The 288,358-nt window shown below is 40.8% G+C and overlaps 4 protein-coding genes, 1 long non-coding RNA gene, 4 other non-coding genes and 1 pseudogene across 10 annotated transcripts; 8 read left to right on the top strand and 2 right to left on the bottom strand.

Annotated features, from left to right (window-relative positions):
- Nucleotides 1–19,412: 19,412 nt before the first annotated feature.
- Nucleotides 19,413–30,573, bottom strand: LOC118933582 (uncharacterized). Its single transcript, XR_008998206.1, has 3 exons — nt 30,419–30,573; nt 25,484–25,567; nt 19,413–20,712 (listed from the first exon to the last, which is right to left on the bottom strand). It is a non-coding gene; the product is annotated as an uncharacterized LOC118933582 (long non-coding RNA).
- An 18,585-nt stretch (nt 30,574–49,158) lies between these two features.
- FZD7 (frizzled class receptor 7) lies at nt 49,159–52,971 on the top strand. The gene has a single exon (XM_036928079.2). It carries the CDS (start codon nt 49,159–49,161, stop codon nt 50,881–50,883), a length of 1,725 nt encoding a protein of 574 aa, XP_036783974.1. The 3' UTR covers nt 50,884–52,971.
- A 19,202-nt stretch (nt 52,972–72,173) lies between these two features.
- Nucleotides 72,174–72,708, top strand: LOC118933550 (ferritin light chain-like; annotated as a pseudogene).
- A 9,476-nt stretch (nt 72,709–82,184) lies between these two features.
- On the top strand, nt 82,185–202,258 carry KIAA2012 (KIAA2012 ortholog). The gene is made up of 23 exons (XM_036927998.2): nt 82,185–82,879; nt 84,069–84,353; nt 95,444–95,603; nt 97,633–97,788; nt 101,303–101,445; nt 102,503–102,680; nt 103,409–103,551; nt 112,525–112,693; nt 115,152–115,298; nt 130,789–130,959; nt 133,276–133,383; nt 142,670–142,718; nt 150,427–150,523; nt 163,354–163,491; nt 177,841–177,913; nt 188,010–188,100; nt 189,528–189,693; nt 191,300–191,414; nt 192,674–192,984; nt 195,407–195,609; nt 196,239–196,408; nt 197,243–197,462; nt 199,701–202,258. Exons 1-23 carry the CDS (start codon nt 82,796–82,798, stop codon nt 199,837–199,839), a joined length of 3,516 nt encoding a protein of 1,171 aa, XP_036783893.2. The 5' UTR covers nt 82,185–82,795; the 3' UTR covers nt 199,840–202,258.
- A 141-nt stretch (nt 202,259–202,399) lies between these two features.
- Nucleotides 202,400–244,482, bottom strand: SUMO1 (small ubiquitin like modifier 1). The gene is made up of 6 exons (XM_057504319.1): nt 244,432–244,482; nt 228,243–228,680; nt 213,906–213,980; nt 210,528–210,605; nt 207,970–208,041; nt 202,400–203,237 (listed from the first exon to the last, which is right to left on the bottom strand). Exons 1-6 carry the CDS (start codon nt 244,480–244,482, stop codon nt 203,169–203,171), a joined length of 783 nt encoding a protein of 260 aa, XP_057360302.1. The 3' UTR covers nt 202,400–203,168.
- A 22,026-nt stretch (nt 244,483–266,508) lies between these two features.
- Nucleotides 266,509–286,832, top strand: NOP58 (NOP58 ribonucleoprotein). Of its 2 annotated transcripts, none has more exons than XM_036927994.2 (15): nt 266,509–266,756; nt 269,232–269,308; nt 270,088–270,140; nt 273,470–273,591; nt 274,922–275,058; nt 277,409–277,473; nt 278,406–278,540; nt 279,200–279,345; nt 279,997–280,123; nt 281,549–281,712; nt 282,627–282,761; nt 283,011–283,072; nt 284,583–284,716; nt 285,990–286,147; nt 286,547–286,832. In XM_036927994.2, exons 1-15 carry the CDS (start codon nt 266,712–266,714, stop codon nt 286,595–286,597), a joined length of 1,611 nt encoding a protein of 536 aa, XP_036783889.2. In that variant the 5' UTR covers nt 266,509–266,711; the 3' UTR covers nt 286,598–286,832. The 2 variants fall into 2 exon arrangements, with proteins under 2 accessions (XP_036783889.2, XP_036783890.2); XM_036927995.2 differs by lacking the exon at nt 266,509–266,756 and adding an exon at nt 270,349–270,473.
- LOC118933629 (small nucleolar RNA SNORD70) lies at nt 269,475–269,563 on the top strand. Its single transcript, XR_005033196.1, has one exon. It is a non-coding gene; the product is annotated as a small nucleolar RNA SNORD70 (small nucleolar RNA).
- LOC118933628 (small nucleolar RNA SNORD70) lies at nt 270,243–270,329 on the top strand. The gene has a single exon (XR_005033195.1). It is a non-coding gene; the product is annotated as a small nucleolar RNA SNORD70 (small nucleolar RNA).
- LOC118933631 (small nucleolar RNA SNORD11B) lies at nt 279,405–279,490 on the top strand. The gene has a single exon (XR_005033198.1). It is a non-coding gene; the product is annotated as a small nucleolar RNA SNORD11B (small nucleolar RNA).
- LOC118933630 (small nucleolar RNA SNORD11) lies at nt 280,291–280,374 on the top strand. Its single transcript, XR_005033197.2, has one exon. It is a non-coding gene; the product is annotated as a small nucleolar RNA SNORD11 (small nucleolar RNA).
- Nucleotides 286,833–288,358: the final 1,526 nt, after the last annotated feature.

Genomic DNA, 288,358 nt, shown 5'->3' with positions numbered 1-288,358 from the left:
AATCAAAAGGCCCAAGAAAGGGACTGGTGCTGAGCTCAACACCAAAGGACTCACTTCTCTACCAAACTAGGGCACTGAGGCTCTGCAGACTCAGACCAGAGGACCTCACTCCATGTTTCTCCAATCCAGATCTGCTCCTTAGGAAAGCACCTTGTCATCGCTGCAGGCCAATCCCTTCAATACATGCAGTATAATAGTAGCTGGATCAAGACTTTAAATACATATCCTGGTGGCCACCAAAAAGCCACTAGAGCACTTCCATTGGAGTTATAGAAACTGAGATGTGGCCTCCTACCCAAGAACTAAAACATAAAATGCTCTGAGCCTAGGCATTACTACCTCCTAAGTCACCCATTGCTCTCAAAGGACTTAATTACAAATTTCTGCCCCAGATCCTTGCCATGAGCACACTCCCTAAAGGGCAGGCTAGGTACAGAAGCCCAGTAGTATGCCTCAGTCACATTTCTACAAACAATATATTGGGGTTGAAAACAGGACTGTATTTTTTTCCAAAATCACATACTTTGAGCAACCCAGTAAAGCTAGCAGTGGCTTCTATACCCAAAATGCTGGAAGGCCCCTATGGAGACAGTCCACATTAACTTTATAACCATTCTGATTTGCATGTGAGAACAGCATGAAAACAAAACCCATCTTTGTTGCCATGCTGGGAGCTTGACGCAAAACCCTAGAAACTACTAAGATACACAACTTAATTTCTTCCCACAGTATTGCCATACTCCTGACACCCGCTTGGTTGACTTTTTCTTATGAAGGACCAAAGTGAGAAAGCCATTTAAAAGATCTGAACTGAAACTAGAGAATAGCCTTCTTCTACAGATTTGGAAATTTGGACCCAGAAAAGTTAAATCACATTAGATAGTGTATCTGTTGGGAAGGTCCCTCTGTTTGGAGACAGAAACTTGGGTTGGAATGCTAGTTCTGCCTCTTTACTATCTCTTTGACCTTGGTGAAGTTACTTAGAGCCTCAGTTTTCTCATCTGTAGAAGGGGACCATAATCCCTCTGTCACATAAAGGGTGCAAGGATTATACAGGATGGTATAGCATGTGGAAGTGCTTTATAAATGTAAGGTTCTTCGGTGCATAATGAAAGGCACACCCCACCAGAAACACATACTGTTCATTTTTCTATTGAAAAGATCAGAGAAGCAATGGTGGATATTGGGAATGTTTGTGCTGGCTCAATGCACATTGGGTTCTCTTTTAATTAAGATCCTATCTTTTCTTTTCCTCAGAATGGGGGAGAGCCTGGCTTGGCCTTAACAGCCTCCAGACTCACATATGTCACCATTGTCAGTGGAGAACAAAACCCAAAAGAAGAAGGGGGAAAAATAAATCATTTGTTTTTGAAGCTAAATAGCCCAAAATGCAGCTAGAAAAGTTCCATAAAGCTTTGGCTGTCACAAACACAGCGTGGAAACAAAGCTGATCCCTCCCCTGGCTGTGCCCTCTGACCCCTCAACATGGAAGACCTCTGCTCTCTCAGCCTCCAGATCTGACTTCAGGGTTTTCCTTGGGGGCTGTTTGCCTTTGGGGAAAGGGGAAGGAGCAGTTTAGCACCAGCCCCAGTTTCCCAGTGGCTGGGGGAGTTTAGTGATTAATATTCATGAACAGTGTTTTGCGCCTGCTGCAGTTTCTCCTGCAAGGTAGGTTTAGAGGGAAGGATATATTACAGAAATGATCCCCCTGCCACAACCTTTGGAAGTTCAGGGCTCAAATGGTAAATATTTAACAGAGTGAGTCCCCTTTTCCTCTGTTTTCTCCCCACCCCACCCCTCACCCTCACCCTGTGTAAATTAAACTCACTCTTCCTGTTTAACAGAGGCCACTGTGTCTCCTCTAGGCCCCCTTCAGTGTGAATCTATGTTCATAGGACCTCAGGAAACAAATCCCTTGGGCCACAATCACAGAACTGATGGCAGTTCTTCGCTGTGGAAGTCACCATTGGCCCCGTCCTGGAGCTGGAAAGTGCCCTGTATCCTTCCTTCAGATACAGCGTGATGAGGAACCCCCAGGACCGTGGGTATGAACTCAGGAGAAACAGAAAAATTTAAGAAGTCTGAGGCTGTTTCCATTCATTTTGGGGGATGGGTATTCCCTCTTTCCCACAGTCAGTCTCAACAGAGCTGGACTGTTGTATCAGCAGGAATATCCTACTGGCAGCAGGTAGAGGTAGACGGAGCACAGGGAGCTAGGAAGTAGAGGACTCAGTTTGGAGGCCCATCTTTGAACTTTTCTCATCAGAAAAACGGAAGAAAGATTTGCCTTCGCTACCTCATGGAAAATGGGGAAGACAGAGAGGGCGGTGATTACAGAGCCAATTGGTAGACAGTCACATGTGGCACCTGGGCTGCGAGGCCCTGGCTTCCAGTCTCCGAGCAGACACAGTGGTCGCTGCCGACAGCAAAGCAGTAATAAAATGCTGATAACGCGGATCCTGAGATGGACATGAGCAGAAGCCCCCGAGAGGAGCACGTCGCAGGGATTATCTCATTTAACTCCACGTCAGCCCTGCGGGTCAGGTACTTTACTCATCCTCCTCTGCATGGTGAGGAAACACGCCCACAAATGTGAGTCATAGGCTCAAGACCACGTGACAAGGCAGTGGTGAAGCGAGACCTTGAACCTGGGTTTTCCAGGTGACCTTGGGCAAGCTATTTCAGAACTCCAAATCTCAGTTTCCTCACCTGCAAAAAATAAAGGGGCTGCGCAGGATGATCCACAAGACCTCTTCAGGCCTAAGAATATTGGACTGCCGTTGTTGACCATTCCACCTGAGGCCATTTCAACAGGCCACGGCCACGGCCACGTTCCAGTGGGGGAGGCCCTTGATGAATGTCTGTGAGGTAGATGAATTGGTGGCTCAGTCTGTCTAGCCGCACACACACTTCCTGGCTGTCCCATCCAGGGCCACTGACTCCTGTTGGTCACAGCAGAGGCCTGGCCTGTGGGGTCTCTGACCAGTGAGGAAAGCTCCTCCGTCAAGAGGCCACAGGCTGCAGAGCGGGCCAGATGGACACGGCCTTTCCCAAACAGAGGAAACGCTCTTCCTGGCACCCAGCCTCCCCAGCTCTAGGAGCAAACCCAGCAGAAAGCCACCCTGCAGCCTGCTGACAGGCACTGAGATGGCAGCCCGCCAGCCCAGTGCCCACATCCCTCAATCAGCTCATTCTCCTCACATCTTCCCCCTGGGCGCTGTGCGTTCCTCTCCCAGTGACCCACAGAACGGAAACAGGGCAAGAGCAGATTGAGGCAGTCCTGCTCCCCATGCATCGCTCCACAGGCGACTGCAAACGTTTGACTCCGTGGGTGTTGCTGGAGACGCTCCAAAGCCGGAATGGCTCCAGAGCTTCCAGAAAGATTTCCTGCCTCACCTTCACCCCTGCTGCCTGCTCCTCCCAGAACAGGAGAAGCACATATTCTGGAAGGCTCACACTGACATGTGGGGTTACCTTCTGAGCTGTCATAAACATACCAGGAAGGAGAGTCACAGCCACAGTTAGAGTAACTTAGCTGCCAGCCAACTCCCTGGCACAACCTTCAGCGGAGGCCTTAGCAACGTTTGCCTCAGTTTCCCCCAGAGTAAAGCGACACCTAATCCAATTTGTGGCCAGCTTAACTGTGGGAATAGCTCAGAGGTTTCTAAACATAAAACCAGGGACACCATGACCAGATTACATAGACCTGATTGTTTTTTTCTAGCTTTATTGAAATATAATTGACACATAATATTGTATAAGTTGAAGGTGTACAACTTGTTGATTTGACCATGCTAGCATCTCCATCCTGTCACTTAGCTACCATGACTTTTTTGCAGTGACAGCTTTTAAGATCTACTCTTTTTAGCAACATTCAAGTATATGATAGTGTATTTTTAGCTATAATTACCATGTTGTACATTAGATCTCCAAACTTGTTATCTTATGACTGAAAGTATGTACTCTTTGACCAACATCTCCGTATTTTCCCCACCCTCGGCAGCCCCTGGTAACCACTACTCTACTCTGTTTCTCTGAGTTTGTCTTTTTTAGATTCTACATATAAAGTGAGATCATACGGTATTTACCTTTCTCTGACTTATTTCACTTAGCATAAAGCTTTCAAGTTGCATCCATTTTGTTGCAAATGGCAGGATTTCCTTCTAGACCTGAACTTTTATTGGATAAAATTTTTTTTCTATTTATCAACTCTTGTCTGATGCTGATCTCATGCCCTCCTGGCCTGAGTCCCTGAGATTCAGAAATAGAGGAGGCTTTAGTAAGCATTTGACTGACCTGATCCAACTTAGAGGAATTGATTTTTTTACCTCAACAGAACAACCTTTTCCCTGAAACAGCTGGGAAATGAACCACCTGTGAAAGATGCTGATCTCTGTGACCCCTGGAGCCCAGTTACAAAGTGCCAGGGAAATTCCAGTCTTTGACAACCTGAGGGACCGGTTAGTCAGCCACAGGTAGAGTCAGGGCTTCTCCTTAATTCCCTTCTCCCTTCTACATGATGCAGCATCTTCTCACTAAAGACAAAAAAGAGAGAGAGAGAACGGTCCTAGAATGTTTTCCAGGTCCCTCCCAATCACACCTTCTTGCTGCCAGGCAACTCCTGTTTCCTGCATTGGCCAACGGCAGGGAAAGTGTATTACTGAGAAGGAGGGGGGTCCAAGGATTCAAAGTCACTCTTTATCATCTCTGTAGGCATGGGACAGCCAGGGTCTGACAAGCAGGGATAAGCAAGTGAGTCATACTACTTGTATGAAAGTAGTATGAAAAGTGTCTCAACTTCACTTTTCTCTACCTGCAAAATATGGAGATGTGTGTCTCTTTCACTCTTTGGGATGATAGAAAAGCACATGATATACCAGGGCAAGCATTTAGGCAATAAAGATAAAATCCCTCTTGAAGATTTCAGAGATATGTTAAAGCTGTCTTTTTTTGATAAACAAGGGATAGAAAATTTTGACTTGGTACCCAAATTTCCCTGGGCATCCACTGACATTTATGTGCACTTGGTAAAGGAAGTCAGGTAGTTGTCCTTTACCCGGTACCATCTCTGAGGCTCAAGGGACTTCACAGACCAAACTGCTACCATGAGGCCATCCCCTGCACCCCATCTCTATGCAATCATACTTCCTCCTTTACCATGACTGTGAACTTCAGATATAGCAGCTGGCTTTTAAATGACTAAAGCTGGGTTTCCAGGACCAGTGACTATTCTGTGCAAACTCACTCATCTTTTCTCAAGCGGTCTCCTTGGAGGTCACAGTCAGGTTTGGCCAGGGGAGGCTGGTCAGGGCAGGAGCCACAGATCTGGAATTGTTGCAAGAACAAAGCTGACAGATTCATGCAAGGCAGAAACCTGTGACCTCAGGCACAGCTGGGCTATAATCAGCTGGGCTAAGCAGCCATTCCCCAGGGTTAAGAGTAACAAGTCCCAAGCCATACTTAACCACCACTTAAGCTATTAGATAAGGCCACTTTGCCCACCAAGGCCTGGAGCTATAGCTTGCTTTTCTCCTTCCCTCCCTCCCTCTCTCCCTCCCTCCCTCTCTCCCTCCCTCCCTCTCTCCCTCCTTTCCTTCCTTCCTTCCTTCCTTCCTTCCTTCCTTCCTCCCTCCCTCCTCCCTCCCTTCCTTCATTCATTTCCTTCTTACAATTTTGGAATCTCTCTATAAATATGTTATCAGAGTTTTTTTTCTTTTACAGTCTAAAATGTTCTTGGTTGCAATATTAAAAACCCAAGAGCAACGCTCAGAACATTAGTAGGTGTGCAATAAATATTTATTTTAAAGATAAATTCAATTGTCATTCAACAGATTTGAGTTTACTGAGTGCCCACTATGTATCTGGCATTATTCTGAGCTTTGGGGCACTGTACAGTGAATAACACAGACAAAAGTTCCAGATATCAGAGAGCAATAAACAAATAAACATATAATAAATATTACATAGTTGACAGGTTGATTATATTATATAAATATATTATAAATATCATATGGTAATAAATATTAGATATCAAACAAATAGAGAGTGTGCTATGAGATAAATGAGACACGGTCAGTAGAGTGAAATGGTGGCTACTATCTCAGAGAAATTCTGAGGACATTTGAGTGAAGAACTGAATGATGTGAGGGAGGATGCTGCAAATACATTTGAGAAAGAGCATTCCAGGCAGATGGACTGGCAAAGGCAAAGGCCCTGAGGCAGGGGTGTGCTCAGCATATCTGAGGAGCAGCAAGGAGGCCTGGGCTGGAGAACTGGAAGGGAGGGAAGAGATAACCTCGGAGAGGCTGCCCAGGGCCAGAACAGGCTGGGTCTTAAAGGCCAACAGAAAACTGTTGGGTTTTACACTGCGTAGAGTTGGAAACCACAGGAGGGTTTTGAGCAGGGATGTGATATATGACTACACTATGGAGAATAAGCTGCAGGGGAGTGTGAATAGAAGATGGGAGATCAAGGCAGAGTCCAGGTGAGCAATAACTGCGTAGGGCCAATGTGGAAGCAGTGGAGAGTAAGAGGTGGTTATACATTGGACATATTCTTCAGGCTGAGCCAACAGGATTTGCCAAGAGATTGGAGTGAATGAATCAAAGCCACTTTTAAAAAAAATCTCTTAACCAGAAAGTCAACCAGACCTCTGAGCTGAGAGAAATGTCTGCGGAGGCTTTCTATTTACACATTCACTTTAAAATTTTTTACTCAGTTCTTCGGTCATGGGCTATTAGATTTACTATGGCAATAAGGGGAGTTCAGTTATATCCCCAAATCAAACTCTCCTTAGCTGTGGTGCTCACATGCCTGGTCCAGGGGGCTGCCAGGACCTCACAAACTCACTCTTCAGAAATTCTATTACTGATTTGCTTCTTCGATATGCTACCTTGAGATAAGTAGGCCTAGAAATATTTAACTTGTCTAGAAAAATGAATTGCTAAAGTTGAAGACAACAATTGAAAGCATTAATATTAATGGGAATTATGACAAAGGCTGTGTGATTTTTGTAGCAATAGAAACTATGGGAAAACATTTATTTTTAAAAAGAAAATTTTAAAGTCTAAACACATGAAGGGAAAAATCTGTAGTGTTTCAGACAAAATCAGCAAAAATAAAACCAGTCAAAAGCCTCATAACTGGTTACTAATGCCACTGTGAATTATCTTGTCATTTCCACCCTTAGCATAATGTCCAGGCTGAGGCTTAGACCTTCTTTTTCCCTTTTTCTCCTCAATCAGACACTACTGAGGCAAGATGAGTGGTTCTAAATGAAACTTGGTGAGATAAAAATATCTTGGGGGGAGCATAAATATGCTATTTGTTGGTTTTAATGTAGCATGCTTTATCTTGTACTTTACACAAGGTGTGCTTGGATTACAATATCTGAGATTATAAAAAGATCAGATTTTCCCAGCCTACAATCATTGAATCACAGATATACAAGAATGTTGAGATTATCTGGCCCAGATTTAAGATATGCGATGACTGGAATGTCAGATCAGAAGGCAGCGGGAACCCTGGGCTGGTGCATACTGGTTCCATATCAGCCCTGATCTTGTCCAACTCCCTCATTTTCCACACGAGGAGCTTGATGCCCAGGGAGGTGTAATGACCTGACTGTGATCACATAACAGCTAAAACTAGTGCTTTTCCCACCACAATACTGTTCCTTGTTTGAAATTAACCATCAACTATAAATACCAAATAATGAATTCCCATGGTCTCTAAATAACTTTGGCTCATGTCCTAAAAATTGCTGGACTGGAATCTAGACCTGAAAATAGGGCTGACTTCAGGTGCAGCTCGAGAAGTGGACTAGTTTCTCTCTCCGCCTCTCCTGGGTCAGCTCCTGCAGGACAGGCTTCTTCCTCGGATGGACTCTCCCGTTCCATGGTGTCAAGGTGGCTCCCAAAATCACAATACCTAACATCATCCCCTCAGGTAAGTCCAGCAAGAAAGAAAACGGTCCTCTGTCTATCTGTCTGTCTGTCTGTCTGTCTCTCTTTCTCTCACTTCCCAGCAAAAGCCTCACTATTCTCCTTGGCTCCACCTGGGTCCTGTGCCCACAGCCCCCCAGTCACTGTGGCCTGGGGAACGGAGGAACTGCCCGGCCAGGGTTAGGGCCCTCCCTGAACTCCGACTTCCAGACCTGGGCCAAAAGGCAAGGAAGGGATCGTCCCCTGCAAAGGAAATCTGGGGACTATAACCAGAAGTGGGGTAGGTGGATGTGTGGATGTTTGAGAGCCAGAAGCAGCGCGTGCTACAAACTGTTGTTACAAGTGTCACTGTGTATGGGGGATGGAGTCCAGGGAGATCCGCTAGGACAGATTGCCAGTGGATGGGAAAGAGCAGAAGGACCCCGTTAGAGCTTATTTCCTCTACAATGTGGGCCTACAGCATTAGCTAACCCTGAATCCAGTGGGAAAACTGCCTCTGGTATGTTACAGAAAAAAAATGTAGGAGTCCAAAAAAAGGGAGGAAGAGAGATTATGTTGGAGGTGTGGGTGAGATCTGTGGAATTGCTGAGTTTTAAATGAAATTTTGAAAAAAGAGAAAGCAGATGAACCGGTAGAAGAGAGAAGTATTCCAAGTGGGCATGAAGACCTGATGCTGGCAACAACTGTACATGCGACAGACGGAAAGCCCGCCCTCCTTCACCCTTCCATTCAGCCAATGAACACTGATTGATCACCTACCATGTGCCCCACAAAGCAGTAGGTGCTGGGCTGTGGTACTGAATAACATACAGTCCCTCCCTCAAAGGGTGGGAAGCCTCATGGTGTCCACAACAAAGAGGCTGGAAAAGCCTTACAACAGGGAAGTCACAGAGTGCTATAGGGACTCCTGAAGGACACCTCACTGAGACCCAAGGGTCTAAACTGAGACGGAGTGATGAGCCATGTAAGCAAGTGGGAGAGAGGACAGTTCCAGCTACAGGAAGAATATACGCAAAGCTGCAAGTGGGATGGAGGAGCAGGGAAGTTGGTAGAAGGTTTGGAAGCCAGAAGGGAGAGTTTAGATTTGATGAGACAGGACAGGGGAAACCACTTCAGACTCTAAGCAGGGTCAGACCTCCTAAAAGTGGTGTAGAGGCAACACAGTTACACCAGATGAGGGTAGGATACTATATTCCTGCCAACTAGGAGGTGGGATTTTTGCCCTAAGGATACGAAGTCCAAATAGAAGGAACCTTGAGATTAGAAAAACAGCCCAGCAAGGCATGCAAAAAGTTCTTGTGGCAAAAGGAACTGGAGGGTGGGTGAGGATGAGAGCTTGGGGAGCCGGGGGAGGACAGGGCCAGGAAGAGCATTGGCAGAGGGTTGTTTCAGCAGGAGTTCTGACAAAAGAAGCCAGAATGCTCTACACCAAAGCCCAGGAACTGGAATAATGCCAAGTGTTGGCAGGGGAATGGCGACTTGGGGACCTTGTATGTGCCAAGGGGAGTGTGGGCTCTTGTGACAACTCTGGGGAACGATCTGGTACATTCGGGGACATTAAATACAGGTAGACCTTACAGCATACCTTATCCTGCATGTAAATCCCAAGCACATTTTCCAGCCTATAATGCCTGTTGCAGCTTTATTCATGGTGAATGGGAAACTGGAAGCAAACTGAGTGTCCTTTCTGCAGAGTAAAAATGTAAAAGTAATAAACTGTGGGAAGGTACTATGGAATATTTTGCTGCATGTGAAAACTTGGTGCTGAATGAAAAAAAAAAAAGCAAAAGGTGAAATGAGATATGTAATAATATTATTTATGTAAGTAAAAAATGGATGTGGAGAAAATTTAGCACTGCAGATTTCCAAACTTTCCTTTTCTGGATTATTCTTCCCACAGCACTTACCACCATCTAACACACTGATCATTTTCTTATTTTTGTGCTTATAGATTATTGTCCTTCAGCCCCTGTCCGCATATACATTTTATGAGGGCAGGGATGCTGATGGTTCCATTCACTAATGTATCCCCAAATGCCTGGCATACAGTAGGATCTCAAAAATACTGGTTGAATGAATCAACAAAAAAGACAACAATACACATTTTGCAAGAATATGTACAAACCGAAAGATCCACTCTAAGCAAATGAGAATAGCACTTGAAATCTCAGTCAAGAGGGTCCATGCTGCACAAAACATCCTGGACTAAGAAGGTTTGTATTTTCTTAGTAGCATCCTCTCCCACCTTCCATTGGCTGCCCTGCGTCTGTGATCAGCCGTGCCTGGGACATCAGTTCTTGAAAACAGAAGCCTGATGACACTATGAGTCCTTCTCCTGGGAGACCAGAATTCTGAAGGATTCTGAGTGAGTGAGTGACTTTCCTCAACCCTGTACTGGGAAAGGTGTTAGCCAGGAGTCTGTCCTGGGGTCCGCTCAGGCCCCTTAGAAGTTTGACCAGTTTGGGATGTGGAATTCCCCAGTGGTTCCCATGCAGTAACAAGTTGAAACAGAACAAAGACTGTATTCATTCCCGAAGGTACCTTACCAGTCATCAGTCTCCTCACCAGTGGTCTGAGAAATATCTGGCAGCTTTGGAAAATGCAAATTTTCCAACCTCATCCCCATGGAGATTCAGATTCAAAAGACCTTAGGGGCCCGGGAATTTGTTTTGTTTTAACTCCCTGGGTGACTGTGGCCCAGCTGGGAACAGAGCCCACACACCAGGCAGTCAGAAGCCCAGTCTGTCCCCAACAGCCAACCTGGCTCTCCCCAGGGAGGCAGGAAATCCATTCTTTCCCCATCAGGAATGCTGGAGCGGCTTCATGATGGCAACTGTTGGAACTCGTGAGTGGAGGTGGGCAAAAAATGGCCCAAACACCCCCTTGGCCCAGCTCTGGTATCAGCATTCCAGGCCCACCCACCTGGGCCCTGGTCACTAGGAGCCCTCTCACACGCACACAGGCCCTAACCTGCCCTGGGCCCAGATTCGGTGCCTCCTAAGCAGCTCTCCTGGTCTGCTTTGAACAAAGACGATTGTTCTCCCTGGAATGTACTGCAGGGAGATGTCTGTCTGTCCTTTCCCTGTCTCCTCATCCCTCCTGTCTCTGCTCCCACCTGTAATCATGGGAGGGAAGGTATTCTAAATATGACTGCTCTTGGCTACCTACCTATTCCTCTCCAACTTGAGAGTCACACGCTCCTGAGTGTGGTTATTTGTGCTCGGATCCCTCCTCCCAAATGAACACCCACCAGCAGTCGGAGGCACACTTTCCACAGTGGAGGATGAGCCCCGGGTAGAGGAGGGATTTTAAAAACCACACATTAGAAGTTGCCGACCTTCCTGTGGGAATCATCCTATTATTTAAAGGATGGATTGTGCCTGTCCCTGCCTCCACCTGATGAAGCAGTAAATTGTAACAAGAGAATCTGGCTAAACAAGTTTCCGATTCAAACGTTATCTTGTGGACAAAGAACTCTTTGACTATGGTCTCTGTGTTTGGCTTCTTGTGATGGGGTAGAAAGTTATGTTGTCACTGTCGGAATTCTGCGGTGTCCGGAGGCGGCTCACGGAGAAGGCAGCCTTGGGCCCGATGGGGGCAGGGGGAAGCCACGTGGCCAGGAAAGTCTTGGCCAGGCCATTTCCTGCTAATTAACACATGGTTATTGATACTATTTCTCTCTGGGAAGCTGCCGCTGATAAGGCAGTCTGTCCCCTTCGGTCACCACGTCATCAATAAGCAGAGGGCCCCTTTGTCGAAGAGCCCATAATCCAAACATGCTTGGAGTGGGTGATTGATAGAAAGCTCCCATTTTAAAAGGATTCCAAATCTAAACAGAATGTGTCTGGTTACTGACAAAATTAAATTACTCTCTGCTGGAGGAACTTCCCCTTCCAGTGAAAACAAAGTTATAGTTGAAGATAAAATAGAAACTTGGACATAAATTCTTAAAGGCTTCTAAGAGCAAGCAAGTGTGACTGTTAAATCTATGGGCTTAATTTTATTTTATGTTTGTCCTACTTTGATATACTTTCAAAAAAAACTTTTTTTTGTAGTATCTGAAGGGTCAAAAGTCCAGTAGACTCTTTGGCTGAAAGCACCTGGAGGCCCAGGTTTTTCCTGAATTCTTCTCTGGGCTGCTCTGGAAAACATCTCTGATTCTCCCTAGAAACATGATAACCAGGCTGCCCAGGAGAGAAGGAAAAGGTGGAAACTTTTCTTGTGCTGTGGCCTCTCTTTCTCAGGGAACAGTTCCATTTAATATCAGACTTCTCCTCACCTTTCCTTCCTTCCATAAAGGAGGCCAGTGTAGCAAAACAGGAAGCAGCCTATGAGGATTTCAGTTTTCAAACTCGCCAAAAAGAGAGCTGTTCCAGTCAATCGGTTTATTTATTTTGATGGGTCTTCGTTGAGTTTCTGCTTCAGGCTACCACAATACAGGCTCTGAGAAGGGGCTAGGTGCCTTTGGGGGAGCTAACATTTGTAAAGTACATTCCAGATTAGAATGTGCCGGGCCAATTCAAAATACGTAGAGACTAGAGAGGGAGGTGAGGTTGCAGAGAAGACACCTGCAGGGAAGGGTGCGAGGCCTCACTGGAATCAGGCCTCAGCGGGAGAGACAAGCCGCAAGTGCCGCAGTCCAGAGAAGGGAGATCAGGAAGACCTGGGCCCCAGGTGCTCTCAACCAAAGAGCCTAGAATTTCTGATTCTGTGGGTCTGGCTTTTTAAGTATTTCAGCTGGAAAGATGTCTTCTGAGACCCAAACCTCAGCAATAAGGCCCCTCTCTTTCCTTTGAAGCCAGTTTTGACTCTCTTCCCTGACAGAGAAACTTTATCTCCTACATCCTCTGCACCCTTCTTGGTTACATCCACGGGCACGGGGCCGGCGAGTCCAGCTGGACTCCACCACTGCCCTGTTCTGAGGAGAGCTATGTCATGGACGTGGGTTTATGTTTGAGGGAAATTGCTTTTATTTTGCTTTTGATTAATGTGCTAAGATGTTGCATTAGGGAAGGTGCCTCTCCCTCCCCCCGATCTGTGGGCCCCACCAAGCTGAATGGGTTCTCAGGAGAGCAGCTGAGGCAAATGTGAGCATGAACGTTCCCAGGGCTCTGCAGGCCGTGTGGCTGCGAGGCAATGGCTCTTCCATCACACTGTCATCACGCTGCAGAAAACACCCTGCGCAGCCCAGCTGCGGCACTGCTGGCGGCAGAGAGCTGACCGTAGTGGGGAGGGCACCCGGCCAAACCCTCCTGTCCTTCACAGCCCTGCTGGGGTGTCCGTGGTAGGTGGCAGGCTCTTCATGGGCCCTGAGACCGCTGACCCTTCGCTGGGCCAGATCAAATGCTCAGTTGCCAGGCTGAGGGGCCTTTTGAGGACTTTGGTGTGCCCAGAGTTACCACCATTTCCATTAATTGCCACTGTAGCCAAAGCCACCCATCCCTTGATATGCTCCAAGACAGTCCACCTAGGCCCCTTTCAACCAGATAGCCATTCCTTAAACTCCTCCTGTGTAGAAATTGTGTAGCCCTAATTGTTGAAACGGCAGTGCTTTGAAAATTCAATTCAATTCAGAACAAATATAATAAGCATCTATTATCTCAATTCACTTCACATTTATTGACCTCTTATGTACTTGCTAATGGGACCACAATATTAAATGGGGCAGGCCTTCTAGTCCCAGACAGGGCAAGTCATTTTTTCTTCAAACTTCCAGTCTGACTCCCTCTATAAAGAGGAATAGCCATAACAGTTGGCTAGAGTATTAGAAAACAGGAATACAAAAGAGTGTGTTTATAGTTAGTAGAACTGCATTGCATTTGAAAGTTGCTAAGAATAAATCTTAAAGTTGTCATCACGAGACATTGTGGTGATCCTTTTGCAAAATATACAAATATCAAATCATTATTTGTACACCTGAAACTAATGCAATGTTGAATGTCAATTATATATCAATAAAAAATTATTTAAAGAATGTGTTTAAATCAAACACGGGTTCAAATTGCAGCTTCATTACTTCATTATGAGACATTAAGCTACTTAACATCTCTGAGCTCAGTTTCCTCATTTGTAAAATGGTGATAAAAACCTTCTGTAAAGAGTCTGTGATGATTAACAAGCTAACAATTGCAGGTTGCCGGTTTTGGTGCCAGACACATAGTAGTGGACCCTGTCATAAGATAGCTGCTATTATGTAATGGTTATATATATATTATTATTACTATTGCAATGGCTGTTGTTATCAACAGCCTTATGCTCTGTGAGGAGAGTTTCCTTTTAGTGACAAATCATATGGGGAAATCTTGGGATAATATCCTTTCTAGGAACCAGTATATTGCAAGTCTTGCATGGGAACATAACACTTTGTACCAATATGGGTTTTTCATTGGGGGGTGGCATTTTTCAGTGACAAAGCAGTGTTCTATTTTCCTGGAGGAAAAATCTAATTAAGGTGTTTTGTTTTGTTTTATTTTGTTTTTACTTACACGTGATTTTCATTTGATTCTTCCTCTCATAAGGATCAGTCTTCTTCAAGAAAACTAAGGCATTCTCCACCAAATCTATCAGATTTTAAAGGAAAGACACTGGGTTGGAGTCAGAGAGGGGAAGAAGACACCATAAGCAATTCTCTTTCCTTACTTTTCTTTTAAAGGGTTGGCAGACCATTATAAAAAAAAAGAAAAAATTAATTATCTAATAATGCTTTTTATGCAAAGTACTGCTTGGTTTTTGTTTTTGTTTTTGTTTTTGTTTTCTTTTAGCTGGGGAAGTCAGGGAGTACTACGAGAATTACAATTTGATGTCTATTTTCTTCATTACCTTAGACAAGCAGAGAAAATAAATAATTTTCTGAATTTACCCAGAAATCAGCTCATTCTGACCACAGCAATAGTTTATAGCTGAGCTTGCAGCAGTTGGCAACAAAAAAATACAGAAAAACTTACAGGTCAGTTTAGGTTTAATAGTACAGAAATGATTTTCATTTTTAAAGATAATTTCTAGTTTTGACTTCTTAGGCCTAGAAGCTAAGCTAGACAGAGAGACCCCACACGTCAAAAAAAAAAAAAAATCATTCAATCAACACAATAACCATAAAGTGGTTTTCATAACATCTACTTTCAGATGCTGGTATTGAGCCCAATTCACAATTTTGAATACAGTGTTCCTATTTTTATTGCCTATAAATATATCTCACTGTTTAAATCAGAGGGAGAAGTTTCATCTAGGATTATTTATTTTTACTCTTTAATTTAAAATCACTTGCCTCTAGAGAATATATCTTTTGTATGATTCTGTTTCCAAAATCCAAAGGAAAACAGAAGATGAGAAGCTATTGGCTAGTTCTTTTAAGAAGTTCTTTGGAAGGGTCTCTTCTGAACTTTTTTTTTTGTAAATCGTATTTCAAGTCTTTGATCTTGACAGCCCTGAAATACTACCTTACAATTACATCATAACTATGAAATGACTTTGGCTGGCTAGCAGAACAACTTTTCAAAAAGTTTCTACTAAACACATACATACTATAGTGAGAGGATGTTGACTATTCCAAGTGATTAGTGATGGTATTGCCAGTATTGCTATATAGTGCACTCTAAGGAATGTAGAATATTTATGGCAAAAAAAATTTACTTCATCTAAGTAGTCTGACTGGGTTTCTTTTCTTTCCCCTTTTCTAAAAGAGATTCGTAATTTTTTCTTCAAGTCATTTCTACATGCTTTACTATTTCTTTTATAGTATAGGTGATATAGTATAGGTGATATACAATCTTATATTGTTTTCAAGTATACAACACAGTGGTTCAACAGTTACCCATATTATTAAATCTTCACCCCCACTAGTGCAGTTGCTGTCAACATAGGAAGATGTTACAGAATCATTGCTATATCCTCCATGCTGTACTACCATCCCTGTGACCAATGTATATTATGATTGAGAATTTTTGTGTGCTTTTATCTCCCTCATCCTTCCCACCAATTCAATCCACCCTAGCCCCACCCCCATGGTAGCCACCAGTCACTTCTCAGTGTCTGAGTCTACTGCTATTTTGTTCATTTTGTTCTGTTTTGTTTTTATATTCCACAAATAAGTGAAATCACATGGTACTTGTCTTTCTCCACCTGGCTTATTTCACTTAGCATAATACCATCTAGATCCATCCATGTTGCCACAAATGACACTTTGCTATTTCTAAAAGCTGTTCAAACCATTGACTTTTTTTTCAGTGAGGAAAAATAGCTTATATTCATTCAAGACTCAGTAGAAAGACTGAACCAAATAATATCTACTGTCATCTCAAATATTCATTAATTCAATAAATATTTATTATAACATACCATATGATACAAATTCACCTATAAGCATGTCTCTCCACCATCAAAAAGAGAAAGAAAAATAACACTTTTCATAGCGTGGATGTTCCCAACCAGCCCTCTGCTCACTCAGCGACAGGCCCCAGAGTCATCGAAATGAGGGGCCAGACCTGCTGGTTTTACTTCCCTTGTGCCTCCCAGAAGTAATACTGAATGTAAGGCTAGGGTTTGAAAGATAAGTGTTTGGGGTACATCAGGGCCTCTAAATAAGAGCCAGCTGATTTATCTGGTTCCCAAACAAAAACAAAGCAAAAAGGCAGTCTGATCCATTGTTGGAGAAAAATTTGGCTCTGTTGGACCTAGTGAGGCCTCTCCCAGTATTGTATTTCATAATCTATTGGAGAGGTTTTTCAAGGATAATCTTGACTCCAAGGTTTATTAGCCCTACCTCTTGTGGTGGATGTTCAATATAATGCAGCCAAGTAAGGCATACCTGCTGTATACAAAGCTTTGTGCTGAAATTCCTGGATCACTCAGTGGGCATTTTAGAGGTATGAGAACAAGATTATTCATCTGTGCATACATACTCATACACACCTATAACTTGAGAATAAGTGACATTTTTGTAGAGTGGGCCTATAATATTGACATTTCCTTTTCTGACCTAATCATTTCACTAATCTTTACTTTTCTTGTTAGGAACTATGAGCATGTCAAATGATATAAAGTTAAAAGGTGAGATAATAAGACATCTTTGTATTTAAATTTCTGTGTTTAGAACTAATTATTGATAGAGTTGGACATTCTGTTGGTGGTGGTGGTGATGATGGTAGTAGTGATTTTTTTAGAACAGGTTAGTGATTTAAAAACGTGCAAAGAGTTTATTTATTTGCTGACCATTGAAATACATGGAAAGGCTTTTATTAGTAACATACATAATATGTACACATTGTATACTCATGAACCATAACATCAAACTTAGCTGATGCATAGATGCTGGGCTCAGTGAATTGCCTCCTGCCCCCAAACAGTATCTGTTGCACCAAATCTGAAATGGCATCACACCAAGCATTTCCACCTAATTGTTTCAATGAAAGATATTTTCGAGAAAAGCTAATCCACCTGTTTCTAATTCAGTTACAGCATATGCCCTTTAGATGTAACCTTGCCTAAGCTAGCTCTATCCAAAAAATGTTTTAACTCTTTTTTTAAGGTTTCTTTTCAAACAGGTGGTCCTTCAAACAGCTGGGGACCTCCCCAACCTTCAACTCATGTTTGATTCAAGCTCAGAATGAGCTTTGTTTAATCAACTGGACTCCCCAAGAGGCTGGAAAACATACCCCATGATCAGGTGGAGAGAACCATAAAGCAAGCATTAAATTTTCTCACAAGTCAAGTCAAATCCTTCCCTCGCTCCTTATAGGATCAAATGGAAATTGCAAAGGTTATATGCAGTACCTCATTCAAGCTGACTTTTCAGTTCAAGAGAAAGGAGGTGATAAAATAGGGAATGCAACTTTTAGACAGAGGGACATCCTGTCTGGAGACAACATTAACAGATCTTGGTAGCTTTATTTAAGAACTAGAAAGGATGGCAGGAACAGCGAAGAAAATCCTCATTAAAGCTGATTTACTAGAGAAGCTCAAAATCCTCTTTTCCTCTTTGGTATCACCAAGTTACATGCCAGTTTCTGAAGCTGCTCATCATTATTTTAATTGGCTGCAGCCCTTTGGTGAGTTTTAATAATCTTTGCTGAGCTGGCGACAAGCAGAGCTCTGGACACTACAGTCATGAATTTTCAGAGATGTTTGGTGGCCACCAACTCAGGTGGAACGAAAGGGATATAGTCATTGACAAGCTTTGGAACAAGATTTGGGGTTTTTTGTTTTCCTTCTCTCAGAACATAGGAGTCATATTGTAGAGCTGATTGTCTTCTGATGTAACAAAGATAAATTGGAATCAGGCTCTGGCAAAGGTTTTTATTTGATCAACAAAAAAACTGCACAAAGAATAGTCTTGCCTCTCTTCTGTAGGTTCATCCATGCCCCAAATGTTCCCTTTTCTCACAACTTTCCTTGAGGAAAGAGCCCCAAACAAAAGTCCAAATGCACAGAAGGTTAATCATCAGGCACTGGAATGTCAGCAGGGTCACCTTCAGAGAAAGAAATATTTAGTTTCAAAGAAAGAAAAGGCCACCAATGTTGGAATCAGCTGCACATACATCTTTTCTATTGCTATTCACTTCTCCTTATGATGCTTCATACTTCTTTTGCCCTGAAGAAGCCTCAGACTTGTATCGCAAACCCCCTCCAAAGCACCAAGCTGGGAAAGCTGATGGACCCCAGGGTCTGGCTGTAGATTCCACCTGCATCCGTGGGTGCATCCTGCCTAAACTTCTACTCTTTCCTCAAAGCCACCTGATGAATGGAAGCTTTAAACATTCTTTGGATGCTCCTGGTATTTGAATTACTATCTAAATGGGTCCGACATCAAAAAGTTTGGAAACTTTTTTAAGAGAGAAAGAGGAAAAGGTGAGGAGCAAGGTGGGAACTATCTGACCAAAAAGTTGGAGAGCCTGTGTTATCTCAGAGCAGACCCACACAAAAAGCCCGATGGTGGTCTACCAGATGGCAAGGGTGGGGTGAGTTGCATTTGGGCAGCCCTGTCAGAGATCATGGTGACTGTCAATATTGCGGTCACCGTTCTGTCTGGACATTTCTTGTGATTTCCTTTAACATTGCTCTAGATTTGTGTGATTCTAAATCTCTGTGGCTATCTGGAGAGAAATGAAGTCCAGTTGATGTAGAAGTAAAATTATTTTCTTGTAGTTTTTCCTTTAATGAGTATTGAAAAACAAGGAAGTTGAGGAGGGGAGCTGGGCTCTCTGGAGAATCTCTTGGACTGTAAGGGAGGTGGAGCTAAATATGGCCCACAAGGAAGTTCTCTGGAGTAAAGGGCAAGATCTTTAGTGCACACTGGAGTTGCTGGGGAAACTGGCATGAAGGAAGTCAGCCCAAATGGGCCTTATTAATAAATACCTCAGATTCACTGTCACACACAAGGCTGGGGGATCGATGTGACATGGGGCAACGGATATGGAAAACAGGGTGAGGACAAAGGGGGAAAAGTGAAATAACCTGAGTTACATGGATACAATGAGACAATGAAGGGCTGTGGAGTAAATATAAAGGGAGGGCTGGTTGATGTTGTGATTCAGAAAAAAAACATCTTTCTTTAACCAAATCAGCACTGCAGTCCTGCCATGGCAAAAAGAAAGGTGGTGATGAACCAGCCCAAAATAATCTCCAAGGGCGCCAATCTTCCTGACTTCTCAGTGTTCTCCTTTCTGCTCCCTACAGTGCAGAGTGATGATTTATTAAGCCTAAGTGAACTGAGGTTACTTTAATTTTGAGGATGTTTCAACAAGCTTCAGATAATTGGAGACACTCTAGGTTGGTGTGAAGCTGAAGCCCCAAGCCCTGTCACCCCACAAGCCCAGGCCCCGCAGAGGAGGCTGATGGCCTCAGGAAAAACAAATGGAGAAACAAAACCCCCTTTCAGGTAAGGGTAAATATCAATGGAAAGAACAAGCAATTTGATTTAATACCTGATTTCATAGCCTCTGAGATCCACCCTTCCAGGATCTGGGCATGGGGCTAACACTGTGGCGCTCGGCCCTAGAGAGGTGAGCCTGCCGGAGCCCAGGGCCACAGCGGAACCTGAGACGCCAGGGACAGGCCTGGCTGAGAGACTTCAAAGGTAAGTCAAGTGAGCTGGGACGCCACTTCCCTTAACAAAGAACACACACGTGCCCAAGTACTTGCTTAAGGACAAATTTATATAAACATTTCCTTCTGACCAAAGTTCGATATACAGGCCAGTTTTTTCCCATAGAAAAGGAGAGAGATGAATGGATATGATTACACTCACTGGTTTCTTTGTGAAGTCATAATTTTTCTTTATTTGCCAGAAGTAATAATGTACACATTGAGACGGATAAGACATTTAACACGAACACCACTGAGCTTACAGCTCAATATCCGGTTGGAAAAGAAGTCTCTGAAATTCTTCCATTCCGAAATAAGTCCTTCTTCCTATGTCCCCAGACCAGGCTTTTCTGAGAGCTGCCAGGGATGTTTTCAATCCTCTTCAGCTCCAGCCTGCATCTAACATGGAGATAGTCAGGTTCCACTTTGCCCGTTGAAACTGTAAAGCAGGCTCCTTACTGATTATCTGCCTTCTGTGTGCCGTATAAGGCTGTGGGGGAAACAAGGAACAGGGCCCAGTTCCTGCCCTTGAGCTAGGTACTCAGGCTCCTCACACGGTAGCTGCTCCTGCACGGGGGCCATGGTTGCGATGCAGCTGGTCCAAAACAGTTTCTCCAGTTGGGAAGTCAAGTCCTGCTTTTAGCTCTGCCCTTTGACATGTGAGATAAGTCACTTGTCTCAGGATCCCCTGCTGTAGTGTAACACATATAGAGAATTACTTAACATCTCTCTTATAGTGAGCTGCAGTTGCATATGCACAGAAGTATTTTAATGATTCGAATTAAAAAGAAATATAATGCTGTTCCCAGGTCATCTTGAATAAAATCCAAGCACCTTTTCCACCAGTCTTACAGGTCATTGTTTTATTTCTTTGGTGTCCTTCAAAACACCGTTCACAAATTCAGTAAGTATTTTCTGAAAGAATGGACAAATAACTCAAGAATTATTTTGATTTCCTTGAGTCATCTGCTGGCGACTTGTGCTACACTGTTAAGCACTTAGATAACTATGCCCTTCACTCGATCGTGGACATCTGCTCAATATCCATTCCCCTTTTTCCTAGTTATAGCCCCACATTTAGCTTTGGGAATGACCCTCTCTATTAAATACAATCATGGTGGTTCCTATACTAACCTAAGCTGACTAAAAACATAACATCGGAACTTCAATCTTGAATGTTCTTGAGAATGGCCAGAGTTCACCTGAGATTACAGTATCTTGAAGAGAATGTTCCTTAGCTCCTGCTGTCTGGACCCCAGGACTTGCCCTGGCTCCTGTCCTTTTTGAGCTTGTATTTTCTGCTTTCCCTTCAGTTCTATGATCTACTCTCATATCATTAATAAATATGTTTAGTGTTTAACTTAACTAGAGATGGTTTCTGTTGCTTGCACCTGAAATGTTCTAACTGCAGCACATACCTTCAGGAAGGTCCAGGTATATATAACTGGGATACCAAAATAGAAAAAGAGAACTTTCAGAGCTAAAAAAAAGTCTTCAAAATCTAGTCCAATACTTTTGTGTTGCAGACAATCTGACTCAAACAAGTTTAGTGACATGACATAATCCTAACACTGGTCAGTGAGAGTCAAGCCGAGAGCCCAGGAGACCTGGCTTCCTGTGTAGGAAGCTTTCTACTTTTCCACTGTTTCCTGTCCTCTGGTTTCCTCTTCTGAGGTTATTGTGTATGGATGCTTAATGCTCAGTGGCAGAGTTGAGTAATTAGGACAGAAGACACATAACTCGCAAAGCCTAAAATATTTACTATCTGGCCCTTTACAGAAAAAGTTTGCCTATACCTGCCATACACAATATGTAAATGAGTAAGTGTGGCTGTGTTCCAATAAAACTTTATTGATAGACATTGAAATTTGAATTTCATATTTTCACATCTCTCAAAATATTCTTTTGATTTTTTTCAAGCATTTAAAAATGTAAAAACCATTCTTAGTTCATAAACTGTATGCAAACAGGCCACAGGCCATATTTGTATGTACCCTGGTGTGAGCCAGTTTGAGTTAGGGTTTCTGCTTCTTGCAAGGAAATACAGCCTATCTGATATAATAAAGGTATTATTCTTTTATTGGTTATCTCCTATGTGCTAGGCATATGATGAAGAATAAGATACAATCCCTTCCCCAAGGACCTTACAATCTAGTTAGGGACTCAAGGTCTTTTAGAATAACAGCCACCACTTATTGAGTGCTTATTACAATGCTAATCACCTTGCCTTTAGATGAATTATCTTATTTCATCTTCATTAACAATGCTACAAGATGGCTTATGTTAATATTCTTATTTTTCAGATGAAGAAAATAAAGTTCAGCAGTACCTTGCCCAAGGCCACCTAGTTGGCCAATAGCAGAGCAAACACCTAAACCCAGTCTGTATGACTCTGAAGCCTGGGGACTAACCACTGTGCTAATTGAACCTCCACAGTGTGGCTCCAAGCCACACCAGTTCCCATTGCCCAACATCTGCCTTCTGTCCCATCCTCACAGACTGGAGGACTCACTGTGTCCCACATCTGTCCCTTGCAGCCCTCCCTGCAATGCTACCCAGCTCTTTATCCCAGTTCTTTGAACATCCCAACCACCAACTCTTAGTAACTACAAGCATGTCTCATTTTACTGCACTTCACTTTATTATGCCTCAGTGTTACTACATTATTTACAAACTGTAAGTTTGTGGCAACCCTGCTACGAGCAAGTCTATCGGTGCAATTTTTCCAGCAGCATTTACTCATTTTGTGTCTCTGTGTCACATTTTTGTACTTCTTGCAATATTTAAAAATTTTTCATTATTAATATATTTGTTATGGTGATCTGTGATCAGTGATCTTTGATATTACTATTGTACAATATTACTATTGTAATTTGATATTACTATTATAATATCTTTGATATTACTATTGTAAATTGCGCCCATTTAAGAAGGTGAACTTAATCAATAAAAGTTGTGTGTGTTCTGACTGCTCCATGGTTTATGACTGGCCATTCCCCTGTTGCTCTCCTTCTCCTTAAATTTCCCTATTTCATGAGATAAACAATATTGAAATTAGGCCAATTAGTAGTCCTACAATGGCCGCTGAGGGTTCAAGTGAAAGGAAAAGTTACACATGTCTCACTTTAAATCAAAAGCTAGAAATGGTAAAGATTAGTGAGGAAGTCATGACAAAAGATGAGAGAGGCTGAAAGCTAGGCCTCTTGCACCAAACAGCTAAGTTGTGAATGCAAAGGAAAAGTACATCAAGGAAATTAAAATTGCTCCTCCAGTGAGCACACAAATGATAAGAAAACAAAACAGCCTTATTGCTGATATGGAAAAAGTTTTAGTGGTTTGGAGAGAAGATAAAACTAGCCACAATATTTCCTTAAACCAAAGCCTAAACCAGAAGAAAGCTCTAAAGCTTTTCAATTCTGTGAAGGCTGAGAGAGGTGAGGAAGCAGCAGAAGAAAAGTTTGAAGCTAGCAGAGGTGGGTGCATGAGGTTTAAGGAGAGAAGCCATCTCCATAACATAAAAATGCAAGGTGAAGTGGTAAGTGCTAATACATGTAAAATTGCAACCAATATAGCTAAGATCATCAATGAAGGTGGCTACACTAAACAGATTTTCATGTAGATGAAATAGTCTTATATGGGAAGATGCTGTCTATGACTCTCATAGCTACAGAGGAGAAGTCAATGCCTGGCTTCAAAGCTTCAAAGGACAGGCTAACTCTCTTGTTAGGGGTTACTGCAGCTGGTGACTTAAAGTTGAAGCCAAGGTTCATTGCCCATTCCAAAAATCCTAGGGCCCTTAAGAATTATGCTAAATCTACTCTGCCTGTGCTCTATATATGGAACAATAAAGCCTGGATGGCAACACATCTGTTCACAACTTGGTTTACTGAATAGTTAAAGCCCACTGTTGAAACCTACTGCTCAGGAAAAAGATTCCTTTCAAAATATTACTGCTCATTGACAATTCAACTGGTCACCCAAGAGCTCTGATAGAGACATTCCATGAGATTAATGTTGTCTTCATGCCTGCTAACAGAACATCCCTTCTGCAGCCCATGGATCAAGGAGTCATTTCAACTTTCAAGTATTACTGAAGAAATACATTTCATAACGCTATAGTTGCCATAGATAGTGATTTCTCTGATGGAGCTGGGCAAAGTAAATTGAAAACCTTTTGGAAAGGATTCACCATTCTATATGCCACTAAAATATTTGTGGTTCATGAGAAGAAGTCAAATATCAACATTAACAGGAGTTTGGAAGGCATCAATTCCAACCTTCATGGATGACTTTGAGGGGTTCAAGACTTCAGCAGGGTAAGTAACTGCAGATGTGGTGCGAGTAACAAGACATTTAGAATTGGAAGTGGAGCCTGAGGATGTGACTGAATTGCTGCATCTCATGATAAAAGTTTAATGGACAATGTCTTGCCAATGGTTTCAGCCCCGGGCAAGTTTACTATGGATTCAATGTGACCAAAGAAATTGACAGCAAAACATTCTTTGGGGTGAAAGGGCTTATTACCCGGCTTGTTCTCCAGAGCGGTAGGTTGAGCACTAGCGTCTCTGCCTCCGTCCAGAGCACTGGGCTGAGCTCTCTATATAGCGCAAGAATAGCTTATTGCCTACAGGTGTGGAAGCGGTAGCCCAGCAACAGGCCAGTTACATCATCAGGTGGTTTAAGTTCAGTGAGGATCCTGGCCATAGGAACCCCAACTTCCCCACAGATGAAGAGTTGCTTCTCATGGATGAGCAAAGAAAACGTTTTCTTGGAATGAAATCTACTCCTGCTGAAGATGCTGTGAAGACTGTGGAAATGACAACAAATCATTTAGAATATTATATCAACTAAGTTGATAAAGCAGTGGCAGAGTTTGAGAGGATTAACTCCAATTTTGAAAGTTCTGTGGGTCAAATGCTATCAAACAGCATCGCATGCTTCAGAGAAATCTTTCATGGAAGGAAGGGTCAATTGATGCACAAACTTCATTGTTGTTTTATTTTAAGAAATTGCCACAGCCACCTCAGCCTTCAGCAACCACACCATAATCAGTCAGCTGCCATCAACATGGAGGCAAGACTCTCCACCAGCAAAAAGATTACAACTTGATGAAAGCTCAGACGAATATTAGTATTTTTTAGCAATAAAGTCATGAAGTATTTTTTAATTAAACTGTGTATACTTTTAGATATAATGCTATTGCACACTTAGTAGATTATAGTATAGTGTAAACATAACTTTTATATATACTAGGAAACCAAAAAAGTCATATGACTTTATTGTAATACTCACTTTATTGCGGTGGTCTGAAACTGAGAGCACAATATCTGAGACATATGCCTGTACACCTTTCGAACACCCACAGCACCTGATGCCTAGGTTACTCATATTAAATTTATAAAGAGTTTTGATTGTCACTTATCCTTTTCTGTGTTTGCTCTCTCTCAGCAAGTTGTACTTACTGGCGTCAGGGTGGAGACCTCCTTCTGCATCTTGAGTAACCCACAGGGGCAGAGACACAGTGAGCTTAAAGTTGAAAATAAAACCTAGAAAAGAATGCGATAAAAAGAGAGACTGGGCAGCTAAAGAAACAATTAGGAACCAAAATATCATCAACTTCTATAAATGAGAAAAAATAAATGCACAAAGAAGACCAACCTCCCCACCTCCCAATAAAACAAACACATCTGGGAAATACTCAAGGTAATAAAAGTTAAAACAGAGGAACAAGACAAGGATGAAAGCAACTATAAAGAAAGGAATAGAAATAGAGGATAAATTGGTGTCTATACCTGAAAGAAAAACCTGCTCCCCAACCCAAAAGATAGAATTTAAAAAAAAACAATTTTTTCAGGACACAATACAGAAAAATGTCTCCAAGTTCAAGGAACACACAAATCTGCAGATTAAAAAGGCTCACTCTAGATTAGGAGACTTTGAGATACAGAACCATCAACAAGACTTCAAGAGTAAAGAAAGAAGTCTGCAAGTATCCAAGCAGAAACTCTAGGGCTCTCCAAGGGGAAAATGATAAACCTGGCTTCATCCTTCTAAATAGCAATATTCAGTGCCAGAAAATAATGTAAGAAAGCCCACAAGGTTCTGAGGGAAAGAAAAGGTGACCCAGGAATATTACACTCAGCAAAAGTCATTCACATGCAGGAGGGCAAGACGTTCTCAAGAATGAAAGAACTTAGGGAAGAGCCGTAAGTTCTTCTGCAGGGTACACAGGGGAGAAAAAAACTACAGTATTTGATGATGAAATACGGCTAGTCAAGAACTCATCAAATTAGAGAATATAGTACTGTGAAAGTTTGACAAAAAGACTAGCAGTAAACATTGAATCCAGAGGACTAAACCTCTGGAGAAAGAAATGGATGCAAATCAGAACGTCAGTGCCAGGAACCTGAACAAATTTAAAATTAAAGAATTGGGAGATCAGAGAAGCTTGAGTATTAAAACATTGAATCACCCGGCAGCAAGTGAACCAAAACTTACCCACCTGAACTTTCAATTGACTTTCATCATCTATTATTCTTGTCTTAACCTTGGAGTTATCTTTTAGGAATGTATACCTTGTCCCTTGGGAACTCGCATTTGAAGTTCATCAGTTTTACTTGAGCTCCTCTCATCTGTTAACTGAGGTAAAACCAAATCTAACTTTAAATTTTAAAAACAAAATCTAGTTTTAAATTATCTTTGAAAGCATGCATAATATGATCTTACTACTATAAAATTATTTGAGATATGCATATATAAGCATAAAGTAAAGTTTGGAATCTATTTACAAAGTGCTATTTATTGATTATTTGGGGATGTAATAATAATTGCTCATTTTTATGATGGACTATGGGATGTGTCAAGCACTATCTTAAGTGCTTACATACACATACATATTTAATCCTCATAAGATTCCTAAAGGATAGACATTATTCTCACCCCCATTTTACAGATGTGATGACACGCATGGGGATGCTTCCTATGGTGGCACAGATAGTAACAGGGACAGCTAAGGGTTGAACCCAGGGCTTCAGGCTCCAGTCTCTGCCCTTAAACATCACCCTATATTGATTGGCCACAAGTAGGTAAGTCATTTGCTGCTTTCCTTGTCCTTTGAATTTTTAATTGATGATGATGCATCTTTTGGAAAGAAAGTCATTACCAAACTATAAAAAAGCTTCTACTTGGAAACAGGAGGAATACTCCTAGCTGCCATGTTGACCAGCTGAGGGGGGCCTAAAACATCCTGCCAGCCGATACGCCCCTTCCAGACTCCCAATCTAGATGACGCCTTGGAAGCAGAGGGGAGCGCCCAGAAGATCAACTCCTTAACAAACAAGCACCTGCTTTGGAACAATAGGTGGTCTCAAACTTTAATGCTAAATAATTGCAAAGGGGTGAATGGAAACTCAAAACAGCACACCTGGGTTTTGCGGGCTTTGGGCAGATCAGCTGGAGGAAATACGAATCCTTAAAGGGGTCACCTTTGCAGAGAAATGAAAATGCATCATAAACAAAAGGTCTAAGAAGTCCCAGGTGTATGCAGTCACACATCCAGGTTACTGTATCTCTGAACAATTTGCTGGACTGACACAGCTTCATTTTAAATGACAAAACTTAACCAGCGTGATGCACTCTGCCGTCCAAGAGCTATACAACAAGGGTGATAATGGGGAGCAATGCCCAAGAGGGCGGAAGGACAGCTGTTTGTGTCACCTGGGAATGGCCCCACATACAAACCTCATTTCTCTGACAACCATTCTGAAGTCCCCTGTCACTGTCACTCACTGGCAAAATCAATGACTAAAGGGGGAAAGGAGAGGAAATGCCTAGCCCCTGAAACAGAGAGAAAGACTGAAAGAAGGACAGAGCAAGTTAATAAATAAAACAAGAGCCTGAAGGGAAGAGCTGCTTTGTCAGAATATAAATATTTCCCTTCCCCTTTTATCTTTAATGTAGTGTGAGAAGCTTATTAAAGGGAAATGCGTCTCTGTCCCTGGGGCCCTTGCACAAGCCTTGCGGGAAGCTGCTTGCAGAATGGGCTTGCCTACCCCACGCTTGTAAACTCTTCCCTGCTGGAAGTGAGCATAACATGCAGAGCAATAAAGAAGGGCTGGGGGAAGAAAGGGAAGCCATTGTGGCCATTAGGATCCTTATCTTGATGGGCCTGGTGTCATGTTATGTTAATCGCTGGGAGATGCTGAGAGACTGAGGGTGAGGAATGCCTGTCTGCTCTAAGGCTTGGCTTGAGATTCCAAGGGAAGCTGGCATTGCTAGCCTTCTACTCCGCTCGATTAGAGAGAACAATATCCAAATTTAGACAGAGGAGAATTGTCTCCAAGAGTAAGACAGATGTAAAAGCTCACGGCGGCAGGGCTTGGGGGTCCTGTGAGTGTACATCCTAAGGGGAGCTGTCCATGGCTGCAGACCTCACATTTCTGAGAAGACAGCCAACACGGGCAATCCCAACATCCAGCCTTCCTGTACCCAGAGCCATCACCATTCCAACAGCACAGAAGATTCTCACCCTCCACCACTCCCTTCCTAAAGCCCTAAAAAGAGGGTAAATTCAGAGTCTGTGTACCAATTCATACTAGCACAGTGGGTGCCCAGGAGGCTTGAATGGCATGATGCAGACTGTGCTGGGCTTCTTTACCACCGTATGTGAAGGGCCAAGCACAGGGCCTGGAACACATGGTTTTGAATGGGTGGATGAACCTATGCATTTGGACACAGTGAAGGGGTCTCTTGTTGGCCATCTTCGCTGCCTCCCCAAGGGATCTCCGTTCTAATCAAGGTTTGGGTTCCACCAAGCTCTAGGGCTATCAGCTCTTTGCTGATCATTTAGAGATACTCAGCCATATGGTTACACAAGCCATATGGTTACACAAGGATAAGACATCCATTCATTCATAGGTCAGCCAAAGGCAAGGATGGGAATGGGGGCAGACACAGCTAACAATGGCTACCAAATAGTGCTTCTTCATTCCTCTTAACTAAGTTTTCTTAGAGGAGCTGGCCCCAGTTACTTTACTACTGTACCCAGCCTACATATTACCCATGCATTTTTATTTCTACAATGTAATTGATGGAGAGGACAAAAAATTTTTAAATCAGCATTTCTGGTTCCCTTGACAGGATATTTATTCATTTATCTCCTTGTACATAGCAAAGGTTTGCTGACATTTCAGACCCATCAGGTACCACATGATCATTCCTGCTACAGAATCAACTTTGCATCCCCATTCAGGCTCTCCCCATTATGATGTATTTTCTGGGCTGATCCTCACTAATTTTGTGTATCTGGTTCCCTTTCCCACTGAACACTACCTAGGTTGAAATAGAAAGACTCAGCTACAAAGCAGAGGGCTTGAGTCATTGCTATTCCACTGCACTCACCATTTTCAGGACCAATTACATCCAATGGCAATGTCTGTATTACAGGGAAGTGTATAATTCAGGGCTGGTGAGCCATCCTTAGCTACTTCCTAGGGGAATTATTTGCCCATCATTTTAAACATTGCCTAGGAGCTATTTACAAAATCCGATTTAGCATTCTGCTCCTGCATAAGCCCCATCTAGATGCCCCTCAGCCTCAGCTGCACTGGAGGCCTGGAATTTTGAGAGGGCCTATAACCAGTTCCCACAAACAGGCCAGAGGAGGAGGAGGCATGGGAGGAAGGGTGGCACATATTTATCTGAGGGGTGGGTTGTGTGCAAGAGGGATTTAATTTGTACTATGAATATCAATGGAAGCCTTAGAAAGGCAGATTTCGGTACAGTATGATGAAGGACTTCCTAACAATTTAAACTGTCCTAAAAATGAAATGGGAACCTCATTCTCCCTGAAGTTCAGGCAGAGGCAAGATTTCTCCTACCAGAACTATCCCATGACCAGAGATCCACACACCTAATATCTGTCAATGTGACCAAGCAGTGCCTCCAGTTCTCAAGCCAGACGACCGGGCTCAAATCCCAGCCCTGAAACTTACTAGCAGTGTGATCTTGGGCAAGTTGTTTAGCCTCACTTAAAAATGCTGATAAAAACACAAACTTTCTAAGCAATTGTAAGAGGTTTTTAAAAAAAATGTTTATCAAAAAAATCTGTAGTTTTTAAACAGTAAGGTAGTGTTCCAAGCCTTTGGATGCTCAAAGCTCTTACTGGTTTATAGACGTCATAAAAGGGAGGCCACCTTTTTTCACTAGCTACAACATAAAACAGCATTTTGTGTTTAATTGCTATTTTACATACATACATAAACACAAATGTTAGTATTTAAGCTTTTGGAAATTGTGATGAAGAAAATTCTTTTAACCCAGCAAATTGAACTGCATAGGGTAAACAAAGGTAGAAAACAACAACTCATTTATTCAACAAGTATTTATTAAGTACCCACCTAGTGCAAAGCTTCTTGGGAAATACAAATATGCCTTGGATGCCAGTGCTGTCTGCTGGGGGCTTGAATGTAACAAATAACTGCTTCTGACCCTTTCATTCGCAAAAACAGGCAGTGTTCCACAGGATCTATAAATTTAAAATGCTCTAAAGAAACAGGAAAGGAGCAAATAAATAAATAAATAAATAAATAAATAAAATGCTCTGTAGGATATTTTGTATTCCAAATGAAATGGGCAGGACAAAAACATAAAATATGGGGGGAAATGTACTACTTAAATTTTCTTCCTGGTTTCCATTAGAATTTCGGCTTCTCTAAAGATTGTGATCATGTTGATAAACTCTATGTGCATATTGCCTAGGAATGAAATAACCTTTTTTATTTTATTTGTGCTTAGCACAGTTCTTGGTTCTGAAAGCTCTATGCCTAAAAAGGACATGAGTAGAAATAAACATAGGATGCCCAAAATATCTTTTTTCTATGGGTTATAGGCATCCAGACTTGGAAGAGAAAGCTTTCTTTTCAGTAGTTCCTGTTGTCTGTATCATCTTTCAAATATTCATCTCTTCAGCTTATTAATTAATTGGAAATACTCAGACGGAAACATGACTTTCCCCTGGCCCTGTCATTTCTATAGTATTTTCATTCTCAGCTGATTCTAGTAGGCATGGAAGAAACCAGGAACTTGAGCTCCCATCTGCATGGACCCAAATGTCTCTTTAAACCATTAAAGAACAATGATGATTATCCTTTATTTAGCATATATAACATGCCAGGTACTAAGTTTGTAGCATTCTCTTGTTTGATCGTCACAATCCTACGAGGCAGATGCTAGTATCATCACCATTTTACAGAAGAGAAAACTGGGGCCCAGAGAAGTCAAATAATTTGTCCAAAGCCATGTAGCTAACAAGCTGCTGGTCAAGGATTCAATCCACTAAGCCTTTCAACCATTGAACTTGCTTTCAACCATCACTCTCAGAGTGCATCTCCAAAGAAAGAGTAGAGGAGTCCCCACTATACCCAAAATAAGATATTTCAAAATAGCTAATGAAAAGACAACTTTATCCCTCCTCCAAGCAGAGTGAACGATGTGAGGTGGTTACTCGGGGAGGCCCTGATCCGTTATACCCCGCAGTGACCCAGCATCCTGTGAATGTCGTCGTCTTGTGCTGTCCTCTTGGATGGCTGGCTGCAGAGGAGATAGAAATGTGTCCTCATAGAGGGTTTCATAGAAAACACAAGTTCACCCTCCTTGCTTTCTGGGTGCTTTCTCCAGGCCAAACATCCCTGGGTGCTTAGGTGGCTCACACCAGAAAGAGCAGACTCAACTTTTTTTCCTTCTTACCTTCCCACAAGGTTTTTCTTCAAAGTGAGAACTGGGTTTGACCTCCTGTTCTTTTACCCACTATCTGTGTGATTTTGGACCTGTCTATACTTTGATATCCCCATCTATCAAATGGGTCCAATAAATAGGAGCCACCTCAAAGGGCTATAGTGAGGATAAAGATTCAAGGAGATAGCTCAGGTTGAGAGCTGAGCACAATGCCTAGCCTCAGTTAAGTACTCAGTAAATGTTAGCTGCTAATAAAAATAGTAACGATACAACTAATACCAGACATGGGAGACCATCAGCTGGCTTTCTCTGAACTGTTCAACTGGAACTTAAACCAGGATATCATCAATCCTGGCTTCTGAGACACAGCAAGACCAATATGGTCCTCAAAACTAAGGCCTTAAAATAATGGGTAATCTCTGGGAGCTATGGTCTAGCTTTACAAATTTTAAGCTAGGGGAAGAGAAGGAGTGAAGTTTCACAGGTAAGCCAAAGCCCCTTTTGCTAGAGTGAGAAGTCTGTCGCCTCTTTTGTTTATCTCTTCTCTAAATGTTTCCTCTCCCGCCTCCTGGGCTGTTTTCAATACTCCTCCGTTTTAGTAGCAGCTCTTCACAAGTCTGCTGGAGGTCACAGGAACAGGCCCACCACCGTTTCCCCAGCTGGAATAGTCCCAGGTCGCTCCCCTGCCTCTGGGCTCAGCTAACCGCCACAGTGGTTTCTGCAACCCCAATTCCAGTTCCTTCCAGACAAAGCTGGGCGGTGGGGTCAGTTCAGGCGGTGGCCCTTGAACAGAGCAGCCATACTCACAGCACCCTGTGGATCTCTAGAGCAGGCGCAGGCCGCCCTGCGGCTCCTCGCTTAGCCCGTCACACTGACCTTTCACTCTGAGGCTCCCACAAGCTGCTGCCAGTGTGAGATGAGCAGGAAGCAGAGGCAAATAAATAAATAGAGAGATAAATAAAGTTGGGTTATTATGTGCAAAGTTCTTGGTTAAAGAACAGGCTAAAGGTAGATGCGAGGTCCAGTTCTTTCTGTGAACCCTTGGACAATTCAGTCCACCATCTTGGGCTGTGGTTTTCTCATCTGTAACATGAAGAATTACTGAACTGATGTCCTTTCTGAAAAATGAATCCCCAGACCATTCACCAACTCAGCCCTTACTTTTTCAGTCACAGGATGGGCTGGCTCCTGATGCTGCAACCACACTCCCATTCTAATTTTGAGACAAACTGAAGGTCATCACAGAAAATCAGATTCCTTTGCTCAAGACTGTAAGTTCCATGATGGCAGGAACTTGTTACCTTCCCAGCAGTTTGAACAGTGCCGGGCACATGGTAATCTCTAAGTACATTTTTTTTTTTAAATAAAGGAAGGTCACATGGTTTTATTTCATCCTTTTCAACTTAAGAAGTACCTTAACTCATTCATTCCCACATGCATTCTCTCAGTCATTTCCTGAGCACCCGCTATGCACCTTGCACCATTACCCAGGATTTGAAGAAACTTCTGTGACTAATGATAAACCAAGTAACTGGTGACTGACAAAAGGAATGAAAAGCAAGGTGAGATTCCTCAACATATTAATGAAAGAGCCAAGAAATAAAGGGCTTCTCTGTTCCCACCCCAAAAGACTTCTGATAGTCAGCATTCTAATAAAAGTTGCTTTAACCAGCTTCACATTTTCAAAGCCAAAATTAGCACCATAGGACAGAAGGCCCCAAATAAATTCAGAAGGTAATGCCTGAGCCAGGGAGGGACTCTGATTTACTAAGGGAAAGGAAATCTCAAAGCCCTCTCTACTCTCAACACAGCTCCCTCTGCCCTCTCCAGGCCTCCACAGTCAGCCACCTCCCTTTGGGGACCCAGCCAGGTTACTCAGGCCTGGAGTGGCTCGGCTCCTCCCTCAGGTGAAGCCATTCTCCAATTAAATCACAAAGAGGAGCAGCCAGTATGCAATGATCTGTGTTTATTTAGTAAATGGGTTGATTGCCCTCATTTGTGGAGATTAAGAGTTAATTTCCCAACGCAAAGAGAACAGATTTCTCAAAGGGCCCCAGACAATTAAGAGGGAAAAACAAAATTCAAATGCTTCCCCCCACCCTCACCTCACCCCTTCCCTTTCCAGTTTGGCCTTTCGGGGGGCCTCTCCTGCCAGGTAGCCATAGGCCCTGGCTTCACAGAGGTTCTGACTGAGGGGAGGGAGGATTTAGTAAACAAAGGCTTAGGAATTCTTTAGCCCTTTTAAACAGACATCTGGCCAAATTTAAGACGCATAACAGTTTCTATCGCCCCCCTCTTCGGTCTTTGAAAGGCCCAGTGTTTTGAGGTTTGTGTTCTTCCCCTTCACAAAGTTTTTAATCAAGTGGAGTCAAACTACTTTGTCTACACCTTAATTGAAGAGCCTGGCTCTAGAGTTTAAAGTGCTATTTTACACGAACGGGGAGGAGGCAGGGAGAGGGAGAAGGAGAGGAGACTAAGTGGAAATGTGAAGGAAGAAAGGCATCAGGCAAGTGGCCCTTAAGGGCACACTCGGCATAACACGTGCCCAGCACAGTGAGCCACAATCCTCCACTGTGCCAGTCATCAGGAACTGGGAAGACACTGGCTCAACTCTGTGGATAACTTGCACTTTACAGCCCCTACTGTGGGAAGTCTTAGTCCAGGTGAGGAATACCCACAGGGAGCCACAGGTTCTAAGAGCCAGGGCCAGATCATGGAGCCCAGCTCCTCACATTACACATGAAGAAACAGGCCCAGAGAGGTTAACCACGGTGCCCAAGGGTTAGTGGCTAGACCAGGACCTCCAGAATTCTCATTTGCCTGGCTGGAACTGAGGCCTTTCCTCTGTTTCATCCTCTGGAGAGAGAAATGCACCACATCCATTTCAAAACAAACCTTTGTACACTTGACAAGACAGTTAAATGATTTCACATATTCTTCCAAGTGAAACAGCCAAATATTTTATTTTCACCGTGTCTTCTCATTAGGGATTTTTGATCCTGGCTGCACATTAGATGCACTTGGGTAGACTTTAGGAAGATTTGGCAATGGCAGAAATTAGGAAGTATTTTTTTTTCAGTAGATTTTTTAAAAAATTTCTCTGCCAACTACCCTCACTTCCCTCTGAGAATCACCTTTTCAGTTTAGTTGGTTTATCCTTCCTATAGGTGCCTCTGTGCTACTTAATATAGTTCATGCATGCCAAGTTATGTTCAGTTGAAGAACAATAATGGTGTATCGCTGCAAGTCCAGGGAAAGGTAATCCCGGGGCAAAATACCTCTAAAAACAGAAATCAGTCAAAAGGAGAAATAAAGTTTAAAATCCGTTTACTACTCACAAACTGCAGTCCCGGGCCATCTCTCTTTCCTGCTCCAGCAGAAGCAAAACCGGCCTTCCCCTCACCTCTAGGGTACAGATAAGCCCTCCTTGCCCAGGTAATTACCCACTGATATGGAGATGAACTTTTCTCCACCCCTGAGGAATAATACAAATGCACTAAAGCCATACTTCTTCCCACCTCTGAACGCCTATTGATATGCAGATGTACTAAAGCCAGGTGAGATATTCTGGAACTATTACAGTTTTACCCACAATTGCTGACACGTGTTTAGCTTGTGGGTGTTCATGAGCCCTAAGTCTTTTGTCCCTGGCTAGCCTTTCACCATCTTGCCATCCTGTATTTCTGTAATTTATAGTTTTTCATTTTCACTGAAGTTCATCTAACCGATGAATTGCACAATTTTATTCAATAAATTGAACACCTACCTTGCAAAAGGCAAAGGAGAAAAATAAGATACAGATGCAATTCCTACTCTCAAGGACCTTTCCAATAAGTAAGTGGGGTAAGGTAAGCACAAAAATATGAGAGAATACAAGTAATATTAAAAGAGTTATAGAACCTTCAAAGAAAGATGGTGAAAGGAAATGACATTTAACAAGTCCCTAGGTTGTGCCAGACACCATGAGAAAATTAGGATTAAGTTTGGCTTACAGGCATAAGAAAACCTAAAATAATGTTGGCTTAAACAAGATGCAAGTTTATTTTGATCTCATATTTGAGAAGTCCAAAGGGGTCCATTTCAGGCTAGTATGGTACACCACAGTGTTAGGGACCAGGATGCTTCTATCTTTCTTCTCTTTTTCAAGGTCACCTCATGATCTACACTAGCTTTTGGAATTCCAGCCATTGGGGGGCAGGGAAAGGAAGGTACATTTACTCCCTTTATATTGCATACAACACAATTGCTGGTGTTCCATTGGCCAGAGCCTAGTGGATTGCATATGAGGCTGTTACATAGGGTCTTTGTTCCAAGTTGTCGTGTGTCCCACTAAAGACTGGAGCATGCATTACTATAGAAGAAAGGAAGAACATGTATTGGGGATAACTAGCAGCCTCCACACCATGCTAAGGACTTGATATGCTTAGAGCATTTATTTCTCATAACAACTCAGGAAAAAGAGGTCTCTTGGGTCTTTCTAGATAATTCCTATCTTGCAACACTTTTGCAGTCACTCAGTTACTCAGTTGCACCAACTCAAGGTCAATTGTAGACCTAAAGGTATCTTCTCAAATTCTTCATCCAGGCCATTGAGCAAGAAGAAGGAGCTTAGAAGACTGAGCTTATTAGTCAGTCAACCCTAAATGGATGCCTCTCCTGGGCTGGCGATGATCCTCAAAGGTAGCTTTCCAAAGCTGTGGGCCTGTCCCCTGGGAAAAAGTCAGAAGAGACCTGTTTCTATCCTTTTCCTGACACTATGGTTAGTGAGGTTCTCCCTCTTGCTAGGAACAGGTGGCTTCATTAATATTAATGGGAGGACTCCGAGGAAAGGAATTAAGAAACAACTTGTGTGACCTGGCCTTCCTGCCTCCTCCTTTTCAAACAGGTGTCCCTTCTCCCCTTCCTTCCTTCCTCCCATAGTGCTCTGCTGCAGCAGGGCTTCGCTGTCCTGCCTTTCCATCTACTGGTTCTACTGCCACCATCAAACGGCTCTCTCTTCACACCTCGCTGCCTTGTGTCTCTTGCTTCCACCAAGCTCCTCCTGCTTCCTGGTTTCTGCTTGTTCCCTTGTCACTCAATGTTTCTCAGCTCCCACCTGTATATTTTAAACTCAGACTCCCCAGATGAAAGGATCTGATTGGGTGGCCATTCTATATCCAGTGGGCACACCTGTTGGACCGAGATCTCAAGCCAGGCAACCTCATGGCTGGCTCGGATCCTTGCCTATTCCTAGCTCAATCACCTGAGGTGAGGGTTCATGTGGTAAAAAGTACAGGATGGTTACGTAAGTCTGAGGAAATACTCTGAAAGAACTGTGGGAGTAGCAGCTGTTACTTTTAGAATAGCCACTGTGAACTTCCTGAGACTCATAGATAAGTCCCTGACCCAACATCACACCATGCTACTAGACATTTATCCAACCACTTCTCTCTCTCCCATTCTCTCTTACACACACACACCCCCCTCACACATGTCATCCTCCCTTATGCTTCTTATTATTCCATCCCTCAGCTCTCTCCCATTCTCTCTTACACACACACACACACACACCCCTCACACACGTCATCCTCCCTTATGCTTCTCATTATTCCATCCCTCAGCTCAAAACATAATCGAGTAGCGTGAGGACTTTCTGCAAGACTAGAGACAGTGTACAGGGCACCAGGAACACAATACTTTGCTTTGGAATATGAGTCTGGGTCAGTGGTTCTCAAACCTGACTAATTCAAAAGAACCACCCAGTGAGCTTTTAAAAATTAAATCCCCAAGTCCAATGCCAGAGATTCTGACTCAACATGCCTAAGGCAGGGCCCAAACTTCTGAATTTTTTTTTTTTTTTACTCCTTAGGTGCTTCTATGACCAGCCAGATCCTGGATCTGCTGCTCCAGCTCTTGTCCTCTCTCTTCTTGAAGGTCCCCTGGGGGCCTTCATTACTACTGCGTCTCATTCTTGCAGCTTCTCCTCATAGCTCATGCAGAGTGCCGTGGCTTGCCAAGATACTCTGATGGAGAGGACCTGTCACACAAGTTTCCCACCTCCCCTACTGGCCAGGAGCAGAGCCCCCACATATAATCTAGATCCACACTGCATTTGCAGCAATGGGAATTAGATTATTCCATGGAGAATTATAAAAAATTAGTGGACATTACCAACTGGGTTTGAAACCTGTATATTCAGAGGGTCATCACCAATGTGGCTTGATATCCCACGCCTAGGAATTTGGGGACTTCTCTAAATTTTAGAATGACTTTTGATAAGACACAGAAAAAGACATAAATTAGTGATGTTTACCATGAAGACATCAAGTAGCAATATGGTGCAAAAGAGAAAAATGTTATACAGATCTGGGTTTTACCCCTGATTTTGCTAGTATAAAAAAGAACTTAACCAAAACCAGGCAAAGACCCCACCAAAAAAGAAAATTACAAGCAAATATCCCGGATGAACATAGATGCAAAAATACTCAAGAAAATATTAGCAAACTAAATTCAAAAATACATCAAGAGGATCATACACAATGACCAAATGGGATTCATCTCAGGGATGCAAAGATGGTACAACATTTGAAAATCCATCAACATCATCCACCACATCAACAAAAAGAGGGGCAAAAACCACATAATCATCTCCATAGATGCTGAAAAAGCATTTGACAAAATTCAACATCCATTCATGATAAAAACTCTCAACAAAATGGGTATAGAGGGCAAGTATCTCAACATAATAAAGGCTATATATGATAAACCCACAGCCAACATCATACTTAACAGTGAGAAGCTGAAAGCTTTTCCTCTAAGATCAGGAACAAGACAGGGATGCCCATTCTCCCCACTGTTATTCAACATAGTACTGGAGGTCATAGCCATGGCAATCAGACAAAACAAAGAAATACAAGGAATCCAGATTGGTAAAGAAGAAGTCAAACTGTCACTATTTGCAGATGACATGATATTGTACATAAAAAACCCTAAAGACTCCACTCCAAAACTACTAGAACTGATATCTGAATTCAGCAAAGTTGCAGGATACAAAATTAATACACAGAAATCTGTTGCTTTCCTATACACTAACAATGAACTAGCAGAAAGAGAAATCAGGAAAACAATTCCATTCACAATTGTATCAAAAAGAATAAAATACCTACAAATAAACCTAACCAAGGAAAGACCTATACCCTGAAAATTACAAGACACTCTTAAGAGAAATAAAAGAGGACACTAACAAATGGAAACTCATCCCATGCTCTTAGCTAGGAAGAATTAATATTGTCAAAATGGCCATCCTGCCTAAAGCAATCTACAGATTCAAGGCAATCCCTATCAAATTACCAACAACATTCTTCAACAAACTGGAACAAATAGTTCAAAAATTCATATAGAACTACCAAAGACCCTGAATAGTCAAAGCAATCCTGAGAAGGAAAAATAAAGTGGGGGAGATCTCGCTCCCCAACTTCAAGCTCTACTACAAAGCCACAGTAATCAAGACAATTTGGTACTGGCACAAGAACAGAGCCACAGACCAGTGGAACAGAATAGAGACTCCAGACATTAACCCAAACATGTATGGTCAATTAATATACGATAAGGAGCCATGGACATACAATGGGGAAATGACAGCCTCTTCAACAGTTGGTGTTGGCAAAACTGGACAGCTACATGTAAGAGACTGAAACTGGATCACTGTCTAACCCCATACACAAAAGTAAATTTGAAATGCATCAAAGACCTGAATGTAAGTCATGAAACCATAAAACTCCTAAAAAAAAACATAGGCAAAAATCTCTTGGACATAAACATGAGCAACTTCTTCATGAACATATCTCCCTGGCAAGGGAAACAAAAGCAAAAATGAACAAGTGGGACTATATCAAGCTGAAAAGCTTCTGTACAGCAAAGGACACCATCAGTAGAACAAAAAGGCATCCTACAGTATGGGAGAATATATTCATAAATGACAGATCCGATAAAGACTTGACATCCAAAATATATAAAGAGCTCACGCACCTCAACAAACAAAAAACAAATAATCCAATTAAAAAATTGTCAGAGGAGCTGAACAGACAGTTCTCCAAAGAAGAAATTCAGATGGCCAACAGACACATGAAAAGATGCTCCACATCGCTAGTCATCAGAGAAATGCAAATTAAAACTACAATGAGATATCACCTCACACCAGTAAGGATCACCACCATCCAAAAGACAAAGAACAACAAATGTTGGCGAGGTTGTGGAGAAAGGGGAACCCTCCTACACTGCTGGTGGGAATGTAAATTAGTTCAACCATTGTGGAAAGCAGTATGGAGGTTCCTCAAAAAGCTCAAAATAGAAATACCATTTGACTCAGGAATTCCACTTCTAGGAATTTACCCTAAGAATGTAGCAGCCAAGTTTGAAAAAGACATATGCACCCCTATGTTTATCGCAGCACTATTTACAATAGCCAAGAAATGGAAGCAACCTAAGTGTCCATCAGTAGATGAATGGATAAAGAAGAAGTGGTACATATACACAATGGAATACTATTCAGTCATAAGAAGAAAACAAAGCCTACCATTTGCAACAACATGGATGGAACTAGAGGGTATTATGCTCAGTGAAATAAGCCAGGCAGAGAAAGACAAGTACCAAATGATTTCACTCATCTGTGGAGTATAAGAGCAAAGAAAAACTGAAGGAACAAAACAGCAGCAGAATCACAGAACCCAAGAATGGACTAACAGTTACCAAAGGGAAAGGGACTGGGGAGGATGGGTGGGAAGGGAGGGATAAGGGGGGGTGGTGAGGAAAGGGGGCATTATGATTAGCATGTATAATGGGGGGAGGGCACAGGGAGGGCTGTGCAACACAGGATGTCCCTTCCAAGTAGTGATTCTGGAGCATCTTACTGTGCTGATGGACAGTGACTCTAATGGGGTTTGTAGGGGGCACTTGGTGATGGGGGGAGTCTAGTAAAGATAATGTTCCTCATATAATTGTAGATTAATTATACCAAAACAAACAAACAAACAAATAAAGGAACTTAAACTTGTAACCTCAAAGGATTATTATAAAATTAGGGATATCGTACCTAAAGCATGTGGCACTTTATAAATGGTACTTACTCTATTAAAATTAGAACTATTTTGGTGCTCAAAATAATCAGAAGAGAGTAAGTTCTATAAACTCAGTGGTGTGCTAGAGCCAGCTCTTAGGGACTTGTCAGAACTGATTGTGTACATCTTTTCCAAACTCTTAGTTTAGTAACACTGTGTCAGTTTGAAATCAGCTATGGCAGCAGTATTTACACCACGGAAATTGGCAATGTACAGATCAGAGCTTTTTTTCATGGAGAGCTGGTTGTTAAAAGTTTACCATCATACCACTATAAAAAAATCACAGCCTCAGCAAAGAACCAGAGCTGCAAAATATGCACTTAATTTGCTCTTTTATCTCTATGGTTTGCATGCATTTAACCAAGCCAGGATTCTGCTCTCATCATTTTTTTTTTTTTTGTAGATAATTATTTTTTATTGAAGGGTAGTTGACACACAGTATTACATTACATTAGTTTCAGGTGTACAACACAGTGATTCAACATTTATATACATGACAATTCTAGGTATCAGCTATCACCATACCAAGCTGTTACAATATCTTGACTATATTCCTTATGCTATACATTACATCCCGGTTACTTATTTATTTTTCCATTGGAAGTGTGTACTTTTTTTTTTTTTTTTTTTTTGGTGAGGACATTTCTCATATTTATTGATCAAATGGTTGTTAACGACAATAAAATTCTGTATAGGGTAGTCAATGCTCAATGCACAATCATTAATCCACCCCCAGCCTAATTTTCGTCAGTCTCCAATCTTCTGAGGCATAACAAACAAGTTCTTACATGGAGAACAAATTCTTACATAGTGAATAAGTTACATAGTGAACAGTACAAGGGCAGTCATCACAGAAACTTTCGGTTTTGCTCATGCATTATGAACTATAAACAGTCAGTTCAAATATGAATACTCATTTGATTTTTATACTTGATTTATATGTGGATACCACATTTCTCTCTTTATTATTATTATTTTTAATAAAATGCTGAAGTGGTAGGTAGATACAAGATAAAGGTAGAAAACATAGTTTAGTGTTGTAAGGGAGCAAATGTAGATGATCAGGTGTGTGCCTGTAGACTGTGTTAATCCAAGCTAGACAAGGGCAATAAAACATCCACGTATGCAGAAGATTTCTCTCAGAACAGGGGGGGTGAGGTTCTAAGCCTCACCTCTGTTGATCCCCAATTTCTCACCTGATGACCCCCCTGCGACTGTGCCTGTCTTAGGTTGTTCCTCCCTTGAGGAATCTTACCCGTCTCTGGCTAACCAGTCATCTTCTGGGGCCATACAGGGAAATGTAAAGTTGGTAAGTGAGAGAGAAGCCTTATTGTTTGAAATGGTTAGCTTTTTATTTCTTTGCATATTTATGCCCTGTAGCTTCTATGCCCAGCATTTGTCTTGAGGTATCTTTACCACTTGGAAGAATTATGATACTCGGTAAATTTGATATGAGGCACGAATTCTATTTAAGGGTTGTAATTAGGAAGGAAGAAGAAAAGCTATAGAAGTAGCAGGCAAAAGAAAACATGGGAAGATTGATTATTTCTTTGACATATCTTCTTGTAGAGTAAATTCAGCATGTATAGGTTTTAAGCTACTACTTAAATTGCGCACACACATTAACATAATAGGAGTATAGTTACATAACCAAAGCATATCTGTAATTACCAGCCATCTCCAGTGAAACCAAGAAAACCAGTTAGGCACCTTAGGCATTTGTGAAAACTTATCTATGATATGGTGGATATTGTCCAACTGAACTTGAACAGTCTGAGAGAAATCAGACAAATTAAAACAACCCATTCCTGGGGAATGTTCACATCCCTTATGTTCTTTTAACAGTAAATAGTCTGTAGTTGTAAGATTTTGGAGCACTACAATTTGCACTTCTCCTAATTCTTGGTTGAGTTCCAACAGTATAGATCCAGTCAAATTTGTTGTTTTACTGTATGCACAGGCCAGCTTAGATATCTCCTTCCTCATTCCCATGGCAAGTCCAGGAGCTGGTGGGATGAGTGCATCTACAGCTGTAGCAGTGCGTGGATCTTTGTTGGGGTTTTTTGCTGATCATCTTCTGGCATGAGTCTTCCAGAGAGTGCTGATGTTGGAAGTTCTTTTTCATATCGTATCTTAGTTCATTTTTGGGGTAGCCCAATTAGGCTTTGATCCTCTGTATAAACACAAACAGACCCTTTGCCTACACTTTTATATGCCCTTTATACCCTTGTGTAGAACTCCTTGGAGGTTACCACACAGGAACTGCCCTTTTTTGTTTGTTTGTTTGTTTTTTGTTTTTTGTTTGTTTTGTTTTTGGTATCACTAATCTACACTTACATGACGAATATTATGTTTACTAGGCTCTCCCCTATACCAGGTCTTCCCTATAAACCCCTTTACAGTCACTGTCCATCAGCATAGCAAAATGTTGTAGAATCACTACTTGCCTTCTCTGTGTTGTACAGCCCTACCTTTTCTCCTACCCCCCCATGCATGCTAATCTTAATACTCCCCTACTTCTCCCCCCCTTATCCCTCCTTACCCACCCATCCTCCCCAGTCCCTTTCCCTTTGGTACCTGTTAGTCCATTCTTGAGTTCTGTGATTCTGCTGCTGTTTTGTTCCTTCAGTTTTTCCTTTGTTCTTATATTCCACAGATAAATGAGATCATTTGGTATTTCTCTTTCTCCGCTTGGCTTGTTTCACTGAGCATAATACCCTCCAGCTCCATCCATGTTGCTGCAAATGGTTGGATTTGCCCTTTTCTTATGGCTGAGTAGTATTCCATTGTGTGTATGTACCACATCTTCTTTATCCATTCATCTATCGATGGACATTTAGGTTGCTTCCAATTCTTGGCTATTGTAAATAGTGCTGCGATAAACATAGGGGTGCACTGATCTTTCTCATACTTGATTGCTACATTCTTAGGGTAAATTCCTAGGAGTGCAATTCCTGGGTCAAATGGTAAGTCTGTTTTGATGCTCTCATCATTTTTTGCCTATAGATCACAAAGCATTTTGTAAATATTATCTCACTAATTCTCACAGCACCCCAAGGGAACAAGGAAGGTTATGTGACTTGCGTGAGGCAGGACACGAAATTGATGGTGAAAAGCAGAGCTAAACAGTCTGTATTAATACCTCTTCCACGTCCTGTACAGATGGGTAGCAATTACCAACAGTGCTTTTACCTAATAACCCAAATAACCGAAATCCCCCTCTACAGACGATGTACCAAATGCTCTTTCCTTTGAGTACAGATTTGACTCCCCTGAATGCCCCACCCTTTCCACTTGGAAATTTTTCCCCAGGGTTGCTGCTGGTCTTTTATTAATCAATTTCTTCCACATTCTTTCTCCCTCAAGTCCAACGGCATGTGTCTAGAAAAAGAGTTGGCCAGAATTAGAGTTCCGTTCTGATTACCAGATGCAAGTGGCATCATAACCAATCAACATGGGGCTTTATCTGTGGCCCTTTCTTTGGACTCCCCAAGGGTAGAGACCTAAGAGTTGTTTTTCTTTGGCTTCATCTCCATAATACTTTGGGAATCAGTCCATACCCTTGTGATAAATCATCTTTAACACCGCTCCCAGTGATCCTCATCTTCCAATGGGCTTTCACACCATAGAGTAATCCTTGCTACCTCTTGAGTGTGGGTAGACCTAGTGATTTGCTTCTAATGAATAGAATATGGCAAAAGTGACAGGATGTCCCTTCCAAGATAGCTTACAGAAAGACTATGACTTCTATAGTCATCTTTTCTGCCCTTTCTCTCCCTCTTGCTCTCTCCCTGAGCACTTGCTCTGGGGAAATAAGGTGTCATGTTATAAGTAGCCTTATGAGAGGCCCACATGTCAAGCAACTGATGTCTCTGGCCAACACCTAGTGAGAACCTGAGCCAACAGCCATGTGATGAGCTTGGAAACAGATACTCCTGAAGTAAGACAATAGGCACATGAGTGAGTTTGGAAGTAGACCCTCCTCCAAGTTAAACTTGAGGTAACTGCAGCCCCAACCAACAACCTGACTGCAGTCTTGTGAGAGGCCCCAAGCCAGGGGACTCAGCTGAGCACACCAGTACCCTGATAATACAAAAATACTCAATGTGTTAAGTTTTAGGTTAATTTGTTATACAACAATAGATAACTAACACAACCCCCAAGCCACAAGGGAAATGGTCAGATTCAATAATATAAACCACCTCTACTGAGTGGGTCCTACACACCTAACAGGACTTCAGCATGGCCCTCCTCTTATTCAATCTAGAGGTCTCTCACTTTTGTAACACATGAAAGTCTGCCTTAGGGTTAAGAATGTTCCCATTTGGGAAGGATCCAACACCCCAAACTAAAATGAAAAGAATTCAGTGGCAACCTAGCAAACTGGAAATTCCAAATCCTTAATGTTATAAAATCACAAATTGTCTAGAAAAGAGAGGCCAGGAAGGGAGGTATGCACTAAAAGCTGCCCTTTCTGGTCTTGCATGAGTAATTCTTGCGGCTGGAGTTTTACTACAACCACAGAATTGTGGCACCACGAAGGTGGCCATTTTCAAATGGAGCCTGACATCAGAATGTAATTCAACTAGATAAACCTGGGACTTGGCCAAAGTAAGTAGCATTTAAATAACTGGAGCCAATGAGTATCATCACTTTTCTGCAAGACCATATGACTATGATGTGAAGAAATAAAAGCCTTTATTGTTTTAAAGGGCAGGGACAATTGTAAGTTTTGCTGCAGACAGTTACAAAATTTTTCACCCTTAGTTCTCCAAAGAAGATACCAGTTAGTGCCTTTGGGAGTTGGGCGTGGAAAGTGTTGCTTGGAAAAGAGAATTAAATTGATCCTGGACAGAATGTGAACCAATGTTATTACACTTACCATAGAGCCTAAAACAGACTTTTATGAACTTACTTTTCTGATCTACTCCCTGGGATTACTTAACTCCTTGAAATCAGAGCATTCTGTATCAGGGAAGGCATGGAAAGCTACCATATACCCTCACAAACAGCAAATTCTTATTTTTCATTGTAATTTTAGAGTGGATTTTTAAAAATCATCTTAAAAAATAAACACTGTCCAAAAAATCTGGCCTTTGCTTCTCTGCTTTTGCACTTGTCTGCCTGGGACAGAGCAAGAGGACTCACATCTGTGATATTTTCCATCTGGGACAGGTTTTCTGCATCTTAGGCACAGATTGCTTTAAAAATATTTCATTCGTCCCTTGAATTTTTTAAAGGACTCTCCTTTTTTTCTTTCTAGTTATGGGGCTATAATATGTGGAGTAAGAAGCTCATCAACTAAACTGGTTTTAGTTGTTGTTGAAGCATAGTATTTTATCCTGTAAGTTTTCATTTTAACTGAAATTTCTCCTTCAATTTCTCCCTTGATAAGCAAAGATGACTTAGATCAGTGACCTGATGAATAAGCATGAAAATTTGATTTAGAGAAGGAGGATATCCTGGCTCAAAGAGAAGAAAAAAGGATTTCCAACCCCCGACCACACACTTTAAATGACAAAGCAAAACAGCAGCATTGTCTTTAAACATCTTTCAATGCAGTATCAATGCTCCCCCATGTTAGGTAACAAGAATAACAATTTAAAGAGAAAAAGAGGAGTCCTTTAAAAAATACAAGAGTGAAACACTTAAACCAAGTATCATTAGTTCTTCATATTACCTTGTACTGATACCCCAAAAGAAAAAAAAACACAGCCCAAGTGTGAGGGAGAAACTACTGCTTTGAAGGAAAAAAAGATGAGGACTCCTGTTGAGGGGCAGATGGAGAATGTGAGCAGTCTGACACCCTATCTGGCCCAAAGGATTCCGCTCTCCAGACCCATTAACAGGAGTGGGAAACAACAAAGAACTGTGAAGTGGAAGGAAAGATTCCCAGTGAACTTCAGTAATTGAAAATAAATACAAGAAAAGCAGAGGAAGCCAAAGCGTCCCAGGGAAGGGAACCCAATCAATTGTCCTGAGTTGCAGAATCAGTTTTTTCTTGCTAGAGAGGCTCACCGGGGGCAGTAACAAACACTCAACCTGATCAGAACTGATACTGGCAGAAGGAAGGGCTTGGCCAGGAATAATGTTTTTAAGAAGGTTTAAAGCATAAAATTGCTGTGTGTGAGTGTGTGTGAGAGAGACAGAGAGACGGACAGGCAGACGGGAATGACGTTTTTTAACTCATAGGATCGCTGTGTGTATGTATGTATGAGAGGGCCAGAAACAAGGACAGACAGAAATTTTTCCTTTCTCAAGATGTTCTTTTCCTGCATGGGAATTCATATTCCTCGATGCCCACCGAGGGGAGAGGCCCGGTAACTTCTGACCTCCCGGAGCGGGGGGAGACAGTGAGCGCGCGGGAGCGCCCAGAACCTCGAGAGGGGCGAAGATTTCACCGGGAACAAAAGAACTCTGGCCAACCAGAAAACGCTACCCGAGAACTAGGATGAACTCTCCTCCTGTTTTGAAAACTCTGTAATGAGCAAATGCCCTGGTTTCTAATACGCATTAAAACTTTTCTATGCAGATTCCAACTAGTGGATCAAATCACAGCTTCTGCAACGATGATGGGATCCCAAAGGGCCACACGCTGCAAAACTAAGAAAAACGCGGCAATCCAAGACGCACTTTTAGCCCTACAGATGTTCCGGGGCACTGGTATAGGGTTACTTTTATAACCATTCCCCCCAACACTGTCTTCATTTTCTTATCATCTCACTAAAGCCGCATCAGATCCCTATAGACTCTGGGCCGTGGGAGTGGCCGGGGTGGCCTGCGGCCGGGGTCCCCAGAGCACGCCCCTCCAGGGCCGTGTCCCTTCGGAGGGGTCTGCAGTTCCTCCCGCCCGAAATCCACCGCCTCCACCGCACTCTTATTTCTCCTCGGACGCGGCCCCTCCTCCTTTTTACAACCTGGAGAGAGGGAGAGGGGATTGTGGCCTCACGTGGTCGGCATGGTTCCCAGGAAAGCAAAACGGTCAGCGAGGAGCACTCCCCTTCTCCCCCTGCCGACGTTTAGGATCCGGCTACCCAAAGCGCCAAACCCGGCACTTTCAGCCCAGGCAGGGCTAACGTGACTCCAGGTCACGTCTCTGTACACTGAGGGGCTGCGCTATTCTCAGCTTCTCCGCGCAAAAGCATTTCCCGATGCGCCCCCTGTTCGTGAATGTGTATTTTAGATACCTGGAAGAAAAGCAAATCTTTCAGGCAAAGTCCCTTTCTGGTGCGTTTACCCCTACACACACCGATCCCCGAACGGACCCAAAGTAGAAGTTTTTCGTTAACTTTTGCGTCCCAGCCCTGCCCCTCCCCTTAGGAATCCGCCCAGAGGGCTGCAGACTCCGCCTCTCAGGTTCTCTCGTCCGCCCCTTCCGATTTCCACCCAATCCGGAGAGGGACACACAGAAAACAAAGGTTGCCATTGGGCCACCCTGGAGCTCTAGGGCCCGCCCCAGGAGTGGTTTGTGAATGGGGGGAGGGGAGGGGGCGGGGCGGGGCGGCCCGGAGCCCAGCAAGCCAGACGCTTCTTCTGGCTAGTTGCTCGGCTCCGAGGCGTTAGTCTGCGCTCCCTCCCGGCGGGCGGCGGCTGCGGCGGGCGCCGGGACTCTAGGGCCAGGGCTACGCGGTGCTGGAGAGGCCAGGCCCAGGCCTCACAGCTTCGGACCCAGTGTAACTGGATTTCCAAAAAGAACTAGTTGAGCTCTTGGCTCCAAGGCACCGATCAGACTCAGCGAGAATCAGCCATTTGGCTGAAACTTGGGGCCGAGCTTTTGGATCTGGAGGAGCGGGGAGTGAAGGACGCAGAGGAGGCGGCGGCGGCGAGTGGAGCCTCGAGGCGAGGAGGCGGAGCTGCACCGCCAAGGCGGCGGCCTCTGCTAGCAGGCGCCTTGCCTGCCGGGGACCCGATTTGGTGTGAGGGGCTCGTGCGTTACTGTGTGCTCTGGGTCGAAAGACTTGGGCAAACTTTGAAGGGTATCCGGAGACGCTTGTTGCTCCTAGCCGCAGAAAAAGCCGCACCGTTACGTGGCGGCTGGAGAAGGCGGCCCCTCTTCGTGCCCCCGGCCCAGGCAAGCGAGTTTGGGCCCCCAGCGGCCTCCCGAGTGCTGGGCGGAGGCGGCTGCGGCGCCCCTGCGGCGCGGGCACCCCAGCTACAGCACCCTCGGCTCCGCACCGCCCACGGCCCGGCCCAGGCGCCGGGAGGACTCTCATGCCCCAGGCGCGGCGGCGCCTCCCCGGATCCAAGCGTTTCCCAGCTGCCTTGTCGCGTTCCTCGGGCTGAGAGCGCCGCTGCACCGGCCACTGGCGATGCGGGGGCCCGGCGCGACAGCTTCGCACTCGCCTCTGGGCCTGTGCACCCTAGTGCTAACACTGCTGGGCGCGCTGCCCTCGGGCGCCGAGGCGCAACCCTACCACGGCGAGAAGGGTATCTCAGTGCCGGACCACGGCTTCTGCCAGCCCATCTCCATCCCGCTGTGCACCGACATCGCCTACAACCAGACTATCCTGCCCAACCTGCTGGGCCACACGAACCAAGAGGACGCTGGCCTCGAAGTCCACCAGTTCTATCCGCTAGTGAAGGTGCAGTGTTCTCCTGAGCTGCGCTTCTTCCTGTGCTCCATGTACGCACCCGTGTGCACTGTGCTTGATCAGGCCATCCCGCCGTGTCGCTCCCTCTGTGAGCGTGCCCGCCAGGGCTGCGAGGCGCTCATGAACAAGTTCGGCTTCCAGTGGCCGGAGCGGCTGCGCTGCGAGAACTTCCCAGTGCACGGCGCCGGCGAGATCTGCGTGGGCCAAAACACGTCCGACGGCTCTGGGGGCCCCGGCGGCGGCCCCACCGCTTACCCCACCTCACCCTACATGCCTGACGTGCCCTTCACTGCGCTGCCCCCGGGGTCCGCTGACGGAAGGAGCCGCTCCGCCTTCCCTTTCTCTTGTCCCCGCCAGCTCAAGGTGCCCCCCTACTTGGGGTACCGCTTCCTGGGCGAGCGCGACTGCGGTGCCCCGTGTGAGCCAGGCCGCGCCAACGGCCTCATGTACTTCAAAGAGGAGGAGAGGCGGTTTGCCCGCCTCTGGGTTGGCGTGTGGTCGGTGCTGTGCTGCGCCTCGACGCTCTTCACCGTGCTCACTTACCTAGTGGACATGCGGCGCTTCAGCTACCCGGAGCGGCCCATCATCTTCCTGTCGGGCTGCTACTTCATGGTAGCGGTGGCGCACGTGGCCGGCTTCCTGCTAGAGGACCGAGCAGTGTGCGTGGAGCGCTTCTCAGACGACGGCTACCGCACGGTGGCGCAGGGCACCAAGAAGGAGGGCTGCACCATCCTTTTCATGGTGCTCTACTTCTTTGGCATGGCCAGTTCCATCTGGTGGGTCATCCTGTCGCTCACTTGGTTTTTGGCGGCAGGCATGAAGTGGGGCCACGAAGCCATCGAAGCCAACTCGCAGTACTTCCACCTGGCTGCCTGGGCGGTGCCCGCAGTCAAGACCATCACTATCCTGGCTATGGGCCAGGTGGATGGGGACCTGCTCAGCGGGGTGTGCTACGTGGGCCTTTCCAGCGTGGACGCGCTGAGGGGCTTCGTGCTGGCGCCCCTGTTCGTCTACCTCTTCATCGGCACGTCCTTCCTGCTGGCCGGCTTCGTGTCGCTCTTCCGCATCCGCACCATCATGAAGCACGATGGAACCAAGACCGAGAAGCTGGAGAAGCTCATGGTGCGCATCGGCGTCTTCAGCGTGCTCTACACCGTGCCAGCGACCATCGTGCTGGCCTGCTACTTCTATGAGCAGGCCTTCCGCGAACACTGGGAGCGCACCTGGCTCCTGCAGACGTGCAAGAGCTACGCGGTGCCCTGCCCTCCCGGCCACTTCCCTCCCATGAGCCCCGACTTCACCGTCTTCATGATCAAGTACCTGATGACCATGATTGTGGGCATCACCACCGGCTTCTGGATCTGGTCCGGCAAAACTCTGCAGTCGTGGCGCCGCTTCTACCACAGACTGAGCCACAGCACCAAGGGGGAGACTGCGGTATGAGCCCCGGGCCCTACCCCACGCTTCCTTCCCTCTCCCTGAGGCGCGGTGGGGAAGGAGCTGCTGGATGGGGGGTGGGGTGGGTGGCGGGGGTGTCTGTAAGTTCTCCCCCTCCAGTGAGAAGTGACCGGGGAGAGAGAAGATAGAGGTAATTTGGGGCAGGGATGGGTTTGGAAAAAGGCCTGGGTGGAAAGACAGTTCGGATGAAAATACTTCTGGCAAAGATCTGCAGGATAATGATGGTGATGATAATAAAGGTGATGTTAAATCATGTGCTGTCCGGGCCGCCCTAGGCCTATCGAGAAGACTGAGACCAGCAGATATTGCTGTGAGTTCTTCCCAGCTCCGAGGCTGAACTGGGACTGAGCGATTCCCCTGCTGCAAGACAAGTGGCCTGTGCTCACTCCTGTGAGGCCCGGGGAAAGGTCCGGCTCTGGCCGCAGCGGACGCTTTGTTGGGAAAAGAGAGGACGCCCCGCGGTGTCCTTGTCTAGCGGTGATCAAACCATAATCTCTTTTCACTGGGGCCAAACTGGAGCCCAGATGGGTTAATTTCCAGGGTCAGACATTACAGCCCCTTCCCCTGCCCTTCCCGCCTGTTTCTCCTCTTCTACTCCTTTCAAGTCTTGTAAAATAAGCATTTGGAAGACTTGGGAGGCCTGCCTCCTAGAATCCTAATGTGAAGATGCAAAAGAAATGAAGATAACATTTTGAGATGAGGCAAAGGAGACGGGTAGTAGGTACTTCTGCTACTCCTTTATTTTCTGGGGAAGACAGTAGGAAGAAAGTACGCCGTTTTATTTGGTTTAAAACCCTGAAAAGAAGTGATGACTTCTTACTTTTCAAAACAGGAATGCATTTTTTCCCTTGTCTTTGTTGTAAGAGACAAAAGAGGAAACAAAAGTGTCTCCCTGAACTGAAGACGGCAATTTTTGTAGGCAAAGTAGCGAAAATCTGAGGTTTCCCTTTGGATGTTAATTTGGCTGAGATAAACATTCCTTTTTAAGGAAAAGTGAAGGCCAGTATGCTTCCATACCCAGTTCAGTTGGAGGTTCTAACTTGGCTAAAGGAAGTACAAGGGGTTTTGTTGTGTTTGTTTTAAATAAATTTAATTCGCAACACATGATCCAACAGGCAGTGTTAAAATGGCCAGGGAAATCTCTCCTTTCATTTTTTCTCTTCCTATAAGCCTGCATTTAGGTGTTTTTTTTTTCCTCCTATTTCTTCATTTCCAATTTGACTCCTTCAAGATGAAAGGAGAAGCATAATGCCTTCAGCCCCCATAATAAAGGAAAGTTAAAGTTAAAAAGAAACAAAACACATTTTGTCCCATTTTCTTAGTTCCAGAAATCCGCTTATAAAACAGTGCGTGTATGCTGACCCCGTCTTTGTGTGACTGGGAGGGGAGGTAACCTGCAGAAATGATAGTGAATGAAGCAGACAATTCAAACCATGGGCCCCATTTTTAAGGAAGGTCATTAAAAGAATGTAAACTTCAAAGTAATTCTGGAGTTCTTTGAAATGTGCTGGATGACTTAAATTTATTAATCTTAAATCATGTACTTTTTTTTCTATAATAGAACTGATTCTTTTGCATAATGGTCTAAAGCTGAGCAGAGAATCATAGAAGCTAACCTTTACTTCACCTTTGACGCCATCCTCCAATCTTGCAACACTATCCCATTTCTCAAAACAGTTCTTAAATATGTTCTAAACAGTTTTTAAATCATAAAGGGTACTTCAGGAGTGCAAGTTACTTTATAAATCTAGTATTCAGTTGAGTGGAGCTGCTTTTTATATTAAAGTTAACATTGACCTTGTGTTTCTTAAGCCAACAAAACTCTTATTTTGTCATATTTTAAAAACTCCTACTTCACAGGTTTTGGCATCTTTTGTGTATCTCTTGCATGTGAAATTTGTAAAATAGAGACAAGTGCAGTATGTATATTTTGTAAATCTCCCATTTTTGTAAGAAAATATATATTGTATTTATACATTTTTACTTTGGATTTTTGTTTCGTTTTGCCTTTAAAAGTCTGTAAGGAAGCCCCACTTTATCACATGTACAGATCACGAATAAATTTTTTTAAATACAGAATGAATGTTTATTTGGTTAACGGTTCCTGTATATAGTTAAACCAAAGAACAGAACTTTGTGTCATGGAATGAAGGTATGAAGGGAGCCATTAGCTGTGTCCCTCATATAGATGTGATATATTATTGAGGTCTATTTTCCTGGCCTTGATAAATACAGTGTAATGGGTATCTTAACTGTTCTTTCATTTTTTTTTTCTGTTGCTGCTGCTTCCTGCCTCCCTCCACACCCTGCCACACAATCCTAAGCCTTTTCCCACCCTGCTTTGGATAACTTACTGAAGGACCAAATAAGTATCTCTTCTAGAGAGGTGCTGTCTGAGCCACGTGTTCACTGCCCTTCAGAGATGAAGTCCGTATTTGAAAGAGGGCTAGAAGATATTTTTGGTCTTTTGGCAGTGTTTTCCTTGGGAAGAATTTAGTGAATTGTGGTGGTGGTGGTGGGGTGTTGTGTGTGGTTTAGCTGATTGGTGTTTCTGTGTTCTAATACACCTTATCTAAGTTGTTAATACTTAAATCCTTTTGGTTCAGGTGGCTGGGAAAGTCAGTACATGATTTCAGATAATAGCAGGGGCCTTGCGTCTGGAGCCTTGTCTGCTATAGGCTTCACTCTACCTTCTAGGTCAACTGAACCAGAGGTCAAGTGATTCCCCGAGGTGGCAGTGACTCAGCAGCTCTGTCAGGAATAGACTCTGTGCCTGACCCCGGGATGGCCTCAGAAGCCACTGAAGCTATTCTTTCCTCTTGTCGGAGAGGCTAACTTTGGAATCAGATTAGACAGAGAAGCCTTCGCTATCCAGACACTTTGATATTGAACAGTCCCTCAGGGAAATGATAAAGGCATTCTAAATACTTCCAAATCCTAGCCTCCTAGGTTTTTTTGTTTTTTTAATTCACCTCTTAATTCAGGTGCCCGTTTTCTGGCTTTTCATAACATGTAGTCACTTCATCTTCTGGCAGCTATCAAGATCCAGCAGTGGGCTGGACTCTGCTGTTTCTCCTTACCTGTTTGGACTCTGAGTTTCTGTACTTCTAAAGCTCAAACAGTGCTGTTTTGGTTTTAATTAACAGGCTCACACACATAGCTGGTGTGTTTTACAAACACAGAATGAAAACCAGTGACAGTCCCCACCGGGAGGCTATGCCTCTACACTCCGTGGAAAGCATCTTTAAAATCCTCCTGGGTTTTGAACATCACAATGGGTGTGAAGGTCATCTAACCTGTGAGGTTTTAGCATCAAGAAAGGAACAAAACAGTGACTGCAAGTCCTTAAGGTTTATCCAGTTTCTGCTCATAAAATGACACCTTTTAGGCTAAAGCATGCCTCTTTTAACACCACACTAATACCTCCTGTTAAGAATGTTTGCTTTTAGAGTAGGTGGAAGGCTCCCAGTGGGGTTTTTTGCTCACAAATTAACTGTTAAAACACTTAGGCCCTTCTGTGGAGAGAGCTATGTGACTACTTTAAATGTGTACCCTTCCTCTTGTCAGTGCTGCCTCATCCTTCACGGCTCTCTTAGATTGAAGAGCATTGGTCTTTAGTGAGGGAACAAAGACTTATGTATGAATAAATTACTACTTGCTTTTTTGTAAGCAAAGATAAAAGTGTTCAGTTTAATTCTTTTCCCTTTGTAGTGGGTCCTTATGATGCAGTTAATTTTTCCCTAAGAATTTTAGAACCTCATGGATATTTAAGGAGGCCCATTTCAGCAGAAAATATGTGAGGGAGAGTGTTTGTGAAAGGGCATGTGTAGCGTTTAAGAAAAGCATTGGCAGGATTTTGGTGTTAATCCCTAGATAAGGAGCAGAAACACTTGTGTGAAAATTTTCTGCAGTTTATAAAACAAAATTAGTCTAAACCATAATTCACACAACACGTAATCTTTTTAAGTAGGTATGTGAGAAATCTTGGCAAAAATAAATAAATGTCCTGTTGACAACATTTTGCCATGAAGGAACAGGCAGAATTTTTTTATATGTGCCTGATAGAAGATTGTGATACTAGAAATTCTCTGGGTAAAACCATAGGAGTATAACAGCTGTAGTTTAAACCCTGTAATTATACTGGGAAATTCTCTTCTAACTCTCCCATCTTTAATTTCACTGAAAAGGCAGGTGGCTATTTATAGATGGTATATTTTTATATATGCATATATGGACAGTGAGTAAGTCTACAGGGCTCCAAGAAATCCTAGAAGGGACCAAAAGCACACCACCATGTGCTTAAACAATTCATTGATCTGTTTCTTTTTCTTTTACTTCATCCTCAGTGGAATTAAACTGATCTCATAAAACTTGGTTCTTTAACTCTTCCTTTCCAATTTGTAACATTTCTTACATCTGAATCCATTCCTCATATCTCATATGAAAGTGAACTAGTTAAAAGACTATTAAAATGTCAGGCCTCTGGTGAACATAAATTGTGCCTCTTATTCTCTTTGGCTGAAAAAAAGTTCAGTCACTTAGAATTTTATCAATTAGTACCACAGTGATAGAGCAAAGGATGTTTGCCTCAGACAACAGTAGATTATCATAAGTGATCCAGCTCAAGAAGTACTGAGCGATCAGCTACTACATAAAAGTTGCCCTGACAGGGACTGGAGGGATTACAGATAAAGGTAGGAAAGATACGGAACACCTGAAGTAACTTGTGACATAGGTCAGGGGGAGGACAGCATCCCCCCAAGGGAGAAAAAGCAACTAATTTTATTTCTAGACAGAACTTGGCGAGTGTCATTATAGAGGCCCAAATGCTATTTGGAATAATATTACTTGACATTTGGTGGCACTTACTGTTTTTAAAAGCTGCCTTCACATTCATCATTTGACTTCATCCTTGTAATTATTTATTATAACAACTCTGTAATATGGAATCAATGCCTGATTTAAAGAGGTAGAAGCTGAACAGTTAGTTCAGTGAGGTGAAGTGGAAGAGAAAGGGATCAATCTCCTGTTCTCAGATTCTGAACACGGTGTACTTTCTATTATATGCCACACAGCCTCTCTTGAAAAGAGCTGTGGAGGTTCAGTGGTGGAAACGACTCATCTAATCGCAGTGGGGGTTATGCAGCAAGAATGCATTCCCAGGAACCCAGACTACGTGATCCACCGAATTTGTGTGCTCTTCACTGCTGCATTCCTTCACCTCCATGGGCCCTGCTTTCCTCCTCAGCCAAAGGGGACCTGTGAGAGGAAGGCCTTCATCCTGTGAATCCAAGTAGCCAGGAGGCAGTATGAACCAGCTTGTCCATTTGTGAATCATCCATGGCTATTTTGAAATCCCTGACTGGTTGTTATTTCTGCCTGTAGCCAGTGCGGCCCACTTTTCAGCCAACCAAGCCAGTGTGTGCTTAGTGAAGGAAAATGAGCTAGCTGTTACCTTGGCCTCTACAAGCCCAATTCAAAAAATAATGTCATTACTGCAGCTCTGTGTATTGAGGCAGATCCAAGTCTGGAGGTTGTCTAGGCTCTTGGATCGGCTACTGTGCCACTTCTCACTCCTCTTCATTAGGAGTTGTGTTCTGCCATGTCTAGTCTGCCTCCCTTACTACAAAAGGGGTTTTATTGCATAGGATCTTGGTTTCTCACTAAGTCCATGTCTATATCAGCTGGGTTGGCTGCAGTCTCATTATCTTGGAATTCCTATTTCTGGGTATTTCAAAGCCAGATCAACAGTATATGTGACTGAAATAATAGGACAGAGGTTTGGTTCTGAAGAGTTAAGCCCAGCCAAAACACTTCTCTAGGTCATTGCCCCTAAAGAAGACTTCAAATTTACAAAATAAAACTAAGGCTATTGTGAGGGATTCAAATGTGCTTTTTAACTGGCTGTCTACTTCACTGTGCAAGAACCTTTTAGGGAATTCAAGTCTACCCCTTTTGCTATTTAGGTTTCTCTAATGCTTCACACTTGCAAATCTTTTTATGCAGGTGAGCCCTGGCATGAGATTCAGCTTTGAATTTAAGAAGTAGTCTCTGAGAGATGGGCATATCAGGAGCAAGAAAGGGCATTTAGGAGGCAGAAACTAAGTAGAGAGCAATGGGGGAGTGAGGAGATAAGCTCCCATATAGTCCATGAATGAAAGCAAGCTGTTCAAATGATCTAGGTCAGGCAACAATCTAATACTAATACAGAATGCACAGTGTTAGAGAATTTGATCCCCAAACTTCGGTTTGGTCTTGTACATTCTAGGGGACAATTCAGTCAAAGCAAAAAGTATCTTGGGGTGGGTATGGTGGGACAGGGGATAGGAAAGATCATACTAACAAGGGAAGTTTGTGCGGCATAACCCAGCAGCAGTTATATTTTTTAATTTCCAAAGGAAGACAAATGGCATGTAGCATTTAGTTCCAGTTAACGGGTCTGGAGTAGCTGGAAGGAGAAATAGGTGGCAGCTGGTCCAAGTTGCAGCAGATGTAAAGAACAAGTCCTTGAGCTACAATCATGAATTATCTTCAGCCCAACAAATTGTTTCCTGAGGACCTAAAGCATGCCAGGTGCTGTGCTAGTCCCTCGGCTTAGCACACTGCCTTCTGGAACATGTTATCCTGAGTCTCAGCCAGAGCTAAGCACACACTCCTCACTTCACTAATTTCCACACCAGCCTTTTGGGTGGGGAGTGGACCCAAAACATCATCCTTTGTGTAACAAGCTATCTTTTTCCCCACGATCCTGAAGTACTAACAACAAATGGGTAGCAATGTCTTGATTACATTTGGAAGACTAGGAAACCAGTGAGGCTACAAGCAGCTTGTTCAGTGTAACAGGCCAGGCCACAAAGAAGGATCTACCCATCTCCCAAGGACTCTGAAAGTGGCTGTCTTTCCCCCAGAGCAGTGTGCTTTGAAGATGCCATGTGGCCAGGAGAGGGACCTAAAAGGGACAGAGGAGTGACCAGTGATGTGGACCAGCGTTGTGAGAGAGAGCATGGTTGTACAAGCACGTTGCCAAGGGTAGTAAAATTGGCTCTTGTATTTTTTTGACAATGATCACCATCTTTATAAATGCCAACAGTTATTGAGCATTGATGATATGCTAACCTCTGGGTACAAAGTGAAATAGTAGTTAAGACTAGCCACACAAAGCCTTAATCACAGTAATTGGCCTCTAATATGTGATCAATAAATGTCACCATTATTATTATTAATATATAATTATCTAATTTATTCCTCACAAGAACCCTATGAGGTAGGTATTGTTATTCCCCATTTTACGTATGAGGAAAGTCAGGCTCGAAAGTTGAGCTGTCTAGCAGCAAAATTGTGCTCCTCATTACCATGCTACAAATATTTACTGAAGTTCTAATGTCTTCCATTCCTTATATTCTTTTTAATTTAATCCTGGATTGAAGGGAGAAGAAGGAAGGAAAATAATTTACATCAGGATAGAATAAAACTGAAGAGGGCACGTTCAGGGCTAGTTAGTCCCCAGGAAGTTATTGGTTTGGGGTTGTTGGTTTGCTGTGGGTTTTTTTTTGTTTTGTTTTGTTTTGTTTGTATTTTATGGTTTTCGAGAAGCAGAAGGCTAGGAAGTGTTGTTTAAATTCTGGAGGGCTGGTTGCTCCCCATTCTTGCATGAGTTTCTACATTGGAGTTCAGGGCCTCGCAGCAAGAATGAGCCTGAGGAAGTGCCTCCCAGACACCATCAGGAGCCCCTTGCAGGGTGGGTTTACAAGTCCTTCCAACAGCCGTAGTGGGAAAGTTCATGCTCCTTGCTCATCAGGATCAGGGAGCACGAGTGTGAGGAAGACAAACTCCAGTGCCTTGGAAACCCCCTTCCTAGAGACCTACTGGGAGAATCACAAGAACTGCCACAGTATTCTTACCATACATATCATATCAGCATTACCATAATGAAATGATAATATGATAGCTGTCACTTAATAATTTCTTACTATGTACCTGTTCTTTGTAAAGCACTTGCATTAGTTCATTTAATTCATACATCATCAAAAGGTGGAAATTATTCTTATTCTCATCTTACAGGTTCCCCATATGGAATTCTGGAGTCACATTGAGCATTAGAGTTGGACATGAGCTCAGGAGAGAGCTTGTGCAAGCATCCTGCCCTAAATACCCTTTTTCTATTATCCCCAGTTTATAGCAACTGAGGCACAGAGAATTTGTCTGGGCCTTAAGGGAGTAGAATTGGGAACGGTTTACATCTACTGCCATTGGAGTGCTCGTTAACAAACAGGAAACAATTTTGGGAAGAGTGAAAATAATTCCAGAGAACATAGTTAAATTCCTCTTCCCTTTCATCTTGGCTCCAGGAAGTGTGAATTCTGAAGGCAACACTCATTTTTTTTTAACTGTTAAATCTTTTTTTTTTTAATTTTGGTATCATTAATCTACAATTACATGAAAGACATTATGTTTACTAGGCTCCCCCCTTCACCAAGTCCCCCCAACATACCCCTTCACAGTCACTGTCCATCAGCATAGTAAGATGCTGTAAAATCACTACTTGTCTTCTCTGTGTTGCACAGCCCTCCCCGTGCCCCCCCACACTATACATGCTAATCGTAATGCCCCCTTTCACCATCTTCTTTATCCATTCATCTACTGATGAACACTTAGGTTGCTTCCATATCTTGGCTGTTGTAAATAGTGCAGCGATAAACATAGGGGTGCATCTGTCTTTTACAACCTGGAGTGCTGCATTCTTAGAGTAAATTCCTAGGGTGGAATTCCTGGGTCAAATGGTAAGTCTATTTTGAGCATTTTGAGGAACCTCCATCCTGCTTTCCACAATGGTTGAACTAACTTACATTCCCACCAGCAGTGTAGGAGGGTTCCTGTTTCTCCGCAACCTCGTCAACATTTGTTGTTGTTTGTCTTTTGGATGGTGGCGATCCTTACTGGTGTGAGGTGATATCTAATTGTGGTTTTAATTTGCATTTCTCTGATGACAGGCAATGTGGAGCATCTTTTCATGTGTCTGTTGGCCATCTGAATTTCTTCTTTGGAGAACTGTCTGTTCAGCTTCTCTGCCCATTTTTTAATTGGATTATTTGCTTTTTGTTTGTTGAGGTGCGTGAGCTCTTTATATATTTTGGATGTCAACCCTTCATCGGATCGGCAACACTCATTTTGTTGTGGTTGTTCCTTAATACAAAAAACACACATGAAATAATTTCGTGAGTTGCAATAATAGCAAATCCAGTGTATCTGCAGAGAAAAAAGTGGAACATTGCCTCTCTCCTGATGCTGAATGTCAGGGTGCCTGAGCCCACTGTACCTCCCCCTTCCACATTTCTGCAGGCTTACGACATTCGTCATTCACTGGCAAGATAACTGAATTTCCAACAAGGGCACGGGTCTGGTCACAGGGGACTTCATAGCAGAAACTGCTAAATAAAAAACTGAAAAGGTTTTGCCCAGTACAACTGTCTACTAATTGCTAATTAAAATCTGCTAGTTCAATATGATGGGGATCTAGAGTCCATTCTTTAGTTGATTGGCCAAGGTGAGCTTTAAGTTTCTTAGAAATGATAGATTCTCACAGAATGTCAAGTCATGCATAAAATAAATAAAAGGGTGTGTGTGTGTGTACACACAGACTATTTTAAATAAAAGGGGCCTTGTGTATGTGACATAGTCAAACCAGACTTTGATGATCTAAAGGGAGGCAGGCTTAAGGAGGGAAAATCTAAATGTTAAGGTAAGATCTTTTCATTTACTCTGTTACTAAAAACTATATCTTACTGGTACCTCCCCCTTCTCTGTTTTTCCCTTTATCTCTTTCTCTATCATGATTAACATTGAAATACCATAGTTATAGCTGCATTTTTTATTGTTTACTTCTGGGTCTCATTCCATGAGGGTTGACATGGATGTCAAATGGGTGTCATTTGACACCCTTGCACAAAGACACATACCAGCCTAAGCAGAGACTTTTTAATTTTTAGCAGAAAGGAATCCATTCAAAGGATGATTTTTTGCCATTTTCATCACCATTTGGACCTAGCATTTCCAAGGGATTAAACTCATAAATAACACACTTTTTAAGGAAAAAGTCAATGCCATAATTTGCCACCAAGTACTTCCAGCTTCCAGCATACAGGCATTTGCCAGTGTTTCTTGCACCATTCTTCAAAAGCCAAATGGCTTGATAAATTCAGAAAAGCCCCAGAAAATGAGAGCAAATGTTTCAAACCAAACCTCCCTCTCAAGTCACAAAGAAGTTTCATTTTACTGTTAGCACAAGCAGCTGACAAAAAATAAGGCTAAAAATTAAACTTGCAAGTTCTCCATTCAGCAGCCCACTTAAGGGGGAGCTTCTTTGCAAAAATGGATTACATTTCATTTAAGGTGAGAATCTATTTCACCATAAGAGTTCAGTAAAACAGCAAGGAAGTTCAGTTTGTTCATCTCTGATGAGAGGAAGGGCAGATACAGTTCCTCCATTCACCAAGTGGTTTTTGGTCTACAAGATGTACAAAATGTTTACTTGAGATAACTAAGTCTCCTTTCAGCAAACACCAGCACTATTATGTATTTGTAACTGCTCTGTGCTTGTCTCTCAGGACTGCTCAACTCTGAGCAGTTGAAGTGGCTACTGAAAAAAATCTAAATGTGATCTCTGCTGTCCAATCAGAAAGCTGCCTAAATTGCCTTTCCTTAAATTATTTTAAAAATTTATTACAAAACACAATTTTCAGCTGGTTAGAACACCAGGTTTGGACTCTGCTCATGAATAGAAATACTTAACAGCTTCCACTTCCAAGATAGTGCCTGCGCATGTAGGAGCAAACATTATTGTGTCTCTTAATCCTGGCTGTTTGATTTAAAAAAGGAAAGAATTTAGCCCAGAGTTAGCCTTTTGCATAGGATCAGCCTTCAAGAAAAATTAGAAGGAGCTAGCCTCATTTTCCTTGGGGATGCTTCTTTTAACCTAGAGATCGTTCTTACCTTTTACTCTGAACCAAGAAAAAGGAAACACTAAGTTGGAATGCATTTAAAAAAAAAAAAAAAAAGAAAGATCAAAGGGAAAACCGGGAAGGACAGAGAGAGAAAGATTACAAGAGAAAATTCTGAACACAGCCCTGCTTCTGAGCCACTGACACCTTGATTCGATCATTCCTTTGACAACTGTTAGTTGACTTGCCATCATTACTCTCGCTCCCTGCATCCCACAGTTATACTAAGTGGTAATACTAATTGAGGGCTTTGATGTTCCAGGCACATATGTAGACTGTTAAGTGCTCTACACATCTTATCTCCTTTGACTTTCCCAACAACTCTGAGATAGACATTAGTATCCCCATTTTAAAGACAGAGAAAACTGAGACATTAATAAGGTAAGAAACTTGTCTGAGGCCCCTTGATTCCTATACTGCACTGCATCCCTCTTCCTGCTTTTTTTTTTCCAACCTTGACTACTGAATTGTCAGTGTCCATAGAATGGTCTCTGTTTCTTTGAAATACCACTAAAATTGTGATTAGCTTTTGGGGGATTGTGAAATTCATTTATCCCAAGTCATATGTTACTTGTTAGCAGGGAATTAGACCCTGATTTTCCAAGATCAATATTTAATGACTTTGCCTCACATGATAGGATATCACAGGAGGATCATGGCCACCAGTGGGGAGGCAGATAGACTTGTGGAGCCGAAGTCCTTTGCATTTAGCTCATCTCACTGTGTTCTCACATAAAGAGGGTTGCAGGGGAGCCTGATAAGAGCACCACAACCAGGGCCAAGTAACTCCAGAAAGTCAACGTCCATGTCCAGATGATTCATTACATGCATGGGTACATTCCGTGTCCAGTCTCTGAAATCCTCCTGAAGATGAGGGATTTGAGAGATAACAACAGGTTCCCTATGGAGTTTGGGAGTTGTTTGGAAAAGATGAGTTAATGGCTCCTTCCAAACATAAAAAAGTCACCCCTGTTACTCCAGGTTGGGGAAAATAACTTTAGCTCAGTTGTTGAGTGCACAGTGCTAAGACGGTCAAGGGACACAAGGATGTCTCACAGCCAGCCTAGGCTCTCTGTCACCCCCAGCCTGAGATGTCCCTTTTCCCTACCAAGGACATTCTGGATAAGCAAACATGGATGTTTAAAAGCCCGCCCATTGTGCTGTTGGACGAATAAGACAAAGCAGGTACTATCTCTCTACCAGAGAGCCAGTTACTGTAGTTCCCTCTATGGGACTTGCCTTAGGGAGAGGGAGCGGTTACAAGGGAAGCACACCCCGCTGCTGTCAGGGACTGCCTCGCCCTACTGCCTTCCCCTCAAGTTCTGAGGGCTCTTGGTGTTTCAGAGCCTTTGTGGACTGCTGGGGCAAGATCAGTGGTTTGAGATCCAACAGTTGGTACTATATATTTTATTCTGCCAGAAACTTCAATTTATCTTGGGTTCATCTCTCCCTTAACCCCTACAACTGGCCAGCCAACATGGATTCTAGTTCCTCCCGATGACCACTATCTCTTGCTTAGATCACTATGATGGCCCCGCAACTGGTCTCCCTGTCTCCATTTTGGTCCTTCCTTCAATTTGTCTTCACCCTCTGCCAGAGGGAATCACAGTAAATGATTGTGTCTTCCTTGTGCACAAGCCTAAGTGGGCACACAAGGCCTTCCATGATCTCCGCCTAGCTCTCCAGCCCCATCTCCCACCATTCCTGCTCTGTGTAGACTACTCTGGTAATGGTGGTATGTTTACAATTGCCCAACATACTCACGTATCACGAAATTCATTTTTTTATAAAAGGGAACTTTGTAGCTGTTTTGACCGCTGAAAGCTAATGAAGCCCCTTATTGCATGTACTCCAGCTCTCCTGCTCCCTGCAAAAATGGACAGAAACATGGATCCAGAAGAAAACCAGAGTGAATGCCTAGGTACCTCCATCATCACCCTGGGATACTCCTACATGAACACTGGACAACTAAAGGAATCCCAAGAAAAAGGGACACTATTGGACTAAAAAAAATCAAATGAGATCATTAAGTATTATTAGTGCCTAGGCAGTGATTTATCTTATATTTAACTTCTAGTTCCCAACATAATATCTAGTACTAGAGATGTTTAGTGTACTGGATTGGATAATATCCTCCCAAAATTCCTATCCTTCCTGGAATATCAGATTATGAATTTATTTAGAAACAGAGTCATTGCAGATATGGTTAATTAAGTTAATATGAGGTCACACTAGAGTATAGTGGGCCCTTAATTCAATATGACTGTTGTCCTTATAAAAAGAGAAAGAGAGACACACAGGAAAAGGCCATGATGTGATGTGATGACAGAGGCAGAGATTGGAGCAATGTGTGTACAAGGCAAGAAACACCAAGGATTGCTGGCGGCCACCAGAAGCTAGGAGAGGCAAGAAGTTTCCTCCCCTGGAAACTTCAGACAGAGCATTGTCTTGTTGACATCTTATTTTAGACTTCTAGCCTCCAGAACTGTAAGAGAACAAATTTCTGTTGTTTTAAGCCAGCTAGTTCATGATAACTTGTTAGAGCAGCCCTAGGAAAGTAGTGTACTCAATGATGTCCGTTGGATAAATGAATAAAAGAACAAATGAATGGATCACATGTGGAATATTTATTTGGAACCAAATGAAGTTTTAGCATTCACAGAAATATGACTTACAGGTTATTGGTCAAAATCAATTTCTCCTGCCCCATGGCCCCATTACTAGATTAGAGCTGAACGCATAGCTGGAACTCTGAATATTAGTTTTGCGTTAGACTCACTACAGCTAGAGAACAAAGCTAAGAACTCAGATCTTCTTTTCAAGGAACCATAGATCCTTTTGAAAATCTGATGGAAACTATGGGCTCAGTCCCCAGGAAAATGCAAATACAGTCACATAGGCCTAAGATTGCAGACAATATCCTCCTACCTACCAAAACCCATCAAACCAAGATTAAGAACTCCGAATTAGAAGAAACAGGTTATAGACTTGGGATTTTTCACCAATTCTTCGGACACATTGAACAGAGAAAGACAACAAATTCCTCTGTCCATTTAAATTAGGCCAAATCACCAGGTTGCTGGCATCTGGAATGGACTCCAAGGGCTTATTCATGAGTGACAATGGACCACAAGAGAGCAACCTGGCCTGCAAATGTAAAGACCTGAACTCCAAATCCAGCTTTGCCATTTAATTCTTTCAGTCTCTCTTTGTTCTGTTCACACCCAGACCCAGTAAAATGTGGATGCTTCTAGGGTCAGAGGGCAGGTTGATGAAATAATGCTGGTAGAGCACTTTGCCTCCAGGAAAAGATGCCTATGTAAACACAAGATATAATTAGACATTATCAAACTTCAGCCCAGCTAGCAGCGGCCCAGCTAGTGGTGAGCCCTCTTCCTTATCTACTGTTTGGCCACGTTGGGGTCTTTCTCTAAGGCAGAGAGTGTGGGAGGTCTCCTGCCTGCTATTGTCGGGGGCTCTGATAAGTGGACCCTGTCATGTCCCCTTGAACAGCACAAACAGATCATTTGGCTACAGTTGATTAAAGGCTCCAACCTTTACCATCAGTTAGCTCCAAATTTCTTTGTGCAGACCTATTAAAACAATAATCTTTAGGGAATTTATCCTTTTCTGTATGTGTTAACTTCAATGCAAACTACTCAAATACATCAATAGGAAAGTAAATCTTATTTCATGTTTAGTTGTGATTCTTTATTATCTTTTAATGATTCATAGAATTCCCCCCGTTCTTGACCAATTTGACAAAAGGAGAAAAACATAATGATCTTTGGTTTCAGAGACATTGTGTTAGAATTTATGAAAAGTCACAAAAAGAAAAGAGCAATTTCTGCAGTTAGTAAATGAAGTCAAACTTAAATGTTTTAGACTAACATCCTCCCAAAAAACGTGTGTGTGCAGACTGTGGGGGTGGAGGATTGAGCTATTGTTTGAATTCATCTTTTTTTTTTTTAATCTCAAGGGAGCTTTTTCCATCATCAGAATTGACAAGGACATATCGAACTGAGAGAAACCTAAAATGACAGCAGTAATTTTCATCAACATGAAGATGACATAGAATTTTAACTCAGACCCTTAAGAAATCCCACTACAAAGGAAAATTAATTCACCCACAATTACCCACTCCTCCTGCACATATACTAAATGTACCTGACATATGACATCAGCCAGTGTTCTGCATTTGGTCAAGGTACATTTCACCATATTTCACCAGTCATACTTTTCACCAGAAGGATGACCTTTCAAAACAATTGTTGAAGTAATCATGTGGAGAAGGAGAATCTTCTCTCCTTCCTACCTTCCTTCCTCTCTTTGTCCCTCCTTCCTTCCTTCCTGTCCTCTTATGGCAGGCACTCTGCTCAGTAAAGGTGAATTAATTTATTCTGCTACCTATAAGATCAGTATGTAAACCATTGGGATTGTCGATCTCACAACTTTTGGATGGACAGAGATGCACCATAGGAAGAAGACATTGTCTTTGATATGTGACAAGGGAGTGGAGGGGCAGGTGAAGGATGATTCATAAGAACGATTGCTGTTGGAAGGTCCTATTTCAGACAAGTTTGAAGACATAGTCATGATCTGCTGTTAATACCTTTACCATTTTCCTTCCTCCCCTTTTCCCTCCAGTGGGCCAAAGATTTAACATATGTAACTTAAATGCCACCCCCAACCTATAATAGATGATCTATGTGTTTGTACCCAGGATACAGGTATTGATATTACAGGCTCAGTTATGAAAGCGTGGTATTCTCTTTTCCCCTCTTAATATTGTGTCCTAGGAACATTTCATGCCTCATCAAAAAAGGAGGAAGGATGAATGAAAGAGAATTCCAGTAGATTTTAGAAAAGGTATACATTAAAGTTGTTTAAATACATATTTAACATTTACTAAAAATAGCACTGATTGCAGGAGGAAATTAATTAGGTAGACAAAGAGCTTCTAATCAGATTTATGCTATCTGAGCATGTATTTACACCTGGCTTTTAGGCCATCCTAACAAGTTTATTTGAAAAGGAATAGAGGTCGTTGTTTATTGGAATGACAATCATTCGGGTTTCTTTAATTGACTCCTGGTGTGAATACGTTGATGGCTGCCGTTCTCTGAGAGGCAGCATGGAAAATTTCCAGGAAAAGTTCACATCCCAGGGGTAGCTTCGGAATCTAATTTCCAATGCAACCCAAGTCTGCCATTGGGGCTTGAATTCGTCCCAACAAAATGCCAGCTTTCAAAGGCAGCCTCACCAGGCGGCAGTCATCATAGCTCTGCCAGGGGCTGGATCAGGAGCCCAGCTTTGAGCTGGGACATCAAGATAATGGAGGGCATTTCCGAAATCTCACCTTCCCCATGTCCAAAGCACTAAGAGTGCCAAAGAGTACGACTTCAGGAGCCAACAGTGAGGATTTGGAGACAGCATTAACATTCTGACGTCGTCAGCCTGAAAAAGAGCTGCAGTGAAGGGGGATGGTGGAGAGCTAGATCATTCTCCTCCTGGTGCTCCAAAAGCAGTACTGCCCATTACATGCTAAAAATGTGTACATTCCATAGGAATTTAATAAAGTACAAAACAAAAATAATCCATAATCTACTTGAAAAGAGAGGCATGTTTTGAAGGTCTCACTACTCTAAGCTTTAGTAAACTGACATTTTCTTTATAGGGAGGGTAGGTAAAAAGGAGGGTAGCGACTGGGAGTTCTGAAAGAGGAAGTGGGGATTTCAAACCCTCTTTTGATCCTGCAGGTGCCACAGATGAACAACTCCCCATACACAGCCGCGACAGCAGCCCTCCTCCCTTCCGAGAACACCCAGCCTGCACACAGTGACCATGGACCCCACCGTGTTGGTGTCACATGGACTGATCATGGCCCCTTCTTCAACTTAGTCCCCCTGCACACAACTGATCGTTGTGAGGCCAAACATCTGAGCCAAGCTGTGCCACACTGAGCTTCCTCTGGGGAATCAGAACTGGAGTTGAAAGGAGAAGTTACTCTCTTTTGGGGTCCCTAGGCTGTAGCAGGTAAAGTCCAGAATCCACAACCGGCCATGTTATGGGCCTCAGACATGAGAGGCAGCGAGAGCATCCTCTTGCCTTTCAGGTCCCTGATTCCGCTTGTTCCTGAGATGCTGCTCAATACCATCATCATCATCATAGTTAATTCACCCTTTTTGCTTAATCCAGTTTGCAGTGGTTTCTGTCATTGGTAACCAAGAGTCCCAACTAATAAAATACACCTTTCTGTTAAAAACTAAACAAGTACATGCTATTTAAAGAAATAATTCACATAAGAAGAAATAGGGTGTATTTCTAATTTTCCTTCAGATCAGCTTCCTTTTCTCCATGGGATTTCCCTACATACACCTCTTTCTGTCTAAAATGTCAACTACCCTGGAGAATACCAGTAGTGGCAGCTTCTAAAACATAGTGGTATTTGGGAAGGGAGTGGAAACTAATGAAGCAAATCAAACAATAGATTTGGAATGCACTGGTGACACCTACCTGGTGGCACCTCCACAAGGGCTTGGTGTCTGTCCGGGGCCTCCAAGAAGTAGTCACCAAGACAGGGTTAGATGTGCAAGAGATTTGTTAGGAAAAACACCTGTGAGGAAAAAGGCAGGAGGTTGTGGGGAGGCCAGGAGAACGTCAGGCATAGCTATCCCTGACCAGACCATGTTTAGGAGAGGGGGTGGAAGAAAGTTTAGATGGAAGCATTTTAGACAGTTGTGCAGTTTTTAAAAAAGTTCTTTAAAAGTTCAACAAGGCTGCCAGGGAGTCCTTGAGACAAAGTCACCCACCAGAGGAATCCCACATTTGCAGCGTCCCCAAAGAACAAGCGTGACTGCTGTAGGGCATCTGCCACACCATCGGCCGGGTGCAGCCTGGGGGAAGTGTGGCCCCAGTGCAAATGTACTGATGGATTTCAGAGTGCACAACTGGGGCTCTTGGTCAAGTATGCTCTTCATAGTTAGAGATCTGAGAGGAGCTTTCTCATGGCCACCGCAGTCTGCCTCTTCTCTCCATAGGACCCCATTTAGTAGCTCTTTCTTCAGCATTCACTTGAATGCCACCTGCTCCTCAGCCCTGATTTATACAAGCAGAAGTACTTTATCCCTCTGAGTTCGCATTTTCCCCATCCCTCTCTTACACAGCTTACTACTTTCTATCTTGTATTACTTTCTGTAATGTTCACTACTTTGTATTGCATGTGTCCTATCCAGCACCCCCAGATACAACTAACCCCTATGAGACATTATTCTGTAGGGGGACTGAGGTGGGGGTGGAGGCCACTTACCATATTTGCTTATTCTGGACTCTGGAATCTTGACCTGAATATACTCAAAGTTTACTGCATTTCAAAATCTGCTTTATTCCCTTTAGTCACAAACTCTTATTTGTTCATTCTTAACATTTCTAAAATTGGACTGCTTATAACTTATGTCAAAAGAAATTTGCCACCTGCTGGCAGGAGAGTAAGTTGAGACAGTTGTTATTGTCTACCCATGGGAGAACTTAGCAAGGCATATTTACAGTAAGTTAAGCAAATATTTGTTGCTGAAGGCATGACTACACTTTTATGTTTTCTAGCAAAACAACAGCCAAGCACTTCAGAGGACACAGAAGCGGACTGCCAGTCTTCATAATGAGCACTGTAATTACATACAATAAAAATTGACAGGTATCTCAGGAAAAATAGCAGAATTTTTAAAGTGAAGGGAGGTTGGTATGATCAACTCATTCATTGCCAGGTCATCCTCAGGCGCCACATATCTTTCAGAACCTTCTGGATGACTTTCGGGAGAAACTGTTTCCTCTAGTAGGGAATAACTTAATTAAGGGTAAGACAAACCTATGAATTTAACCAAAAAGAAAACAAACGAAACCTTGGTATTCTACAGCATGACCAATGATTAGACTGTGTAAGCCTGTATTTCCTAAGCAGGTCGGGATCACTAGGCCAGGTGATAGAAACCAGAGAATCCCCATAATGTTATGTACAACTGCCAGTGATCACAAATGATTCAGAAGCGTCCATAGGCTGAATATGAAAGAGGTTTATTCTCAAACATTGAATGAGGCACTTTAAAAGAATGTATGGATAAATTTTTATAGTTTTTCATATTTATGGTAGTGTTTTCTCCCTTAAAACCTATTATTAAATTATCAATGTATCTGAATATATATGACATCTTGGAACTGAGGTGCTAGGGTAGTCTAATAATAAGTGAATGGTTCTTTAACTTTTGACTTTAGGTTGATGCCAAAAGGTTTGTTAAGAATGATTAAACCTACACTTGGAATGAGAATTCTGTGTAGTTGACATATATACATATTGAGTTGGCGCAGCTCAGTACAGATGGTCCCCAACTTATAATAGTTTGACTTACAATTTTTCGACTTAATGATGGTGCAAAAGCGATATATTTTTAGTAGAAACCATACTTAAATTTTGAATTTTGACCTTTTTCTGGGCTAGTGATTTTCAGTACAATCCTCTCTTGTGATTCAGAGCAGTGGTTGCCAACTGCAGCTCCCAATCAGCCACATGATCATGAGGGTAAACAATCAACACACTTAGAACCATTTTGTTTCCATATAACCATTCTGTTTTTCACTTTCCATACAGTATTCAAAAAAATTACATGAGTCAACAGTTTATTATAAAATAGGCTTTGTGTTAGATTATTTGCCCAACTATAGGCTAACGTAAATATTCTGTGCATGTTTAAGATAGGCTATGATGTTCAGTAGGTTAGGTGTATTAAATACATTTTGACTTGTGATATTTTCAGCTTACCCCATCGTAAGTCAAGGAAGATCTGTATATATATATATCACAAGTCACTCTCCCTCCCTTGCTTATGGAAGACTTAACTAATCAGTAGTGGAATTCTGGTTTGCTAGACCAGGACTCTGCAGAATTAGTCTCAAATAAATGTCCTAGGCAGCTGCCACCAAGCATTGGATTTGGTACATAATATGAAACCTATTTGTCATCCTTATGCTGTGTTCTTATATGGAATTAACTCCAAAGAATATATAAGGGGTTCTAACACTAATCTCTTCTTTCTCCACCATAAAAGAAAATTAGTAAAAACTCACAGTGGCATGGCCAAAAAAACCATTTGGGGATCAGCTTGGAATCTTCTCACAAGTTCTAGAATCTTTAGACCTAGTGTCCCACACTGTTTTAAGCCATCCCACTTGGTTACTAATCACAAAAACTTGCCTTTCTTTACATATTTACTCTATATACAACCTTTAAGTAAATAAGCATCTTTCAATTGATGTATTCAAAAGATTTCTTCCTTAAAATGGGCCCCTAAAATGGGTGTTTGCTGTTTGTTAGCTAGTGAAAGGGACAGTGTGGTAGTTCATGAAGTTTAACACTCTACCCAAGGGTTCTGTGTCTTTACTCTCTTGGTATTTAATCAGAGTGTGCTATCATTTGTTAGGAAAGGTAATCATTTCCTGCTTAGAATCCAAGCTGAAAATGAGCATCCCATTTCACGGCGCTTGAAACTTCCTCTATCGCACCATCAAGCTTCCGCAAGGGAAAGCAGCTCAGGGATTTACTGTTGAATCATGCTAAACCTGGGAACATAGAGGCCTACTGTAGCCTGTCTTACTTTCCCTTACTAGGCTGGGGGTTCCTGAGTCCAGACTATGCTATTTATCTATGTATCTCTATTACACTATCCCTTGTCAAAGCATTCATATAGAGGGTGCTCAATAATTTTTCTCTTTGTTTTGAATGAGAAAACTATTTGATTAAGACCCATCTGGAAAGGGCTCCGAGAGAATGCTTCCCCCCTACTGGGCTCTATCTCTATTCCAATATATTGTAACTCTTGGATCTGAGGAAGGAGTAAAGGAATTTTGTTTCTGTAAATAATACCTCCTTCTCATCTCCATCCCCAAGAATCCCTGATATTCAAGGAATTCCTCAGCCTAAAAAATAAATAACCATAGAGTGCTTTCTCTCTGCAGCATCTGTTGTTCTCAGCACTGGTTGAACATTAGCATCACCTGGGCAGCTCCTAAAAGTTATCAGTGGCACAGCGCCCAGCAGCCGGCAGATCTGTCTTTTGCTTCCACAGTATTTGAATGGAATAGACCCAGGGACACCCTTTCTACCAGTCTCCCACCGTCCTCCAACCTCTTTTCCAGTCGCCACCTTCGGAAACGTCTTCTCAGTCATCTACTGTCACCAGGACCAAGCAAAACCGTGTTTTGAGCTTAGCTCCTTATTGTCTATTCACCATGAGCTCCCAGATCCATCAGAACTATTCTACTGAAGTGCAGGCCGCCATCAACCGCCAGGTCAACCTGTACCTGCGGGGCCTCCTACCTCACTCTGGGCTTCTATTTTGACCAGGACATTGTGGCTCTGGAGAACATGGGCCACTTCTTCCGCGAGCTGGCTGAGGAGAAACACAGCGCGCAGAGCGTCTCTTGAAAATGCAAAACCAGCACCTTGGTGGTGCCCTCTTCCAGGACGTGCGGAAGCCGTGCCAAGGTGAGTGGGGGGAACCCTGGGCACCATGGAAGCTGCCATAGTCCTAGAGCAGAAGCTGAGCCAGGCCCTGTGGGATCTGCATGCCCTGGGTTATGAGTGCTCAGACCCTCATCTCTTGACTTCCTGGAGAACCACTTCCTAGATGAGGAGGTGAAACTCATGGAGAAGATGGGTGACCACCTGACCAACCTTCGCAGGCCGACCAGCCCCCCTGCTGGCCTGGGCGAGTATCTCTTCGAAAGGCTCGCCCTTGGAGCCTCTGGAACCCAGCAACCATAGAGGCGCCCCTTGGGCATCCCCCTGGAGTCAGGGCTTCTGCCTGAGCCTCTCCATGCTCATCTCCCTGCAGCCTCTAGCCAGCTTTTTAACCACCCTGGAGCCCTCTCCTAAGCCATGGACCAAATAACTTTTTGCAGCAAAAAAAAAAGTTATCAGTGCCAGGGCCCCACTTCAGGGTAATGTAGCCGGAATCTGTGGGAGTGGGGCACAGAGACATCATTTCTCCTAGTCCTTGCAACAGCCCCACCGGATAGGTGCTAGTATCTCTATTTTCCGGATTAGGAAACTGAGGCTCTGGGAGGTTAAGAATTTTCCCATTACACATCTAATGAGAGACAGAACAAGCCTGGTCCCCAAATAATTTTCAAATGTATGTTGTTTTTCATAAGTGCTCTCCATAACATTTAAAAAAAACCTTTTTTCTCCACAACATACTTGAACAGCATGTGAGGTAGCACCATTGAAAGCCCTTCCCCTGCTAAGCTGTGGACAGACATACCCTGCTAAGGTATCAGACACAGACAGCCATTCATCCACACACAGCAGCAGAAAAGGACCTTAGCTCGCCCAAGCAGGGCAGCCTCAAACCCTGTCTTTGAATTGTCAGCTGTCCTGTCACATCTCTGCAGCATACCCAGGATGAATGTTTGCTCTTGAGGAACCAGAAGGTTAGAGCAGCACAAATTAAGGTGGATGGTCAGGCCAAAAGTCAACATCTTTTATAAATATTACTGGGAATTTTGAACACTTTTGGTTCCCGAATGAAGCTGTGTTTAGATTTCAGCGAGTCTAATTACATTAGATGAAATTTGATTTTAAAAAAGATAAAATGAGTTCAGTAGATTGCTACGACTGAACAGCTTGCCTTCATCCTCATCTTTACTTTGTTGCTTTCATTTTACTTATTCCCTGGATGAAACAAAAAAACTGTAGGCGATTCTCAGTAAGATTAAAGAATCTCCCTAAGAATGCCCATCTTTATTAGAGAATCTAATCAACTTCCTTTTTCCAAATGCTGTGTGGAGAGCTACTTTTTCCAGCTATTCTTAGCAAATATGGAGCTGCAGAGGCTTCTTGGGGGGGACTGGACAAGGGAGGAGCTGCTGCCAGACTCCCTGGGTTCCAGCAGAGGCAGACCTCTTTCCCCAGCTTGTGGCTGACTGGGGACAAGCCTTCCACAATATGGATTTCCTTGTCTGAATTCTCCCAGCTCAGCAACGCCCCTTGTCAGAGCACAGAGCCTGCAGTTGAATCACAGATCAGCCCAGGAAGCAGCTAGTCCTGAACCACAGAGGCTCGTGCATTTCTGCCGCACAAAGAACCCCAGCCCTGGGAAACTTTCTGGCTCAGCCTTCCTCTTTGCCCCCTGTGGAAAAGCAGGTAATTTCCAACTGGTCCAGTAGAAAACCAGTGCAAGTGATCATGCAAGCAGGTGTATTCAACCCAGTCATGGCTTTATCTTCTCACAACTACAAATGCTATTTTTCATACCAGCTGCATCCTAAACCCTGAGTTAAGATGGTGATTAGTGGTGGTAGTGGGCGTCTCAGTAGGAGCTTTCTTAAGAAGAAAGGGCTTTGACTGAGCCAATGAAAGCTGTTGCCAGGAAACCAGATGCCATGAACAGGCCACTCCAGCAGCGTAAGAATACAAACCGAGAGTGCTGGACTGAGCATTAAGTGTACTTGGCAGCTGAGTCCCACAAGGCCTGTTAACCCCTTGTGCACCTAACCATGTCTACACAGTGCATCAAGAGAATTATCATAAAATCTAAAAGCCACCCCTGCTATTAGTATCTGCCAGGCAAATATAGCATTTCAAAGACGTTCTCCCTGCTTAGCTAACAACTTCCTCTGGAGACCTGCTTTCAAGAGGGTTGGCATCAGAGATGGGCACAAGTAAGGGCTGGCCAGGATCATGAAGTTCTGCAGAGGGCACTGCTCATATCCAATCCGACTTGATTCCTCTCAACTTGTGGTAGTTTTGTCTGGACTTTTGGCCCCTGGAGAGGGGACTGTATGTCTCAAGGGGGTCTGCTTTGTGAGAGAAGAAGGAAATGCTTCCCCTCTTCCTTAAAGGTGTACTTATAGAGCCTCCTGGGGCCAGCCAGAGGTCGGCAGCCTCTGCCCATTTCAGGACTGTTGCCTGAAGAAGCATGAACACAGGCTGGCTCTCCTGGAAAATGGGGGTGCAGGCAGAGCTTCTGTGGATGGGCCTCCCCACCTACCTCCCAGGGGGTGCCATCCTCAGTCTTGCCTCACTTCCTCTCTCACTGTCCCTCATTCTTCCCCCATTGATTCCCAAATCCAGGCACCCACTCTCCCATTCCTGAACAGTGTGCTTTGTTCAGCCTCTGCAAAGGGACTTGCATCTTAACTCAGTTCTCAAAAAAACCTAAATGCCTTCCCAAAGCAAACTCTAAAGGTTGGATAACAGAAGGAGGGGTTACCTGTGGGCTCAGGGCCGCTGGGTCCTCAAGGTGAATTCTAGCGATGCGTGGGCCTCAAGGGTAAGGTTCTCTGAGAACCCAGGCCCTCTGATTCGCCTTCCTCTTCCTCAGACTGTCAGTTCCAGCTCCTTGGCTGCTCCCTTCCTCGGGCTGAGGGAGGAGACATCACTTTGTATGTCAAACCGTCCCTAATTTGGGCAAGTAGTGGAAACAGAATTTGTGTACCCCTTCGGTTATGCAATATATTCATTCCTGAGAAAATACGTTTTGTACATTGAATTAACATTTCCCTGAAATGATTAACAACGGCTCACAATTTTTACTCTTTGGAGTTAGAAAGTATAAAAATGACTCTTGTCATAGAGTTCAAAGAATGAACTAGATGCCAGGTGACAGACTAGGGCCTGGTTGTACAGCCTAGGGACTCACTGTCTAGTTTACGTGAGATTCCCTAAATGAGGAAACAGCTTCCAGAACATCATTTTGCTTAACAAAGCCTTTCTACTGTGTGCTACTAGACAGAGGAAAGAGAATTCATGTGTATTTTGAATTATGGAATAGAATTATTTGTTCAACTATATTTTCTATTTATTGAGCACATACTATAGTATGTAGTGCCAGGCACTACACCCAGTGCTTTACATAAATCATCTTATTTGTTAATTTAAAAAAATCATTGTAACAATATTTAATGAAAATCGAAAGAAAAAAATTTCCCACAACCATACTAACAAAGGGGCAGAACATTTTATCTTCTTACAGTAATGTTCAATGGTTCTAAATTATCAGAATCCATGTAAATTTGATGACTGGCATCTGCACTGAGATTCTCCCTTAGAACTAAAATCACCCTCCATAGGTTGGTGCCTATAAAGGTTTGTTATTTTTGCCTCCAGTGACTGAAATGCCAGGCAGATTAGTAACTAATTTCCCCCATGTTATGAAACAACTGAGAATGTGTGATTTTTATTTCTTCTCCAACCTTACTATCTCCCCACAATAAATTTAAAAGCTTGCAATTACTGTGAAGGCTCCTACTAATAAAATGAAGTCTTGAGTAAAAGCATAGCTAGATATTCAAGACTCCCCCCAAAAAACCCTTCAGAAAGATCTAAAATAAATAGACCTCCAGCCCCTCCCTCCTGAACTAGGTGGTCATGTGGTCATAATTTATATTTAAGTAGAGAAGGAAACAGGGAGTCATTACTGACACTTTCTCCCTTGCTCTGATTCTAGAATATTCCTTATTGCCTTTTGCATTTTCTTCTTGCAAACCTGACCTGGACCACATGAGAAATTAGCCCCAGTGTCTGAACACACCAAGTGACTTATCCTCAGACAATCTGGGCTTCCTGCAACAAGCTGAGAGGGCTGTATCTTCGACATGGATTCCCTTGGTGTCCTTTCAGCCTTTGAATACCAGGTTTCAGGCCCAGAATCTTTAATCTATGGCCCTAAACTTTGTACTACAGGCAAACTACTAAATACTAAACAGGCTTAGACTTAATTCTCTTTCAACAAAGATCATTCTGTATCTTTCTGGGCATGTTACAAAGTAAGCAACAGATATTATTCAGTGGCTACCATTATGCAAGGGGCAGTTTGTAAAGTGCTAAGAACTAGAAGGTGTAATCCCTACCATCCAAAGGCTTAACAGTCTAGTTGGGAGTATAGATCACAAGCAAATGGGAAGAGCTTTAATAATGCAAAGTGAAGCTGATGCTCACATACACAGCCCGTATCTGTAAAAATCCTTTGTTGTGGCTTTCTCTCACACCTTGTCTTTGGTGCTCATGGCACATAGTTGTGGATGGCTCTATCAGCCTGCATCCCACCTTCCCTGTGGCTCAGGAGGTTAGGTTCAAAGCTGAAATGTGATTTCCTGGGGTCTCCTGCAACTAGATTTGAAGGTAAAGTGAGGAGATGCAAGGTTAGGGAGATACGAGTGTTTCCTGGCCTTCAGAGTGGCAGACACAGATGCAGCGTCCAGTCACCAGCTTCATGGCTGGAGAGGTCACTGTGGTGGCCTCAGTCACAGCAGCTTCCTGACTGGGGGACAGTAGCCATGATGTTGCCTCTCATGAGTAGTTGCTACTACTCCGCTGCAGAAGTGGGATGATCAGCAGGCTGGGATCAGGACCACACCGCCTCACCACCTCTGGTTTGCCCTGTGGCTTTGTGTGGATCAGCTACTCTCTCTGTGCACTGACCCTTCCTCTTTGAGTAATGAGGGCAACACCAATGACTCCTCCTACTTGCTGCCCCTGCAGGTGAACCCAGTTCCTGGAGAACACTACCGCATTGCCTTACAGAGGAGCATGAGGATCCCGACACTATTCTACAGGCCACTTCCCCAGAGTGGCACCCATTTGCCCCAAGCACTTTGGAGCAAGGGACAAATTCCTTGATGCACCGGGGACACAGCCATTGAGAAACATCTTTTCTTTGTTTCATGTGGTTTCTATTTATTTACAGAGTACCATGGTTATTCATGATGCTTTACAAACTATAAAAACAAGGTCTCCACCCTATAGAATTTACAGTGTAATTTAAACAGACACGCTGCCTAGGCTGACAGGTCAGGCCTGCCAGGAGATGGTGTTGGTGTTATATAACATGGGTGTGGAGGTTTCTTCCTGAGTTATAAATACTTTCCAGTTACAAGGGCCTTTCATCTGGGATCCCCAAGCACTTTGGAACGGCAATAACCTCGATTACTTTCTAAATGCACTTTCCATAAACTGCTGTGGGGACTGAGTAAATGCTTTTAAATGTCTATTAATTGATCTGTACATCTGTTCATTGTCCATATTAAACAGCATGGATGTAAACGCTAGAGCGCTAGAGTTTAGGAGAGCCCTGCTTTGGGCCGTGTTCTGGCTGCTCACTGATTACAAACCCCAGAGAGGCCTGGGAGCCTCGCCACAGCATTGGGAGGGCCAGACAGGCACCTGGGCATTTTCCCAGGTGAGACGTTCTCTCAGTCTAGACTCAGAAATATTGCTCTCTGGGGTCCTGGTTTACCACTTATGGGTGAGCTAACATTTCCAAGTCAGGTGAGCTAAAAGGAAGAGTGACCCCTGGAGAAACCTGGAGTAACTCCTCGGCTGATAATCCTGGTTCTCAGGCGGGTCCCAGTCGCTCCATCCCTTTCCTCTTAAGCTCCCTTACTCTCTTCCCTGAGCAACGGCATTCTCAAAATGGCAACATTTACATTTTATTACAGAAGGGTATGGAGTTTACCCTTCTGTGTCTCTCTCAAAGGCCACTTACCAAGTGATTATTCCCAACCTATTTGACAAATTCATTCAAATCCAAGGGAAGTTTGGCCTGGATTACTAGGTCCTGAAAATTCACCCATAAGTTTATAAGCTAAGTATCCCTCATTCTATCCATCATTTATTCTGTTCTCAGAGTCATCTTTCTAAAATACAGAAGACACACATCACCCCTGCTTTTAAAAAAACCCTACCTGAATGACACGTCAATTATCTCTCAATAAAACTGGAAAAAAAACAGATAAAAATAAAAATAAATCCATTCTACTAGAATTCACCCATGTAAGCATACTGTAAAAGGAAACATGTTTTACTACCCAGTACAAACAACATAGCACAGAAACAGCTAAATAAAGGGATGTTTGATGCAACACTATAGTACTTTACAAACTTCATCTTTTATTAAGGAACAAGTAGAGCTAATATCATTCATATTACCCTGAACTACTATGTCCTATAATATATTCCATGTAATTTAATTTTCAATAATTGATTGGGGCTGTTTCTTCCTTTGAAATTCAAAATAAATCTCATTATGAACCCGGGAACCATTCTGAGGAAAACAAATATAAAACAAAGTGATATTAATGTCCTTTTCAAGTCTGAAGTTCTATGAAAACACTAAGGTTAGGAAATGATATGTGCTTTAATGACCAAAATGTTTGAAATGATACTACTAAGAATTTCTAAGTTAATTCTGGATCCAATAAATTTTCAAGTTTGGTTGGTTTTTCCTCAAAAAAAAACACACATCTATTCTTTTTGGCTCTCTTCTCATCCCTGCCTATCATTAAAAACAAATAAAAACAAAAAACCTACCCAAGGAACTAAGCCCAAAGAGTCTCAGCAGAGCACATACGGCCTCTATGGCCTTGGCCAGTGGGCCTATCTCTCCAGCTTCATCTCTGTCCTCATCACCCTCAGCTTTGGCTACACCAAAAAACTTGCCCCTTCCCCAGCATTCTCAGACTTTCCTGTCCATGCCTCCTGCAACATCCTCTTCCATCTTTCCTCTTCACCATACACTACTGTCCCTTAAAGCCTACCCCTAAAATCCCTCATCTTCAAAGCCTTCTGTGAGGCCACCACCATGCATCACCCCCACCCCACCTCTCTTCCTAGAGCACCTGCTCATCTCCACCTCCGTGATTGCAGCTGTCACATCATCTCTCAGGTAGCAGTTCACACATGCCTCTCTTTTCACCCTGAGGGGAGCTTCTTGAGGGCAAGGACCATGGTTTTTTGCTGTTGATTTTTGGTCTTCAAGTACTATTTTTTTAATTGATGTATAGTTAATATATACTATATTGGCTTCATGCATACCACATAGTGATTAGACAATTACGTACAGTACGAAATGCTCACCACAGTAAGTGTTGTTAGTACACAATAAGTGAAGTAAGTGCTATTATTATCTCCATGTTACAGAGGAGGGAACCGAGACTCTGTGGTCACATGACTCATCCAAGTTCACACTGCTTGAGAATGGAGGAGCTGGGAGTCAAGCCCAAGCAATCTGGCCTCAGGATCCGTGTTCCCAAGGACTACTGCAGACAGGACACCGATTAGGACCTACACAGGTTGGGGAATGGGCAGCTGGCTGTGTGGTGGTCCCAGTATGAATGCTCAAAGGTCGCCTGGGTTCTGCATGCTCACGGGTCTGGCTTAGCCTGCAGTTTGGGAGTCTTCAGTCCCCTTTGTCTTTGAAACCAGCTTCCCACATAGAAGAATCTAGTCTGGGGATAGCAAGGACACAGGGCAGTCCAAGCAGCAGGGAGATGGGCACAGCGTGCTCTCACAGCTCCTCTCTGCAGCAGGCCAAACTCACATTGATGCAGACCATGTACTTACACTGATCAAACCCAGAGGCCTTCTTGGGTGCAGGGTGGCTCCAGTTAGGCAGTGGGCGTCAAGAGGAAGACAGAGCTTCTGGGAATTCCAATAAGGAATATAAAAAGTTGGGAGGGGGAGAAAGTGGCAGGGACCATGTTTTGCATACAGTAATCTCTCAGTAAAGTTTTGTTGAAGGGTCCTTTTTGCACTTCGAAGGGGCAGAGCAGGGGAAGGGAGGAAGCAACTATAGTTTATGATCCCTGTAAACTATTCGGAATCCTCATTCTGTAGGATTTTATCTCACCTGCATGAGGAGGTCAGTCCACAATAATGCTGACCAATCAGCTTTCAGATTATGAAGTGCTAAACTCAGTTTTTTGTTTTCTTTGCTATATACTGTTTAAATATTAAAAAGTGTATAAATAAAATTTATCATTTTAATCATTTTTAAACGTACTGTTCATTGGCATTAAGTACATTCACATTGTTGTACAATTATCACCACCATCCATCTCCAGAACGTTTTCGTCTTCCCAAACTGAAACTCTGTACCCATTAAACACTAACTTTCCATTCCCTCCTCCCACATCCCCTGGCAAGCACAATTCTATTTTCTTTATCTATGACTACTCTGCCTAATATAATTGGAATCGTACAATATGTGTCTCTTTGTGTCTGGCTTATTTCACTTAGCATAATCTTCAGGGTTGATCCATACTGTAGCATGTGTCTGAATTTCTTTACTTTTCAAGGCTGAATAATATTCCAGTGCATGCATACGTGTGTGTGTGCACGCGCCACATTTTGTTTAGCCATTCATCTATTGATGAATATTTGGATTACTTCCACTTTTGGCCTAGTATAAATAATGCCGCTGTAAACATGGGTGTTCAAATATCTGTTTGAGCCCTTACTTCCACTTCTTTTGGATTATATATTCAGAAGTGAAATTGCTGGATCATATGGTAATTCTTTGTCTCATTTTTTGAAGAACTGCTACACTGTTTTCCACAGTGGACACATCATTTTAACATTCCCAACAACAATGCAAAAGGACTCCAGTTTCTTCACATCTTCACCAAAACTTGGTACTATTATTTTTTAAATTAAAACCATCCTAATGGGTGTTGAAGTGGTATCCATTGTGGTTTGGACTAAATTCAGTTTTGAGCCTCTGCGTTCACTGTCTTGATTCCCCATGATAAAACCAATCTAATTATACAGGATGACTTCTATTTCTTCCTCGTGAAACTTGAACCTGCCTCCCAGTAAATGCACTTGCACAGAGGGAGATCTAAAAGGTATCCGCGCTGTAGCCTGTTGTACTTCCTCACACAGGTCAGCAGGGGGCACTCCCACAGGTTACCATGGATGGTCCGCGGACATTACAGGGCCGGTTGCTTTTCCAGGTCAAAGCAGGTTTCCTAGGCCACCAGCAAGTCTTTTCGTTCCCTGCCTCCTTTCCGACATTCCATCCTCACAGTGTCACCATCAAGGAGAACCAAGCAACCCAGGCTATCACAGTGTTTCTCCGAAGGGGTGCTACTGGCATTCCACCTAGACGCTTATTAGGCAGGGCAGTCCCACACACTATAGACCGTTTAGCATCCCAGGCTCCTGCTTGCTAAATGCCAGCAGCGGCCTCCAGTCGTTGTGACAACCGAAATGCCCCCCTCCCCACATCTCCCAGCCTACCTCTGTCTGGTAACAGGAGCTGCCCAGGAGAGAGCCAGCTATGCAAAGGCATGTGGAGAGACTCAGGTATCCTGCGCTCGCTCACGCAAAGCAGAGCCTACCACACAGAGGCCTCCTGTCCAGTTGAGGAGACGCTGGAGCTCAGCCAAGGAAAACATCACAGGTCACTTTAGACGACCTAGGCAATCCTCTGAGCCTGTTAATGGTCAGCTGACGGTGAAAGGCTCGAATATCAGAAGGGGGAAGACACTCTCTAAAAGCAAGACAAATACTGTAACAGGAAAGATATCCCAATGTGGCGCCCCCACCCCCCGCAATTGTGACTTGAGCCCGGTCCCTTCAATGCCCCTGTGACCCCCTCCTGCCCGCGCGTGAGCATGGCCCTCAGCCCCTCTGCCTGGCCTAAGCTGCTTTAATGGACTTCACGGCCCTGTGCTGCCATAGCAACTGGAAACAACCTCCACGGCAGTGAGGACGGTGCGGTGGCCCAGATCTGAAGAAGCACACCGGTAACAGAGCAACAGAACCGGGGACAACAAGGGCGCGGGCATAGGGCAGGGAGGGGCTGCCCAGAGAGCCAACAATCCGGGGCTTGAGGAGTCAGGGTTTGCGGTTTATTTTTTCTCCCAACAAAGACACACACTGTCTAAACTGTGTGGCTGGTTGTTATTAAGAAGCTTCTGCAAGAGGGGAAAATGTATTTAATAAAAGGCCCAGTGTTTGTGGCCTTCTTGGGCTCACTGCTGAGCTCAGGAAATCTTGAGGTGTGACCAGTTTTCAGCCTTCAAAACCAAGATGAACTGCCCTTGAGAGGGGTGGTCAAAGGGGAAACATGTTCAGGCTCTCTCTCCTGAGCCGGGGACATGGGAAGCTGGTCCAGAACAAACAGAAGCTAGAAGTCTATTTCGAACCAGAGGTGAGTCTTACAGCTGAATAAAGGCACTGATTTGAGGGGGTGGAGGGCCTAGGATGAAGAGGAATGCCCTATTTTCCCTTTGGGGCTGAGACATGTGTTTCGTTTGGTTCATTAGTGAGGTGGTGGGCGTTGCTGGCAGGTCTGCCCTCCTCCTTGGCGAAACAAAAAAATAAGGTAGTCTGCCTGACACCCCAAGCTTGCCACTGCTACCCTCTTCCTTCCCTTTGCACACTGAATTACAGCCTCATTTGCTTTAGACTGAAGAAGATTCCAGACTATCTAAAATTCATATGGTTTGGTTCAAGACCAGAGTTTCCACCTGGGTTCTAGGCAAGCTGATGTCTGTTTGGTATTTAGAAGTTGCAATCTGTGGTTGAAATGTTGTGTATGTTCATGCCATTTCAATGGCTTCCTTGAACTTTCTGGAATTCAACCCACAGGACCCATATTTAATATATGCCCCTCAAAAATCTCATTTTAGAAGATTCTAAAGAGGTGGCAAAAAATTCCCTTGTACTGGACTTTTATTTTGCTGAATTTTGCAAGGAATATGAAATCAATTGGGGGTACTTTGAAAATGTTTGGATCACACAAAGATTTCCATTGTCATGGGAGTTCATTGGGATATTTGATCTTTGCTATATTAAAAGGCATAAAATTTCAAAGGACCTCTGTGGCCAGTGGCATTTACTTACTTACAAGATATGTGACTACTTTATAGGATCCTAAATAGCAAAGTTGGGTAGTGTTACACAGCATCTGGTTTGTATAGAAATTCTCCCTGTGTACAGCCAAAGTGATGGGTTGGAAGGGAATTGTTTTCTCCTACTTAAACTGCCAGCCAGTCCAGGTCTAACTTCAAAGTTGTTTGCTGTCCTTGATAATTCTGACTAATTATGTGCATCCCAGGAAACTGTAACTGGCCTGTAACCTGCCGTGTATCCTATTTAAGCCTCCAGGCATGAATGGCTCTTATGGGGTAAAATAGATCCATGTCCTGGGTTCTCCTAATTCTGCAATGTGGAGACGAAATCAGTTGCTAAGAAGAAGGATTGTGTTCCATGACACCCTGTGAGCAATTCAGAGAAAAACAATCACTAAAACTTTGCCAAACACCTCACACATGCAGTATTTGTTATAAAAGGGCCTTCCACAGTGGGTCAGTCAAGGTGGTTTCTTTCCACTGCAGGATTACTTAAACTGGAAGTCCCCAGAAGACTATGTCCTCATTAGCAAACCACAAGATGAGGGCAATGCCAGCCAGCACATGTGGAACCTCTTTCTTCCTAAAACATTCAGCACTAGAAAGGGTGCCCTGATCCTCTACTCAGAAGGTCTAGCCATATCAGCATGGACACCGGAAGAGAGGAGAAAAGGTCGCTACCACCCCAAAGGCTGCAGGAAGAGGCTGGATCTTGAACTGCACACACTTCAGGACCTCAAAGAAGCCATCCTGGCATATGGGAGGATACAGGTAGGCAGAGCAGCCTCCTGGGTTGGGGGAGGCACTGGCCTTCGTGTCTAGAGGTCCAGTTGTAGCTTTGGTTATAACTTTGTCTGGGACCCCAGGGAAGGAATGAAACCTTCAGACCACCACTTCTTCATCTCTAAAATGGGATGTACTTTTGGCCGTGTGTGCTGCACACAATTGTCACAAGGCATAAGTGAGAGAATGTATGAGAAAGGCTCTGAAAAGCATAAAGGACTATTATTATCACTTTGTGTTTTCCTTTCTGCTGAGCAGCACAAAGTCTTTTTCAGCCTTCAGGCAGGTGCAGGCCAGCAGACATTTCATCAGAATCCTTCAAATCCTGTCTTGTAGCCACAAGCATCATCACACCTCTGGCGTTCTTGGCTTTGTGGCGATGAAAACATTTTACAATTTACCTTGAGCCCTTCAGCATCTGAAGGATAGGTTAATGACTTTTTCCATTCTGTATTTAATATTAGGGGAAAACCCCTGTGTTCATCTTTCTGATTCATGCTTTCTAATGTCCAGTGAGATGCATACCTAGCCCCTGCTTTATAACTGTGTACATCAGCCCTTTGGCTGACGCCATAGGGAGGCAGGGAGGATGTATTACTTTATGAAATTCTAACTTATAGATAGTATATTACTCCCCAGTGTAAAAGTTTCTGCTGGCTTCCCATTCCCTACAGGATAAAGCCCTTAGCATCTTACACCAGGCCCTCCCCACACTTTCTCTCCTGTTTCTAGTTGCATCTGCCACTTGTTCATACTGCCACCTTGACTATGGATCCCTCAAGGCCCCACCCATGTGAATAGCTCACCATTTCATAAACACCTTGTGCTCTTCCATGACTCTATGCTCTCGCACGTGCTTCTACAGCTGGAAAACTCCTGCCCATCCCTCTAAATACATGTCAGATGTCATCTCTTCACTGAAGCTTTCTCCCACTTCCCTAGGCAGAGACATCCACTGCTTCCTCCCCTGTGAACATTCCTGTACCATCATGCATTGTGATTTATCTCTTTATCCACTTGTTGTTATTTCCTTGAGGACAGGGACCATATCTAAATCATTTCTGGAGAATAGTGAATACCCATGAGTGTTTGTGGAATGAATGGATTGGTTGTACATGATACTGTCAATGTTTCTTAGATCATCTCCTGACATCATTACTGGGCAATTTATCATCTACCACACCCTAGGCAGAGCTCCTAAAAGGAAAGATTTCTCTGCCCCCTTTCCTTCTTTGAAAATACACAGAAGTTTAATGACCTTGACCAAATGCCCAACTGTAGTTTGTTTTAAAATTCTTGGATGGAAGGAAACCAATTGTTGAATGCCTACTATTATTTTATAGCTATTTTTAATTTAATCTTCCCAATGACACTGTGAGATATGGGTTTTTTGCCCCCTTTCATAAATGAAGAAACTGAGGCTCAGAAGGGTTAAGTGACTTGGCCAAGGTCTCAGAGCTGGTAAATGACAGAGCCAGGATTCAAACCAGAGGCTGCCCACCTCTCCAGGAGCAGCAGGCTTTGCCCTTCATCCGATTGTCTGTGAAATTGTAAGGGCCTCCAGAAGTCATCACACCAGGCCTTAGCCTGTTTGCCCTAACAGCCACTCCTCACCCTTACCTCACCTACATCACAGTGGGGTTGACCACAGGCTACATGTAATTCCAAAAACATCTGTTTCAACTGGCTTCTAATTAAATTTGCTGGTGGAAGACATTGGAATATTGCAGAGGGAGAAGAGAAAAGCCAGGGAATTTCTTCCCTCCTGTTCTACCTATGGTTTTGAGAAGCACCTGCATCACCTCTGTGGTCCAGCTCCCAAAAGACAAGCCCACTGTGGCTCCAGATTCCTCCAGGTGAGCCCACCAGCTCCTCCCTCTGTCCTTCAGCCTAGGGGCAGTGCTGGCTTCCTGATGGTACTCACTATCTTTTTGGCTTCCGAGCTCTGTAATCACCTGTGTACCCATTTCCCTGAATTAAATTCCATCTGTGTTTAAATACTTAGAGTGATTTCTCCTTTCCTGGTTAGACTGATATGTAGACTAACTTACTGCCTAGAGTAAGAATACCTTCCACAGCTTTCAGAAGCTTGTCTATATGGCTTAAATATTTCAGGGAGCAGGGATCTTATTACTTTATACAGTAGATGTCTCTGTTCAGGGATGGCTTCATACATGGTGGACTTGGACTAAAAGTAAAAAAGAAGTTCCTGTCTTCTTGTGGTATCAATCTACCAGATTTATATCACATACCTGTACAAAACAGAACACTGTAGTCCAACTCCAAATGGGTAGAAGGGAAATGGTGTGAAGAAATCAGAAAGGAAAGAAAAGGTTTGGAATAGTAACAGAGCAGGAATTTAAGAATAGAGGACATTGTGGATTAAAATAGGAGAAACAATTCAAAAGGGACTTGAATTCTTTAAAGATTAAAGAAAATGAACACCTCAGAAGAGGAAACTATTGGAAACTACAGAGCACCGTCTGATTACAGAAACTATAGGATGGCAAGCAACTTCTTAAATCATAACATACAGTGCAGGGAAGGCTATGCAGGGAAATGAGCTGTCTCATATTTGAGGAATACAAATCACATAACATTTCTGGAAGGCATTTTGGCAAAAGCCTAAAAAGGACCAATATTCTTTGATTTGGCATTCTACTTTTAGAGATTTGCCGTAGGAAATAATCAGAAATGCGCCAAAGATTTATGCATAATAATTTTACTGCAGGGCTATTTATTACTATATAAAACATTGCAAATAATGTCTAATAATGGAATATGATAAAATAAATTACAGAACAGTCACATATTGTATTTGGGGGGGTCAGGCCATAAAGTCATATATTAGTCATGAATAACAAGAAAATATTCACAGTGTTTTTTAAAAGCAGGTTATAAAATAATATTCACATAATAAAAATACCAATGTTCATTTAAGTTTGAATATTTACTATGTTCTTGCCACTGTTCTAAGTGCTCTCCATGTATAACTCATGCACGCTTTCTTTCAGTCCTGGGAGTAGGCACTATTATTATCTCATTATAAAGGTGAGGAAATTGAAACACAGTTGAGTTCTTCACTCAGGATTATGCAGTCATGTAGATAATTGCCCCAGAATTCAAGACAAGGCAAGGTAGAAAACACCAACTCTCTAACACAATCCCAGTTTTTTTAAAAACTAGTTATACAAGCTGAAGGATACACATCAAAATTTAGCCATGGATTGAGAGATTGTAAGTCATATTTTTATTTACATATACCTTTTTACATTATTTTTTTTTATTAAATTAAAATACATGGGGAATCCCTCATGCTTATGTATGTAATTAAATTTGACTTTCTCCTGTTAAATAAATAAATAAAATAAAAATGAGAAAAATTAAAATCTATGGCTTTGAAAGAGGTAGACAGTGACAGACAGCAAGGTTGACCTAGAGGCCCAGGTAGAATGAGGAAGGAAAATGCAATAGAAACTGTGCTGTAAACCGGGCTAGCCAATAACACACCATCTGGTCCTCAGGGTCAGTACTTTGTCCAATGAGTATAGTTTAAGAGTTGAAAACACCACACTTAAAGCAAAAGAGCCAAAATGGGGAAGGGGAGACAGTGGGGAGTGGTTAGCAGTGGAGTAATGTTGCTTACAAAAGGATCTCTACTGGCTGAACCATGAAGCCGGAAACCTACAAAGCACAGGGTCCATTCAAACCTGTAAGAATAGAGGCCATCACAGGGAGGTGCAATCAAAATTTTAAAGTATCCCACATCATTCCAGTCCTATATACGGATCTCATAATATGCACAGGACAATACATCTGGGTTTTATAGCTCAACATACACCTTCCCTTCAACCTTCTTGATGGCCCGGTTTTCTTGGAGCAAAGAGAAATGTTAAGTGGAGAGATTAGATGTCAGAGTTCTCAGACTTCTAGATACACGGATATGTTGCTTTATTGTTGTTTTTCTTAACAGAAGGAAATATTGTTCAAATATTCCCAAAGTGAAAACTATTCTTGGGACCTTTAATTCATACAGCTTCCCATTATTTAGAAATGTATAGGGCTATAAAACCTAAATAGCCATAATTTGGAGTTCTATCTAAATGATGGTTATAATGATACCCTTGAAGCATAGCAGAATCCTCAAGTGCCTTTCAAATAATCAGAAATATTAAATAATTTTCACATTGTTTTAGTATTTTTTAATTCTTTTTTTTAGAATGTTATAAATCCAGTGATACATTTTAAATGCCCAATGATGGGAAATTAATAAAAATAATTTATTTAAAAAATTCAATTCATAGAGCATTCCATTTCTCTCTCCCATTGGGGGAAAAAGAGGTCTTAGATCGCTATAGCTGATTTCAAGCAAGGCTATATTGCTTCTGCCATTTCCCTTATAATTGTGGTTACATTTAAGAGTATTGCCAATCATGTTCCACTGAGTAAACCCCTACTCATTCTCTACTGTCTAATTTCCTTCCACATTTCAATATTCACGATGCTTAACTCTTTACTTGGTGTTTTCAGCCCATGTCCAACCCATGAAGCATCTTCAGGCTACTATTTTTCAAGTGATATTGTGAGAAATATGTTTTTTTTAATAAAGTTTATTTTTCCATACTAAACATAATAGCTCATCATACAAAATAGAAAAATTTAGAAAAGTAGGAAGAATAATATATTATCCTTTCAGCTAAAAATCAGGAGAATTTAGTGTCAACCCCGATCGGTGACCTGCTGCTCAGCTGATGGCGCCCCTAAGAGCATCGCTGGTCTGAGGACCCTCAACCAAGTGCCAATTAGCACCAAATCCAACAAGGGGAGAAACAGAGGCTTGACTGCACTCATTCTGGCAGGTGTCCTGCATTTGAGCAGTTCCTGAGCAGTTGTATTTGGAGCCTTTAACAAACCTAGAAGTAGGAAAGATCAGGAGACAATCATGAGGGAATCTTGACAATAAGGTCAAAGGTATTGTCAATAACAACACTTACTGGGTGGTTAGTGTACACCAGGCATTTTATCTATATAACACCACTCAGTCTGCACAAGCCTACGAGCTGGGTGCTAGCATTACTTCCATTTTGTAAGAGGAACAAAGAAGGCTTGAAAGTAATTCACTTGCCCCAAGTTACACAGCTAAGTGGTGGAGCTACGTGTGGAGCCCAAACAACTGATTCCAAATCTCCACTCTTAACCATGAGAGGGCCTATTTTGAAGACTCCACATGCTCCAGAGTAAAGAAGCATCTCTCCGGCTTTAACAGCATTTTTTAAAAAGGCATGTGAGTCTTCCAACACTTCTTTTGAAATCCTTTATAGTTCTAGATAAGCAAATCAGATTTTCATTAAAATCAATCTGGGCTATAGGTAACATGCTCATAGTAAGCTATATATATGATCCAGTAGACTTCTATTTTTCTAGGCTTTATGTACTTTGTCTAGTTGTACAACCAATAGCGAATATTTATAATAATAGCTAACACTTATGAAATACTTACTATTATACCTAACAACATTCTTTTAAGTAAAAAGCTCTTTACACTTATTATCTCATAATCCTCACAACAGTTTTATAAGGCATATATTTTTTATTGTTTTAAAATAAACATAATATAAAACTTGCCATTTTAATCAATTTTAAGTATACGGTTTAGTGTCATCAGGTACATTCACACTGTTGTATAACCATCACCACCATCCAGAACTTTTTTCATCTTGCAAAACTAGAACTGTGTACCCACTAAACAGTAATTCCCTATTTCTCATTCTCCAACAGCCACTGGCAACCATCATTCTGCTTTTTGTCTCTGTGAATTTGACTTCTCTTAAGTACCTCCTGTGAGTGGAATCATATACAGCAGTTATCCTTTTAATATTTTGTGACTGGCTTATTTCACTTAACATAGTGCCTTCAAGATTTATTAATGTTGTAGCATGTATCAGAATTTCCCTTTGTTGCCTGTTCTTTCAGTATCATATCCAAGAAACCATTGCCATGAAGCTTTTCCTCTGCTTTCCTCTAAGAGTTTTATAGTTTTAGTTAACTGTTACATTTAGATCTTTGATTCATTTTGAGTTAATTTTTATATATGGTGTAAAGTAAGTATCCAACTTTATTTTGCACATGAAAGGTGTGTATATTTACCATCCTCATTTGACAGGTAAAGAAACTGAGGCGCAAGTGGGTCGAGTAATTTTCCCAAAGACACATCACTAATGAATGTTGGAGCTAAGATTCAAACCCAAGAAGACTGAGCTCTTGTAAGAACTGGAGCTTAGTTTTTGCTGTTTTCAATTCTAATTGTTATACCTTTGCTTTTATGACATACGGTTGGTCAAATCTTTGATGTTAAATGGTTTGGTCAGGAATCGAGCCCTGCAATGAAAACATTGCAACTATGGGAAAATTCAGACCATTTCATGATTCTCTTCTTAATGAGCTGATGTCCAGGAATACACAATTGCCAAAGATACATGGGAGAGAGAGTATCATTTGCACAAAATCCCAGAAATTTACCCTGCAGAGAAAACCTGCTGAGAGCAGTGCTGTTTACACAATGCTGCTTAAAGTTAGCCTGGGATTGGAGAAAGTCCTTCAGGCACAGCTATAAGCAGCCTCACATCTCTCACCTCCCACCTCTACTCCAGTTGCAGTCCCTGGCAGCCCCAAAGCTGGCTCCAGTCACATGGGCACAGGTGCAACAGCAGTGGGCTGTCACCCTCTGCTCTGAGGCTTGGCCACTGCCAGAGCCCATTGACTCCAGCAAGCCCAACGGAGGAGCGGGAGACGCCAGCTGTGCTCCTCCTGAGAGAAGGGCTTCCAGCTGGAGCGGGCAGCTTGAGGCACAAGGGGTCAGCAGGAATGTACAGACATTTTGGGGATTTCCATTCAACTGAGCTAATGCCTTGAGTAGTTATAACCTGATCAGTGCCTAGAACAGTGCCTGACACATAGAACAGCAAAGAGCTGTTGGATGAACATATTAGTTGGCAGGGTGTAGCAGGGAGACGTCATAACCTCTGCCCAGCAGGGGTGTGCAGTCTGATCCAGTAGCAGATTTGTGATACTTGATACACAGCCTATGAGAGAATTATATATTATAATTAATTAATATGCTGTCAAGGTATAAATATAGTGATTGTGATTGCTTCTTACTAGGAAAATCTAGAGTGGTATATTAGAGGAGGTAGAATTTGAGCTGAGTCTTGTGGTGAAATAAGTGGAGGAAAACTGTCTAGGCCCAGGTGAGTGAAGACCTAGAGGGGACAGGCAGCAGAGGAAAGCAGAGTAATTAGACAGAGGAGGGTCTTAGCTGGAAATGCACATGAAGAAGTAGGTGCAGTCATGTTCTGCCTGCCAGTTCCAGGATTTCTGGACTTCTCTCTTCACCCCTCTGTCACCTCTTGCACACAAAGGCTGATCACTGTCTGTGGTAATATGACAGCTGGCTGTCCAGGCCTTTCTTGCCTTCCTGGGGACTCTGGCACCCTGCCACCCCATATCTGCTGAACAGAAGCACAGCCTGCATTGGCTCCTCCTTCTGAAAACTCTGGCCTGCTGGCACCCAGCGGGGTGGACATGACAGCCAGTGGGAGGATGGGGACAGGTACAGGGGTCCCTTCGCCCATCTGCATACGGAGGCCTGGTGGGCAGCAGGAAGGCAGCTGGCTGGAGCAGGTCCCTCATTAAAGGAAGCATTCTTGATGGAGTGTGGATAACAGGCCACTCTGTGCACTTTAATTACTCACTTCAGAAGAAACTAGAAGCTGGGGTTGACTGTCAAAGCTAAGGTAGGCCTGAGAAGTCTGAAACCATCACAGCCAGCTTCCTGCTGTCATTTATTTTCCTGTTCCAGAAACTCCTTTCCCAGCTCCCTTCTGTCTTCTTTTATGTTTTAGAGTAATGTTTGGTGGTTAGAGGTCCAGGATAAAGTTGGGGAAGAAATGGGAAGTATGTATGTGAGGAGCATGGGTGCAATAAAATAAATTGATTTTGAACATGCTTTCCATTTATAATCTAACCATATTACTGAAATGTTGATTTTATGAAAAAAGGGAAAAAGCTGTAATCTTATGTCCAATACCCTAATAGCAGTGTTATTAGAATGTTCATGTATTTTCTTCCAGTCTTTCCACCATGATTATACATTTATAAAATAAATTTTCATGAGATTGTAATCATACTATACATTTTCTCTTGTATCTTCTTTTTTCCACTTAACATATTATTCTACATGTCGGAAATAAGTGAATAGATTTAACCCTGACTGTCTACTTGGTAGACCTTAGTGGCCTTGGGCCTCCCTCAGTGCTTCAGTTTATCCAGTGGGATGTGAAACTAATCAAGCAACTTCACAGGCATAATTTGACAAACTATTAAATGAAGCCAGAAAACTAGAAAAAAAAAGTAAAGAAGCAATGGTAGGCAGAAAAATGGCCCCCCAAAGATGTCTACATCCTAATCCCTGGAACCTATGACTGTATTAGGTTAAATGGCAAAGGGAAATTAAAGTTGCAGATGAAATTAAGGTTGCTAATCAGATGAATTTAAAATAGGGAGATTATCCTGGATTATCTGGGCAGGCCCAGTGTGATCACAAAGATCCTTACAAGTGGAAGAAGTAACCACAAGGGAGAACCAGAGAAATGGCAGCATGAGAGGGACTCAGGCCAACCTTGCTGGCTTTGAAGATGAAAGAAGGGGTCATGAGCAAGAAATGCAGGTGGCCTCTAGAAACTGGAAAAGCAAAGGAACAGATTCTTACCTATAGCCTCCAGAAAAAACACAGCCCTGTTAACACCCTGATTTTAGTCCATTGAGACCCTTTTCAAACTTCTGACCTCCAAAACTATAAGATGATAAATTCACATTGTTTAAAGCCACTATGTGGGTAGTAATTTATTACAGCAGCAATGGAAAACTAATACAGAGGCCAAGATCAGCTTTCAAATTCTAACATACAGTACATCTAGGTGCCCCAAATTCCAGGACAAGGGATTCCCTGACTTCTTGTCAATTCCCTGACCCACTGAGCAAGCTGCCCAGTAAAGCTCCAGAACCCAGCTGGTGCTTCAGAAATACCACTAGCTGGTGTTAATGAAAAACAACAAAGGCTCTCGTCCACATCAAACTGTGCATCTCGCCATCTGCACAGGGGCCACAGCATTCAGAGGATGCTTGATCTTGCTTCATTCAGAGAAAAGTCATCTGAAGCTAGAATATAAAGGGAAGAAATGATGTTCAGTTCACCCAGAAAAGGTCTTGGATCAAATGACTCCATATTCCAGGGCTTGACACAGTGCCTGGCACATAGAAAGTGCTCAACAAATGTTTATTGCATGACCAAATGAACAAGTGGAGTGAGTGAGAGAACTTCAGGCACTGTGCTTCCACTGCCTTCCCCACAATTCTTTCTTGTCCTCCGGAAAAAGTCTTGAGATTTAGGCAAGGCTGGATTTTTCAGGTTCTTTTTTCACTTGAATTACCTGCCACATAAATTGTCCAGACATCAAAGACCAATTCATATTCTGTGCTTGGATTCCAGGCATTCATTTTAATTCACAGATTCCTAGAGTGTAGAGCCAACTGATAGTAATCCAGGCTTTCTTTTACCTGTTACTCAATGTATTTGTTATCAGTCTGTCTCACTCGTTCCTTTTTCTCCAGTGCCTGACATAAAGTTTGGTGTACTGTTGGTGTTTGATGTGTGAGTGAATGAATGTCTGGATACCTGTTTCTCTCTCCCCAGCAGAGGTATTCCTTCATCTTTTGGAATTTGGCTTCCCAGCCCTCTCTTTAGTTGAATCCTCAGCTATAGGCGGTGCATTTCTATCTCCTGAATACTTTAGAACGGGAGCAAACCTCAGCTTTGCCCTGCAGAACAAGGACACAAACCCTAAAGTCTTCTCCCCATTAAGCAAGTTCTCTATTTCTATCATATTATCCTCTTTTCTTTTATTTCTTTTTTCAACCATCAACCTTCCTTGGTAAATTCTGGCAGGATATGGCAAAGAAACTGAGACCAGCGACTTACTGATCTCACCTGAGAATGACAATTACCTGGTGGGTAAGGAGGCATTGACTAGAAATTGGCATGAGGGAACTTTCTTGGCTGATGAAATTTCTATATTTTGTTTTGTGTGGGGGTTACAAAGGTATATACAATTGTCAGATTTTATGAAACCAAACATTTTAGCTGTGTGCATGTTATCACATATAAATTATGCCTTAATTGTTAAAAATGTTCAAAAGAGAAGGATTCTGAGATCACAATCAGTTCATCAGTCAAGATTGCCGTGATTGATTGGTGATGTCTGCCATGGACAAGGGGAAGGGGGATAGATGTCAACACAAGTACCACATGTTTGCTATTCTTGTGCTTAACTGATCATCCTTAGAGAGTTTCTGCATCATTTAAGTGGTTATAATATTAACTTGTCCCCCTTAAAGGATTATAATGAGGTGAAAGTTCTTTGTATAATGTAAATCCCTAGCCAAGTGTAAGATGTTATTATTCACATTTATTCCCTCTGATGTTTTTCACTGTGGGACTGACTTTGGCAGATAAGTTTCCAGAAAATTCTCCCTGGCTGAAGTGAAATGCAGCAGAGCCAGACATTTTCAACATGCCAGGCTTCCTGTGAATATGGACATAGCTTGTCTGTCTCATTATTCATATGACAAACATTGAGTGCAGATGCTGATTTCTCAAGCTGGCTTTCCCATTGCCATTCAGGGCCACATTTTAAGGTACAAAAATGATTTCCACTGCCTGAACTAAGTAATGTGTTTTCTTTTTGAGGCTCTTTATCCTTTTCTGATGCTCAGTCTCCAGATGGGGTCTGGTATTTCTCATTTCCCCTTCTCCTTCCAACTGCAAATCTGCAGGGGCCTTTCAGAGCTGTGCTCTTTGGGCTCCTGGCTTATGTCTGCTGGCCGAGGCATCTGCTTTGGGTGCCTTCAGTCACCTTCTGGGAGTCTCCCAGATTACTGATGAAGGTTGTGCTAACCAGCTTGTATCACGGGGAGGCTCAGGGCTTTTCAGCCATGCTGTTTCCTGACTGGTGTCCCCACAGAGGGAGCAGGGAAGAACCTGGCAACCCTACCTCCACTTCCGAAGCCAACCGGAGAGCCAGGCCCAACGGCAGATGCAGCCTGGGTATTCAGCCAAGAGATACCTCCGAGGCCTCTTGAGGACATGGCCCCCTGACGCTATGTACAGGCTCCAGTGTGCAGGTCAGTGGGGATACAGGAGGCGGTGCACCCTGAGCTGCCCTACCTAGAATTCTAGTATGAGAATAGGCTTTCCATGAAGGCCTGAAACACCAGAATTTCAGGTCCAATTTTGTGTTAAAGCAAAGCTGCTCTAGCTTGGGAGACCTCAGGCCTCTGTCACACCTTTCACCCCTCAGCCTTCCCCATGTTTTCAGATGAACATACAGCCTGAAGTCCTGCCTTCACTCCAGCAACTCTCAGCAGCCCCACACTCCACATCCCAAACGGAACTTCCTTCCCAGCCATCCCCACTCGGAGACTTCACATCTTCCAGTTCAACCCATCTTTTACAAGAAAAGGAGAAGGAGACCAGAGGGGCAAAGAAATTTGTCCAAGGTCATGTGGCCAAAGGCAGAGCTGGGACCAGAATCAGATCCTCCCCATTCCCCCAGCCTCACATTCTTCCCAAGATCCCCTGATTCCCCTTTCGAGGAGATCTCAATCCTCCAGAAGTGGAAATGTTAGACTCCTCCTCTGAAGGTGGTGGCTCTCCAGCACAAACCACTTAGGAGTGAGGTGGACACCCTGCTGCTGAACAGAGACCCCTAATGCAGTCTGTGAAGACTTAAAAATGAAAACAGGAAATGATTGGGGATTAGAGTTGACAGATTTGGTGCATATACACACATATACAGACACACACCCAGTTAACCTGCAATATTTGGTATGTATTTCTACTAAAAATAGTATTCATTGTTTATCTGAAATTCAATTTTAACTGGACATCCTGTATTGTATTTGGTAAACCTTTTGGGGACGAGAGGAATCAGCAGTAGGACTTACCAGTGCACACTCAGTTGGTTGCCATTTCCTCAGCACGAAAAAACAGGACCAGAGGAAACTTTCTTCTTGCTTTATGGGTTTACCTTGGAAAAAGGGAGAAAACAACTCTCTCCCTAGTAAATGATGACTTAAAAGAAAATGCGAGATGTGGGCTTGTCCAGGAATTGATTTTACCTTCCTGGTAGGCCCATGATTACAGGCAGTTCCATTTATTTAACACTTGCGACAAAGAGCCTCTTAACCAGAGATATGTTAGTCATTGGATGGGGCAGAGGGCAGAGCTGCTCCATAGCCTAGGCCCAACATCTTTAAGGATGACAGTCACTCTTAACATAGAAAAATGTCTCAAGACCTCTCTCTGGAAGTCTTTAAGGAAAAATCCATGTGTTCGTACAATCAAGGGCCCCTTGCCATAATTCACTACGGAAGCCCCTCTTGAGGGTGAGATCCTCAAGCAGAAGGAATAATGGTGATCCTGTGGTATGTGATCACTGGCCCAATGGCCTCTGCCACCTGCTCCCCTCACATCTCAGAACTCACCATCTCTGAGATGCTAGCATGTTCTCTGGACCCATCTTTCCACCTCTATAATAAATCCTCCCCACCCTTTAGACCCCCATCTTCTACAAACTCCAGCCAAGACTGAGTTCCTCAGCTTCTAACCTTATAACACAGTTGGGGCCACACAGTTGAGCACTGAAGAGTTTTGTCTCTCCAACAGATTATTAGTGCCTTCAAGAAGGGCCCATGTCTGGTTCTTCTGTATCTAGCAGAGGGGTGGGCCCACTGGTAAGCCTTCAATAAATACTTGCAGAATGGCTGGACTGAGGATCATGGGGCCTCAGAAGCAAGCAGGATAGCTTGCAATACAGGAGAAACCTTTGGGTTCTCCTCCTGAGGAAGGAGGAGTCTTTGATCCAACCACAAAGAAGCAGCCACATTTCTGCCACTAGGGAGACCCAGTCCTTGAGAATGGTGGACTGAAGGAAACACACATGGCACAGAACCAGAAGCACCCAAGACACTGGATAGAGAATGCTCTGTAGATTCTATCTGATTTTTTAATTCCATCCCTCTTCCATCTGTCTTCCTTAATGGGCAATTTCCAAAGCCAAGACTAGAATAAGTGGGGAACCTCATAGTTATCTCCAAGACTTTCAGACTGGTGACCATTATTTCTACCAATAACTCCTGACCTACTCTTCAGGATGCATCAAGGATTCTGTGCTGCTCCAGGACAGTCAACTCAATGTGCCAAAGAATCTAAGGCCACAACAGGACCTTTCAGGTGTACCCCCAAAATACCATCTTCTTCCTGTCTTCCCTCCATTTTGGATTCAACAAGGAAAATCTTTTGAACAAGGTACATGTTGATTTTATGGCCAGATGTCAAACATTCAGATGTTTAACCCCTTAAAATGGAGTTTCCCTAAATAAAGTCTAAGGATTCTGGGTTTCATCGTCCTCATCTGTAAAATGAGGGCATGAGTATAGACCAACATTGTCCAACAGTACTTTCCACAATGATGGAATGTTCTATAATATGTGCTGTCCAGTATAGTAGCCATTAGCCACATGTAGCTCCTGAGCACTTGAAATGTAGGTAGTAAGACTGTGAAACTGAGTTTTTAAGTTTTCTTTACTTTTAATAAATTTACATCTAAATAGCTACATGTGGCTAACAGCTATATACTAGTGCAGGTCTAGACTCTAGATTTTAAGTGATTTCTTAGAACTCTTCCACTCTTACTTTCTCTAATCTTGTGGTTTTATAGCAATATCATAAGAAAAAACCACAGGCTTTGGAGCCAGGATTGCAATGGTTGTTCCCTCTCTTACTAGATTTAAGACTTTGAGCAAGTCACTTAACCTCTTTGAGCTTCTCTTTGCTCTTCTCTGTAATAGACATAACAAGATTTGCCTCATTACTGCACAGAAAATTATGGTGAGCTCTCTGTAAGTTGTCCAGGACTATGGGGATTTTACTTATTACTTAACACTAATTAATACTGATACAAGTATTGATATTGATATAACATAATATAGAGCTAATCTTTCTGAAATTATAAAGGAATTTTCCAGAAGCAATGGTAGTCCTTAACCCTGTTCTTGGAAAAGGGTCTAGTCAGGGTAAATAGAGAATCTGTCTATTGAATGAGTTGAGAAGAACATGGCAGGTTCTCAGAGCCTGGTGTCATTAAACATTCCTGCCATATACCTCTCTTGAGTCTTGACTCTGGCACCAGGGAATTTTGGCCATATCCTACTCCACACGTAGTTCATCTACAGGTAATATAGATGGTCAGGCAATTGTATTTCTCTTCGTAAATTAATATCCTGGTCTATACATAAGTCTCTATGCACTTTGTTAATGTGGGGCAACATCCTGAAGCCAGCTGGTTCCAGGGCACTGAAGGGGTCAAGTTCCTGGGCCATCTATGTCCTTGGAGAGCTGAACTCACTCAGGTACTGTTCCTGTGTTGGGACCTTCTGCCCTTCCCCAGGTGGCATCCCACCTTGACATTGCTTTGTTCCCTCTCTCTTAAAAAATCCTACTCTCTCCAGTCACAGTCCTTAGATATTGATGCCCTAGGATCGAAACATACTGGAAAGTGGACTGCAGTATTTTCATTTTTTGAGTGGATCAACACCTAAGGTGTGATCCCTGTACATCTAAGGGGTCAAGTGACTCCCCTAATTGGTGCTATATACCAAGGAGCTATCACAATTAGACAGGAAACAGGGAAATTAGAATAGTAATTAAACTTGTAGCCATTGGCACCAGATTCCAAGCCATGTGACTTTTCTGGGCCTCAGTTTCCTCATTTATGAAATGGCAATGACCACATCCACCTTTACCTCAACAGGGTTGGATGGGGAGTTAAGTGGAATAATGCAGTATTTGGTATGTAGTAAGTGCTCAATAAATATTAGTTACAGATCTTCCCAGCTTGTGTTTTTTTAAACGTAATTCCTACTTAATTGTAATGCCTAATTGCCTATGATCGCAGGGACCAAAAGTTGATTTGTAAAGAAGTAAAAACAGCTCAGAGGCTATAACTTGAACTCTGACTGATGGTTTTATTGGTTTTAACTTCCTCTCCCCTTGGCCTCTTCATCTTTTATCTGGAAAATTAGCAAAAGTCCTGGCTACAAATCCCAGATCCACCAACAATCCGATGCTGGCCAAGTCACTTATGCTCCCTGCATCCCTAGTTGCTCACCTATAAAGTGGGAGTAAATGTATCTGAAGTCCATCTCCTCTGAGTTGTTGTGAAAAAAAAAATCACAGGTGAGGACAGAGGTAAAAAAGCTTTCTAATTCTAAATCACTACCTCAGCTCACATTATTTGGGTGATCTGACCCCATATTTGATCTACAGAGATTACCAAGTTCTGTGGTCTCTTTTCAACAACTGAAACTTCCAATACCTTGCTTGCAAACCTGTCTGTATTAAGCATAAACAAATGAGTCAGAGATGATGTTACTGAGAAAAATCTTGGTTTCCCTCATACAGAGTGAGTCATATGTTCAATATCACCTGGGCTACAGTCAAAGAGAAGAATGCCTCTCTATATTCTCCCACACAGAGCACACCTTGCCCCAACTTAGTCTGCCATCTAAGACGATGAGCAGATGAGTGACCATTTGGCCTGAGTTTCACTTCCTCTACACTCAGAAATGTATTTGGGTCCAGGTGAATACGACCAGGAAGGATTGACCTAACGTCTGGCTCCACCCCAAACGACCATTCTAGAATTCACATAAAGCTCTTTAGTGGTATGCCTGGTATGGAGTTGAAGTCCTCTCGGGAGGGGTCCCCAGGACTCATCGGGCTGCCCCGGGCCACTAAAACCCATGCAGACCCCTCTGACACTGCGCCTGGGTCTGCATCTGTTCCCCCCCTACTCTCAGCATCAGCCCAGACCCGGAGTAGCCTTCAGGAGCCAGTGGGCAGAGGACGGAGAGCTGGAGGGAGGGAGTAGCCCCACAGGTGGGCATTTGGCACCAAAGATGGGAATGACATAGGGAATGAAGAGGGCTGGAGAGCATGGAGGGAAGGTGAGTCTGGCTGGGAGCCTCCAGAAGGCCAGTGTTCCAACATACATGGGTTCCCTGCAGGCTTGCAGAGCTCTGGTTGAAAGACAAGCCCCCATTGTTCCATGGAGCTCCATGCTGAGAGTGGAAGGGTTGGAAAGCAGCTCCAAAAAAGGAAAGTTTGCCAGACTGTTTCAGCAATAAATTTACCTTGAGTAAGTGATGAAAATCGCGCAGGACCCTTTAGCCCATCGATGAAAGATTGGTTAACTATGCTGGAGTCTTCTGTTGACTCAGATCCTTCCCAAGGGTTGCACAGACAGAGTAAGTTCGGAGAGCTCAACAGCAGGGCATTCAGCAGAGATTTTCCCACAGGTAAACAACCAGCAGGCAGCTCAGGAAATCAAGTGCTTCATACTAAACATCTCCATGACAGCAAGCAGGGCTGCCAATCACCCTCTGTGATCGCACCGCTGTCCTCCACTAGTGCCTCGCACTGTACGCAGGGGCACTGCACTCATTGTCTTACCCGAGCTCCAGACAACTCTGCAAGGAAGCAGGGGTGAGAAATCAGTAATCCCATTTTACAGATGAGGAAAGCAAACCTGAGAAATGAAGCTTCACCACTGAGCTTCCTGATCCCAGGGCAGTTCTGTTCCAGCGGCCTAGCTGCTGCTTCCCTTGAGGCACTTGCAGTGATACAGAAATGAGGAGGGAGGAGGAACAAGGGCCTCAATCAACATTTTTGCTCAGAAAAGCAAGGGAGGCAATTTGGAACCGCCAGCGGCACCACGCGCATCTCTGGGTTTGTAAGGCTGACCCACCGTTCACCTTTGCAGGTCAGCAGGGCCTGGATGAAGGGGAAGCTGGGGCTGGTGGACACGTGGACCAGGGCTCTGTAGCCAAGAACCACAGCAGTCAGGGGACTCACCCGCTGCCACTCAGGAAGCAGCCCTGGGAGGAAGCTGGAGCCCAGGCAGAGGTACCATTTCTAACGGGCTCCCTGGGGTCATTGCGCTTCTTGACTTCAGAGGGATGACTTTGTCTTGGGGTCCGCCAGAGAAAAGAAGAGCACTTCGGGCCTATTGAGCACTCCTTCCCCATGTGCCCCCTGTGGAACACCAGCACTGCCACACGCTCCATGAACAAACAGGGTTCATGGCCAAATACATTTGGGAAATGCTGCACACCATGTTCTCCCAGATAGTCAGTGCACATTTGAATATGGGCCGTTTTGAGAAGTACTTTAAGTAAAGTAGCCAATTTAACTTTAACTCATGGTTTTCCAAACGTATGCAACCACAGAACCTCCCTACACATTTTCACCCCATTAGGAAGCTGCAGTCTTCTCTAGAAAAAAAGAGCTCTTGGCTTTAGAGTTGGACAAGCCTTAGTCTACTTCCTGTATCTTACTCTTTGAGGCAAACCTGACCAAGACACTTAACTAACCTGGAGCCTGAGTTACCTCTTCTGTAAAATGGAGCTATTATTATGCGTATCTCACAAAGGTTACTAGGAGGATTAAGTGAGTTAAAACATAAACATGCTTCCTAAACTCTAAGGCCTCTGTGTGCGTGTGTTGGGGGGATGCATGTGTGTACGAGATGACAGTAGTTCAGAGCAACACAGACAACACATGCTCCCACCTTGAATAAATGCGTTTGACTTAACATATACCAATGCCAACTGGAAAGGGGGAGAAGAGGAGTGCCACACAGTGGAAGGGGAGATGAGAGAGATATTTTATGATGGATAAAAACAAGGATACTGTGCTTCATTTTGATTTTTAACTTTTTTTTGCAAGAAAGCATGGTATGTCACGCAGGGTTAAATGTCTTCCTTTCATCAATAATAAAATGTTTTATTATAATAAACAGCTTTAGAGATCTTGCTGTTATAACCATGTTTTTTCTCCCAGGCTGCAAAGGAGATTTCATCCTTGGAACCACAAGTCTAGCTACAAGGTTTGGCTGTTAAAGGAATTTGCTCTGTTCCTCTACAAAGCCTTTTCACAGGGATGTGTATGTGTCATTCCCTAGGATGCATCAATAGAGAATCATAATCATGCATCAAACAAAAGCTACAATGAAAAAACACAGCAAACCTCCAGGAGAGCCTGTGGACACACCCGCATCGATCATCCTTGGCTCCTGGGTGACAAGCCCCACACTACATTCGATGGAGGTGCCTTCCCCAGTAGTAAAGCAGATTTCAGCGGTAAGAAGACAAACATCTTGCTTGTTGATCTGGGTAAACCTAATCGTGCGGTGCTCATTGGAGAACACTGAGGCAACTGAGCATCACTTCCTCGTGCCACTCTCCTTGGAAAATAACAGGCCAAGTCCAGCTGGAGGTGGGAACGAGACTGCTTCTCTTTGCCTAGTACTCAACTGCACACGTTCTGCAATCAGACTGAGTGCATTTAAAAAAAAAATGACCTCCACTTTCTCGCTGTGGTCTTGGGCAAGTTAATCTTGTTGAGCCTCAGTTTCCTCATTTGTAAGATGACAATAATAATAGTACCTCCAGAAAACTATTGGGGGAATTAAATGAGTTAATGCATGTAAAATATTTTACAGAATTCTGTTCCTATATTTAACAATGATTTTGCTTAATTGAGGGTCTGTCACCTTTGAAAATGTAAGATACATTTTGCAGGTTGATCAATCCCTTCAGAAGTCAAGTACACCTCCTTCCTTAGTTAATACACATTAGCCATTATTATTATTATCACTCTGTCCATCATCTGATTCAGGCAGCAAGAACCCAACCCTGATAATGAGAATAGAGCTCCCTAGACCTACCTCAACCAAAGTCGTGGGGTCTTGGTGCCCAGAACTCCCTTTACCTTGGCCCATTAACTCAAAAGTGATAAAAGTTGAAAGTCGACTGTCTGTCTTCGTACCTGCAACTAATAAGATCTCACTCCCACCCTGTTTCTACAGACAAACAAGGGAATATGAAACTCCACAAGGGCAGAAGCAGCCACTTGTTACAGGAGACTCCTGCTGAAAGCTGCCTTTTCCCCCCTGTAGCATCTGCCACTGGCTCAGAAACAAGCACAGCTGGGGAAGTGAAGAAGAAAAAGGTTGTGTGTGTGTGTGTGTGTGTGTGTGTGTGTGTGTGTGTGTGTACACACATGCTTGCACTTAAAAATTTATCTCAATCTAGGAACAAGGTGACTCAAAGGGATGTCTCAATCTGAGATCTGGACTTACTTGCTTCTGAGCTCACTCTGTGTAGCTAGAATAAAGCTGTAGTAATTTACCAAATGTTGAAAATAGTGAAGTATACAAGGAATTTAGCTGCCCCCAATTCTACCTTAAAGCATATATTTCCACATTCTCCAGTGGCAACAAAATCCTTTACTCTATCAAGGGGCTGGGGCTGTTTGTAAACATGTAAGGATAGAATCTGAGCTTATAAGCAATTGACCCTCTTCAAACTCAAAATGCTAGAGATCTTGAATCCAGCAGTATTTTTGCTTAATTGAGATCTGTCACCTTTGAAAATGTAGGATACATTTTGCAGGTTGATCAACCCCTTCAGAAGTCAAGTACACCTCCTTCCTTAGAATTGCCCATAGTTTCCTTTGGCCTACTCTTGCCTTGCAGTTTAATGATCTTCAGTGGTTTAGAAGTACCTGTGCTGAGCAGGAATGAGAGCAGGGTTCCTGGTATGCTCTGCCCTCTGGAAGCTGTGTGAACTTGAGCAAGTCACTCACCTCTCTGAGCTGCAGTGACCTCATCTGTGGGCACCTATAATAATGCCAACCTCACTGGGCTGATGGAAGGGTGAAAGAAGATGACGCATCTTCATGAAAGTGTTTTGTGTCCAATTGGGAACAGCAATGTTAGTTCATTGTGGGGATTTCTGTCATGTGAAATGGGCCTGGAGAAGCTATGGGCACTCCAGGAGGTCCTGTTGCCATTGAAGGACATTGCTTTCAGTCTGTTCAGGATTTCCTCAGATTTCTTGTGTCTAACTTGATCTAATCCTTTTGGTCCACACCAGCAAGCCCTCTGTCTTCCCAGTTTTCTTTAGCCCCACAGTAAACAGCAGGCCTGGCCTGCCAGAGCCACTGCAGGCCTGAGGGAAGCCCTTAATCTCACTCCCAGGTCAGCCTGGTGCTGATCCAGGCTCAGATGACAGAAGTCTCTTCCCTCAGTCCATGCATGTGGTTTAGCAGAGGAAAGCAGTATTTTCCACTATATTAAAGCTCTATAAATTTTTAATTAAAATAAAGAAATTCAGGCTTGGCCTGTCAGCCATACCTCATGCAAATCATTTGCATTTCCACATAGACTTCTCAGTGTAAACTTGTCAAACAAAATGCACAAGGTCAGTATTCAAAAAAGGGCCATTGAGGAGGAGCCAAGATGGTGGTGCGAGTAGGGCAATGGAAATCTCCTCCAAAGTCATATATATTTTTGAAAATACAACAAATACAACTATTCCTAAAAGAGAGACCAGTGGATACAGTACAACAGCCAGGCTACATCTACATCTACGAGAACTCAGCACCTCACGAAGGGGGTAAGATACAAGCTGCAGCCTGGCGGGAACTGAGCACTCCCACCATCCCAGCTCCCTGGTGGGAGGAAACGAGTCAGAGCGAGGAGGGAGTGAAAGCCCAGAACTGTTAAACAACCAGCTCTAGTAACCCACACCAGGAGCTCAGACACACACTGCATGGTGTGCTGCATATTAGAGAAACAGAAAAGCAAAATTTGAGAGTGGTTCCCCGCAACCGGCTCCCCTGAGACAGAAGAAAAGCAAGTGCTTTTTAAAAGTCTTAAAGGGACAGGGGCCTCACGGCTGGATGGAAGCATTCCGGCACATTCAGCCCAGCAGCTGGGAATCCCGGGGAACATCAGGTGCCCCAGCCCCAGCCCCCTGGGAGGCAGTGCAGCTCTGAAGCCCCTCACGGTGATAAGCAGCCTGTCAGTCATTCCCCCAGCCAGCATGACCCCTAACACAGCAGCCCAGTAGACGGGTGGCAGCAGAGCAGTCCGGGATCAGTCACACAAGCCCACAGTGGAGACCGAACAGCCCAGGAGCGGATGTGCAAGCCTGCATAGGTGGCAGCGGAGCATCCTGGGAGCGTCCACGTGTGCCTGCACTGGTGGCAGAGTAGCCCAGGAGCAGCTGCACCCCCAGAAGCCACCCAGAATCTCCTCCCGGTGCACAGCCACCCAGGCCAGACCAAAAGGCCGTTCCCAGTGTGCAGCTGCCTGGCACAGGCAGAAGAAACCAGGGCAAGGCATGAAGGGGCACCGCTCTCACAGGAGAGCACACACGGTGCACCCGCCACTCCCTGCAGGGCTCTGGGCTACACTGACAGGGACCCCACCCACAGCTGCTTAGGGGATTAATCCAGAGGCTGCTCCAAGAGTTCAGGTAACTGACACTGGCAGCAGAGAAGGGCAAGGTGACCAGCAAACAGGAAAAAACTTTGTTCTCCTAGCTGACAGACACGCTACCTGCCTACAGCTACCTCTATTGCCATGAAAAGGCAGAAGAATTTGGTCCAGTCCAGAATTACCCAGACAATCCCTGAGAGAGGGCCTGAGGAGATAGATTTGATCAATCTTCCTGAAAAAGAATTCAAAATAAAGGTCATAACCATGCTGATGGACCTGCAGAGAAATATGCAAGAGCTAAAGGAGCAAGTGGGGAGGGAGAATACAAAAATAAAACAATCTCTGGAAAGACATAAGAGAGGACTGCATGAGGTGCAAGAGACCATTAATGGAATAGAAATCAGAGAACAGGAACACAGAGAACTAAGGCAGAGAGAGATAAAAGGATCTCCAGGAATGAAACAATATTAGGAGAACTGTGTGACCAATCCAAACGGAACAATATTCACATTATAGAAGTACCAGAAGAAGAAGAGAGAGAAAAAGGGATAGAAAGTGTCTTTGAAGAAATAATTGATGAACACTTCCGCAAACTGGGGGAGGAAATAGTCTCTCAGACCATGGAGGCCCACAAAACTCCCAACACAAGGGACCCAAGGAGGACAACAACAAGACACATAATAATTAAAACAGCAAAGATCAAAGACAAGGACAGAGTATTAAAGGCAGCCAGAGAGAGAAAAAAGGTCACCTACAAAGGAAAACCCATCAGGCTATCATCAGACTTCTCAACAGAAACCTTACAGGCCAGAAGAGAATGGCATAATATATTTAATGCAATGAAACAGATGGGCCTTGAACCAAGAATACTGTATCCAGCACGATTACCATTTAACTGTGAAGGAGGGATTAAATAATACCCCAAGCAAACAAAAGTTGAGGGAATTTGCCTTCTACAAACCACCTCTACAGGATAGTTTAAAGGGATGGCTCTAGATGGAAGCACTCCTAAGGCTAAATAGATGTCAACAGAGAAAATAAAATTGCAGCAAAGAAAGCAGACCAACCAAATACTAACTAAAGAAAAAAATTAAATCAACTACTCACAAAAGCAGTCAAAGGAAACACAAAAGACATATAAAGAATGGAGGAGGAATAAGAAGGGAGAGAAATAAAGAATCATCAGACTTTGTTTATAGTACCTTAATAAGAGACTTAAGTTAGACAGATAGTAAAGAAGCTACCCTTGAACCTTTGGTAACCACAAATCTAAAGCCTACAATGGCAGTAAGTACATATCTTTCAATAATCACCCTAAATGTAAATGGACTGAGTGCACCAATCAAAAGACACAGAGAACAGAATGGATAAAAAAGCAAGACCCATCTATATGCTGCTTACAAGAGACTCACCTCAAACCCAAAGACATACACAGACTAAAAGTCAAGGGATGGAAAAAGATATTTCATGCAAACAATAGGGAGAAAAAAGCAGGTGTTGCAGTACTTGTATCAGACAAAATAGATGTCAAAACAAAGAAAGTAACAAGAGATAAATAAGGACATTACATAATGATAAAGGGCTCAGTCCAACAAGAGGATATAACCATTATAAATATATATGCACCCAACACAGGAGCACCAGCATATGTGAAACAAATACTAACAGAACTAAAGGAGGAAATAGAATGCAATGCAACCATTCTAGGAAACTTCAACACACCACTCACTCCAAAGGACATATCCACCAGACAGAAAATAACTAAGGACACAGAGGCACTGAACAACAAACTAGAACAGATGGACTTAACAGACATCTACAGAACTCTATACTCAAAACCAGCAGGATACACATTCTTCTCAAGTGCACATGGAACATTTTCCAGAATAGACCACATACTAGACCACAAAAAGAGCCTCAGTAAATTAAAAAAGATGCAAATTCTAACAACCAACTTCTCAGACAAGAAAGGCATAAAATTGGAAATAAATTGTACAAAGAAAAAAAAAGGCTCACAAACACGTGGAGGCTTAACAACATGCTCCTAAATAATCAATGGATCAATGACCAAATTAAAATAGAGATCAAGCAATATATGGAGACAAATGACAATGACAGCATAAAGCCCCAACTTTTGTGGGATGCAGCAAAGGCAGTTCTAAGAGGAAAGTATATAGCAATCCCAGCCTATTTAAAGAAGGAAGAACAATCCCAAATGAACAGTCTAAAGTCACAATTACTGAAACCAGAAAAAGAAGAACAAATGAGGCCCAAAGTCAGCAGAAAGAGGGACATAATAAAGGTCAGAGAAGAAATAAATAAAATTGAGAAGAATAAAACAATAGAAAAAATCAATGAAACCAAGAGCCCCTTCTTTGAAAAAAATAAGCAAAATAGATAAGCCCCTAGCCAGACTACATACGTCAACAGAATCAGAAATGAGAAAGGAAAAATCACGACGGACCCCACAGAAATACAAAAAATTATTAGAGAATACTATGAAAATCTATATGCTAAAAAGCTGGAAAACCTAGGAGAAATGGACAACTTCCTAGAAAAATACAACCTTCCAAGACTTACCAAGGAAGAAAAACAAAATCTAAACAGACCAATTACGAGCAACAAAATTTAATCAGTAATCAAAAAACTACCCAAGAACAAACCCCCCAGGCCAGATGGATATACCGCTGAATTTTATCAGACATATAGAGAAGACATAATACCCATTCTCCTTAAACTTTTCCAAAAAACAGGAGAGAATACATCCAAACTCATTCTATGAAGCCAGCATCACTATAATACCAAAACCAGGCAAAGACCCCACCAAAAAAGAAAATTATAGACCAATATCCCTGATGAACGTAGACGCAAAAATATTCAACAAAATATTAGCAAACTGAATTCAAAAATGCATCAAGAGGATCATACACCATGATCAAGTGGGATTCATCCCAGGGATGTAAGGATGGTACAATATTCAAAAATCCATCAACATAATCCACCATATCAAAAAAAGGACAAAAACCACATGATCATCTCCATAGATGCTGAAAAAGCAATTGACAAAGTTCAACATCCATTCATGATAACAACTCTCAACAAAATGGGTATCCAGGGAAAGTACCTCAACATAATAAAGGCCATATATGACAAACCTACAGCCAACATCATACTTAACAGTGAGAAGCTGAAAGCTTTTCCTTCAAGATCAGGAACAAGACAGGGATGTCCACTCTCCCCACTGTTTTTCAACATAGTACTGGAAGTCCTAGCCATGGCAATCAGGCAAAACAAAGAAATACAAGGAATCCAGATTGGTAAAGAAGTAGTCAAACTGTCACTATTTGCAGATGACATGATATTGTACATAAGAAACCCTAAAGACTCCATTCCAAAACTACTAGAACTAATATCGGAATTCAGCAAAGTTGCAGGATACAAAATTAATACACAGAAATCTGTGGCTTTCCTATACACTAACAATGAACTAACAGAAAAAGAAATCAGGAAAACAATTCCATTCACAATAGCAGCAAAAAGAATAAAATACCTAGGAATAAACCTAACCAAGGAAGTGAAAGATCTATACCCTGAAAACTACAAGACATTCTTAAGAGAAATTAAAGAAGACACTAACAAATGGAAACTCATTCCATGCTCTTGGCTAGGAAGAATTAATATTGTCAAAATGGTCATCCTGTGTAAAGCAGTCTACAGATTCAATGCAATCCTTATCAAAATACCAACAGCATTCTTCAATAAACTGGAACAAATAATTCTAATATTGATATGGAACCACAAAAGACCCCGAATAGCCAAAGCAATCCTGAGAAGGAAGAATAAAGCAGGGGACATCTCACTCCCCAACTTCAAGCTCTACCACAAAGCCATAGTAATCAAGACAATTTGGTACTGGCACAAGAACAGACCCACAGACCAGTGGGACAGAATAGAGGGTCCAGATATTAACCCAAATATATATGGTCAATTAATATATGATAAAGGAGCCATGGACATACAATGGGGAAATGACAGCCACTTCAACAGCTAGTGTTGGCAAAACTGGACAGCTACATGTAAGAGAATGAAACTGGATCATTGTCTAACCCCATAAACAAAGTAAATTCAAAATGGATTAAAGACCTGAATGTAAGTGATGAAACCATAAAACTCTTAGAAAAAAAAACATAGGCAAAAATCTCTTGGACATAAACATAAGCGACTTCTTCATGAACATATCTTTCCGGGCAAGGGAAACAAAGCAAAAAAGAATAACTGGGACTGCATCAAACTGAAAAGCTTCTGTACAGCAAAGGACACCATCAATGGAACAAAAAGGCATCCTACAGTATTGGAAAATATATTCATAAATGACAGATCCGATAATGGGTTGACATCCAAAATATATAAAGAGCTCATGCACCTCAACAAACAATAAGCAAATAATCCAATAAAAAAATGGGTGGAGGAGCTGAACAGACAGTTCTCCAAAGAAGAAATTCAGATAGCCAACAAACACATGAAAAAATGCTCCACATCACTAGTCATCAGAGAAATGCAAATTAAAACCACAATGAGATATCACCTCACACCAGTAAGGATCACCGTCATCGAAAAGACAAACAACAACAAATGTTGGCAAGATTGTGGATAAAGGGGAACCCTCCTACACTGCCGGTGGGAATGTAAATTAGTTCACCCATTGTGGAAAGCAGTACGGAAGTTCCTCAAAATGCTCAAAATAGAAATACCATTTGACCCAGGAATTCCACTTCTAGGAATTTACCCTAAGAATGCAGCAGCCAAGTTTGAAAAAGACATATGCACCCCTGTGTTTATCACAGCACTATGTACAATAGCCAAGAAATGGAAGCAACCTAAGTGTCCATCAGAAGATGAATGGATAAAGAAGATGTGGTACATATACACAATGGAATATTATTCAGCCATAAGAAGAAAACAAATCCTACCATTTGCAACAACATGGATGGAGCTAGAGGGTATTATGCTCAGTGAAATAAGCCAGGCGGAGAAAGACAAGTACCAAATGATTTCATTCATATGTGGAGTATAAGAACAAAGAAAAACTGTAGGAACAAAACAGCAGCAGAATCATAGAACCCAAGAATGGACTAACAGTTACCAAAGGGAAAAGGACTAGGGAGGATGGGTGGGAAGGGAGGGATAAGGCAGTGGGGTGGGGGAACAAAAGGGGGCATTACGATTAGCATGCATAATGTGGGGGGGTGCACGGGGAAGGCTGTACAGCACGTGAGGACAGGGCAGGTAGTGATTCTACAGCATCTTACTATGCTGATGGACAGTGACTGCAATTGGGTATGTGGGGGGAACTTGGTGATTGGCGGAGTCTAGTAAACATAATGTTCCTCGTGTAATTGTAGATAAATGATACCAAAATTAAATTAAATTAAATTAAATTAAAAAAGAAAATTCTTACACTACAAAAGAAAAGGAGGGCCTTTGGTGGGCAACTGGCACCTGGACAGTAAAGGTCTCCAGGAACATAAAGATGCTATGTGCATGCATTTAGTTAATCATTTTCTTAATGTCTTGAAATTATAAATATTACCCTAAATATATTTGGTTGAATCTCTTTCCCCATTGAACTCTAAACATGTAAGATGCTTTTGTGTGTTTCTGAACATTTTTTTCAAGCACTAAAACAGTGAGAAACATTTTTATTTTCCCTCTTGTGAAATCAAACTCCCTGAAACCAGCACACATATACATTTCATTGAACCACATTCATATGTTAAAAGGCAGAGAATAAAATGAGAAATTTTCAGCAATTTCTGAATAATTAGAAACAGGAGGCTCTAAGTACTACCTCTAGTGTTCCCCCACCCCACCTTCCTGTACACAAACACACACACACACCTATGTCCCTATGTTTGGTGGTTTTTTCAACACAAAATCTGGGCTTATGTTGTGGCTGATTCTGATACACAGTAATTCTTCTTTAACTATGTTCATATTGCAGAAGTGTGGAGATGCCTAGATATTCTACTAGAGGCAAGACTGGGTATTAAGCCCTATGGGAGAAGAGGCTACTCTCAAAGAAATATGGAAATAATCTGAGTTCCAAACACTATTGTAATTATGTATAATTAGCTCATTTAATCCTCATGGCAACCTTATGAGGTATAAAATATGATTACTCCCTTTTACAGAGGAAGAAATTGAGGTTTAGAGAGGTTACATAAGGTAAGCAAATGCAAATGCATATTCCTTTTTACTGCCCTTCTTATATAAAAGATTGCCCCATGTCCCGTGCCTTGCTTTCTTCTCTGAACCACATATGCTGAAGCTTTTCCCTCTCCGTACATAGAAATCTCCATTGTGTGGTTTCAATTTGGCTTAGTGTCCCAGGTTGCAAGAGAAAGACTCTATTTCCTCTCAAAGGCTCTTGCAGTTTTCACACTTACACGTCTTAGAGGAAATGGAGACTGGATTAAGGGGGACAGAGCCGAATTCCCTAGAAGCAAAGTGGCCCCAGGCCAGTCAGATACCCAGCTCCCAGGTCGGTTGGCTTTACTTCTCAGCCATGGGTACTGAAACTGCATCACACCCAGCTGCTCCTGGTGCCAAAGATCCAATAAGATCGAGTGTCATTTGTCTTCTGCAAGGTTTTAAATACCTGCTGTGTTGGGTTTTGTTTTGTTTTTCATTTCCTTCAGGCACCAAAGGCTTTGAAATTACCTCCTATCTTAGAAGAACCACCCAGAGTCCTGGACCCCCTGAGGAGTCAGTTTAAAGCCAGTGAGCCACCAGCAGAGCTCTTCATCTTCCCAGTGGAGATTCATTTCCACACCACACACCCGCTCAAAGGAAATGCCCACAGAAGAGGTAGGTCCCCTGTGGATGCCTGCTCTTGAGGGAACTCAGGTAAGCCAGGAAGAACTGGGATGGGGGTCCCACTAATGCAATCCTCTCCTAAATCATGGCTGACCCTCCCCAGGGTCATCCCTTCAGAGAACATTTTTTAAAAGAAGGAAAAGGGGCAAAATTCAGAAGTAAGTCTTTCCTGGTCATATTTAGTTCAATTTTTTCATATTTATTAAGACCTTCATTAAATAGTACATTTTGCTAAACTGTAGAAGAAAAAGGAAGGCAGGCATACACATAAATAAGTCCGATGTGCCATATGCCACAGGTGTTACAAAGTGCAAGAATTTTCAGGCAGCTTACAAAAAACAAACATGATAAATGAAATGACAATTAAAATTGAAATTTAAAGAAAAACAGTTAAAAAGAACAGAGAAATAGAAGTTATTAGACATCTGGGATGAAGTCATTGCTGTAGGTAAGCACTGGTTTTAGCTGAGCTTCCTGGCAGCCAAGGGAGAAAGGGTATTTGGATATTTGGATCTTCATTTTACAAAAGAAAGATTAAAGTCTGTAAGAAGAGCCATTTTCCTGCCTTTGAATTAGATTATTATGTAACCTTAGATGATCTCTCCAATCCATGTCATGGCAGAGATTTTGTGCGTCTGAGTGAAGTGCTAAGAAAATATGAATAAGGGAGAAATCAGTTCCAACTGGGGGACTTCAGAAGGCTTTTTGGAGGTGTCTTGTGAGTGACCCTTCCCCATGCCCCTAGGAGAAATTATTTCCAACCTTCCTAAGTTATTACACAATACCCTCGCTTAAGACACATTCTTGCTCCTGGGACTTCTCTGAGCAATCCAAGGCCAAATATGACTCTCTAAACAGCTGACTCCAATTTTCAAGGGATCCTAGTTTTAAGTTTCCAGACACTTCAGCAGAAATTGTCACTGATTTCTGAGAGAGTTTTTGTTCCAAGGCTCTTGAAATTCTCACTATGAAGAAGAATGTCCAACTGTTGAGCTTAAAAGACCAGTCAATGGAATGGGATATAAGGCAACTTTCTGAGGTGATAAAAATGTTCTAAATCTTCACTGGTTGCATGGATATATACATTTGTCAAAATTCAATTGCACACTTATGTTCTGTGCATTTAACTGTACATAGATTTTGCCTTTCAAAAAAATTATTTCACTCCTTAAAATACACACACACACACACACACACACACACACACAGTATTTTTTAATGTAAGTTTTATTATTATTCAGGTATGGTGAAGTCAGCCAATCAGGAGACATTGCCATTGAAACGATAGTTTGTTACTCTTAGTTCCCAAGAGAAAGAGATATGCCACGCCATGCAGGGTCACATGGGGAAGTGCCAGGGTCAGTTAGCGGGTGAGGGGTTGGAGGGATGGGCAAGAGTCTGTTGAGGTTTGAGGTTTTAGTGTGAAGAAATGAGCAAGGCAGGGTAAGCAGGCTAAGCTGGTTTGGCCTTGGTGAGTTTGAATCATTTTGGCAGGCTCTGGGCATAAGGGCTATTCCTAACTCTCTGGTACCTGGTCCAGGTGAACAGTGTCTGGGTGTCTAAGAGTCCCACAAAGGAGGGCTAGGGGCTCTGGACTGGTTGTTTTTGTTTTGTTTTGTTTTTGGATCCACTGGCTTACATATGAGAGGTATGCTTTCAGGTGAGTCCTGTCCTATCTATAGGAATTAGCTAGTCCTGGAGGGACTATCTCCCCAGGGTCAGGAAAGTTCCAGATGTCGAACCATCAGAATAAAAAGGCTAATTCAGTACATACAAAGACAAGGCTATTCGCAGGACTGGGTTAAATCCTGATTATTTTCTCTGATGACCCTGGTGGGAATGTTCAAGAAGCAAAGCAATCATGAACCAGATTTGTACAGCTATTAGATACATTGTACTTGCCAACACACTGCCACAATGAAAAAGAGAAGTAAAGTACAGAGGAATTCCTTGAGTTCTTCCTTCCTTTGTCGGTCAGTACCGAATGTCGGAAGCCTAACTCAAACAGTCTAACGAAAAAAGAAATGTATTAGCTCATGTAACTGGGTAGTGCAAAGATCAGCTAACTCCAGGCTCAGCTGGATCCAGGCCTCAGAAAATGCCACCTGAGCACTATTGTTCTGTCTCTGAGCTCCATCAGCCCTTCTTCTCAAGAAGGCTTTCCCATGTGGGGATGAAAATGGACTCCTGCAATCCCAGGCTAACCTCCTACCTGCTAACCCAGTAGAAAGGATATGCCCTTCAAAGCTCTTGCAAAAGTACCAGAATATTGCCTCCGATTTCATTAGACAGGCTCCAGTCACCTACCCATCCCATCCCTGGAGCCAGGGAATGAACACACCTCCACCCAAAACACTAGTGAAGCAGGGGAGAGATGAGTCCCCAGAAAGAAGGAGCTGACAAAAACCACAGATGTCTTCTACAACTCGGCTTTCTCCTTGTCTCCTAGGTGCTCCACCAGCTGAGTCAGGACCAGAAGCAGAGGAGACCAGGCCTTTGTGGAGGCCTTCCCTGAAGCATGCATCACTACAAAGGCCCAGGGTGTTAACAGTGCATCTCCCAGGGGACGTGGGCAGGGACCCACTCTCACCTCAAGGTAGCTACTCATTCCCTCCAGCATCGCCCAAGAATCTCTCTCTAAAAGGAAGCAAGGCAAGACACACATGGGTCCCTAGCCATGAATAAGGAGCCTAAGAGAGAGGCTTGTTCTTCCCCAGCCACTCGAAGATTGCTTTTGTTCAAACAGCAGGTGCCTTAACCAAAGTGCTATAATAAAACGAACTTTGTGTCCAGCTCACAACTTACCTGCTCACTAACTCATGACCCTATTAATATTTTTTGGTATAAAACAGAATCAAACTTACTAAAAATTTGCTGCATGCTCTACAGTTTCTCCTGTGTTTTTAACCAATGCAATATTGTTCCTAATCCACATAGGAGTATGTATTTATTCATTAGAAGTCCATAATAGTATCAACAAGTCTTCACTCCAGTTTTTAGAAACATCAACTAGACATTTGAAATTATACTCGTGTGCATCTAAGTGTATGTTTTATATTTTGGTAGGTTGGAAGTAATGGGCCATAATAAAAAACGTCCTTGTTTTTTGAAAACGGACTCTCCTTTCCAAAGGGCAGGATACAGTGTCACAAATGCTCAGTGACCTCTGAGCAGTGATAACCAGAGGCAGAAGGATGCATATTAATAGTTATGGAGTTCTTCCTCTGCGCCAGGCACTGTTCTTAGTTTTGTTTTTTTTTTGTATCATTAATCTACAATTACATGAAGAACATTATGTTTACTAGGCTCCCCCCTTCACCAAGTCCCCCCCACATACCCCTTCACAGTCATTGTCCATCTGCGTAGTAAGATGCTGTAAAATCACTACTTGTCTTCTCTGTGTTGTGCAGCCCTCCCCGTGCCCTCCACGCACTATACATGCTAATCGTAATGCCCCCTTTCTTTTACCCCGTCCTTATCCCTCTCTTCCCACCCATCCTCCCCAGTCCCTTTCCCTTTGGTAACTGTTAGTCCATTCTTGGGTTCTGTGATTCTGCTGCTGTTTTGTTCCTTCAGTTTTCCTTTTTTCTTATACTCCACATATGAGTGAAATCATTTGGTACTTGTCTTTCTCCGCCTGGCTTATTTCCCCGAGCATAATACCCTGTAGCTCCATCCATGTTGTTGCGAATGGTAAAACCTGTTTTTTCCTTATGGCTGAGTAATATTCCATTGTGTATATGTACCACATCTTCTTTATCCATTCATCTACTGATGGACATTTAGGTTGCTTCCATATCTTGGCTATTGTAAATAGTGCAGGGATAAACATAGGCATGCATCTGTCTTTTTCAAACTGGAGTGCTGCATTCTTAGGGTAAATTCCTAGAAGTGGAATTCCTGGGTCAAATGGTATTTCTATTTTGAGCATTCTGAGGAACCTCCATACTGCTTTTCACAATGGGTCAACTAATTTACATTCCCACCAGCAGTGTAGGAGGGTTCACCTTTCTCCACAATCTCGCCAACATTTGTTGTTGTTTGTCTTTTGGATGGTAGCCATCTTTACTGGTGTGAGGTAATATATCATTGTGGTTTTAATTTGCATTTCTCTGATGACTAGTGATGTGGAGCATTTTTTCATGTGCCTGTTGGCCATCTGGATTTCTTCTTTAGAGAACTGTCTATTCAGTTCCTCCGCCCATTTTTTAATTGGATTATTTGCTTTTTGTTTGTTGAGGTGTGTGAGCTCTTTATATATTTTGGATGTCAATCCTTTATCGGATCTGTCATTTATGAATATGTTCTCCCATACTGTAGGATTCCTTTTGGTTCTATTGATGGTGCCCTTTGCTGTACAGAAGCTTTTTAGCTTGATATCATTCCACTTGTTCATTTTTGCCTTTGTTTCTCTTGCCTAGGGAGATATGTTCATGAAAAAGTCACTCATGTTTATGTCCATGAGATTTTTGCCTATGTTTTTTTCTAAGAATTTTATGGTTTCATGACTTACAGTCAGATCTTTGATCCATTTCGAATTTACTGTTGTGTATGGGGTTAGACAGTGATCCAGTTACATTCTCTTACATGTAGCTGTCCAGTTTTGCCAGCACCATCTGTTGAAGAGACTGTCATTTCCCCATTGTATGTCCATGGCTCCTTTATCATATATTAATTGGCCATATATGTTTGGGTTAATGTCTGGAGTCTCTATTCTGTTCCACTGGTCTGTGGCTCTGTTCTTGTGCCAGTACCAAATTGTCTTGATTACTGTGGCTTTGTAGTAGAGCTTGAAGTTGGGAAGCAAGATCCCCCCCACTGTATTCTTCCTGCTCAGGATTGCTTTGGCTATTCAGGGTCTTTGGCGGTTCCATATGAATTTTTGAACTATTTGTTCCAGTTGATTGAAGAATGCTGTTCGTAATTTGATAGGGATTGCATAGAATCTGTATATTGCTTTGGGCAGGATGGCCTTTTGACGATATTAGTTCTTCCTAGCCAGGAGCATGGGATGAGTTTCCATTTGTTAGTGTCCTCTTTAATTTCTCTTAAGAGTGTCTTGTAGTTTTCATGGTATAGGTCTTTCACTTCCTTGGTTAGGTTTATTCCTAGGTATTTTATTCTTTTTGATGCTATTGTGAATGGAATTGTTTTCCTGATTTCTCTTTCTATTAGTTCATTGTTAGTGTATAGGAAAGCCACAGATTTCTGTGTATTAATTTTGTATCCTGCAACTTTGCTAAATTCCGATATTAGTTCTAGTAGTTTTGCAGTGGCGTCTTTACAGTTTTTTTATGTACAATATCATGTCATCTGCAAATAGTGACAGTTTGACTTCTTCTTTACCAATCTCGATTCCTTGTATTTCTTTGTTTTGTCTGATTACCGTGGCTAGGACCTCCAGTACTATGTTGAATAACAGTGGGGAGAGTGGGCATCCCTGTCTTGTTCCCAATCTCAGAGGAAAAGCTTTCAGCCTCTCGCTGTTCAGTATGATGTTAGCTGTGGGTTTATCATATAAGGCCTTTATTATGTTGAGGTACTTGCCCTCTATGCCCATTTTGTTGAGAGCTTTTATCATGAATGGATGTTGAATTTTGTCGAATGCTTTTTCAGCATCTATGGAGATGATCATGTGGTTTTTGTCCTTCTTTTTGTTGATGTGGTGGATGTTGTTGATGGATTTTCTAATGTTGTACCATCCTTACATCCCTGGGATGAATCCCACTTGGTCGTGGTGTATGATCCTCTTGATGTATTTTTGAATTTGGTTTACTAAAATTTTGTTGAGTATTTTTGCATCTACGTTCATCAGGGATATTGGTCTGTAGTTTTCTTTTTTGGTGGGGTCTTTGCCTGCTTTTGGTATTAGGGTGATGTTGGCTTCATAGAAGGAGTTTTGGAGTATTCCCTCCTCTTCTATTTTTTGGAAAACTTTAAGGACAATGGGTACTATGTCTTCTCTGTATGTCTGATAAAATTCTGAGGTAAATCCATCTGGCCCAGGGGTTTTGTTCTTGGGTAGTTTTTTGATTACTGATTAAATTTCATTGCTGGTAATTGGTCTGTTTGGATTTTCTGTTTCTTTCTGGGTCAGTCTTGGAAGGCTGTATTTTTCTAGGAAGTTGTCCATTTCTCCTAGGTTTCCCAGCTTGTTAGCATATAGGTTTTCATAGTATTCTCTAATAATTCTTTGTACTTCTGTTGGGTCCATCGTGATTTTTCCTTCCTCGTTTCTGATTCTGTTGATGTGTGTTGACTCTCTTTTTCTTTTAATAAGTCTGGCTAGAGGCTTATCTATTTTGTTTATTTTCTCGAAGAACCAGCTCTTGGTTTCATTGATTTTTTTCTATTGTTTTACTGTTCTCAATTTTGTTTATTTCTTCTCTGATCTTTATTATGTCCCTCCTTCTGCTGATCTTAGGCATCATTTGTTCTTCTTTTTCCAATTTCGATAATTGTGACATTAGACCATTCATTTGGGATTGTTCTTCCTTCTTTAAATATGCCTGGATTGCTATACACATTCCTCTAAAGACTGCTTTTGCTGCGTCCCACAGAAGTTGGGGCATTGTGTTGTTGTTGTCATTTGTTTCCATATATTGCTGGATCTTCATTTTAATTTGGTCGTTGATCCATTGATTATTTAGGAGCATGTTGTTAAGCCTCCATGTGTTTGTGGGCCTTCTTGCTTTTTTTGTACAATTTATTTCTAGTTTTATACCTTTGTGGTCTGAAAACTTGGTTGGTAGGATTTCAATCTTTTGGAATTTACTGAGGCTCTTTCTGTGGCCTAGTATGTGGTCTATTCTGGAGAATGTTCCACGTGCACTTGAGAAGAATGTGTATCCTATTGCTTTTGGATGTAGACTACTACAGATGTCTATTAGGTCCATCTGTTCTAGTGTGTTGTTCAGTGCCTCTGTGTCCTTACTTATTTTCTGTCTGGTGGATCTGTCCTTTAGAGTGAGTGGTGTGTTAAAGTCTCCCAAAATGAATGCATTGCATTCTATTTCCTCCTTTAATTCTGTTAGTATTTGTTTCACATATATTGGTGCTCCTGAATTGGGTGCCTATATGTTTATAATGGTTATATCCTCTTGCTGGACTGAGCCCTTTATCATTATGTAATGTCCTTCTTTATCTCTTGTTACTTTCTTTATTTTGAAGTCTATTTTGTCTGATACTAGTATTGCAACACCTGCTTTTTTCTCTTTGTTGTTTGCATGAAATGTCTTTTTCCATCCCTTGACTTTTAGTCTGTGCATGTCTTTGGGTTTGAGGTGAGTCTCTTGTAAGCAGCATATAAATGGGTCTTGCTTTTTTATCCATTTTATTACTCTGTGTCTTTTGATTGGTGCATTCAGTCCATTTACATTTAGGGTGATTATTGAAAGATATGTACTTATTGCCATTGCAGGCTTTAGATTCGTGGTTACCAAAGGTTCAAGGTTAGCTTGTTTACTACCTTACTGTCTAACTTAAACACAGTCTGATGATTATTTCTCTCCCTTCTTATTCCTCCTCCTCCATTCTTCATATGTTTGGTGTTTTGTTCTGTGCTCTTTTTAGGAGTGCTTCCATCTAGAGCAGTCCCTCTAAGATACCCTGTAGAGGTAGTTTGTGGGAGGCAAATTCCCTCAACTTTTGCTTGTCTGGAAATTGTTTAATCCCTCCTTCATATTTAAATGATAATCATGCTGGATACAGTATCCTTGGTTCAAGGCCCTTCTGTTTCATTGCATTAAATATATCATGCCATTCTCTTCGGGCCTGTAGGGTTTCTGTTGAGAAGTGTGTGATGATAGCCTGATGGGTTTTCCTTTGTAGGTGACTGTTTTTCTCTCTCTGGCTGCCTTTAATACTTTGTCCTTGTCCTTGATCTTTGCCATTTTAATTATTATGTGTCTTGGTGTTGTCCTCTTTGGGTCCCATCTCTCGGGAGTTCTGTATGCCTCTGTAGTCTGAGCAACTATTTCCTCCCCCAGTTTGGGGAAGTTCTCAGCAATTATTTCTTCAAAGATACTTTCTATCCCTTTTTCTCTCTCTTCTTCTTCTTCTGGTACCCCTATAATGCAGATATTATTCCTTTTGGATTGGTCACACAGTTCTCTTAATATTGTTTCATTCCTGGAGATCCTTTTATCTCTCTCTGCATCAGCTTCTATGCGTTCCTGTTCTCTGGTTTCTATTCCATCAGTGGCCTCTTGCATCTTATCCATTCTGCTTATAAATCCTTCCAGAGCTTGTTTCACTTCTGTAATCTCCCTCTGGACGTTTGTAATATCCCTCCAGACTTCATCCCTTAGCTCTTGCATATTTCTCTGCAGCTCTGTCAGCATTTTTATGATTTTTATTTTGAATTCTTTTTCAGAGAGACTGGTTAGGTCTGTCTCTGCAGATCCTCTCAGGTGTTGTCTGAACTTTCTTGGACTGGACTAAATTTTTTTGCCTTTTCATGGTGATAGTGGTGGCTGTAGACAGGTTGTGGGTGTGTCAGCTGGGAGAAGAAAGTCCTTTCCTGCTTGCTGGGTGCCTTGCCCTTCTCCACTGCCTGTGTCAGTTACCCGCACTCCTGGAGCAGCCACTGGGTTAGTCCCCTAAGCTGCTGTAGGCAGGGTCTCCGTCAGAGCAGCACGGAGCCCTGCGGGGAGTCGCAGGTATGCCAGATGCTCTCCTCCATGATAGCGGCACCCCTGCTGGGCAGCTGTGTGCCAGCAGTGGCCTTTGGGTCTGGCCTAGGTGGCTGTGCATTGGCCTGGAGTTCCGGTCGGCTGCTGGGAGTGCGCCTGCTCCCTCTGGCTCCACTGCAGGTGAGCACGGAGCTCTCCAGCGTGGGCCTCTACCAGGCTCCTCTGGCTCCACTGCCGCTGGTGTGCTTGAGCCACACCCGGCTGTTCAGTTGCCGCTGCTGCAGGCTCGCACAAGCCTCTCCTAGTCCCCTCTGGCGCCGTTGGCCCATGCAGTCTTCTCCCGGTCCCTTCTGGTGCCGCCACCCCCGGCACGCGCTGCCACTCTTCCGCTACTGGGCCGGTGTGTCGGGGTCTGCTGCAGTTGGAGGAATGACTGGCAGGCTGCTTAGTGCCATGAGGGGCTTCAGAGCTGCGCTGCCTCCCCGGGGTTTAGGGCGCCTAAGGTTCCCTGGGATTCCCAGCTGCTGGCTAAGTGTGCCGGGACGACTTCGTCCAGCCGTGGGGTCCCTGTCTCTTTAAGACTTGCAGAAAGCACTCGCTTTTCTTTTGTCTCAGGAGCACTGGTTGAGGGGATCTGCTCACAGGTTTTGCTTTTCTGTTTCTCTAATATCCAGCACCCGTGCACCTCGTGTCTGTGCTACGGGTGCGGATTTCTAGAGCTGGTTGTTTAGCAGTCCTGGGCTTTCACTCCCTCCCTGTTCTGACTCCTTTCTTCCCGCCATGTTCTGGGGTCGGGGAACGTTTGGGTCCCGCCTGGCCACGGCTTGTATCTTACCCCCTTCATGTGATGTTGAGTTCTCACAGATGTAGATGTATCCTGGCTGTTGTACTGCATCCACTGGTGTCTCTTTTACGAATAGTTGTATGTATTGTATTTTCATAAATATGTATGTTTTGGGGAGGAGATTTCCTCTGAACTACTCATGCCGCCATCTTCCCATGATTCTGTCCTTAGTTTTTAACACCTGTCACTACATTTACTCTTCACAACAATCCTACCATCTTTCCACAGATCAGAGAGAAGTAGCTTCTCGGTGGTCACTGAACTACAAGCAGCCCCACTGGGAGTGGAGCTCAGCTGTCCGGGTGCCAGCCTCTGTGCTCTCACCCACCACATTGCACTGCCTTTCAGAAGAAACAAAGCAATGGGCCCAAGTCAAGGCATTCTTGAGAATTTTGGTTTTGAGAACTTCCTTTGATTATTGGGGAAGGAGTTTGTTTACCCTCCCTCTTAAATGAAAGTTAATCATCCTAATGACTTGGAAGATGCCTTTTTAAAAAATTAAGGTATTATTGATATATACTCTTATGAATGTTTCACATGAAAAACAGCATGGCTACTACAGTCACCATATAATCAAGTCCCCACCCATACCCCATTGCAGTCACTGTCCATCAGTGCAGTAAGATGGCACAGATTCGCTATTTGCCTTCTCTGTGCTACACTGTCTTCCCCACGACCCCCCAAACAATGTGTACTAAACATAATACCTCTCAATCCAATTCACCCTCCCACACCCCTCCCCTTTGGTAACCACTAGTCCCTTCTTGGAGTCTGTAGGTCCACTGCTGTTTTGTTGCTTCAGTTTTGCTTCATTGTTATACTCCACAAATCAGGGAAATCATTTGGCACTTGTCTTTCTCTGCCTGGCTTATTTCACTGAGCAAAGTATCCTCCAGCTCCATCCATGTTGTTGCAAATGGTAAGATTTGTTTCCTTCCTACGGCTGAATAGTATTCCATTGTGTATATGTACCACCTCTTCTTTATCCATTCATCTACTGATGGACATTTAGGTTGCTTCCTTACCTTGGCTATTGTAAATAGTGCTGCGATAAACATAGGGGTGCATGTGTCTTTTTGAATCTGAGAACTTGTATTCTTTCAATAAATTCCTAGGAGTGGGATTCCCGGGTCAAATGGTATTTCTATTTTTAGTTTTGTGAGAAACCTCCATACTGCTTTCCACAGTGGTTGAACTAGCTTACATTCCCACCAGCAGTGTAGGAGGGTACCCCTTTCTCCACATTCTCGCCAGTATTTGTTGTTCTTAGTCTTTTCGATGCTGGCCATCCTAACTGGTGTGAGGTGACATCTCTTTGTGGTTTTATTTTGCATTTCCCTGATGATGAGTGATGTGGAGCATCTTTTCATGTCCCTTTTGACCATCTGAATTTCTTCTTTGCACAAGTGTCTGTTCATATCCTCCGCCCTTTTTTTTAACAGGGTTATTTGCTTTTTGGGTGTTGAGACGTGTGAGTTCTTTATATATTTTGGATGTTAACCCCTTATTGGATATGTCGTTTACAAATATATTCTTCCATACTGTAGGATGCCTTTTTGTTCTGCTGATGGTGTCCTTTGCTGTACAGAAGCATTTTCATTTGATGTAGTCCCATGTGTTCATTTTTGCTTTTGTTTCCCTTGCTTGAGGAGATGTGTTCAGGAAGAAGTTGCTCATGTTTATATTCAGGAGATTTTTGTCTATGTTGTCTTCTAAGACTTTTATGGTTTCATGACTTACATTCAGGTCTTTGTTCTATTTTAAGTTTACTTTTGTGTATGGGGATAGACAATAATCCAGTTTCATTCTCTTGCATGTAGCTGTCCAGTTTTGCCAACACCAGTTGCTGAAGAGGCTGTCATATCCCCATTTATGTCCATAGCTCCTTTATCATATATTGATTGACCATATATGGTTGGGTTTATATCTGGGCTCTCCAGTCTGTCCAATGGTCTATTGTTCTGTTTTTGTGCTAGTACCAAATTGTCTTGATTACTATGGCTTTGTAGGAGAGCTTGAAGTTGGGGAGCGTAATCCCCCCAGCTTTATTCTTCCTTCTCAGGATTGCTTTGGCTATTCAGGGTCTTTTGTGGTTCCATATAAATTTTAGAACAATTTGCTCTAGTTCATTGAAGAATGCTCTTGCTATTTTGATAGGAATTGCATTGAATCTGTAGATTGCTTTAGGCAGGATGGCCATTTTGACAATATTAATTCTTCCTATCCATGAGCACAGGATGTGTTTTATTGGTATCTTCTTTAATTTCTCTCATGAGTGTCTTGTAATTTTCATAGTACAGGTCTTTCACTTCCTTGGTTAGGTTTATTCCTAGGTGTTTTATTCTTTTTGATGCAATTGTGAATGGAATTATTTTTCTGATTTCTCTTTCTCCTAGTTCATCGTTAGTGTATAGGAATGCAACATATTTCTGTGTATTAATTTTGTATCCTGCAACTTTGCTGAATTCAGATATTAGATCTAGTAGTTTTGGAGTGGTTTCTTTAGGGTTTTTTATGTACAATATCATGTCATCTGCAGTGACAGTTTAACATCTTCCTTACTAATCTGGATGCCCTTTATTTCTTTCTGTTGTCTAACTGCTGTGGCAAGGACCTTCAGAACTATGTTGAATTAAAAGTGGAGAGAGTGGGCATCCTTGTCTTATTCCCGATCTTAAAGGAAAGGTTTTCAGCTTTTCACTGTTAAGTATGATGTTAGCTGTGGGTTTATCATATAAGGCCTTTATTATGTTGAGGTACTTGCCCTCTATGCCCATTTTGTTGAGAGCTTTTATCATGAATGGATGTTGAATTTTGTCGAATGCTTTTTCAGCATCTATGGAGATGATCATGTGGTTTTTGTCCTTCTTTTTGTTGATGTGGTAGATGATGTTGATGGATTTTCTAATATTGTAGCATCCTTGCTTCCCTGGAATAAGTCCTACTTGATCATGGTGGATGATCTTTTTGATATATTTTTTAATTTGGTTTGGTAATATTTTTCTGAGCATTTTTACATCTATGTTCATCAGGGATATTGGTCTGCAATTTTCTTTTTTTGTGTGTGGTTTCTCTGCCTGGTTTTGGTATTAGAGTGATGCTGGCTTCATAGAATGAGTTTGGAAGTATTCCCTCTTCTACTTTTTGGAAAACTTTAAGGAGAATGGGTATTAGGTCTTCACTGAATGTTTGATAAAATTCAGAAGTGAATCCATCTGGTCCAGAAGTTTTGTTCTTAGGTAGTTTTTTGATTACCAATTCAATTTCATTGCTGGTAATTGGTCTGTTTAGATTTTCTGTTTCTTTCTGGGTCAGCCTTGGAAGGTTGTATTTTTCTGGAAAGTTGTCCATTTCCTCTTGGTTATCCAGTTCATTAGCATATAATTTTTCATAGTATTCTCTAATAATTCTTTGTATTTCTGTGGTGTCCATACTGATTTTTCCTTTCTCATTTCTGTTTCTGTTTATGTATGTAGACTCTCTTTTTCTCTTGATAAGTCTAGCGAGGGGTTTATCTATTTGTTTATTTTCTCAAAGAACCAGTTCTTGCTTTCATTGATTCTTTCTATTGTTTTAGCCTTCTTGATTTTATTGATTTCTGCTCTAATCTTTATTATGTCAGTCCTTCTACTCACTTTGGGCCTCATTTTTCCTTCTTTTTGTAATTTTGATAATTGTGAATTTAGACTGTTCATATAGGATTGTTCTTCTTTCATGAGGTAAGCCCGTGTTGCAATATACTTCCCTCTTAGCATGGTCTTCCCTGCATCCCACAGATTTTGCGGCATTGAGTCATTGTTGTCATTTGTCTCCATATATTGCTTGATATCTGTTTTTTATTTGGTCATTGATCCATTGGTTATTTAGAAACATGTTGTGAAGCCTCCATATGTTTGTGGGATTTTTTATTTTCTTTGTGTAATTTATTTCTAGTTTCATACCTTTGTGGTCTGAGAAACTGTTTGTACAATTTCAATCTTTTTGAATTTACCAAGGCTCTTTTTGTGGCCTAGTGTATGATCTAGTCTTGAAAATGTTCCATGTGCACTTGAGAAGAATGTGTATTCTGCTGCTTTTGGGTGTAGAGTTCTGTAGATGTCTGTTAGGTCCATCTATTCTAATGTGTTGTTCAGTGCCTCTGTCTCCTTACTTATTTTTCTGTCTTTTTGATCTCTCCTTTGGAGTGAGTGGTGTGTTGAAGTCTCCTAAAATGAATGCATTGCATTCTATTTCCCCTTTTAATTCTGTTAGTATTTGTTTCACATATGTTGGTGCTCCTGTGTTGGGTACATATATATTTTTAATGGTTATATCTTCTTGTTGATTGACCCCTTTATCATTATGTAATGTCCTTCTTTGTCTCTCATGACTTTCTTTGTTTTGAAGTCTATTTTGTCTGATACAAGTACTGTAACTCCTGCTTTTTTTCTCCCTATTAGTTTCATGAAATATCTTTTTCCATCCCTTCACTTTTAGTCTGTGTATGTCTTTGGGTTTAAAGTGAGTCTCTTGTAGGCAACATATAGATGGTCCTTGTTTTTCTTATCCATTCACTGACTCTACATCTTTTGATTGGTGCATTCAGACCATTTACATTTAGGGTGATTATCAATAGGCATGTACTTATTGCCACTGCAGGCTTTAGATTCTTGGTTACCAAAGATTCAAGGGTAACTTCCTTGCTATCTAAGAGTCTAACTTAACTCACTTAATATGCTATTACAAACGCAATCTAAATGTTACTTTTTTCTCCTCCTTTTTCTTCCTTCTCCATTCTTTATATATTAGGTATCATATTCTGTACTCTTTGTCTATCCCTTGATTGACTTTGGAGGCAGTTGATTTAATTTTGCATTTGCTTAGTAATTAACTGTTCTACTTTCTTTACTGTGGTTTTATTACCTTTGGTGACAGCTATTAAACCTTAGGAACACTTCCATCTATAGCAGTCCCTCCAAAATACACTGTAGAGATGGTTTGTGGGAGGTAAACTCTCTCAGCTTTTGCTTATCTGGAAATTGTTTAATCCCTCCTTCAACTTTAAATAATAATCTTGCCAGTTAAAGTATTCTTGATTCGAAGCCCTTCTGCCTCATGGCATTAAACACATCATGCCACTCCCTTCTATCCTGCAAGGTTTCTGCTGAGAAGTCTGATGATAGCCTGTTGGGCTTTCCTTTGTATGTGATCTTATTTCTCTCTCTGGTTGCTTTTAATTGTCCTTATCCTTGATCTTTGCCATTTTAATTACCATATGTCTTGGTGTTGTCATCCTTGGGTCCCTTGTGTTGGGAGATCTGTGCACCTCCATGGCCTGAGAGACTATTTTCTTCCCCAAATTTGGGAAGTTTTCAGCAATTACCTCCTCAAAGACACTTTCTATCCCTTTTTCTCTGTCCTCCTCTTCTGGTATCCCTATAATGTGAATATTGTTCCGTTTGGATTGGTCACACAGTTCTCTCAATATTCTTTCATTCTTAGAGATCCTTTTTTCTCTCTGTGCCTCAACTGCTTTGTATTCCTCTTCTCTAATTTCTATTTCATTTACCATCTCCTCTGCCATATCTAATCTGCTTTTAAAACCTTCCATTGTATGTTTTATTTCTGATACTGTGTTCCGTAATGATTGGATCTCAGATGGGAATTCATTCTTGAGTTCTTGAATATCTTTCTATACCTCCATGAACATGTTTATGATTTTTGTTTTGAAATATCTTTCAGGAAGATTCATAAAATTGGTTTCATTCTACTCTTTGTCTGGTGTATGTATGATTTTGCTTTGAACCAGATTCCTTTGATGTTTCATATTTGTATGCGGCACCCTCTGGTGCTCAGAAGCTCTACTCTCTGGAGGTGCTCAGCCCCTGGAGCAATGTCGGGGCCATAGGGGAGTGGTGTTGGTGCCTGGGGGGAGGAAAGAGCCATTTCCTGCTTCCTGGCTGCTATGTCTGTCTCCACTGCCAGAACCAGTGGGCCAAGCACACAGGTATAAGCCTCTATGCTTTGCATTTGTAGCTACTGTAGGCAGGGCTTCCCTCTGGCTGGCCTGATGCCAGGGCAGGGTTTGATGGTTTGTGAGCCAGGTGCAGGTTGGCTGGGAGGAAGGTGCAACAGGCTGTATATCACAGTGGGGGGCCTTGGAGCTGTGTAGCCAGCCAGGGGGCTGGAGCACATGAAGATCATGAAAGTTCCAAACCTGCTGGGCAGCGTGCTCCTGGACAATTTTGTTTACCTGTCCTTTCTCCTGAGCAGTAAGTTCTGTGAAATCCTTGCCCCTTTAGCAACCCTCTCACTGTTAGCAAGTCTCTCAGACTGCCTGCCTTTCTTTTGTCCCAAAGCAGTCAGATATGGATCCCCATTTTCCACATGCAGCTGGAATCTCAGTCTCTCCAGGTATTCTGCTTGTCTTAGCTTTCCAAACTCCCCTAATCACCAGAGCACCATGCAATGTAGATTTGTGCTCCCAGAGTAGATCTCCAGAACTAGGTGTTCAGCAGTCCCAGTCCTCCACTCTCCACCCATTTCTCTTACTCCCGCCAGTGAGCTGAGGTGAGGGAAGGGCTTGGGTCCCACTGGGTCACGGCTTTGGTATGTTACCCTGTTCCATGAGGTCTGTTCTTTTCTCCAGGTGTATGCAGTCTGGTGCAGCCTTCTTTCCTGTTGCTCTTTGAGGATTAGTTGTATTAATTATATTTTCATATTATATGCAGCTTTAAGAAGAGGCCTCTGTCTCACCTCTCACGTTGCCATCTTTAATCCTCAATCCAGATCTAAGCTGCCTTTTTAAAAAATATGTCCAAATATGGGCAGGGGTCACTCTGTGTGCAAACAGAGAAGAAAGCAGCTTCCTACCTGTGGGCCAAGCCATCAGGTGCACAGCCTGAGCTGGGGGGTCAGTGGCAACACTGGTCTTTGAACTTCTTTGAACTTTGTCTTTGATGTTGCTAACTTTGCACTGTCCTCCACAGTTTTGAGCTGCCATGTCCACCAAATATCTACAGCTTGTCTATCCTTTGCCACCCTGCCAGGGGGAAGCCATTCTAAGAAGTCCCTGATGCCTTAATGTGAGTTAGTTCAGTATGTGACCCAACCTAGTAGTAGATGCATGAAAAAAGGAGTCCAAAGGGGCAAGATCTCCATGGTAATCTTTCTCACAGGGGTTCCTGAGGCAAAGGTATTTAAAGCTAGTAAATGGGACTGTCTCATTGCCACAGAGCTTGCACAACCCATTTATTGTTTAGCCCTGGATTATTTCACCACTAATATAAAAACAAAGCCAGATTTTATATACAACATACACACATACAAATTTTATTTCATTGCCAAACCATCTGAGAGAAAATTGCAGATTTTATACAGCTCATCCCTTATCTGCACATATCTCCTAAGAGAAAGGATATTCTCCCTCATACCACAATACAATTCTCACAGTAAATAAAATTAGCATTGATGTAATACTATTTTCTAATATATAGCCCATTTTCAAACACAACAATACCAATAATGTTCCTTATAGCTGTTTTTCCTTCCAATCAATCCAGGATTCAACTCAGAATCATGCATTGTATGTAGTTGTCACATTTCTTTAGAGTCTTTTCATCTAGAACACTTCCCCAGTCTTGTTTTTCTTGACATTGACATTTTTGAAGAAGATATGCCAGTTGCTTTACAGAATTACCCTCAACTAAGATTTGTTGTTTTCTTGTGATTAGGTTCAGATCAAAATTTTTTGGCATGAATAGCATGTAAGTGATGTTACATCCTTCTCACTGCATCACATCAAGGGACACAAAATATCCCATTTTAATTCTATTTGTTTCATTTGTTCCATTATAGGTAATGTTAAATTTTTTTACTTGGTTAAAGGCAGTGTCTGCTAGACTTCTCCATTGTAAAGATACTTTTTCCCTTTGTGATGAGTAAGTGACTTGTGAACGTTTGACACTGTGTGAAGCCAGCCTTTAAACACAAACAGCAACAGTGTGGTGAGCAGGAAACAAAGACCATTCTCCATGAGACTAAGACAAGGTCTCCATCACTTAGATTCCTGGGTTCCACCCTCCCTAGAGTGGCATCTACTGATTTGGAGGAAGAGAGGACAGAGCAGAGCTTTGGGGGTATTACCAGCAATCCTGTTACCCTCTGCCTACCATCTGGAGCCATGTGATCATTGTTCTGCTTAGAAAAACTGCCTTGTGGTTGCAGCTCTAGACAACAATCTCATGAGCTCTTGAGCTGGGGTCCCCCTAGTTAGAGCCTTGGAAAAGCGGCTGGATGGACATTGCAGCCTCTCTAGTCTTTCTTCTATGTCAGGAGCCCATCAACAAGATGGGAACAACAGCCCCTGTTCAGGTCCTCCCAGTTCTTGGAGGACCCCCAACGGAAGGGCCACTGTGCTAGCCAAGAGTGATTTCACCTTGGCGAGAGAGACAGAGGCACCTGGTCTCTGCTCCTTAGTGGGGCTGGAAAAGAAGGACAAACTTGGAATGAGTGGAATAAACTATCCTAAACACAAGGAGCCATCAACCAAGTTAGAAAAGAGGATCCTTCTCCTTCTTGCTGATTTAGAAGTTCTCTCTCTCACATGTTTTTTCCTTTTGCTTTTGAAGATGATGATGCCCCACCCCAGAAGGTGACCTCACCACTGTCCCTGATTAAAGGAAGAAAAAGTCCAGAAAGCCAGGGGGGCCTGGACAGCCCCAACACATCAGACCTCAGCAGCCCCACAGGCCCCCCAAATGTGAGACAACCCAGGGGGACACTCCCAGCAGAAGGACAAGGTAACCACTCCCTGCATGATGCCCACCTTGGCTTGTCTGTGGCTCTGGGCTCACTTTAATCACCTTCCGGGGCTGCACAGCCACCGTGATGTTAGCTGTCTGAAAGCCAACCCACCAGAAAGGGGAAATCGGTGATGTTTCCAGCAGTGCCAGCAGGACCATGTTCACCACGCATCTTCCTAGAGTCAGTATGTGTTTTGAGGGTTTGCTGTACTAACCCTCACTGCCAAGCTGTACTGTGTTTCCCTCGCTCCTGACAGCAGCGCCTGAGGACACAGCTCCCAGCTCATCAGGGAGGTTCGCTCATGGATTTCCCAGGCATACTCAACATCAAGCCATATCTCTCCCTAGTGCAAGGGGGCCTGGAGATCCTGCCAACAGAAGGAGTCCCCAGAGAGTTGCCCTCCAGCCCAGGGCAGGGCCTGAGGCCTGTTCACAGAGAAGGACCCCTGATTTCTGTTGAGGGGTGAGGCGGTCAAGGCCACACACTCTATGACTTAGCCCCACTTAGAGTTCTCACCCTTGAGAGCTGACAGTCTAGGAGGAGACAAAGATGCTTACACAAGAGCAATAATGCAGTAACAGCTTCCATAGGGGCTTTGATGCAAAGGCAGCTCATAAAGAAAAAATTGCTTCGAGTCCAAATTACCTGCTGACAATCCCTTAGGGAGGTGCTATGCTGGAGACTGACAAATCATTTTCTAGAAAGGGCAGCTCGACCAGCTGTCTCCCCTCACGGGAGCACTGGGCTGAGCACCAGATGAGGATGGTGTGTATATGGGTGTCAGACAAAGCGAAGAAGGTATCTGTGTTAACAACAGAATCACACACATTCTGAGAGTCACATGAGAACTGAGAGCCACCAAGAAAATAGCAGACACCGTATCTTTCATTTTCATCTCATGCTCACTCAGGGACAGAATGTCTCACTGTTTAAGTCAGTCTCCCCTCCCCTCCACTCAAGTATGTATGCTTGAAGCCTCGTAAGCATGAATTAAATACCTAGGTCAGTAACTCATTACACGTTTGCAGCTTCTCTGTTTAAAGCTGAAATGGTCAAAATCAAATTCTCTCCCTCCCCTGAACATTCTCTCTCTCTCTTCAAAGATGTCACTTTCGTTTATGAACTATTTCAAGACAGAACCTTCTCTTACAAGCCCACCTTTTATACTTGCACCCTCTTAACTTAGACATAGATAGCCAAACTTTAGGTGAGGTCATGTCAGTACCAACAATGAAGGATGTTCCTAGGAGGTTGCAAAGCCAGAGCAAATCACACCAAACACACACCCCTCCACTCGGATATCCTTTTAAAGGGAGAATTGGATGAGAATGAGTGCCAGGGCCATGACTGATAAGAGTGTAGCCTGAATCCACAAAAGTATAGGTTGAGTATGTGTAAATGGAGGGCACATTCGTGTCTGAGGTATGTGTGTGTTTATTTGCCCATGGGAGTGCATGTGTGTGCTTGTGTGCATGCACAGCTGTGTATGTCTGAGTGCGTTTATGCAGGCCCACCCGCAAACAAGTATGCATGTGTTGATATATGTGTGCCCTTGTTCATGTATGGTACATGTGGGTACATGCACGCACACATGTTGATTGTGCATGTGTCATAAGGTGGCCTTATAAGTGAGCATCATGCATGTGTGTGTGTGCAAGCCTTTGTGTATGTGTGTGAGTGTGTGTTTCTGTATGTGCATGTTGTGCCTCTGTGTGTGTGTGTGTGTGTGTATCTGTATACTTGTAAGCATCCACTGTGCCTGGTTACTAGCTCTACCCCTGACCCCTTTGCCTTGGAGATGGGGAAGGTAAGGCTACAGAAACACCTTCAGTCCTTCCAAGCAGCTGAGGGGAATGCACCATCCTTCTCCTTGAGCCCCCTCGAGTCACTAAGCAGTCATAGCATTTTATCCTCAAGTAAGGCTGCCCCGCTGAGTACTTCATAAAAGCATGCGACAGAACGAGGAGGAGAGGCTGGAATCTCTAAGCCCTTTGCCCAAGGGCTGCACACCTGGAGGAAGGGGCTCCCTTTCTTTCACATGAGGTGCCCCTCACCAGCCTAGCCTTGCCCTTTTCCAGACTTCCATGAAGGAATGATGCAGGCTAGTGGCAGCCCTGCCCTGCTCATCCCACACTGGCCTCCAGAGGAGGCCATGCTTTGCCAAATCCCAGGAGTAGGCCTGCCCCTGCACTCTGGCAAGTGCCTGAGATGGCATCTGCCTGTTGGGGATTTGGGGGCACAGTCCAGGTTTGGCCTCCTCCTCCCCTGCCCTGGTGCTAACACTGCCCATGCTTGTGCTTATTTTCAAGTAGATTCCAGAGGCCCCACACTGGGACACTCCTCACTAGGTCCAGATGGAGAAAATGCCCGCCTGTCCCTCCCAGGGCCTGCCCAAACCGAGGAACTCCTCACAGGTCAAGGTAAGATGATAAATCCCACATCAACCTTATTTTCACAGGGAAAGATTTTTACCTGCAGCTTCCAAAACGTCCCCACAGCAGAGACATCATTAAAAACAGATGTAAATCAGCCAGATTCTCCCCTCTTGCTGACAGAGGTGCTTCTGTAGCTGACACAATAACCCAATGTTTGCATAACAAGTTTACTCTTGCTGGAGCATCTGGAGAGAGAAGTTCCCGTGGAATGGCTTGGAGAAGGTCTGATGTGATGCCTTGATGAGAATGATAAAGCCCTTTTGGTATTTGCCCAAATTAAACACCGCCTTTTCTCTTCTTTCCAACCACCCTCCAGGAGTGGAGGTGGCTAATTGGTAATCCAATCAGGTGTCCTTGTTATGTGCGTTAGTTCACTGCTGTGAATCATCTGGCTCCTGACAGATATCAAGGCAATTTCCAAAGCCCTTCTGGCACATTAACTTTTTGGAAAAGAGATGCTGGCTCTGGGCAATAGCCATTTTGCAAAGGAAAAAAAAAAGTATTCAGAGGGTAATGAGTGTCAGCCACCCAGGAGCCATCACGTTGTGTATGCATGAGGCATATACCCAGCACACCTCTTGAGGAGGGAGATTAAAATCTGCACTCACTTGGTGGGTTTTGGCACAACTGGCTTAATAAAAAAGGCATGGATTGCAAGCCAGAGATTTGAGTAGCCCTGGCATGTCCTCTGTGTTGTCATATAACTTTTGGGTCATCCCTCCCTGTGTCCAAGATTCCTCATCACATCCCGAGTGAGTGTCTCCACTCCTCCGCCACCAACAGCTTGGACGTTTCTTAACTATTACTGCTTTTGACATGCTGTGTCACTTGTTTCTGTTGTAACCACCTAGCACACAGGTTTCCAGAAACTAGAATGCATCTGCCTCCAAACTGAGTGTCACAGAACTTCCATCACCAAGTGGGTTGCCCCACAATATAAACATAAAAATAACTTGGTTCTGAATTGGCAGAAGCAGGAGTTCAACAGGTGGAGGTCACCAACAGTGTGACACAGCTGGCACAACAGCTGGGGAGGAAATATGATTCTGTTCACCTGCTGCACATCTGTCCACTTTGTTCCAGGAGAAAGAAGTCCCTTTTTGGCAAAGCAAAATCCAGAAAAGTGGAAAAAGAAATGTTTAGGCTTTAAGTCTGTTGTCACTCCACCGGTGTGATGTTTTGGTCCTTTCGGTGTTGCCAGCCCGTAGCACAGTCCCTGACACATACAGAACAGGATCACAATCAATGTTCATTGAAAACTCATTCAATAATTTCCACACAAAGGAAAGAAAGAGAGAGAGAAATGAAACTTAAGCTGAATAAATGGAGCCTTGCCTGCCATCTTGTCCTAAACCCATGAACAATATATTTAATCCTACTTACCTCTCTGACCTAAGGACATCCACTGTAAGCACATTGCACGCATCAGCCAGTGAATGAATCGACCAGTCAGTCCATCCCTGGTCTCTCTAGCTTCTCCTCCACATACACTTGGTGGACCTTCAATCTTGCCGGTGATTGGAATGTGTCCTGGAAGGCAGGGCAGAACCTTAAAGCCACTTTTCCCTACAAGGGCCCATAGAAGTGGCCTAGCTCTCAGTCTCTATTAATGGGAAAGGTTTGTGGTTGTCTTTTGTTGTGATTCAAGAAGCAGTATACTGAAAAAAAGGTTCAGCTCTTGCAAAGGATTTGCTGCAATGACACCTAACTCTCTGCGGCACAGTTTGTTCAAACCCGTCTTTATCATCATCCCTGCTCTGCTGTATTCAGGCCCACCCTCTTCATCTCTGATAGCCCAACCAATTCAGTCTTCCTTCTCTCATCTCTCAGCCTGTGCCCAGTTGCCCCCAAATATTTAGGATCACTTTAAGTTCTATAGGCAAAGGCTCATCTTTTCTGGGCATTTTCCAATAAATCCACCTCATCTCATACAACTGCCTCAGCCCATTCCTCTCTCAATCCCACATTTGTGATTATTTTGTTTATCTGCAAATAGCTCCAAATATATGAGTCCTTCAGAAACTCTTTATCATATGTTCAAGAAATGCTTGTTGATTGACTGAATATCCCAGGTGCCATAAAGGAAAGTTTTTTGGGGATCATAGTTGTTGTTTTTTTTAATTAAAATAAGTCTTGAGTAAAGGAGGGAATATGATCTGTCTGATCTTTGAGAGACTTTCAGACACTGTCAACATCTATTTGGAAATAGATTCTTAGGCAATTAGATCATGATCTCTTGCTTTCAGACAGCATAGAGAAATGAATGTAAACCTTCAGAAGAAAAAAAATATGAACACCAGAGCTAGAATTTGACCCTCTTGTCATGTTGGGATATTACAACACTTTGGAAATTCAAAGGCTTAAGAAAGGAAAAGTTGACTTGGAAGGGTACAAGTCAAAACAGTGAAAATGCTCTCTGAATTGCTTATCTTTGATTCAAATCCTTCATCTATTCTCATAGTCATGGTGGCAGCAATAGAGGTTTTCTTTCACAAGTTCTTTTATTCAGAAGTTTTTTATTGCAAGAAGTTCAAGGGTGTCTGTGCCAATGACTCAGGTTGGGACCTCAGGTCCCATATAAGTTTAAATTCTTGATCTCCTTCAGAGTTTCCAGTTAGCACTTGCTCTTGCCCTAATGGATTTTTACCCCCAAAATGTCTCTTGTTTTTTGGTTATTTAATTAACATCCTTCTCTCTTGCAACTTTCTTGATATGGTAGTTTAAAAATATTTCCATGACTATTTACAATAGCCAAGAAATGGAAGCAACCTAAATGTACATCAGTAGATGAATGGATAAAGAAGAGGTGGTACATATACAAAATGGAATATTATTCTGCCATAAAAAGAAAACAAATCCGACCATTTGCAGCAACATGGGTGGAGCTAGAGGGTATTATGCTCAGTGAAATAAGCCAGGCAGAGAAAGACAAGTACCAACTGATTTCACTCATCTGTGGAGTATAACAATAAAGCAAAACTGAAGGAACAAAACAGCAGCAGACTCGCAGAACCCAAGAATGGACTAACGGTTACCAAAGGGAAAGGGACTGGAGAGGGTGGGTGGGAAGGGAGGGATAAGGAGATTACGGGGCATTATGATTAGCACATATAATGTGGGGGGGGCACGGGGGAGGCAGTATAGCACAGAGAAGACAAGTAGTGACTCTATAGCATCTTACCATGCTGATAAACAGTGACTGTAATGGAGTATGTGGTGGGGACTTGATAATAGGGGGGAATGTAGTAACCACAATGTTATTCATGTGAAACCTGAGCATAAGATTGTGTATCAATGATACCTTAATAAAAAAAAATTTCCATGAATCTTTGGCACTTGTTCCTTCAAAAAGGAGAATATAATCCTCCTCTCAAGTATAAACTGGGAGTATTGGCTCACTTCTCATAAGTATAGATTATTACAGAAGTGATGGCACATGACTTCTGAGACTGGGTCATAAAAGGCACTGTGGCTTCCTCCTTGCTCTCTCCCTTGCCTTACTCACTGGGGAAAGCCAACCACCATGCCTGTCATGAGGCCATTAAGCAGCCTTATGGACATGGCCATGTGGCAAAGAACTAAGCCTCCTGCCAACAGCAAGAACGAACTTGCCAGACTTGTAGGTGAGCTACCGTGAGATGAGATGCTGAGCCCCAGTGAAACTTTCAGATGACTGCATCCTAACTGACATTGTGAGAGCAGCCTCTCCATGGACTCTGCACCAGAATGCGACAACTGAACCCCTCCCAGATGCCCACAGAAACCGTATGAGAGATAATAAAGGTTTGTTGTCCTACGTCACTAGATTTGGGGGTAATTTGTTTTCAGTAGTAGATAATATACTGGTATCATTTCCTGGCATTCTGTAATTTGGTAAACACAAAAATGAAGGGTCTAAGAATATCCCACCTGGTCTCAAAACACTGATTATTTGGGGGCAAACATACTAAATGGTTAACTTTCTGTTGTTTTCCCCACTCGATAGTTGTAATAATGTTGGTTGGGGACCCATGGGTAAAAGAATCCTTCCATGTTGGTGGGGTAATTGACAAAGTATGATTTTCCTTGAGTAGCCTTTCTCTTAGCAGCTGTTGCCTTAAGAAGATGCCTGGAGATTTAAAGGAGAAGTCGTTTAGACTAGTCAATGTGAGGAAAAAGAATTCTGGACTAAAATGTGGTGTCACCACCACTTTATGCCCTCCAAAGAAGAAAAATATCAAAAATAATAACTCTCTCTGAATCTGCTGGAAGTTTTTATTATTATTGTTAAGGTATCACTGACATAGATTCTTATAAAGGTTTCACATGAAAAACATTGTGGTTACTACACTCACCCATATTATAAAGTCCCCCCCCATGCTGCACTGAAGTCACTGTCCATCAGCATAGTAAGATGCCACAGAGTCACTACTTGCCTTCTCTGTGCTACACTGTCTTCCCCATGACCCCCACACACACCATGTGTACCAATCATAATACCCCTCAATCTCTTTCTCCCTCTCTCCCCACCCACCCTCCCCCACCCCTCCCTTTGGTAACTGCTAGTCCCTCCTTGGAGTCTGTGAGTCTGCTGCTGTTTTGTTCCTTCAGTTTTGTTGTTATACTCCACAGATGAGTGAAATCATTTGGTACTTGTCTTCCTCTGCCTGGCTTATTACACTGAGCATAATACCCTCTAGCTCCAACCATGTTGTTGCAAACGGTAGGATTTGTTTCTTTCTTATGGCTGAATAATATTCCATTGTAACCACTTCTTCTTTATACATTCATCTACTATGGATACTTAGGTTGCTTATATCTTGGCTGTTGTATATAGTGCAGTGATAAACATAGGGGTGCATATGTCTTTTTGAATCAGGGATCTTGTTTTCTTTGGGTAAATTCCTAGAAGTAGAATTCCTGGGTCAAATGGTATTTCTACTTTTAGTTTTATGAGGAATCTCCATACTGCTCTCCTCAATGGTTGAACTAATTTACATTCCCACCAGCAGTGTAGGAGGGTTGCTGGAAGTTTTTTTAATTCAACATGAAGTATTGAAGAATATTTGATTCCTCATTTTTTTTACATATCATGATACTTACATTTTTCACAGAGCCTATGAAGCATGACTTCTACCTGCCTTGCATTTGTTCTGATTCAGAGAACCTTAGAGTGAACATAGTTACCACCTCTATCAGTGTTTAAACAAAGGAGGCATTTTAGCAAACAGACTTGCTTAGGACACCAATTGATAAAACATATAATAGCAGAGTCTCCTGGTTGAAGTGGGGATAGTCTGACTGTGTCTCTCCCAACTTATCCACAGTGAGGCTAAAATAGTTTCTGGGTAGAAGGTCCATGCAAAGCCACTAGAGCTATAAGACCACAGTTTAAAAACTCTCTCATTTTATGGATAAGGCTCAAACCCAGATCTTCTGCACCCACTTAGGTTAAAGCTCTTTCCACTAAATCACAAGCCTCTGGTCCCACTGGTTCAAGTTGCCAGGCTTCAAGAACAAGCTGAAGTACCACTTTCATTGTTATACCTTATCTGATCCCCCAGCCCACAATGATTGCCACTTTCTTAGGTTCCACTACTTCTTACTAGCTGGGCCTCTCACCAGGCACTCTCTCCCTTTACATTTTTTACTCTTTTTCTTCTTTCCTCTCTGAGATTAAAAATTCTTGTGGGTAGACCCCCCTCATCTCCTTCTGAATCTCCCAGACAACACTATAAGTCCCAGAATATTGCCCATAAATATCGACTGAAACCGTGAGTAGCAGAGACTTTAATTGTTCCCCAATATCCATTTTTCCATTATTCCTTTTATTAATAGAATCCCCCACCCTGAAGTGTAGCTGGAAATCATATTTCTATGGTTGCCTGGCTAGAAATTACATTTCTCAGCTTTCTTTGCAGCCAAGTATGGCCGTATGACTAAGCTGTGGCTAATGAAATGTGAATGGAAGTAATGCACGCAACTTTCAGGCCGTTTCCTTAGAAGGAGACTGCTAGCCCTCCTCTTCCTCTTTCCCCCTCGATGTGGGTGAGGTGGTGAAATAGCTTTGACCACGTGGAAGAGGGTAACCCTCTATGGGATGATGGAGCTATAAGATACAAGGTTACATAGTGCCCAGATAACTTCATAGATACCCTAGTCTGCCCACCTCTTGACTCTTCCCAGAAAGAGAAATAAATACTCATCTTTTAGAGTCTTTTTGTTACAGTAGCTTACCATATTCCTTAACTAATATAATACAATATAATAATATCTATCACCCCAGTTTACATTGCTCTGTGACAATCAGACCAAATCATACTTACAAGTACATCTTGTAAAGTATTAAGTAAAATTCTGGAATTATGTATCATTGGACCTAAAAGAGAGAAGGCCCATTATCTGTGGGTTTGACTCCTTTGATAAAATGAGTGGAACACCTACCATGTGACAGCGACAGGGAAGAATGTCAGTACTGAGAGCAAAGCCTCTCAGGCACTGTGCAGCGTATGTCATCTTATTCCATCATCCCAAGAAAATCCTATGAAGTGAATCCTCATTGAAATTGAAACACAAGGAGGTTAACTCCTTGTGCATGCTGATTGTACCTGGTAAGCAGTAAGCTTATTCATTCCCAGGCCTACCTCTCTCACAGGGAGTGTCTTCTTGTCCCACATCCCCAGGCTCAGCCCTGGGCCTGTGGCTACTGCCATCAAGAACCTCACAGTCCGTGTGCAAACAGAGCCCTGAGCAGCTCACTCTACCACGAGGCAGAACGAAATGAGCACCTCTGTTACAGAAGCCCAAACAACAACACCGTTCAGGAGTGTGTAAGAAGGGAGCAGTTAATTCTAACTTAGGCAACTAGGAAAGATTTGTGCAGAGGAATCCCCATTTGCACTAACCTTTGGGAAATTAGTGAAGTGGATAAACAGAGTAGAGAGAAAACCATGACCAGCATGAACAGTGACAAAGAGATAAGAGAGTAGAGTACACGGGGGAAACGATGAGCAGCCGGCGCGAAGAGGCCACGGTCAGGCTTCATGGGGGCAGCTGGGGCTGAGCGGCAGGCCAGGGCCAAACTGGGGAAGGCCTCACGTGCCAGGATAGAGCTGAAATGCTGCTTTTCAACAAGGAATCACAGGTGTTTGAAGAGGGATGTCATGCAACCCGTGTGTGTGCCAGTGTGAAGGAACAGGCAGGAGAAAAGGCTGAATGTTGAGGCTGCTGCAAAAACATCCAGGCCACAGCCGAGGAGGCTGGGAAGCAAGGCAGTGGGCAGACCAGGGGACGCTGCAAAGGGGAGATGGGCAGAGCTGCCGACTGGGTGTCAGGATCTGAACCAGCTCTGAATCTGAGCAGCCAGGGACAAGCCTGCTTTAGAGTCTCTTTGCAAAACTGGCTACAATTCGTATTCCCAATTTTCTACTCACATTACCTTCCTTCTGTTTTCACTTTCTGTTAAGAAAATTACTTGGGGGCAGGGAGTGTGTGTGCGTGTGTGCGCGCGCGCATGCGGTCTACTGTACTGAAGATAAAACAACAGTCAAGGCTCTGAACCTGAGTCATCCCCACAGCGGCACCCTCAGGGCCACAACCCTCTCCCAGGTGGCACTCGGTTGCGGCTGCCTCCCTCATGTAAGTCACACTCCCACCAGCACATATAAAAAATAAATTCCAGTGTCATGCACCTCTCAGCTTGTCAGCAAGCGATGTGGCTGTTTTCTGGCTTACGGGCTCTCAGGGAAGTGGCCGAGCTTCCTAGCAGACAAGGGTGGTAAATAAAAAGAGTTCTAAGGACGACTCTGAAAGATTTCCTGGGAGCGGGGAGTAAGACAAAGGACGAGGCGGAAAGCATTGATGGAAAGTGTTTGTCTAACCCTCCTGTAGCCTCTCACCCTGAGACACACCGAAGTTTCTCTTTCATGATTGTTTTAGCCTCTTTTTCCCTTCGAACCACCGACTATTCAATTCTTTGAGGGAAAATTAACATTCATTATGCAATTTATCTCTCTCCTTTTAATCCAGAATGTCTGTCTCCAAGGTCCCTACTCAATAATTAATGTTTGTTCTCATTTCCCATTCTCCAGAGCATCTGTTCTTGAACTGTAGGGTCAACAATTAACACTAATTATGGCTTTTTCTCTCTCCAGTGTTGGTCCTCAGAATCCCAAGCTGCCTTGCTCAGCCTAGGTTATGGTGTGTGCATGTGGCTGCGTGTATGCACGCTGAGGTGGAAAAGCACCCAAGAGCAGGCTTTTCCAAGCCCCACCACAGTTTAGCAAAACAATAAAAACAAACATTCTTTTTTGGCAACCTCACTAGTATATTTATTATCAGTAATGAGGCAATAAAGCATACATCCATACATGCTTACATAAATGTATTTGGATATGAGTTTGGGTTGGGGTGGTGGGGAACAGGTAGGTAAAAGATCTCAAAATCTTTTCCAGTTTGAATTTTCTGATTCCCTCTCACTTTTTCCTTCCTATTGCTATACACTTGATATCTCACCTCTCTCTCTCTTACATACATGCACACACACACTATCAAATATCTCATCAAAAATGGTTATTCCATTTTGGAATCCATTTAGTTGACCTCATTGCTATCTATTACCTCTCCTGTCCATCTCTAGTCTGTCATCCTACCTCTCTTTGGCCATGAAAACAGCACTGTTTTAACTAGTTTTCATTTTGACTGACAAGGACAGCCAGGAGAATAATTCTCACTGCAGGTGATTCTAAAAGAGCACAAAAAAAAATTCATCAGGGCTGTGAAAACCCCGTCTGTCTTTTAGGCAGGAATCAAATGGACTAGAAGCCCTCCTATCTCCCCCGGCCCAACCCTTGTATTTGCACCAGGGCTAGAAGCTGGGGCTCCTCATCTTGTCTGTCATCCCCCATTGCTGCATGCTGGGGCCCCACTGCACATCTGCCGCTCAAACTGGGCAAAAACGCCTTGCAGTGTGGATGAAGCATTAACTGTTTCATGCTCTCAGTCTGTCAAAAGCTCTCTCAGAAATTTAGCCTCCTGGTCCCTGCAGGATTTCACCCTTAAACATCTTGTATAAAAATATTTTCTTCAACACCTTTTTAATCTTAGATCAGCTTTCTCTCCATGATAGCATCTACAGATTTTCAAAACCAACACATTATGAAATCCGATTACGGTTGGATGCCATGCATCCAATTCATTAGGCGGCTTAAGCATCAAGGCTTGGTTTTGGTAGGAAAGTGGCTTTTTTCAAGACTTTTTCACAATCTCAGATAAAACTCGTATTGTTTTTCAGCTTATGAATCTGTCGATTCAAATACCAGCCATGAAAATGAGGGATCTAGAATTCGATGTCTACGTACGATTTTCCGCTAAAAAGTCATTTCTATTTCTCTATGTCTTTTGATGCACGTATGTATTATTTCATACCTAGAACTCCAGAAACACACAATTTCTCCACAAATACAGCAATAAGTGGAAAAGAGAATTCACTTTTTGGAGATCCTGAGAAATGTGGTGTCCTTGTGGCTTTCTTGTGGGCAGCCCTGTGTGCTGAGTGTCAACATCCAGGGAGAAGAGACACAAACCAAGCACTTGTGCTGAGCTGGCCAAGGAAGGAGAATTTGCATACACTATGCAGTGCACATTATAATGAGGTGGACATTGCCCCCTAGAGTTGTGCACAGCTCAGTCTGCCCAACCACAAACGAGGGAACTATCTGGAAAAGACTCAGACTTATGTTCTAAATGGAGAACTAAGGCCAGTTCTTCCTCTTTCAAGCTCCCTTTTCTATTTCATTCCCCCATGGAGAAATAAGCAGAAACTAGGAGGGTGGCCTGGCTCTGCCACTCCTCCTCCATACACTGCCATTGCTGCTTCCGCTTTGGACCAGGTGGAAAAGATGATTATATAGAAACTTTCTCTCTTCCCTAAAAAGAGTCTTTGATTAGTAGGGAAATGTGTGTGGTCTTCCTCACTGCTTATTTGGGGCAGGCAGCAATGAATCCTGCATGAGAGACCAGCTATAGTAACAGGAAGCAATGCCGCAGACCAAGGGCTGTAGCCAGAGCTGAGTGGAGGGAAGAGTTTTTACCAGAGACTGAGAAACTAGGAGAAAAGGCACATCATACCTGTGCTAATTTCAAAATCTGTAGGCAGAGAAGTACTCGGGAACCTGGCATTCTGCATTATCCCCCTTGCCATTCTCCTTGGGTGGCCATCCTGACCATGGTGGGAAGTCTTAGTGCCGGTTCTGTTCCTCCTCACGTCTTGGTTGGAACTGGGCTGGAGCAGCTTTCTTAAAGGAACCCTTCAGTGAAAGATGATAGCTACCACTGATATCTATCCTTGATAAGCCAAACATTATGCTGAGTGCTTTACATGCATTATGTGGCTTCATCCTCATAGCTATGGTATGAGGTAAATTCTATCCTTACCTTCATTTTTCATCTAGGACAAAGTGGCTCAGAAAGGTTAACTGACTTGTCCAAGGTCACACAGCTAAGTGGTAAAGCTGAGATGAGATTTGAACCCTAAGAACCTGTATTTTTACCACACAGCATGGTCAGTGGTGATGTCAGTCTAAATAGGCACATTTCCTTCTGACAATATGTGAAAGTTTACAAAATTCCTGACTTAATAATGACCAATAGTAATAAGTTGCTTCTGTTGCACAGCCTTTTCTCAATTCAATTCCCCTTACTCAGCATCAGACACCCTTTTGTGGATAATGAAAATGATTTACAATTTTCTGAGATAAGGGGAGAAGAAAGAAGCTGAAGAGAAAAGTAGGAACCGGGAGAAGCAAACTCTTGAGACAGATTTTCAAGCAAGTTAGGCCTGTTTACAGGGTAGCTCTCTAGACCAAAATCATTCTTCCTAACATGGATGAAAATGTTGCAATTTCATTTCATTTTTACTATTAAAATCTCACTAATAGACTCATTTTAAATTCAGAAATATTCCCTAAAAAGGCTAAGACTTCTGAGAAACTAATAGTCATTCACACTTTGGTAAAAATTTACTTGCTCAGAAGGCAACCTAGCTGAAAACAACCATTCTGAGGGGCTAAAAATACTGATGGGGTGGAAACAGAAGTGTGTGATTTGGGGGTAATTTTTAAGGGTTGAACCATGCCTGACTGGTGGGGCACCCTGAAGGGCTTGGCTGAACAGAAGTATATTAGCTATATGGCAAGGAAGCACAAGGAGAAAAGTATAGAAAGGCAAATGGTAGAGGGCCAAAGACAAATTTGGACTACTTCAGAATTGCCCCATGGCAAACTCAATACCCAGGAAAGGGAAAGAAAAGTTTTATTTCTTCTCTTCTTTATTCCTAGTAACTAAAAGACCTTAGACTAATGCAAATCTCTTTATTTCCAAGCTTTTAAACATACTGTTCCTCTTCCCAGTTCCTCATCTCTTCATATCCCCTGACATTTTGTTTAATGGCAGTAAAATACACACAACATAAAATGTGCCTTCTTCACCATTTTTAAGTGTACAGTTCAGTAGTGTTAAGTAGATTCATGCTGTGCAACCAGTCTCCAGAACTGTTTTCATCTTGCAAAGCTGAAACTCTATACCCAGTAAGTCATAATTCCCCATTCCAACACCATTGCCCACAGAGGTGTAGAGTACCTCTTTCAGAGCTTAGAACATAGGAAACTTATGTGTTCCCTTGATTAGCTCAATGACCTTAACAAAAATTCTTACATCTCTCTGTGCTTAACATTCCCCATTTGTTTTCAATAAAATGGATATTATGCTACTCTGAAAATACCTGATGCCCTCTGGAATTAAAATACCTACTCATTGGTACTTTCACAAATTTTGTTTTCCTTTTGATCATTTGGTTTTAACAAATATTTTCAGGCAACAATCATTGGGTTCTAAAAAGTATTATATAGATGAACTTTGGGTATTTGTGGACTTGAAGTTTAGCTTCAACTATGTGTAAATGACCTCAGAAGTCAGGAACACATGCAGTTTTTCATTGTGCAGAGGCATGATATCAAATCATAGACATCAGAGGGAAGACAGAAGACCATCACTAAGCTAGCCAGCCTCCAAGCACCCACACTTCAGTGTTGTGGTCTGTGTTCACTGTTACATATGCAATAGCTCTTGCAAAGTTACTTTTTAAAAAGAACATTGATTTTTTTACATAAGTATTTTTTCAATGGCCCCTGAAAAGAAAGCCAACTGATGGGGCTGGTGATGGAAGGAAGGAAGAGAAAGGGAAGTGGTATAACAACCTGGTGTTTCTCTGCCAAAAAAAAATTTATAAATCACTCTAATCCTTTACTTACAGACTCCTTAAGAGTCTGAAGAACTACCCCTCTTTTTTCATTTCTACTTTAGGGAATATGATATGCACTGGGGATATCCACAAATCTAAGGATTATTAAAATTCTGAGGATGTGTCTCCCCATGTAGCCAGGATATGCTTGTTCACTTAGCATATGATATGCATGAGGGAACAGGGCCTTCCTTGCTTAGGCAGTAAGGTAGTGATTAGCACCATGCATTTTAAGGCTGATACAGATTTTAAGATGTCTATGTATATGTGTGTTTGTATCAGTTATATTTCTCCACATAAAGTTTAGAATATCAATTTTTCTTTGTTAGAGTAATCAAAAATTATAATTTTCACTAACTAGTAACCCATAAATACTCTTTTCTGTTTCATCACCCTTCAGACATTTGTGCCATCTTCTCATCAAAGAGACCATAAAGAAGCATGAGGCTCTTCTCTAGGATTTTTTTTTTCCTAGTTTCTGTCTTGCTTCTTTCACACATCTCCCTGTGACCTAAGGATTCTCATTTGCTGTTGTCTTAATTTTTTACAGCTCCTTATTTGAAAATTAACAAAGACACAGCATCAAAATACATCCAATAAAAAGAATTAGTGAGACTGTTTTACAAAGCACATAAAAATTGCTCATTCATTCATTCTTTTAACAAACACTAATTGACCATCTACTTATTCAATATAGTGTGCTAGGCACAAGACTACAGCTGAGAGACAAAGTTCATGCCTTAAAGTCATCCACAGTAGTGGAGTGTGCTGATAGCTAAGAACGAGCAAAGGCTAACTCAGCCTGGAGGCTGAAAAAGCTTTTGGAAGGAGAGGACACTTACACTGAGCTTCTAAGGATATATGTAGGAACTAGCCAAGTGTAGACGAAAGGATGCTCCCAAGGAAAGGGACATTATGAAGATTAAAGAAGATGGTGGCATGGGAGAAATGTAACCAGCTTAAAATGATTGAACCCCAGGGCAGAGAAAGTGGTGAGAAAGGAAGCCAGTAGGGTAGGTAAGAATCGGATCATGAAGGGCCATAGGCAGCAACTAAGAATGTATTCCAAAGGTTGTGAGACCCTGTTTATGCAGGAATTGATATAAACAGATTTTTATTTTAGAGAAATGACTCCCCCAGCTATGCAGAGAATGGATTGAAGAGAGTTAAGACTAGAGGCTGAGAGACCAGATGCCTATGCCTGTTTGAGAGCAAGTGACCAAAAACACTATTTTCTGCAGAATGAAGACCACCGTATGAATCGAATTGGTTGGCCTCTTTGTATGTAGCACCACCTTCAGCCTCTTTTTAAAATTCCCTTCTTTCACACAGTCTCCACCCCAGGTATCCTTATTAATACCATTGGGTATCTTGATTGGAGGGTTTCTCGTGTACTTGAAATTTTGTCACTAAACAATTCAAATTTAAATTCTATCATCTAGCTTGCCTTCCATTTTGGGCTTGGCAAACTGCCATGTACCTTTGGACTGTCCCATAAAAAATAAATTATGAACCTTTGAGAAAAGTTGGTGTTTCCAAAGCTAAAGCCAGACCCTTGAGGCTGAAGTAGCCTTGGTCTAAGAAGATATAAGTAAAAGAACTTTTATTCCAAATGGAAAGGAATAGACTGCTCTTGCATTTCTTAGGCATTTCCGTATTTAAATTCAGACTGACTTATTTCTTCTAGATCAATCTACCTGGCTCCTTTAATAGAGCTCCCTGGGTTATGTCTTTAGCCTAGAGACTTTCTCAGGTCTCCAGTAAAAGATATACCCATCTCACCCTCCGCCTTATCCAGGAAGAGTTAAAGTGAAAATGTGTAGCATAAATAAGGTCTTAAATTTCATCCCAAGAATCTGATAATGACAAAAACAAAAGGCCATTTTGGGTTCTGGTCTCCTGCATCAGCAGACTTGAGATTTATTATAACAAGTCAAACACTCCATAAGTCACAGGCATCTTGAGTTACATCACGTTAAATGAAGTGCTTTTTAGATATCATTCTTAAGGAAAGGTCAGCAAGGCTATGGGAAGGGACCAAAATTATCTTTCCTTTTATGGTTTAGTGTATCCTGGGAAGAATTTTTTTTAATTATCTAGAATTTGCTTTTGCATTTTCCATTTTTGATCAAAAATACAAAGCCATGAAGGTAATATGGCTGACTTTTAGGTCTCCTCCCACTGGTTTCTGCAGGGGCCAGCAAGGCCATGTGCGAAGTTGTGAGAAGACAAAGGGGCTTTCTGAGATCTGTTTGCCCATGCATATATCCACTCCCCAGTGATGAGCCGCTGCAAGTTATGAGGGAAGTTCTATAAGAGCATACTAACCATCAAAGGTTGCTCATGCCTCTGAAATGCTTTGTGTGGGAAAAGGCCCTAAGCATATTTAGGAGGCTCTGCCAGCATCTCCAAAAGCTACTACCCTTACAACCACAGAGTACTGAGCCACTTTAGGGCATGGTCTTTCCCAAGCCCTGACACACATCTCTAAAGGAGCCAGTCTAAAGGCCCCCTTTGCCTGATAAGGTGACTTTTTGGGATTTGGTCTCTATTCTGATACTAAATGGGGCTCAGCAGAGAATCCCATCCAAGGGAAATAAGTATTCTGAAACAGTGGGAATAAATATGACTATGTTTCTAAAAGAATGAACAACAACAGCTTGGGAATTAAACCCAGTCAACATAGGTTTAAATAGAAGGAAATGTTGGGGCACCAAATTCCATGCTAGAATCAGATGCTCTTTCCTGCTTTTCAAGCTTTGAGTGTTTGGTGAAGGATCCCATGATTTGAAGAAGGCAGAAGAGGCTGGGATGAGACCCCATCTAGTAAGGGTCATCTCTGAAACTGCCTGATTATCTGGTGGGAATGCTATCTCCTTGTTAAAAGCCTGTGGTTAGATTAATGCTAGCGCTTGAAAATTTGTTCAGCCCTGATGGTGGGCAGCTAGGGAAGGAATGTGTTTTCTGTTTATCTCTTTTGTGGCAGAAATGTTCATCACAGAAAGACTCAGCTCCCAGTTTCAGGCAAGTCTGGAAGCTGTGCCGTCTGTAGTCTGTGAATGTACATACCTGCTTCCAAATTATGAAAAAGAATCACGCCTGTGTTCACAGCCAGTTGCCTGCATCGGTGGATGTTAGTCAGTTTCTTCAGCTTGATAACAAGGGTAGATCCTGCCACATTGTTCAGACAGAAGTTTTACCACCCCCATTGCTTTATCTCCCTGGAATGCAGTTTGAGTTGTGTCTCCTCCTTGACAGCTTGGACCTCAGTAAATTACCAGGGTCTTGACCCAAGAGATGGAGAAGTCCTATGTAATTTTTCAGTCTCCTATCTAAAAATGTGTTTACATTTCTTGAACTCTGGCTGACTGATTCATTCTCCTGGTGTTGCAAGAACTTTCCTTATGCGTTAGAATTTACAAGTTTCATTTCTAAGAGACCCATGGTTCCTTCCAAGCCACAGTGAAGTGAAACTCATCACAACACAATTCCACTGGGCTGGATTTGTCCAGAGGAAGGATCATGGCCGAGCAGCTGTGATGTGGCAAAAGCTCAAGTAAGACTAATAAGAGGAAGTGTGATATGGAGGAAAACGTATGACATGCTAAGATCAGAAGATCTGGGTTCAGGTTGTGATCTTGTGCTATGTCAAGGATGGCCTTGAGCCAATAACATGAAACCACTGTCTGGGTCTCAGTTTCCCCAGATGTTTTAAATAAGAAAGGTTTTAAATCTGTGCAGAAGCCATTTTCAAGCAAGACAGAAGGGGACAGCTGAGAAACAACAGAAAAGGAAAAGTCAGCCCACAAGGAAGTGGTGCAGAGTCACATGTGGCCATAGGTTCTTAAAAGAGCTACTTAAAAGTGGCAAGTATGAGACCTTTATGTTGGACATTGGTCCCACACTAGAGACTAAAATCCTTGTTAGTGGAGCATGTGCTTAGTTCAATCTGTTCCTCAAATAAACATTCCTTTCTAAACATGAAATTTACTTTCTTAGGGGAACAAAAGAAAAACTAAATAAATCCAGTTAGCCTTTTCAGCAAGAGGTTTGAGTCAGGCAGTCTTGGACTCAAATCCTTATTAAAAACCTCCCTAGCTGTAAACATCAGGTTACTTTACCTTTGAGCCTCAGTTTCCACACTTGCAAAGATCAGACATAACACAAGCACGGTGGAGAGCTGCGTGGATTACACACCAGCGCCATGTCAGTGCCTGCAGGGCCCCTGCTTCATGGTGAGCTCCATGATTGCCCCTCCAGCCAGCCCCACAGTGGCTTTGGCCTTTGTTTGCTTCATGTTTCCACTGTTCCTCTTGCCCCTCCACCTTATGAGGGAAAAAGCAAGTCTCTGATCTCTCTATCTGGAAGGTTGCTGAAGCATTTTCGTACTTCAGTGAAGTAAAATCATACAAAATTTATATTCAACAGTATCAGCAGATCTTCTTTCCATCAATATTTCCTTTTAAATTTCAGCTCTTTCTAAATTTTAGCTGCACAAAGAATTCACTTTTGGTCTTTTAAAGAGCAACCAAAACAAGGAAAAATAGAAATTTGAATATAAAGTCTCAACACTATATTTAATGTGCTGTTTAGACTATGCCTATAGAGGTTACAGGTGTTTTTTGGAGAGTAAATATGAATGCCATAGGTGTACTTGTGTTTATAATCTTACACATATGAACCAGGTGTGTATATAAACCAGGTATATATAAAAATTCATGAGACATAGATCTGACAACCTTGGTCCTTTTCTCTCTGATTTTCACCATAGCCAACACTGAATCCGGAATCGATCTTCAAATGAATCTTAATGAAACCTCACTTTTCACCCAAAAGCCAGAGAAGCAGGTACAGTATTAACTCTGAATAAGAATGAGAATAGGAATCAGGACTTTTGGGTTCTTGTTCCAGCTTTCTGTGTGACTCTGGGTGAGATTCTTTACCTCTCTGGGCCTCATTCACCTCATCAATAAAAAGAGACAAGTAGACTATAAAATCACAGAGGTTCCTGTACTCATAGATTTGGAATGTCTTAACTCAACCTGAACTTGTTTTGTCTGGCTCTTCATGTGCATGAATAAGCAGAACAGGCCTTTCCCTGACTTCTGCAAAGTCAAAAAGGGGACAAGGAAACTGCAACGTATTGTCCATTGAGGGAGTAGGCACAGTGGACCCATTCTTTCTATTCCAATTCTCATTCCTGATGAGGAGAAAAAACTAGCCATTAAGAAAAAAAATCACTACCTTGAAGAAGGGAGAAAATTGCTTCCTCTAGATGGGTTAGGAATGTCTATTAGTGGTTCAAGGACCTGTGTTCACAAATATTTGTAAGTTTGTTCTTTCATTTGAAGCTTTGAGGCTGGAACTGTCATCAAATTCTCTCTAGAGAGACAACTAAGGGGAGTTGCTAGAGCTGCACTTGGGATCTCAGAGAAACTGAGGCAGAAGCAGAGTAGCTCCAGGGCACTGTCAGGTCTCTCCCTGCTGGGTGACAGCCTGGGGGACTCCTGATCTCTCTTTCTCCCTTATCTCCACCTTCCTGCAACAGCCTGGCTCTCTCCCTCCTTTCTCTTCCCTCGTGCTCATTACAAAACTATAATAATAAAAATAGTTTTGTTTTCATGTGTGTGCCTAGCTGGGTTCTGAGGAAGGATATGAACTCTCACTGTTAGAACCCACGCCTGGGTCAGGCCTCTGCTGAAGTAAAACACGGCTGAGACGACCCTTCCTGCTACTGAGGAACCACAGAACCGAAGTTGGCATTTTTTTACCCGTCTGCTTTGAAGACACCCTTTATAAGGGATCTGGAAGGTTTTCCTTTTTAAGAGAGTCTGTGACTAAGGAAAATATACCATGCTGTATTTTTATAATTCCACAACTTCAAGGCCTTGCAAATGCCTCACATATCCGAAACACTCCAAATTCACACAGCCCCATAGTTGTATTTCAGGAGACCTAACATCACCTGCAATAAAAGAGTGGCTCAGTCATGTCAAATTAGTCCTAGACGGAATTGTTAACCTTGTGGTCAGAAGAACACCAGACGGAGGGTCTTAAACTCTAATCCTGGGTTCCCCTGGAAGGCTGGGGCAGGCCCAGCTCAGTCTGCGGACTTCTTGTGCTTCTTTGGTGAACAGAGAGGGCTGTTCCCAGCAGGACCAAATGGTCTGTGCAAGTCACAGTGGTCTTACTTCCTTTAGAGGTAGCCCCCCACAAAAAATAAACAAATAAGAATAAAAGGAGGAGTCCCCAAAAGAAAAACTATTTGAGGAAAAGTCTAGGAAGGCCTACCAGTCCTCAAACATAGAGAAAGTGGGGATGAGGTGGGGGACGTGGCCGGGTCTCCCTCACTCACTGAGGCTAATGGCCCTTTATTAGATTCATCATGGACTTCAAGTTTAACTACTTCCTCCACCTACTCCATGTAATGACTAATTTCATGTTTACCGTAAAGCATCTGGAAAGGATTTAGAAACAAATCTCTGCCCGGCAGATTTCAGTTATGTACCTTGATGGGCCACTGGCAGATCCCGTGGATTCCATCCCCTGTCGCCTTCCCGCTGGGCAGCAGGCTGGGCTATCACACAAAACTGATCTTCGTCAGCCTCAGCAGTTTCTACCCTTCTTGCCTTTCCATTAATTCCCCGCTGACTCACCCCCTCCTCCCTTCACTGGGTCTGACCATTTGAGTTCAGTCACACAAAATACTTTGGCTTTTTAATCACAGAATTTAGGGGGAAAACCCAAAGGCGGAATAACTTGGCATGGCCGTGCTTTAACGGGGAGTCACAGACCTAGACTTGGAAAACAATCTCTGACGGGTGGGTTAAGAGAGGCCAGCCGGGCCTTTGCGGACGTGCTGGGTTCGGGGCCCGGGCCGGCCTGGAGGCTGCCTCCGACTGCCCCCTGCCGGTTGGATGGGGAAACCTCTGCGGCGCCCTCCCCGCGGCCGTCCGCGCGCCCAGGGGCCGGGAGCGCGAGGGATCCGGGCCACAGGCAGACAGGACGGCGAATTGTGCGGCCAGCTCCTCAGACACCCCGTCCACACCTGGCCGAGGATCAGGGTCGGGGTAAATCCATAAACAGAAATGGGCTCAGCTAATGACACCGGCGACCTCCTAGTCTTTGGTGGAGGGGGTTAAATCGGGGAGAGAGGAAGAAAACTACGGGAGGAGATGTGGAGATGAAAAGGGCAATGAAAAAAGGAAAAGGAGACAAGCAGACATATTTCAACTCCAAGCTCCCATTTCCTCTTTCAAATGAACTGCCTCCCCACTGTGAACAGAATCAAGTATTTATTAAGGCATTTTTTTGCATATTAATAGCTGCATATGGAGCATTGCCAATTCTGAAGTTCTGAAAGAATGGTGCCCATTTTTTAATGCAGGTCCTTCCAACCCCTCACAGAATTTGGTATTCTCCTGCTCATGTATTTTCCTTCCTGCCTATGGCTCCTCCTAAGGCCTCTCATTTGATTAAAGGAAATTAGTTCCTGGATCTCGTCAGAGACCACGTTCCGCCCTTACCTGGTGGCTGACATCAACCACTAGAGAAGCTTTTACTCTTCTCCAGAGACTGTGTAGAGGCTGCAGGGTGAGTGAGGTGACCAGCACCTAAAAAGAGCATTAAAATTGTAAATGAAGATCCAAACCGGAACCGTTAACATATCCTTGCTGTGGGAGGAAGAAAGTAAAACTTCCAAAAAGAAAGTTAAAAAAAATTTCATTAACTACAACAGCATTACTATCCATACTCAGCAAAGATCATATTCAATTTTAAAAGAAAAACATTGAGAGCCAGTTAGAAAAATAAGCAAAAGACAAACAACTCACATAAAAAATAATAGTACTAGAAAACAAGTATGGAAAAATATTCATCCGGACTAGCAATTTAAATGCAAATGGAGCACACTGGAGGTACCATTTTATGTTTGAAATGTGTGCCTCCTCTCACTTTTCAAAATGGTAACACCAGTACTGCTGAGGTTTTGATAAAAATGGTACACTTACATACTTATGGTGGGTTGTAATTTGGTTTAATCCATTTGTGAGACAAAATGGCAATATGACCCTTGAAACGTGAAAAATTTTCATACCCATTCAATATTTCTGACATCTGGAAATTTATCCTGAGGAAATAATCCAGCAGAAAAAAGTGAGTTTAGATGTCCACTGCAGCATTATCTATAACAAACAGAGAAACACTGGAAGCAACCTATTGATCAACATCAGAGAAATGATTAAGTATGAAATATCCCTCTCAGGGGTTTAATTCAGGCATTAAAAAATGATGCTTGTTCATAATAGAAACTGATTTAATACTAATGGTTTAATGCAGGGCTTCTCGGCCTCAATAACATCGACCTTTTTGGGCCAGGTATCCTGGGCAATGTAGGGTTCGAGCAGCATCCCTAGCCTCTACCCACGTGATGCCAGTAACACAAACCCCCAAACTGTGACAGTCAACGTCTCTGGACCTTGTCAAATGTCCCCTGAAGGGAAAATCACCCCCAGTGGAGACACACTGATTACATTTCAAAAGTGGAAATCAAAGTGGTATCAACTAGAACTGCAACTATTAAAGTACTGTATCTATGAGCAAAAGACCTGCAAATCATGCATGCAAAAATGTTCAGTCATGCTAATTTGAAATTAGGGATGTGTTATTTCTATTTTGTCTTCTGGTCTTTCATTGTTTTTCAATTTTTTCAAAACTCTCCCGGTAAGAAGGAAAAGTGGATCATGAGGAGAGCTGGTTTTATTGAAGGCTGGCTTAAAATGATCTAGGAGTCTTAGTAAAAAAGTGTACAGCAAGCTAAACAACCCCAAAGTTGTTGTTTAAAAAAGTGCTGTATTTTTAACTACTGTTAGTGAAAACTATCTAACTTTAATTATGTTTTTATTAGATTGTTGAATAGAGCCATCAGAATTCTCCTTTTAAGGATTTCAACCCCTTTTTAACATTTTATCCCTCTGACCCTAGACTTTGAGGGACAATGAATTCACTTCTTTCTCTGAAAAGTTTGGCTTTCAAAGTATGAAACTATCGTGTCCATCCACACCCATCTATGTAAACTTGGGGCAGAGGGGGACTGAGCCCACTGGTTTACAGAGCTGTCCGGCCAGAGGGGTTGTCAGTAGAGTATGAGAGCACAAGCTCAAACCTTAATTAGATTTCCCGAGAATCCATGCATCTCTTTGTTTAAAATAAGAAAGAAACCATATCACCAGTTTCATGTAGATCTTCTCCCTTTGTGAGGGAGAGCAAACATCCTTTCTCACGTGCTTTATCTTGGGTTTCGTTTTGTTGTTTTGTGGGGATTAGAACTTTAGTACTATCCCAAAAATCCTGTTAAACTGGATTTATGTCCCTTTTTACTATTTCACAAATCTACTTCTAATTTCAACCTATATTATCTCTTGAATTCAGGTTTCATGAGTTTACAGCAGTATAAATTCATATTCTATCTTAGGCATCATACATTCACTTCTTTCGGATTTCAAAGAGTAGCCTGTAATTCTAGCACACTAGTATTTAGGTTGAATAAACCTGTGTTTACCCCATCTGTTTCCTTGGTGGTTTCACAGATGGTGTTCGTATCCCCTTTCAGGACAGAAAAAGAAGAAAAAAACCACCTGTAGACACACTATGTTTTGTATCAGGCTACAAAGGCAATCTTTTGTTTCAGTGTCCTTCTGAGCCATACACTGCCTTCTATTGAACTTTTCGGCTGTTATCTAAAAGAAAACCCTACTAATCTTTCAAATAGACTTCTTTTTTCTTACTCTGCCTTATTCACTGCCTTATTCACTGTGTTTAGAATAGTTTCTGGCACATGGTAGCCACTCTAGGGGAAAATATTGAAAATTAATCTTATGTTGACATTAAGGTCTATGTCCAGGGTAGAAAAAGTCATAACCCTCTATGTAGGATTTGGAGATTGCATTTGTATTATTTCCAGTGATAATAATATGGAAGTTCAGCTGACATTTTTCTAACAACTCACACGGTCTCCTGGTACTTTCTGCTGTTGATTGCCACTCTCTGGGTATTTCACCCTCTGGAAGAGTTTTGGGTCATGTGCAGATTGGAATTGTCACTGGGCATACTTCTTGGGTCATCTTTCTGAGGCTAAGTAAGACTGGGCCTAGCAGTGCTCCCTAGAGAATGAACTGTTTGCATCTCCCCATCTACAGAAGTCCTACTCCCTACCTTCTCTTTCTCATTTCTGAAGGCACTGCACACATTCCCCCAGGTTCCCCGTGCCATCTCCCTCCCAGCCCCTCTCCTCCCTCCTCTCCCCCTTTCTCCCTGGTTTTGTAAATAGCTTTGGTTGTGGACCTTGATTCAAAGGTTTTTTGAAGATCCAAGCAAACTTCATCTCCTGGTTCAACCTTACCCACTGGTTTACTTTGTCAACCCAAAAACTCCATTGACAATTTAAGGATAATTTATTGAGAAGGGTTTGTTTTTAATTCAAAATCAAGGCTTTTATTTGTTGAATTATCACTGTGGCTATCATTTCTTCCAGTACATCTGTATTTATTGATTTATTGGCTGCTAGTTTCAACCAGACCCATGATACGTGTGTGCCTAGTTAATTTTGTTTTTTTTTAATTTTTATTGTGAAAAGTTTAAATACATGCAAAGTAAAGAGAATAGTATAATGAACCTCTATGTACCTATCATAAGCTGCAACAATCATCTCCCCATTATCCTGAAAGGTTCTTTTTAAACGGTAATAACAGTCTATGTTTTTGAGGTTTCCTAAATTCAGGGTTTAGGATTATCTCCCTTAATCCCTACAATATCCCTCTGAGGTAGATACACTTACTATCTCTATTTCACAAATGAGGAAACAGATGTCACAACACACAGGGCCCCCTTCGGCACCAGGACCTGTGCTTGCAAAGGGGCATACTGGTTTGGGAATCCCACAAAGCTGATTTTACATCTCAGCTTCTTCCATACTGGCTGTGTGGGTTCAGGCAGGTTGTTAAACCTCTCTGAGGCTCAATTTCCTCATCTGTAAGAGATAATATGTCCCTCAGGGGGTCATAACCAGGATTAGAAAAACAACATAGGGAAAGGGATTAAGCACAATGCTTGTCACTAGGCAGTCCCAATAAATTACAATGGTAATTATTATTCTATTCCTCTGCCCTGGGCTTGAAAGCCATTATGAAACAGAACTAGGAGCATATATACAGTCTAAGGGTTCAGACATGGAGAAGAAGCAGCTTGAAAAGCAGGAAAAACTAAAGGCCTGTGAGACAATCTACCTACCATTTCCCCCTCCCCCACTCCATCCACCCTTAACCCCAAGCCCAAACACCCCTCCAAATATCCTCTGTGCTTCCTGGAATTTTGTTTCACTGCTGTTAATTCTACTTATTAGAGATTCCTTTTGAGCTTCTCATACCTTATTATGAGGTGTTTTTTTTTTAATTGTTTTCCACGCTGCACCCAAGGGAACACAGCTCAGGGCCTGGGGAAGGAGGGAGACAGAGAATCTTGGGGCCAGGAACACTGTGTCCAGCAGGGCCCCACTCCCCAACAGCACATGGCTGTCCAGGAAAACTTAGAGGTCAGAGGCCAGAAGGACATCTTTCTCACCTTCCAGGCTTCTGCTGTCCTGGCATTGACAGGACTAGTTCAACACCTTAGTCCAGTTAAATTATCAGTTAGATAAACTTTTATGTGCCATTGTGGGAATCAAAGCACCCATGGGTAACATTTCTTTTTCTAGTAAAAAGCAACTGATTTTAAATTACCTTTTTACACTGGAATAAGTTTCCAAGTTGAGGTTCCCTATCTTTCCTCTGGTTATCAGATTGGAAAAATCACCCCAGAACCAACAAAACAAGGAAGTCGCAGGATTTGGGGTTAAAATTTTGTGTTAGAGGAGTTAGGAACTTGTTCAGATTTCCCACCCTGCACCTGACCACCTCCCATCTCCCAGTCTGAAACAGGATACGTCATCTCTCAAATACAGGCAAAGTTCCAGCCTGAAGACATCCAGACACCCCCTCCGCCCACGCCCTGCACAGACAAAGATAGTTCCTATCTCCCCTGGGGCAGAAGAGATCACTATTTTGGCTTAAAAGTTTTCCTCCAGCTCTTGCTAAGCCAGATAAACAATGACTCTGTTGTGTCAACAAAGCACTTAATTGAACTGAGACAATATCAATTAGAATTCAAAGATAAGATTTATTTCCAGATAGTAAAAGGCCTCGAATTAAAATGTCCTGGGTTTCATTATTCTAAAGCTCCCTGAGGAGAACAATGAGGGTAGCCCCATTTTATAGGTAGGGAAACTGAGGTACAGAAAGTTTAATGACTTGACAGAAGTCACTGAAGAGTCCCTCACAAAACCTAAGACTGGAGATTACAGTGTTTCTCTTCTTAGTCTAATGTTTGCTAGTTATTGGGCTAATTTGATAAACACACAGGAGGATACAAAATCTCCTTCCATAGAGTTGAGGCATAAAAAAGTGGATGGAAACTCGAGGGGAACAAGAAAGCTCTTCTCTGGCTTCTGACCAAACTATCTCCACTATGCCTCCTTGTAGAGCCCTCCTAAAACTGTCCACTCAGCCAATTTCACCAGCACCAAATTGTCTTTAGAACACAAAAAGTGGGCCAAGGCGTCATGTGGCTGAGATGAGCAGGATGACCTAGGTAGTAAGCACTTGAACCTCAGGGCTGACTTGTGGTAGGTGGAGCCATGCTGTGGCTGGGGTCGCCTCTTTGCCGAAAGATGCCGGCCAGGTTGTTAATTGAACACATCCTGGTGTTCTCTCTGGCCTCCTGAAGACTATAAGTCTTCTGTGCCTCCAGGCCAGGGAAACCTAGAGATGAGTTCTCAGTGTAGGATCTAGGGGTGGCTGGGGTGGCTAACCTTAAACAGACTGGGTCCCCTCCAAGTCAGCCTGAGTGAATTGGGTAGACAAAGCCCCTAGCCCACTCAGATCCTTCCCCAGGTAGCCCAGTCCTGGGGAACCTAGCAGAGTTCCAAGCCCTGTTTGGCCCCACTTGTGTCCCTAGTCCAACTGCCATGGGCAAGAAATAACAGGCGCTGAGAAGGCCAAACACTGGGGAACTTTCCAGGCCGTTTAGCCCATAGATCCCAGCAGGAATGGCCCTTTCCAAGATCTGGTCCACACTGCACCCAGCAGAGGGCATGGCCAGGAAGAAGCTCAGAATCCCAGCCCTCCTCTCCCCTCCCCACCCTCAGGAACTAAACCTCTCAGAACTATCCCTCCCACCTCAGGGAAGTACAGGGACAGACTCTCGGCCAAGGAGGGGAGCCTGGTGGTCCAGAGGAGAGGCTGGCCTTTTTCCTTTTGTTTGTTTACAGGAGGGGACAAATGCCCTGTGTGCACAGAGGTTTGATGTGACAACTTGATAGACCACATAAGCATTTCAGCAAAGGCCTTCTGACCCCACTCTCCATGCACTAAGATAATGATGGGGTGTGTACCCCAGCACATTTCAGATCTTGGCTACAAAGGCCCTCCTTACTTCTGTTTTCCTCCTCCAGCTCAGCTTGCCCACAGGTTCCCAGAGACTCTTGGCAGCTTGCTGTCAGGCAGAATGAAGGGAGCTGCGTGGGAGTCAGTTAGACAGTAAGAGTGTTGCAGCCTCCTTAATAAGGGACAATAGCTTTTCTTGGAGCCATTAAACTGCAGCTACAGAGATGGGGAACCCCAATTAGAAAGGAGTGGGAGAAGTAAAGAGGAGGACCTGACAGATGCCTGCAGGACAGATTTTATCTTTGGTGGCTCTGTGGGACTCGTGGGTGGAGATCAGGCTGGTCCGGTTTAGAATCTCCTTTCCTTCCTAAGCTTAAGACGTTCCAATGACTGGAGAGCCAACCCATGGTCATTTCCCTCCAAAACACACAACTCGAAAAGAGGAAAAATTATTGGAGAGAAGGGTTTCTCCTAGAGTTTGTAGCTCAGTTATGATAATCCAAGAGTAAGAAAGGAAATATTTGTTTGATTTAATGGCTGTCCTCTAAATTTTGCTACATTAGCTATGTGTGCATATGGATACTTGTATAGAACCGATAGGTCTCTTTTGTTCTGGCTTTCAACTGAATCACGTCATGTTTACAGCAAGATAATAATCCTGGATTTTCCATGGCTCACTCTGCCCGAGTATAAGATTAGCTCTTGAATTAGTTAACAGCCATCTCCTTTTAAATGTCAGATGACTCTTTAAATGCCAAGTACTTACACAACGCCTTCTGTGCAATTCAAATCAGCTTTGCCAAATTAACTCATTAAACTTTATTGTTTCATTTACTGAAGAGAAAGGCTTCCAGGTGTTTTTTAGCAGAACATAAAAATATTAAAGTATTTACAGTACAATATAGGTGAAAGTATGCGTTTTGATTTTCTGGGAATCATTTCATCTTTCCATCAGTTTTGTAACCATTCCCACTAAAACATGCACATAACAGAAACAAAAAAGCTTCAGCATCCCCCATTTTTTCTTCTGCTTCCCCCATTTTTCTTCCCCTCTACTTAACCTTATTTTTTCTTCTCCTTTCTACACCTTCAGAGACCTTTATTCACATTTACTATTTATTCTGCTGTCTTTGCTCCCAGAATAGCCCAAGAGCAGCAAGTGTCCATTATGACGGCTCTGCTGCCCAGAAAATACAGGCATGCCTCCCAGTGTCCAGGATGGAGCCCAGAAGATGGGCAGAACAGGCCTAGAAACCAGGAATCCCACTCTCCTTTTCAAAGAACCCCTGACTGGTTTTATTGAATAATCAGATACAGGCTACACTGCCAGCTAATGATAGATCCTTCCTGGACTGGCTCCTTCTTGTCACCCAACATTCTGCTCAAAAGTCACCTCCTCAGAAAGGTCTTCCCTGATCACCCAAAGGTAGTCCCACTCTTCTCCCAGTAACCTCCATCCTATCACCATTTCATTATCTTCATAGATTTATCACTATCTAAATCATCCTATTTATTTTTTTATGTGTTTGTCTGACACATATAATATCACTCAATAAATAGCAGTTTAATGAATAAAGGAAAAATCACCCCGAAATATGACTCCTTGTTTCAACTTTCTGACTTTTTCTCCTCTTACCACTACCTTCCAGAATCCTCCCATACATACATAAATATATTTGATCTTTTCTTTCCTCCCATCTCCCAAACCCTTTCACTATCATTCATTTGCTAGAACACTTGAACATAATAAGCAAAAACAGTACTTCACATTCTGCTGACTGATGAATCTTCACTGAACACATTCCATCAAACTAGAATTGCTGGCCCCTAAACATTAGGGAGGTGAGTCAAGTGAATTGTTTTATCAAAAGATTTATAGGTCTAGTGATTTGGAGGGATTTCTCTCAAAGCCTGTCGACTCCCCAGTCTTTAATGTGAGCACTACTCTAAGGAGTTAGAATAATTTGAGCCATTGGAACTGGTCGTGGTTATACCTTTGTCCTCTAGGCTAACACAAAATCTTCTCTTTGAGATCAATAGAGAAATTTCCCTCAAGTTAGTATTATCTGATTTCTATTTTGGATTTTGGAAGCTAGAAAGCTTAAAATGCTTTGTTTGACTCTAGCAGGGATCAAGTGCTTTCATTTGATCTAGAAACTGGGCAGGGCTATCTCACTCCAAGAAGCTAATCAGATAGATATATGGCTGAGATGACAAAAAATTGGTTATATATTTGCCCAGAAATATCTTTATAGCCACATTTCAAAACAAAGGAAAAGGGTGTGGGTGTTCATCAGAATAATGGCTGCTTGTAGGGACCTACCAAATGTTAATTCATCAGTAATAGTTAAAGGTAAGATACATGTTATGTGAGGGAGAGTTTAGGACTGCCCAGAAAGACAGACATCTGAGAGCTTGTCTCCCAAAAACGTGGATATGATCAAATCCACACCCAGGGTGATCTCATGGCACACCAATGTATGTGACCCCAGCAAATCAGCCCTGAAAAATAACAACTCCCCTCTTTGGGAATGAGGAGCCAGTGCTAGGCAGAGGACAGGCCTCCAGAGGCCACACACACTTCCTGTAAAGGTGACTTCGTTGGCCCTCCCCATTTTAACTGAGTTGGGCCACAACACAGTGTGCCCCCATTGTGGTCATTGGTCTTTTGTTCAGCAAATAGTATCAAGTGCATATTCATTTCCAGACCGTGTGCCAGGCTGCTGTGACATGGGTAAAGGACAGCCAGTTCCTGCCCTCGTGGAGCTTACTGGCTAGTGGGGAAGAGAGGTTGATGCACAGCATGAGCATCATCGTGAGCCATGCAGAATGCACTCTGCTCTGGGATGTCGTGGGAGGCCCAGAGGAACCAGACCTGTGAAGGATGAGGAGGAATTAGAAGGGAGGAGTGTGTTCCCAGGAGAGGGAAAGCCATGGGTGATGGCCTTTCTCCACGAACTGAAAGGTCAGTGTTCATGGCAGCTCTCTGCACTTGCTGTCCCCACAGTGAGGTCACTTCCCACAGAGAGCCCCACAGCACATTCCCTCACCTTCTTCAGAGCTTTACTCACACATTGGATTTTTGTGGGGCCTTCCTAGACTACCCTGCTTAAAATTGCAGCCTCTACCCCTATCTCCAGATAATCCTCACTCTCCTCTCTACTTTTCTTTTCCTCCATAGCACAAGTCATCTTCAGACATAACTTATGCTCCACTTGCTTGTTTATTATCCCTTCCCTCTCAGTGGAATGTATGTGCAATTTTCATGACAGTAGACTTCAGTCTGCTTCTTGCATGGCTGTATCTGTTCTGCCAGGCATAGAAAAGGCACTCAATAAGTATTTGTCCAGGGCCAGGCAGTTAGGGCCTTGAAAACCTTTTAAGCAGATTGGCCTTCATCCTGAGGGCAAGGGCCTTTGAAGATTTTAAGCAGAGGGGTGACGTGGTCCAGTTTGCATCTCAAAAAGATCACCCAGGTTGGAGTGTATGGGGCATGGGCTGGAAGGCACCTGCAGATCAGACTTCATAGTGCTGGGAAATGAGACTGCATTGGTGTGTTGCAGTAACAGGAGACAGCATTGCCCAACAGATCGGAGAGCCCCTGGGCCCTTCCTGACCCTCTATGAGCCTTCTTCCTTCCCTCTGTGTTTCATTTGTTCAAATCAGTCTTCCTAACACATCAAACACATTGTAAGTCTGGAAGTAAACTGGAATGTTACTCAAACTTTATTTGCAACAAGACAGACTTGATTACCCTTAATGGAAGCTATAGAGGTATCAGAAGGGTCTCATTGAAAAAGTTGTCTTGGGCAGACAATGATGTCAGTTCTGCCATGTACCTGCTGTGTGGCTTTGGGCAAGTTACTGACCTCTGAGAGCCTCCAGTTACTCATCTGTGAAATGGGAATAGCGGTGCCTATCTCACAGGGTTGTGAGGGTTAAATAAAATGATTACAACCCTGTAACATAGTAAGGTTCCTTTTCCACTTTCTCATTACCCTGTCCCCAGGTATGAATTAATAACCAGTCTTGGATTATTCTCTATACAGGGCTCCCCTGGGCCTTCAATGGTAAAAATAGGTGTTAAGATTAGTGTTCCAAGGATGAAAAATTACTTTCTATAAATATTTGGGGATTTGGACTAGCTCTTGTTGCACTGTGTATCATTCCTACAGAGGCCGGGCTTTCTGCTTCTCTTCACAGGGAGCCCAGCAGTCCTTGGAGGCAGCAGCTCAGAAGACAGGGGAGCTTCAAAACTGTACAAATAAAGAGCTGATATGTTCAAACAGAAAAGAATTTTACACGCGCAAGCTGTACATCGACATGACGCCGTTCCTGAAGGTGATCTCACACTGAGAAGACGAGGGGTTTTATAGACACATACACAGGCATTCCAGTTAATACATTTCTGCATGGTACAAAAACAGCTTCAGAAGACCCTCAGAGTTGATGCTTTATCAGAAGGGACAGAAAATAGGCAGTTTGTAGCAGATGAAGAAAGAACAAATTAGGACAATAATCATAGCCAGCCATCGGGGACAAATCAGCTGGGTGTATGGTTTGGGTGACAGGGGACAGGGAACAGAGAGGAGAAAGGATAACCTTGAATCACCTTATAAAACAGGCAAATATAATTAATTTTATCTTGACAGTAGCTAAAATAATTGTTAATGTTTTACCACTGTAACTAGGTCGAGCTGATAACCCTACTGTAGGGGAGTCTGATTCTTGAGTTAACTATAGTAAGCTTTTTGCAACTTGCCTGTCTCGGCAATATTCCCTCCTGCCCCAGCATCTAACACAGCACCTGGCACATGGAAGGTGGTCAGTACCTGCTCCATAAATTCACCCGCCTTTTCTTCCCACAGCCCTCTGGCTTAGGGCCCCTTTCCTACCCATTGTTTGCCCTGTTCAGAGCTGAATAAACTGGAAGTAAATGACCGTGGAGTATAAGAAACTGATTGGGAGCAAAGCAGGGCTTTACATTCAGGGATCTCAGATCCTTCGTGCCGCCCTAGAAGACGACACACCAGGCCCTTGATAAGTGACCAGGAAAGACAGAAGAAAAGGAGAAGAAAACCAAATATTTTCAGGGTTTGTGATGGTGACACTACCCAGGGCTAGAGACTGGCAGGAGCTCTGGGGGCCATGAGAGTGACCCTCCTAACCTCGCTGACCCAGAGTTCTCAGGCCATGTCTTCTCTGGGTACCCCAGCCCCAGCTCTGTGAGGAGCGGCTTTGATTAAGGGTCATGTATTTGCCCCAAATCCATCTCTCTCTCTCTCCATGGCTATGCTCTGCTTTCCTCTGTTAGATAGGCTCTTTCACCATGGTGGCAAGATGACCACCAGCTTCTCCTTTCTAGATCATTCCAGAACAGAATCTCATTGGCCTGACTTGGGCCACTGGCCCATGTCCAGATGAATCCCCATGGCCTGGGGAATGGAATATAAGCACTAACTGGCCCAGCTCAGAGCCACAGGCACTAACAGTTGGGAGTGACATGTTTCAAAGAGGAAAATAGGGTACTTAAAGCCAGAATAAGGGAGAATGATTCTGGGCAGCAAAACAAAAGATGTTTGCTACAAGTACTCAAAATAATTACCTTGATTCATTTCTTAGTGTATTAATTTGCTAGGGCTGCCATGACAAACTACCACAGACTGAGTGGATTAAACAACAGAAATTTATTTTCTCACAATTCTGGAGGCTAGAACCCCAAGATCAAGGCATCAGTAGGATTGATTCCTTCTGAGGCCTTTCTCTTTGGTTCATAGATGGCCTTCTTCCCCGTGTGTCTTCACATGGTCCTCCCTCTGTGTGTATCCACATCCTAAACTCCTCTTCTTATAAAACACTGGTCATACTGGATTAGAGCCGACCCTAATTATCTCATTTTACCCCTTTAAAGACTATTTCCAAATGCAGTCACATTTTGAGGTACTGGATGTGGACTTCAATCTATGAATTTTGGAGAACACAGTTCATCCCAAAACACGTCTATTAATGAAACTAACATTTTTGTCTTATCAATAGTTTAGTTCTTCCCTTAGGACTTGAAAAAATTGTGGTTGGTACCTTCTTGGATGAGATATCATCATCATCACTGCTCATTCATTGAAACTGCAGTGAGCATCTACTACTGATGTGTCCAGCACTTGCTGGGCATTTGGGATACATCACAAAGAAAACGGAGTGAGATCCTTATTCTCCTTCTGGCAACATGTATAGTATGTTCAAAGGTGATCTTTTTGCTATGGAAATAAGATAAGAACACATTTATGAACATCTAGAAACTACAGAATTCAGAGTGGGGAATTTCACAATACTTTTTTGTGTATTTCGTGCCCACAGTGATTTTGTATTACACTTGTGTGGCAATTTGGGCACCATATTATAGAGGAAAAGCATTGTCATTCCTGAGGCCCACTTTCCAGTCCACCCTTTCTGAGACTCACAGAAACTGTAACTCAGCCTGCTTCTTCAGGAGACTCACAGCAATAATAGGCTTTCTGACTCCCAAAAAACTCCTTTGCTTGGGAATTCTCTGTGTTAACTAGTTTCCTTAGGAGACCTTCTTCTTGTTGGCATTGTAGCTCCTGGATTCTTAGGGTCAGCCTTGTAGGAAGACACGAATCTCAGTGATGAAAAGGATGGTGAGTTCAGAGAAAGACAGCCAGCCTATTCTCAGTATCTGGAGCTGTATAGAAACCAACTCATTCTACACATTTCATCTGTGCATTTCCTTTCTATCCACAGGGCATTTCATTAGTTCTTGCCTGGTGCATGTAGAAAGCATTGTGCATTTCAGAGGATATGGATAAGAGATGAAAATATTGAGGCAGAAAAGGGGAATGGAAAGAGATGGAAACGATTGCTAACATGACTGAGCACTTACTCTGTGCCAAGCTCTGTCCTAACCTGTACAGGCAAAAACTCATTTAATTCACGGAACACATCTAAGAACTAGGTAGCATTCTTCCATCTTACAGATAAGAAAACCAAGGCACTGAGAGGTTAGGTAACTAACTTCCTGAATATCATATGATTGGTAACTGACAGAAACAAGATTCAAAGGCAGCTCAGTTTCTGAGCCCATGTTTTTAGCCATCTACCACAAAGCTTCACTGCAGACCCCATCTGAGTCCTATCCAATCAAAACCACTAGCTACCATGTTAGCTAAGCATCCAGCACAGCTCCTTCTAGAACATTCGATCCCTGAGCCCTCATCTAGTCTGCTGAAGGAAGATTTTCTGACCCTACAGGACTCTCTCTTTCCCCCCACTCCCGCCTGCATTCTGTGGAGTCAAAGTGAAGTTTTCTCTCCCAATATTCACTCAGTTCCCTTCAGACAACATATATTGAGCATCCTGTGTGTATCAGACACTACAATAGGCACTGAGAATACACAGATGAATCACAAATCATCTCCATCACTAGCCTTCAAGAAGCCTATAATCTAAGAGGGATATAAACAGAGAAACAGATAATATCAGCACAAGACTGTGGCAGAGGCAGGCGCAGTTGCTAGGGGAGAGTCATGTTCATTTTTCAGTTATTACATGTGGATTCCTCAAGTTAAAGAACTTCTTTATAACACTGAAGGCAACACCATTAGCCCTTTCTATAGGATAATCTGTATCAGGCTTAGATTTGGGGAGATACCTATAGTATATATCTAGGTTCACAGAAAAACTGAACCATGTTTTTACAAAATCTATTTTTTGCAAAAAGAAATGGTAATCAGTAAATAAATTAGGATAGAGGTTTTTTTCCAGGCACTTTCATCACAACCATCACAGAGGTAGCTGTCACTTGGTACCTCAAACTCCAGGGAGAGGAACCTACCTAAAATTGGGTACAAGATTTTGAGCAACAATCCCGCCCTGATTTGGGGCCAGCCACAGGTTTTATTTATGCAGGCAGATGAGGGCACATTCCACCAAGCAGATGACTATCATTGCCACTGAATCCCGCAGTCATTTAGGGAGGGACAGCATGGATTTCAGTGAGTGGAAGTAACAGGGAAACAATATTTGGCTTAAGATGTCCAGAGATGGAGCAGATCCCTCAAGAAACAAGTTCTGGTGCCTTAGAGACATTTAAACATGCTTTTTTGACCACTGGCAGGAGAGTTATAGAGGGATCAAAAGCTTGTTTCAAGAGGGAATGATTCCAGGACACCTCAGTGTTAATATTGCCAGGAAAAATATGCAGGGCATTGTCATATTTCTAAAAGGAGGAGGCCCAGGATTAAGTGAACTATTATCAATATTAAGGTACCAGACCAGTATTTGGGAAGCCCTGGGTCTTCTCTGACTCTGAGTGGCCTTATAATGCTTCTGGGACTCTGCTTCTACTTTAGTAAAATGGAGATGATAGAACAGTAAGGTGAGAATTATATGAACTAATCATTTTCAAAGAATGTTCCCATGTACAAAGGATTCAATTCATAAAGGAAAAGGAAACAAATATTCATTAATCCCTGCTAAGGGGCAGGCCTCTCACGTACTGAACCTTATTTAATTTTCCCAACTCCCTTCCTGGTAAGTGTGCAGATTGCCACCGTGAAGATGAGGAAACTGAGAATAGGTGAGAGATGACAACTGGTAACATGGCTGGCAGCACTGGGAGCCAGGGTCAGCGCCACGAAACCTACCACACCTGATACTGGTGAAGCCTGTAATTCTGTTCCAGTAAATAATTTAATCATATATTTTTGTTCTGGGTTCAGAACCTGGGAGAGGAGCATAGATTTAATAATATTTTTTAATCTAAATAACACAAAATACCTTAGGATTTTCATAAATCAGTGCTCTTCATTAAAGAAAAAAGTATGGTATCTTTTCAACACACAAGAAAAGTTCTATTACCTTGAAGTTGAAACTCTCAAATGAAATACTGATTTTCTTCCATCAAGAAAGTCCTTTCTTGTGTTATTTAGATGTGTTACACGGTATGTTACACAAAATTTCCAGATGTATTTTCCTAATCAAGGTTATTAGGCACTCTGGACAATATTTATTATCACGTCCATTTCTTGGATGTTAAGGCTGAGGTCCAGTGATAGGTCATGCAGCTGGCTCCCCCATCCTCCTGGCAGTTCCTTGTGAAAGCAGTTGTGGGCCTAGAGGTACCAAGCTCAGATGGGGCACTGTGCATGAGGGTAGTGGGCAGGACTGATGGAAGATTGTCCAAGGACAGAAGAGAACTTCAGGTCACCTGACCCAGCCCTGTCAGCTGAAGAAACTGAGGTTCAGGCATTAAGTAACTCGCATGATCTGTAAGGCACGAAGTGTAGGAGTCAGGGCTTCAGTGCCGAGTCTGTCCCCAGGACCTGTACCTCATCCACTCAGGCAGCTGCCTCCCTTGCCTGGTCTCAGCACTGCAGTTGTGCTCACGGTGTTTGTTCTCTCCCCACCCACCGCCAACCCTCCCCAGCCCTATGACACCACACTGCAGCCAGTGCTCTTTCTAAAGTCAGCAATGTCATAACACTAGTTTGCTTGCAATTCCTTACTACATCCCTGTTGGCCTGGTTAAATCCTGCATCAAAGATGTATTTCTTTTATAAATAGAAAAATGTAACAAATGCAATTTTTTAAAACTCTAAACTGCTACATACAAGATGTGACCCATGTCTAACTCACACTGCCTTCTTAACTGCAGCCACACAAAACTACTTTCTCATCAGCACATTCTACTCCCTCTGTTGGGAGCTGCCCTACCTCCTCTTCTCTGCAAGACTTGGCACCATGTCCATTGGTAAGCAAACCTATCCCAGCCTAATTGGCTTCGCCTCCCAGGATATCCTGCAGAAACCTTAAAAATCTCTCACAGCCTTTATCACACTGCATTGCAAGGGTGAAGATTTATCATTTCTCCACAAGGCAGTGAGTCTCTTACAAACAGACCTTTCAGCTTTATGCCTCCAATGCCTCACACCGTACCTGGCACACAACAGATACTCAATCAGTGTTCGTGGGCTAAACGGACAGATGGGGAGCAAGTGACTTGGCCAGAATGACAGAACTGGGATTTCAGTGCTCAGTCCTTCGGTTGGTTTTGTTCACTCACCAAGTGTTAGTACCTCGGTTTCAATCACTTGATTTAGCCGTTGCATTGTAACTTGCATTAAAAGTGACAGGTAGCATTTTATTATTCTTTTGTTTTTATTCAGATGTTGAATCCAAAATATACTCAAAAGGTTTAAAACTTTAAGTATGAAAGGTATGTCTCCCAGGTGCTCAGTTCCCTCCCCTCTGACACCACTGTTAGGAGGTTCCAGTATGCCCTTTCTCAGTTGTTGTATACATGTATAAGTAATACAGATATATACAAATAGACAGTATTTTATACACAACTTAACATAGTATACACATTGTTTGGAGTCTTATTTTTTTTTACTAACTTACCTTGGAGTTCTTTATATGTTAATTTGTAGAGATGCTTTTTGACTGTTGCATAGTAATCCATTATATGAATAAACATGATTTAGTTGAGGAATCCTCAATTGATGAGACATTTAGGTTGTTCCCAATCTGTTGCAATAAATGACCTTAGGTATAAGTCATTCCACATGTGTGCTCATATATCTAAAAAATTATGGTTTTTTTGATACTTTTCTAAGCAACATACAGAATTTCAAATTAAGACTATCACTTTTTCTTTCTTTTTTATTTATTTTATTTGTTTATTTATTTATTTATTTATTTATTCTGGTACCATTAATCTACAATTACATGAAGAACATTATGTTTACTACACTCCCCCCTTCACCAAGTTCCCCCACATACCCCTTCACAGTCACTGTCCATCTGCATAGTAAGATGCTGTAAAATCACTACTTGTCTTCTCTGTGTTGCACAGCCCTCCCCGTGCCCCCCATGCACTATACATGCTAATCAAAATGCCCTCTTTCTTTTTCCCCACCCTTCCCTTCCATCCTCCCCAGTCCCTTTCCCTTTGGTAACTATTAGTCCATTCTTGAGTTCTGTGATTCTGCTGCTGTTTTGTTCCTTCAGTTTTCCTTTGTTCTTATACTCCACAGAGGACTGAAATAATTTGGTACTCGTCTTTCTCTGCCTGGCTTATTTCACTGAGCATAATACCCTCTAGCTCCGTCCATGTTGTTGCAAATGGTAGGATCTGTTTTTTTCTTATGGCTGAGTAATATTCCATTGTGTATATGTACCACATCTTCTTTATCCATTCATCTACTGATGGACATTTAGGTTGCTTCCATTTCTTGGCTATTGTAAATAGTGCAGCGATAAACATAGGGGTGCATTTGTCTTTTTCAAACTGGAGTGATGCATTCTTAGGGAAAATTCCTAGAAGTGGAATTCCTGGGTCAAATGGTATTTCTATTTTGAGCATTCTGAGGAACCTCCATACTGCTTTCCACAATGGTTGAACTAATTTACATCCCCACCAGCAGTGTAGGAGGGTTCCCCTTTCTCCACAACCTTGCCAACATTTGTTGTTGTTTGTCTTTTTGATGATGGCAATCCTTACTGGTGTGAGGTGATATCTCATTGTGGTTTTAATTTGCATTTCTCTGATGATTAGTGATGTGGAGCAGCTTTTCGTGTGCCCGTTGGCCATCTGGATTTCTTCTTTAGAGAACTGTCTATTTAGCTCCTCTGCCCATTTTTTAATTGGATTATTTGCTTTTTGTTTTGTTGAGGTGTGTGAGCTCTTTATATATTTTGGATGACAATCGTTTATCAGATCTGTCATTTATGAATATATTCTCCCATACTGTAGGATTCCTTTTGGTTCTATTGATGGTGTCCTTTGCTGTACAGAAGCTTTTCAGCTTGATATAGTCCCACTTGTTCATTTTTGCTTTTGTTTCCCTTGCCTGGGGAGATATGTTCATGAAGAAGTCACTCATGTTTATGTCCATGAGATTTTTGCCTATGTTTTTTACTAAAAGTTTTATGGTTTCACGACTTACATTCAGGTCTTCGATCCATTTTGAATTTACTTTTGTGTATGGGGTTAGACAGTGATCCAGTTTCATTCTCTTACATGTAGCTGTCCAGTTTTGCCAGCACCATCTGTTGAAGAGACTGTCATTTCCCCATTGTATGTCCATGGCTCCTTTATCACATATTAATTGGCCATATATGTTTGGGTTAATGTCTGGAGTCTCTATTCTGTTCCACTGGTCTGTGGCTCTGTTCTTGTGCCAGTACCAAATTGTCTTGATTACTGTGGCTTTGTAGTAGAGCTTGAAGTTGGGAAGTGAGATTCCCCCCACTTTATTCTTCCTTCTCAGTATTGCTTTGGCTATTCGGGGTCTTTGGCAGTTCCATATGAATTTTTGAACTATTTGTTCCAGTTGATTGAAGAATGCTGTTCGTAATTTAATAGGGATTGCATCGAATCTGTATATTGCTTTGAGCAGGATGGCCATTTTGACGATATTAATTCTTCCTAGCCAGGAGCATGGGATGAGTTTCCATTTGTTAGTGTCCTCTTTAATTTCTCTTAAGAGTGTCTTGTAGTTTTCATGGTATAGGTCTTTCACTTCCTTGGTTAGGTTTATTCCGAGGTATTTTATTCTTTTTGATGCTATTGTGAATGGAATTGTTTTCCTGATTTCTCTTTCTATTAGTTCATTGTTAGTGTATAGGAAAGCCACAGATTTCTGTGTATTAATTTTGTATCCTGCAACTTTGCTGAATTCTGATATTAGTTCTAGTAGTTTTGCAGTGGAGTCTTTAGGGTTTTTTATGTGCAATATCATGTCATCTGCAAATAGTGACAGTTTGACTTCTTCTTTACCAATCTCGATTCCTTGTATTTCTTTGTTTTGTCTGATTGCCTTGGCTAGGACCTCCAGTACTATGTTGAATAACAGTGGGGAGAGTGGGCATCCCTGTCTTGTTCCTGATCTCAGAGGAAAAGCTTTCAGCCTCTCACTGTTCAGTATGATCTTAGCTGTGGGTTTATCATATAAGGCCTTTATTATGTTGAGGTACTTGCCCTCTATGCCCATTTTGTTGAGAGCTTTTATCATGAATGGATGTTGAATTTTGTTGAATGCTTTTTCAGCATCTATGGAGATGATCATGTGTTTTTGTCTCTTTTTGTTGATGTGGTGGATGATGTTGATGGACTTTCGAATGTTGTACCATCCTTGCATCCCTGGGATGAATCCCACTTGGTCATGGTGTATGATCCTTTTGATGTATTTTTGAATTCGGTTTGCTAATATTTTGTTGAGTATTTTTGCATCTACGTTCATCAGGGATATTGGTCTGTAGTTTTCTTTTTTGGTGGGGTCTTTGCCTGGTTTTGGTATTAGGGTGATGTTAGCTTCATAGAATGAGTTTGGGAGTATCCCCTCCTCCTCTATTTTTTGGAAAACTCTAAGGAGAATGGGTATTATGTCTTCCCTGTATGTCTGATAAAATTCCGAGGTAAATCCACCTGGCCCGGGGGTTTTGTTCTTTGGTAGTTTTTTGATTACCGCTTCAATTTCATTGCTGATAATTGGTCTGTTTAGATTTTCTGTTTCTTTCTGGGTCAGTCTTGGAAGGTTGTATTTTTCTAGGAAGTTGTCCATTTCTCCTAGGTTTTCCAGCTTATTACCATATAGGTTTTCATAGTATTCTCTAATAATTCTTTGTATTTCTGTTGGGTCCATCGTGATTTTTCATTTCTCGTTTCTGATTCTGTTAATGTGTGTTGACTTCTTTTTCCTCTTAGTAAGTCTGGCTAGAGGCTTATCTATTTTGTTTGTTTTCTCAAAGAACCAGCTCTTGGTTTCATTGATTTGTTCTATTGTTTTATTCTTCTCAATTTTATTTATTTATTCTCTGATCTTTATTATGTCCCTTCATCTGCTGACCTTAGGCCTCATTTGTTCTTTTTCCAATTTCGATAATTGTGACATTAGACTATTCATTTGTAGTTGTTCTTCCTTCTTTAAATATGCCTGGATTGCTATATACTTTCCTCTTAAGACTGCTTTTGCTGCGTCCCACAGAATTTGGGGCTTTCTGTTGTTGTTGTCATTTGTTTGATTATATTGCTGGATCTCCATTTTAATTTGGTCATTGATCCATTGATTATTTAGGAGCATGTTGTTAAGCCTCCATGTGTTTGTGAGCCTTTTTGCTTTCTTGGTACAATTTATTTCTAGTTTTACACCTTTGTGGTCTGAAAAGTTGGTTGGTAGGATTTCAATCTTTTGGAATTTACTGAGGCTCTTTTTGTGGCCTAGTATGTGGTCTACTCTGGAGAATGTTCCATGTGCACTTGAGAAGAATGTGTATCTTGTTGCTTTTGGATGTAGAGTTCTGTAGATGTCTATTAGGTCCATCTGTTCTAGTGCGTTGTTCAGTGCCTCTGTGTCCTTACTTATTTTCTGTCTGGTGGATCTGTCCTTTGGAGTGAGTGGTGTGTTAAAGTCTCCCAAAATGAATGCATTGCATTCTATTTCCTCCTTTAATTCTGTTAGTATTTGTTTCAGATATATTGTTCCTCCTGTATTGGGTGCATATATGTTTATAATGGTTATATCCTCTAGTTGGACTGAGCCCTTTATCATTGTGTAATGTCCTTCTTTATCTCTTGTTACTTTCTTTATTTTGAAGTCTATTTTGTCTGATACTAGTATTGCAACGCCTGCTTTTTTCTCTCTGTTGTTTGCATGAAATATCTTTTTCCATCCCTTGACTTTTAATCTGTGCATGTCTTTGGGTTTGAGGTGAGTCTCTTGTAAGCAGCATATAGATGGGTCTTGCTTTTTTATCCATTCTATTACTCTGTGTCTTTTGATTGGTGCATTCAGTCCATTTACATTTAGGGTGATTATTGAAAGATACGTACTTATTGCCATTGTAGGCTTTAGATTCGTGGTTACCAAAGGTTCTAGGTTAGCTTCTTTACTACCTTACTGTCTAACTTAACTTGCTTATTGAGCTATTATAAACACAGTCTGATGATTATTTCTCTCCCTTCTTATTCCTCCTCCTCCATTCTTCATATGTTGGGTGTTTTGTTCTGTGCTCTTTTTAGGAGTGCTCCCATCTAGAGCAGTCCCTCTAAGATACCTGGTAGAGGTGGTTGTGGGAGGCAAATTCCCTCAACTTTTGCTTGTCTAGGAATTGTTTAATTCCTCCTTCATATTTAAATGATAATCATGTTGGATACAGTATCCTTGGTTCAAGGCCCTTCTGTTTCATTGCATTAAATATATCATGTCATGCTCTTCTGGCCTGTAAGGTTTCTGTTGAGAAGTCTGATGATAGCCTCATGGATTTTCCTTTGTAGGTGACCTTTTTCCTCTCTCTCTGGCTGCCTTTAATACTCTGTCCTTGTCCTTGATCTTTGCCATTTTAATTATTATGTGTCTTGGTGTTGTCCACTTTGGGTCCCATCTCTCGGGAGTTCTGTGTGCCTCTGTAGTCTGAGCAACTATTTCCTCCCCCAGTTTGGGTAAGTTCTCAGCAATTATTTCTTCAAAGACACTTTCTATCCCTTTTTCTCTCTATTCTTCTTCTGGTACCCCTATAATGCGGATATTGTTCCTTTGGGATTGGTCACACAGTTCTCTTAATATTGTTTCATTCCTGGAGATCCTTTTATCTCTCTCTGTATCAGCTTCTCTGTGTTCCTGTTCTCTGGTTTCTATTCCATCAGTGGCCTCTTGCATCTTATCCATTCTGCTTATAAATCCTTCCAGAATTTGTTTCACTTCTGTAATCTCCCTCCAGACGTCTGTAATCTCCCTCCGGACTTCATCCCTTACATTTTGCTTATTTCTCTGCAGCTCTGTGAGCATTTTTATGATTTTTATTTTGAATTCTTTTTCAGGGAGACTGGTTAGGTCTGTGTCTGCAGATCCTCTCTCAGGTATTGTCTGAACTATCTTGGACTGGACTAAATTTTTTTGCCTTTTCATGGTGATAGTGGTGGCTGTAGGCAGGTTGCGGGTGTGTCAGCTGGGAGAAGGAAGTCCTTTCTTGCTTGCTGGATGCCTTGTCCTTCTCCACTGCCTGTGTTGGTTACCTGCACTTCTGGAACAGCCACCAGGTTAATCCCCTAAGCTACTGTGGGTGGGGTCTCTGTCAGAGCAGCGTGGAGCCCTGCGGGGAGTGGCAGGCACGCCAGGTGCACTCCTCCGTGATAGCGGCGCCCCTGCCGGGCAGCTGTGTACCAACAGCAGCCTTTGTGTGTGGCCTGGGCGGCTGTGCGTTGGGATGGGATTCCGGTTGGCTGCTGGAAGTGCACCTGCTCCCTCTGGCTCTGCTGCAGGTACGCGCGGGGCTCTCCCACGCGGGCCTCTACCGGGCTCCTCTGGCTCCACTGCCACCGGTGCATGCGAGCCGCACCCAGGCTGTTCGGTCACCGCCACTGTAGGCTCGCACAAGCCTCTCCTGGTCCGTTTGGGCACCATTGGCGCACACGATCTGCTCCTGGCCCCTTCCGGCGCCACCGCCCCCGGTATGTGCTGCCATTCTCCCGCTACTGGGCTGGTGTGTCAGGGTCCGCACCAGTTGGAGGAATGACTGGCAGGCTGCTTAGGCTGTGAGGGGCTTCAGAGCTGTGCTGCCTCCCCAGGGTTTAGGGCGCCTAAGGTTCCCCGGGATTCTCAGTTGCTGGCTAAGTGTGCCGGGACGACTTCGTCCAGCAATGGGGTCCCTGTCTCTTTAAGACTTGCAGAAAGCACTCACTTTTCTTTTGTCTCAAGGGCGCCGGTTGCGGAGACCTGCCCACAGGTTTTGCTTTTCCGTTTCTCTAATATCCAGCACCCTGTGCACCTTGTGTCTGTGCTACGGGTGCGGATTTCTAGAGCTGGTTGTTTAGCAGTCCTGGGCTTTCACTTCCTCCCCGTTCTGACTCCTTTCTTCCCGCCGGGTTCTGGGATTGTGGAGCGTTCGGGTCCCACCTGACCACAGCTTGTATCTTACCCCCTTCGTGTGATGTTGAGTTCTCGCAGATGTAGATGTATCCTGGCTGTTGTACTACAGCCACTGGTGTTTCTTTTAGGAATAGTTGTATTTAATGTATTTTCACAAATATATATGTTTTGGGGAGGAGATTTGCTCTGAACTACTCACGCCGCCATCTTCCCGTGATCCTCTATCACTTTTTCTAACAAGGACTTACCAGAAGAGTCCTTCCAAATATATCATTCTCTCTGCCTCCATCCCCCCATCTGTGAAATGAGAAAAATATTTCTTTCCTCTAAGCTCATAGCTGCATGTTGTTAAGACTTAACGTTTATCCTTCTTGGCTTTAAAATTCTTCCAAAAGAAGCAGCTTGTTTCTCTCTTTTAATCCAATTTCCTGTTAGGTTAAAAGGATTTATAAACAAGAATTTCATTTCAATTTATCTCATCTCTAGTCTTCTAACTTCGCATTTGTCTATGACTGAGGCAGGTTTTTTCTGCAATAATTTTTTAAAACCTTTCCATTTGTTCAAGGATGAATTCTTTTTTACTGCACCTAGGCCAAATCTGCTTTGTCTCCAAAATGAGAAATCAAAAGAAAGAAAAATACTTACCTGCTCCAGCTTTTTTATGTCAGAACATCTCATCATCTACAAATACTAAGCTAACACGTGAGAAACATACAGGGTAAAAAGCCATAGAGAAGAGAATGTCAAACAAATTAGCAGATAATTAATTGTCTCTTTCCAAAGCAGCTTGAGTATTTGATAGTAAAGTGGGAGACCGACTATCCCTAAAAGGGGTGAGGAACTTTAGTCCTAGGAGAGACTTCCAGGGCCATCCACATCAGAGCCTTTCTCTCTCGCTGAAATGAAGCTGTGGATTAAGCAGAGGTTCAGGTGACAAAAGCCAAGACTTGGGTCACTGACTCACCCTCTCACTTTGGCTACCGATGACCTGCTTTTCTAACATTAGAGGATCAGTGACTCTCAATCCCAGCTACATATTGGAATCACCCAAGAAGCCTTAAAAATGCCCTAACTCCAGAAAGTCTGATTTTATAATTTGAGGTTAGATACAGGAAATCCTTTTTTTTTTTAAGCTCTGAAAATAATTCTAATGTGCAGCCAAGGGTGAGAACCGCTGCTGCAGAGATTTCTGGATAGTAGGATTACAAACAGCTTGGGTCACTCAGAGAAAGAAGGAAGAGGGGATTAAATGTGATAAGAAACAAATCTGTGGTAATCCTGGACACCCCATAAAAGGACAATCTGACCCTTTTGCTCCCCTGCTTTATACCTTTGGTGCCTTCCATTTGTTCTCAAGATAAAGACCAAAGTCTTTAACCTCCCTTCAAGGCCTTGGGGGTCTGGCTTCTACCCACCCTCCCCTCTTTTCTCAGTCTCTACTGTCTTCCACCAAGCCCTTGGAGGTATCCTGCTTGCTTCCACTAGTTGGCCTTTGCCTGAGACATGCCTCTCGCCAGCTCTGGGAAGGCCAGGCATGCAGCACTGCACAGATGAATGGGACGGCCTCCCCACAAGCAAAGGGCAGCTAAGAAGCTACAGTGTTCAGCACCACAGCCAAGCCAGCCTGGCTCTTCAGGGCTGTTCATGCCGGCTGCAGACTTCTTGGACACTTAAGTTAAATAAGTTGACAAAAGGGGAAAAGAAACAACTAAGAAAACTGGGTTTCCTTTTACAAAAGGTCATGGACCACCAGAGTGTTTGTGTTTATTTTGTCTTATGTATTTTTTGTTATATGTTAACCTAATAGGAAAACGGAAATGAACTGGATCATCATGAAGAACCAGGAGAACCCCTCAGAGGAAATCTTCAAGACGCCCAAGGTAGAGACAGGCGTTGGGTTTTAAGTCTTATCACAATAATTGTTGGATGAAACTTGCGCTGTTCAAAGATTCTAATGTGGAATGACCCTTCCATTTCCTCTCAGGTCATGAGTTGGAAGTCAGAACACTGACCAGTGCTGAGTTCAGACTCCAGTGTGCTCCTGGTGTATCACAAACCAACTGATAATAACATCCTTTTATGTCCTTGGACTTACTAAAAGATTACTTTCCTGCCAGGCTTCAGACAGATGGAAGAGAGTAGAGACCCTAGGGCATTACAAAAAGGCCCACAGGCACCCCCACCTCCCTGCTCCTCCCGCTTTCCCTGGGCCTTGGACATACAGGTTTGGGAGCATATTCTATGTGAGGGATAATATTCCAACAGACAGGGGAACAGCATCATCAAGAGACCAGCCCCTGTTACCTGCAGCTCTGGGTGGCCAGAGCTACTTGAGAAAGGCTTCCTCCCAAAATTATGCTGCATTTAATAATGATGACTCTAGGAAATATTGGGCCCAGAAGTGGGTTTTTGGCCTAGCTCCTATTCCCAGACCTTGAGCTAGACGCTAAGCTCCTCCCGGGGAACACCTGAGGATACTGCATGACGCTGCAGTTGGCTAGGGCCAGGGAGCAGAGCTGTTCTTTATCCTCTTTGCACCTCACAGGAGTGAGAACGGGTGTGTGAGACTGTTGCATTCTCAAGGAATAGAGACACAGGGCTAGCCAGTCGGAATGTGCCGGTTGTTTGCTGTGCAAAGGCGTCCAGCAGAGGGAGCAGGTGAGGCCTGAAATGCAGCCTGTGCTGTCCTCCCTAAGCCAAACTTTCCCAGTCCTGGGTGCAGCCACCCTAAGGGGGCTCCTTTTTCTACTTGGCCGTTCTCCTGGCGCACATTTCTCTAATTCACATAAGGTGTTCTATATAGGCTAGCAGCAGCTGGTCTGAGCAGCTAGGTGGACTGTGAGCTCTGGAGTTGGACTACCTTTGCCTTAACTTCTCTGTGCCTCTGTGTCCTTAACTGAGACTGAAAATCGTACTCCCCTCATAAGTTTGCATGAGGAAGAAATGAAGTAATTCATGCACAGAGGCCCTTCAATGAATATTAATCTTGGCTTGGATATCATAGTGACCAAATAGCTGCCCTCTCATGATCACAGTTTACCAACCTGTGAAGTGACACCACAACCCTTCCTATCTCCCCTGGACCCTATGGGGTGAGGGAAACCAAAAGAACTCACTGGGGGATAAGTGTGCAAAGTCACAGATTTTTCAATGATATTCTAGTAAAAAAAAATTAATTTTTATACTCACTTAAAAAGATTTCCCTGCTTCTGGATATCAGACAACAAAACATTATGGTAGCCCAATTCCTAGGTTTGGTCAAGCTTTTAAGCAGGGTTTCTGTTAACATAAGTCTCTTGCCTCCTGCATTTTCAAAGCTGAGTAACAATGGCCAGGGAAACACATTCTGTCTCAGATCTTCCATATGGTGAATCACATATGCAGAATGTGAACAGACACAGCTCCAAGGTCCTGGCCAAGTACAATGGAGGCTTTAGGCAGTGCAGAACATGGCCAAATCTAAGCAATGGCCAAGTCAGTCAAAACAGATTTCCTGTCTCATGACAGAGGGACAGGCTCCAGCTGAGTTCCATAAAAGTTATTCAGACAGTCTTTAATGCAGTGAAATGGCACTGCAGAAAACTAAAGAAGGCATTTGCCTGTCCTGAATGATAAATGCTAATGTTTAAAAAAGGATTTCAAATCTTTGAAGGAAAAAAGGAGTAAGTGCCAAGGAATTTTTTTAAAACTATTTAAGGGTCAATTTTTCCCCTGATAGGTCTTAAGGTTAATTTTCAGGATTTTTTTTTTCTCCTTTAAATTAAGTAGTGTTCTTCATGGTTAATTATAAGCAGTGAACCAGTGGGAATACATGAGTCTTGGACTTGGGGACAATACCGCATGCAAGTGTTCACAAGACAGGTCAAATCAGCAACCTCCAAATCAAGGAATGTTTGGGAAACTGCTCTTATTTTAAATGCAAAACTTTCCTTTCCTCCCCTTTTCCCCACCCCCCAAAAGTCCAAGGAAAGAATAAAATTACAATTCTTGTTTTAATTCTTATTTCCTAGGCCAGGAATTCTCAAAAGTCAGTGTCATCAGAACTACCTAAAGGCTTGATAAAATAATTTCTGGGCCCCACCCCTAGAGTTTCTGATTCAGTAGACCTTAGCTGAAGTCATAGAATTTGCAATTTTAATAAGTCCCCAGTGATTCTGATGTTGGTGGTCCAGGGACCACACTTTGAGAAGCACTGTCCTGGGCCTTGCTTCTAGGATTTCTCTGAATTTGGCAGTGACTCAATTTAATCTGTTCTTTTAAAAATAATGGGGGTGGGAGGAATTGAGGGCACTGATTAAGCATCATCACAGTGATCAAGAGCACTGATTAACAGGTCTAATTCGTGGATTTGAACCCTGGGTCCACCACTTACTGTGTGGCCTTGAGTAAGTTCCTGAACTTCTCTAGACATCTTCTTTACTCATCTGTAAATGGTGATGCTAACAGTACTTATCTCATGGGGTGGTTGTAACATAAAGGTAATAAAGGTAATGGGGCTTATAAGAATGCCTGGCATACATCTTACTACACTGATGGACAGTGACTGCATTGGGGTATGGGTGGGGACTTGATAATATGGGTAAATGTAGTAACCACACTGTTTTTTCATGTGAAACCTTTATAAGAGTATATATCAATCATACCTTAATAAAAACGAAAAAAAAAAAAAAAAGAATGCCTGGCACAGAGTAGGTGCTCCCTAAGGGTAAGCTATAGTCTATTTCTTAAAAACCTTAATTTTAGTAGCCATCATTTGCACCTTGTCAGGAGAGACTTGTTCTAAGTTGATTACAAGATGATTTCTTTACTGCCCAAATCAGTCTCAGCAGCAGTGGAAACTTGCTCTTGGGGCACTGATTGAGTCCCCTGTGTAAGTCCTTGTGCTTAAGCCTGGGTGTTGGCACAGACCCAATCTGAATGAAGCTGGCTTACCAGTCCCTGCACTCCATGAAAGGTTATGTCGCAATGGTGACATAGCCCCCTTGGAATGTGGCAGAACTAAGATACTCTGAGGAGGAGCGAGAGATCTGGGGAGGCCTGCTTAAGGTGCAGAGGGTCCCTGATGCTAGCTGGAAAAACTCAGAGCACTTGCTTTATTCAAGAAATTGGTGCACAGTAGTTAAGATGTTGGTACAACTGCTCTAACAAAGACCAAAATAAAGTGACTTCAAACAAGAGGGAAAGTTTCTTTCTTCCTCATGGAAAAGTCTGAGCTGGCAGACAGGAGGCAGGACAGCTCTGTTCCGTGAAGCTGTCCAGGGACCACGTTCCTTCTCTCTCGTTACCTCTCTGCCATCCCCTTTGCTAGTACCCTTGTCTGCATGGTCAGCTGGCTCACATCTCCTTCACCCTGCAGGACAGGAGAGAAAAAGTCAGGGCTGGGCCCACAGCTACCTTCTAAGGGCACAATTAAGGAACTGCACCTATCCCACCTCTGCTCACATTCTACTGGCCCACCAGGTAGAGGGGGGTTTGAAGGCCTTTCCTCAGGGGCGGTTCATGGCTCCAGGAATAAACAGCTCCAGAAGGAACAACTGCCCAAACTGGGCAAGGAAGTGAGGAGTGTTGTGAATGTTTGTCTTAAAGCTGTAGGGAAAGCAGGGAGACCAGAAGTGTGTGCCCAAGAGTGGAGGCAGTACCACTGCACCAGAATCCACAGTCTGGAAGGTAGTACCACTGCAAAGGGCCACCTCACCATGTTGGTCAGGGCTCCTGGCTCGCCAGCTTGCTGTGTGTGAGGCTACACAGTCACTGTACACTGCCAGGCTCTACCATCGGAGCACCAGTCCTGGGCTCAGAATAGTCTGCTAGTTCCTAACAGCCTAGATGGCCTACATGCTCTATTACCACTTTAGTGTTCCTTCTGGAAAGTATTTCAAAGTTCTCCACAGTGAGAAGTGGAGCATCCTTAAGAATGCTTCTGGCTCACTACACTCAGCCCAGGATGGAAAGCCCATGGAAGTCTTCAAAAAATCCCAGAACACAGCTGTTGCCACTTGATCTTGAAAATTCTCTCCATCCTCCAGGAAGTAAAGCTCATACCTAACTTGAGACCCAAATTCATCAAAACCAAAAACAGTTGAAACTAGAAACAAGGACAACATAAGAAAGGAAATTTATAGATCAATGTCACTTATGATGAAAGATGCAAAACTCTTAAATAAAATATTAGCTTAAGCTTCTATTTAAATATGTGTTTGTGTGTGTGTGTGTGTGTGTGTGTGTGTGTGTGTGTGTATGTTCCATGACTGAATTCAGTTTATCCCAGGAATTCAATGTTACATTTGAAAATCTGTTTATGTAATAATTCATACAGAGGTTAAACCTAGAGGAACAGATCATCTCAACAGATAAATGGAAAACCCAAGAGCCTGGATTAAAACTATTAAAAGACAAACCATTAAAAGACAAGTCAAAAAATATAGCAAGATCAATAAATATAGATCAGTACATAAAAGTCAATAGTGGAAAAAGATAGTGTTTCAAGCCATAAAGCACAATTTATAATGCAATTTTAAGATAATTGTTGTTATGGAAAACCCCAAACCAACATAGATTTGGTCAGAATAGCACAATGAATCCCATGTACCTAGCTCCTGGCCAATATTGTCCACTTAGATCCCCGATTCCTTCCTTCCTTTCATATTATTTTGAAACTAACTCTAGGCTTATGTCATTTTACCCATGTATGCTTGAGTAGGTATCACTAAAAAACAAGACTCTTTTGACATAACCATAAGTACCACTATTGCACCTAAAAATTAGAGCTCTTCTTTAATATAATATTTAATCAGTTCTTTCAACATTCTGTCTCATAATTATTATAATTGTTTTAGAATTTGTTTGCTTGCAATTGGTTGATATGGCCTTTAAGTCTCCTTTAATTTATAAATTTTCCTTACTTTTTCTCTCCCTTTTAGTTAATTTTTAGGAAATTGGGTCACTTGTAGAGGTTCCTACAATCGAGATTTTGCTGATTGCATCCTCATGGTGTAGTTTAACATGTTTCTCTGTCTTCTGTATTTTCTAAAAGTTAGTTCTTAGATCTAGGGACTTGATCAGATTGAGGGTTTGATTTTCCCTTTTGGCAAGATCATTTCATGGAGGGCATTGTGTTCTTCCATCAGGAGATACAACGTTTGCTTGCCTTTTCATGATTCCAGCTGCTACTGATTCATTAATTCATTAAAGATTGCAAAACAGTGATAATGAAATTCTATCATTCTTTTTTCACTTATTACTTGGAAAGTCCAGGTAATTTTTTACCTTACTTTCCTCCAAAAAAAAAAGAATAACCCTTTTCCTTTTCTACTACTTAGTTATCCAGTGGTACAGTTTATATAGGAAGGCAGGAAAAATGTAATTTCCAAATATACCATTTACTATATATATTCTGGCAATAAATCTTTAAACAGATGCGTAAGACTTTCATGAATTATAAAATTTTATTGAATAAAAATAGACCCGAATAAATATAAGTCTATATAATGCTGTACATAATGTTCGTAAATAGAAAGATAAAAAGATGACAATTCTCTCTAACTCAATCTATAAATTCAATGCAATTCCAACTTTTAAAAATCCCCAACAGGATTTCTGGTGGAACATGATAAACTGATCCCAAACTTCATGAAGAAGGGCAAAAAATAGTCAATACAATTTTGAAAAAAAACAAAGACGAAGATTTGCCTAGCCAAATATCAAAAATGAAGACTATAAGTTAAAGATGCATATATCCTGCAACACAGCAACTCCATTCTTAGGTACACCTCAGAGAAATGCTTTCATGTACAAACCGTGACCCACTCCAGAAAGCTCATTGCAGTATTGTTTGTAATCACAAAAAATTGGATATAACCAAAACAACCATCAACAGAAAATGGATAAATAAATTGTGGTATGTTTATATACTGGAATAATGTAAAGCAGCCTAAAATAAATGAATGGAAACTATACATATTATCATGGATTAATCTCAAAAACAAAGTGTTGCAACAGATAATGACTATAGTTACCATAATTAAGCATCTCATAACGTATATAATTGTCAAATCACTATGCTGTATACCTGAAACCAATATAATATTGTCTATCAACTCTACTTCAATTTTTTTAAAGGTGTTAAGTAAAATAAAGCAAGTTATAAAAGTTATACAAATGATACTATGGATCCATTTAAATTTTTAATATATAAAATACTATTATATGTTGTTTATAGGTTAATTTATATGTGGTAAAGATAAAGATATGCACAAAGACGGTGTAGGAGAAAAACTTCCTTGACCCTCTTACAGTCCCACACTGGGCCTGAAAATCAAACTGATGATGACAGGTTAACAGGAGGAAAGCTTACAAATGTATTTAACATGAATTTTATGTGACACAGGAGAGTTCATAAGGAAATGAAGACCTGGAGAAATTGTTAGGCCTGAGCATTTTTATACTAGGTTTCATGAAGAATGGAGTCATGAAAAAAACAGGATAGAACAAAAGGGTATAACTAAGAGTCATTAACTAGGGGGAATTTAGCAAGTCCTGTTTGTTCGGACTCCTCTCAGAGTTCCTCTGTCTTCGGAGGTAAGGGTGCCCCTTCTATCTGTGTGACACCTGGGTGGGGGGGGACCCCCTCACATGAGGGTCTCATGACCTGCTTTAGGGGAAATAGGAGAGGTCAGAGAGTCCCTCCTGCACCTGACCTTTCTCAAATTCCTTCAGCTTAAAATACTCAATATGCCAAAGGGCAATATTTTGGGGGTAGTGTGTTCTGAATCCAGTCAATTAATAAATACCAAATTTAACAGAATGGTTACCTCTGGGGAAAGAGGGAAAATGTGATTGTATGTGATACAATGAAGTCTTGAACTATGTATGAAATGTTTTATTTCTTTAGGAAAAATATCAATAAAATACGACACAATTATTAAGGTTTCACAAAGCTAAGTAGTTAAGTACATGGGCAATCATAATACATACAATATTTTTTCTATACTCAGCATTCTTAAAATATTTTACATATTTTTTAAAGGAGTTAAAAGTTGTAAGTTATTATTCAAAGTACAGCCTCGTTTGTTCCAAGGCTTCCTAAACATCAAGTTATTCCACTAGAGAAAAAAGAAATCAACTTTCTATGGTCCACATCCAAGAACTGACAGGATTTCAATTCTAATCAAAATGGTGAAAGTAAAACCAATGTAGAACCTTAGCTTTTGGTCAATACAAACGCGCCCTCTGCTGGTCCTATGGTGCCCAGTCCCAAAGTTCAAAATAGCTGTGAAGAGTAGTCAATGTCTACAGTGAGGGAGCTTTTACTGAGCTAGCCAAGTAAGAGAAGGAAACCCTCATCATGAAAATATTTAAATCAGCTCCCACTCTCTCTTAGTATTATATGTGATCCAAGACAAAATAAATTCCAAAGTACTACTTCAATCAACCTTCCCAGTTTCCTCAACTGCTGGGTATGTTAACAATTTTGTCCCCATTCCAAAGTCTGGAGATTGATGTGTGAGACAGTAGATGCCACTCTTTAGGTTTGGAAATGGCAGAAGGGAGTCAAGTGCAAAGAGGTTCTGGAGTGGGGGTTGGGGGAGCGAAGTGGACAGTGATCGAACATTGAAAAACGGATTCACTGTGAGTATTAAGGGAATGGTGCTGGTGAGATGACAAATGAATTTTTTCTTTTCAAATCTTTATTTAAAGTTGTAATACCTTTATGTAAACAAAACTGAGGATAAGTAAATTAATTCATGCAAGAATCTGCTCAAAGAGAAAGAAATAGGGATTGAATATTAGTCTTTCTTGCAAAGAGTTTGTTTTCTTTTGTGTTAATATTTATCTTCCCCACAAAAAATGTAAGCTCCCTGACACCAGAGTGGGTACCCATCCTACTCACCACTATATTTCTGGCACCTAACACAATGCCCAGCACATAGTAAGTAAACATGTGATAAACGAAGGAATGAATGACCATTTCCTCAGAGTATACATTGGAACAATTTGAGGAACAATTTGGTGGTTAGACATTGTGCCTTAAAGACTGTACAGCCCTCAATAATCATAGATGTGAACAAAGAGTAAGTCTTTTAATAATCAAAAATATTCACAACATATGTTGTGCAGTTCTTTTTAGTTATAAAAGATCTGAAACAATATAAAATTTAAAAGTTGCATGTTTAGTTATGTCAAATTATATATAAGAGCTACCAATATGTTCTTCAGAGCACCCAGCAAAGAGTGCTAGCTGTGTGGCAAGTACACGTTCCTCATAGGATAACATCTGCTTTTTTTGCTTTTCTTTTTTTTTTATTGAGGTAAAATAATATGTAACATTATATTAGTTTTAGATATATAACATAATAATTTGATATTTATATACATTTTGAGGTAATCGCCACAGTAAGTCTAGTTCTCAGCAGTCACCATACAGTTAATGAAAATAATTATCTCCTTATGATAAGAACTTTGAGATTTATTTTTGTTAAGTTTTGAATATGCAATACAATATTATTGACTATAGTCCCATGCTGTATATTATATCCCCATGACTTATTATTTTACATCTGCAAGTTTGTACCTCTTGACACCCTTCACCCATCTCTTCCACCCTCCAACCCCCTTACCCTCTGGCAACCACCAATCTGTTGTCTGTATTTACGAGTTTTTGTTTTGTTTTGTTTTGTTTGTTTTGTTTTGTTTTTTACATTCCACATATAAATAACATGTAATTTGTCTTCCTCTGATTTAACTCACTTAACATAATACTTTCAATGTCCATTCATATTGTCACAAAAGCCAGGATTTCCTTCTTTTTTATGGCTCAGTAGTATTCCATAGCATTATCTTTATCCAATTCATTCATCAGTAGACACTTAGGCTGTTTCCACATCTTGAGTATTGTAAATAATGCTGCAATGAACATGCTGTTACATGCATCTTTTTGAATTAGTGTTTCTTTCTTTCAGATAAATACCCAGATGGAACTGCTAGATCATATAGTAGTTCTATTTGTAATTTATTGGGGAACCTCTATACTGCCTTCCATAGTGGCTGCACCAATTTACATTCCCAACAAGAGTGCATGAGGGTTTCCTTTTCTCCACTTGCTCACCAATACGTGCTATTTCTTGCCTTTTGGAAAGTGGCCATTCTGACTAGTATGAGGTGATAGCTCATTGTGGTTTTGATTTGCATTTCCCTGATGCTTGGTGATGTTGAGCATCTTTTCATGCGTCTGTTAGCATGTGTATATCTTCTTTGGAAAAGTGTCTATTTAGATCCTCTGCCCACTTTTTACTCAGATTGTTTGTTTTTGGCTATTGAGTAGTAATATTTGTGGGTTTTTTAAACCAATTTTTTTCAGTGTTATAACCACAATGGACTTTTAGGAAAAAATTTAAACACACATAAAATCTCCCATATTACAGAGTTCTAACACACCATTCTATAATTTGTCATTAGGTCACATTTTTCATATTGCTTATTTATGTTTTTAATCATAATGTTAAATGTCAAATTAGTGAACGTATATTATTTCCCCAATCTCCCGTTGTTGGGCTATTTCTAATTTAGTATTATTCACAATAATAATAACTAGTATTATTATTCATAATGATAATAAATATAGTTGTAATAAATAACTTTGTACAAAAAGCTTATTTCTTCTTTAGAATTTTTTCCTTATGATAAACATCCAGGAGACTCCTGATCAAAGACTAGAACATTTTTCTGGTTCTTGCTACATACTGTTGTATCAGTTTCCTAAAGGGTCTTACTAATTTTAATGTCACTTGCCATGAAACAACACTGGTTTCTGCAGCATTTGCTAATTTCCTAGGTACAACATACCTGGGTATTATATACCTAGGTATAACATTGTGCTAATTTGCATGCCACTGACTATTCACCAGGCAGATATTTCCCCAGGTTTGGGGTTGTTGCCTGTTTTCCTTTGCTGATTAAAGATAATCTTTGTCTTCGCAGAGCCGGAGCTGAGTAGTATGACCCTTGACCCTCTTAGTGCTTCCTTGGTGAAGCCCATCCAGACTCCTGAGGCAGACACTGTCCAAAAGGTGTAAGTGTTCGAAGTTGTAATGACATGGACTTCTCTCACTTTTATTTTGCTTTTCCTTGTTTTTAATTTTGTTTCTGTTTATTCTAAGAGGCATGAACATTCTCAGCTAACTGTGTCCTCTAACAGCCAGAATTAACTTGTCTAAAAAGATTACTACTTAAACCATATCATGTGACTGGGTGGGTGAAGAGTGAAGTTTAACAGTGTAGAAGCAGCTTTCTCCATTTTTCCATGTATCTGAGATCTACAGACACGACTAGAAAGCTGAGGTCGGTCAAGTCAATCTTTGTTTCTCTCAGCATTCACTTGGCTCTGGGAAAAATAAATCAGTAATAATACCAACTGCCAACATGTATTAAGTGCTTCCTATGTGCTCACTGTTTGCTGTGAGTTCATTAGCAGCAGCTTAACCAGTCACTTGACCTAAGCTTAAAACCTGACCTAAAAAAAAATTTAATTTTTTATATCCAGAGGAAAAAAAAAAAGAACACCAATACTCCACAGAAGTCATTATAGTCGTTGTGAGTAAAGTTCAGACTCTCAGAGACATCATACAGAGATTCCTGAATGTGAAACCAAATAGGTGTATAAAGAAAAGCAACATGATCAGGTTTGTGGCTCTCATTTGGAGCATACCTGTTCCTCAGGGGAAATAAGTGTTTTCCAAGCACTAAATTCTAAAGGAGATTTCTGTGGGTTTTTATAGAGTGACACTGAATGATTTAAAGACTCATATATTTACAGGAAATTCCATTTACCTCATTCAACAAATATTTCTCAGGTTTCTACAGTGAGGCCTGGTGCTAGCACAGCACAGGAAATATAATACTGATCTGGCTAGGAAATGAAATGCCCAGAACCAAGCCCGGCACACAGTACATACTGCTGCAGCTGTTCATTAAAACCTATGTGACTGTTTGCTAGTGACCTTTTTACCCAAAAAACATAAATCAGTTGTCCTCAAGGCACAGAGTCAGTGACCACAAAAGGGATCACACTAACAAAGCACATGACCTTTTGGTCAAGAATAGAAATCAGAAGGCATGAAGGAATGGATGAGTGGTTGCATGTTCCTAAGACAGTCTTTCTTAAAGGTCACTTTTTTTTTTCAGCTAAGCCTTTGATAGAAGAAATTTCAGTTAGATAATCCTATGTCATTCAATTAAAGGCATAAATATACAATCCCAAAGAGGCAAATTATTTCTCCTGCTCCCTATAAGATTTAGCCTGACAGAAACCCAAGAGTAAGACCAAACATTGTAATCTCCCTTATTCAGGGATGTGTTGAGAAAAAGAGGGTTGACCAAGTGTGTCAAATACTCACCAGTGCCTGGCAGAGAATAAGCCTCAAGGTTTGTTTACTTTTCCTCTTCCATGTCCACCACTTTTCTCTTTAGTTTGTTCCTACTGTTTCACTCTTTTCAAAGGGGCAGAGATTATGATGTACACCATCTGCTCGGAGGACTCCCAGGACATGGGCCTGAGTCCCCGGAGAAATCGGTTCCTGTAGATACATCTCTTCTTCCAAGAGGGAGAGAAGGGAAGACCAAACCAAAGCTGTCCAACCAGCAGACAACAGCCAGCATCAGTAATGTGAGTGCGAACACCTAGGAGCTTGGTCCAAAAGCCCTACCTGGATGGCGCTCCCACCAGGGCTATCACATACAGTTGTGTAGACTGCTTACCATACAAGGTAAGGATGCCCCTCAAAGGGGGCAAGGTGGAGCTGAAATCCAGTCTGTTGTCCACTCACATGCCCCACACCCAACATTGGGCTGCATCCACCTGAAGGATGGGGTATCCATTTCTAGTTCTTACAAAGGCATGAAAAATAAACTTCAGTTTTCCTGCACTCACACAACCTCTGACACCAAATGTGCAGAGATTTTTTGCACATCAACCAATTCTCCAGCTCTCCGAACACCAACTGGGTGTCACACAATTCAAATATGACACAAACTACCCAGAGTTAGCACAGCCCCCACAGGTGAAGAGCTCAGTCCCAAAAGACTGCCCCCACTTCAGAAGCCAATTCCAAGTCCCAGTTTATCACCTGTACTCCTGACCAGCAGGCGATAAATAGAGGGTTCCCATGACCCTCTCCTCAGGTTTGATAATTTGCCAGAATGGCTCACAAAACTCAGGGAAACCTTTACTTCTATTACTGATTTATTACAAAGAATATTTTAAAGGATACAAATGAACAGCCAGATGAAGAGATACATACGGCAAGTCCAGAAGGGTCCCAAGCACAGGAGCTTCTGTCCCCGTGGACCATGGAGTATGACTCTCTCCTAGCATGCTCACCAACCCAGAAGCAATCCAAATTCCTTTTAGGGTTTTTATGGAGGTTTCATTATGTAAGCATGATTGCTAAATCACTGGTGAATGGTGATGAACTCAGCCTCCAGCTCCTCACCCCTCCTCTGGTTGAGAGTGTGGAGCTGAAAGGTCCAGCCCTCTGATCACATAGTTTGTTCCCCTGGCAACTAGCACCCCTCCTTAGGGGCTTTCCAAAATTACCTCATTAACATAATCTCAAGTGAGGCGAAAGGGGCTTGTTAATGAACAGCAAAAGACACCCCTTTCATGGTTATGCTCCAGAAATTACAAGGGTTTGGGGAGCTCTGTGCCAGAAACTGGGAATAAAGACCAAACATGTATTTCTTATTATGCCACACTAGCCACTGAGGGTAGCCATGACTGCACTCTGCCATCCTCTCTTAGGAACAAGCTCCATGTCTCCCAGCCCATAGGGAAAGGTAAAAATTGCCACAGCTGTGCTCATCTGGTTGAGGTGTGCCGCAGGTTAACAAATGAAGCAGCAGTAAATAAAGCTGGCTTTGATTTAAACAAGTTAACCATTAATCACAGCAACAGCAATCTATCAAAGGCAAAAACTGCTTCACTTTGATCTAGCTCTGTAGATCATGATTATCATCAAAAAGGCGAAGATCATAACATGTATTCTATTCTTCTTTTCTCCTATGAAATTATACCTACCAGTTTCAAATCAAAGGCTGAACCTTAGGATCTCCCCACCAGTTCCACACTCTTTGTTATCTGGAATCCACATGAATTCCATCATAAATCATTCTGTCTTGGCCAACATAATCTCCCCTCAATGTTTTTTCCCTTGTGTCCTACATGTATCATGGCCACTGTATCATGGTCACTTTCCTTAACTTTTCACCTTTAGCAGATGGAGTTGATGGACAAAGCCAAGAGAAAGAAAAGAATCAAGACAGACAAGTCCAAGGCACCCAAAGGGAAAAGAGAAGGAACAGTCAGCAGGGGAGCAGAGGCTGCTGTTGGTGAGGGAGTGTGTCTTCAGGAACAACCCAAGGGAAGACACCTAATGGGGGCCGGGAGGTGTCACAGAGAATCAGCATGGGTCCAGTGGGACAAACTATCTCTTTTGAGTCTCCTTGACTACCACAGCTGAGACGGTGTTGCAGCCTTACTTCATATCAATATCTGAAAAGTAAGGGGCAGAAGAAACCAGGGGTGTGTCAACACCTATGATCAACATGACAGGAAATTATAATAATACTAGCACCTATTTGCTGAATACCCACAGTATTAGGAGTTCTGCATATATGACATCATGAAATCCCCACATCTCTATAAAGCAAGCACTGTTATTATATCATGTAGCGGGGGAGACTGAGAGACATTGGGTGACTTGTATAAATCGAACAGCTCAAACAGTACAGTGGTGGACCCAGGGTCAGACCCCATCATTTGATTCCTGCATACTATTACTACTGCTTCTGTGAACTAATAACTGTTATCTTAATCTGAATTGGGCAATGAGAACATATGGGAAAGGGAGGATACAAAAAGCTCTGAATGGTTACCCCAGTTACCATTTTTCTTCTTGGTTCCCTGTGTGGCACCTTACAAGAATTCAGATTCCTGTGCTTTGAAAGACTTTCTTTAGTCTAAAACCTCCATCCATTCTTTCCCAGCCACATGATTCAGAAGACCCTCCAAACAAATCAAAGGCTGTCATAAAGGATGATCTTGGATAGTCCTCTGGTCCAGTCTGTTTTTGAGCTTGCTTTTTAAAGTCTTGCAGAGTTTATATCATTGTAGCCCATGACTTGAGTAGGATTGACAAACTAGGAAAGAAATATTTGTGGCCCTGAGGGGTGCACTGAGAGGAGCCCTTGGAGTATGGAAGGGTTAAACTTTGCCAGGTTACAAAGCTGCAACCTTAAGCCAGCCTCCTGAGGCATGACTTTCTAGCTGTGTCTACAGGCCTTCCATCCAGAGTCCTGACTTCAACCATAGGTCGGAGTGAAACAGAATTTAGTGGCAAGACTGCTGAATTACGGTTGATCCAAATAGGGTAAAATAGTTTTTCAAAGGGTGGTCTGTGGACTACCCTTCCCAAAACACTTCAAGTGGTTGTTAAAACGTAAATTCTTACAGAATCAGACTGCAGGAGTGGGGCTTAAGAATCCACACCCCGGGTGATTCTGTTGCATACTGAAGTTTAAGTTACAGAAAAGGATGCAGAGATCATGTTTACTCAGCTATACTTCTGTCTCCAATTGTTCTCCCCCAGGAAAGTCAAAGGCTGAAAAGAAATCAGAGCTAATTCCCAAAGAAAAAAAACCAGAAGCCAAAAGGAAAAGGACACAGAAGGAGAGGGACCTGCAAACGGCAGCAGAGCTGAGTGGGCCTGATGTCATTGACTTTAAGGAAGCAGAAGACACTGCAGACAGACGTTTCTTTCCTTCAGACCCGTGGCTTTCTCCCAAAGATGATGCTCAGGAGAGCCAAGTTTCTATAGACAGAAGATCATCACCCGCACAGACTGTTACTGTCACTGGAAACATGGAATCTGGAGAGAGAAGCCATGAGGATCCTTCCAAGGTAGGCCTACTAGTCTCTCTTTGGCCAAGGGATTCTGTCCCCACTGGTACAGGTTTTTCCTAGAGGTAGGAAAACTGCCCCAAATTATACTGCAGTTACTGAACTATTAGCTCTACTACCTAATAGTTTTATTTGTTCTACTTTGGTACCTTCTGACTCTTTAAGAAGACAGACCTGGTGAAAGATACAGGGGGCAAAGCTCCTGTGAAATGATGCATTCTGTAAGGCTCCCAAACTGTCAGGACATGTGCCCACCCCTTAAAGAGCAGGAAGTTGTTATAGCACCCAACTGTGAGAGGCACAGGCCTCACAGTTAAGGGAAAGGTAGACTCAGGCCATCAGAGCCGAGCAGATATCCTTGACTTGGCCTGGAGCTCATGCATTGCTTGCCTCCCAAAGGCTGTAGAAATGTCTCTTTTTCTAATCTGCTTTTATGTGGCACACTGCTAGGCCATAGGCAGCTTATACACACACATATCTATCTGCCTTTACAAGGTGCTTGGGCATGTGAGAATCATTGTGTTCCAGAGGCCTTGTTCTAATGTCAAGTACAGATCTTACTACTGTGGGGACACATCCTGATAAAACCACCATAAACTGAAAATACCGTAAGTTGAAAATGCAGTTAACACACCTAACCTACTGAACATTATAGCTTAGCCTAGCCTACCTTAAACCTGCTCAGAACACTTACATTAGCCTATAGTTGGGCAAAATCATCTAATACAAAGCCTTTTATAATAAAGTGCTGAATTATCTCATGTAGTTTATTGAATACTATACTGAAAGTGAAAAACAGAATGGTTGTTAGTTGTTTACCCTCTTGACTGCATGGCTGAGTGGGAGCTGCAGCTGACAGCCACTGCCCAGCATCACAAGAGAGGGTTGTACTGCAAATCACTAGCCCAGAAAAAGATCAAAATTCAAAATTTAAGTATGGTTTCTACTGAATGCTAAAATACTGACTTTTTTGTAAAGTCAAAAAGCCATAAGTTGAACCCCATCAAAAGTTGGGGGCTGTTTGTACATAAGAGAAAAATTGAGTAAGTGTAAGGAAAATTACCCTTTAAAATCCCTGTAATTAACCAAAAAGAATATACCATATAGATATATATCTCTCAATAAGACCAACACAGCCCATTTTTTCTGTGCTGTTGGAATAAATCACTATTTCTTCCACTGAGATGAAGGTGTTCAACTGCATTTAGAGGTCATGTTGTACAAAAAAAAATAAACAAAAGAGAGTCAAATGCACCCACAGCTAAACCACTATGGCTAAACTCAACATAAGTACATGTGCATAGTACAACTCTGCTGAATCTCATTTAATTTTTATAGCCACACTTGTGAACCAAGTATTTTACTAACTTAGAAACTAAGGCTTGAAGGAGTTAAATGTCCATTGACAGAAATGATACAACCTTTGAGTGGGAGAGCAAAGAAACTCAGGTCTCTTGATTTCAAAATCAGGGCTCTTATCATTGTTTTAAATTATTGTATACTTATTTTATAGCCCTTGGTCTTCCAAAAAGGATTTCAGAATGTCTAGACTATGGATGGAATTCTGTTCTTTGCAGCGGATGAAAATAGTAACCTATGGGCAGAACTTTTCTTAGATTTATTGTCAATCTATGGTATTGTGCTGCCTCTGCAAAGGCTAAAGAGCAAGGAAGTTTCACCCCAAATTGGATACCCAGAGTTCCCATGGAAAAGTTTCAGTCCAGGTTCCCCTAATGGGCATATTTCTGACTTCAGAAGAGGCATTAGAGAGAAAAAGCAAGCTAAGACACCCTTCACAAAAACTGAAAGAATCTTTCATTGGAAAAATAGGTTTGCAGAGGATTAAATGTGAGCCTGACACATTTATGCTTAAAACTGCCTTTGGTAAAACTTATGCCTAAAAACTGCCTTTGGGTAAAAATCCCAGCCCTGGTTTCACCTTAGAATTACCCGAGAAGCTTATTAAAACTTTTTTAAAACCTCTAGTCTCACATCTAGGTATTCTCATTTAATTGGTGTGTGTGAGGACTAGTCCCCCCAAAAATTTTAAAAGCTCCTTGGGAGCTTTTAAATTCTGAAGTGTAGGTTAAGAACTGTAGACGATGATGTGTCAGACGTTATGGTGGCACTTTCACTATTTCAATTAATCCTGGTTAACAGCCCCAAGAGGAAGACAACACAGAAATTAAGGTGTGATCCCCAAATTCAGAAACAAATAGGAGAAAGACTTGGATCCTGGTCATTCAGGTCCTAGAGCCCAAGCTGGTGGCAGCAGAGTTTATGTGGCTACGGTCAAGAGTATGGAAACCAGTTAATGATTCCATCTCTGAATAGAGACCACATTGTGTAAGGTGGAGGAGAGCTTGTTACTGGGACAAGACAAAACACTGTCCCTTGCACTAAGAACACTCTGATTCCTTAGGCCCTCCTTGCTAAGAGGGAACAAGAGAAAGCTTCCCAGGACAGGCTGCGAGCAGAGAGAGCCGAGATGAGAAGGCTGCAAGTGGAAAGGAAGAGAAGGGAACAGGAAGAGCAGAGGCGGCTCCAGCAGGAGCAGCTGGAGAGAGCAGAGAAGATGAAGGAGGAGCTGGAGCTGGAGCAGCGAATCCGTGCAGAGGAAACCCGGTGGGTTGAGCAGCCAGAGAGGCCAGAGCCATGTTAGGGAGGCAGAAGAAAAAGGCAGGGGTTGACCTCCACTAGGGGCCAAGTTGGTTTTGAGGCTCATTCATGCCCTTAAGTAAAAGAGCATGTCTCATGTGTCTCTCTTCTGTTACCCTGGGAACAACCTGGACCAAGGGTCAGATGCAGCATGTTGGTCACTCCAGAGGGAGGTTCCTGGGGCCTCCTCCAGAGGGCACTGGGACTCAGGCCAGCAAGCAGCTGCGAAGCCCCTTGCCACCATGGCAGCACTGCCCTATGCCCTTTTATAGGCCTTGACTCATTTAATCTCAACCACCCTGTGAGACAGGTGTTTTAAAATCCACTTTATGTAAGAATGGAAAATGAAGCTCTGGGAAGTTAAAGCCCCTACGTCTGAGCAGACAGCTATATGTTGGGACTTTGAGGTTTCTAGTTCCAGGCCTTCCTTCGGCTCTTGAATAAGGCTCCCTGGGAAAACGGAGTCTCCTCTGAATAGGATGCTCCACATGGCCTGCGCCCCCCCCCCCCCCCCCGGGGCATTGCCTGTTGACTTGTCTCAGAAGGACACCCTGGTGCTTTCTGCATTTCCTTGACCATCTTGTGGGTGTTCTCAGTTTGAGAAAACAGAGGCTTGAAGAACGGCAATGGCAGGAGGAGGAAGAGAGAAAACAGTGGCTCCAGTTGCAAGCGGCCCAGGAGAGAGTCCGGCAGCAACAGGAGGAGTTTCGGAGGAAACTGCAAGAACTGCAGAGAAGAAAGCAGCAGGAGGAAGCTGAGCGGGCTGGTGAGGAGGATTCTAGAGCTCTCTGCATCTCCTGAGAGAGAAATGTTTGTATCCCACCTGGGTGTTCACTTGACTCTCCCGAGTATTCTTATCCTACGCCTTTGTGTACGAAGCACTATAAATGTATACAATATTTTTTTCAAAGTGATTATGTGTGCTAATAGTGAGTGATAGAAGACCAAATATATAGTGATAGAAGATATAGATATAGTGACAGATCAAAGTAAGACTCACTTGCAAAAATGAACTCTTGGGTTCTGCTCCCAATTCCGTAATCTCCTGAACTGGGACCCTGTCCTGCCCATTGCCCTTTCAGCATTGCTCAGGAGCTGCCTAAACTGGAGACAGAGCCCTGCTCCTCTCAATGGAAACTGTCAAACATCTGGAGAGCTTCAGGGCAGCCTTTCAGGTAGTGATGTGTAGAATCGCTACAGCCTCATTTCTGAGGAAGAGGAAGGCATTTCAGCAGATGTCACTCTTTAGGCTGGTCAGTCCAGCTGAGTTAAGCACTACGTTTCTTCAGACCCTGATCTAACACCCTCCCCAACCCATCTGCATAACATCCATGAGCACACCAGGCTCTAGAAAAACTTCCCCCAACGTTTTCATTCAACTGCACAGCAAGCACACTGCACATAGTAGGTGCTTGATAAAAGACTCTTAAATTAGTAAATCAACCCCAAGGTAATCCCCAAACAGGTCTGGAAGCTGTCAGGTAAACTGCAGACTATCTTATGGGGGATGCCTGGGAATCACAGACTTGAGTTGGGTCAGAGAACGGTTTTCTCCAATAATGAGACCCCTGCTGAGCCTACCTCCTTTTCTACTCTGCAGAGGCAGAGAAGCAAAGGCAGAAGGAACTGGAAAAGCAGTTAGCAGAAGAACAAAAACACCTGATGGAAATGGCTGAAGAAGAACGGCTAGAATACCAGCAACAGAAACAGGAAGCCGAAGAGAAGGCTCGGCTGGAAGCAGAGGAGAGAAGGCAAAAGGAAGAGGAAGCAGCAAGGCTGGCTCTGGAGGAAGCCGTGACACAAGCCCAGGAACAGGCCAGGTACCGGACAGTTGCCATGGGGGGACTGTGCAAGGGCTGACTGCCTGGAGCAAGTACTAACCTTGTACTGCTTTTGGAAAAGTAAAGTTTTCCCACTTCCTATATGCATGGTATGGAGGAACCAAAAATTAGAGATTCTTTTGCTGTCACAGAATTCCTTCATGACTTATAGAACTTCTACTGAAGCTGGGAGTTTAGAGATCATCTATCTCAGCTATCTGGGTTTACAGATGAGAAAAGTGAGTCCCAAAGAGGGGAAGGAGTTAGGGGCAGTGCTAGGACCAGATCTAAGATCTTCTGATTCTCAACTGCCTTTCTCAATATTTATTGGGTTCCTATTACGTGCCAAACACTATCCTGGACACTGGGAATTCAGGAGTAAGTCAGACAGATGTCTCTTCTCCCATGGCATTTCCACACTAGGGTGAGAGTGGGGAGACAACTTTTAAATAAAGATTTTTTCAGCTGGCAAGAAATGCTAAACAGAAAAAATGTAAAGATGTGATAGGATTGCAGGAGATTTAGTTTAAATTAGTTGGCTAGGGCAAAACTTCTCAGAAGAGGTGATCTATAAGGTGAAACCCGATCAACAAGGAGTTAGTCACATAAACATCTGGGAGAAAAATATCCCAGCAGGTAAACACTGAGTGCAAAGGCTCAAAAGAATGGAATGAGTCTGGCATGTTCGAAGAAGAAAAGAAAGTCAGCATGGCTGAAATGAAGTGAAGGAGGCAGAAAGAATACTTCCAGATGAGGCCAAAGCGGTAGGCTAAGACCAGATTTTGTGAGGGCCTTGTTAGGAGAAACAGCAAAAAATCTGTCATCTGGGGGCAACAGCATTTCCCCCCTTTATTCTCTTACAATAGTAATGATCATTACATCTTTCTGATAATATCATCTCTTGAGTAATGTGGTTTCAACTGACTCTTTAAAATCTAGGTCCTCTAATATAATTTCACCTAGATGTAATCTAAAAACAAAACAAACAAAACAGGAATAGACTCATATACACTAAGTGACTGGTGGTTACCAGTGGAGGGATTGAGGTGGCTGAAATAGATGAAGGGGATAAACAGACGCAAAACCTCAATATAAATTAGTCACAGGGATGAAAGTACAGCATAGAGAATATAGTCATTAATTCTGTAACATCTTTCTATGTCGACAGTAACTACACTAGTTAGGGTGAGCATCTAATAATGCAGATAACAGTCAGATCACTATGTTCTACACTTGAAACCAATATAATATTATCTATCAACTATACTTCAATAAAAAAATAAAATTTAATTTAAAAAAGAATATGTCGTTTTTAAGTGTAAAAAAATAAAGTCTAGGTCCTCTACGGTTGCTATATCATGCATTTCCCCTCCTTAGTGAAAGCAACAAACAGTCATCCCTCAGAATGACCAAAATTGAAAGGTAAAGAAGCACAAAACAGAAAACCATGTTATTCCAATCTTAACTATGAACAAGTTACCCCTTGAAATGTATTCTCCACAACTCAAGCAAAAACTAAGCTAATAAATACTCTTCAGGGGACGAGAAAGAGAAGGAATCCAAAACAGTACTATCTCAAGGTTTTCCACCTGGAGTTTTTCCTTTCTAGGACTTTACTCAGCTGTTACATGAATTACAAAACAGATCAATAGAGAAGTCTTCATTCGTTCACAAAATTATGTATTCCATGTATCACAACAGCAGTGTTTGTAAGTATTGAGACCAAAAAGCAAGCTACTGGAGTTCTAATTTTCCACAAAAACTGGCAAACCATATGAGGGAAGGTTGAGCAATTTTGTAAGACTAGTTCAAGCAGCTGAAAGCAGAAAACCAAGTTAACTAAAGGGTTGTGTACGGGTTAGAGCCTCACCTCACCAAGCATTAGAACTTGATGCCAACTGGCTTTATTTCGTCTTCACTTGTGTGACATTGGCTCAGGTACTTTAACTTCTCTGGCCGGTTTCACTGCCTGTTTCCCTGTCTGTAAAATAAGGGAGTCCCTTCCAGGAATGCAAATTTAATAACTGAGTTATGCCTCTCCTTTTACTTTTCCAGTAGGAGGCCCATAATATTCTAAACCTCATAGGTAAATTTACTAAATGAACAGAGTATGATGATCTTCCACTAAATTCCCAAGTCTGATGATTATTCAAATCCAAAATTCTTCTACTAGCTTATAAGGACGATTTCTAGGATCCTTAATCATTATTGGGACTTTGGGTGGGGTTGTCTCCTTAGGCAAAAAGCTGCTCTGAAGAAACGTCTTCATTTCCAACAAGAACTCCGTAAGGAAACCAGTGGACTGCAGTGGACTCACAACATTTCAAGACCATGGGTTTATTCTTATTTCCAGTTCCTACAAATATCCAGACCTTAAAGATAAAAGAAAATTTTAAAGTAAGTTGCGAGGTGGTGCAGAAAAGAGAAACTTCCTTCTGTTATGTTCCATTCTGAACCTAGTAAATTCCATTTCATCTGGTTCACCTCAAGCTACACATAACTTCTCTGGGTCCTCCATCACCATCACCCAACTCCACTACACGTACTTTGTTCAACCCAATTAAACTCTTCACTCAAATTCCTGTATGTTCTCTAGAACCACAAAAATCCAGCTTTGGTGCCTAAAACTGGCCAGTAACTTCAGTTTGAATTTCAGCTTGTTAGTAAGATACTAAGATACACTTAGTAGAGTCGAAAGTATTTCATTTCAGCCAATGTGACTGAAAGAGTTGCAGGTAAATGGAAATTATGAAATGCAAATAATTGAGTTAGCTAAGAGAAGCTAATTCATATATTCACATATAAAAAATTAATTATAATCTCTTTACAAGGTAAAACCACATCCATTTTATCCTAAGATTACACTAAAGTTTAATGTCTATTTAAAACAAGGCAATCATTTGATGAGTGTTCATTTGAGCAAAGTGAACTGTTTTGGAGGGTATTCTCACATCCTCAAAGTACAGATTCTAGAACTTCACTGTGCAGTAAGTAGCCACAAGTACTATTTAAATTTAAAATATTAAATTCTCCAGTCACACTAGCCACTTTTAAGTGCTCGATAGCCACATGTAGCTACTTGCTACCATATTGGACAGCACAGATATAGAACATGTTCATCATCACAAAAAGTGATTAACAGATCCCTGAAAATGAACAGATCATGAGGTTTTGCTCCTGGACCTTGAAGATCCAAACACTCACATAATTTCCCCATTTTTAAAATCACACTGATTCTATCAGGGAAAAGTGTTGATTAGATAATTTGTCTTTTAGCATCTCTTTAGTATCAGTATCTAATAAGTGTCTATTAGAGAATGATCATTAAAGGTGATGGAAGAGCTTTAGCCAAGATATATAAAAGGATGTTAAAGCTAGCGGTACCTTAACCTGAATTCTCCCATAGATTTCTGTATCACTGTCTGCAGCTAAAAAATTTGGTATTCACAAGTGATTCCTTCAAATTTCCCACTAATGCATAAGATGTTTGCTTTCTACAGGAACTGCATTTCTGCAATCAAAAGTCAAACTTAATTTTGATTCTGTATTGTTATTGGACTTGCTTAGGTTTGATGCTTGTTTTTAACTCGTTTTATGTAAAACAGAAATAAAATGGCCAAAATCAGTCATACATAGTGAATTTAAGTATGTCAAACATTTTCTCAAACTTGTCAACCCTACTTGCACACTTATTCATTCATTCCATTCAATTATAATCAGATGAGAAAGGAGCATCTCAAATAATCCAACCAAGAACAGAAGAAAGAACATTCAAGGAAAACATCCTTGTGGGGAAATTACCACTACTGGCTTTATTTTCCCCTTCTGTTACAAATTTTGGATGTTGCAGTCAAGCGCTAGGTAGAATGGCTACATTGTTACTCAAGGTCCCTTCCAAATCTGATATTCTATTAAATTGTTTCTGTCAAAGGCTATTTTATTAGCACTACACCACATAAGCACATTTTAAGTTAACCATAGCAGAATGCAATGCATTTAGAAGAATCTAATAAACTACAATTAGCTAAGCTCCACGACCTAAATGCTGACAGCCTTCAAACAGAAATGCAAACAAATTAAGATACCAAACTATATATTCATGCATCCTGGACAGTTCAAGTAGTCTAACAGGTTTGTTACTCAGGCCTGACGGAAATATGCAACTCAATGAGGATTTTCTACAAATGGGCCTAATTCCTAGTCACTATTTAATGTAATGATAAATGCCAGGTGATAAGTTTAAAAGCTCTAGTTTACCTAGAGGGTAAGATATAGGAATTGCCAATCATTTTTCAACAGATGACTTGAGTAGGGAGGCTATAACAGTTTATAAAATTAGAAATAGGTTTTATTAGATGACATTCTATTTGGGATAACATGAAATTGGATTATGTATATGCATTGATATACTAAATTCTATGGTTCATTAAAGAGTTACAATAAAAAGTTAAGCCCTCTAATAGGAACAAATTTGGTATTTTAATTTCATACAAAGTTTAAATATTTGAGATATAAAGATATTCAAGGAAAATATAAACAAAATATACCAAACCTTAACTAAGCAGAGAGCATTTTGTAAACTGTTAAAGGAAAAACTGAAATTTTCAATATAAATCAATTAAGGATTTTTGGCATGCCCATTTATTCAATATGACTGAGTAATTCTATCATATATATGCAGCATACAGGAATATCAAGTTTTTTCAAAAAAAACAGAACTGAGTATTTAAGAAGGTACTGTGGCCTTAATTAAATGCTTAATTTAGAAGGCACTTCAGTAACTTTCAGTGCTTCAAAGTCATTATCATCACTGTACAGTACTGAAGAAAAAATGTGTTCCATGTACAAATAATAATCTCCATTATTAGGCAAGAAAACCTTGTTTTAGCCATTTTCTTTTTCCCTTCTATACAATTAAAAAATAAAATGAATATTAGTACGGTTTTTACAAATATTTTGTTTATTTTAATGAAGCTGGTACAGACAATGTCCATTTAAAACCCATATCCCAGGCCAAAAAGTACAAACCAAATCAAAAAGAGCAGTGTTCTGTTGTATACACCTCTGCATGAATAACTATTAACTGCAATGAAAATTAGAACTTTTCTGGGATCTTCTGCAAGATTTTTCTTTCATCTTAAAATGCTTTCTCTTCAAGGGGAGCCATCTTTGGAGTTAGTCATTACTCTCACCATCTCAGTCATCTTGACTCCAACCCAACCTATCTTCTTCTTTTGGTCCAGACCCTCAGATTTGTAAAGTAGCTTCAAGTTAAGGAAAGGTCATTTTTCCACAGTTCAGCTCTCCAAAAAACTTCCATCTCCCACTGAAAGTCACAGTCCAGGAGTGAAGCAGTCATATACTAGAACTTCAGGGCCAATTGGAAAGTCATTATCAACACTCACATTGGTTGATCTTTTTTATCACAAGCCTGAAAATGCAGTCCTGGAAAAGGTGGCCTCTCTTGTGTGCACACATGTAACTTTTAAAAAGGAAGGGCTATATGAAGGGGGCTGAAGTTTGATCACCAAAGATCAGCACAATGGAAACAAATGATAATGAGTAATGGGCACTAGAATTCAAATTACCAGATGTTTTAAAGAGATGGGGTGCCAGTTTCAATTCAGTTTTGAACACCACATTACAAAAGAACTATTTTTAAAAATAAAAAAAGATTGCGGGAAAAGAAAAAAAATAAAACAATATCTAAACCGTTGAATGACCCCCTGTTTGTTCCTGATAAACTTCAATCACATCTTCTTCCTCCATTCCCAGCTGTAAGAGTAAAGAAATATTATGTTAGAAGACTATAAAAGCACTATTTTTTATTTGGCTGTAATCATGTGACCACTGTTTTAAAGTTTAAGAAAATACAAGAGTAAGCCATAGTTACCCCGTTCTAAGATTAAGAATCCTATTTCCTTTAATCTGAATAGAGGTATGTCTTTCCTTCTGATTCTATGTCTATGGAGTCATTCATCCTACTTTGCTGAGTCAATTTCACTTCCCAATTTATTAACTGTATAAAATGCAAGTGTTTTTGAAAAGTGCCTTAAGGGAGTTTTATATCTAATGAAAGATGTATTTAAGTAGTTCAGTTTGTGGCATATTTTCTAAAAAGCATTTTACTTCTAGATATAATTACTTGATAGAATCTCGTTTCTTTGAAGAAACCTGATCTCACATTGAAATATATGTAGCTTTAGTTAGGAAAATACTGCTTAAGGATTCATTTCCTGTTAGTGGTTTGTTTTGTCATTTATAATTCCTCTTGGCATATAACTATTATTTTGACAGTGACCACTCTCAATACAGAAAGTTATCTATACATCCAGTCTTATTCAATACCTCCAAGTATTATAAGCTAGATTTTTCAGCCCATTCCTTCTCAATTCTTACATAAAAAAAGGGAGTCCTTTAAAGTGCTTTTTACAGAACATTAAGCAAAGTATAGACAATTACCAGGATTTTTTAAATGTGTTTTATATGCATCTAAATATTCTGGAATTTTTTTTCTTAAAGATGTAATGGTTGCCTCTGAGAAATGGAAATGCAGAGATTGTTCAGAGTATCTTTTTTTTCATTTCATATACTTTGTTTTTTTATTACTTTTGGGTTTTTTATTTTTTAATTTTTTTTACATTCTCACTAACTTTTTTCCCCCTTTGCCTATTTCACCCCTATGGCAACCACTACTCTGGTCTCTGATTCTACTGAGTCCACTTCTGGTTTGTTTGTTCATTTGTTTTGTTTTTTATAGACTTCACTTATAAGTGAAATCAAATGGCATTTGTTGTTCTGTCTGACTTACTTCACTGAGCATAAACCCCAAGTGGATGGCCCAAATGGCAAGACTTCATTCTTTTTTATGGCTAACGTTCCCTTGTATATATGCACCACATGTTCTTTATCCATTCATTTATTGATGGACACTTCAGTTGCCTCCATGCTGCGGGTACTGTAAATGCTGCTGCAATTAAACAGGAGTGCACATCACTTTTCAAATTAGTGGTTTGGTTTTCTTCAGGCAAATTCTCAGAAGTGGAATTGCTGGGTCATATGGTATTTCTATTTTTAGTTTTTTTGAGAAAACTCCATTTGTTTTCCATAGTGGCTACACCAATTTACAATTGCACCAGTAGTGTAGGAGGGTTCCCTTTTCTCCACATCCTCACCAATACTTGTTATTTCTTGTCTTGTTGATATTAGCCACTCTGGTATGAGGAGATAACTCGTTGTGATTTTGATTTGCATTTCTCTGATTAGTGATGTTGAGCATCTTTTCATGTGCCTGATGGATATCTTCATGTTTTCTTTGGAAAAATGTCTATTCAGATCCTCTGCCCATTTTTTAATCAGATTATTGGGTTTGTTTGGTGTTGAGTTATATATTATCCTATGCAGTAGGTTGCCTTTCCATTTTGTTGACAGTTTCCTTTACTATGTATTATTTTTAACACTTAGTATTCCATATTTAAAAAAGAAAAAGGAGTATGTAAGGAGGTATGCTATCACACAGAAACCCAGGTATTACCCTCAGTGAGGATAAATGACCATGAATCTGTTAATTGTGATGTGCAGCCAGGGTTGAGAAGCATTATATTAGGCAGACTGGAAACAAATACTAGCATTGTTTCCACTAAACTACAATGGATTACAAAAATAAATGAAAAGATTTTAAAGGAAAGTCTATATTAGATCAGGAATCTCTAGTGAGAAAAGTTGTATGTTTTACAGGTGACATTTCTGTGCAGAATTAGAAAATGTAAAAATTAAAATATGCTACAAAATCTAAAAATAAAACAGACATGTGGATTTGGGATTTTTTTAAGTGATCAGATTGGCTCTAGTGTTGTGGGTATCTTGCAGTACCTATATGAATACTAAAACAACTATTAAAGATGCTGTTAAAAATTAACTTTAATTGCACATACAGCCTGGCAAATACTACAAGTAATAGAACTCCAAACATTACAAGGAACCTTTAAATCAAGAAGACATCACATGGCCTCAAACTATGGAGAATATGACGCTATTAGCTTCAAGAAGTGCATTACTAGAGATGAGTGAACAACAGTACAAGAAGGTCACTCCCTAAATACCTCCTCTCCCCCACTGCCCTATTCTTCTTCTGAAAAAAAAGTCTCTTAATGATAGTGAAGAAGGTGTCATTAAAATCTTTACTGTGTTGCAGAGATTATGCCAACCTAGGACAGAAAAAATACAAGATGTGTTTGGAACTTCTTATTGTGCTAGACAGTAAGGAAGTACTTCTTAAGAAAGTGGGTGGATACTAAGCCTACAGAGAAAAGTCCAATGAGAAAGAGGATATTCACATAGTTTCAATGTATGCTCCTACAAATTACTCAATTACAGTAGGAAAATAACTACACAGTGAAGAAAAAAAAAACAGTTTAACTGATAAAAATTACCACCACAAATAAGGGGCTTCATGTGCTCCAGATATTACACCTCATAAAGACACACCACCATTTATGAGGTATTCCAGCCCAAAATACATAACCTGAATCTAGTCATGAGGAAATGGACCAAACTGAGGGACTTTCTAGAAAATAACTGTATTCTTCAAAAACATAAATGTCATAAAAGACAAAGACAGGCTGAGGAACTGTCCCAAATTAATGATGAATAAAGAGACATCTAAACAAAATGTGCTGATACTGAACTGAATCTTAATATGGGGAGAAAATTTGTTATATAAGACTTAATTGGGACAAATGACAAAATAAGGTTGTAGATTAAAGCATTCTGACAGTGTTAAGTGTCCTGAATTTGATTAAAAGTACTGTGGTTATGTAAAAGAATATACTTGCTCTGATGAAATATATACCAAAATATTAAGCAGTAAAGGGCCATGGTGTATGCGACTTACTCCCAAATGGTTCAGGTGATGTAAGTATACATACACATATATGGGGGAGGGAAATACTAATTAAGCAAAGGCAGCATAATGTTAAAAATAAGTGCCTTCAAGACAGAATAGAGTACAATTTGTTGTACTAGTCTTGCAACTTTTCTGTTAAATTGGAAATTATTTCAAAATAAAAACTTTTAAGTACATAGAAACACATAAAAAATAACAGATACCAACTTGTAGGGGCCCCCACTGGCCAATATTTAAAGAATATTCACACAGTTTCAAAGTATTTCCCCACAAATTACTTCTTCATATAGAAAAATAATTATCTTCACAATGTACAAGCCTAGTACTTACCAACATTAATTAAATGACCAAAGTTAACATTACCCAGAACAGGACAAATGGGTATTATTCATGAGTGTTGTGATGTAATTTATTTGGAGGTAAATACACAGCTTGTCTGTGCTACTCCTACCAAAATGCAAATTTGAATCTAATCATGAGGAAACATCCAACAAACCCAAACTGAAAGACATTCTCAAACGTAACTGGCCTGAACTCTTTAAAAAATGTCAGTGTGATGAAAAACAAAGACTGAGTACCTGTTCCAGGTTAAAGGAAGCTAAAGAAGCATGATAACTAGTCAGAAGGCATATCTTGAATGGGCTCCCAAGTTTAAAGAAGAAAAGGTTATAAAGGGCCTTATTGGGACAAATGGTAAAATCTATTTAGGTTGCATATTCAGTAACAGTACTTAAATGCTAAATCTACATAAATGTGATTATTTAACTATGGCTCTTAGGAGATAACACTAAAATATTTAGGAGTAAAGAAACACAGTATCTGCAAATTAATCTCCTATGATCCACCAATAATTGTTAATGTGTGTATACAGAGTAAATGATAAAGCAAATGTAGCACAACGTTAATAACTGGTGCATTTAGGGAAAAGGTTATACAGGAGAATATTTATATTAGTTGGACAACAACTCTTCAAATTTGTAATGCTTTCAAAGTAAAAAATTAATAATTACCATACATTATTTCACTATCGGAAATATTAGAAATATCATTTTGTACTTGGAGGTGAGCATTTGTATAAATATAAATACATACACACTCTCTCTTGCACTTTATTACTTTCAGATGCCCCGATGGGCAGGGGAATACACAAAGAAAACTGTCCATACAATAAAGCAATTAAAGACATAGAGGCATTAAAAACAAACCAGGATGACAGAGCCAAATAGATTAGTATACACTAAGCTTCTGTATTAATTCTCAAAAGTGGTCAACAGTCAAAATCGAACCAGAGAGGTCACCATCACCATGAAAGTGTACCAGAACTCTGCCAAAATGGAGGAACATCCGTTTATCTTCAAAAAGAAATGGTACATGCCTTATGAAAATTTCAGTACTCAATTCCTACTGCCCACCTCTCTTTTTATTGGTACTTTTTTAGGCAGTATATGGGAACTTCAACCCAAAATATGATTTTTCTTTCTGATAAATGAATACCACTTAAATCAGAGAATATTCAAGAAAAGGGCATTTTAACACCAGTGAACCAAACCATCCAATGCAGAATTTAAATTTTTCTTGACTCAGGGAAGAAATTATACTCACTTCTTTTGGAGTGTGATTATCAGCAATTCTCTGACCTTCAAAGAGAAACCTGAGTGAATTCATTGGAACTCCCTAAAAAGGTAAAAAAATATATATATATAGACATACATATATATATATATATATATATATATATATACACACACACACACACACACACACATACATCTTAGAAGAGTTAATAAGAACTTTGATGCATAAAAAGCAAATAGGAAAGCTCAACACAATACATGGAACATAAAACTGGAGAGCTAATTTTATCATAATTCCCATTTATTTATTGAATACCACCTATTTGCTAGCTCTCCCTGCAGCAAGCAGTTTACATATATAATCATTAATGTTTATCACCCTGGAACAACTTGGAAGGTAACTATTATCTCCTTATCTTTATTTTATAGCTAGGGAATCTTAAGACATGAAGAGGGCATACAAGTCAGTCAAAAATTTAAGGCTAAATCTGTTCCTAAGCCTGTCATCTTCACCACCATTCTATATTTTCCTCTCAAAATCTGTAAACCAACATAAAAGATAAAATCAAAAATTGAATATGCAACCTCACTAGCTTCCAACTATACAAGCAAAACTGGTTTTAAACAGATTAAATCATAGAAATTTGGTAAAGCACAGCAGCTATCCAGAAAAGCTACATTAAACCTGTGATAACACAGTAGCACTATAAACAGTGACAGCACAGTAGCAATATAAATACAAAACGTATTAAAATACATTTCTCTAATTACTTATTCAACAAAAATAGCTAATAAGGAAAAGATACTTAAAGAAAAATAACTTCACTAGTAAGTACAAATCAAGAGTCATTTATTTAGTCTAAAAGTATTGGAAAGTTTTGCTCAATACCTAATGTATTACAATTTTCACTGTGATTAAATACTGTCCCCAAAACACTCAAAAAACTCAAAGTGATCTTCCAGTATGTACTATACCTAAATGAAGACCATGCAAACTTATCCTTCATTTGATTTTTAAATTTGTTCCAGAGCTATATTAAATAATAAAATAAATATAACTCACAAAGGCAGCATTTTCCTTGATTTTAATTATAGGATCTTTTAAAAAAAAAAACATTATCTTGTGTTGGAGTCAAACAAATTTATAGAAACCAGTCTGTAAAATAAAAATGGTTTACTTCTCAGCCTTTTAGCTAAGATCAAGTATAAATCAAAACAGAAAAATCATTCAATAAATATTTACATATTACCAATTTTTTGTATAAGTGTTCTATACTTCAGATAAACTGTTTCCTACTCTTTGTATATCAGTAAATGTAAGAAAAAGATTATCAAATTTATACTGTGAACTAAGTATAAAAACTTTTTTCTAAAGACTATAAAATATACTCTGATCATACAAACACTGTATTAATTTATTAAGAGTTGTTGTGACCATTAAATGACAATGTATGTTAAGTATCTACCATAGTACACTTAATATATGTTTATTTCCCCTGGTGAACATCTCAATTTTAGATCCAGTCAATTATTATTGAAAATGTGAACTAGCTGAGCCCCAATAAGATTTTATTGAGTTTAATAATTGACAATAAAAACAGATGGAAATATTTATTGTTTTATTTATTCTAATATGTAGATGATCTCTTTTTCTTCTGGCAAAAGAGATTTTTATGTAAATTACAAATTTAAACTATAAAAAAAGAAAACCCTCTAAAAAAGAAAACCTACAATACCTGAGTTAATATCATGTAATACAATTCAATTATTAAAATTTATCTTGGTTGTCACCTGTATACGTTAATTCCAATTATACTTATTTAAAAATCTATTTTATTAATAATAATGAGTATCATTTATTGAACTTTTTTAGGCAACCCATGAAGTGCTTTACATACATCATCTTACTTTATCTTCATGAGGTAGGCACTGTAACGTTCCCACTCTCATGAAGAGGAAACAAAGCCCGTGACTTATCTAAGATCCCACAGTCAGACAATGGTGGAGCCTGAATTTGAATCCAGGTAGGTTAAAGGAATTAGTTATTCATCTAATAATCTAGCTCATGAAGGCCAGAATCTGAGGAGTTGGTATTAATAAATTAATTAGGCTTATGATTTTTTTTAATTCCTTGATGTTGAAAATACAGAATGCAATTAGCATTAATCTGTAATACTATATATAAAGATAATAAACTAATAATATTAATACTTAAATTTAACATATGGCTAAACACCCATGGTTAGACATAAAGAAATATCATAGTGAATTATCATATTATCATAAAGAAATAAACACCAAAAATTACTTGCCTTTATTGTTATATTCACTGGTAAGCCATCAAAATAGACACAGTCAATAGCTATCTTTACAACTCAGTTACTTTTCAAACTAGTTTCATGTATCTTATGAATTCAAATCTTGAAATGGGCCACAAGGGGAAAAAGGCAATTAAACAGACTATAAGAAGTATTCTCCTTGAATTGCTATTGGTGAAAATAATAAAAGACCACTCTCTTCTTTTGCAACATTCCTTCAAAGAAAATGACATATAAAGCACTGTATTTTATACTATAACATACAAACCTGTCTTTGACAGTATGATTCTTTGAGTTTTTTGAGATGTGTTGTCATTTTCACTTTGAAGTGAATTTCACTGCTATCCTAAGGATATAAAAGAATAAAAATTACCCCTCTTTGTGTAAACTATTTGCTTTGCTTGAAACAATGCATTTAGTTACACAGACACTACAAACATATTACATACTATAAACCTGGTAACCTGTATTTTCCAACCGTATGTTCTTTTTAGCATTCCTAACAGGTTTATCAAGACACACTAATCATCCTCAAAGTCACTTCATACCCATTTCAAAAAAAATTTAATGAAACAAACATAATCTGTCTTGGATGTTAAAATTAGCAGTATAAGTAAAAGTATGTATGTCAAAGAATACATTTCTTCATAATTGCATGTCCATTCTATTTTCAAAATTAAAGAAGCTGAACTATCACAAACCCCCCAAAGCTACTCAAAACAAAAAGTACTCCCACATCTGACGTACAGCTGAAGGTGGTCAAATGCAAGAGAGGCATTTACCATAAAATGACAGACTGAGAAACTAATAATTCCTGCCATAAAAAGTCACCACACAGGCACTATGTACAATAGCCAAGATATGGAAGCAACCTAAGTGTCCATCAGTAAAAGAAGATGTGGTACATATACACAATGGAATATTATTCAGCCATAAAAAGAAAACAAATTCTACCATTTGCAAGAACATGGATGGAGCTAGAGGGTATAATGTTCAGTGAAATAAGCCAGGTGGAGAAAGACAAATACCAAATGACTTTGTGGAGTATAACCACAAAGTGAAACTGAAGGAACAAAACAGCAGCAGACTCACAGACTCCAAGAAGGGACTAGTAGTTACCAAAGGGAAGGGGTTGGGGTAAGTAGGTGAGAAGGGAGGGAGAAGGGGATTAAGGGGCAACACCATTAGCACTCACTATATAGGTAGGTCATGGGGAAGACAGTATATAGGATGAAGAAGACGAGTAAAGACTCTGTAGAATCTTATTACGCTGATGGACAGTGACTACAATGTGGTGAGTGTGGGGACTTGATAATATGCGTGAATGTTGAAACCACAATGTTGTTCATGTGAAACCTTCATAAGATTGTATCAATGATACCTTAATTTAAAAATAAATAAATAAATAAAAAGTCGCTGCACAGAGTCTGGTTTCTTTCACATGAGTAAGATGAGTAAGAACCTTAATCAACTGAATTGATTTATGGGACCACAGATTCTTTTCTTCTACCCAGACTGTAGGGCAAACTATCAGGCAACCATCAGAAAAAAATCTTGGCACTTGCATACAAAACTTCTAAAGCATACCTCACACCATACACTAAAACCACTACCAGATGAATTAAAGAGCTAACATTAAAAATTTTTTTTCATATTTTCTCTTCCTAAATCTCTTGAATATAAATCTCTTGGCAAAAATCTCTTGAATATAAACATGAGCAACTTTTTCCTGAACGCATCTCCATGGGCAAGGGAAACAAAATAAAAAATGAACAAATGGGACTACATCATTCTAAAAAGCCATCAAAGGACACCATCAGTAGAACAAAAAGCCATCCTACAGTATGGGAGAATATATTCATAAATGACATATCTGACAAGGGGTTAGTATCCAAAATATACACCTCAACACCCAAAAAGAAAATAACCCAATTAAAAAATGGGCAGAGGATATGAACAGACACTTCTCCAAAGAAGAAATTCAGATGGCTAACAGGCACATGAAAAGATGCTCCACATCGCTAATTATCAGGGAAATGCAAATTAAAACCACAATGAGACATCACCTCACAACAGGATGGCCAACATAGAAAAGACTAGGAACAACAAATGCTGGCGAGGAGGCAGAGAAAGGGGAACACTCCTACACTGCTGGTGGGAATGTAAACTACTTCAACCGTTGTGGAAAACAGTATGGAGTTTCCTCAAAAAACTAAAAATAGAAATTCCATTTGACCCAGGAATTCCTCTCCTAGGTATTTACCCTAAGAATGCAGGATCCCAGTTTCAAAAAGACTTATGTACACTTATGTTTATCACAGCACTATTTACAATAGTCAAGAAATGGAAGCAACCTAAATGTCCATCAGTAGATGAATGGATAAAGATGTGGTACATATACACAAAGGAATATTATTCAGCCATAAGAAGAAAACAAATCCTACCATTTGCAACAACATGGATGGAGCTAGAGGGTATTATGCTCGGTGAAATAACCCAGGCAGCGAAAGACAAGTACCAAATGATTTCACTCATCTGTGGAGCATGAGAACAAAGCAAAAACTGAAGGAATGAAACAGCAGCAGACTCACAGAACCCAAGAATGGATTAACAGTTACCAGAGGGAAAGGGTCTGGGGAGGATGGGTGGGAAAGGAGGGATAAGGGGAATAAGGGGCATTACTATTAGCACACATAACATAGGGGGGTGAGGCACAGGGAAGGAAATACAGCACAGAGAAGACAAGTAGTGACCCTTGAGAATCTTACTACACTGATGGACAGTGATTGTAATGGGGTATGTGGGGGGGACTTGATAATGGGGGGAATCTAGTAACCACAATGTTGCTTGTGTGACTGTATATTAATAATACCAAAATTTTTTAAATGGGGGAAAAAATACTGTCTACATGGTAAAAGGCACCATAAACAAAAGTTAAGAGACATTGGAAAAACATTCACAATGTATATAACATACACGAAAAATCAAGATTCAAAAAAAAAATCCTACAAGTCAGTAATTCTTATAAAGGTAGTCCACGGCACAGGACAGACATATAGATCAATGGAAAAAAATCAAGAACCCAGAAATATATCTATGGTCAATTGATTTTTTGACAAGGATGCCAAGCAATTCAATGACAAAAGGACAGACTTTCCAGTCAGAGGTCTTGGAGAAATAGAAAGCCGTGCGCAAAAGAAAGATGTCAGGATCTACCTCAAACCCTTACAGAAAGTACTCAAAATGATCAAAGACTTATCATAAGAGAGCTAAAACCATAAAAATCTTAGAAAAACCTATACGTTTAAATCTTTGTGACCCTGGATCGGGCAACAAATTCTTAGATATGACACCAAAATCACAGCAACAAAAGTAAAAATAGATAAATACAATTCATCAAAATTAAAAACTGCCATTGAAGCAGGCTAACCAAGAAAAAGGTTTTATTTGGAGAAATTAAGGTGATTTCAATCTGCCCAGCAGAACAATTAAAAAAACAGTATCAGCCTCTTCTACCTCTCTCTAACAGGTGCATATATGGCAAATGAGAACACATTTTAAATAACTTGCCTTATTTAAATAATTTTTCCTGTATGTCAAAATTATTCACACATTCCAGTCAAGGGAGAAAAATGATGAAACTCACCTGTCCAATGACTTTGAGTTTAATGTATTCTCCTTCCTTCTTATCTCCCAAGTCCTCAGTTGAAGGTTTTGCCTCCTGAAAGAAAAGTACATTTAAAGATAAAAGTTCCTATATGCTATTTTTTAATTACTCCTTGTGAGTACCCTTTAGTTTTGCTCAGGGTAAAAAATCTGCACCTAAGAATACAAAAAGCATTTATTTTCTCTGCCAGCCAATTAAGCAAAAAAGATCCTAAGTCAATTACTGTCTCAAACACCAGTTCCCTAAAAAAATCTAGGAAGAGGTCTCTTATATACTACTATTTAGTGTCCTGCAGTAACAGCTCTAAAACTTAAAGGATCATCAGAATCACCTGACTGTCTTGTTAAAAGACCATTGGACTCCACTGCCAGTTTTTTATTCAGTAGGTATCAGGTAAGGCTGTAATTTGCGTTTCCAACAGATTACCAGGTAGTGCAAATACTGCAGGTTAGAGGAACAACCAGGAAAACATTACCCTCCAGTCAACTCCTATTAGTCAAAGGAAGACAGTCCTTCCAGAATTCTTAACCAAACATTCTGAATCCAAGATAATCTTCTCCAATTACAAAACTATCCTAAGAAACATAAATTAATCATATTGGCATAAGCAAGGTCTATTTAGGAAGGAAAACTGAATAGCAAAGTATCAGTCTAATGTACCCTAGAAAGAAAACCTGTAGGTATATTGTCTACTATTTTAGATTATTGAAGCATTATATCCAATTTTGGAAAGTTAGGCTTGGCGGAAAAAAAAAATTAAGGGAATTGCACTGGAATAAGAAAAAGGGCACAAACAGTATGTACAGAAAGGAAAGAGGAGACAAAGTTGGAAGATGTAAGAGGGTTATGAAGTAATTTCAAATGAAGGGATACTAAAAAGAAAATGAAGTTAACAATAAATTAGCTCAAACAATTTCACCATAAAGTATCGGAGAAAAGCAAGCCATTTTTCATAAAAGAGAAAGCTTGGAAAATTTCACTCAGTAGTATGATAAAAGTAGCTTTACCATGTACTTTACCTTAGTTTGGCCACCACATTATCCACTTATTTAAATATGTACTTTTCTATTATTCTTAACAATTTCAAACTGTTAACCCACACTTCATGAGAATACAACCAATCATACCGTACTTTACAAGTAAAACAATAGGACCATTATGTGTGAATCTCATGCCTAACTCAAAACTAACAAACTCTTTAACATTCAAAATTTAACAGAAGTAGCATTTAACTTTAAGATATAGACTAGAGTCCAGGGAAATGCTTAGATAACAGAACTGACTTGATTAGTGTAAATCCTTAAATTTTTTTTCTTCTGCAGTACTTTCAACATTTGTTGACTGCTGCCTATTATGGCAGCAGGGCAAGTTAACTTTCTTTGGTGAGACAGTATTTCAGTGGGAAACTAGAAGACTGTCTTCAAGTACAGTCTCACCACCATACTTCTGTGAATTTATATTCACAGTAAATAGTTGCTTCTTCCTTTGAGTATTGAGAGAGGGCAAGGACAGCTTTTTCCATGAAGTGAAGAGCAGTAAGGAAGAAGAGCATCGAAGCCCAGTCCTCTTTCACTGGGAGAAGGGGTGTTAAGAAGCATTGTTTAAGTTAACACAAAGGAGACCACAACCAACCCCACCCCCATGCCCTCCACACTCCCACTCCTATCCCCCCACACTTCCACCCCCATCCCCCCAAACTCCCATCCCCCCACGGCCCCTCCCCAGCCAGCAAAATGACATCAGCACAATGGGAGGATCCTGCTCCTGTTTCCTGGACAGGGCAGCTATAGAGACCATTCAATACAAGAGTTCTTCCCCCACCTTCAATCCACTGTTCACACTGCTTCAGAATTCTAAAAGCACAGTTTCTATGAATTTGTAACTACTCCCAAACAAAAACAGCATTAACAGCTTCAAATACTTTAAAGCCTAGAATCAAACTCCACAGCAATGTATTCAGTTCCTCCATTACCAGGCTGAGGTACCATGTTTTGTCTTACCACTTTCTTTACAAACCCAAAGGTTCGGTTAAACTGGACTACTTGTTGTTCCCCAAATACAGCTATCAGCATTCTTCCACCTTCAACCCTCTGTGGTGTTTGTTTCCTTTACTTGGAATATATATCCTCCCTCAACCTCTGTTGAAATCATCTCAGGTAAATCCATCCCACACATCATCTAGAGTCTAGTACCAAAAAAAAAAAAAAATCTTCTAGGAACCACAGCATCCCCTAACCTTCACACTGGGATTATATTTTCCTTTAATGCTCCTATCTACAATTTATTCATACCTTCCATGGCATTTATTCTCAATTTTAAAATATGCCCCCTTGACCATCTTCTCTAGTTCTTGTCCTCATCTTCTTCTTCAATCACATTTCTTAGAGAAGTACTCAGTGCTATCTCCACTTTCATTCACAAACCACTGTAATCTGGTTTATAACTCACCATTCCACTTGACATTGCTCTCACCTAGGTTACCAGTTCAACTTCTTATTGCTAAATCCAATGGACAATTTTTTTTTTGAGAGGACATCTCTCATATTTATTGATCAGATGGTTGTTAACAGCAATAAAATTCTGTATAGGGGACTCAATGCACAATCATTAATCAACCCCAAGCCTAATTCTCAACAGTCTCCAATCTTCTAAAGCATAACAAACAAGTTCTTACATGGTGAACAAGTTCTTACATAGTGAATAAGTTCTTACATGGTGAACAGTGCAAGGGCAGTCATATCACAGAAACTTCCAGTTTTGATCACGCATCATGAACTATAAACAATCAGGTCAAATATGATTATTCGTTTGATTTTTATACTTGATTTATATGTGAATCCCACATTTCTCCCTTATTATTATTATTATTTTTAATAAAATGCTGAAGTGGTAGGTAGATGCAAGATAAAGGTAGAAAACATAGTTTAGTGCTGTAAGAGGGCAAATGTAGATGATCAGGTGTGTGCCTATAGACTAAGTATTAATCCGAGCTAGACAAGGGCAACAAAACATCCACGGATGCAGAAGATTTCTCTCAAAACAGGGGGGTTGAGGTTCTAAGCCTCTCCTCTGTTGATCCCCAATTTCTCACCTGATGGCCCCCCTGCAACTGTGCTTAGGTTGTTCCTCCCTTGAGGCATCTTACCCATCTCTGGCTAACCAGTCATCTTCCGGGGCCATACAGGGAAATGTAAAGTTGGTGAGAGAGAAGCAATATTGTTTGAAAAGGTTAGCTTTTTACTTCTTTGCAGATTTATGCCCTGTGGCTTCTATGCCCAGCATTTGTCTTGAGGTATCTTTACCACTTGAAAGAATTATGATACTCAGTAATTTCGATATGAGGCACGAATTCTACTTAAGGGTTGTAATTAGGAAGGAAGAAGAAAAGCTATAGAAGTAGCAGATGGAAGAAAACATGGGAAGATTGATTATTTCTTTGACATATCTTCTTGTAGTGTAACATAAGCATGTATAGGTTTTAAACTACTAATTAAATTGCGTGCACACATTAACATAATAGGAATACAGCTACATAACCAAAGCAGACCTACAATTACCTCCAATGGACAATTTTAAATCTCACTTTAACTCTCTAACACAATAGACGCTGAAGACTTCTTCCTTGAAAATGCTCCACCTTTGGCCACCATTCCATTCTCTCCTCATCTTGGCCATTTCTTTAAATGCTGGTTCTCCTCTGTCTTTAATTCTCCACTTTTTATCTCCCTGGGTGGCCCATGATTCCAATTACCTCTCAGGTATTAATGACTCACAATCATTCTCTCCAACCTGACAATATTCTCAGTTTCACACTCATTTATCCAAGTGCTTGAATATCTCCATTTTGAGTGTCCTGTGGGCACCTCAATGTAAGTGTCCAGAACAGAATGCATTATATCTAACTCCTCTGTTAGCTTCAACTCCTCTTCCTGAAAACCAAAAGCAAAGAAAAACTACAACTCCTCCTGGATTCTCAATTGAAATAAATGATTATCACACACTGAAATGCCCACAAGAGAAATTTTAGGGGACATCTCTAGCTATTCTTCCTCTCTTAAACTGCATACTTAGTCATCATTCTGACAATTTCATCTCTTCTTGGCTCTCAACTCTATCCTTTCTCTCCATTCCACTGCCTTAATTCAGGCACTCACGGTTGCTCATTAACATGACTGCACTAGCACAACAGATGCCCCGAGTCCTGCTCCCTTCAATTCATTCTCTAAACTACTACCAGAGCCATCTCTCTAAAATGCAATCTGATCTGCCCAGAATCTTCAGGGTTAAGTTCAAACTCCTTAGCTAACACACTGACACTTGTCCTTCATGCACTGGTCCCTGACTAACAATCCAGCCTTATTCTCCTATCTCTCTTGCTAATAAATATCCTTTGTTCCAGCCATTTGGAACTATCTACAATCCCTCAAACATGGCACCCTCTAACTTACCTCCACTATCTCTGTGCATGCTAATTACCTCTTGGAATGCCCTTTCCTACTCCATTTCCCCTTCAAGACCACTTAGACATCATCACTTCCTACAAAATGATTTCCTTGATCACCCTCTTAAATGTTCCTATACTGCTTATTTTTATTATAACCACGTTTACATATCTGTGTCTCCCATGAGTCCCTTATTGGCATGCTTTATTCTTCTTTGTATTCTAGACAAACACAGAGCCTGGTACTTTGAAGATATTCAATATTTGTTAAATTAATTTATGTTTTCTTGACAGTTTTGTATGTCTTGACTTGCCTACAAGTTTACAAGGAAAGGTCCAAGTTTTTTCATCTAAATCTCTGTAATGCCAGGAAAATACTAAGCAATTTATTTAATGCTTGTTGAATTAAGCTGACAGCACCACTTTCTGTATCATACCACAAAATCTTACTAAAGCATCATACTCCTACTGTACACAATAGTCCAAACAAAAATCCTTTCAGTTTTTCATATTCATGGTTGGGGATAATAGATAATTTGCTTCAATTTCTTAAGAAAATGTGAACGCTAGGATTTAAAATTTCCAAAAATAAACTGCTACTTTCTCTAATCACTCCATTTTGGGAATCTCTTCCCAGCTCCAAAGCACTATAGTAATGTCATCTGTACTAGTTTAATAGCCTCATGCTTGCTTAATGCAGTCATTCAACTTTTCATGAGCTGCCTTTTTTTACTTTAACAAACTAGTCAGGTGAATGAGAAGATCTTGGACAAAAAAAGACCAAAGTTTGTCTCCAGTGACCTCAGCGTCTTTTGTATGCCTTCTGTCCCTCTCTCCCCTATAAAAAAGCATCCAACACAGAATGGTATGGCACACTAGTTACTAAACAGTCAAAGCATTCAACATTGGGTCTGGGACACTAGGTCATCAGAACAAAGAGAATCCCACAGAAGGCTAGTTGATATGGCTGGAACAGATACACAGCCCAGAGCAGAAGCAACTGGTAGTGGAAAGAAAAGTACATGTATGTACAAGATCAAAGAGAAGAACTGGAAATCTCTAAATTTTCAGATCTGTGTCATCTACAGACTGAATCATGGTAACTGGAATGGTAAAGGAATTTCAGGCACCAGGCACTGTCAACTCTTCCAAGACACAGACAGAACAGCTTGGAAACAGAAGACGGAAAGATCTGGAGCACAAGAACTAGACTGGAAGGAAAGGACAGAAAACAGAACAATCCTCACTTACAAACATACAAAATTCATGAGAAGGATTTTACTGTGCCATTTCAAAGTCAAAAGAACAAAAACTTTTCTTAGAAGCACTCTGGCAATCTGTTGATAATTCAACCCATGGAGAAAGCATCACACTTAACTACCCCCTAATATGCCACTGACCCTTCAAGGATTGTTCATTCTTCTGAAAGAGGGGGAAACCCAAAAACAAAAAATACATTTACTCTGTCCCTTCTTAAAGGTGCAATAATATCCTGATTATGTTAAAAGAAAAAGTCCTTCTCTTTTAGAGATACACACTGAAATATTAACAGATAAAATTATACAATATCTGGGACTGGCTTTAAAATAACATAAGGGAGTGGAGTGCCATGGCATAAATGAAATTATATATATATATATATGCTGAGAGATAAGTTTATGGGTACAATTATACATACATTAAAATTTTCCATAATAAAAATTTCATAAAGACATTCAAAGTTTCCAAAAATTGTTAACCATAGATCTTACTATACTACATCAGAATTTATTTTATTTCCTAATGAAGAAAGCTCAATAAGGGTTAAATTGGATAACTATAACACCTATATCCATCAATAAAAGACATCAATCCTCAAATTACAATAGTTATTTCCCTCATATTTCAAAAGATTTACCACAGTTCTAACATAATACACATACAGTTCAGCTTCACGCTACATACATTCAAATTTAATGAAATAGGACTAGAGATTTGGAAAGGAACTGAACAGACTTAGCTCCTTAACTTCAAGGTTTAAGTCAACCTGTCAAGTCACTGGGTCTTCTATGAATTTATGCTGAACCTAGAACTAAGATTAAACACTAGCTATGCACATACAACTTCTCAGAAACTAAAAATTATAACTGAAAATCACACTGGTTCTATAAACTCTACTCTCTGAGCCAGGCCTATGAAACTATGCAAAGCCTGGATCAAACTTAACTGTACCTAGAAGTACTAGCAGACAAACTCAGAGGTATGGCCGACACTGTTAATTACCTATCCAATATCCATTTTCCCCTTCTCCCTTACAAAAGGAAACCTAAATTTGCCCAGCTGAAAAACATTTCTTAGCTTCTCTTATGGCCATGTGACACAGGGCTGACCAATGAGATATAAGGGGACATACTTTTTGCTGACACAAGCATACTTTTTGACATATTTTTTTCCCTTTGCTTCATCCTTTTCTCCTGCCTGAAAAAAGACATAAAATAACCTTTCTGAGCCCACAATGAGACAAGCCTTTCTGCTAAGGACGAAAAAGCAAAGAGTGTGAAGGCATTGTGGAGCTGCCTTAACAGCCCTGAACTAGTTGTGTCTAGACTTCTTGTTTGATAAGAAAAATAAACTGCATACTTCTTTAACCTACAATATATTAGATTTTCTGTTATTCAATCCAAAAAGCAATCAAAACAGATAGGAGGTGCTATAAACAGGTATTGTTTTGCTCATGTTAAAAACAGGTCCTAGAAAACTACCCCAATGTGCATCAAAGTAGTCACCCAATGGAATACAATATGGCAATAAGATTTAACAACACAAAACCACACAAAGTAACATGGAAAAATTTCCAAATGATGCTGAGCAAAAAAAGCCATACACTGAAGTACATACTGTATGATTCCACCTACATAAATGTTACAATGTATAAATACAGGCAAACTTATCTGTGTGTCAGCAGTCAGGACAATAGTTCATAACCTGGGTGATCAGTTTGTGAAAATTTGGCAAACTGTACATTTATGTACTCTTTCATATGTATATTAATCTTCAGTTTAAAAAAAACTTTAAAAATAACTGGTCCTACAGTGACTGTAATGGGGTGGGGGGGGGGGACTTGGTGAAGGGAGGAGCCTAGTAAACATAATGTTCTTCATGTAATTGTAGATTAATGATAACAAAATTTTTTAAAAAGAATCTGAAAAAATATAAATAAATAAAATAACTGGTCCTAGATATTGAGAACAGTGAGTCCAACAAACAGAACTCCACCCTTCCTTCCTTCAAGTCTTTCCCTTCAGATTCTCATTAGCTCAGTAAAGGCAACTGAATACAGAAAGAATAGCCAAAATATAAATGTATAACAACTATAACATATTTTTAAATAAACCTAAGTCATGTTGCAGGAATATCCAAAATTTAAACTGTAAAACCAAGGTGCATACTAATAGGATCTTTGTAAACATTTTTAAAGAAGTAGAGTATCAGAGAATTACCTACCAAAAAAAAAATCAGAATTTCAGGAAATTCCAAAATGGGATACTAATTATGTCTTAAAAGAAAATTACCCATAACAATCCTAATGTCCTAGAAGACACAAATGATTTGACCTTGGACATGAAGTTACCAAGTCTATTGCTGATAGAAGAAAAAATCAAGAAGGTATGCAAAAACCAAAAGGAAAACTACTCCTTCCTCAATAACAAAACATGGGAATTGAAAGAGGAGAAGGAAGATACCTGGTGCTTCATGTTTTTCAGGCAACCTTTCAATCCTACAATGGTGCCTAGAACATATCCACATTCAAGAAATACTTGCTAAATGAATGAATTTAACCACTCATTCCTTCAAAAACTTTTACTAAGTCTCCAGTCATTATGCTGGGCACTTCAGGAAAAAAAAAAAAAGGTATGAATAAAGCCTGATTCCGACCCTCAAAAGCAAAAAGTCTAAGGGAGAAAGGCATTTCAGTAAATAATAGCAAAGAGGTAACAGATACATTCTAATTGCTACTGGAGCTACCTGACAACTGCTTCATAGTTTTGAAATTTCACTCAGCTTTCCATAGCTAACCATAACAATCATACTCAGCCTTCAAAATACTATTAAATACTATTTAGGTAACATTTTCTTTGTAACACTTTATCATATTCTGTATGTTTACAACACTAGCACACTTCATGTACCTATCAGAGAGCAGATGGAATATATTATTCCTCTCCTAGGGCATAGAATGCTTAATGTATCACTAAGCACATGTTCATAGCTACAGTTTAACATACTTATCCTATGATAATAAATAGTAGTAAAAATTATGAATTTTAATATATACCCTGTTCATCACATTCTTCTGCTCTCAAGGTAACAGCAAGATCAATAAATATTAACAGCAAGGAGATACAAAGAATACTGCAGGTTTCAATGAACTAGAAAAAATAGTTCTAAAATTCATATGGAATCACAAAAGACCCCAATAGCCAAAGCAATTCTGAGAAGGAAGAATAAAGCTGGGGGGATTATGCTCCCCAACATCAAGCTCTACTACAAACCACAGTAATCAAAACAATTTGGTACTGGCACAAGAAAAGACCCATAGATCAATGGAACATAATACAGAGCCCAGATATAAACCCACACATATATGGCCAATTAATATATGAAAAAGGAGCCATGGACATACAATGGGGAAATGATAGCCTCTTCAACCACTGGTGTTGGCAAAACTGGACAGCTACATGTAAGAGAATGAAACTGGATTATTGTCTAACTTCAAATACAAAAGTAAACTCAAAATGGATCAAACACCTGAATGCAAGCTATGAAACCATAAAACTCATAGAAAAAAACATAGGCAAAACTCTCTTGAATAAAAACATGAGCAATTTTTTCCTGAGCATATCTCCTCGGGCAAGGGAAACAAAAGCAAAAATGAACAAATGGGACCACATCAAACTAAAGTACAGCAAAGGACACCAACAGCAGAACAAAAAGGTATCCTATAGTATGGGAGAATATATTCATAAACGACATATCCGATAAGGGGTTAACATCAAAATATATAAAGAGCTCACACACCTCAACACCCAAAAAAGCAAATAACCCTATTAAAAAATGGGTGGAGGATATGAACAGACAATTCTCCAAAGAAGAAATTCAGATAGCCAAAAGGTACATGAAAAGATGCTCCTCATCCCTAATTATCAGGGAAATGCAAATTAAAACCACAATGAGATATCACCTCACACCAGTTAGGATGGACAGCATCCAAAAGACAAGGAACAACAACAAATGCTGGAGAGGATGCAGAGAAAGAGGAACCCTCCTACACTGCTGGTGGGAATGTAAATTAGTTCAACTACTGTGGAAAGCAATATAAAGGTTCCTCAAAAAACTAAAAATAGAAATATCATTTGAACCAGAAATTCCACTCCTAAGAATTTACCCAAAGAAAACAAGATCCCTGATTCGAGAAGACATATGCACCCCTATGTTTATTGCAGCTCTATTTACAATAGCTAAAATATGGAAGCAAGCTAAGTGTTCATGAGTAGAATGGACAAAGATGTGTACATGATAATATGTGTGAATTGTAGTAACCACATTGTTTTTTCATGTGATACCTTCATAAGAATGTATATCAACAATACCTTAAAAAAAAAAGACATGGTACATATATACAATGGAATATTATTCGGCCATAAGAAGAAAACAAATCCTACCATTTGCAACAACATGGATGGAGCTAGAGGGTATTATGCTCAGAGAAATAAGCCAGGCAGAGAAAGACAAGTACCAAAAGATTTCCCTCATTTGTGGAGTATAACAGCAAAGCAAAACTTAAGGAACAAAATAGCAGCAGACTTAAAGACTGCAAGAAGGGACTAGCAGTTACAAAAGGGAAGGGGTTGGGGTAGGTAGGTGGGGAAGGAGGGAGAAGGGAATCAAGGGACATCATAATTAGCACTCACAATATAGGTAAATCACAGGGAAGGCAGTATAGCAAGGAGAAGACAAGTAATAGCATCTTACTATACTGATGGACAGTGAATGCAGTGGGTTGAGGGGTAGGAGGGGGATTTGATAATATGGGTAAATGTTGTAACCACAATGTTGCTCATGTGAAACCTTCATAAGAGTGTGTATCAATGATATCTTAATAATAATTTAAAAAAAAGGTTACAGCAGGGGATAATGCTATCCCAACAGACAAAATACAATAAATGTGGTAGACTAAAGGTAACAGCAATTCTGTTACTCTTCCCACTGAGAAACTGTCTAAATGCCTTTCCCTTGGTGACTAGAGTTAATACTGTATCGTATATTTGAGAATTGCTAAGGGAGATTTTAAAAGTTCTCATCACAAGAAAAAAATTGTAACTATATGTAGTGATGGATTTTAACACTGTGGTCATTTCACAATATATACAAATATTAATCATTATGTTGTACACCTGCAACTACTTTTGTGTGTCAATTATATCTTAAATATAAATAAATGCCTTTCTCTTGATTTTGGGCTGGCCTTAGTATGATTTGCCTGACCAACAAAATGCAGAGGTGACTTCCAAGGCTAGGTTCTAGGAAGCTTGAGTTTCCCTCGGGTTTCTCTGGGAATGCTCTCTCATGAGCCCTGAGCTGCCATAGTCTGAATTTCCTGGGTTCCCCATGCTGAAGAGAACACATGATGAGACCACCTGCAGAGACCTTGAGACCAAATGAAAAGGCCGTCCATTCCAGACCCCAGCCATTTGAGAAATCCCAGCTAAGGCACACCAAGAAGCAGTGATGAGTCCAACCCACAGAGCCCTGCCCAAAGTGCAGATTTGTGAGAAAAACTGAACACTGCTGTTTTAAGCCACTAACTTTTGAGGTAGTTTGTCACGTACCAACAGATAACGAGAATTACACAATGCTTCCAAATCCCTGATTAAAGATAAATAATTCAATCACTCTCTGAGGTGGGGATAGGGAGAGTGAACCTGCTTACGACAGATTGTTAGTATTTGAAGCAAATCTGTCATCCAATTATCACAAATTAACGGACCTGAACTGAAGAACTGAAGTCCACACTGCCTTTGATGATTTTGGTAAGAAACACTATCAACTTGAATACAGGGAAGGAGGCAGAGAAAATGTACAAAATTACCCTTACCCATTTGATTTTAAGCTTCTGATTCTATATAAGTTTTGCTGCAAGGTGAGGTTAGGCTAAAGGAGAGCACCCAACCTGATCTCTGTTATTGGTTAAACGCTAGTCTTTAACCTTTTAGGTATCATGTACCCCCAATGAAGGCTACAGGCCCTTTCTCCCTAAAAAAACCATACATATGCACAAATATTCACAGAACATTCCCATACAATTTCATTGGCTTTTCAGCTCTTAAGGTCCATGAATGTCAAGTTCAGAACCTGTTTTAGAGGACTATTGATTAATAGTCCACAAATCCACTGGACAATGTTGGCACTGTTAGAATTATAAAAGTTTTACTCAAATTCCAACAAATAATCATTTCTCATTAATCAGTGGAGAGCCCAGCAATTTAAGTCTTGTGTAAATTTAATGTCCACATATTTTAACCTGAAATTATTACTCAATTTCAGTATCTTAGCACTAGATAATAACCTTCTGAGCAGTGCCTCAGAAAATGTACCATTCTAAAAAAACTTGATTTAAATTATTTTCTAGGTACAGTGGTTTAGTCTCATGCTGCTGATATTGCACAGTAATAGCCTGGGATTCCTACTATCACTCTTGAGCTTCTTAAAGGTAAGAATTCAGCTTGACACCTTTTTTTAATCCTTGGTACCCAACCCTGAAATTGTACTGAGTTTTGATTATATTAATGATGCTGGTCCATTTAGCCTAGAGCCAACAGTTCTCAAACTTTTTTGTCTCAGGTCTATTTCATACTCTTAAAAATTATTTAGAACCCCATCAAGTTTTTGTTAGGTTGGTTATATCTACTGAGATTTACAGTATTAGGCACTGAAACTGAGAAATGTATTTAAGTATTTATCGATTCACTTAAAAATAACAACAAACTTATTATAAACTAGCAAATAACATTTCTATTAAAAAATATTTTTCAAAACAAAACTAGTGAGAAGAACGGCACTGTTTTGCATTTTTTCAAATCTCTTTAATGTCTGGCTTAATAGGAAGCAGCTGGATTTTCACATTTGCTTCTACATTTCAGCTGTTGTGATATCACAGGTCACATCGGTCTTTCAAAAACTCCACTGAACACTCATGAGGAATGAAGAGTGAAAAAGACAAATAATGTCCTGTATTTATAAAAATAGTTTGGGCCTCAAGAACCCCTGAAAAGAATATAAAGAACCTGTGGCCTACAGCCTTTATTTCCTAGGTCCTTTATTTCTTCATGTATCTCTTAAATGACCAGAATGCAAACTGGAACAATAAATCCTAGAATTTCGTGATTCTTTCTGTTTCACCAGACTATAGTAAACTTCAACATGCTTCCTAGCATCAAAATAAAAGGCTGATGAAACTAAGCATTTACACCTGTTCTTTCCTCCCTGGTAACCAAGTAAACAACTATCTGGGGAGATACTTATAATGCCATTCCCATACCAACTTGGGAATTAACATAGACTGTTAATAACAAGATCCATCCAAAACGAATCTAGATTATGGTTAATGTTTAAAAAATACAAATGTACATTTTGCACATTAGTACAAATCCACAAAAACCTCACTTGCTACCGCAAGTGGTACAAAACTGAACTGGGCTAAAAGCCAAAAGGATAACTGTGTCAAATTTAAAAGTTCAAGTACATTATGGAGCTGAATGAAAAGCAGTTTTCTAGATAACTATCACTTAACAAGCGAAAGGTCAAAAAATACTTTAAAAAGTCAAAGTGGTCTGCGCAAACAAAACGAAGTCCAGGCAAAAACCTTATGAATTAAAAACTAACCATAAATGTAGTTAACTAGAAAATGATAGGAACAGAAATTCACCAACGGAAAATCCAACACTCCTGAGTGCAAATCCAAAGTAAATTCTTGATATTAACATTGAAATGGAACATTTTGCCGTATTCTGCAAATGTTACGCAACCGCTCTACATACGCGAAGTTTTCCTATCCTTTCCTCAAAGGTATCCATAATCTTCAGGTTAATGCCCAGATGAAAGGTTTCTATTGCTCTACCAGTTCTGTTCTACTTTGTTTCTTGGTTATTCTGAGTGCTCTCTTTCAACTGGAGAGTTGCTGAACCAATCCCAAGTAAGAAATGGGAAAGTACAAGAAAAGAGGCGACAGCTCTGCACTCCCACACGGAGTCAGAACAGAACAGCGGCGGCCCGGCCCCAGCTGCAATCCAAACGGCAAGCAGGACTCTCTCCAGGTTCCCCGCGACACGAGACGCCTCCGGCCCCCACGTCCCCACTCCGGGACTATTAAAGACCGAGAACCAACCAGTGGAGTCCACTCGCTTTTCAGGGCCACAGAGCCTCCCGGGCAGGGATTTTTTTCCCGTTACATAACTGGGCCGAGGGCCCTGCTTCTGCAATCAGTCCCTTAGAGAGGCAGGAGGACGGGTTCCTCAGGGACGTGGAAACTGGGCTCTGCACCTGGTCGACCACGGAGAAAGGAGGACTCGAGGGAGGCTGCGACCGGAGGCGCTGGGGCACAGGAGGGGATGAGCCCGCCGGGAGAAGGGCAGGGCAGCTCCCGGAGGCCAGCGCCAGGCCCCGGAGTGGCCGGCCCTGGCTCGCTCCCCCCCAGCGGACCGAGTCCACACCGGCCGCCCCCTCCCCCACGAGGCGCTCCCATCCCCCGCTCCTCCAACCCCGGCCCCCGCCGCGCGCAGACGGACCCCCTGAGTAAGGCCTCGGGCACCGCCATCGGACCACTCCCAGCCCGGTACCTGGTCAGACATGGCGATGGTGGCTTCCCCCGGGGTCTCCGCACAGCAGCGGCCTCGGGCTGGCTGAACCTCGCTCTGGGGTTTACAAACCCGTCTCTCTTCCCCACAGCACAACACCGCGGCTGGAGGGACTTCCGCTACGCGTCGCGTCACGTCCGCTAGGCGCTGGGAGGAGGGGAAGGGAAAAGGGGAAAAGCGAGGCGGGAAACCCGGTGGGGGAAGGCGGGAGGTCTGGGGACATGCTTCACCGGTGGTCGCGCAAGTTAAACAACAGGCCACTCGCCTTCCCCGCCAACCGGGCCCTGCGCCTCGCTCCCGAGCCCATCCCCCAGGGGAAAATTCCCGGGCCCCAGTCTCGGCGCTTTGGAACCGTGCTAACAACCCAGACTCCTCCCTCTCTGACACCTTGCGCGTTTCGAAGACTGAGCCAAGACATTTCTATTGTCTGCCCCTGGTCTTGCTCCCCAACGTCTCTAAAGATATCGGGTTGAATATATTCAACCAGTCTTCTTACCCTAGAGCTAACACTTTTGGTTAACAAGTCCTCCGACCAAATACAGGAACCTGATTTTTTTTTAAAGGCAAAAAAACCCCACAAAACTATCCCATTGGACACAATCGTGATGGCTACCAATAAAAGAAGATGCTGAAAGTTCTAAACTGGAGGGGAGGAGGAGCTAATTCTAATTCTTGAATTCGTTCCTTGAGTTAAAGAATGATCCTTCTATGATTTTTTGTTTCAAAATGCAATGGCCCTACTGGCCTAGGCATAGAAGATAAGGATATAGACAAATGAAATGGAATTGAGATTCCAGAAATCAAGAAACCCTCACAGATCGATTTTTCGACAAGAATGCCAAAACAATTCAATGGTAAAAGAAATCTTTCAACAGATGTTACTGGGACAACTGGATATACATATGCAAAAGAATGAATTTGGATCACTACCTCACAACATATGAAAAATTAACTTAAAATGAATCAAAGACCTAAAACCATGAAACGAGAATACAAAGGCATAAATCTTCTTGACCTTGAATTAGGCAATGGCTCTTTTTTTCATTTAAAAATTTTTATTCTTGTTGTGATTTCTTTATACATATACTTTCTTTTTTAATTATCAAATGTACATCATAGTGGTTAAACAGTTCCCCACCCCTGCCCACTCCCATCCCGCTTGGTAACCACTAGTGACTTCTAGTGTCTGTGAGTCTAATGCTGTTTTGTTCCTTCTGCTTTGCTTTGTTTTTATATTCCACAAATAAGTGAAATAATACGGTATTTGTCTTTCTCCATCTGGCTTATTTCACTGAGCGTTATGCATAATACCCTCTAGATCCATCTATGTTATTGCAAATGGCAGGATTTATTTTCTTTTTATGGCTAAATAATAAATATTCCATTTGTACATGTACCACCTCTTCTTTATCCACTCATCTATTGATGGACACTTAGGTTGCTTCCATATCTTGCCTATTGTAAATAGTGCAGCTATAAACATAGGGGTGCATATGTCTTTTTGAAGCAGGGATCTTGTTTTCTTTTGATAAATTCCTAGGAGTGGAATTAGTGGGTCAAAGGTATTTCTATTTTTAGATTTCTATGGAACCTCCATACTGCTTACCACACCTGGCTGCACCAATTTGCAGTCCCACAAACAGTGTAGGAGGGTTCCCCTTTATCTGCATCCTTGCCAGCATTTGTTGTTTTTTGTCTTTGGAATAGTGGCCATTCTAACTGATGTAAAGTGATATCTCATTGTGGTTTTAATTTGCATTTATCTGATGATTAGTGATATGGAGCATCTTTTCAGGTGCCTGTTGGCCATTTATATTTCTTCTTTGGAGAAGTGTCTGTTCAGGTCATCCACCCATTTTTTGACGGGGTTATTTGTTGTTTTAATGTTGAGGTGTATGAGTTTTTTATATATCTTGGATGTTAACCCCTTAATCAGATGAATCATTTATGAATATATTCTCCCATACTGTAGGATGCCTTTTTGTTCTGCTGATGGTGTCTTTTGCTGTACAAAAGCATTTTAATTTAATGGAGTCCCACTTGCTCATTTTTTATTTTGTTTCTCTTGCCTGAGGAGGTGTGACCAGGAAAAAATTGCTCATGCTTATATTCAAGAGATTTTTGCCTTTGTTTTCTTCTAAGAGTTTTATGGTTTCATGCTTATCATGAAGTCTTTGATACATTTTGAGTTACTTTGCTATATGAAGTTAGACAATAATCCAGTTTCATTCTCTTATATGTAGTTGTCCAGTTTTGCCAACACCAGTTGTTGAAGAGACTGTTATTTCCTTGTATATCCATGGTTCCTTTATCATATATTAATTAACCATATACAGGTGGGTTTATATTTGGGTTTTGTATTCTGTTCCACTGGTCTGTGGGTCTTCTCTTGTGCCAATACTAAATTGTTTTGATTATTGTAACTTTGTAGTAGAACTTAAAGTCAGGGTGCATAGTCCCCCTAGCTTTGTTCTTTTTTCTCAGGACCACTTTGGCTATTCGGTGTCTTTTGTTGTTCCATATGAATTTTGGAACTATTTGTTCTAGTTCATTAAAGAATGTTGTTGGAATTTTGATAGGAATTGCATTAATCTGTAGATTGCTTTGGGCAGGATGACCATTTTAACAACATTAATTCTTCCTATCCATGAGCATGGTATAGATTTCCATTTTTTGGTGTCTTAATTTCTCTTAAGAGTGTCTTGTAGTTTTCAGAGTATAGGTCTTTCACCTCCTTGGTTAGGTTTATTCCTAGGTATTCTATTATTTTTGATGCAATTGTAAATATAATTGTTTTCCTGATTTCTCTTTCTGCTACTTTGTTGTTAGTATATAGGAATTCATTGCAAATTTCTGTGTATTAATTTTGTATCTTGCAACTTGTTGCATTCAGTCATTAGTTCTAGTAGTTTTTTGGTGGATTCCGTAGGGTTTTCTATGTATAATATCATGTCATCTGCAAATAGTGAGAATTTAACTTCTTCTTTACCAGTCTGAATGCCTTTTATCTCTTTGTGTTGCCTGATTGCCGCGGCTAGGACCTCCAGTACTATGTTGAATAAAAGTGGTGGGAGTAGACATCCATGTTTTGTTCCCAGTCTTAGAGGAAAGGCTTTCACCTTTTTGCTATTAAGTATGATGTTGGCTGTGGGTTTGTTGTATATGGTCTTTATTATGTTGAGGTACATACCCTCTATACACATTTTGTTGAGAGTTTTTATCATGAATGGATGTTGAATTTTATCAAATACCTTCTCAGCATCTATTGAGATGATCATGTGGTTTTATCCTTCTTATTGTTAATGTGTTGTATGATATTTACTGATTTACAAATATTGTACCATCCTTGCATCCCTGGAATAAATCCCACTTGGTCATGATGGATGATCTTTTTTATGTAATTTTGAATTTGGTTTGCTAATATTTCATTGAGGATTTTTGCATCTATTTTCATCAGGGATAGTCACTGTAATTTTCTTTTTTTTGTGGTGTCTTTGGTTTTTTTTTTGCATCTATTTTCATCAGGGATAGTCACTGTAATTTTCTTTTTTTTGTGGTGTCTTTGGCATTTGCTGGCCTCATAAAATGAGTTTGGAAGTATTCCCTCCTCTTCCACTTTTTGGAATGCTTTAAGAAGGATGGGTATTAGCTCTTCTTTAAACGTTTGGTACCATTCAGCTGTGAAAGAGCCTGGACCTGTAGTTTTGTTTCTGGAGAGTTTTTTGATTCCCAATTCAATTTTATTGCTGGTAATTGGTCTGTTCAGATTTTCTGTTTCTTCCTGGGTCAGTCTTGTAAGGTTGAATTTTTCTAGGAAGTTGTCCATTTCTACTAAGTTGTCCAATTTATTGGCATATAACTTTTCGTAGTATTCTCTAAAAATTCTTTGTCTGTAGTATCCATTGTGATTACTCATTCTTCATTTCTGATTCTGTTTATGGGTGTACACTCCCTTTTTTTCTTGATAAGTCTGGTTGGGGGTTTATCTATTTTGTTTATTTTCTCAAATAACTGACTGCTGGTTTCACTGATTTTTTCCTATTATTTTATTCTTCTCTATTTCATTTATTTCTGCTCTGATCTTTATTATGTCCCTCCTTCTACTGACTTTGGTTTCATGTGTTCTTTCTTTTCTAGTTTCTTTAATTGTGATTTTAGAACGTTTATTTGGGATTGTTCTTGTTTCTTGAGGTAAGTCTATATTACTCTATACTTTCCTCTTAGAGCTGCCTTTGCTGCATCCCACAGAAGTTGGGGCGTTGTGCTGTTGGTTTCATTTGTCTCCATATATTCCTTGATCTCTGTTTTAATTTGTTCATTGATCCATTACTTTTTTAGAAGCATGTTGTTTAGCCTCCATGTGTTTGTAAGTCTTTTTTGTTCTCTTTGTGTAATTTATTTCTAGTTTCATACCATTGTGGCCTGAGAAGCTGCTTGATACAATTTCGATCTTTTTTAATTTATTGAGGGTCTTCTTGTGGCCTAGTATGTGATCTATTCTGGAGGATGTTCCATGTATACACTTAAGAAGACTGTGTATGCTGCTGCTTTTGGGTGGAGTGTTCTGTAGATATCTGTTAAGTCCACTTGATCTAATGTATTGTGCAGTGCCTCTGTTGCATTATTTATTTTCTGTCCGTTTGATCTATTGATGTGAGTGGTGTGTTCAAGTCTCCTAAAATGAATGTGTTGCAATCTATTTCTCCCTTTAATTCTGTTAGTATTTGTTGTACATATTTAGGTGCTTCCATATTAGGTATACATATTTATACTGTTATATCTTCTTGTTGGACTGACTCATTAATCGCTATGTCCTTGTCTCTTGTTACTTTCTTTGTTTTCAAGTCTGTTTTGTCTGATACAAGTACCGCAACTCCTGCTTTTTCCTCCATATTATTTATATGTAATATCTTTTTCCATCCCTAAACTTTTAGTCTGTGTATGCCTTTGGGTCTGAAATGAGTCTCTTGTAGGCAGTATATAGATGGATGTTGTTTCCTTAACCATTCTCTCACTCTGTCTTTTGATTGGTGCATTCAGTCCATTTACATTTAAGGTGATTATTGATAGATATGTGCTTATTGCCATTTTTATTAATTATTTTCTGGCTGTTTTTTATATCTCCTCTCTTTTCCTTTCTTCCTCTGTTACACTTTCCTCCTGTTATTAATGGTTTTCTTCAGTGTTGTAATTGGATTTCTCTTTTTTAAAATTTATTTATTTTCAATGTGTGTATATTTATTGTAGGCTTTAGTTTCGTGGTTACCAATGGTTCAAGGATAGCTTACTATATAATAGTCTATCTTAAATTGCTGATTACTCTATTTCAAACACAATCTCAGTGTACTGTTTTTCCCCTTCATCTTCTTCTTCAGCCTCCAAATTTTCCATGCTAGATGTCATAATCTGCATTTTTTATGTATTCCTTGACTGATTTTGTGTATAGTTGACTTTGCTTCTTTTGTTTTGTTTTAATTTCATACTTACTTGGTGATTAGTTAGTCTACTACCTTTACTGTGGGTTTATATTCACTGGTGAAAGCTATTTAGTCTCAGGGTCACTTCAATCTATAGCAATCCCTTTAATAAATCATGTAAGACTAGCTTAGTAGTGGCAAATTCCTTCAACTTTTGTTTATCTAGAAGTTGTTTAATACCTGTTTCAAATTTAAATGATAATCTTGCTGGGTAGAGGATTCTTGTTTGGAGGTCCTTCTGTTTCACTACATTAAATATATCATGCTACTCCCTTCTGCATGTAGAGTTTCTGCTGAGTAGGTAATGGCTTTTTAAATATGATGCAAACAAGCTAAGAAAAATAAATAAATTGGCCTTCATCAAAATGAAAAAATTTTATCTTTTGTGTTGAAAAGACAACCTAAAGAATGTGAGAAAATATATGCAAATAATATACAAGGATCTAATATTCCAAATACAAAAAGAACCATTATATTCATTAATAAAAAGACATACCATTCAACTTGGAAGTAGACAAAAAGTGATTAGACATTTCTCTACAGAAGATTTATAAATTGGCAAATGATCATGAAAAGATCACTAATTATCAGGGAAATGCAAATTAAAACCACATTGAGATACCATTTCACTCCTACTATGTAAGATGTCTATAATCAAAAAGACAGGTGATAATAACAAGCGTTGGCAAAGTTATAGATGAATTGGAAATCTCATATACTATTTTTTTTGGTATTAATATACAGTCACATGAGCAACATTGTGATTACCAGATTCCCCCCATTATCAAGTCCTCACCACAGACCCCATTACAGTCACTGTCCATCAGCATACTAAGATGCTGTAGGATCATTACTTGTCTTCTCTGTGCTATACTGCCTTCCCCATGCCCCCCACCTATGTTATGTGCCCTAATCGTAATGCCCCTTATTCCCCTTATCCCTCCCTTCCCATCAAACCTCCCCAGTCCCTTTCCCTTTGGTAACTGTTAGCCATTCTTGGGTTCTGTGAGTCTGCTGCTGTTTTGTTCCTTCCATTTTTGCTTTGTTCTCATGCTCCCCAGATGAGTGAAATCATTTGGTACTTGTCTTTCTCCACCTGGCTTATTTCACTGAGCATAATACCCTCTAGCTCCATCCATGTCATTGCAAATGGTAGGATTTGTTTTCTTCTTATGGCTGAATAATATTCCATTGTGTATATGTACCACCTCTTCTTTATCCATTCATCTACTGATGGACATTTAGGTTGCTTCCATTTCTTGACTATTGTAAATAGTGCTGTGATAAACATAGGGGTGTATATGTCTTTTTGAAACTGGGGTCCTGCATTCTTAGGGTAAACTCCTGGGAGTGGAATTCCTGGGTCAAATGGAATTTCTATTTTGAGCTTTTTGAGGAACCTCCATACTGCTTTCCACAATAGTTGAAGTAGTTTACATTCCCACCAGCAGTGTAGGAGTGTTCCCCTTTCTCCGCATCCTAGCCAGCATTTATTATTCCTAGTCTTTTCTATGTTGGCCATCCTGTTGTGAGGTGATGTCTCATAGTGGTTTTATTTTGCATTTCCCTGATAATTAGCAATATGGAGCATCTTTTCATGTTCCTGTTGGCCATCTGAATTTCTTCTTCGGAGAAGTGTCTGTTCATATCCTTGGCCAATTTTTTTAATCAGGTTATTTTCTTTTTGGGTGTTGAGGCATGTGAGTTTCTTTATATAGTTTGGATATTAACCCCTTCTCAGATATGTCATTTATGAATATATTCTCCCATACTGTAGGATCACTTTTTGTTCTGCTGATGGTTGATGTACAGAAGCTTTTTAGAATGATGTAGTCACATTTGTTCATTTTTTATTTTGTTTCCCTTCCCCGAGGAGATGCGTTCAGGAAGAAGTTACTCATGTTTATATTTAACAGATTTTTTCCTATGTTATCTTGTAAGAGTTTTATGATTTCATGACTTACATTCAGGTCTTTGATCAATTTTGAGTTTACTTTTCTTTATGAAATTAGACATAATCCAGTTTCATTCTCTTGCATGTAGCTGTCCAGTTTTGCCAATACCAGTTGGTGATAAGGCTGTCATTTTCCCATTGTATATCCATGGCTCCTTTGTCATATATTAATTGACCATATATGCTTGGGTTAATATCTGGACTCTCTAGTCTGTTCCATTGGTCTATGGGTCTGTTCTTGTGCCAGTATCAAATTGTCTTGATTACTGTGGCTTTGTAGTAGAGCTTGAAGTTGGGAAGCATAATCACCCTGACTTTATTCTTCCTTCTCAGGATTGCTTTGGCTATTCGGGTTCCATATGAATTTTATGAATTTTAGAACTATTTTCTCTAGTTCATTGAAGAATGCTGTTGGTATTTTGATAGGGATTGCCTTGAATCTGTAGATTGCTTTAGGCAGGGTGGCCATTTTGACAGTATTATTTCTTCCTATCCACGAGCATGGGATGTGTTTCCATTTATTGGTATCTTCTTTAATATCTCTGATGATGTCTTTTAGTTTTCAGAGTATAGGTCTTTCACTTCCTTGGTTAGGTTTATTCCTAGGTATTTTTTTTTATGCAATTGTGAATGGAATTGCTTCCCTGATTTCTCTTTCTGTTAGTTCATCATTAGTGTATGGTAATACAACAGATTTCTGTGTATTAATTTTGTATCCTGCAACTTTCCTGAATACCTCATACACTATTTAGTGTGAATATAAAATGCTTTTGAAAACATTCTGGCAGTTTCTCAAACTGTTAAACATAAGGTCACCATGACCAGCAATTCTACTCCTAGATATACACCGAAGATAATTGATATGTCCTGTGTACAAAAATGTTCACAGCAGTAGTATTCACAATAGCAAAAAAGTGGAAACAACTCAAATGCCAACAACTGACTAACAAACATATTCACTATTTTCATGTACTTATCAGAAAAAGTTTTTAATTATTGGGAAACCATCAAACTGACAGTGATAAAGACAAGTTTTCCAAAATGTTAATTTTTGTGTAAAATCTCAAATTTTATCATTGACAACAAATATTGTCAGTTGTTTTCCTCAAGAGTTAGGGTCACTTGTTCATTTTTTGAGAAAAATGTTTCTTATATTTCCAAGTCTAAATAACCATTTTGACCTGTCATTTGTTCTGTCACATTAGCACAGTCTTCCTTTTTATTTTATTTTTTTACTTTGTTATCATTAATCTACAATTACATGAGGAACATTATGTTTACTAGACTACCCCCTTCACCAAGTCCTCCCCACATACCCCATTAGTCACTGTCCATCAGCATAGTAAGATGCTGTAAAATCACTACTTCTCTTCTCTGTGTTGCACAGCCCTCCCCATGCCCCCCACCTTATACATGCTAATTGTAAGGTCCCCTTTCTTCTTCCCCCACGTTCTCCATCCCTTCCCACCCATCCTCCCCAGTCCCTTTCCCTTTGGTAACTGTTAGTCCAGATTCTGCTGCTGTTTTGTTCCTTCCATTTTTCCTTTGTTTTATACTCCACAGATGAGTGAAATCATTTGGTACTTGTCTTTCTCCACCTGGCTTATTTCACTGAGCATAATACCCTCTAGCTCCATCCATATTGTTGCAAATGGTAGGATTTGTTTTCTTCTTATGGCTGAATAATATTCCATTGTGTATATGTACCACATCTTCTTTATCCATTCATCTACTGATGGACATTTAGTTTGCTTCCATTTCTTGACTATTGTAAATAGTGCTGTGATAAACATAGGGGTGCATCTGTCTTTTTCAAACTGGGCTGCTGCATTCTTAGGGTAAATTCCTAGAAGTGGAATTCCTGGGTCAAATGGTATTTCTATTTTGAGCTTTTTGAGGAACCTCCATACTGCTTTCCACAATGGTTGAAATAATTTACATTGCAACCAGCAGTGTAGGAGGGTTCCACTTTCTCCACAACCTCACCAACATTTGTTGTTGTTTGTCTTCTGGATGGTGGTGATCCTTACTGGTGTGAGGTGATATCTCATTGTGGTTTTAATTTGCATTTCTCTGATGACTAGCGATATGGAGCATCTTTTCATGTGTCTGTTGGCCATCTGAATTTCTTCTTTGGAGAACCGTCTGTTCAGCTCCTCTACCCATTTTTTAATTGGATTATTCGCTTTTTGTTTGTTGAAGTGCGTGAGCTCTTTATATATTTTGGATGTCAACCCTTTATCAGATCTGTCATTTATGAATATATTCTTCCATACTGTAGGATGCCTTTTTGTTCTATTGATGGTGTCCTTTGCTGTACAGAAGCTTTTCAGCTTGATATTGTCCCATTTGTTCATTTTTGCTTTTGTTTCCCTTGTAGAACAGTATTCCTTTTTTAAACTTGCTTAATTGGCTTATAATTCAATCTCTTGTGTGCTGTTTTTGGAGATAGCTTTCTTATGGAAGAGAGATGGCTGCATTTCACACAGTATTAAAAAGATGTTACTTGAGTATTGAAATTTAATGCAATTAATGTTTTCGTTTCCTATTACTGCTGTAACAAATTATGACAAACTCCATGGTTTACAACAACACAATATTATTATCTTACAGTTCTGGAAGTCAGAAGTCCTAAAATCAAGGCATTGCAGGGATCCAATCCTTCTCGAGGGTCTGGGGGAGAATTCATTTTCTTAACCTTTTCCAGCTTCTAGAAACCATCTGCAATCTTTGACCCTTTCCTTCATCTTCAAAGTCTGCTGGATCTTTAGCAACTCTCTCCCTTTCTGCCTCCCCACATCTCTTCCCTTGTCTCTCCTAAGCTTCTGTGGTCATATTTCATTCTATGACTCTGACCTTTCTGTCTCCCTCTTACAAGAACTCAGTGATTACATTGAACCAGATTATCCAGATAATCATAACCATCCTATCTCAAGATCCTTAACTGCAAAATCCTTTTTGCCATGTAAGGTAACATATTCACAGGTTTCAGGGATTAAGAAACACACAACTTTGGGATTTTTTTTTCTGCTTGTATCATAGTGAGTAATACAATGAATACTAACTAATACAGCTGGTCACTGCCTTAATTTGTGCTAAAATGCCAGCAGTTTTACACACCATGCTTTTGCAGTACTATTGTTCACACAATGAAAAAAGCAAATAATGTCTTAATATTATTATGAAATCGTTTTGACCTCTGAAAAGGTCTCAGTTCCTCCAGTAGTCCACAGACCATAGTTTGTGCTAGAGGAAAAGAAGTAAGAGTTCTTCCTAGCCTAGACCAGTGGCAAAAGGGAAATAGGCAAGCGTGACAAGTTCTGTATAGTGGGAACATGGTTTTGGAGATAGACGCTAGAAAGAAAACACCAGAAAGAACAGTAAGGGCCCATTCACAGAAAGTCTACTGAATCATATTAAGATATTTGGACTCAATCCTGAAAGGCATAAAGTTGAAAGTGGAGGGGTGTGGGAGGCATAAAGTGTTTTTATCAGGGGAAGTGATAATACCAGCTTGTGGTATGGAGAAGCAAAAGAAAGGGAAATGCAACAGGAAACTACAACAGTAATCCAGAAAGAAAAAAAGATGATGACAGAGAATCAGGTCAATGGTAGTGGAAATGTAAATGGAGATTATACAATTGGTGGGTTTGGATAATCATTAGATTCTGTTGAGTACCTGCCCTCACATGGTAATATGATTTTAAGATTTAACAGTGTATTGCCAATGGGTTTCAGCCCTGAAAAGATCACTATGGATTCAATGTGACCAAAGAAATGACAGTAGAACATTCTTATGGTGAAAGGGTTATACCCAACTTTATCTCCATGGTGGCAGGTCAATCACTAGAATCCCATCCATTCGGAGCGAGTCTGCATGCAGCAAGCCGGTCTCTGCCTCTGGGCCCCTCTGCCTGCATAGTTGTCCCAATCTCTGTCCTTGGCACTGCCACCACTCCAGCCTCTGCTCTGCTCTCCAGCAGCCTTGCAGCTGTGCCACCTTGTCACCCAGAGAACTGGGTAGGGCCCTTTATATAGTCAATAATGATGCATTGCCTACATGCGTGTAGTGAGCTAGCCAACCAGGGCCAGGTGAGAATTCTTGCCACAGGAACCTTCACATTATCCACATTCCACCCCTGCAGGACTCTTGCCTCTCAATCTATGTGCCCTCAATCCTCTGCAAAGGTCCCTGTGCAAGAAAGCTGAAACATTGTAACCAAATTCCATAATAACATAATACAACATACAAATAACAAAAATTACAACAAATTATAATAACCCTCAAGCCTGAGGAGATCCATTGCCACCAAGTCGTCAACCCAGCTTTATTCAAACCAGTTCTACTCAAATGAGTTAGCCAAAAGAACCGTGGGTGGGCCTTACAATACCCACCTTCTCCAGCATCTCCAGCAGAAAGTCTTGCAGACACACAGGCCTATCTTGTTACTTTATCTTTGCCTTCTGTTTCATCCTCAGCAGCCGGAACTGCTGCTCCGGTCTCAACTGTTGCCACAGCTCCAGTCATCCAATTTCTTTCTGTCTGCTCCTGCCTTTTCAAACCAACCCACATCTGGGTCCTCATGACCTTCACAGGGCCCTTTAAATTCTTCCTTCAAGAAGCAGGCCATATTTTCTTTTGTGCTTGAAACTGAGGATAGAAGCAGAGCATGGAGTGCTCCACAACCTGAGGAGGGGGCTGCACCTCTCCTGAAAGAACTTGCAGTTCCTGAGTCCTTCCAGCTCTCCACCAGCTCTCAACCAGGTGGAGTCTCAACTGAGGAGGTGCTGATGCCTCTGGCACCAACAGAGCCTCCATCCCCACCTGTTCATCAAACCTCTGCTGCTCCATTTCTGGCGCTGACTGCTCCACTACATCTTTCTCTTGCCCCACAACACCTGGCAGCCTGTGTGGTGCTTTTTCTCATGCCACTCCTTCTCGGGCTGCTGCCTCTTCTTGTGCTGTTCCCTCTCAGTCCACTATGACATCCTTTACCATTTCCACAGCACTTCGTAGTGATGCTATTACAGACAGCGACAAATTTCCTTTCTCTTGGGGTGGACCCCCGTCCTCCACCCCTTCACAATACCACATGTCCACAGGGGTCCACTTGAATGTCTCCCCATCCATAGGTGCAGCCTGCTGAAACACTTCTTCCATTAGAGCTGCCTGTTCTTTTTCCTTGGTCACCACTTAATACTGCCAACTACACTGATTGTTTTGCCAATGGGTTTCAGACCCAGGAAAGTTCACTATGGATTCAATGTGACCAAAGAAATGACAGTAGAACATTCTTGGGGTCTGAAAGGGTTTGTGGATAAAATGAGAGTTCCTGTGGCCAGGATTCTCACCTGGCCCTGGTTGACTAGCTCACTGCACACCTGTAGGCAATTTGACTCTATATAAAGAGCTCCTCTCAGTGCTCTGGCCTTGACATGGTAGCAGGGATGCAAGGCTGCAGGAGAGCAGAGCAGAGGCTAGAGCAGTGGCAGCACTGAGGACAGAGGCCCAGAGGATGACGGTACGGGACGACTGTGTAGGCCGAGAGGCCTAGAGGACTGTGTGGGATGACTGTGCAGAGCCTGGAGGACAGCTGTGCAAACAGAGGAGCCCAGAGGATGGCTGTGTAGACAGAGGGGCCCAGAGGCAGTGACCAGCTTGCTGCATGCATACTCGCTCTGAGTGAATGGGATTCTAGTGACTGACCTGCCACCTGGAAATAAAGTTGGGTATAACCCTTTCACCCCAAAAATGTTTTGCTGTCAATTTCTTTGGTCACATTGAATCCATAGCGAATTTGCCTGGGACTGAAACCCACTGGCAAGACAGGGTTATACCCAACTTTATTTCCATAGTGGCAGGTCAATCACTAGAATCCCATCTGCTCAGAGCAAGTCTGATGCAACAAGCCAGTCTCTGCCTCTGGGCCTCTCTGCCCGCACAGCTCTCCCAATCTCTGTCCTTGGTGCTGCCACAACTCCAGCCTCTGCTCTGCTCTCCTGCAGCCTTGCAGCTGTGCCACCGTGTTGCCCAGAGCACTGGGCAAGGCACTTTATATAGAGTCAAAATGATGCATTGCCCACACATGTGTAGTGAGCTAGCCAACCAGGACCAGGTGAGAATCCTGGTCAAAGGAACTTTCACTTTATCCACAAATAGGAAACCTTGGAGAAGAGGAGCAGACTTGCAAAGAAAAATAAAAAGGTAAGTTTTAGTTGTAAGTGTGCAGTGCCTAGAATCATCCAAAGGGAGATGTCCAGGAGCCAACTGACATGATTTAGAGTACTAGGAGGAACCTGGGCTGAAGATAAGAGATTTGGAAGTCATTGGTATATATATGTTGATGATGATAATCATTAACATTTATTGAGTGGCAGACCCTCTTCCAAGTACTATATTCACTTAATCCTACTATGTAAGTTAATACTATCCTCATCTTGTAGATGAGAAAACAACAGCAAGAGAGATTAAATTTACCCAAATAAATGATGGTGTCAGTATTTGAACTCAGGAGATCTTGACTCCAGTTCCTTCAGCGATTTACAATAGATAGAAGAGGCAGGAGAAATGCTACTGTAGGATAACCATCAAAATCACCTGTTGGGGTCTGCAAGTTAAGCAAATTTCTGAAATTCAGATGAATACCCTTGGGAGTTTATTCCTTTCTTCCTCACTCTTCACCTTGAGAATCACAGCCATAGTAACCGTGGTTATTGCCAGTAGTGTCTTACATTCCTCAGGTGTATTATGGTAATAAGAGGGGGATGGCTTGACTTTAAGATTTTAGAGGTGGAAAAATTATTGGTGATAACAAGGACTGAGGTGTGGCCTTGAAAGTAAGCAGCTCAAGTGTGTTGAGCAAAGAGGATATAGAGTGATTAGATGGATGATTAGGGTATTGTATGGATTATCACGTAGAAATTGAAGTCACTTTAGATGACAGCAGTGCTTGGGAGGGAGAAGCCAGTGAACCAGTGAATGAGTTTGGCCAATGGCAGTAAAAAGGAAGGACAAGTGTTTAAACTAAACAGAGGAATGGTGGTCTGAATGTAATATTGGAGACACTGGGAAACACAAAAAACTTGACCAGTCTTCTACCATTTATCAATAAGATTCTTGCAGTAATTAAAATTAAACATTACCTACATATCTGTTACATGCCCATGCCCTGAGTCATTCATTGATACCACCAGCTCTTTATCTCTCCTCTCCCTCCTTTCCCCAAAAAAGGGGTTTGTTATTAGGAGGTTCCTAATAACAGAAATTATAATAATCCTCAAGCCAAAGGAAGTTCCCAATCCACAAAGACTTTAAGGGTGATAAGACACATATTTTAATGCCAACAACATAGGCAAATCTTGTCCATCAGATAGGATGCATGCAAGAGAGTGGTCCTGTGGGACTGTAGCAGGAAGGGGGTCCTGTCCAGGTATAGTATACCATACTTTTACTCCTTTCCCTGTGAGGGTTACTAAAGGGTCTATATATAGTGCTACTGGAGGAGTATGCACTGGCCATAATGATAAAACAAAACTCCCCAGTAAGATGCTCTTACCTTCTGGCCATTCAGGATATACTACTGTGACCTTTGGTGGCCACTCTGCTGTTATTCCAGGAATACACAGCAGGCAACTTCCAGGCCTTGTCCCCAAGGTGCCAAGAGAGCCAGCCATCATTGGTCCAAGTGTCGAAAGGTCCAAGGCCACATCCACTCAATGGAGTCTCCGGGGTTCAGTGAAGTTGGTGCTGGCAGCAAGATGTTATTCTGGTGGCCAAACCTCGGCTTCAGTGATTCTTCCCTGGTTTGTACTTGTAGTTGTATTGGGGAGGCAGCCATATGTGTTAGCATGTCTATGGGGCTCTCTTGTTCAAACGCCGTAGCACAGTCCATAAGCAGACTGACCATCCCTGCAGACTATTGGTATCTGACTTTAGTCCGGATTTTAACAAGCCTTTGTGCCTCTCTATCATGCCTGCTGCAGTAGGATTGTATAGCACATGAAACTTCCATTTGATCCCCAGCTGTCGCACCCATTCTTGCAGTGTATGTCCAGTAAAATGGGTGCCCTGATCACTCTCAATTACCTGTGTTCGGCCACAGGCAGCAAAGAGATGCTCCAGGCCTCTTATGGTCATCTGCTGGTCTGCACAATAGGTAGGGAAAGCAACCAGAAGTCCAGTAGCTGTGTTCACACAAGTCATCACATACTGATATCCTTCTGATACAGGTAGAGGCCCAATATAGTCTATCTGCCACCTGACGAGGGGTATAGGCCCCTTAGCTATTGTGCCATGTTGCTGTGGAATTTGGTGTAAGTCCTTTTGGAGCACACAACACCCTCCTGCCGACTACGTCAACTGTCTTGCCAATGGGTTTCATTTCCGGGCAAGTTTGATATGGATTCAGTGTGACCAAAGAAACTGACAGCAAAACGTTCTTTGGGGTGAAAGGGTTTATTACCCGGCTTGTTCTCCCAACAGTAGGTCGAGCACTAGCATCTCTGCCTTTGCCCAGAGCACTGGGCTGAGCTCTCTATATAGCACAATAATAGCTTATTGCCTAAAGGAGGTGTGGAAGTGGTAGCCTAGCAACAGGCCAGTTACATCATCAAGTGGTTTAAGTTCAGTGAGGATTCTGGCCATAGGAACCCCAACTTCCCCAGATTGGGTATAACCCTTTCACCCCAAAAACGTTCTACTGTCATTTCTTTGGTCACATTGAATCCATTGTGAACTTACCCAGAACTGAAACCCATTGGCAAGACAATTGGCAGAGTTAGCAGCACTCATTGTTGACCAATGAAAAGGCTTCCCTCATGGAACGAGTGTTTCAGCAGGCTGCACCTATGGATGGGGAGACATTCGAGTGTCCCCGTGGACATATGGTACTATGAAGGGGTGGAGGACTAGGGTCCACCCCAAGAAAAAGAAAACTTGTTGTTGTCTGAAATGGTGTCACTACAAAAGGCTGTGGAAATGGTAAAGGATGTCATGGTGGCCCGAGAGGAAGCAGCACAAGAAAGAGCAGTGGCCCAAGAAAGAGTGGCATGGGAAGAAGCACCACACAGGCTGCCAGGTGCCATGGTACAGGTGAAGGATATAGTGGAGCCATCAGCCTCAGAAATGGAGAAGTGGAGGTTTGATGAAGAGGTGGGGGTGGAGGCTCTGTTGGTGCCAGAGGCATCAGCACCTCCTCAGTTGAGACTCCACCTGGTTGAGAGCTGGTGGAGAGCTGGAAGGATCAGCAACCACGGGTTCTTCCAGGAGAGGTGCAGCCCCCTCCTCAGGTTGTGGAGCACTCCATGCTCTGCTTCTATCCTCAGTTTCAAGCACAAAAGAAAATATGGTCTGCTTCTTGAAGGAAGAATTTAAAGGGCCCTGTGAAGGTCATGAGGACCCAGATGTGGGTTGGTTTGAAAAGGCAGGAGCAGACAGAAAGAAATTGGATGACTGGAGCTGTGGCAACAGTTGAGACCAGAGCAGCAGTTCCGGCTGCTGAGGATGAAACAGAAGGCAAAGATAAAGTAACAAGATAGGCCTGTGTGTCTGCAAGACTTTCTGCTGGAGACGCTGGAGAAGGTGGGTATTGTAAGGCCCACCCACGGTTCTTTTGGTTAACTCATTTGAGTAGAAGTGGTTTGAATAAAGCTGAGTTGATGACTTGGTGGCAATGGATCTCCTCAGGCTTGAGGGTTATTATAATTTGTTGTAATTTTTGTTATTTGTATGTTGTATTATGTTATTATGGAATTTGGTTACAATGTTTCAGCTTTCTCGCCCAGGGACCAATGATTGAGGGTATATAGAGGCGAGAATCCTGCAGGGGTGGAATGTGGATAAAGTGAAGGTTCCTGTGGCCAGGAGTCTCACCTGGCCCTGGTTGGCCATCTCACTACACACATGTAGGCAATACATTGTTACTAAGTTTATATAGAGAGCTATTCCCAGTGCTCTGTGCGACATGATGGCACAGCTGCAAGGCTGCTGAAGAGCAGAGCAGAGTCTGGAGTGGTGGTAGTGCCAAGGTCAGAGACTGGGACGACTGTACGTGCAGAGAGGCCCAGAGGCAAAGATCGACTTGCTGCATCAGTGAACAGGATTTTAGTGATGGACCTGCCACTGTGGAGATAAAGTTGGTGTGGATAAAATGAGAGTTCCTGTGGCCAGGATTCTCACCTGGCCGTGGTTGACTAGCTCACTGCACACCTGTGGGCAATACATGGCTGTTGACTCTATAAAAAGAGCTCCACCCAGTACTCTGGGCACGACACAGTGGCAGGGCTGCAAGGCTGCCGGAGAGCAGAACAGAGGCTGGAGTGGTGGCAGCGCTGAGGACAGAGGCCCAGAGGACAGCTGTGTGGAACGACTGTGCAGGGAGGCCTGGAGGATGTTTGTGCAGGACGACTGTGTGGACAGAGGGGCCCAGAGGCAGAGACCAGCCTGCTGCATACAGACACGCTCTGAGTGGACGGGATTTTAGTGACTGACCTGCACCTGGAAATAAAGTTGGGTATAACCCTTTCACCCCAATAACGTTTTGCTGTTGATTTCTTTGGTCACACTGAATCCATAGCGAACTTGCCCGGGATTGAAACCCATTGGCAAGACAGTTGGGTACAATCCTTTCACACCAGAAACATTCTACTGCTCCTGTGGCCAGGATTCTCACTGTCATTTCTTTCATCACGTTGAATCTATAGTGAACTTTTCAGGGCTGAAACCCATTGGCAAGACACAGTTATATACCCAAATTTACTCCCATGGTGGCAGCTCAATCACTAGAATTCCATCCACTCAGAGTGAGTTTGCATGTGGCAAGCTGGTCTCTGCCTCTGGGCCTCTCTACCCACACAGCCATCTGATTTGCTATCATTGGCACTGCCACCACTCCAGTCTCTGCTCTCCTGCAGCCCTGCAGCTGTGCGGCCATTCCACCATGTCGCCCAGAACACTGGATGAAGCTCTATATAGAGTCAGTAGCAATGTATTGCCCACACGTGTGTAGAGAGCAAGCCGCTCAGGGCCAGGTGAGAATCCTGGCCACAAGAATGTTCACTTTATCCACACAAGTATATAGCACAGTGGTTCATCAGTTACCTACATTATTAAATCCTCACCACAACTAGTTCAGTTACTATCTATCAACATAGAAAGATATTACAGATTCATTGGCTATATTCTCCATGCTGTACCACCATCCCCTTGACCAACTTATATTATGATTGAGATTTTTGTGCCTCTTTATCCCCCTCTCCACCCACCCACCCCAATACCTCCCCCACAGTAACCATCAGTCCCTTCTCAGTATCCATGAGTCTACTGCTATTTTGTTCATTTTGTTTTGTTTCATTTTTGGATTCCACAAATAAATGAAATCATATGATATTTGTCCTTCTCTGCCTGGCTTATTTCACTGAGCATAATACCCTCTATGTCCATTCACGTTGTTGTAAATGGCAGGGCTCCTTTCTTTTTTATGGCTGAATAAAATTCCATTGTGTCTATTTACCACTTCTTTATCCATTCATCTATTGATAGACACTTAGGTTGCTTCCATATCTTGGCTATTTTAAATAATGCAGCAATAAACATCAGGGTGCATAAATATTTTCACATCGGGGATTTTGTTTTCTTCAGGTAAAATTCTAGAAGTGGGATTACTGGGTCATATGGCATTTCTATTTTTAGTTTTTTGAAAAACATCCATACTGCTTTCCACAGCAGCTGAACCAATTTATATTCCCACTAACAATGTAGGAAGTTTTCTTTTTCCTCACATCCTCATCAACACTTGTTATTTCTTATCTTTTGGCTAGTGGCCATTCTAACTCGTGTGACATGGTAACTTACTGTGGCTTTGATTTGCATTTCCTTGATGATTAGTGATGTAGAGCATCTTGTCACATGCCTGTTGTCCATCTGTACTTCTTCTTTGGAGAAATGTCTGTTCAGGTCCTCCAACCATTTTTTAACCAGGTTATTCATTTTTTGTGTGTGTTGTCACATGAGTCCTTTATATATTTTGGATGTTAAAGCCTTATTAGATGAATCATTTACAAATATATTCTCCCATAGTGTAGGCTGCCTTTTTGTTCTGTTAATGGTGTCCTTTGCTATACAGAAGCTTTTTAGTTTGAGTTATTCCCAGTTGTTTATTTTTTATTTTTTCCTTGCCTGGAGAGATGTGTCTAGCAAAAAATTTACCATGCTTATGTTCAAGAGATTTTTGCCTGTACTGTCATTTAAGAGTTTTATGGTTTCACATCTTATATTTAGGTCTTTAATCCATTTCAGTTACTTTTGTGTATAGAGTTAGGCAGTAATCCAATTTCATTCCCTTCAATGTAGCTGACCCATTGTCCAAACACCAGTTATGAGGAGATTGTCTTTTCCCCATTGTATTTTGATGCCTCCTTCACCATACATTAATTGACCATATATGCTTGGGTTTATATCTGGGCTCTTTACTCTGTCCCATTAATCTATGGATCTACTCTTGTGTCAGTACAATACTGTTTGGATTACTATGGCTTTATAGTAGCACTTGAAGTCAGAAAGTGTAATCCCCCCAGCTTTGTTCTTTCTCAGGATTGCTTTGGCTCTTTGGGGTTTTTAATGGTTCCATATGAATTTTAGGATTATTTGCTCTAGTTCCCTGAAAAATGTTGTTGGTATTTTGATAGGGACTGCCATCTGTAAATTGCTTTGGCCATGACCATTTTGACAATAATAATTTTTCCTATCCATGATCATGGAATAGATTTCCATTATTTGCATCTTCTTTAATTTCTCTCATCAGTGTCTTACAGTTTTCAGAGTACAGGTCTTTCACCTCCCTGGTTAGGTGCATTCCTGAGTATTTTATGGTTTCCCTATGATAGTATCAATAGCTCTGAAGAAGAGGCCTTTTCAATAATACTACAAGTGCAATTAACATAGTCTTCTATGAATTGTACTATACATAAAATCAGAAATTGATGCAGTCTGCAACCTTGACACATTTTTTCACTGAGAAAAGAACTGAAGTCAGAAGATAGAGAAGTAAAAGAAAAAAGAAAGAAAGAAACGGTTCAAAGAGGAAAATATATAGAATGAAAAAGTTGACTTTTCCCCCTGATTATTTAGAGTCAAAAATACAATTTAGATGATCTCCTGAATGGCAATTTTTGAACTTCAAAAGTGTAAATACACTGTATTTACTTAAATCAGTAAAAAACTCTGTTAGAACATTAACTAAATCAGATGTAAATTTTTCTGGAAATCAAAAGCAAAATAGCACACTAAGATAAAAAATAGATGAACTTATCAAGGGGAAACATTAAGTAGAAATATTACTAAACAAGATATTTATCTACTATATCTTATAAAAATTGCTCTACAAAGTTGGAATAAATCTTGCTTTTTCCTCTTAAAAAAAAAAACCAGTTCAAGCAGACTCACAGACTCTAAGAAGGGACTAGCGGTTACCAAAGGGAAGGGGTTGGGAGCATGAGTGGCGAGGGAGCAAGAAGGGGATTAAGGGGCGCCATAATTACCACTCACAATATAGGTAAGTCACAGGGAAGGCAGCATAGTATGGAAAAGACAAGTAATGATGCTATAGAATCTTACTATGCTGATGGACAGTGATTGCGATGGGGTAGGGAGGACTTGATAATATGAGTGAATGTTGAAACCACAGTGTTGTTCATGTGAAAACCTTCATGAGATTGTATATCAGTGATACCTTAATTTTTTTTTAATGTGAGCTACATCACACACACACACAAAAAAACCAGTTGAACCCAAATTATGTATAAAATCAGTGGTCTAACCATTTAGTAAAAAAATTATTTCAAGATAGTAATTTCAAGATGATTATACATCTTTAAGAGGATATATTCTAGGAACAAAAAGAGCAAATCCTAAATGAGTTTAATATTAATAATAATCTCAGTATTCTTATTCTAAAACTGTTATAAATCAAATATACAGTAAAGCACATAAATATTTTATTATCTTTTTAATTTCTATAGAATCAATGGGATACCCCTTTTTTATTCTTGATATTGCTTGTTTGGTATTGTGTTAGTTACCACAGCATAATCTGGACTATCCTGACAAATACAGTCTCAGTGAAATTACAAGAATTCCTACTATATCCTAATCATAGGCAATGATTGTCCACTCACCCTACATTTATTAAAAGGGCCTATTAAAAGGGCCTATTAAAAGGGCCATTCAAGTGATTTAAATAAATTAAGAGAGCAAATCAAAACCACAACAAAATACCACCTCGTACTGTATAGATGGTTATAATTTTAAAATGGAAAAAAACAAGTATTGTCAAGGATGTGGAGAAATTAGAACCTTCATACATAACCATTCAGAATGTAAAATGGAGCAGCTGCTATGGTAAATAGTTTGACAGTTCCTCAAAAAGGTAAACATAGAATTAGCATGTGACACAGCAATTTCACTCCTAGGTATTTATCCAAAAGAAATGAAAGTGTATGTCTACACAAAAACTTGTACACGAATGTTTATAGCAGCATTATTCATAACAGCCAAAAGGTAGAAACAACTCAAATGTTCATTAATGAGTGTAATATGGTTGCTGAATCAGGAACTTGCAATCTTCCAAGCTCTCTATGTGATATTTATAACAGTGATTTGAGTACCATTGATTTGATATTTCTAATGGAGACACCTTGGGGTAAAGCAAAATTATCATTTAAAAAGCATTGTATTAGAGGAATGAACAGTTAGCTTTTGCTGTGGTACAAGGGTTGATGATCTTTCCTAAGTGCCAGTGGAGTCTTCATTGGTTAACTTGCTCAAAAACTGAAAGAATTGTAGGTTCCCTTTGTTCTCAATAAGTCTTACCCAGTGTGATGAAAACATAGCTGATTCTTTTCATCCTCAAGACAAAATATCAGCATCTCCAATGATAAAAGAAATGCACATTAAAATGAGGTACAATCTTTCCCTACCTGTTTTGAAAAGATTAAAATGATAAATAATGCCTATTATTGCCAAGGGTTGGAAAATGAATACTCTCAATCATGGATGGTGGGAGTTAAAATGATACAATTTTATTGGAGGACAAATCAAGAATATCTATCAAAACTTTATACATAACATATCTTTGGCATGGTAGTTCCTATTCTAGGAGTTTATCCTTTATTAATATTGACATAATTGTTTATACCATATATATTTAAGGAGATTTTTTTTGTAGCATTGTTGGTGAGAGCTAAAAATCAGTATAAAATTCTATGTCTATCAGTGGGGAATCAGATAAATAAATTATGCTACGTCCTTAGAATAGAATCCTATGCCATCATTTTTTAAAATGAGATTAATATAGACATCTATAGATACTGACACAGGAAAATGTCAAGCTATATTAGTGGGTGGAAAAAAAACTTGTATGTTTGTTATGATTTCTATTTCTGTGGGGAAAAAAACCCGCTACTAAGGTAGTATTATTACTATTACTAATAATGATAATCACCATTTGTAAGACATTGCCCTAAGCAGAGTGCATAAATTATTTCTTGTAATCTTCACAATGACCCTATGAGATAAGTGTATAACACTATTCACAGATGAGCAAAATGGGGAACAAATAGGTTGAGTAAGCAACTTGCTCAAGATCTCAGACAAAAAACTGGAAAAACCCAGACAGTCTGGTTCTAGAGTCCATCACCTTAACCCACTATGCTAAGTCACCTGACATACGTATATATACATATACCTACACAATTTACCATCATATACATCAAACCCTTAACAATAGTTATTTCTCAAGGAGAGATTACAAGGACTTCCAAATTCTAAGTTACTTTTTTTGTTTTGGTAATATTTAGCTTGTTTTCACACCATGAATATACTACTTTTGTAAACAAATAATTTAAGTCCTGCCAAGAACCAGGCAGTGTTCTAGGTATTAGGGAGAGCAATATTTTAGTAATCAGGTAACTAACTACTAAAAAATAACTCAAAGTTCTCAATGTCTTACCAAAATTAAGCTTTCTTTTTCATTCACATCACCAACTGAATTGAGTGTTCAGCAGGCAGCATTTCATATTTTCATTCAAGAGTTCTGTCTCCTATCAACTTTTGATTGGTACCTTCTTGTCAGGCAGAATTCTGCAAGCATTTTCTATAAAGGGACAGATAGCAAATATTTTAGGTTTTGTGGGACATACTGTCACAACTGCTCGGTGTTTCTACTGTGGCATGAAAGCAGCCATAGACAATATGTAATGAATGGGCATGGTTGTTTTCCAATAAACCTTTGCTTACAAAAGCATGTGGTGGGCTAGATTTGACCCATGAGCCATATTTTAGTACTCCTGGTTCCAGAGTCTTTTAGATTCTTGGCCTGGATCCTCTCTGGAGATTGCGAGAAAGAATGAGGCAGGTCTAGAAACAGGACATGACTTCAGCCCATATCCCATTGGCCAGAATCCAGACACATGGCCCCAATCAAATGAGTCTGGAATATGTAGTTTTCTTGTGACTCAATGAAAGGAAAAGAGATCAGTGACCATCAAACCATGTGGCACAATCAGCTCTTTCTATCACTAAATATCCTGTTTACTATTTTTCCTGTGTATAGATAATACTCTCTAATACTGCCCATCCTGAGAGGACAGGCCCAAGTCCCAGCCAGTGCATATATCTGAGACATGGACCTTGGGCGTATTCAGAGTAGGGTGAAAGCCTCTGGAAAAAGACCCCTACAAAAACTCCATATTAAACAATTAAACAAAGACAGAGTCACATTAATTCTCTAAAGTAAAATATCAAACTAGGAATATAAGCATTCTTCAGTGAAGATTAGTTAAAACTAAAAAGCCAGGAATAACCTGGCCTGGAATGTTTGAACATCCCCCAGATAAGAAAATACCTCAACATAGCCCATGTCTTGTTTGTGTCAATTAAATGAGGCTATTGTAAAATTTACTTTAGCCTGCTAAAAAGCCCAGTTTATCTTCAACTTTACCCAGATGCTGCTTTTCCTCCTCCAGCCCTAATCAAGTCAGTAACTCAGCTCACCTTGAAAGCAAGACAAGCAGCCTTGACTGATATACTCCCAAACCAAGAAACTGCTATTCTGAGAAAGGATCAAAGTAGTAAATTTCTTATGTTAACTCTACAAAATAGTCCATAAAACTGATAAGAAACTTAGTGTCTCTTCAAAGATAAACATTTAGAGACCATTTGGTAGAACTGCATCTCTAGCTCTTTGTCTCTCAACGGCCTATAAATCCCATACACAACGCACCACTACGGACTCTCTTGTCCCCTCCTGGCATGAGCCAGGAGCTCTATTCTCTCACTGTATCTTTAAATAAAAGCCTTTCCCTGGCTCTCCTACCCTGACTGTTTGCTAAGTTCATTCTTCGACTCCGCAAACAAAAACCCCGGCATCATATCCATCTCAAAGTCCAAGCTCTCCAGGTGATGTCCAGTTTTCTTCATCAGGCTTAGATATGGCTCTTTATGGTCTGTTGACTTATGAACTAGAAAGACAAGTAATCTGCCCAGACACACCCATACCTATTGGAACTACAACAGACAGGAGAACTATGAAAAACATTCTCATTCAAAACAAGGAAGAATTGAAGGCACACAGTACTCACTGAGCTACAGCAATTCTGAAATCCCACTGGGTAAATATTATGGTGGTCTTCTTCTTTAGGGGTGGATCAATTCCTCTGATGGTCCAGTGGTTCTGGTACATTATACAGCCATATATATTGTTCTGGGTACATTATACATTATACCCAACAGGGATACCCTCATTCTACTCAAGCACCAATATCCTGTGCAACCATCTACATGAATATGCCTTCCTCCCCAACCCAAGTCTAACAGTCCTTGCTTGGCCTCCCCTCCACAGGACACCGTTTTCACCCCAATCAGACTCTGACACCCCTGTCTAGGGACACCAGGTTGACAATTAGTTTCTCAGCTCTACCTAATGATTTTGGGATGGAATAGTTAGGAAGGAAAGAGAAAATGAAGGGGAATGGGGAAGTAGAAAAGGAAAGCTCAATGCCTTTCTTAACTGATTTCTTGCTATTGAGATCTAGAAGCAGTCAGAATTTTTACCTGAAAGGCCTCAAACTTTAGATTCTATTCCCTTCTATTTCTTCTTACAGACCCATTAGGGAATTCTTCCCTGATCTCATCTCATAACATTTTGCCACACACTGCTAAAAGTAACCTCTATCAAGTTTCTATTTTCTGTTCCCTTCCCCCAGGACTCTGCAGACACATGGTCTAGTGATCAAGCAATCTCAGGAAACAATTTTGCCAAATTTTGCCGGTGTATCTCATGGCTAACCATCTTTTCAGCTACTGGTATTAGGTACACTGCAGCCCACTACCACCCACCTGCTATGCATAGGTACTTTTTTTTTTTACAATAGCACTCCACTTCAAGCAATGAACAAAACAGATAAAGCCGCTGCTCTCACTGAACTTACATTCTTTAGTAGTCTTCTAACCCTTCACGTGGTTTGATTTTAGGAAGGGCATACTTGTTTTAAAATGCACTCAGGATTTGTTTTAATCAAGTATGATAACATATGCAGACACAGAAATGACTATCATAAAGGAAGAAATTTTTATAGAAGCAATAGGCATGGCACACCACACAGGACCACACGGGGAATCAGCATGAGATAGAGGGAATGGAAGCAAAACTTCTATTGTGGTTTTCATAGGAAGAAATGGATGAGACAGGGTAAGCTAGCTGAACAGGTTTAGGACTGACAGCTTGATTTTGGTGGGCTCTCAGCTCTAGGGGCAGTCCCTAGGTGTCCAGTTTCTGGCCCTGGCCCTTGAAGGTTAGTGTTCTCAACTCCAAGTGTCTAATAAAAGGAGGCAGGTGAGGTGGGTGTGGACTCAGGATTGGTGGGTTTGCATATCAAAAGTCTGTTCCTAAGCAAGTCCTTCACTATCTCTGAGAATTAGCTAACTCTGGGAGGGCAGTTCCAAATGTCAAAGCAACATAAAATATAGAACATTTTAAAAAGTGATTAATACAATACTGCTCTGACTAGAAGACAATCCTATCCCCTTCCTAATTCCCTTCACTTGGATCATTCCTAACTATTTAGCAGGACTCAAATGGTATCTCCTTCAGCCACCTTTTGTCATCCCCACATATACATCATCCAGATTCAAAAATCATGATTTTGCACACTTGCTTCCTCTCTCTCACCTGAATTCTTTTAAGACAAACCCCAGACATGTCACTTTACCCTTACTTACTTCAGAATGCACTCCTTTAAATATAGATATTTTCTTCAATTGCCATATTATTCCTGTCCACCTAGAAATAAAAATCACTCTTCTTTTAAGAGCAACCAATTAACTTGCTGGCAGTTATGATGCCTGTCTGTGGTAGATAAAATAATGAGCCCTCAAAAATGTCCATTTCTAACCTCCCAGAACCTGTGACTATATTACCATACATGGCCAAAGGGACTTGGCAGATAAGATTAAGTTAATGATCTTAAGATGGGAAAGTTATCCTGAATTGTCCATGTGGGCCCAATATTATCACAAGACATCATAAGTAGAAGAGGGAGGCAAAAGAGTCTGAGAAGATGTGATAATAGAAGCTGGGTGATGAATATGGGAAACCTCTAGAAGCTAAAAAAATTAAGGAAACAGATTCTCCCCTAGAGTCTCCAAACTCTAGATGTCCTACTGACATACTGATTCTATCCCAGTGAGGCCCATTTTGGACTTCTGATATCTAGAATTATGAGATAATAACTTTATGTTGTTTTAAGTCACTAAATTTGTGGTAATTTCTTACAGCAATAGTAGGAAACTCATACACTGTCTTTGTATGTGAATATGAGTGTGTTTCTACCCAGCTGGAGAAGTACATAATTATTGAAACATACTCATATCAATAATTGCTATCATTTTGATTATAAATAATTAACTTATAAAAGTTGAGCTTCTTTTATTTAGTGGTTCTCAAATTTTGAGCTTGAGAAACAAGAGAACTTTCATAGCAGTGTTGTAAATAATTAAATATCTGGAGAATTCCAAACATATTTAACTATAATTAGCATTATCTCCTTTTATCAGATGAAAGAGGACTTCTTTGTGGTTGTTCACTGATGATTAGAAAACTCCAAATAAAGTTTAGGTGTAAGAGACAGCTGAACAGTTTTATTACTTTGAATTTAGGGCTTGAATTTGAGAAGGACTATATTTAAAAGGCTTATCAGAGGAGGTAAGATATGAACATAGGTCATATAAGTAATTACTAATCTCTACAAGCAATCAAAATAGGAGTTCTGTTAAACTTAAGATTATTTGTAATCTAATTTATTACTTTTTTCTGGAAGCAGACAGAAATATACTAATATACTTACATGGAAAATATTTGACATTTGCACAACATAAGAATCTTATTTAAATCTTGGGCAAGCTAAGATTAAAAATCTTGGGCAAGATTCTGAGAACCTTGTAACTGGAGCTCTCCCTGTGTCATTACGCACTGTGTCTTATACTACTTGTTCAGTCAGATCATGGATCAAACTAGGAGCACAACTTTAGGATTTATTAGTACCTTGTCCACACACGGAGCTTTCTCTTATATCTTGACTTAGTTCATTTGTTTATTTCTATGAGACTTTCCCATTTCCCTTTGAGAAAAGAAAGAGAAAAAGTCATGCTTCCAGAACCCTTTAGATTTCTCAGGACATCACGACATTCCAGACAAGTCAGAAACAGTAACTCCTACTCTGTTTAGATTTCCATTCTATCACACATCCAGGCTCATTCACATAGTTGTTTTATAAACCAAGTGGATCCATTTTAAAGTTCTCCTTTCTTTTTTTTTTTTTGGTATAATTAATCTACAATTACATGAGGAACATTATATTTACTAGACTCCCCCCATCACCAAGTCCCCCCCACAAACCCCATTACAGTCAGTGTCCATCAGCATAGTAAGATGCTGTAGAATCACTACTTGTCTTCTCTGTGTTGCACAGCCCTCCTCGTGTTCTCCCACATACATTATACATGCTATTCATAATGCCCTCTTTCCTTCCCCTGCCCTTATCCCTCCATTCCCACCCATCCTCCCCAGTCCCTTTCCCTTTGGTAACTGTTAGTCCATTCTTGGGTTCTGTGTTTCTGCTGTTGTTTGGTACCTTCAGTTTTTTCTTTGTTCTTATACTCCACATATGAGTGAAATCATTTGGTATTTGTCATTCTCTGCCTGGCTTATTTCACTGAGCATAATACCCTCTAGTTCTATCCATGTTGTTGAAAATGGTAGGATTTGTTTTCTTCTTATGGCTGAATAATATTCCATTGTGTGTATGTACCACATCTTCTTTATCCATTCATCTACTGATGGACACTTAGGTTGCTTCCATTTCTTGGCTATTGTAAATAGTGCTGCAATAAACATAGGGGTGCATATGTCTTTTTCAAATTGGGCTGCTGCATTCTTAGGGTAAATTCCTAGAAGTGGAATTCCTGGGTCAAATGGTGTTTCTATTTTGAGCTTTTTGAGGAACCTCCATACTGCTTTCCACAGTGGTTGAACTAGTTTACATTCCCAGAAGCAGTGCAGGAGGGTTCCTGTTTCTCCGCAACCTTGCCAACATTTGTTGTTGTTTGTCTTTTGGATGGTGGCAATCCTTACTGGTGTGAGGTGATATCCCATTGTGGTTTTAATTTGCATTTCTCTGATGACTAGCGATGTGGAGCATCTTTTCATGTGTCTGTTGGCCATCTGAATTTCTTCTTTGGAGAACTGTCTGTTCAGCTCCTCTGCCCATTTTTTAATTGGATTATTTGCTTTTTGTTTGTTGAGGTGCATGAGCTCTTTATATATTTTGGATGTTGACCCTTTATCGGATATGTCATTTATAAATATATTCTCCCATACTGTAGGATGCCTTTTTGTTCTCTTGGTGGTGTCCTTTGCTGTACAGAAAGTTTTCAGCTTAATATAGTCCCACTTGTTCATTTTTGCTTTTGTTTCCCTTGCCTGGAGAGATATGTTCATGAAGAAGTTGCTCATCTTTATGTCCAAGAGATTTTTGCCTATGTTTTTTTCTAAGAGTTTTATGGTTTCATGACTTACATTCAGGTCTTTGATCCATTTTGAATTTACTTTTGTGTATGGGGTTAGACAATGATCCAGTTTCATTCTCTTACATGTAGCTGTCAGGTTTTGCCAACACAAACTGTTGAAGTGGCTGTCATTTCCCCATTGTATGTCCATGGCTCCTTTATCATATATTAATTGACCATATATGTTTGGGTTAATGTCTGGAGTCTCTATTCTGTTCCACTGGTCTGTGGCTCTGTTCTTGTGCCAGTACCAAATTGTCTTGATTACTGTGGCTTTGTAGTACAACTTGAAGTTGGGGAGCATAAATCCCCCAGCTTTATTCTTCCTTCTCAGGATTGCTTTGGCTATTTGGGGTCTTTTGTGGTTCCATATGAATTTTAAAACTGTTTGTTCCAGTTCATTGAAGAATGTTATTGGTATTTTGATAGGCACTGTATTGAATCTGTAGATTGCTTTAGGCAGGATGGCCATTTTGACAATATTAATTCTTCCTAGTCAAGAGCATGGAATGAGTTTCCATTTGTTAGTGTCCTCTTTAATTTCTCTTAAGAGTGTCTTGTAGTTTTCAGGGTATAGCTCTTTCAGTTCCTTGGTTAGGTTTATTCCTAGGTATTTTATTCTTTTTGATGCAATTGTGAATGGAGCTCTTTCCCTGATTTCTCTTTCTGTTAATTCATCGTTAGTGTATAGGAAAGCCACAGATTTCTGTGTATTAATTTTGTATCCTGCAACTTTGCTGAATTCAGATATTAGTTCTAGTAGTTTTGGAATGGAGTCTTTAGGGTTTTTTATGTATAATATCATGTCATCTGCAATTAGTGACAGTTTCACTTCCTCTTTACCAATCTGGGTGTCTTGTATTTCTTTGTTTTGTCTGATTGCCATGGCTAAGACCTCCAGTACTATGTTGAATAACAGTGGGGAGAGTGGGCATCACTGTCTTGTTCCCCATCTTAAAAGAAAAGCTTTCAGCTTCTCACTGTTCAGTATGATGTTGGCTGTGGGTTTATCATATATGGCCTTTACTATGTTGAGGTACTTGCCCTCTATACCCATTTTGTTGAGAGTTTTTATCATGAATGGATGTTGAATTTTGTCAAATGCTTTTTCAGCATCTATGGAGATGATTATGTGGTTTCTGTCCTCCTTTTTGTTGATGTGGTGGATGATGTTGATGGATTTTCGAATGTCGTACTATCCTTGCTCCCTGAGATGAATCCCACTTGATCATGGTATATGATCCTCTTAATGTATTTTTGAATTCGGTTTGCTAATATTTTGTTCAGTATTTTTGCCTCTATGTTCATCAAGGATATTGGTCTGTAATTTTCTTTTTTCGTGGGGTCTTTTCCTGGTTTTGGTATTAGAGTGATGCTGGCTTGATAGTATGAGTTTCGGAGTATTCCGTCCTCTTCTATTTTTTGGAAAACTTTAAGGAAAATGGGTATTATATCTTCTCTATATGTCTGGTAAAATTCAGCGGTGAGTCCATCTGGTCCAGGGGTTTTTGTTCTTGGGTAGTTTTTTGATTACCGATTCCATTTCTTTGCTGGTAATTGGTCTGTTTAGATTTTCTGTTTCTTCCTTGGTCAGTCTTGGAAGGTTGTATTTTTCTAGGAAGTTGTCCATTTCTTCTAGGTTTTGCAGTTTGTTAGCATATAGATTTTTGTAGTATTCTCTAATAATTTTTTCCTTTCTTTGTTTTAAGTCCATATGCCTGGAGTTAACCAAACTGCAAAGTTTAGAGCAAACTATTATGTTTAGATTGTACACAGTCCTTCACCATATTTCCCTCACTTCTCACACTAACTGCAAATTTAGGGGGTTCCCAAAACTACCCTCATGTTGGACAATTCACTAGAAAGACTTCCAAAATGTATTGTAAGCTGTTATAATCATGGTTACAATTTATTCTAGGGAAAGAATACAAATCAAAATCATCCAGTGGAAGAAGTACATAGGGGAAAATCTAGGAGAGTTCCAAATACAGTTTCCAATATCCTCTCCCATGTAGTTAGAATGTTGTTACCCTGCCAGTATCAGTGTGTGACAATATTCATGGGGTATTGCCAACTAGGGAAGCTCACCCAAGGTTTCAGATCCAGAGTTTTATTGAGGCTTCATCACACAGGCATGACTGATGGATTGCCTATATGATTGAATTCAGTGTCCATGTTGGGTCACACTGTTGGTCTTTCTGGCATTGCCAATTCCCACCCTAAACAAAGACCTCCTATCAAGTATGATATAGATTACTTCCCAGAAGCCAAGGGCCAAGTCTGCACCTCATTTTGGGCAAGGACACATTATTTACCACCGAACATATGAAAATAATTTCATTTCTTCTTTCATTGCATATATTTTCTCCCTTTTGATGGTGATCTTTGCGATTGATGCAAATGATGGGATTTTTATGACCAATTAATCTCTAATAGAGTTTTCAGAGAGGGGTGGGTAGCCAAAAATACATAAAGAACCATTATAAAGGCTCATTACCTTTCTTGTGCAGAGATGGAAAACATTTTTTCATTTATACACAAACTGAAAAACAATAGCCATAGTTTCCCAACTTCAGGCAGCCTTGAAAGGAAACAGAGTACAAAACTCACCAGTGGGTTACAGCAGTTTCAGATCTCAAAGATCAGTTTTCTGTTCACTAACACATAAAACATTTTTAGTTGTTTAACTCATAATGACCTACATACAAGACAAATAACATGGAACGCCAGGACAAACAGAAAGACAAACCGTAAATAATTTTTAAAGAAACATAAAAATACAGATACTATGATTTCTGCTACCCAACCATAACCAGATTCCCTATGTCTGTCTGCCATGTGGCACAGACCAAATGGCCATATGATAAAGCAAACCAATAAATAAATTTCATATTCCATGTTTCTGCCACCAGCAGTTGTACACAAATCAAAACCAGAACTACATCCATACTTGGCCATTAACTAGAAACACAGAATCAGAAACACAGAAAGAGATGCAGTCAGACTAAAGCTCTGTTGCCACATGAGAATGAACTCAGGAGCCAGGAAGATCATGGCTAGGTAAAAAATAGGCCATATGTTACCTTTCTCTGGCAATGCGGTCTTATAGGTACGTCAAGTAAAACCACTTGGACTTTAGTGGATCTCTGAAAGTGCCAAAAGAAGACTGAAAGAGAAAGTCATTTAGAAAACAAATTTACTTGCCAACAAAGTTATTACGGAGGCCAATATTTAAAGGGCTTGCTCACCACAAAACAAAACTAGAATAAAGGAACAGAACATGTATATTTTTTTAAGTTTTCATATTGGTTTAATCATTAGTTTGGGCAATGACTACTTGAAATCACATATCCATATAAAAAATTCAAATAATAAAACATGTATTAATCTTGCATCTACCTACCACTTCAGCATTTTATTTAAAAAAATAATAATAAAATAATAATAATAATAAGGGAGAAATGTGGGATTCACATATAAATCAAGTATAAAAATCAGACGAATATTCATATCTGACCTGATTGTTTGTAGTTCATAATGCGTGATCAAAACCGAAAGTTTCTGTGATGACTGCCCTTGTACTGTTCACCATGTAAGAACTTATTCACTATGTAAGAGTTTGTTCACCATGTAAGAACTTGTTTGTTGTGCTTCAGAAGATTGCAGACTGATGAGAATTAGGCTTGGGATGGATTAATGATTGTGCATTGAGTCCCCTGTACAGAATTTTATTGTTGTTAACTGTTAACAACCATATGCCCTCTCAAAAAAAAACAAACATGTATTAAAAGAAAACTACTCACAAAGTTACCAAGGTTACCGGGAGAACAGTCTCTTAATAGAGGAAGAATAGCAATTTTCTCAAATGATTATCTTGTCTGTAAAGTTTTCCCCATATCCTCAGATATTAGCATTGCCAAAGTCAGACATAGAGTTGTTTTTGTTTGAAAGTCAGTACCTTACAGGAAGGCTCATGGTTTAATTTAATTTGGGATCTAAATCTAGACCCTGATTTTTTTGTGTTTTGATTTGTTTTCTCGGGGTACAAAATGGTGTGTGTATACTATATGTTTGTTCCCTATCTGTAGGATGTTATATGTATATTAACACTTAGAGGACATAGGCAGTGTTAACTTTGTTCCACATTTCTTTAGTTTCCTTCTTGATATCTCCCTTCTCTGGTCTGTTTGTGTGTTTGTCTTGATTTAATTACATGGTAGTGATTGCCACTTACTGAATGCTTAAGTTATGTCAAACAAAAATATTATCTTGTTTAACAATCACAATAACTCTTCAAGGTAGATGTTATTCTTATTTTACACACAAGGAAAGTTCCCAAGAAGTTAAATGATTTACCCAAGGACCCAAAGATCCCTAAGTAGTAATACGCAAAGCTGAGATTTGGACTCCTGCTTACTGCTGTTGTTGTAATTGTGTTGTACTGGTCTGCTTGCTCCACCAGTTGTCAGCATCATGGGTTGTATTTTCCACATCCTTGAATGGCCAGAATAAAGTATAGGGTCTAGTATGTAGTAGACATATAAATAAATGAGCTATCCAGTAATTTATAATTGCTTTACATGCACAGATCTATTTTTTTTATTAAAGTATCATTGAGATACAGTCTCATGCTCAGGTTTCACATGAGCAACACTGTGGTTACTGCATTTACCCATATTATCAAGTCCCCCACACACACCCTATAGCAGTCACTGTCCATCAGCGTAGTAGGATGCTTTAGAGTCACTGCTTGTCTTCTCACAGATCTTTTTTTTTTTCAAGATATTAAGCAGCATGAGGGCAAGGAATGTTGAAATTAGATGGCAGAGATGGTAATGTCAAAGACAGGAATCAGCTAATAGTAGTCATACCACTATACAGTTCAGAGTCTGGACTTTGGCTTTACAAATAAGAAATTCAATTTGGACTGCATCCATAGTTGATTAGTTAAGAGGCAATGGCTCATTTGTCCCTGCTCACAGAAAGTGATGAATGGATAGAACTGCATTTTAGCTGGTCAGAGATAAGACTTTCTTGGATCACTTCGTAGGGTTAGTGACACAGCTCATCAGAACACAGATAGTCTATGTGTGTCTGTGCAGACTAGCCTCCAAACTTATGTCTCAATCTTCAGGAAACTTTTTAACTGAAATAGTTAGGAACTCCTGAAACAGATGCTCCTGATTTACAGAGAGCCTGCAGGATAAAATGAAGAAAGGATATTGAGATTCATTTAGGTACTGTTCTGATGGCAGGAAGTCCTCAGAAAATACCAGATTGGAGAGACCATATAGGGGCATGAGAGAAAATCATCCTGCAACTAGACTGAGCCAGACTGAGCAGGAAAGCATCAGTATTGGAACAGATGGTCCGAGGTTTGAGCCACTTTCCAACCTATACTGCCTCTTTTCTCCAAGCACCATGGTCTCTGGAAGGAAAAGGCTTTGGCAAAAAGAAAAACATGTGTCACAAAAGAACAGCTTAAGAGGCACAAAAGCTGCTTCCCTGATACACAGAGAGGAACATGAACCCCTGAAAGTGATGGTCTACAGTATCGCGTTCGCTCCTTGTGGCGGTGACGACAGCGATACGTACACAGACCTGGTTCACTTCAGTTCTTTATTGTTGCTCGGAAGGTCGGGAGAAGGTGAGTGAGAAGAAGCAACAGCCGGAGGGAGCGAGTGAGAGGAAGAGTGAGAGGAAGAGTGAGGAGTGAGGGGGGAGGAGTGAGGGGGGAGGGGGAGGAGTGAGGGGGGAGGGGGAGGAGTGAGGGGGGAGGGGGAGGAGTGAGGGGGGAGGGGGAGGAGTGAGGGGGGAGGGGGAGGAGTGAGGGGGGAGGGGGAGGAGTGAGGAGTGAGGAGTGAGGAGTGAGGAGTGAGGAGTGAGGAGTGAGGAGTGAGGAGTGAGGAGTGAGGAGTGAGGAGTGAGGAGGAGTGAGGAGTGAGGAGTGAGGAGTGAGGAGTGAGGAGTGAGGAGTGAGGAGTGAGGAGTGAGGAGTGAGGAGTGAGGAGTGAGGAGTGAGGAGTGAGGAGTGAGGAGTGAGGAGTGAGGAGTGAGGAGAGAGAGAGCTTCTCTTTCCTGCTTATGCCTTATATAAAGGAAGCTGGCCTATGGTGATCAAGATCATGCGTGACCTTTAAGCTGATTGGTAGCATGCCTTCTGCATGAGTTGAGCACGAGCACGGAAGCATGGGGCAAGCCTATAGGAGCAACTTCCTTATGCTAATGCCAACAAACCAGGAAGGGTGGCGCTCAGGAAGCGGGCGCCATCTTAGGGCGTTGGTCAGCTACAGTGGAAGGGCGGTGTTCAGCCATAGTGGGACTCAGCCTCGGCCATAGGCCGGCCCCTACACTACAGAAGGTAGGAAATGGTGTGTGTAACACCCATGTTCAATAAGTGGCAGCAATCCGCAGAGCTGAAAGATGTAATATTAGCAGATACCATAGCAAAAGAATACAAAGCAGCTCAGCCATTGTATGATTTTTTAAAATCCCCAGGATTCATCCTCTGGGGACCCCTTTAAAGGAAACAGTGAGTGAGGTTGTGTGATCTTGGGTTCTCTGAGGAGGAAAATGAGGGTAATAAAAAGAGCATCTACTGCAGAAGTTTGTTCTGAGGATTACAAAATATGTTGATCACTGAAAACAAATATAATAGTTGTTACATCAATAAAAATGTTCATTTATTTTTAATGGGGCTCATTTACAGTCACTCCAATACTGACCCCACTGTTCTGAGTATGTACCAGGCACACTCCTGCTTCGGTGTCTTTGAATACGCTGTTCTCTTTGCCTGAATACTTTTCTTCTAAATATCTTCAGGCTGGCTCCCTAAAGTCACTTTCTCAATGAGGCCTTTGCTAACCATCCTGGAACATCTTATTCCCCTATGCTGCTTTATTTTTCTCTGCAACATCTAGTATTATCAATATACTAGATATTTATTTATGCTACTAAAATAGAAGTTCCATGAAGTATGGAGGTTTTTCCATATTTTGTTCACTATATCCTGTAAGAATACCTGTCAGAAAGTAGACATTCAAATAATGTTGACTACATGAAAGATGTTCACAACATGAACTACATGAATGATCCAAAACATTTCCTTCCTGTTACAATGCACACTCCTCTAAGCAAAAGGAACTTTTGCTAATACCAGTTAATCAGTAGTCCTCAAAAAATACCTGGAGCCTCTACTAGCACCTTAAAGTAATTTATTCCCATTATTCATTCCAGTCTTCATTTACTCACTCACTGTTCATTTTATGGAGTCCCTAGCATGTGCCAGACGCTAGCCTAGTACTGGGCATCCAGCAATAAACTTTCATGAAGCTTATGTTCTAGCTGGAACTGGATGGGGTTGGGAGGGTGGTGGGGAAACCATGGCTCTTATCTCTGTCATTTCACCATGTTAAGCCACTACTAAAATTATATGCCTTTTTCTGGGTTATCTACACTCTCCTGTTCTCCTCCTCATGCTCCTTTGTGCTAACTCCCCTTGACCTAGTACTTTGTTTAATGAAATATGTTATCCCCTTTTTCTTGCAACAGGGAATTTTCAGACAATTACTATGTTTGGCCAAGATCCAATCCAAAATCACAGTCAACTCTGAACCCCTGACTAATGTATCACTGAGATAATTATGTTAAGTAAAAATGTATAAAGACAACGTCTAGGAGATGCCACACTGAAAAGAGGTTTTTCATTGAAAAGTGGTTTCATTTCCCTTTGGGTAAAAGATGTAGGCTTTAGATGGGAGGAAAATAATTGTATCCTCTTGCAAAAATTCATTCATTAAAGTTTAAGAATTACTTAAGATTCTGTCTCATGCTTAGCACAACAGTGAAGCCCTATATGGATACAATTAAGTACAAGATAGGGACTGCTCTAACAGATGCCACTTCTGTAAGGAGACTGGACAAAATACTGCCGTGCTATATAACACTTTACACAGACATGGTGCTTCCACTTCCTCCACCCCCTCCCCCACAATTAAGACATTTTGATTTCTCTTGCCTCCCTGACTTCACTGGATCTTATGGTTATGATCAACCTAAGATTCCCCGCCACTTAATGTTTACAGGCAATTTGCTAGGCCTGAGAAGAGAGGAAGGAAATTTTACTCCTATTGTAAGCCAGACTTGTGAAATAATTAATGTATTTAAGTGAGGCACTGAAATTGAAAAGTCCCAGCAAAGCAAATCACACAAGCAAGGACATAAAGTCTAAATTCATACCGTAGAGTTGTTGTAGCAAAAATGGGAGAGACCTACATATATTTTAAAGATATCTGTGCTAAAAATCAGTTTGGTCAGAGAGAAGAGCACAGCCAGGGGTGCTTGTACGGTGACAGTCATGTTGTCTAAGTACCTCACTTCAAGACACTTACATCCGGGGAGTAAAATCTAGCGTCTTAGCATACCCCAAATTCCAGATGCTTGAGACAGACGAGACAGCTCCGCGTTTTCTCAAGGTAAAATATTGTATATATGTGAGTTTAAAACATGCTAGTAAAAAGCCAAGCCCTTCCCCTTTGAATTTCCGCGGCAGGTGAGCTGCGCAAAAGCGCTTCGTGCCCTGAGAAATCTCGCGATATTTCCGTCATTTGTACCCCGCCCCACCCCCACCTTCCCCTCTGCCTCCTGTAGCGGGAACCGGAAGCGAGGGCTCTAAATTGCGCTTCATCTTAGGAAGTGACGTCATCTCCCAGAAGCCTTGGAGGAGGAGAAGCGCGTACGCTCTTTCACCCCGCTGTCGGCTGTGGAACGTTTAGGCAACGTGGTGTGTCTCTTTGCAGAAAGGCTTGAGCTTTTGTGCTTGGCCTGCGGGGGCCTTGCGGAGCTTTTTCACTCTTATAAGAACTCACGGCGGGCCGTGCAGAGCGCCCGGACACCGCCTCACCATGTTGGTGCTGTTTGAAACGTCCGTCGGCTACGCCATCTTTAAGGTAGGTGGGAGATGGAGCTATTGAAGGGGGAAGGCGGGTGTTGGGCAGGCGAGGAGGGGTAAGGATTACGGGGAGACAGGACTCCTCAGAATATCGTGGGTTCCTTTTATGTCCACCTGTTCTGGAAGGAAGGGAAAGACTTTGGGCCTCTGAGACGCGTGTTTCGGTGAACACGTGGCCCCACCGTTTCGTTGGCCGGAGTCTGGATTACAGGATAAAGTAAGTATATGGCCTTGTTAGAGATCAGGAGCATTAGAATTAGCTCTCAGAACCTTACAGGTTATAATAAAGAGTTTGGATTTTATTCTGAATGTTTTGAAGAATTAAAGGTTTTAAGCAGAATGATTTGACCTAATTTTGTCTTTTATAAAAGTTGCTTTGCTGTGTGAAGAGTAGATTATAGGGGACAATTGTCGAAAAGAAGCAAGGATGTTTTTTGCATTAATCTGGACAAGAAAATTGCTTGGTTTAAGGTTGGTGTGGAGGGAAACATGTCGGGAGAAATTTTCAATGTAACTAAACGATTGGCTGATGGATTGAAGACTGGGTTTTTAGTTTAAATAAGTGGGTGCGTGATGTTAGGGAAGAGACGAGAAGCAGGATTGTTGGGGAGTGTTTTGGTGGGAGGGAAATACTAAAAAATTCCAAGTTGAGCTGTGTGAAAACTTGCAGTGTCTGTTAGACGTGGGAATGGCATTCGTCATTTAAGGTTTGAGGCCTAGGAGAGAAAGCTGGGCTGGTGACAGTTTGAGAGTTGGTTGTTTTAATAGGAGAAGTTTGAAGTTAAATTACAAGTTCATCAGCACGGAAATAATTGAACAAGTGCGACATTCGTGTAGTTGGATGCTATTAAGATGGTAGGAAAGGGGTTAATTAAGGGCTGTCCACGTGCCAGGCACTCCTCTGAGCTCCCCAAATATAACAACTAAAAAAATTTTCCTGTATAGGCTGATAAGGCAAGAAATGAGATAAAATGTGTTTTTCAGCATGATTTTTGTGAATCAAAAAGCTGTATGCGATGTGGATGTAGAAAGTCTGGAAAGGTGCGTGCCAAAATGTTGATTTGGTGGTTTTTCACTTTATTCGCAAGTTTCTCTTCTGACATTTGAAAATACACTACTTGTACTTGTTACATTAAGTACTTATTTTTAAGAGAGGAAATAATAACGAAAAAATAAACGCTTAGCATATTTTTTACTCCCATTGGAGTTGTCTGTAATTGCAACATTAGCAATTTTAAAAAGCCTTTAAAGGGCTTTCGAAAAGCTTTCCCCCACCTTCTTGTGATCTTCTAAATTATGCATGTGCCCCCAAATTCTCTTAGCCAACATGGTCTGTCATATTTCCAATTAGTGTCTGTGGATGAATTTCATATAAATTGCGCCCTGTGTCCTGTCCTGAACTGGATGCTACGGGGGGAGGGGCTTAGAATTGTATGGTTTCTAGACCCAGGTCCTAAAATATCCAACTGTATCTCTTCACGAACTGATTTCTACTAATCAAAAGTATTCTGTTCCATAAGAACAAATCTTAAGTATTCTGTTGCGGTTTTTAATGTTATTTTTCTGCAAGTTACTGTTCAAAATTGTTAAATTGTGAAAGGTTGATTTACTTACACATTTGTAGTTAACAGTTATTCTTTATGAATAAAATAGACATACAAAATCTTTTGGAATTACTGATGGTTGCACAATTTTGTGAAAATACCAGAGGTATTTTACACTTTAAAAGGACCATTGTGGCATGTGAGTTGTAGATATACATGTATATAGATAAATGTAGGTATACAGTGCAAGATTGTTAGCTTCCCATAATCTTTCAAGATGCTGGGGTATAAAGTTATACTGGTTGCATAAAATTCATGTTTTAATGAGAATGCCTTAAGAAGTTTTTTCAAACTTTTTTTAAAATCTCAATTCACAGTAAGGAGTACATTTTGTATTATACCCCAGTATACATATATCCAAGAATGGACTAACAGTTACCAAAGGGAAAGGGACTGGGGAGGATGGGTGGGAAGGGAGGGATGAGAGGGGAGAGGGGGCATTGTGATTAGCACGCACAATGTAATGGGGGCACGGGGAAGGCAGTATAACAGAGAAGACAAGTAGTGATTCTATAGCATCTTACTACATTGATGGACAGTGACTATAATGGGGTATGTGGTGGGGACTTGATAATGGGGGGAGTCTAGTAACCATAATGTTGTTCATGTAATTGTACATTAATGATACCAAAAAAACCCAGAAAGTTTTCAACAAAGACTCCACCTAAATCTGAATTACTTTCAGCTATGAAACAGGCAACTTGAGATATTAATTTGACCAAAAATTTATGATGGGAAAGATAACTGGTTCATTATTTCAGAGAGAAAAAATAGTTTCTGCCACCCTCATACATATTCAGTTGTGCTTGAGAGTGTAGTTATAAATGCCCAAGCTATGCTATTTAAAGAAAATTATTTATTTATTACAGGTTTTAAATGAGAAGAAACTTCAAGAGGTCGACAGTTTGTGGAAAGAATTTGAAACTCCAGAGAAAGCAAATAAAATGTAAGTCAATCTTGAAACTGTGAATTAAGTAGTTAACATTTAAGGTTGGTGTGTATGTATTCCTTGACCAGGAGAGAAAACCTTGCTTATGATAGCACTATTTTAGACACAGTAGAACACTGGTTTTCTTTTTTAAGCACTGTATACTTCATTTGGCTGAGTTACCTGATTCATTGTCAATGATGTATTCTTGTTGGAACTGAGTCTAAGTGATGTAACTCAAATATTCGTCACTACCACTGAGACAATGATGAATTAACTGTGTGTTTGATAGAAAATGATAGTGTGCACCAAAGTGTATGGAGAGGGAGTTGGGGGTAAAATAAGGGTAACAGGAGTCAGATCTGACAAGGTATTTTTTAATGGCATTTGTACTTGATGGACAAGTCAGTGTCATGAGGTTTCTGACATAGGAAGGATTCATACCTTAGGACAGTTCTGTGCTGTATAGTAAAGTCATCTGTGTCCAACTTTAAGCAGCAGAGGTTATGTTGAAGCTTCAGCATATTTCCTGTGGTTTAGCTGTGATAGCAAACTTTTTGTTGTTGGTTCTAAGTTACCTTCAAACCCTACAACCTTTCTGTAACAGTCCAGATGTTACTAGCCTAACATTTAGCAAAACTGGTCATTTTAAGAATAACTTTGCACCCTGATACCCAATGACAGGGAAGTTTCTTTTATTGGTGTATGCTTTGGAAACAGTCCATTGTGTCCCTCCTAAACATGTGGCTTTTGCCAAATCAGTGTATCCCCATAACGTTTTTTTTTTTCCTCTCCAGAGTAAAGCTAAAACATTTTGAGAAATTTCAGGATACAGCAGAAGCATTAGCAGGTAAAGTCAAATACTAAATACTAGATTTTTTTGTTTCTTAGTCTTGGCAATTTGTTATCCTCATTAAAAGATTGTTTGCTTCAGTTGCCTGAGTTAACCTTATTCAATGTTGTCAATGATGCATTCTTTTTTGAACTGAATTTAAGTGATCTAACTCAAATTCGTCACTACCACTGAGACAACATTGAGTTAGCTTTTTTCACCATAGGGCTGGTTTCCCCCTCCCCCCACCCATGTGATGAGAGGTGAGAAGTGGTTAAGTTGATCTCCCTGTGGAAACCAACAGCATAACTGAAGCACAATTCAGTAAAAGCTGTTCTACAAGGGACCAAGGTAATGTGGTCAAGTACACAGCTTTCTGGTAACTTTAATCCAGGGTTCACTGTTGAAATAATAAAGCATCTCTCCAGCAGTACACATTTTTTAGTTCAGAAAAACACAGTATTGTTCAAAGCTTCAAGAAAACTAGTAGAGGTTGTGTGTATGTATGTTTAATATGAAAACTATAGAGAGGCATAGGAGTTCCCTACAGGGAGCATGATTTTTAGTGATTTAGAAGTATGGATGACTCATATCTTTCAGCTAGTTCTTATGATGGGACAGCAGACATCCAGTAATACAATTTATTGTTAAATAGACTTAGCTTCAGTAGGCATTTGGTCTTAAAAGGTTGTTTTGTTTTTTTTTTATGTTAGGGAAAACAAGAGGACCAAATATAGAACCCTAAATCATGAATTTTTCATTTACTTAAATTCTTTATCAAATCGGCCACTACTTTGTGGTTTAATTTGAAACTAAAGGGCCATAAAAGAAGAATATGGCTTAAAATTAGTTAAGAATTTGAATTTGACAGACTCAAATAATTTTGTTCATCAGGCATAAGAGAAGGGTATATAGTTCTCTTGTGAAAATTAGGAAACTAACTAAATATGCTAGCATATATTAATGGGCCACCGCGGCCTTGGCAGAGGGGTAAGCTGAAGGAAGATCCAACAATAGGGCCAGTCTTTACGTTTTCAAAAATAGTTCTAGGGCTGTTTCATCAGTACCTAGTAATTAAAGACACATAGAGCCGAAATGCACAACTGTGGTCATTTTTGCCTGGAGAATTTTTTAAAAGACAGTTCTGTTCAATGCAGCTTTAAGATTATGAGTAGAATTTTGGTAAAATCCCAAGCAAGGTTATGTAAGCTGTTATCCAACTGTGGGAGTTGAATATTCAAGCTGAGTTGAATAGCTTCTCCTGGAGTTGTAAATTGCTGTAGCCCAGATTCTAAATGGCTTTTTTGTAATTCCTTTTTGCATATGATCTCTCTAATCTTTTTGGGATATTTCTGACAGTCCTGATTAAGCAGTTGAATGGATACATCCAACCTGTAACCCAAACCAAAGCAGGTTTTTACCATTAGTAGCTAATATATTGATCACGTGGTGATTGTCAGATAGTAAACTCATCACTTTAAAATTGTTACATAATCTGTGAGGCTGTCCTGTGAAGTAGATGGTATCACTGTTTTACAGATGGTTAATCTGAGGCTGGAGAGGTATCTCATTTCTCTACTGAGCTTTTGGGAGTCCTTTAAAAAATGACATCCTAGTAAAACCCCTAATCTAAGTTCCAGGAAGGCAGAGACTATGTTGTTCTTTACTGTCAAATCCCTATATTATAGCACATAAATACTTTTTGGTTAAATGAATGAAAGTAGGAGCTCTCTGAAGAATCTGGCCGTAGAAACCTAACAATGCCTATTTCCATACACATGTGCCAGAAAGTTGAAAATCACATTATTATTAAGAGAGCCGAATCCTTCCTGGGAACACACTTCACACTGTGTTATAAGGCAGTTTTGGCATGACTGAACCAAAACTGACTGGTTGTAGATGTCAGAATATACATTTAAAACTCCGTAGCCTAAGAAAGTCTGGTTGCACCGAGAGCTTTATTTTTATTTTTACTCTTGATCAAATTTTTTTTCAAGTTGCGTATCTTTCAAATAACTAAGTAAAATTTGGGCCAGCCTACATTTGGATGGTTGGAAGACTACTAGGGGATGCTGAAAAAGAGGCCAGTAGAGAAGAGAAATAGAGGAAAGACCCAACTTCCCCTTAATTCTTTCATCATCTCTGTATACCATCTCTTAAAAATACTCATGAAGAGTAATTTACAGGCTTTTTGGTAAAGGGAAGGTAAATGTTTTATAAGTATTAGAATAGATCTGGAGTAGAAATGTTTACTTTTAGTAAACTTTAAAAGAGAACACTAGATTAAAGTCTAAAAGTATGTATATAAAGGACTGAAACTAGAAGTAGGAAGTTGAATTAAATTTTTTAATTATGAAAGATTAAAAACTTGAAAGAATACAACTCGTTAGAAAGGTAGATTAGAAGAAGTCAGTGTTGTACAGTATGTGAAAGGTTAGAACACAACAAGATAACTTGAATCTTAGCTTCTTAGAGCATAGAGAGACCTCTGTAAGAACAAACTGTGTGGCAGCCAGATGTTTTTTGTCTTAACCTTTCATCTTCCTGGACGAAATGAGCTTACAATTCAAATAGATGAAGATGTGATCAGGAGAGAAGAGCAAGTAACTGGCTCATGAAGCACCAACTGCTCGGCCTTAGAAATTGTGACAACTTTCTTCCTGTCAGGCATAATTTAAACTCAGCCAAAATCCAGACAGATATCCTAAGAAGTGTTAGTCCATGTGGGTCCAGATCTAAGTGTAGGTCTAAGGAATGTGAGTTATGAAGCTGCATATTTGGAACTTGCTAAAATGAAAGCAGCCCCAAAATTAAATAGGCTGCCTTCATTAGTTCTCCATCCCTGGAGGTTTACAAGCAGAGGCCTGATGGATTAGCAAAGATAAGGCCTAGGCCTCCTTTCATTTGGGCTTACACTGCAGCAGAACCTTCTAATAAATACACTCCTTTTTTACCAGCTCGGCAGGATTTTAGATTATTTCACAGTCCAGAACATCAGGCCCATCTGTCTGTAATGACATAGGAAAGGAATGTCATTTCAAAATATTGTTAACATTTCTAACGTTTTATGATTGCTAGCTCTGAGTTTCAAAAGATTCATAGGACAGGGAAAGTAATGCTGAATCTAGTATAACTGGTTCTAGAGTGGAAATGAGGGTAGGCAGATCAAATGAGATTGTGAAATGTATAACTTGTAAAACATTTTTATGTTATGTCATTTCAGAAGTGAAAACTCAACCCTGTTGGAAAGGAAGTGTTTTGTGTTAGTTTTTAAGTTTAAAAGAGATCTTAAGCCTAACAGTTAAAAATGTAATAGTTAACTCTTTGTTTTTCTTTTTCCTGTAAAGCATTCACAGCTTTGATGGAAGGCAAAATCAATAAGCAACTGAAAAAAGTTCTGAAGAAAATAGTAAAAGAAGCCCATGAACCCTTGGCTGTAGCTGATGCCAAACTAGGAGGGGTCATAAAGGTAAAGTTCTGTCATGCCTGCTAATCAGAGCTCACTATACTGTATAGCTACCAAGCCTAGCCTTTGTAATGAGTTGTCATAAGTTCTTGTACTTGATCTTTTTTCCTAGATGACATAAGTCCTTTCCAATATGGGAATATTTAAGTAATGCCTGTTCATTGTAGAAACTAGAATTATATCAAAAAATGGTATAAGTTAGCCTTAACCCTGCCACTCAGAGGTCATCTATTGACACTTTATGTATATCCTGCCATATTTATGTTTAGCCACATGTTTTTTCTTTCAACGTAAATGGGGTTATGACATTTCTCTTTTCGTGTATCTGGCTTTTAGAAAACTTTAGTAGATCATGAATATCTCTGAATCCTGAAGTAAGGATTATACATTATGTTGTAGGTCTTTTTAGGTAGGAAAGTGCTAAATACTTGAGGGTTCTTTTTAAGCCAGGATTGCGAATTTAGTAAGTTCAGTTGAACAGATTATTTCTAACCTTACCAGGTAATGCACTTTTTCTATCATGTCAGTCTGTATCTCTATACTTTAAAGTGCCCACAAGTCTTAGTTTATATTTTTCTGTTAAAAATAATTTTAGCATAATAAGCATAGAAAGGCATGCAGAAGAGCAAATTGCTGAATGCTGGGTTTTATGGTTATTTTTTTTTTCTTTCCAGTTTCTCTGTTTAAAAATCTTATGCTATCACTCATACATACTAAATATTTGTTTCCTAAACATTTGGTACAATACATATAATTTTGCATGCCTGTCACTTTTTACATTTGATGAACTAGAATTATAGATTTGTATGAGGGAGCTAGCAAGTCTACTGCAAAGTAAAAAATGAAGGTGTGTGGAACAAAATTTGTTCTTGTTTTGTGGAATGAGTGAAAACTTAAACTGTACTTATGAAGATTTACGTATGTGTGTATTCAGTGAATTTGTGTAATGTATGGGTGTCTGCATTAACCTGTATATATTTGGAAGTATTTGAAGGATGCTAACAGTTACTTATATGTAATAGGCCTAAGGCTCAGAACTTTAGCTTTTCATTCAGTTGCCTTCTCTGTAGTGCTGCTACATTAATTTAAAATCTGTCTTAATTACCTTTATAATTTTTAAAAAGCTAAATAATTTTTGATTCATGTAGAAAAGCTGTCTTTCAGGAAGCTTATCCTTCCACCAACAGTGTTACTCATATTCTTCCACAAATATACTAGGAACTGTTATGAAACTGAGAAATCTGTATACTTAAATCAATGCTATTTTAATATTTAAATGATTTCAAGAGAACTTTTATTCCTTTATTTAATACAGATGTTCTTATTCTTATAGGAAAAGTTGAATCTCAGTTGTATCCACAGTCCTGTTGTTAATGAACTTATGAGAGGAATCCGCTCACAAATGGATGGATTAATCCCTGGGGTAGAACCACGTGAAATGGCAGCTATGTGTCTTGGATTGGCACACAGGTGAGATTTACTGGAGAATAAAGCTGGCTTATTTTTACTTAATAAACAATTACATAGCATTGTTCTAAGCTGGTACAAATATTAATTTAGTCCTCATAACAATCTCATGGGGAAGGTAGTTTGAGGGTATGTAGTCGTATTCTCATTTTACAGATGAGAAAACTCGTGCCCAAAGTCAGTACAGCTGGTAAATAATGAAGCCCAGATTTGAACCCAGGCAGTCCTCATCATAGGCATTCTATACCCTCTAGTGTTTTATCCCACAGTTCCTAGGCTTTCTCTTCTTTCTTTACTCTTATCTCTTAGAAACCACTTGCTACCCCTCCATTTCCTAAAATGTCCTCATCTGCTATGGTCTCCTGCTTTGTGTGTATCTGTGTTCCTTATTTTACTCAGTACTCTGATTCTTACTGAGTAAAAAAAAAAAAAACCCAAAGAGAACACATCATGTTTAACCAGAGGTCCTTAGAACAGACTTTACTGTTATACTCTGATTTAATGTGTTCCTGAAAAAGCTTGGCATTCTGTGAAATTGCAGGGTTTGTAAAGAAAAATCGAATTAAGGGCTAGACTGCCCAAAACCCATGCAACTTTGTAACCAGAGTACTAGCAAAAACAGTACCCCTAAATTAGTAAATAATTTATTTAAATTTACATTAAATTGAATGTGTGTTTAATAAATATGTTAAATGTATGTAAAGGAATACTACATACAGTAAGCAAGAGTCTGTACTTTTGAATCAAAATAAAAAGGATAGATTGATGAAAGGGTTAAAATTGCTAAATTACAGAAATGAGAATAATGCACAAACCTCAGGAAGAACTGTGTTATAAGCATTTCTAAGAGAGAATAGCTAAATTGAGTCAAGATCCAAATTTGTGATTAGTTGGCATTGTGTACAGCAGTGGTTCTCAGTCAAGGGCTGTCAGATGTCTATTAGAGGACATTTGGCAATTTCTGGAGACATTCTTGGTTTCTACAACTTGGGGCGGGGTGTGAAGTCTGCTACTAATATATAATGCATAGAGCCCGGAGCTGTTACTGAACACCTTACAATGCACAGAATAACCCCCTCAGTAAAAAATTATCAGGCCCATGATGTTAATAGTGCCAAGATCAAGTAAACCTCGTACACAGTATTTGTTCACAGCTTTCTGTTTTTAGGTGTTAATTGCTACACTTACTCTTACCTGCTGGCATAAAGCATTAGTCTGCTGAAAAAATCATGCATGAACCAATACGACTTGCACTACCCAGCATTATTCCATTAATCTTCCATTAAGAAATGTGGGTTAAACAACCTAAGACAGGCACAGTCGCAGGGGGGCCATCAGGTGAGAAATTGGGGATCAACAGAGGTGAGGCTTAGAACCTCACCCCCCCTGTTCTGAGAGAAATCTTCTGCATACGTGGATGTTTTATTGCCCTTGTCTAGCTTGGATTAACACATAGTCTACAGGCACACACCTGATCATCTACATTTGCTCTCTTACAACACTAAACTATGTTTTCTACCTTTATCTTGTATCTACCTACCACTTCAGCATTTTATTAAAAATAATAATAATAAAGAGAGAAATGTATCCACATATAAATCAAGTATAAAAATCAAATGAGTATTCATATTTGAACTGACTGTTTATAGTTCATAATGCATGAGCAAAACCAAAAGTTTCTGTGATGACTGCCCTTGTACTGCTCACCATGTAACTTATTCAATATGTAAGAATTTGTTCTCCATGTAAGAACTTGTTCGTTATGCTTCAGAAGATTGGAGACTGATGAAAATTAGGCTTGGGGTGGATTAATGATTGTGCATTGAGCATTGACTCCCCTATACAGAATTTTATTGTTGTTAACAACCATTTGATCAATAAATATGAAAGATGCCCTCACCAAAAAAAAAAAAAAAAAAAAGTACACACTTCCAATTGTAAAATAAATAAGTAACCGGGATGTAATGTATAGCATAAGGAATATAGTCAAAATATGGTAACAACTTGGTATGGTGATAGCTGGTACCTAGAATTATCATGTATATAAATGTTGAATCACTGTGTTGTACACCTGAAACTAATGTAATACTGTGTGTCAACTACCCTTCAATAAAAAATAATTATCTACAAAAAAAAAAAAAATGTGGGTTATAGCGGGACCAGATGTATTTTCCTTTTAAATATGTAGTTTCCTGATCTTGCATATTACATTCTTGTTCAACTGATTTTCCTGTGTAGAAAAGTAAAATAATGTAGTTCTGAGGGAGGGGGATCTGGGTAAGAAAGGTTTTTTAAGATGCTTATTAAATGCTGCTCCCAGATACTATTTTAGTAATTTGTTGTTTTCCCCCAGCTTATCCCGGTATAGATTGAAATTTAGCGCTGATAAAGTGGACACAATGATTGTTCAGGCAATTTGTAAGTACAGTACATGTGAGGTCTAATCTGTTTCTTTCCCATGCCTTTTTCCTACTATCACAACTAACTCTTATAATTCTGTCTGTTGAGGAAGAGAAAGGAGATCAGTTAGAACTTTCAGTAAGTCAATAAATTGGAAAATGCAGATTAGAAAAAGGAAAAACTACCCATAACTTTACTAGTTGGAGATAATGTGAATTATACTATTAATAAAGTGATAAATTTTTCTTTTTCCATAAAAAAATCATAAGTGGGATCTGCATTGTGTTGTTTGGCTTTTTTCACTCGACTTTATAATAGGTTATTTTCCCATGTCATTAAGTAATGTTTAGAAACATCAAAGTCTTAGCAATTTCCAATTTTAATCCTTTAAACAGCAATTGCATTTGTAGGTATATTCCCAAAAGACTTGAAAGTAGGTACTCAAATGCTTATACATCTGTGCTTATAGTAGCATTATTCACAAAAGACAAAAGGTGGAGACAATCCAGATGCCCATTTATAGAAGAGTGGATAACCAAAATGTGATACATACATGTAATGGAATATTGTATTCCTTAAAACGGAATGACATTCTGATACATGGTACAACATGGATTAATTTTGAAAACATCCTAAGTGAAATAAGCCTCACAAAAAAGACAAATATTGTATGATTTTGCTTATGAGGTTCCTAGAAAAGGTAAATTCTTAAAAGACAGAAAATAGAAGAGATTGCCTGGGGTGGGGATGGGGAGTTAATGGATACAGAATTTTATTTTGGAATAATGAAAGAGTTCTGGAAATGCCTAGGGGTGATGGTTGCACGTTGTGAATGTACTTGATGCCACTGTACAACTTGAAAATGGTTAAAATTGTAAATGTTACATATATTTTACCACAATTTTTAAAAATCCCTTTTAAATTCCTATTTTCTTTTTTATCTCCTGCAGCCTTGTTAGATGACTTAGATAAAGAACTAAACAACTACATTATGCGGTGTAGAGAATGGTATGGCTGGCATTTTCCTGAATTAGGAAAAATTATTTCAGATAATTTGACTTACTGCAAGTGTTTACAGAAAGTTGGTGAGTAACTTTATCCTCTAAGGCATTGACAATAACAATTTATTTGCATCCTAAAACATGAGTAATGGTCTTTTTTTTTTTTTCTTAAACTCCCTGGAGTTTTTTACAACTTACATAGGTGAATGGTGGATTTGCCATTGACGTGGGCAACCATAGACTTGGGATATTCCAAAAGTATTAATATTAATTAATACTGAAAGTAATGTTGTCTATACTGTTAATGTTTACATTATATACTAATGGTATAGTGATGTTACTAGTAGAGGAACCTGAGGATTGTTAATAAATACGTGTTAGTTGGCTCATACTATGTTACCATACTACCACCCCAAGAGTTCATGACCCTCGTTTCAGTATAGGTGAAGCTATACTGTGGTAAATTGTCTATCACAATATGATTTCTCCTATTTTGTGGGGTATTTTGTTATTCTAATTTTATATTTATATACATAATTTATTTTAGAGGGAGGTGGTGGGGATTTTTATCTCAAATTAAGCCTTTACATAGGGAGAATTACTAGGTCAAACTTGTTCGCTTTCTGTTTTGTTTAGGCACCCTTTTCATTGGCTTATCTCTACTTTTTCTTTTGACTATTTGGTGGATTTTATATAATGTGTTGAAGAGTGATTCTCCTTCATCCTCTGCAAACATTCCATAGGCGATAGGAAGAATTATGCCTCAGCCAAACTTTCTGAAATACTACCAGAGGAAGTTGAAGCAGAAGTGAAAGCAGCTGCAGAGATATCTATGGGAACAGAGGTTTCAGAAGAAGATATTTGCAACATTCTACATCTCTGCACTCAGGTAAACTCGGCACATAGAGAAACTAGTTGTGTGGTACCAGCTCTGTAATAATAATTTTCTGATGGCAATGATGATTTTTAAACTTATTGTTCACCTGATAAATGAATATGAGGGTGTTCAGTCACTACCTCATCTGATGCCATCTTGATTTATATAGAAAGGAAATAAATACTAAAATGAAGTTAAAAGAGCACTAATTTATTTGTATTGTTATCATTGTCTGCATAATGAATTATAAATCCATTGAGGCAGTGAAGTATAGCTTGAGTTATTTAATTCTAACTTTTATATGTTCATAGACTGGGGTGATTCCCCCACCCCACTCATTTGGAGATAGCTATACAAGAATCAAAGAGAAGGTGACATAAATGTTTAGCCCTTGGAGTTTTGTGTTTTTTTTTTTTTTTAATAATAGTAATGTTGACTAACATTTTTAGGCAGTCTATTAGGTTGCTTAATACATTATATAATAAAATCTTCACTAAAAAGCAGATCTTTTATAGGAAACTGAAGTAAGGAATCATTTGTTTTCCCAGGGATACACAGCTGCTCTGTGATAACTTAGGACTCCAGTGTTTTAGATCATGTGAATTTTACACTGTTTTAACTCTTAAGTCACTTATGACTTACTCATTTTGTTCCTTATTCTAGGTGATTGAAATCTCAGAATACAGAACCCAGCTCTATGAATATCTACAAAATAGAATGATGGCCATTGCACCCAATGTTACAGTCATGGTTGGAGAATTAGTTGGAGCACGGCTTATTGCTCATGCAGGTGATGATTTCAATGAAATTCATAAACGTGGATATTTAGAAGTGTTTTTCTAGCTAGGGTTCTTTTAAAATCTTTAAACTACAGTTACTAAATTTTAGATAGTAAGTAGAAGATTTATTTGTGGACATAGTAAATATAGTAAGCATATAGTTAAGGACAAGGACCAAGTGTTCAGTGATGATTTTTATCTGTATGCCTGATTTTCTTTTGGATAATGAAGGCATCTTTAGTCACTACCTCTTCTGAGACACTTGTGGCCCATTGTCAGAAGTTTGTTATGGTTAATTAGAATAATCATGAATGTAGCAGGGTGAAATCAGTTAATACTTCATAATATTGAAAGCTCAGATTAAAAATGGAATAGTTTTAAGAAATCACTGCAGTTGATACATACCTTTGATTGAGTGTTTTACTCTTGAATATGCTGTTTTAATGTATTTGACATCGAAAAATATATTGAATAAGTGATTTATAATAAAATTTAATACATGTGTATGGTGATATTATAAAGAAGATACGCTGCAAGAAATACTGTATAATTGAATACTTGCAAATAGTTTACTGTTTTATATTATTGGAGTCATTTTAATCCATCACAGAAGATCTTAATGTAACATCTACATCTAAATGTTTAAACTAGAATAGCTCTTTTAGCTACATCATTAATCAGACAAATATGCCATTGAAATACTCTCAGCTGCAGCTAAAATAAGGTTGGGATCAATTGGGATGGTTTTGTTTACATCCAAAATTTCATAGATTTAGCTAAACTTGTCACAGTAAGAGATACAGGGATTAGCACAAGTATGTGTTGAATTTTAAACATGTATCTAGTTACATTAATGTTTGAGGGGCAGGTTCTGATAATACCTGTGCAACAAATCAAAGCAACTGTTGATCCTGATTAGTGTACTTAAAAACAAATCTCCTTATCCATATCTTAACAAAGGTAAATAAAGTGTGAGAAATTTTTATCATAGTTTTACCTCTGAGATGTCCTAGTGGGTCTCCATTTATTTGTATATATTTTTTTCATATCTGAAGTAGAATCATATGCAAGATTTCAGGAAAATAAGGGCTAGGTTGCAAGTATCTGTCAATATATGTTTGTATTTCTATTTCCTGTGGTATGCTAATAGAATGTAGCATAGTAATAGCATCTCAGGTAAATAAGTAAAATTGAACTGTAAAGCTTAACCTTCAGTTTGTCATAGACATTCATTCAAACCTCTGCTTGTGGTGCTAATGGATGAATCACAAGCACTAAGGCATCAGGATGTTTAGGGAATTCCAGATCATAGAGTCTGTTTACATCAGATTTTCATTTACTCTGGTTGAGTTAGACGAGCGATCTTGTGTTTAACATATGGAACTTTCAAATACTTGGAAGTACATTCCTTGTAACTTTTTTTTTTTCTTCTTAAGGTTCTCTCTTGAATTTGGCCAAACATGCAGCTTCCACAGTTCAGATTCTTGGAGCAGAAAAGGCACTCTTCCGAGCCCTCAAGTCTAGGCGAGATACCCCAAAGTATGGTCTCATTTATCATGCTTCACTTGTAGGCCAGACAAGTCCCAAACACAAAGGGAAGGTGAGTTACTCCTTTCCTGAGGTGGGCTTTTTTATTTTTTAACAACCATTTTCTTCCTGCTCCTTAATATGCAATATATCTTTCTGTTACTTCTTTCTCTTTAAATAGAGAATGATGAATTTTTTAAGTAAAAGGCACTTTTGTACATGGTAAAAAACAATTAGAAGAAAGTGTTATTGGTCCTTTTAAAGCCATTTTCTTCCACTCTATATTCTATAATCCACCTGTTGATAAAGGATGGGATAGAATGTACATCAAAAGTTTTCTGTGTGGCAGGAAACCAACTTAGCATCCAAATTTATGAATTCTAAAAAATAATAGCACATGCATGCACTGTGCTAAAACACTATAGGACTTCAGTGAATTTTTTTATTAGCCCTGTGAAATGTAGGTGTCTCTTATAGATGAGGAATCTGAGGCTTAATTGAATTAAATACTTTAAAGTTTTTTTGTAGGACACCTAATTTTACAGAAACTGAAGTTTTATTAAATTCAGAACAGAGTGATGGGAGAAAAAAGTTCAGGAAAATACTAAAATGCTTGAAGTGTAGGGGCTGTACTTTTTCTGGATGATCTGTCTCCTAATGTAGAACTAATGTCACTGAATAAAAACTAAAAGAAGTCATTTGAAGAATAGTTTGGGCTTTAGACACAAACTACTACAAGATCTTTTCATCCCCCCAAATGATGGTGGTTATGTATTATCAGCCATTATATTGTGGCAAAGATTCAAATGTAAGGTGGGTGGTTGAATTGTATGATTCATACTTCGGTGATTTATGATTTTAAAAAATCCTAGAGTGAATGATAGATTTGATGGTTTGCTGTAGTTTTTTCATGAATAAATCATTGAAAGGATTTTTGTATCTCAACTTGGAGTATGTTGGAGTGTTTCTAACTTCAAGCTCTCCTAGATTTCTCGAATGCTGGCTGCCAAAACTGTTCTAGCTATCCGATATGATGCTTTTGGTGAAGATTCCAGTTCTGCAATGGGAGTTGAGAACAGAGCAAAATTAGAGGCCAGGTTGAGGACCTTGGAACATAGAGGGGTAAGAACCACATCCTGCCTATTGTAACAGTTACCTATTAATAAACTATGAGTAGTTTATGTACTTAGCCTGTTTCACTTGCTAAACGGTTTTATTTATTTTATGATACATTTTAGTTTGTCTAATATATTCTTTCTGTGCTTGCTGTTAACAGTGTCCTTTATATTTACCAAGAATTGATATCCTAGAGTATATATTATAAAGAGACTATTCTTTAGAAAATTATTGATAATTTTTCTTTTTTCTTAGATAATGAAAATAAGTGGAACAGGAAAGGCATTAGCAAAAACAGAAAAATATGAACATAAAAGGTGAGTACATTGTGGGAAAATGGACGAACAATTCTGTTTATTTAAATGTAGTTGTTGACAGTAGTTTTAAATTTAAGCATCTGAAAAACAAAAAAAATAAAACAGATAGATAATAAATTTAAGCACCTCAGTATCCCCCTGATTTTTTTGCTACTTATTCTTTCATATTCATTTCTAGTTTTGATCATACACATATTTTTCAGTGTTGTAAATATATATGTGGCTTATTTGTTTTGGCTTTTTTCTTTGTTAATATATAGCTTACTCATTTCCAGATAATGATTATAAATATTTGTCATTCATAGTTCCTGTATAGCATACCATTTATCAAAAGAATGTCCATTCAGAGTTAATCCACAGAGAAACATTTCTTAAACTACACCGTGAAATTAATGAAAGATAAGTATGGGGAGAAGTGCTTTATTATTTGAGGTAATGCTCAGTAGTGGTGAGGGTATGATGATGGAAGTGGAATGTATGTATGGCTTTTCTGGGAAGCACCTTGACAGTATATATAAAGAACTCTAAAAACATTTTTAGTCATTGACCCATAAATTCTACTTAGGACTCTAGTAATCAATTAGGAGTTGTAATAGTAAAATCTTACGCTCTAAGTAGGTAGAGGTACAGTGTACAATCACATCTCATAAATACATGTTTATGTATTTTTTTTAATATATACATTCAGAAAAATTGTTTTCCTTTATTACATTCTGGAAGGAAACCAGATGTATTCAGTTATGAGCACTTTCTACAAGGACAATGTAATTTTTAAAGTAATTTGTTAACGTGGATTTTTAAAATAATTTTTTCATTTATTTTTTTAATTGAAGTATAGTTGATAAAATACATGTTTTTAAATTACCAAAGTTAAACAGCCCTGAGTCTACAAGTCAGCTTAAAAAATAGAATATCCTTTAGGTTGTTTTGATAATTTTTTAATATTCTCATGCCATTATGCTTATGCTTTTAAATATATGGCTTAAAGTACCAATTATGAGATTTAGTTCACCTTATAAGCACTCAGATCAATTTTTTTCTTTCTGCTATGTTAGAACAAAAGCAAAGGTTAGGTTTTACGGTATCTTCATATGTATCCCCTTTTGTTCCTCTCTCTCGGGATCTTGTGATGGGAAATCTGTATTAAACTTGAGTTCAGTGGTTTGGTTTTCAATGAATTACAGTGTTCTAGACTTGGTTCAGTTTTTACTTCATCAAGTAATCATTTGATGTAGAGAGATTTTCTCCATTTTTTCCCATGCTAATTGAATGTTTTTCTGTACCATAGTGACTACATTGATTACCTAATCATAATTTAGCTCGCCAGTGTTCTTGAAGTGTGATTGACCTGCCTGGAAAATATCCATACCTTTCTACCTTTTGGGAGCTATTTGTTTCTGTAAACTGCTCCAAAGCCACTAAAATGAATGTCATTTCCTTCAGCTCTCTTTAGAATTATTTTAGTTACAGATACTTGTAGAGATTTTCTAAAATTCATTGGCTCTTTCAGTGAGGTGAAGACTTACGATCCTTCTGGTGACTCCACACTGCCAACCTGTTCTAAAAAACGCAAGATAGAACAAGTAGATAAAGAGGATGAAATTGTTGAAAAGAAGGCCAAAAAATCCAGGGTTAAAATTAAAGGTTAGTTTGATTTTATTTTTTTTAATTTGAATTTTTTAAATGTCTTTTGTATTTTTATTCCTTAAGAAAATATCATAAGTCTTGGGATAGTATATGCCATTCACCTTTATTGTGAAACCACCTATATTGAAAGCTAATGGTATTTAAATAAGCCATCATGTTCTCTGGGAATAGTTAGGGTATTGTTAAATTTAGCAGACTTCGTAGAAGAATATAAGAAGCATTTCTTTGAATATGTGGAATTACGTATTATACTAAATGTACTAAAGCTTTAGTCCTCCCACTTGAACGATTTTGAGAATCAGTTTAAAAGAAGAAAAGGTTTGTGGTTTCTAAACTCTTTGCTGAACTTTTTTTGTTTTATAGTTAAGAACAAAGTTGATGCAGCAGTGGTTTTCTTCATTGCTTCTCTTAATGGAATGGACTAGAATAATAACATACTGGGTAGGCTGCCATCAGTAAAATATTTAGTAGGTGCTCTCCAGTGAACTAGGCTGTTTTGTAAAGTTGGTGAGAGTACTCCCCCCTCTTATTTGCTGCACCTATATTGATTGCCTACCACAGAGTAGACATTAAACAATAGCTTGTTTAAATTTTGGTTGTAAACACCTTAGTGATCAGAAGTGGTCAGATCAGCAAATGTGGGCCTCTGCCCTGGATGAAGAAAACAAAAAGTTACTTAACTTCTATGCTTCTATTTCCTTATTAAACAATAAGGCAATCCCATTAGCAACATTTGAATACTAGGGTATAAGTATTTAATGAATTAATTTCTAAAGCTAGCTACCTGTTGAGTTCTCATTCTAATGTGCCAAGCATTGTGTGTTACCTTGTTAAATTGTAGTAACAATCTGAGATAGATATTACTAAATGTTACAGATGAGGAAATGAAGCTTAGAGGTTAAATGACTTAATCTGAGTCAAAGCAGGTTTTAGCCCAGGTCTCCTAACTCCATAGCACAAACTCTCAATTCCAATATAATTGACTATTCTCAAAAGAAACATTGGATTTGGAGATTAGGTAATCAGTTTTAATCCTAATTTCTCTACATAGCTACTGATCATGAGAGATTTGCTTCTCATTGAGCTTTATTTTGTTTGTAAAGTTAGTCATATTGGATTAGGTAGGTACTTGAAGGACCTTCTAATTTAAAAAGTATACAAAAACATTGGATAGTTGCCCAGAAAGATGTGAAAAACTTTTGAGTCTTAGGTTTTTGGGAAAGTGAGGTTTGATTGAGTGTTAATTGTGTCTTAATTCTTAACTATTCAGTTGAAGAAGCTGCCGAAGAGGAGGAAGAAGAGGCGGAAGGAGTGGTAGTGGTAGAAGAAGAGGCAGTATCTGTGAAGAAGAAGAAAAAGGACAAGAAGAAACACATTAAGGAAGAACCACTTTCTGAGGAAGAACCATGTACCAGCACAGCAATTCCTGTAGGTGTCGTAATCACTAATACTTGATTGGCATGTACAGGGTCTCTGATTTTATTCCATTCTATGTATCAGAAATGAGCAGGCAGTTTTAAAAAATGGTTTTCATTGATGGGGAGGTAAAAATAAAGTGACATTGTTGTATTCATGTTATAAAAAGCCATTTCTCAAAACTGGAATCTTACTACAGAATGGATTTGCTTTTAGTAGTAGTAGTAAGGGGAAGAATATAAGATGTGCCACAGATTACTTTAATGGAAGTGGTTTTTAGATTTTAATCTTTCCTTCCAATTTTTTTTGAAGGGAAATAGAAGTCTGCTTTGCTTTTTATAAGGAAAAGTTGTTGTTACTCACCCGTGCACTTACAGCTCTTTCAAAAGCATTCTTGTTGGTTATTTTCAGAATCCAGAAAAAAAGAAGAAAAAGAAAAAAAAGAAAGATAATGAGGACTAATGGAAGGAAGCCATAATTGAATCACCTGAATTTCACATCTTGCCTAAAGATTCAGTCAGGAATATGCCAGAGAAGCTCTCTAAAATGGTTGAGGGGGGTTGGATGAAACAGAATGATTAATCATCAAAAGCTTTCAAACCTGTTTGTGTCTTGACATCAGCTCTGCTTACTTTATTATGTCATCATTTCTTAGAGTCTTTGTTATACAAATAAAAATATTTTCTTTGTATTTTAAGGCAGTTCTGTGATCTCTGTGTTTAAGATAGAGAATCTTCAGCCCTTCCTATATTTAATCTAGCATATGGGGGTTATTGTTTTGATAATTAATGGCTGAAAAGAGTTGTGAATCATCAATTCAAAACAGCCCATTGGAAGGCAGCGATTAGATGGACCAATTTAAGAACCTCTCTTAAATGTTTCTTGCCTTTTGAACTTTCAGTTTTCTCCTTTTCTTCTATCTGCCTGCCTCTAGTATGTATTGAAATAAAACCATATTTTGTGTTCAAAAAATTTTAGTTAGGTGAGCAAAACTTCAGTATCTCTACCAAAAAAAAAACTTGTGTCCCTGACTTATAGGTACTTGTTCAAAATTCTGAAAGGTAAAACAGTAATTATTAGTCTAGACCCTGATTGTTTGTAAAGTAATGTAAAGTGAGCTTTTTTTTAAAAAGGTAATACTAAAGGATTTATAGTAAAGAATGGGGGAGTAAAGGGAGAAGAAGATGAGCCAAAAAGTGGGGGATGGGGGGGTCAGGAGGAGTGAGGTATAAACCAGAACATAGAACGCCAAAGAGAGAACTTAGTTTCTAAGCTATTGTTAATTTGTGAATAGTATCTTGGCTCACTGCTGTAACCACAAGTTTGTTAGGACTGTTAGGTCTTGCATCTCTGTGTATGCCATAAAATGATAGATTTGAGTTCTACCTCTTTTTCTGTAACCATGGGTGAGTCCTCAGCCCCTCTGAACTTCAGTTCTTCATTTGTCAATTGGAGATAAAGCTCAGCTTCACCTAACAGTGATTTGTGGAAAATGAGATAATACAGACTTTCAGAGATGTTAGTATGTTTCAAATTTAGATATTGGCTTGAAGTAAATTCTACATGATGTAGATGTGGCCATCCCTAGATATTAAAATTATGTAATAAAACTAGTTATTTTGCTCCCAGGAGAATGTTGTCATTTTGCATCACCCAGTAGCACCCGAGACACATCCTTGATTTGGGATGTAACAGATTTTTATTTTTAATAGCTTTTAATGAGAGTGGTCTATAGACCTGTGAAGGCTATGTAGTCAAAATTTTCTATCTTAAGATAGAGTTTGAGAATGTTAATTAAGCTTATAATCATTTTGGGTAGTCTATAGCCTGGAGAAGACCTAGTTGAACACAGCTATTAGCTTCTTAAGTATTTAAAGTCTTAACTGTTGAAAATACTAATGAAAAGGTAGTTTTTGGTTCTTTGTGCTAAAGTGAAGCACTTGTCCAATTGAAACAATCTGAAATGGGAAATCCAGGTGAATTTCATATACCTAATATTTATATGGTATGTATATTTGATGAATTTCTGTGACTGGGCTACAAAATAGTCTTAAATTTTTGATTCTCAAAAAATATTCTTCACCCCCTTCCCTTCAAAAATGAAATTTATATTTTCTAGTTTAAACTATTCTACACTGTCTCTGTGTTCTCTGTATGCTTATGAAGGCCTTGCCTGAGCTGTCTTCTGTCCAGAGCTCCAATCTCAGAACACCAGATTTGAAG

Source organism: Manis pentadactyla, chromosome 6 (assembly GCF_030020395.1).
Source record: "Manis pentadactyla isolate mManPen7 chromosome 6, mManPen7.hap1, whole genome shotgun sequence".
Taxonomy (NCBI): domain Eukaryota; kingdom Metazoa; phylum Chordata; class Mammalia; order Pholidota; family Manidae; genus Manis; species Manis pentadactyla.
Note: the sequence above shows the minus strand (reverse complement) of the source record. Positions and strands in the feature narration are given on the sequence as shown.

Coding starts and splice junctions, on each gene's coding strand:
- FZD7 (XM_036928079.2), top strand. CDS start 49,159: ATGCGGGGGCCCGGCGCGACAGCTTCGCACTCGCCTCTGGGCCTGTGC.
- KIAA2012 (XM_036927998.2), top strand. CDS start 82,796: ATGTTCAGGCTCTCTCTCCTGAGCCGGGGACATGGGAAGCTGGTCCAG. Junction 188,101..189,527: donor GCAGACACTGTCCAAAAGGT/GTAAGTGTTCGA, acceptor CTCTTTTCAAAG/GGGCAGAGATTATGATGTAC. Junction 195,610..196,238: donor ATCCGTGCAGAGGAAACCCG/GTGGGTTGAGCA, acceptor GGGTGTTCTCAG/TTTGAGAAAACAGAGGCTTG.
- SUMO1 (XM_057504319.1), bottom strand. CDS start 244,482: ATGAGTGCTGCTAACTCTGCCAATTGTCTTGCCAATGGGTTTCAGTTC. Junction 210,606..213,905: donor AACTCAAAGTCATTGGACAG/GTGAGTTTCATC, acceptor TTATATCCTTAG/GATAGCAGTGAAATTCACTT. Junction 203,238..207,969: donor ATAATCACACTCCAAAAGAA/GTGAGTATAATT, acceptor TTACTCTTACAG/CTGGGAATGGAGGAAGAAGA.
- NOP58 (XM_036927994.2), top strand. CDS start 266,712: ATGTTGGTGCTGTTTGAAACGTCCGTCGGCTACGCCATCTTTAAG. Junction 270,141..273,469: donor TACAGCAGAAGCATTAGCAG/GTAAAGTCAAAT, acceptor TTTCCTGTAAAG/CATTCACAGCTTTGATGGAA. Junction 280,124..281,548: donor ACGGCTTATTGCTCATGCAG/GTGATGATTTCA, acceptor TTTCTTCTTAAG/GTTCTCTCTTGAATTTGGCC.